At 46.1% G+C, this 280,731-nt stretch overlaps 1 protein-coding gene across 3 annotated transcripts; it reads right to left on the reverse strand.

The window, feature by feature from the left end:
• Nucleotides 1–46,061: 46,061 nt before the first annotated feature.
• Nucleotides 46,062–162,025, reverse strand: LOC138662900 (oocyte zinc finger protein XlCOF22-like). 3 transcript variants are annotated; one of them, XM_069748896.1, is made up of 7 exons: nucleotides 120,952–121,116; nucleotides 119,955–120,104; nucleotides 81,852–82,031; nucleotides 81,646–81,769; nucleotides 81,465–81,562; nucleotides 63,842–63,932; nucleotides 46,062–48,676 (listed from the first exon to the last, which is right to left on the reverse strand). In XM_069748896.1, exons 1-7 carry the CDS (start codon nucleotides 120,952–120,954, stop codon nucleotides 47,256–47,258), a joined length of 2,067 nt encoding a protein of 688 aa, XP_069604997.1. In that variant the 5' UTR covers nucleotides 120,955–121,116; the 3' UTR covers nucleotides 46,062–47,255. The 3 variants fall into 3 exon arrangements, with proteins under 3 accessions (XP_069604997.1, XP_069604998.1, XP_069604999.1); XM_069748897.1 differs by lacking the exons at nucleotides 119,955–120,104; nucleotides 120,952–121,116 and adding an exon at nucleotides 101,526–101,696; XM_069748898.1 differs by lacking the exons at nucleotides 81,465–81,562; nucleotides 81,646–81,769; nucleotides 81,852–82,031; nucleotides 119,955–120,104; nucleotides 120,952–121,116 and adding exons at nucleotides 161,775–161,872; nucleotides 161,956–162,025.
• Nucleotides 162,026–280,731: the final 118,706 nt, after the last annotated feature.

Here is a 280,731-nt window from a genome sequence, read left to right on the forward strand (position 1 = left end):
TAGGGTTAGGGGTAGGGTTAGGGTTAGGGCTAGGGTTAGGGCTAGGGTTAGGGTTAGAGCTAGGGTTAGGGTTAGGGGTAGGGTTAGGGTTAGAGCTAGGGTTAGGGCTAGGGTTAGAGCTAGGGTTAGGGTTTTAGTATGTGCACACGTATTCTGGTCCTCTGCGGATTTTTCCGCTGCGGATTTGATAAATCCGCAGTGCTAAACCGCTGCGGATTTATGGCGGATTTACCATGTTTTTTCTGCGCATTTCACTGCGGTTTTACAACTGCGATTTTCTATTGGAGCAGTTGTAAAACCGCTGCGGAATCCGCAGAAAGAAGAGACATGTAAACCGCTGCGTTTCCGTGCAGTTTTTCTGCAGCATGTGTACAGCGATTTTTGTTTCCCATAGGTTTACATTGAACTGTAAACTCATGGGAAACTGCTGCGTTTTCCGCAGCGTGTGCACATACCTTTAGAATTAGGCCATGTGCACACGGTGTGGATTTGGCTGCGGATCTGTAGCGGGTTGGTCACTGCGTACGGTGTTCATTTTAGGACATGGTCACAAATCAAAGTCAAACATCAGAAATACTCTGTCTGATACCTCATTCTGATACTTGAGTCTGATACCTGAGTCTGATACCTGAGTCTGATACCTGACTCTGATACCTGACTCTGATACCTGACTCTGATACCTGACTCTGATACTTGACTCTGATACTTGACTCTGATACTTGAAATTAGTAAAATTAGCTAAAATTAGTACCTGGGATCACTTGAGCTTGTGGTGCAATGGTAAGACCGACAGCTGTAGTGTCTAGATGCCGGATTCGTTTTTTTTCCACCAGATCGGTTTTATTTTTCTGCCGGATCCCTTTTTTTTACGCCGGATCCATGTTTTTACACCGGATCCGATTTTTTTTACGTCGGATCTGTTTTTTTACGCCGGATTCGGGTGTTTTTACGTTTTTCTTCTGCCAGATCCGTTTTCTTCGCCGGATCCGTTTTTTTACGCCGAATCCGTTTTTTTTCGCCGGATCCTTTTTTTTCTGCCGACTCTGTTTTTTTTAACGCCATATCCATTTTTTTACGCCTGATCAGTTTATTTTTCCGCCGGATCCGTTTTTCTTCCGCCGGATCCGTTTTCTTCACCGGATCCGTTTTTTTACGCCAAATACTTTTTTTTCGCCGGATCTTTTTTTTCTGCCGTATGTTTTTTTACGCCATATCCATTTTTTACGCCGGATTCGTTTTTTTTTTTTTTTTTTTTACACCGAATCCGTTTTTTTCTGCCGGATGTTTTTTTACGCCATATGCATTTTTTACGCCTGATCCGTTTGTTTTTTTTACGCCGGATCCGTTTTTTTTACACCGGATTTTGTTTTTTCGCCGGATCTGTTTTTTTTCGCCTGATCCATTTTTTTTTATGCCAAATCCGTTTTTTTTGCCTGATCCATTTTTTTCTTCCAGATTCGTTTTTTTTACACACCTGATCAATTTGTTTTTGCGCCGGATCCGTTTTTTTCCACCGGATCCGTTTTTCTTCTGCCGGCAGAAGAAAAACGGATCCGGCGGAAAAAAACGGATCCGGCGTAAAAAAAAAAAAGGATCCAGCGTAGAAATAAACGGATCAAGCATAAAAAAAACGGATCCGGATAAAAAAATGGATCCGGGAAAAAAAACGGATTCGGCGTAAAAAAACGGATCCGGCAAAAAAAAACAGATCCGGCAAAAAAAAAACGGATTCGGCGTAAAAAAACGGATCCGGGAAAAAAAACTGATCTGGCAAAAAAATGGATCCGGTGTAAAAAAACGTATCCATCATAAAAAAAAGTGTTTTTTTTACGCCGGATCCGTTTTTTCCGCCTGCAGAAGAAAAACGGATCCGGCGGAAAAAAACGTATCTGGCGTAAAAAAAAAAAGGAACCGGCGTAAAAATAAATGGATCAGGCGTAAAAAAAAAAAACGGATCCGGTGTAAAAAAAAACGGATCCGGCGTTAAAAAAAACGGATCCGGCGTAAAAAAATGGACATGGCGTTAAAAAAATGGATCCGGCGAAAAAAAACGGATCCGGCGTAAAAAAAATGGACATGGCGTTAAAAAAACAGATTCGGCGTAAAAAAACTGATCCGGCGAAAAAAAACGGTCTGGCAATAATACCGGATCTGGCAAAAAAAACAGATCCGGTGTAAAAAAAAAACGGATCCAGCGTTAAAAAAACGGATCCGGCGTAAAAAAATGGATATGGCGTTAAAAAAATGGATCCGGCCAAAAAAAAACGGATCTGGCGGAAGAAAAATGGATCCGACGTACAAAAAAAACAGATAAGGCAAAAAAAAAACCGGATCTGGCATAAAAAAAATGGATCCGGCGAAAAAAACGGATCCGGCAGAAAAAAAACGGATCTGGCGTAAAAAAAACGGATCCAGCAAAAAAAAAACGGATCTGGCAGAAAAAAAACGGATCTGGCGAAAAAAAACGGATCCGGTGTAAAAAAAACGGATCTGATGTAAAAAAAACGGATCCGGAGTAAAAAAAAAGGATCCTGTGTAAAAATCGGATCAGGCAGAAGAAAAATCGGAGCCGGCAGACAAAAACGGATCCGGCGGACAAAAACGGATCCGGAAAAAAAAACGGATCCTGAGGTAACAAAACCGATCCTGCGTCTAGAGGCTACAGCCGTCGGCATTACCATTGCACCACAAGCTCAAGTGATCCCAGGTCCTAATTTTAGCTAATTTTACTAATTTCATGTATCAGAATCAAGTATCAAGACTCAGGTATCGGAGTCAAGTATCAGAGTCAAGTATCAGAGTCAAGTATCAGAGTCAAGTATCAGAGTCAGGTATCAGAGTCAGGTATCAAAGTCAAGTATCAGAGCCAAGTATCAGAGTCAGGTATCAAAGTCAGGTATCAGAGTCAAGTATCAGAGTCAAGTATCAGAGTCAGGTATCAAAGTCAAGTATCAGAGTCAGGTATCAGAGTCAGGCATCAAAGTCAAGTATCAGAGTCAAGTATCAGAGTCAAGTATCAGAGTCAAGTATCAGAGTCAAGTATCAGAGTCAGGTATCAAAGTCAGGTATCAGAGTCAAGTATCAGAGTCAAGTATCAGAGTCAGGTATCAAAGTCAAGTATCAGAGTCAAGTATCAGAGTCAGGTATCAAAGTCAAGTATCGGAGTCAGGTATCAAAGTCAAGTATCAGAGTCAAGAATCAGAGTCAAGTATCAGAGTCAAGTATCAGAGTCAAGTATCAGAATGAGGTATCAGACAGAGTATTTCTGATGTTTGACTTTGATTTGTGACTTTGATATGTGAAAGTCAGGTATCAGACTCAAGTATCAGAATGAGGTATCAGACAGAGTATTTCTGATGTTTGACTTTGATTTGTGACAATGTCCTAAAATGAACACCGTAGCTGCGGATTCGCAGCACTGTTCCATCAGGTTTACAGTACCAAGTAAACCTATGGAAAACCAAATCCGCTGTGCCCATGGTGCGGAAAATACCGTGCGGAATCCACAGATGAAATCCGCACAAAAACCACTGGAAATCCGCGGAAAATCCGCAGGTAAAACGCAGTGCCTTTTACCCGCGGATTTTTAAAAAATTATGCTGAAAAATCTCACACGAATCCGCAACGTGGGCACATAGCCTTAGGGTTAGGGTTGGGGTTAGGGTTGTGATTAGGGTTATGGCTACAGTTGGGATTAGGGTTACGGGTGTGGGGGGGTTAGTGTTGGAGGTAGAATTGAGGGGTTTCCACTGTTTAGGCACATCAGGGGTCTCCAAACGCAACATGGCGCCACCATTGATTCCAGCCAATCTTGTATTCAAAAAGTCAAATGGTGCTCCCTCAATTCCGAGCCCCGACGTGTGCCCAAACAGTGGTTTACCCCCACATATGGGGTACCAGCATACTCAGGATAAACTGCGCAACAATTACTGGGGTCCAATTTCTCCTGTTACCCTTGTGAAAATAAAAAAATGCTTGCTAAAACATCATTTTTGAGGAAAGAAAAATGATTTTTTTATTTTCACGGCTCTGCGTTGTAAACGTCTGTGAAGCACTTGGGGGTTCAAAGTGCTCACCACATATCTAGATAAGTTCCTTGGGGGGTCTAGTTTCTAAAATGGGGTCACTTGTGGGGGGTTTCTACTGTTTAGGCACACCAGGGGCTCTGCAAACGCAACGTGACGCCCGCAGACCATTCCATCAAAGTCTGCATTTCAAAAGTCACTACTTCCCTTCTGAGCCCCGACGTGTGCCCAAACAGTGGTTTACCCCCACACATGGGGTATCAGCGTACTCAGGAGAAACTGGACAACAACTTTTGGGGTCCAATTTCTCCTGTAACCCTTGGGAAAATAAAAAATTCTGGGCTAAATAATTATTTTTGAGGAAAGAAAACGTATTTATTATTTTCACGGCTCTGCGTTGTAAACTTCTGTGAAGCACTTGGGGGTTCAAAGTGCTCACCACACATCTAGATAAGTTCCTTTCGGGGTCTAGTTTCCAAAATGGGGTCACTTGTGGGGGGTTTCTACTGTTTAGCCACATGAGGGGCTCTGCAAACGCAACATCAAAGTCTGCATTTCAAAACGTCACTACTTCACTTCCGAGCCCCGGCGTGTGCCCAAACAGTGGTTTACCCTCACACATGGGGTATCAGTGTACTCAGGAGAAACTGGACAACAACTTTTGGGGTGAAATTTCTCCTGTTACCCTTGGGAAAATACAAAATTGCAGGCTAAAAATCATTTTTGAGAAAATAATTTATATTTTTTATTTTCATGGCTCTGCGTTATAAACTTCTGTGAAGCACTTGGGGGTTCAAAGTCCTCACCACACATCTAGATAAGTTCCTTTGGGGGTCTAGTTTCTAAAATGGGGTCACTTGTGGGGGGTTTCTACTGTTTAGCCACATCAGGGGCTCTGCAAACGCAACGTGACGCCCACAGAGCATTCCATCAAAGTCTGCATTTCAAAACGTCACTACTTCACTTCCGAGCCCCGGCATGTGCCCAAACAGTGGTTTACCCCCACATATGGGGTATCAGCGTACTCAGAAGAAACTGGACAACAAATTTTGGGGTCAAATTTCTCCTGTTACCCTTGGGAAAATAAAAAATTGCAGGCTAAAAGATCATTTTTGAGAAAATAATTTTTTTTTTTTTCATGGCTCTGCGTTATAAACTTCTGTGAAGCACTTGGGGGTTCAAAGTCCTCACCACACATCTAGATTAGTTCCTTTGGGGGTCTAGTTTCCAAAATGGGGTCATTTGTGGGGGATCTCCAATGTTTAGGCATACAGGGGCTCTCCAAACGTGACATGGTGTCCGCTAATGATTGGAGCTAATTTTCCATTTAAAAAGCCAAATGGCGTGCCTTCCCTTCCGAGCCCTGCCGTGCGCCCAAACAGTGGTTTACCCCCACATATGGGGTATCAGCATACTCAGGACAAACTGGACAAGAACATTTGGGGTCCAATTTCTCCTATTACCCTTGGCAAAATAGGAAATTCCAGGCTAAAAAATCATTTTTGAGGAAAGAAAAATTATTTTTTATTTTCATGGCTCTGCGTTATAAACTTCTGTGAAGCACCTGGGGGTTTAAAGTGCTCAATATGCATATGCATCTAGATAAGTTCCTTGGGGGGTCTAGTTTCCAAAATGGGGTCACTTGTGGGGGAGCTCCAATGTTTAGGCACACAGGGGCTCTCCAAACGCGACATGGTGTCCGCTATCAATTGGAGCTAATTTTCCATTCAAAAAGTCAAATGGCGCGCCTTCCCTTCCGAGCCCTGCCGTGTGCCCAAACAGTGGTTTACCCCCACATATGAGGTATCGGCGTACTCGGGAGAAATTGCCCAACAAATTTTATGATCCATTTTATCCTATTGCCCATGTGAAAATGAAAAAATTGAGGCGAAAAGAATTTTTTTGTGAAAAAAAGTACTTTTTCATTTTTACAGATCAATTTGTGAATCACCTGGGGGTTTAAAGTGCTCACTAGGCATCTAGATAAGTTCCTTGGGGGGTCTAGTTTCCAAAATGGGGTCACTTGTGGGGGAGCTCCAATGTTTAGGCACACAGGGGCTCTCCAAACGCGACATGGTGTCCGCTAACGATGGAGATAATTTTTCATTCAAAAAGTCAAATGGCGCCCCTTCCCTTCCGAGCGTTACCATGTGCCCAAACAGTGGTTTACCCCCACATGTGAGGTATTGATGTACTCTGGAGAAATTGCCCAACAAATTTTAGGATCCATTTTATCCTGTTGCCCATGTGAAAATGAAAAAATTGAGGCTAAAAGAATTTTTTTGTGAAAAAAAAAGTACTTTTTCATTTTTACGGATCAATTTGTGAAGCACCTGGGGGTTCAAAGTGCTCACTATGCATCTAGATAAGTTCCTTTGGGCGTCTAGTTTCCAAAATGGTGTCACTTGTGGGGGAGCTCCAATTTTTAGGCACACGGGGGCTCTCCAAACGTGACATGGTGTCCGCTAAAGAGTGGAGCCAATTTTTCATTCAAAAAGTCAAATGGCGCTCCTTCCCTTCCAAGCCCTGCCGTGCGCCCAAACAGTGGTTTACCCCAACATATGAGGTATCGGTGTACTCAGGACAAATTGGACAACAACATTCGTGGTTCAGTTTCTCCTTTTACCATTGGGAAAATAAAAAAATTGTTGCTAAAAGATTACTTTTGTGACTAAAAAGTTAAATGTTCATTTTTTCCTTCCATGTTGCTTCTGCTGCTGTGAAGTACCTGAAGGGTTAATAAACTTCTTGAATGTGGTTTTGAGTACCTTGAGCGGTGCATTCTTTAGAATGGTGTCACTTTTGGGTATTTTCAGCCATATAGACCCCTCAAACTGACTTCAAATGTGAGGTGGTCCCTAAAAAAATGGTTTTGTAAATTTCGTTGTAAAAATGAGAAATCGCTGGTCAAATTTTAACCCTTATAACTTCCTAGCAAAAAAAAATTTTGTTTCCAAAATTGTGCTGATGTAAAGTATTTATGTGGGAAATGTTATTTATTAACTATTTTGTGTCACATAACTCTCTGGTTTAACAGAATAAAAATTCAAAATGTGAAAATTGTGAAAATTTTCGCCAAATTTCCGTATTTTTCACAAATAAACGCAGAATTTATTGACCTAAATTTACCACTAACATGAAGCCCAATATGTCACGAAAATACAATCTCAGAACCGCTAGGATCCGTTGAAGCGTTCCTGAGTTATTACCTCATAAAGGGACACTGGTCAGAATTGCAAAAAACGGCAAGGTCTTTAAGGTCAAAATAGGCTGGGTCATGAAGGGGTTAAAGAAAAATGTAATGATATTTTCATAAAAAATGTAGTGGTTTATTGAATTGTCCACAGAAAAACCACATTGCAACAAAACATAAAATAGATTAAATAGTTACGAACAGGTTGTCCATTTGTTCCTATCAGTGTTTGTTCCACATCTTTCCCAAAGTTCTGAATGGTAAAAGCTGTCTGTCTGTGTGAAGTCTGAAGTCATCATGGCTACCAGTTGTTCCTTCCTACTGTGAATTGTCTGATGTCCATGGAGAATGATGGTGAAGGCAGGAAGTGGCAGCCCCCACGTGACAGCCCCCTCCCTCCTAAGAGACGTAATTATATATGTCCCACAATACCACGTGTTCTCTCTATATGGTGATAACTTATACTCTGAGCTATATATACATAAATAGCTTTTGTAATGTGAGCGAACTACACTGTGTTCAGTACAGAATTGAGAATAAGAATAATTAATAATTAATATTTAACAATTTCCCCTTTTGACGGTGACAGAAATTGATTGGAACCCTCAAAGTAAACATATTAATAAGATCTTCTTTCTTCTTTTCTTCTTCTTTGGCAAAATAATTTAATGTTCATAATAATATACATAATAATAATACTGTTATACATACTCAATAACATAATGATATGTTGCTTAGTATGTTATATATTTTAAATGATTTCAACACTCCAGTTAATACGAATTATAGTGCTATTGTTATGGTTTCAATCAGATATATATATAATTCTCCCACATGTATTCAGAGGCCCATCCCCCAGTTACTGCATTACCACCATGTGTCCTACATGAAGCCCCCTCCTACAGTTGCAAAAAGCTGGTAAATCAGGTTTCATTGAGGATTGAGGTGAAGTAACTTTGCCAGTGGACAATAGACTGGTGACATCATTCCCCACACGTGTGGACTGGACACACCTCGGGTAGCTGGAGAGATATAACAGAGGATATGTGCTTGGGCCCGTTCTCTTGCTTCCTGGACGATCAGTGATGAACTCCTACCATGCTAATGTAATGTATGACTTATGACTTTATTGATTATGTGTTATTTTGAGTGACTTTATATTTATTATCTTTTATTAAGTAAATTCATTTTAGTTTATTCAATTGTTGTATGAGCATTTATTTATTCATCACAATTCTTTGAACCTTAATAAAACAAGTGGTGTCAGAAGTGGGATTTTGTCTTGAATAAAAATGTTTGCAAAATTGAATAAGTTTGATAAGACTAGGAAAGCAGTTGAGAGTAGTGCTAGATCCTTGCCGGAATGGGTGTTGTCAGGACCGTGGACCCCAATGGCACAAGAATGTAATAAGTATATGGAGGGACAGCGTTTAGCAAATCTCCAGGATGTGGCTGCAAAATTTGATCTCTCAAGTTATGATGCAAAGGAGCAAAAAACAGCAGCTGCCGTTGGATGGGTCTGTGTCCAGGCACTGCAAAGTTTGCAGGAGGAGATTGATCACTTGCATTTAGAGCTGCATACAGTTATAGAGCAAAGGATCAGCTTGCAATCAGCTTTGAGAGATCAAGTGAAACAACATGACAAAATGCAAAAAAAGTTTTGAAGAATATGTGATAAAAAAATATGAATAAGCGCAGGAGGAGACAGCAGCCAGTGTCAGATAGTCATACTGCACATGTTAGAACCATGATTGCACATGAGAAATGGTCAGATTTGTTAGAATGTGATGACTTAGAAAATGAGGTAGAACTGCATGCCAGACCTATTGTGGTAACAAAGACCAAGAGAGAAGTCACTCAGAGTAGGGAAGATAGGATGGATGCAGGAGATGCAGCTGTTGGCGCAGAATCCGCCATGACAGAGGAAACTGGAAATTATACAGCAGGAGAGCTAACAGAATTAGCTACCAGGTATAGGCAGCAAGCAGGAGAGAATTTATTAACATGGATTCTCAGTTTATGGGATTTGGTCATAGGAATTGCAAATATTTGTGTTAGGGGTCGAGTTCCCGCTTCTGCTGCGGTCTCCCATTCCTCTCCTGCCGCAGGTAAACCTGCTCAGCAGAGACGACGGTCCTTGCGTCTGGCTCAGTCTCACTCTGTGCTTAGGCTTGCTGTTGCTTCTCCAGCTTTTGCCATTAAAGCCAGTGCTGGGCAGCAGCGAGCGGACGCTTTTGGGACTAAGTCCTCCTTTTTCCCTTCTGAGCATGCCCAGGGTTAGATCTCCCATTGGAGATCAAGGGTCACATGCTCAGATGCTGCAGTGGTTCCCATTGGTCCTCCTGGCAGGTCCTGAAAGGGCTAACTTCTGTGGCAGCTGCCCATTGGTCCTTTATTGGAAGGTCCTGAAAGTACTACAGCTATATAAGCTTCGCATGACCGCACGGCCATGCGCTAGTGTACAATTGTATACGTGTGTTTGTTGTGAGTGCAAGTCGTTCATTAAATACCCCTACCCTATTGTATGATTGTTCGCCTATGGAGTATGGCTGCTATCTAGCGCCCGACTAACCACTCAACGTGTCACACACGTATCAGCGTCTATTGCTGTGACCGCCAGTGCGGCGCCACGCGCCAGTAGTGCGCTTCCTGACCCACGTCTGGGTGCTTAGTGGTGTCTGCCAGCACGGCACAGTTCGCACTTCGGTGCTCTAATTATAAGAGTTACCTTACACACCCAGTTGCGGTGTTGTGTCAGCAAGTGGTCTAATCGGACTTCAATCCTGAGTCTTGGGGTTGTGTTCGCTGACTCCTTGCTTGCACTCTTTAGTGCGGTATTGCGGACCTGTGGCTTTACCGGGTTCACTTCCACCGCCATATTACGCTGCCATTTACTAGCAGCAGGTTTTCACCTGCATGGTGGACCCCGGACTGCGAACGCATCTATTACATCTTTCTTGGTGCGTTCCGCCAGTCCTAACAGAACATTAAGATTAACATTAAGATCTCCTTCTCTACTCCCCTATTATCTCCTCTTCCCACAATCGCATACAAGATTTCTCTCGTGCATCCCCCCTACTCTGGAATGCTCTACCACAACATATCAGACTCTCGCCTACCATCGAAACCTTCAAAAAGAACCTGAAGACCCACCTCTTCCGACAAGCCTACAACCTGCAGTAACCACCGATTGACCAAACCGCTGCACGGCCAGCTCTACCCTCACCTACTGTATCCTCACCCATCCCTTGTAGATTGTGAGCCCTCGCGGGCAGGGTCCTCTCTCCTCCTGTACCAGTTGTGACTTGTATTTTTCAAGATTATTGTACTTGTTTTATTATGTATACCCCTCCTCACATGTAAAGCGCCATGGAATAAATGGCGCTATAATAATAAATAATAATAATAATAATAACATTAGCGCCAGGGTCTGGCTAGTAAATGGCAGACGATCAGCGTTTACAGCGGTACATCCAGCAGCTGGAGGGAAGGTTGGCGGCTCTAGAGCGTTCAACCTCAGCTGTGGATGTCACTGCTGTCGCTGTTCAGGCTGCAAGTGTAGCCGCAGCCAGTTTGTCCGCTGCCACCTCTGCCCCGACTTTATCCCGTCTCCCGCTTCCTGACAAGTTTGCTGGTGACAGTAAACAATGTCGCGGATTCGTAAGCCAGTGCTCCATACACCTCGAGCTCCTGGCGGCGCGTTTCCCTATGGAACTGGCGAAAGTGGGATTTATTTTATCTCTCTTGTCGGGCAGGGCGTTGGAGTGGGCAACGCCACTTTGGGAGCATGATGACCGTGTGGTACAGAGTGCTCCGCTCTTTCTGGACGCTCTGAAGCAGGTCTTTTTGGGACCCCGCATTACACACGATACCGCGCTCCAGTTATTGACAATCACTCAGGGCTCGTCCGTGGTCAGCCAGTTTGCCATCCAGTTCCGGACTCTAGCCTCGGAGTTAGAATGGTCGGATACAGTTCTAATTCCGGTGTTCTGGAGGGGACTGGCAGACCACGTGAAGGACGCCTTAGCCACCAGGGAGATACCCGCCACACTGGAGGAGCTTATTTCTCTATCTACCCGCATCGACCTCCGTTTTCACGAACGAAGGTTAGAGCAGACCCAGTGTAGGCAGAGGTTTAGACTGGCTCCCACCTTCGCCAGACCTCTTGAATCTTCCGTTTTGGCGTCCGACTCCCATGAGCCCATGGAGGTTTCTCGAGCGGGACCTAAGTCTCAGGCCGCTCGAGTACCCATGGTTTGTAAAAATTGTCACCAACGAGGACATTACACTAATAAATGTCCACGGCGGTCGGGAAAACGACCGCGTCTAGTAACCTTAGGGGGAGGTTCACTAGACACAGCGGCTTTCTCCTCCAAACTGTCCTTTAAAGGGACAATCCTGTTTGACTCATCCACTCTAACAGTCGAGCTTTGTGTGGACTCAGGAGCAGAGGGAAATTTCATGTCCTCTGCTTTTGCTCTGCGCCACGCTGTACCAGTTGTGAATGGGTCGACACTTCCACAACAAATCACACACCAGACTGTTCCATTCTCGTTGTCCATGTCCCCTTCCCACCAGGAGATTATTTCCCTTCTAGTCCTTCCTGAGGGAATGGATGAGATTTTACTGGGAATACCCTGGCTCCGTTACCACTCCCCACATATTGAGTGGTCCTCAGGGAGAATATTGGGTTGGAGTAAGTCTTTTATGGGCAGGTGTGTGAGTGAGTGTGTACAGGTCTCTACTACCGAGGTACCCGCAGACCTTTCATCTCTTCCAAGGTGCTATTGGTGCTATGCAGATGTATTCTCTAAAAAGGCAGCAGAGACTCTACCGCCTCATCGCCCCTATGACTGTCCTATTGACCTCTTGCCTGGAGCTGAACCTCCTCGGGGAAGGGTATATCCCCTCTCTCTCCCTGAGATGGAGGCTATGTCTCAATACATCCAGGAGAATTTGGCAAGAGGGTTCATTAGGAAGTCAGTGTCTCCTGCAGGGGCGGGATTCTTCTTCGTACAGAAGAAGAACGGGGAATTACATCCTTGCATCGATTACAGGGGTCTCAATGCTATCACCATTAAAAATAAGTACCCGTTGCCCCTGATATCGGAGCTCTTTGACAGGCTAAGGGGAGCACAGATATTCACCAAACTAGATCTGCAGGGTGCCTACAACCTGATTCGCATCCGTGAGGGGGACGAATGGAAAACGGCTTTCAATACCAGGGATGGGCACTATGAGTACCTGGTGATGCCCTTCGGGCTCTGTAATGCCCCAGCCGTTTTTCAAAACTTTGTCAACGATATCTTCCGGGATATGCTTTCCACCTCGGTTGTAGTCTATCTGGATGATATTCTCATCTTCTCTCCAGATATTGACTCCCACCGGAGAGATGTTGGCAGAGTCTTCGAACTCTTACGGGCGAATTCTCTTTATGCAAAGTTGGAGAAGTGTGTGTTTGAGCAGGAGTCTTTACCTTTCCTGGGCTATATCATCTCGGCCCAGGGATTGGCTATGGATCCTGCCAAACTACAGGCTGTGATGGACTGGCAAGAACCCCATTCTCTTAAAGCGGTGCAGCGCTTTATGGGGTTCATAAATTACTATCGCCAGTTCATCCCCCACTCCTCCACTTTGGTAGCTCCCTTGGTATCCCTCACCAAGAAGGGAGCGAATCCCAAATTGTGGTCGGAAGAGGTCTCCAAGGCCTTCACTTCTATAAAGTCCCATTTTGCTAGCGCTCCCATCTTACATCGTCCCGATGTGGATAAGCCATTCCTTATGGAGGTGGATGCCTCATCCGTTGGTGCTGGAGCAGTTCTCTATCAAAAGGATGCTCAAGGTCGGAAGCATCCATGCTTCTTCTTCTCAAAGACCTTCACACCAGCGGAGAGAAATTACTCCATCGAGGATAGGGAGTTGCTAGCAATGAAGTTGGCCTTTTCAGAGTGGAGACATCTTTTGGAGGGTGCTCGGTTTCCATTCCAAGTCTTCACGGACCACAAAAATTTGGTCTATTTGCGTACAGCCCAGCGGCTGAATTCTCGTCAGTCCAGATGGTCCTTGTTTTTCTCCTGGTTCCACTTCACTCTACATTATCTCGCCGGGGAGAAGAACATTCGTGCTGATGCTCTCTCTCGCTCCCTTGTGTCAACTGAAGAGGAGGAGGAGGAGCCTCGGCTTATTGTCCCTTCGGAGAGTCTGAGAACCGTAGCTCTGGTTTCGCTTGAGTCTGTGCCTCCGGGCAAGACTTTTGTTCCCATCAATTTGCGACCGGAGGTTCTCTCTTGGGCTCATTCGTCCAGAGTGGGTGGACACTTTGGGGCAAAGAGGACATCTGAGTTGCTGGCGAGAATGTACTGGTGGCCACATATGGTTCGTGACGTCGGAGACTACGTTCGGGCATGTGTCTCTTGTGCCAAAAATAAGTCTCTCCGTCAATGGCCAGCTGGTTTGTTATACCCTCTGCCGGTGGCAGACAGGCCCTGGGAGATGGTCGGGATGGACTTTGTGGTTGGTTTGCCCAAGTCTCGTGGCTGTACCATCATTTGGGTAATCACCGACCATTTTTCTAAAATGGTGCATTTGGTGACGCTTCCTCGGCTACCTTCTGCACGGGCCTTGGCAGCGTTATTTATTAAACACATCTTCCGTCTTCACGGTATGCCAGACAAAATTGTCAGTGATCGGGGTCCCCAGTTTGCGTCTCGGTTCTGGAAAGAGCTTTGTCATCTTCTCAGTATTGAGTTAAATCTCTCTTCGGCATATCATCCCGAGACGAATGGGTTGGTGGAGAGAGCCAACCAGACCTTGGTCACATATCTGCGACATTTTGTCTCTGCTAGGCAAGATGACTGGGCATCTTTGCTACCGTGGGCGGAGTTTGCTCTGAACAATGCTATAGCTGACTCCACTGGACAGACCCCATTCCTCCTTAACTATGGTCAGCATCCGCGGGTACCTGTGCCGATGCCCGTGTCTTCCGCCGATTCCAGGGTGGCAGACTGGGCTGTGGAGGCACGGGACATTTGGGATCGCACTCAGGATGCCATTCGAGCTTCCAAGGAGAGAATGAGGTCCTCCGCCGACGCACATCGGCGCCCCGCTCCAACCTTTGCTCCTGGCGACTTAGTGTGGCTCTCCGCCCGTAACATCAGGCTGCGAGTTGAGTCTACTAAGTTCGCACCTCGCTATTTAGGTCCTTTTAAGGTCCTCGAACAGGTTAATCCTGTGGTTTACCGTCTAGCCCTTCCTCCACGCCTAGGTATCACCGACACCTTTCATGTGTCCCTCCTTAAGCCCGTGTACATGTCCCGGTTTTCTGAGTCATCTACTGGGACGTCGGGTTCGTCTACGGACGATTACGAGGTGAACGCTATATTGGGGTACAAGGTGGTTTGTGGCAAAAAATGTTATTTGGTGGACTAGAGGGGTTACGGTCCTGAGGATAGATCCTGGGAGCCTGCTGAGCACATTCGGGCTCCGCAGCTCATTGCTGCCTTCGAACGTGGCGAGGTCAAAGGAGGGGGGACCCTAGGGGGGGTAATGTTAGGGGTCGAGTTCCCGCTTCTGCACAGGGGGAATCTCGGGCCGCTTCTGCTGCGGTCTCCCATTCCTCTCCTGCCGCAGGTAAACCCGCTCAGCAGAGACGTCGGTCCTTGCGTCTGGCTCAGTCTCACTCTGTGCTTAGGCTTGCTGTTGCTTCTCCAGCTTTTGCCATTAAAGCCAGTGCTGGGCAGCAGCGAGCGGACGCTTTTGGGACTAAGTCCTCCTTTTTCCCTTCTGAGCATGCCCAGGGTTAGATCTCCCGTTGGAGATCAAGGGTCACATGCTCAGATGCTGCAGTGGTTCTCATTGGTCCTCCTGGCAGGTCCTGAAAGGGCTAACTTCTGTGGCAGCTGCCCATTGGTCCTTTATTGGAAGGTCCTGAAAGTACTACAGCTATATAAGCTTCGCATGACCGCACAGCCATGTGCTAGTGTACAATTGTATACGTGTGTTTGTTGTGAGTGCAAGTCGTTCATTAAATACCCCTACCCTATTGTATGATTGTTCGCGTATGGAGTATGGCTGCTATCTAGCGCCCGACTAACCACTCAACGTGTCACACACGTATCAGCGTCTATTGCTGTGACCGCCAGTGCGGCGCCACGCGCCAGTAGTGCGCTTCCTGACCCACGTCTGGGTGCTTAGTGGTGTCTGCCAGCACGGCACAGTTCGCACTTCGGTGCTCTAATTATAAGAGTTGCCTTACACACCCAGTTGCGGTGTTGTGTCAGCAAGTGGTCTAATCGGACTTCAATCCTGAGTCTTGGGGTTGTGTTCGCTGACTCCTTGCTTGCACTCTTTAGTGCGGTATTGCGGACCTGTGGCTTTACCGGGTTCACTTCCACCGCCATATTACGCTGCCATTTACTAGCAGCAGGTTTTCACCTGCACGGTGGACCCCGGACTGTGAACGCATCTATTACATCTTTCTTGGTGCGTTCCGCCAGTCCTAACAATTTGTATTGATCCCATGGTGCGTCTAAAAATGAGACGTGCAAGGGACACTGCAGAGAATTTTTCCCTATTGCATTTGGTGAGGGATTCTGTGGCACAAGTGTATGATCCTCCTGTTGAATTAATACCACAAACACGATGGGAGTCTCTTGCAGATGGTGTGCTGAGACTGAGAGAAATCGCATGTATAGGTGGTATAACTCGCAATCCTTTGCCAGATATGAATGATCATTTTGCTGTTGTCGAGGATTGGAAGGGGGCCAGTGTTAGAAAAAATAGCTGTTCCTTATTTTGTCAAGTAATAATACGGTGAGAATAGGAAAGGAAAGCAAAATTTAATTGTGTGGATAAAAGAAATCTTATTTAATGTCCATTCAAAAAGTGGTTACAAAAATGAAGAAAAAGTAAATTCATAAGTTCATAGCACACAAATCAAATATTGGATTATAAGAGAGAAATTAAGCATAGGTCTTACGTATGTCTTTGAGGCATGATGTGGTCCATGTGGAGAGTTCTCAAGGAATGAGAAAGTCTGCCCCCTACTGGTGCTGGGTCTCCCTTATATACGCTTTTGACCCATAGACTTCCATTGGTTACTAATTTTTCCTACCTCCTAACCACATATGACGACCTACCGCTATATCCATAGCTCGTACCATATTAGCAAAACCTAGCAGCTTGAAAAATATTGGTTCTGTACATTATCATAGTACATTATCTAAATATATTTTGTTTGTTAGTTACAAGTAACATAAGTAATCCACATATAGCCTAAATATGACAAGTATCCTTTTACTTTTGACATACAGAGAACAGATGTATAAGCCAAGATCTCCAGAATAGCTTGCACACACACACTAGAGCTTCTGTTCAATAATTGATCTCTGTATGTACGTTGCATTAATATTATTATTATTATTATTATTATTATTAATATTAAGATTTTAGATTCCCCCCTGATTATGATTTGAAAAATATCATAATCAATCCTAAACTCTTTCTCTCACCATTCGTATCACATTCCTTCGTTATTCTGAAAACCTTGTATCAACATCTGTCTTGAATGTCATCTGAATTTTGGTGACTAAAATAAAATTAAATCAAAGATTATATTTTTCTTTTTAGCATTTCTCTTAGAATATCATCTTCCTTTTTCATTTCTGTCTTTATCTTTTTGTAAATATTCTTAATTTTACACATAATAACTATTTGATATATTATACACAGCAAAACTATAATAAATATAATAACAATCGGATTATATAATACATTTCCTGCTGCTATTTTCGCTGAAGACTGTGACCAACTAGTTAATGATTTTCCTAAATTTCTTCACCAAGATGCGCCTGACATACTTGTCCACTCATGTTCAATCTCATTTAGATTCCCTTGCTCATGTCTGAATACAATTTCAGCTTCTTTTAATTGTTTTGTTAACAAATCCTTGTCTTCCTTTATCTCATTTGTCCACATATTCCAAGGAAAATTATTTATTTGGGAAAAAATTGAACTGTATTGGAAGGATTTTTAGATTTCTTGAACCTATTGACGTAATATTAACCCCTTCATGACCCATCCTATTTTGACCTTAAAGACCTTGCCGTTTTTTGCAATTCTGACCAGTGTCCCTTTATGAGGTAATAACTCAGGAACGCTTCAACGGATCCTAGCGGTTCTGAGATTGTTTTTTCGTGACATATTGGGCTTCATGTTAGTGGTAAATTTAGGTCAATAAATTCTGTGTTTATTTGTGATAAAAACGGAAATTTGGCGAAAATTTTGAAAATTTCGCAATTTTCACATTTTGAATTTTTATTCTGTTAAACCAGAGAGTTATGTGACACAAAATAGTTAATAAATAACATTTCCCACATGTATACTTTACATCAGCACAATTTTGGAAACAAAATTTTTTTTTGCTAGGAAGTTATAAGGGTTAAAATTTGACCAGCGATTTCTCATTTTTGCAACGAAATTTACAAAACCATTTTTTTAGGGACCACCTCACATTTGAAGTCAGTTTGAGGGGTCTATATGGCTGAAAATACCCAAAAGTGACACCATTCTAAAAAAAATGCACTGCTCAAGGTACTCAAAACCACATTCAAGAAGTTTATTAACCCTTCAGGTACTTCACAGCAGCTGAAGCAACATGGAAGGAAAAAATGAACATTTAACTTTTTAGTCACAAAAATGATTTTTAGCAACAATTTTTTTATTTTTTCAATGGTAAAAGGAGAAACTGAACCACGAAAGTTGTTGTGCAATTTGTCCTGAGTATGCTGATACCTCATATGTGGGGGTAAACCACTGTTTGGGTGCACGGCAGGGCTTGGAAGGGAAGGAGCGCCATTTGACTTTTTGAATGAAAAATTGGCTCCACTCTTTAGCGGACACCATGTCACGTTTGGAGAGCCCCCGTGTGCCTAAAAATTGGAGCTCCCCCACAAGTGACCCCATTTTGGAAACTAGACGCCCAAAGGAACTTATCTAGATGCATAGTGAGCACTTTGAACCCCCAGGTGCTTCACAAATTGATCCGTAAAAATGAAAAAGTACTTTTTTTTCACAAAAAAATTCATTTAGCCTCAATTTTTTCATTTTCACATGGGCAACAGGATAAAATGGATCGTAAAATTTGTTGGGTAATTTCTCCTGAGTACACCGATACCTCACATATGGGGGTAAACCACTGTTTGGGCACACGGCAGGGCTCGGAAGGGAAGGCGCACCATTTGACTTTTTGAATGGAAAATTAGCTCCAATTGTTAGCGGACACCATGTCGCATTTGGAGAGCCTCTGTGTGCCTAAACATTGGAGCTCCCCCACAAGTGACCCCATTTTGGAAACTAGACCCCCCAAGAAACTTACCTAGATGCATATTGAGCACTTTAAACCCCCAGGTGCTTCACATAAGTTTATAACGCAGAGCCATGAAAATGAAAAAAAAACTTTCTTTCACCAAAAATGATTTTTTAGCCTGGAATTTCCTATTTTTCCAAGGGTAATAGGAGAAATTGGACCCCAAATGTTGTTGTCCAGTTTGTCCTGAGTACGCTGATACCCCATATGTGGGGGTAAACCACACGGCACGGCAGGGCTCGGAAGGGAAGACACGCCATTTGGCTTTTTAAATGGAAAATTAGCTCCAATCATTAGAGGACACCATGTCACATTTGGAGAGCCCCTGTGTGCCTAAACATTGGAGATCCCCTACAAATGACCCCATTTTGGAAACTAGACCCCCAAAGGAACTAATCTAGATGTGTGGTGAGGACTTTGAACCCCCAAGTGCTTCACAGAAGTTTATAACGCAGAGCCATGAAAATAAAAAATAAAAATTATTTTCTAAAAATGATCTTTTAGCCTGCAATTTTTTATTTTCCCAAGGGTAACAGGAGAAATTTGACCCCAAAAGTTGTTGTCCAGTTTCTCCTGAGTACGCTGATACCCCATATGTGGGGGTAAACCACTGTTTGGGCACATGTCGGGGCTCGGAAGTGAAGTAGTGACGTTTTGAATTGCAGACTTTGATGGAATGCTCTGCGGGCGTCACGTTGCGTTTGCAGAGCCCCTGATGTGGCTAAACAGTAGAAACCCCCCACAAGTGACCCCATTTTGGAAACTAGACCCCGAAAGGAACTTATCTAGATGTGTATTGAGCACTTTGAACCCCCAAGTGCTTCACAGAAGTTTATAATGCAGAGCCGTGAAAATAATAAATACGTTTTCTTTCCTCAAAAATAATTATTTAGCCCATAATTTTCCCAAGGGTAACAGGAGAAATTTGACCCCAATATTTGTTGTCCAGTTTCTCCTGAGTAAGGTGATACCCCATATGTGGGGGTAAACTACTGTTTGGGCACATGCCGGGGCTCGGAATTGAAGTAGTGATGTTTTGAAATGCAGACTTTGATGGAATGCTCTGCGGGCGTCACGTTGCGTTTGCAGAGCCCCTGATGTGGCTAAACAGTAGAAACCCCCCACAAGTGACCCCATTTTGGAAACTAGACCCCGAAAGGAACTTATCTAGATGTGTGGTGAGCACTTTGAACCCCCAAGTGCTTCACAGAAGTTTATAATGCAGAGCTGTGAAAATAATAAATAAGTTTTCTTTCCTCAAAAATAATTATTTAGCCCAGAATTTTTTATTTTCCCAAGGGTTACAGGAGAAATTGGGCCCCCAAAGTTGTGGTCCAGTTTCTCCTGAGTACGCTGATACCCCATGTGTGGGGGTAAACCACTGTTTGGGCACACGTCGGGGCTCAGAAGGGAAGTAGTGACTTTTGAAATGCAGACTTTGATGGAATGGTCTGCGGGCGTCACGTTGCGTTTGCAGAGCCCCTGGTGTGCCTAAACAGTAGAAACCCCCCACAAGTTACCCCATTTTAGAAACTAGACCCCCCAATGAACTTATCTAGATATATGCCGAGAAAATAAAAAATAATTTTTCTTTCCTCAAAAATGATGTTTTAGCAAGCATTTTTTATTTTCACAAGGGTAACAGGAGAAATTGGACCCCAGTAATTGTTGCGCAGTTTGTCCTGAGTACACTGATACCCCATATGTGGGGGTAAACCACTGTTTGGGTACACATCGGGGCTCGGAAGTGAGGGAGCACCATTTGACTTTTTGAATACAAGATTGGCTGGAATCAATGGTGGCGCCATGTTGCGTTTGGAGACCCCTGATGTGCCGTAACAGTGGAAACCCCTCAATTCTACCTCCAACACTAACCCCAACACACCCCTAACCCTAATCCCAACTGTAGCCATAACCCTAATCACAACCCTAACCACAACCCTAATTCCAACCCTAACCCTAAGGCTATGTGCCCACGTTGCGGATTCGTGTGAGATTTTTCAGCATCATTTTTGAAAAATCCGCGAGTAAAAGGCACTGCATTTTACCTGCGGATTTACCACGGATTTCCAGTGTTTTTTTTGCGGATTTCACCTGCGGATTCCTATTGAGGAACAGGTGTAAAACGCTGCGGAATCCACACAAAGAATTGACATGCTGCGGAAAATACAACGCAGCGTTTCCGCGCGGTATTTTCCGCACCATGGGCACAGCGGATTTGGTTTTCCATAGGTTTACATGGTACTGTAAACCTGATGGAACACTGCTGCGGATCCGCAGCAGTTTCACATGAGTTTACAGTTCAATGTAAACCTATGGGAAACAAAAATCGCTGTACACATGCTGCAGAAAAACTGCACGGAAACGCAGGGGTTTACCTTCCGCAGCATGTCACTTCTTTCTGCGGATTCCGCAGCGGTTTTACAACTGCTCCAATAGAAAATCGCAGTTGTAAAACCGCAGTGAAATGCGCAGAAAAACCGCGGTAAATCCGCCATAAATCCGCAGCGGTTTAGCACTGCGGATTTATCAAATCCTCAGTGGAAAAATCCGCAGAGGAACAGAATACGTGTGCACATACCGAAACCCTAGCCCTAACCCTAACCCTAGCCCTAACCCTAACCCTAGCCCTAATCCTAACCCTAACCCTAGCCCTAACCCTAACCCTAGCCCTAACCCTAGCCCTAACCCTAACCCTATTCTAACCTTAGTGGAAAAAAAAATTCTTTATTTTTTTTATTGTCCCTACCTATGGGGGTGACAAATGGGGGGGGTCATTTATTATTTTTTTTAATTTGATCACTGTGATAGATTATATTTCAGTGATCAAAATGCACTTTGGAACAAATCTGCCGGCCGGCAGATTCGGCGGGCGCACTGCGCATGAAAGATGGCGGCGCCCAGGGAGAAGACGGACGGACCTCGGCAGGATCGGTAAGTATGATGGGGTGGGGGGGAGCACGGGGGGATCGGAGAAAGGGGGGGTGGATCGGAGCGTGGGCGGGTGGATCGGAGCACGGGGGGGTGGAACGGAGCATGGGGGGTGGATCGGAGCACGGGGGGTGGATCGGAGCACGGGGGGGGTGGATCAGAGTGCAGGGGGGTTGGATCGGAGCACGGGGGGTGATTGGAGCACGGGGGGAGCGGACAAGAGCACGGGGGGAGCGGAGCACAGGACAGAGCGGTGCATAGCACTGATCGGAGGACTCGGGGGGGGGGGTGATCGGTGGGGTGGAGTGGGGTCACATTAGTGTTTCCAGCCATGGCCGATGATATTGCAGCATCAGCCATGGCTGGATTGTAATATTTCACCAGTTTTAATAGGTGAAATATTACAAATCGCTCTGATTGGCAGTTTCACTTTCAACAGCCAATCAGAGTGATCGTAGCCCCTGGGCTAAACTACCACTCCCCCTGTCCCTGCAGATCGGGTGAAATTGGAGTTAACCCTTTCACCCGATCTGCAGGGACGCGATCTTTCCATGACGCCACATAGGCGTCATGGGCCGGATTGGCACCGACTTTCATGACGCCTACGTTGCGTCATGGGTCGGGAAGGGGTTAATACTTCCTTCCTTCTTTGAGAGAGTTTTCACATTTCCCTCGATACAATATAAACCTATTGTCAGATTTTCAGCATGTACACACGATGAAAAGAATGCAGAAACAACTTCTTTTTCTGACATAACTTGGAAACAAATCTTATTAGCGCTTACTGGTGTCAAAACCAAAAAAGGGGTAACTAAGGACCCTAAAAAAATCAAAACACCTAAACAACAAGGATCCCTAAAATATAACGTTTATTGAATCAATAATAAAAAATCTCTTAATCATGACACAAGTAAAAACGAATTAAATAGACAAATTATGTACCTATTAGGTCCTAGTAAGTCACTACGCTGAATCCTACCTACCAGTGGAGGTTGGCACCCTAATTTTCTGCGGTAGGCGCCCCCACTCCGCGTCGACTCGACCCTCACAAGTCCCTAGAATTCCCTAAATAAGGAACCCTAGGAGATCCTAACAATATCCCTAAAGGAAAATCCTACCTGGCAGTGGGGGTAGGCACCCTAATTTGAAACGGTAGGCGCCCCCACTCCGCGTCGACTAACCCTAGGAACCCTACAAAGTCCCTAAATAGGGATAGAAATAAAGAAATGTACCCAAAAACTCCCAAAAAAACCAAAAATAAAGAGAAACACACACAAAAAAAAAGAAAAAAAAATAATAATAATAATAATAATAATAAAAAATAGAAACAAAAAATATATACAAAAAAAAATGAGACAATGTCTCATCGCCTAAGAGATACACCCAAATAGTCCGATATCGGGTATCTCTATAATATAGCACAAATATGCTCTTATATGTGTAAATGCAGAGATCTCAAAATGGGTAAATGAGATGATACTGTATGATTTTAATATTGTCCATATACAAAAAAGCGCTCATACAATATAATACATGGATGCTTATAGTGTGTATATCAAATGAAAAACACACTATTTACTGCATACTAACATGCACCATAACAAAAAACCACCTCTACATATAGTGGTCAAAATTATATGTCGAGACGTCTCAATAAGCCAGTGCATTATTAAAGAGACATGTATCACAAAGAAGAAAATGGGAATCAAATAGCACCTCAGGGTAAATAGCAAAGCACCTCAGGGTAAATAGATATCACCATATATTGTACCTATCCCATTTAAAGTGCACATTGCAATAAGCATGATCTATCAAGTAGAAAAAATCTTATAGACAAGTTATCTTAAGTGCATGCTGCAGTAATGTAACAGGCCGACCCCACAAGCCTGGGGCCCCCAGAGAGGCAATATATTCTCATACATAGAGGGACACAATCATCCCCCCAAAAAATGCCATATAATTGATACTCATCTGCAGGCTTGCGGAGATGTCCGGCACAACTAGAATCCCATTCGCATCAAGCGCTAGATAGCAATCTCCCCACAACAATGCCCGACGCGTTTCTCGCCCATCTATGTATAGTGGGGGTTCATCAGGGGTATATAGAGCTGATAGATGGCTGCATAAAATAGGAGCTCCTATTTTATGCAGCCATCTATCAGCTCTATATACCCCTAATGAACCCCCACTATACATAGATGGGGGAGAAACGCGTCGGGCATTGTTGTGGGGAGCTCCTATTTTATGCAGCCATCTATCAGCTCTATATACCCCTGATGAACCCCCACTATACATAGATGGGGGAGAAACGCGTCGGGCATTGTTGTGGGGAGATTGCTATCTAGCGCTTGATGCTAATGGGATTCTAGTTGTGCCGGACATCTCCGCAAGCCTGCAGATGAGTATCAATGATATGGCATTTTTTGGGGGGATGATTGTGTCCCTCTATGTATGAGAATATATTGCCTCTCTGGGGGCCCCAGGCTTGTGGGGTCGGCCTGTTACATTACTGCAGCATGCACTTAAGATAACTTGTCTATAAGATTTTTTCTATTTGATAGACCTTGTTTATTGCACTGTGCACTTTAAATGGGATAGGTACAATATATGGTGATATCTATTTACCCTGAGGTGCTTTGCTATTTACCCTGAGGTGCTATTTGATTCCCATTTTCTTCTTTGTGATACATGTCTCTTTAATAATGCACTGGCTTATTGAGACGTCTCGACATATAATTTTGACCACTATCTGTAGAGGTGGTTTTTTGTTATGGTGCATGTTAGTATGCAGTAAATAGTGTGTTTTTCATTTGATATACACACTATAAGCATCCATGTATTATATTGTATGAGCGCTTTTTTGTATATGGACAATATTAAAATCATACAGTATCATCTCATTTACCCATTTTGAGATCTCTGCATTTACACATGTAAGAGCATATTTGTGCTATATTATAGAGATACCCGATATTGGACTATTTGGGTGTATCTCTTAGGCGATGAGACATTGTCTCATTTTTTTTTGTATATATTTTTTGTTTCTATTTTTTATTATTATTATTATTATTATTATTATTTTTTTTATTTTTTTTTGTGTGTGTTTCTCTTTATTTTGGGGTTTTTTGGGAGTTTTTGGGTACATTTCTTTATTTCTATCCCTATTTAGGGACTTTGTAGGGTTCCTAGGGTTAGTCGACGCGGAGTGGGGGCGCCTACCGTTTCAAATTAGGGTGCCTACCCCCACTGCCAGGTAGGATTTTCCTTTAGGGATATTGTTAGGATCTCCTAGGGTTCCTTATTTAGGGAATTCTAGGGACTTGTGAGGGTCGAGTCGACGCGGAGTGGGGGCGCCTACCGCAGAAAATTAGGGTGCCAACCTCCACTGGTAGGTAGGATTCAGCGTAGTGACTTACTAGGACCTAATAGGTACATAATTTGTCTATTTAATTCGTTTTTACTTGTGTCATGATTAAGAGATTTTTTATTATTGATTCAATAAACGTTATATTTTAGGGATCCTTGTTGTTTCGCTTACTGGTGTCACCAAGTCATGGATCGTGTGTACATTCTCAACTCTGGCATAACATGAGGTATGATTATGGAAACATGAATGGTAAATGACTTTATCCTGTCCAGGTAGACACATTACCTTAGAGACAAAATTTAAGCATGAAGAAATGTTTAATTGTTCAGTGTCAAATGTGAAATCTGTGTACTGTAGTTATTAATATAGCAATTGTGTACGACTAACAGGGATTCCCAGAACAGGAACCAGAGTTTCTTCTCTTCCCGACACTGGAATCAGTGATGTTCCTACACAAATGTTCTGTTCACATCCTAACCACTTATTTACCCACAAATCTGTATGATTTAATGCAAAATTATATTCTGTAGGCAAATTCCTCATTAGTCCTAAAGGTGTAATTCCACTTTGTAATGCTTGTGCAATCATTTTCAGATTGGTGGAATATTCAATCTGAATTTCTAGACACGTTTTGGCCACTTGAGATTCCTGTTCACTTTCTATTAAAGCTAAAGTAGCATCTTGTAGATGTGACACGGAAGATCCCAATACAACTGCAGTGTTCAAAACCATTTTTTCAAGGACTTGATTCAAACTTTTCTGAATCTTTACCCCTTTACCTCCAATATACCCCACATTTTCAAAATCTGATTTAAGTGTATGTATGTCCATAGTGTTAATTAGACTTCCTACTGTTCCTAACCCCCCCCCCCCCAAAATACCTTCTAACACTCCCCTCTTACTTCTAACTTGTGCTGGGGTTCTTTTCCCATTGTTCTATTCCCATTTCCATGTTAATGAGATGTGATTGACACTGGGGATATCTAGAAGAGATTTTCCAATTAGACATGTTAAAAGTGCATATCACAGTCATAAACACTCCTTCTCGTAATAGGGGTTTAGATTGGAATTGGTTAATTTGGAAAGGACTAGATGGTTGAATTCTTGTCTGTGTGCAAACATTATCTGCTGCTGACCATATATTCACATTTACATCTTTAGATTGTTTGTAATTATTTTTTGTTAAAGGGAACCTGTCACCTGAATTTGGCGGGACTGGTTTTGGGTCATATGGGCGGAGTTTTCTGGTGTTTGATTCACCCTTTCCTTACCCACTGGCTGCATGCTGGCTGCAATATTGGATTGAAGTTCATTCTCTGTCCTCCATAGTACACGCCTGCGCAAGGCAAGATTGCACCTTGTGCAGGCGTGTACTATGGAGGACAGAGAATGAACTTCAATCCAATATTGCAGCCAGCATGCAGCCAGCAGGTAAGGAAAGGGTGAATCAAACACCCGGAAACTCCGCCCATATGACCCAAAACCAGTCCCGCCAAATTCAGGTGACAGAGTCCCTTTAAAACGCAACATTGGTAAAGTCCAGAATCCTTATGAGATGGATTAACTACAGAAAAAATAAAATTCTTATTCAACCAACTCACATTACCGGATTGACCTCTGTGTATAATATTTATTGGACCATTTGAAAAACTTCCCAAAAATAATCTATCTTTGGTCCATGTTAACAGAGATTCCGAAGGTAACTATAACCTTGTGTTGCATTTTAATGACAAGGGAGACATATTTTCTTGACTATGTACTGCTTGTGGGGTGACCCTTACTTCTGGAGCTATAGTATTTGTTACTGTAAAAATTACAGATACCTGTACTTGTACTGGTTCTCTAGTTACCTGGAAGTTCCATGTTTTTACCCAATCTTCATCTCCTTCTGTAATAGAAAGTAATGGAGGATCTAAAATTTTCCCAAAAAGTTGTGTGTTTAACCAAATATCTGTTTTGGATGTTCCAACTTTCCCTTTTGCGATCATATCATTTGTAATATCACCTGAGCACACAGCCTTTTCTTCACCTCTTATCTCTATATCCCAGTATAAAACATCTGTAGGTTTACATTCCAATGTGCCTGTCTTATTATTGTGTACATAATCTCCTTGTAACTGTATAAACCCAGTCTTAGGTCCTGTGATAGCATGTAATATTATGTCAGTGTCGTGTATGAAGTGTAACTCAATACAGCATTTTACACCGTAACCCATGCAAATGTTTCCGGTAATATCTACTGAATTGTCCGGTATGTCTTCGTCTATTAGGTTTTGTAGACTTGATCCTCTTGGTTTCCTCGAATGTAGATTTCTTTCGAAAGGTTCATTCACTTCACTAGTGTTGGTTCCACGATGCAAAGTCTCTTCTGCGTAGATCACAGTTGAAATAGTACATAGTAGCAGAAATGTGATTCCCATCAAATAGTAGCTTTTCCTGGGAAATGTTGTCTTCTCCTGAAGGATTGGTGTTGATTCCCTTCCATCAAGGCCATGGTGTTTCGTATTCCAGCTCTTATTGGAATCCATTTCTTCCTAAAAGAAATGCAGTATCATTATTTTGCAATATACAATTTACATTGATCGACATGTACCCACACTCTTTGTTGTCTGCGTGTATTTTTGACCACATTAGATGCTCGTTGCACAAGAATCATAACTTGTCCCATGGTTTCAATAATCTCAAAGGGACCTTCCCAGTTACTTTCCCAAGGTCCATTCTTCCTGAAAGTTTTGATCATCACCTGAGCCCCTTTTTTGAATTTGGACTCATATGGTGGCTCCATTCTCTGCATTCTTGATGCAGCATGTGGAAGAATCGTTTTCAAATTTTCCTGCAACAACTGCAACCATTTGGACCTTGCAACAGCATCTTTTTGAGGTGTGGACAAAAATGGTTCATGTGGAATAATCAATGGCATTTTCCTTCCAGTCATTAGTTCAAAAGGAGTAAACTGAGTTGTAGAAGAAGTTGTTCCTCTCACACTCAACAATACAAAAGGTACGGAATCAACCCAAGTATTGCCTTTGTCCAATAGCATCTTGGCAATTCTGCATTTTATTGTTCTATTCATCCTTTCCACAATACCTGCAGACTGTGGATGGTAAGGTACATGGAACTGTTGTTGTACCCCTAGAATAGTACAAACGGCTTGCATGATTTTTCCTGTAAAGTGACTTCCTCTATCGGAGGAAATCATTCTTGGGATCCCCCAAGTACAAAAGACATGATTAACTAATGCTCTAGCTGTAGACAAAGCATCATCTTTCCTGACAGGTAAAATTTCAACCCATTTAGAAAAAACATCTACTACCACCAATGCATACCTGAGACCATTTTTACCTGATGGTAACGGACCAATGTAGTCAATTTGAAGTGTAGACCATGGACCATCTGCAGGTGCGGTTCAGAGTAGTGGCGGTTTCTGTCCTTTTGGTCTTAGATTAATTTGGGTACAAATGAGACATGATTGGACAACACTTTGTACTGTCTCTTCCATCTTTTCCCAGTAAAATTTATCTCTGAGAATGTCTAACAATTTCTGTTGGCCCAAATGACCCAAACTTTCATGATTATATTTTGTGAACTCAGCCTGTAGATGTTTTGGTACAACAGGACGCAACTCCCCGTTTAAGTCATGACACAAAACCCCGTTTTCACAAACAAAGGGAGGTTTTGGATCAACCCGGGAAGCAACAAGAGATGTGTCTTTTTCTTGTTCTTCCGCAAAAGAAGGGATATGCGTGTCTGTTTTTTGAACTGCTCTAACCTCGAGAGGTTCAGGTTGAAACACTTCTTCTCCTGTCAGGGCTGCCTCTTTGGCTAACCTATCTGCTGTGGCATTTCCAACAGATAATTCATCATCAGATTTTTTATGGGCAGGAATCTTTAACAATAGCAAAACCATTAGGGGTTTTTGATGCTATCTCAAAGATTGTTTTCAGTGTGTCACTATGTACAAGAGTCTTATTAGGAGAATCTACATAGCCTCTTTTTTTCCCAAACTGGCAAATAATCTGTCAGTGACCTAACAACATAGGCGCTATCACTGTAGATTACAATGGGGCACTGATCATCAGCTTCGTTCAGCTGTAGTACCATTTTTACTGCTTCTAGCTCTGCCCTTTGAGCTGAAAAATGACTTGGTAATTTGTGTTTTACAACCTGTCCTCTTTTGGGATAAAAAATGGCATATCCTGAATAGTAGTGCCCATCTGAATAGAATCTGGAACCATCTACAAAAATTGATTCATCTGTTGCCTCTGCCTACTGTCTGAAAAGCGATAGACTAGGATCCTGAAAAGACTGTAAACAATCATGAGTTTGTCCTTCATATTGCATCAACGGAGGAAGAACATATTTGGCCTTATAATCTACCTCAATTTGTTTGGGAGACAATGACAATAACCAATGAGCAAATCTCTGATGTGACATACCTGGGATATTATTCTCAAAGAGAAGTGTTAGTGTAGAATGAGGAGTTTGCAAAGTGATTTTGTTGAACCCAACAATGTGTTCAGGTGCTTTGACTGCTAAGTACACCTACCAGGTGTCTTGCACATGTCTCAAACCCTCTTTCAACAGGTGAGAGAAGCTTAGAAAAATAGCCCAAAATTCTCCACTCTTCTCCTTGCAATGGTAGCAGCACAGCAGAAACAGAAGTCTCTGATGTGTGCACTTGCAAAGCAAATGGCGCAGAAGGATCTACTGTGGACAAAGGAGGTGCAGTTTGTAAATTCATTTTCAATTGTTCAAATGAGGTTTGTTGTTCATCACCCCAAGGACCAAAGTAATCACTATTTTCACCTTTTAAAAGATCATACAAAAGGCCTGGCCTTGTCTGCAAAATTTTCAATGAAGTCCCTTGAAAAGTTTATAAGACCCAAAAAATGTCGCAATGCCTTGTGTGATGTTACATAGTTACATAGTTATTAAGGTTGAAGGAAGACTTTAAGTCCATCTAGTTCAACCCATAGCCTAACCTAACTTGCCCTAACATGTTGATCCAGAGGAAGGCAAAAAAACCCATGTGGCAAAGAGTAAGCTCCACCTTGGGGAAAAAAATTCCTTCCCGACTCCACATACGGCAATCAGACTAGTTCCCTGGATCAACACCCTATCAAGGAATCTAGTGTATATACCCTGTAATATTATACTTTTCCAGAAATGTATCCAGTCCCCTCTTAAATTTAAGTAATGAATCACTCATTACAACATCATATGGCGGAGAGTTCCATAGTCTCACTGCTCTTACAATAAAGAATCCGCGTCTGTTATTATGCTTAAACCTTTTATCCTCCAAACTTAGAGGATGCCCCCTTGTCCCTGTTTCAGGTCTATGATTAAAAAGATCATCAGAAAGGTCTTTGTACTGTCCCCTCATATATTTATACATTAACATAAGATCACCCCTTAGTTGGAATTGGTAGAGAAGCAATTTCCTCTATTCTTTCCTGCAGTAGCTGTCTTTTTCCTGGACTCAACAACACTCCCAAAAACCTGACCTCGGTCTGCATCAATTTGACCTTTTTGGTGTTCAATTTTAACCCTGCATCATGCAGCAGCTCAAACAATTCTGTCAGAAGAGAAACATGTGACTCTTTATCCTCAGTAGACAACAGGATATCATCCACATACTGCAAAATACAATCTGGTCTAGAAAATTTAGATAATACCTTTGCCAACGCCTGATGGAAAACACTAGGTGACAAATGTGCTCCATGAGGTGACCTGCAAAACAGATATTGTTCATCCAAGAAAGTAAATGCAAACTTGTACTGACAACTCTTTTCAAGAGGTATACTGAAAAAACCATTACTGATGTCTAGTACAGAGAAGTATTTTGCCTTTTCATTCAACCTTGCCATCATGTCATGAGTATCTGCAATAATGGGTGCTACATTGGGAGTATGTTTGTTAAACATCCGCAAATCCAATATCATTCGATAAGAATCTCATAAGATAAGAATCTCATTCGATAAGAATCTGATCTCACGCCTGCCTTATTAGAAAACACGAGTGATTGTCTTACCGCTGTCTCTAGCATCATGTCCTCCCTCTATCTGAAGCTAAACCTGTCAAAAACTGAACTCCTCGTGTTCTCTCCCTCTACTAACCTACCTTTGGCTGACATTGCCATCTCCGTGTGCGGTACCACCATTACTCCAAAGCAACATGCCTGCTGCCTTGGGGTCATCCTTGATTCTGACCTTTCATTCACCCCCCACATCCGATCACTGGCTCGCTCTTCTTACCTGCATCTCAAAAACATTTCTAGAATTCGCCCTTTTCTTACTTTCGACTCTGCAAAAACTCTTACTGTTTCACTTATTCATTCTCGTCTGGACTATTGTAACTCTCTACTAATCGGCCTCCCTCTTACCAAACTTTCCCCGCTCCAATCTGTCCTGAATGCTGCTGCCAGGATCATATTCCTCACCAACCGTTACAGCAATGCCTCTACCTTGTGCCAGTCATTACACTGGCTACCCATCCACTCCAGAATCCAGTACAAAACTACTACCCTCATCCACAAAGCGCTCCATGGCTCAGCACCACCCTACATCTCCTCTCTGGTCTCAGTCTACCACCCTTCCCGTGCCCTCCGCTCCGCTGATGACCTCAGGTTAGCATCCTCAATAACATAAACCCAGAAAAAACTAGGAGTACTCAGTCCAGATATTTCATATAAACGTATATAGTACTTTATTACATCAATTGTAGAGACATGTATGACAACATTACATAATTAGAGGGTTAGGGTAGTCACAGTTACACTGGCACAATCATATATCACAACGTAAAGTGCATAGTGCTCTAAGTTTGGATAGGAAGCTTCCCCAATAGCGTATACCCACTAGCGTCAGGGATTGGAGATTGCTACACACTTGTAGCCCAATAGAATGATAGTACTCTTTAAGGGGGCTTACCCATCATGTGGTAAAAGACCGGGTCTGTGTTGCACCGCCACCGACGCGCGTTTCGCAGTTCTTCTTCAAGGTGCGGTGGTATTGTGTGATAGGGCCGGGGTTAAATAGCAGTCAGCGCTGGAAGCTATATAGTCGGCGCATGTCCTCTGACCTGCACGCCGTGATACGAATCACTTCCGGCGGGAGGGGCAACACTGCGTGTCAGCGTCCATGACGATGTGACGTCATTGGAACGCATGTGTCATCCCAATTCGCCCTTGGCAATGCTCCAGGCCGTGCCACATCAGACATGCGCACTAAATAGCAGTCAGCGCCGGAAACTGTATAGTCGGCGCATGTCCTCTGTCCTGCACGCCGTGGTACGCATCACTTCCGGCGGGAGGGGCAACACTGCGTGTCAGCGTCCATGACGATATAACGTCATTGGAACGCATGTGTCATCCCAATTCGCCCTCGGCAATGCTCCAGGCCGTGCCACATCAGACATGCGCACTACAGGATCCGGTGAAGCAATAGAAAGTGTCAGATCAGAGGTCGGGTCAGACAAACTATTAAGTGTAACATATGTAAAAATGTACAATTTTACAGTAAATACAGTGAAACACATCATATATACTAATAATTATATTAAGCAACTGTGTACGTGCCTAAAAATAATCATACTATACCTAAATATTAATTGACAGAAATAAATAAATAAATATAAATATAAATAAATATAAATATAACATAATCAGTGATATTATTAAAGTAGTTAATTATAGTGTGATACAGTTCAGCCCATCCTCCGAATTTCCACTTCCTGCTCCTAGAATGTTATTTCCAGCATAACTATATGGCCCAGGTGGTTATGCATTTCACACATCAAGGGGATGATAATAAAATTAGAAGAAAACTGTGAATAAAAAGACAAAATTACTATCCAAAACATAACAGACATAAACCACAAAAGACACACAATATTAAAAACCAAGACTGGGATGCTGCACAAAAACTTACAAAAATGAGCCAAAGCTCACCTGTTCATTCAGGCCTGCCGGCGCCACGGTATTAAGTACCGTGATCCACCGGCACTCCCTCTGGGCCAACAGGCGCCTTACGTCACCACCCCTGATGCCCACACGGATTCTGTCGATCCTCCAAGCCATAAAGCCATCTGGATTACTACTATGCTTGAGACGAAAATGTTTTGGAATTGGTTTCAACGTAGCCACATCCTCCATGTCACGTGCGGCCTTTATGTCCCTCACGTGCTCGCGTATGCGAACACGCAGCTCTCTGGACGTAAGACCTACATATACCAAGTTGCAGGGGCACACTGCATAATACACTACATTCATTGTGGTACAGGTAATGTGGTCCCTTATAGTGTATTCCTTCTTTCCGTCCGATGACATGAAGGATGTGGCACGTCTCAAATTCCTACAGGCCAAACATCCACCACATGGGTAGAAGCCTGTTCTGGGATTACCAACTCCAAAAATATTAGATTGTTTCTGTACATAATGGCTTTTTACTACGATGTCTCTAAGGTTTCTACTCCTCCGTGCGGTCATCAGAGGTCTATGTGGTAGGCATCCCCGCAGGACAGGGTCAGTTTTTAGTATCGGCCAATGACGGTCCAATATGGATCTCATGGTATCCCACTTGTGATTGAATGTGGAGATAAATCTAAGTTCTCCCTCACTTTTAGATCTCTCTCTCCCTCTTCTCTGTGCCAATAAATCATTTCTCTGCTCTCTCTTTGCTCTTAAGTATCCTCTCTTAACATTTCTCCTACTATAACCCCTTTGGGCAAATCTCTCCCCAAGGTCCACAGCCTGCTCCTCAAAGGCTTGGTCCGTGGTGCAAATCCTCCTGGCTCGTAAAAACTGTCCTACTGGTATGGATCTGATCGTGGACCGCGGATGTGACGAGGACGCATGCAAGAGGGCATTCACAGACGTCTCCTTCCGATATAAATCGGTATGAATCAAGCCATTATATTGGACTTTTAGCATGACATCCAAAAATGTAATTTCACGCTGATTAAACGTGTAAGTGAGGTGGATGTTGGAGCCGTTTCGGTTCAGTCCTGACATAAATCTCTGCAGATCTGCTATTGGGCCCTGCCAGATGAACAGGACATCATCGATGTACCTGTACCATCCCATAATTTCGGGGGCGGCATGTGCGCCATCAGAAAAGATCTCCCTCTCCCAAAATCCCAAAAACAAATTTGCATAGGATGGCGCACAGGCCGCCCCCATAGCAGTCCCCTGTTTCTGCAGAAAAAAACGATCTTTAAAAGTAAAAAAATTATGAGTCAGGACGAACTCCAACAGCTCCAACACCAACTCATGTACATCAGCATCCAAATTACTGTTTTCAAGGAAGAATCTGGATGCCCTCAAGCCGTCCTCGTGGCGGATGCTAGTGTAGAGTGACTCCACATCCGCCGTAACCAGTACCATATCCGCGTCCACGAACAGACCATCCAGACGTCTTAAGATATCATTAGTGTCCCTGACATAGGAGGGAAGTGTCTCCACCTGTGGATGCAGATAGTACTCAATAAATTTGCAAATTGGATCACACAACCCCCCTATGCCAGAGACAATGGGACGACCAGGAGGATTGACTGGATCTTTGTGGACCTTGGGGAGGATATATAATGTAGGGATTACCGGAGAGGATACCAACAGACCGCCCAGCACTTTTTTTGTGATGATCCCCCTCTCATAAGCAATCTCTAAGATGTTATTCAACTGGATTTGAAATTTAGACAAGGGGCTCTGAGGCAGTTGTGTATAAGTCTTCTTGTTCCTAAGCTGCCGCATAGCCTCCTTCTCATACTTTTCAACAGGCCAGATCACCACATTTCCCCCTTTGTCAGCTGGCTTAATCTGCACATCGTCCCAGGTTCTAATCTCCTCCAAGGCTCCCCTTTGTACTGGGCTTAAATTATCCCGTTTCTTATAGTTATTAATAGCCTTAAAGTCTTCCATGACTAAACGGGTGAAGATAACCACCTGTGGGCATAGTGACAAAGGGGGAAACGTGGTGCATCTGGCCGAAATCGGGGGCATTGGTGTACTCACCGAATCATTATTTGCCTCACTCTCGAGCTCCTCCAATATACGTAAGGTTTCTGCCTCATCATGATTCATCTCGTGACTGGGTGAGAGCCGTGTATGCAGTCTTTTTAAGATGATCTTACGAGAAAATAGATGTAGATCTTTTATTGCTACAAAAAAAGTCAAAGTTGTTAACTGGTGCGAAAGATAACCCCAACTCAAGGACACGTTTTTGTGGTTCTGACAAGATATGTGAGGAGAGATTAATTACCTCAAGTGCATTAGGGCGGGCCTTCTTGTCACTTTTAGGTGACACCATGTTTTTACGTTTGTTACTGAATCTTCCCCCTTTCCATCGACCATCCTTTATGATTTCCCTTCTGTCGCCAAAGGATCTCACAAACTCCATATTATGCCCTGTTTCTTCAGCCGAAGATACTGATGATATCGAGGTAGATCTACCTCTGGAGATTGCCCTGTTACCCACAGGGTGACGGCTCCGCCATCTATACACCTGATTTTGTTGTCGATCAGCCAGATCACGCTGATACTTTTTGGTTTTCCTCTGAACAATTTCTGTCTCCCATTTTTTTAAAAGCAAATCCAGCTCTGTCTTAAATTTAGTTATCATCTCCACATTCAGTTGTTTGTTAATCTCATCCTGTATAGCCCCAATTTCTACATCTAATTCGTCTAGTTGCTTTTCATTTGATTTAAACAATAGATCCATAAATTTCTTAGAGCACGTTGAGGCCGCATCTTCCCATTGTGCAACAAAATCCAAGTCACTCACAACAAATGAGGGAAACACTTGGATCCTTAGACCCCTTGGTATCAGACCACAGGTTAAATATCTCTGCAGGAATGCCTTATTCCACCATAATCTTGTACGTCTATTTAAAAGTTCTTTATATTTCACAGTAAGTATGGCAGCATCACCAGTCCTGGATTCCAAACCACCACCCGAACCCTCATTAAAAACTTTATCAAGCTCTGTTTGCCACGCTTTTTCACGTTCACGGAAATCCATGTGTTCCTTATTGGTAGCTGTGAAAACACAGAAAACAATCGTATAAAGCCAAACCAGATAGAACACTCTACTTCTACCACAGCCCATAGGATCCGTAAATACGAACCACGTATCACAGGCCATATAACATCAAAAGGACACTCCAACCAATTGCATAAACCCAGAAAAAACTAGGAGTACTCAGTCCAGATATTTCATATAAACGTATATAGTACTTTATTACATCAATTGTAGAGACATGTATGACAACATTACATAATTAGAGGGTTAGGGAAGTCACAGTTACACCGGCACAATCATATATCACAACGTAAAGTGCATAGTGCTCTAAGTTTGGATAGGAAGCTTCCCCAATAGCGTATACCCACTAGCGTCAGGGATTAGAGATTGCTACACACTTGTAGCCCAATAGAGTGATAGTACTCTTTAAGGGGGCTTACCCATCATGTGGTAAAAGACTGGGTCTGTGTTGCACCGCCACCGACGCGCGTTTCGCAGTTCTTCTTCAAGGTGCGGTGGTATTGTGTGATAGGGCCGGGGTTAAATAGCAGTCAGCGCCGGAAGCTATATAGTCGGCGCATGTCCTCTGACCTGCACGCCGTGATACGCATCACTTCCGGCGGGAGGGGCAACACTGCGTGTCAGCGTCCATGACGATGTGACGTCATTGGAACGCATGTGTCATCCCAATTCACCCTTGGCAATGCTCCAGGCCGTGCCACATCAGACATGCGCACTAAATAGCAGTCAGCGCCGGAAACTGTATAGTCGGCGCATGTCCTCTGTCCTGCACTCCGTGGTACGCATCACTTCCGGCGGGAGGGGCAACACTGCGTGTCAGCGTCCATGACGATATAACGTCATTGGAACGCATGTGTCATCCCAATTCGCCCTCGGCAATGCTCCAGGCCGTGCCACATCAGACATGCGCACTACAGGATCCGGTGAAGCAATAGAAAGTGTCAGATCAGAGGTCGGGTCAGACAAACTATTAAGTGTAACATATGTAAAAATGTACAATTTTACAGTAAATACAGTGAAACACATCATATATACTAATAATTATATTCAGCAACTGTGTACGTGCCTAAAAATAATCATACTATACCTAAATATTAATTGACAGAAATAAATAAATAAATATAAATCTAAATAAATATAAATATAACATAATCAGTGATATTATTAAAGTAGTTAATTATAGCGTGATACAGTTCAGCCCATCCTCCGAATTTCCACTTCCTGCTCCTAGAATGTTATTTCCAGCATAACTATATGGCCCAGGTGGTTATGCATTTCACACATCAAGGGGATGATAATAATATTAGAACAGTAGAACAGTAGAACAGTTTTCTTCTAATTTTATTATCATCCCCTTGATGTGTGAAATGCATAACCACCTGGGCCATATAGTTATGCTGGAAATAACATTCTAGGAGCAGGAAGTGGAAATTCGGAGGATGGGCTGAACTGTATCACGCTATAATTAACTACTTTAATAATATCACTGATTATGTTATATTTATATTTATTTAGATTTATATTTATTTATTTATTTCTGTCAATTAATATTTAGGTATAGTATGATTATTTTTAGGCACGTACACAGTTGCTGAATATAATTATTAGTATATATGATGTGTTTCACTGTATTTACTGTAAAAGTGTACATTTTTACATATGTTACACTTAATAGTTTGTCTGACCCGACCTCTGATCTGACACTTTCTATTGCTTCACCGGATCCTGTAGTGCGCATGTCTGATGTGGCACGGCCTGGAGCATTGCCGAGGGCGAATTGGGATGACACATGCGTTCCAATGACGTTATATCGTCATGGACGCTGACACGCAGTGTTGCCCCTCCCGCCGGAAGTGATGCGTACCACGGCGTGCAGGACAGAGGACATGCGCCGACTATACAGTTTCCGGCGCTGACTGCTATTTAGTGCGCATGTCTGATGTGGCACGGCCTGGAGCATTGCCAAGGGCGAATTGGGATGACACATGCGTTCCAATGACGTCACATCGTCATGGACGCTGACACGCAGTGTTGCCCCTCCCGCCGGAAGTGATTCGTATCACGGCGTGCAGGTCAGAGGACATGCGCCGACTATATAGCTTCCGGCGCTGACTGCTATTTAACCCCGGCCCTATCACACAATACCACCGCACCTTGAAGAAGAACTGCGAAACGCGCGTCGGTGGCGGTGCAACATAGACCCGGTCTTTTACCACATGATGGGTAAGCCCCCTTAAAGAGTACTATCACTCTATTGGGCTACAAATGTGTAGCAATCTCCAATCCCTGACGCTAGTGGGTATACGCTATTGGGGAAGCTTCCTATCCAAACTTAGAGCACTATGCACTTTACGTTGTGATATATGATTGTGCCGGTGTAACTGTGACTACCCTAACCCTCTAATTATGTAATGTTGTCATACATGTCTCTACAATTGATGTAATAAAGTACTATATACGTTTATATGAAATATCTGGACTGAGTACTCCTAGTTTTTTCTGGGTTTATGCAATTGGTTGGAGTGTCCTTTTGATGTTATATGGCCTGTGATACGTGGTTCGTATTTACGGATCCTATGGGCTGTGGTAGAAGTAGAGTGTTCTATCTGGTTTGGCTTTATACGATTGTTTTCTGTGTTTTCACAGCTACCAATAAGGAACACATGGATTTCCGTGAACGTGAAAAAGCGTGGCAAACAGAGCTTGATAAAGTTTTTAATGAGGGTTCGGGTGGTGGTTTGGAATCCAGGACTGGTGATGCTGCCATACTTACTGTGAAATATAAAGAACTTTTAAATAGACGTACAAGATTATGGTGGAATAAGGCATTCCTGCAGAGATATGTGGTCTGATACCAAGGGGTCTAAGGATCCAAGTGTTTCCCTCATTTGTTGTGAGTGACATGGATTTTGTTGCACAATGGGAAGATGCGGCCTCAATGTGCTCTAAGAAATTTATGGATCTATTGTTTAAATCAAATGAAAAACAACTAGACGAATTAGATGTAGAAATTGGGGCTATACAGGATGAGATTAACAAACAACTGAATGTGGAGATGATAACTAAATTTAAGACAGAGCTGGATTTGCTTTTAAAAAAATGGGAGACAGAAATTGTTCAGAGGAAAACCAAAAAGTATCAGCGTGATCTGGCTGATCGACAACAAAATCAGGTGTATAGATGGCGGAGCCGTCACCCTGTGGGTAACAGGGCAATCTCCAGAGGTAGATCTACCTCGATATCATCAGTATCTTCGGCTGAAGAAACAGGGCATAATATGGAGTTTGTGAGATCCTTTGGCGACAGAAGGGAAATCATAAAGGATGGTCGATGGAAAGGGGGAAGATTCAGTAACAAACGTAAAAACATGGTGTCACCTAAAAGTGACAAGAAGGCCCGCCCTAATGCACTTGAGGTAATTAATCTCTCCTCACATATCTTGTCAGAACCACAAAAACGTGTCCTTGAGTTGGGGTTATCTTTCGCACCAGTTAACAACTTTGACTTTTTTTGTAGCAATAAAAGATCTACATCTATTTTCTCGTAAGATCATCTTAAAAAGACTGCATACACGGCTCTCACCCAGTCACGAGATGAATCATGATGAGGCAGAAACCTTACGTATATTGGAGGAGCTCGAGAGTGAGGCAAATAATGATTCGGTGAGTACACCAATGCCCCCGATTTCGGCCAGATGCACCACGTTTCCCCCTTTGTCACTATGCCCACAGGTGGATATCTTCACCCGTTTAGTCATGGAAGACTTTAAGGCTATTAATAACTATAAGAAACGGGATAATTTAAGCCCAGTACAAAGGGGAGCCTTGGAGGAGATTAGAACCTGGGACGATGTGCAGATTAAGCCAGCTGACAAAGGGGGAAATGTGGTGATCTGGCCTGTTGAAAAGTATGAGAAGGAGGCTATGCGGCAGCTTAGGAACAAGGAGACTTATACACAACTGCCTCAGAGCCCCTTGTCTAAATTTCAAATCCAGTTGAATAGCATCTTAGAGATTGCTTATGAGAGGGGGATCATCACAAAAAAAGTGCTGGGCGGTCTGTTGGTATCCTCTCCGGTAATCCCTACATTTTATATCCTCCCCAAGGTCCACAAAGATCCAGTCAATCCTCCTGGTCGTCCCATTGTCTCTGGCATAGGGGGTTGTGTGATCCAATTTGCAAATTTATTGAGTACTATCTGCATCCACAGGTGGAGACACTTCCCTCCTATGTCAGGGACACTAATGATATCTTAAGATGTCTGGATGGTCTGTTCGTGGACGCGGATATGGTACTGGTTACGGCGGATGTGGAGTCACTCTACACTAGCATCCGCCACGAGGACGGCTTGAGGGCATCCAGATTCTTCCTTGAAAACAGTAATTTGGATGCTGATGTACGTGAGTTGGTGTTGGAGCTGTTGGAGTTCGTCCTGACTCATAATTTTTTTACTTTTAAAGATCGTTTTTTTCTGCAGAAACAGGGGACTGCTATGGGGGCGGCCTGTGCGCCATCCTATGCAAATTTGTTTTTGGGATTTTGGGAGAGGGAGATCTTTTCTGATGGTGCACATGCCGCCCCCGAAATTATGGGATGGTACAGGTATATCGATGATGTCCTGTTCATCTGGCAGGGCCCAATAGCAGATCTGCAGAGATTTATGTCAGGACTGAACCGAAACGGCTCCAACATCCACCTCACTTACACGTTTAATCAGCGTGAAATTACATTTTTGGATGTCATGCTAAAAGTCCAATATAATGGCTTGATTCATACCGATTTATATCGGAAGGAGACGTCTGTGAATGCCCTCTTGCATGCGTCCTCGTCACATCCGCGGTCCACGATCAGATCCATACCAGTAGGACAGTTTTTACGAGCCAGGAGGATTTGCACCACGGACCAAGCCTTTGAGGAGCAGGCTGTGGACCTTGGGGAGAGATTTGCCCAAAGGGGTTATAGTAGGAGAAATGTTAAGAGAGGATACTTAAGAGCAAAGAGAGAGCAGAGAAATGATTTATTGGCACAGAGAAGAGGGAGAGAGAGATCTAAAAGTGAGGGAGAACTTAGATTTATCTCCACATTCAATCACAAGTGGGATACCATGAGATCCATATTGGACCGTCATTGGCCGATACTAAAAACTGACCCTGTCCTGCGGGGATGCCTACCACATAGACCTCTGATGACCGCACGGAGGAGTAGAAACCTTAGAGACATCGTAGTAAAAAGCCATTATGTACAGAAACAATCTAATATTTTTGGAGTTGGTAATCCCAGAACAGGCTTCTACCCATGTGGTGGATGTTTGGCCTGTAGGAATTTGAGACGTGCCACATCCTTCATGTCATCGGACGGAAAGAAGGAATACACTATAAGGGACCACATTACCTGTACCACAATGAATGTAGTGTATTATGCAGTGTGCCCCTGCAACTTGGTATATGTAGGTCTCACGTCCAGAGAGCTGCGTGTTCGCATACGCGAGCACGTGAGGGACATAAAGGCCGCACGTGACATGGAGGATGTGGCTACGTTGAAACCAATTCCAAAACATTTTCGTCTCAAGCATAGTAGTAATCCAGATGGCTTTATGGCTTGGGGGATCGACAGAATCCGTGTGGGCATCAGGGGTGGTGACGTAAGGCGCCTGTTGGCCCAGAGGGAGTGCCGGTGGATCACGGTACTTAATACCGTGGCGCCGGCAGGCCTGAATGAACAGGTGAGCTTTGGCTCATTTTTGTAAGTTTTTGTGCAGCATCCCAGTCTTGGTTTTTAATATTGTGTGTCTTTTGTGGTTTATGTCTGTTATGTTTTGGATAGTAATTTTGTCTTTTTATTCACAGTTTTCTTCTAATTTTATTATCATCCCCTTGATGTGTGAAATGCATAACCACCTGGGCCATATAGTTATGCTGGAAATAACATTCTAGGAGCAGGAAGTGGAAATTCGGAGGATGGGCTGAACTGTATCACGCTATAATTAACTACTTTAATAATATCACTGATTATGTTATATTTATATTTATTTAGATTTATATTTATTTATTTATTTCTGTCAATTAATATTTAGGTATAGTATGATTATTTTTAGGCACGTACACAGTTGCTTAATATAATTATTAGTATATATGATGTGTTTCACTGTATTTACTGTAAAATTGTACATTTTTACATATGTTACACTTAATAGTTTGTCTGACCCGACCTCTGATCTGACACTTTCTATTGCTTCACCGGATCCTGTAGTGCGCATGTCTGATGTGGCACGGCCTGGAGCATTGCCGAGGGCGAATTGGGATGACACATGCGTTCCAATGACGTTATATCGTCATGGACGCTGACACGCAGTGTTGCCCCTCCCGCCAGAAGTGATGCGTACCACGGCGTGCAGGACAGAGGACATGCGCCGACTATACAGTTTCCGGCGCTGACTGCTATTTAGTGCGCATGTCTGATGTGGCACGGCCTGGAGCATTGCCAAGGGCGAATTGGGATGACACATGCGTTCCAATGACGTCACATCGTCATGGACGCTGACACGCAGTGTTGCCCCTCCCGCCGGAAGTGATGCGTATCACGGCGTGCAGGTCAGAGGACATGCGCCGACTATATAGCTTCCGGCGCTGACTGCTATTTAACCCCGGCCCTATCACACAATACCACCGCACCTTGAAGAAGAACTGCGAAACGCGCGTCGGTGGCGGTGCAACACAGACCCGGTCTTTTACCACATGATGGGTAAGCCCCCTTAAAGAGTACTATCATTCTATTGGGCTACAAGTGTGTAGCAATCTCCAATCCCTGATGCTAGTGGGTATACGCTATTGGGGAAGCTTCCTATCCAAACTTAGAGCACTATGCACTTTACGTTGTGATATATGATTGTTCCGGTGTAACTGTGACTACCCTAACCCTCTAATTATGTAATGTTGTCATACATGTCTCTACAATTGATGTAATAAAGTACTATATACGTTTATATGAAATATCTGGACTGAGTACTCCTAGTTTTTTCTGGGTTTATGCAATTGGTTGGAGTGTCCTTTTGATGTTATATGGCCTGTGATACGTGGTTCGTATTTACGGATCCTATGGGCTGTGGTAGAAGTAGAGTGTTCTATCTGGTTTGGCTTTATAGCATCCTCAATAATCAGAACCTCCCACTCCCGTCTCCAAGACTTTACACGTGCTGCGCCGATTCTTTGGAATGCACTACCTAGGTTAATAAGATTAATTCCCAATCCCCACAGTTTTAAGCGTGCCCTAAAAACTCATTTGTTCAGACTGGCCTACCGCCTCAATGCATTAACCTAACGATCCCTGTGTGGCCTATTTAAAAAAAAAAAAAAAAAAAAAAAAATTCCTCGCACTATGTTCTCTTTCACTTTATGCAGTTAATAGCCCTCTATGTCTGTACTGCTACATACTTAGGCAGTTAACTGGTTCATGCAGCTTTACATGAACACCCGAGCCTTACACTATGGCCGGTCCGAATAACTATAGCAATTGTTACCATCCACCTCTTGTGTCTCCCCTTTTCCTCATAGTTTGTAAGCTTGCGAGCAGGGCCCTCACTCCTCTTGGTATCTGTTTTGAACTGTATTTCTGTTATGCTGTAATGTCTATTGTATGTACAAGTCCCCTCTATAATTTGTAAAGCGCTGCGGAATATGTTGGCGCTATATAAATAAAAATTATTATTATAAATTATTATAAGAACCATCAGATTTAAGGACACACCACAAAGGATTGTTACTTACAGAATTAGCCATTTGGATGACACCTTGATCTAACAATTCCTGTATTATCTTTGACATAGAATCAATTGATTCTGGAGGCAATTTATACTGACGCTGAGGATCTCGCCCTTCCACATTTACAACAACATCCTTCATTGTAACATAGTAACATAGTAACATAGTTAGTAAGGCCGAAAAAAGACATTTGTCCATCCAGTTCAGCCTATATTCCATTATAATAAATCCCCAGATCTACATCCTTCTACAGAACCTAATAATTGTATGATACAATATTGTTCTGCTCCAGGAAGACATCCAGGCCTCTCTTGAACCCCTCGACTGAGTTCGCCATCACCACCTCCTCAGGCAAGCAATTCCAGATTCTCACTGCCCTAACAGTAAAGAATCCTCTTCTATGTTGGTGGAAAAGCCTTCTCTCCTCCAGACGCAAAGAATGCCCCCTTGTGCCCGTCACCTTCCTTGGTATAAACAGATCCTCAGCGAGATATTTGTATTGTCCCCTTATATACTTATACATGGTTATTAGATCGCCCCTCAGTCGTCTTTTTTCTAGACTAAATAATCCTAATTTCGCTAATCTATCTGGGTATTGTAGTTCTCCCATCCCCTTTATTAATTTTGTTGCCCTCCTTTGTACTCTCTCTAGTTCCATTATATCCTTCCTGAGCACCGCTGCCCAAAACTGGACACAGTACTCCATGTGCGGTCTAACTAGGGATTTGTACAGAGGCAGTATAATGCTCTCATTGTAACAACCTCATTCCTGAACTTAGCTCAAAGAGAAGGAAAAAGCTGTACAATTTCTGTCAATACCTCATCACCACCAGTTTCAGGCCACAAATGATCTGTTAACACAACATCATTTAAGCAAATACTTCCAACATTTCTATAATCACTAGGATCAATGACTTCACGTTTACAACCATTAGAATCTTTCCAGATAACTTGATTTCCTAGATCGACTACCCATCCGAAATGTATGCATAAAATCTGTGCCAAGTATATTTTCAGAATCACGACAAAACCAAATGTCAATTCCTGTTTTGATAGGTGTTTCCAACGTCACATTGGTAACTAAGGTTGTTTTAGTTCCACCTTTTCCACTAAAAGCAACAATTGTACAAACTGGTGAATCTGGTTGTAGCTTAAAATCAAGATTTGTAACACTTAATTGGGCTCCTGTATCAATAAGAAATACAACATTCTGTCCTGCTAGATTTACCTTGACAAATGGTCTTCCACAGTCATCCAATGTAACTCGAGTCACAAATTCCAGTGGATGGGGTGTAGGAATTGTCTGCGATTGTCAGAAAGATGGAGGAGATGGGAGAAGACCAATGTCCTTTTTAAAAGCACTTGGAATGCTGTCCCTGGACTCAGTTTCCTTCATTGATATCGCTCTGATCTGTCTGTTTAATGGTGCATACAGTGACTAAGTTTGTCTGTTGTCAGTGTGAGTGAGTGCAGAAGAATATAATGGAGGTGCGAAAGGTTTCGTGGATGATTTTGGCACGAGTCCATTGAGAAATTCTAAATATTTTTCTATCTACTGGCTAACACAGTACCAAGATATATATCTTTCCCGCATTATAAAAGGCATCCATCTTGTCATTGTAGTTTGGAATGTCTGTTACAATTTTCATTAACTGATCGTGTATTTTCAATTTGTGCTGCTCTGTCATGTAATTTCTTCTATTGTAGTTCATCTGCCTGTAAATCTTCTATTGAATCACCTTGTGTGTCAATATGACCAATCTCTTGTGTGATAGTACATGCTTCATGTGTTTGTGTTTCAGTTTTCTGAAAGACTAAATAATTGTACACTCGGACCATGTACATGACATTTTGAAGCTTTCTCTGTAACTTTTTTTTACTGAAAAACCTCTGATCAATCTTAAGATTCTCTGATTCACATTGGCTATAAAAACTAGACCATAATTGTGAATCTGTATGGCTATGAACAAACTTAAACTCTATATTACTTTTCTTAGAATAATCATGAATGAAATCAATTTTCTCACCTGTGGAATATCTTTTCCTCTCCTGGATTGATCCAACCATCAATGGATGGTCCTCTGTGTCTTTACTGAAATCCTCAGACCTCTGTCATGGGACACATCCAGCTCTTTATGGTTGGAGACACGAATCCTCACTGTCTGTAGGCTCTGTCTGATCCTTGTGACGTGAAATAGCATAATTTTTGTGCCTTGAACAACAGGTGTTTAGCAGAGCTCTCCACCTCCGTGTGCAAGGGAAAGGATTTCACAAAAATAGCAAAAAATCAGTTTTGGCAGGGCTCACCAAAATGTTAGAGAAAATAACAGTTTCTTACTTTCTTTAAGTAAGAGCACAGTGAAGATAGAAAGGAAAGCAATATTGAATTGTGTGGGTAAAACAATTCTTGTTTAATGTTCATTCAAAAAGTGATGACAAAAATGAAGAAAAGTAAGTTCATAGCACGTAGTAAGTATTAGATTATAGAAGAGAAAACAAGCATTCATTGGTTCTTACATATGGTTTTGAAGTATGATGTGGTCTGGGTTGGAGATTCTTAAAGTATGAGAGATCTGTCTGAACAGGAGTTAGTGCATGAAGAAAAGCCGCAGAGACACCATCACGTGTTTCTCAACGCAAGCAATAAATAGCCAGGTCTTTCACCGAGAAGGAACAACCACGGGAAGGGCAGCATCCAAAAAGGAAAACCACCTATGCCAAAACATGGTATCTATCCACAGACAGCTGTTTCGGGGTATTTGCCCATCATCAGTGTGGAGTAGGAAACTGGCTATTAGGAGCAGTGCCTAGTAAAAGGAACAGGAGTTAGGTCAGCTTATATACTATTTTGACCCATAGAATTACATTGGATCTATTTTTCCTGTCTCATAACCACATATGGTGATCTGCTGCTATGTTCATAGCCTCTCCATATTAGAAGAATACTAGAAACTTGCGGAATATGAATATCAGTTTTTTGTACATTAGCTCATTTTGAAATGCTTAAGCATATAGCCTGTGACCTTTAAGAACCATTTATTATCTCCAAATAGCCACAGTTCTGACAAAAGCCCTATAGTTCTGACAAACAGAGAACAGATGTAGCGGCCACAATCCTCAGAATAACTCAGTCCCTCACTATCCAGAGTATCTATTTGCTAGTTAGAACCTGCATATGTTAAGTAAACTATATTTTTTAATTATTATTGAAATACTAATATTTTACAGTGGCTTACCCTCTTTCTGGAGTGTGTCAATGACTGCCTTTTAGACATCTGTCCAGTCAGCAGTCTTCCTCATGATTGTGGAGCCTACTGAAACAGACCAAGGGACCTTTTTAAAATGTTTAGGAAGCCATTCCAGGTGTTTTTATTCTAATTTACTGACATAATGACTTTTGGGTTTTCATTGGCTGTAGGATCTTGTCATCAACAGAAATAAACACTTGAGATATATAACTCTGTAATGACTCTATATAATATAATAGTTTCACTTTTTGCATTTAAGAACTGGAATAAATTAACTTTTTGATAATATTCTAACTTACTGAGAAGCACATGTATGTGACTATGTAAACACAATTAAGAACATAAAAAAAGCTTCTCCCCTGTGTGAATTCTTTGGTGGCTAGAAAGAGATGGTTTCTTCACAAAACATTTTCCACAATATGAACATGAAAATGGCTTCACCCCTGTGTGTGTTCTTTGGTGGGTAACAAGATGCATTTTCTGGCTAAAACATTTCACACATTCTGAACAGGAAAAAGGCTTCTCCCCTGTGTGAGTTTTCTGGTGGCTATCAAGATTCGTCTTCCTGTTAAAACATTTCCCACATTCTGAACATGAAAAAGGCTTCTCCCCTGTGTGGGTTTTCTGGTGGCTAACAAGACTCGATTTGTGGTTAAAACATTTCCCACATTCTGAGCAGTAAAAAGGCCTCTCCCCTGTGTGGATTTTCTGGTGGCTAGCAAGATTTGCCTTGTTGTTAAAACATTTCCCACATTCTGAACATGAAAAAGGCTTCTCCCCTGTGTGGGTTTTCTGGTGGCTAACAAGATTTGATTTGTGGTTAAAACATTTCCCACATTCTGAGCAGGAAAAAGGCTTCTCCCCTGTGTGGGTTTTCTGGTGGGTAACAAGATTTGCTTTGTGGTTAAAACATTTCCCACATTCTGAACAGGAAAAAGGCTTCTCCCCTGTGTGAGATCTATGATGTCTGATAAGAACATTTTTATCTGTAAAACATTTCCCACATTCTGAACAAGAAAAAGGCTTCTCTCCTGTGTGGGTTTTCTGGTGGCTAACAAGATGCGCTTTCTGGTTAAAACATTTCCCACATTCTGAGCAGGAAAAAGGCTTCTCTCCTGTGTGGGTTTTCTGGTGGCTAACAAGATGTGCTTTCCTGTTAAAACATTTCCCACATTCTGAACAGGAAAAAGGTTTCTCCCCTGTGTGAGACATATGATGTCTGATAAGAACATTTTTATCTGTAAAACATTTCCCACATTCTGAACAAGAAAAAGGCTTCTCTCCTGTGTGAGTTCTTTGGTGGGTAACAAGCTGCGCTTTCCGAATAAAACATTTTCCACATTCTGAACATGAAAATGGCTTCTTCTCTGTGTGAATTCTCTGGTGACTGACAAAATCTGATTTCTGGTTAAAAGAAATTTTATTGTCTGCTTTGTGAAGGTTTTGTTGTTTGAGGAAGAACTTTTCTAGGGGAAAACTATTTCCATATTCTGAAAATGAAAATGTCTTCATTGCTTTAGGAGCAGTTTGTTTTTTAATGCTTATTTTGTGACTTTGATTTTCTTTAGTAGTCGGTAATGAATCAGAAGACAGGATCTGTTCCTCAGGATCAGATGACGGATCTTTGCTGTGAAGGGATGATGGTATATTTGGAGTAATGGCATTCACTTCAATTGTATGCTGTGGGATCTCAAGATTATATGATTTAAACATTGAAGATGTCAGCTGTCCTGCTGATCTCCTGGTACGGTCATCTGCCAAGAATAAAACCAATTATTATTATAGAATAAAATATCCTTGATTTCTATATTTTTGACCATTTCTACTAAAAATGGTCTGTAAAAATGGCAAGTTATGCAAAATTATTGAATTATTCACAAAGACAATGACAGTTTACTAGACTGTGCTCAAGCCACATTAAGCATCCATGCTTTTGGCATTACTATAGTGAGAAGAAATCGCTTATTGTATGGCATGTATATCTCCTAGAGCACAATCTGGGCACTATGTGCACTATGTGTTGGGTAATAACTTGGGATATTTGCAATTTTCACTTTCCAACATTCACTGCGCGTGCTAATATCTGGAAACTGTAAGTGGAGTCAAAATAGTCACTATTCCTATAATTTTTTGAGGGTTATAATTTACAAAATGGAGTCATTTTAACCCCTTTATGACCCCAGCTTTTTTGGTTTTGCGTTTTCGTTTTTCGCTCTCCTCCTTCCCAGAGCCATACCTTTTTTATATTTCCGTCAATATGGCCATGTGAGGGCTTATTTTTTTGCAAGACGAGTTGCACTTTTGAACGACATTATTGGTTTTAGCATGTTGTGTACTAGAAAACGGGGAAAAAATTCCAAGTGTTGTGAAATTGCCAAAAAGTGAAATCCAACGCTTGTTTTTTGTTTGACTTTTTTGCTAAGTTCACTAAATGCTAAAACTGACCTGCCATTATGATTTTCCAGGTCAGTACGAGATCATAGACACCAAACATGTCTAGGTTATTTTTTATCTAAGTGGTAAAAAAAATTCCAAACTTTGCTAAAAAAAAATTGCGCACTTTTCCGATACCCGTAGCATCTCCATTTTTCATGATCTAGGGTTGGGTGAAGGCTTATTTTTTGTGTGCTGAGCTGACATTTTTAATGCTACCATTTTGGTGCAGATACATTCTTTTGATCGCCCGTTATTGCATTTTAATGCAATGTCGCGGTGACCAAAAAAATCGTAATTCTGACGTTTCAATTTTTTTTCTCGCTACGCCGTTTAGTGATGAGGTTAATTTTTTTATTGATAGATCGGGCGATTCTGAACGCGGCGATATGAAATATGTGTATATTTGATTTTTTTGTTTTATTTTGAATGGGGCAAAAGGGGGGTGATTTAAAACTTATATATTTTCTTCATATTTTTTAAAACTTTTTTTTACTTTTGCCATGCTTCAATAGCCTCCATGGGAGGCTAGAAGCTAGCATAGCCTGATCGGCTCTGCTACATAGGAGCGATGCTCAGATTGCTCCTTTGTAGTAGATTTACTGCATTGCTATGAGTGCTGACCACAGAGTGGCGCTCACAGCAATCAGGCATCACAAGCCATAGAGGTCTTCAATAGACCTCTGGTTGTCATGCCGACGCATCGCTAACCCGCGATCACGTAACAGGGGTCAGCAATGCACGCATTTTAGACCCGACGGCCGGAAGCGCTAGTTAAATGCTGCTGTCAGCGTTTGACAGTAGCATTTAACTAGTTAATAGTGGCGGGTGGATTGTGAATCCACCCCCAGCTATTGTGAGCACATGTCAGCTGTTTTGAACAGGCTTTGATGTGAGCTCACCGCCGGAGGCCACATCAAAGCGGGGGTTCTGACCTCGGATGTACTATCCCGTCCGAGGTCAGAAAGGGTTAATAGGGATCTCATCTGCTCTGGTTTTCTGCAATTTTGTCATATTAGGAATTCTGCAAATGGTGTGGCCTCTCTCCTCTGGTATCTGCTCCTGCAATGTCTGCTTTCGACACCAGACGCTGCCTTAAGGTACCAAAAGAAGATGAACAGCGCTCCAGCCGGGTGTCGTAGTATCAAAAGAAATCTTTACTGATCCATGTAGAAGCAACGTTTCGACCAGTATCCTGGTCTTTTTCAAGCATGCAACAAGGTACAAAGTGTCGGCTTAAAAGGTGTGGATACCACACAGGGCACCGATCACCAGCCAGCCACTAATTACATACATAAATATAACACATAACATCAATCAGACAACACACAATTCGTTAAAATAGATACACACAATGTCTGCAGCATAGAAAAAAAGAAAATCAAAACAAAAAGCATATAACATATAACATTACTGCAGTGTTTATTTTCCGTCCAGCCAATTAAGTTCCGGCATACTCGTAACCAAGGCTACAAGGTTCCAATGAAATAGTCATTACAGCGATCCTCCTATCCAATCCGGATCCTTTCTGTGAAATTCAACCAGCCTATCCAGCCTCATCATGCTTCCAATAAAGCCCTGAATAACAAATCAGGCAACCGCTTACAACATACATCATGACTGCATCATAATCCTGTGTCATACCCCGGCAAACCACAGGACCGCAGAGAACTCAGAAGCACCCTGATGAGTGTAGCTGCGCGTCATGGCAACAGCCGGCCTACCTCACATGACCGCAGAGTAAGGCCCGCCCCGCTGCGACGCGACCATCCATCCCCCATGCAGAGGAGAAGCCGCGGACGTGCGCAGGCGCGACACCGCCGGAAGCCGCAGCATCACAGAACACGATACAAGCAGGTCCAACGGCACCGCAAATGCCACACCCCCCCGACTCCCCCCACGCAAAGAAGATGCTGACGCGTCACAGCCAGAACGTCCCAGACGCGACGTCACAGAGCCGGCAAGCCAGGTGCCAGTGCGCAAGCGCCCAAAACACCAATGGATCTGCGTAGCCACGGCCACAATGGGTTGCCACGGTAACCTAAAAAACGTAAATGGATTAAATTAACCAAAGGTACTATGGAACTGGAGGAACAACTTAAGTCACAGCTGACAGCACAGGATTGGGGCTCCCTACAGAATAAAATCGAGGTGAATTTGGAGAAGTTCCGAGCAGATATTGAATCCACTAAACGGGTAAAGTGGTTCCGTGACATGGAAGACTACAAGGTGGGCCGGGTCTTCTCATGGCACATGGGACCTAATCATCTCCCCTATAATGGTAGGGGTAAACCCGGGTTGTCAAGGAAGCGCAAGAGGCCACAGGTGAGGAAACATTCGAATTTTGGCTTCACCTCTGCTGAATCTGACTCTACAGAGGATTCCAATATGGAGGGCGCTAGGCGATTGCTTTTTTTAGAGAGAGAAAAAATGGACAAAGCAGATCCAGGAGGAGGGGCCGAAGAGGCGGCCGGAAGCACAGAAAATCAGAGTATGCACAGAGAACAACGACCAACGAGGAAGAACACGATGAAAATGAGGAACACGAAGGACAGTTAATTGACAGTAGGAGCTTGGTGGTAATTTCTTCTGTCACGCTATCTGAAATTGAACTCAAATTATTGTCTAAAGGTCTGTCATTTTGCCCGTCCAGTAACCCTGATTGGTTTTCGTTAGAAGTTGATCTGCATGCCTTTTCTAGGAGGTTAAGACTATCTTCATTTTTTGCTGACAAACGTAATGATATGTCTTCCAGTACGAGTAAACCATCACAGGGTTTTGCCCTGCGGGAGTTGGGGTTATTTACCAAAAGTGATTTCCAGCCACCTAATAGGGATCACTTTGTTGAATCCTACATTGAATTGGTACAGAGAGATATTGACAGATTGAAAAAGACATTCAAACTTCCGGGCAATCATAACATGACACTGGCTGATAAGAAAGTTTTGAGGGCCTTGGCAGACAATACTTCGTTGACCATTAAACAGGCCGACAAGGGCGGGGCGGTTGTCGTTATGGACAGTGTAAAGTATAAAGCAGAGATTTTGCGGCAACTGGGAGACCGGTGTGTCTATGAGAAGCTACCAAGTAATCCTACTAATCGTTTTCAGAAAGAATTACAACTTGTGGTCAGTGACTCCCTAGCCATGGGACTCATTGACCACAAGTTGTCAGAATATTTGATCGTTGATGCACCGGTAATACCGGTAATATATATACTACCGAAAATTCATAAGGACTTGCTAAACCCCCCCGGAAGACCTATTGTGTCGGGGAGGGGCTCTCTATTTAACAAGACAGCAATTTTTTTGGATAAAGTATTGCGTACCTATGCTACATCAGCCAAATCCTATATTCGTGACACAAATGACTTTCTTAATAAGCTTGAAGGCATCACTGTGTCTGATACTACCCTGCTTGCATCGTTCGACGTTGTATCTTTGTACACGTCGATCGAGCATGACAAGGGGCTCGATGCGGTCTCTTGTGCGCTATCGGGCTCTGATGTGGCCAAAGAGAGTGCACGACTTGTCCTCACACTGTTAGAGCTCATCCTCAGGAGGAATTATTTTCTCTTTGGGGATGAGTTCTTTTTACAGTTGAGGGGTACCGCCATGGGGTCCAATGTGGCCCCCACTTATGCCAACATCTATATGGCGGTATTCGAGGACAGGTTTGTGTACTGTTCCAACCTCTGGCGCCACGTCAGAGCCTGGTGGCGTTACATTGATGACATTTTTTTGATTTGGGACGGTAATGTGACAGAGCTTAATGAGTTTTATCAATATCTTAACGGAGTCTACGTGGAGTTACAGTTCACCTTGACATCTTCTACTTCTCAGCTCCAGTTTTTGGATACCCTTGTGTACAAAGGAGGAGACAAATTGAAGACAGACATCTTTGTGAAAGAGACCGATAGAAATGGCCTGTTGCTATTTGATAGCAACCATCCTCGGAGAATGGTTAACTCCCTACCGTGGAGCCAACTCCTGAGGGTGCGGAGGATAGTGTCGGATGACACTGTGGTTGACCGGAGGCTGGATGAGATGTGTCTCAAGTTCTCCAACAGGGGTTATCCTAAGAAGGAGCTATGTAGATTTAGTCATAAGGCTCGTAGTTTATCACGGGAGTCCATTCGTAAATCAGGCTCCTTTAAGCAGCCCGGGGAGCGTATCCCTTTTGTATCTACGTATACTTCAGCTAGTGGTCAAATTGACAGGATTTTGAGAAAACATTGGTTGTGACTACAACGCGGTTTACCATCAATACCAGCGTTTAACAACTATCCAATGATGTCATACAGAAGGGGACGCAATCTGGGTGATACCCTAGTGAGATCGGATATTGGGTCATCTAAGAGCTCCTCAATTCAAAGAACTCTGAGCACACCCAGACTTGGAAATTTTCCATGCCTGGGTTGTGCGAGCTGTAACAATATGCTTTAAGGGGAGTTCTTCTATCACCCTCACACGGGGAAGAAAATTTACCTGTAGGAACGTTACACTTGTTCTTTGAGCTTTGTTGTTTACATGATTACGTGTCCGTGCGGGTTAGTTTATGTGGGGGAGACCACGATGGAGGTGCGGGCACGAATCAGTAAACACAAGAGCACGATACGAACAGGACTTACAGATTTGCCGATCCCCAAACATTTTTTGGATAATAAGCATTCTGTCAACCAATTACGCTTTAGGGTAATAGATAGTGTTCCGGCTCTGAGGAGAGGAGGGGATAGATTATTATTGCTTAGGAAGAAGGAAATGAGATGGATCTACTCATTGGGGACCTTACAACCTGGAGGTCTTAATTTAGATTTTAATTTACAGGTCTGTATCCCTAAATAATTCTTTCTCCCCTTAGTTATGGCATTTTCATCGGTATTTTGTTTTTAAAGTGTCTCTATTTTTTATTTACAATGTTTTTAATCACTCAAAGGATCGAATATACAATGTCTGTTCTTTTCGTCCTCTGTTAGTGTAACTCTAAAGATCTGTATGGCTATTGTGGATGTTTCCATGTACTACACTTGAGCTGCACTATCTATAGATGGTTAATTTAATCCATTTACGTTTTTTAGGTTACCGTGGCAACCCATTGTGGCCGTGGCTACGCAGATCCATTGGTGTTTTGGGCGCTTGCGCACTGGCACCTGGCTTGCCGGCTCTGTGACGTCGCGTCTGGGACGTTCTGGCTGTGACGCGTCAGCGTCTTCTTTGCGTGGGGGAGTCGGGGGTGTGTGGCATTCGCGGTGCCGTTGGACCTGCTTGTATGGTGTTCTGCGATGCTGCGGCTTCCGGCGGTGTCGCGCCTGCGCACGTCCGCGGCTTCTCCTCTGCATGGGGGATGGATGGTCGCGTCGCAGCGGGGCGGGCCTTACTCTGCGGTCATGTGAGGTAGGCCGGCTGTTGCCATGACGCGCAGCTACACTCATCAGGGTGCTTCTGAGTTCTCTGCGGTCCTGTGGTTTGCCGGGGTATGACGCAGTATTATGATGCAGTCATGATGTATGTTGTAAGCGGTTGCCTGATTTGTTATTTATGGCTTTATTGGAAGCATGATGAGGCTGGATAGGCTGGTTGAATTTTGGCGCCGATCACAGAAAGGATCCGGATTGGATAGGAGGATCGCTGTAATGACTATTTCATTGGAACCTTGTAGCCTTGGTTACGAGTATGCCGGAACCTAATTGGCTGGACGGAAAATAAACACTGCAGTAATGTTATATGCTTTTTGTTTTGATTTTCTTTTTTTCTATGCTGCAGACATTGTGTGTATCTATTTTAACGAATTGTGTGTTGTCTGATTGATGTTATGTGTTATATTTATGTATGTAATTAGTGGCTGGCTGGTGATTGGTGCCCTGTGTGGTATCCACACCATTTAAGCCGACACTTTGTACCTTGTTGCATGCTTGAAAAAGACCAGGATACTGGTCGAAACGTTGCTTCTACATGGATCAGTAAAGATTTCTTTTGATACTACGACACCCGGCTGGAACGCTGTTCATCTTCTTTTGGACTATTTGATATATCCAGGTTGGTTCCCTGGACAAGGAACGAGCGCCCTTTTGTGTGAGTGCTGTCAGCCCTACCTTTTCTCTACTACGCTGCCTTAAGGTACCTTCACACTCAGCAACTTTACAACGAGAATGACAATGATCCGTGACGTTGCAGCGTCCTGGATAGCGATCTCGTTGTGTTTGACACGTACCAGCGATCAGGATCCTGCTGTGATATCGCTGGTCGGAGCAGAAAGGCCAGAACTTTATTTGGTCGTCAGATCGGCATGTATCGTCGTGTTTGACAGCAAAAGCAACGATGCCTACAATGATTTACATGGAGCTAACGACCTGTTACGACCTGTGAGAATGATAAGTGAGTAACCTTTACGTCACTGGATCGCTCCTGCATCGTTCTGGAGCTGCTGTGTTTGACATTTCTACAGCGACCTAAACAGCGACGCTCCAGCGATCTGCTCGTTGTCTATATCGCTGCAGAGTCGCTGAGTGTGACGGTACCTTTACTCATTATGAAGGCAATGCTGGTAACAGAGGTGGTGTTTGAAACAGAAACTCTTGGCGGTGCAGGCTCTGTACACCCACTAAGATTAGGGTGCCTGGCATCTGTAGTACCATCCAGTCTGGCAGTATGGGTGTGTGTGCTGTCAGCTGCAGTAATCTGCTCCCTGTTTTAGCCATTTGGAAAGCACCAAACATTTTTTAATCAGATAAATTTGTATTAACGATAACAAGATTTACAACAGATCACATGTTCATACTCATTTTATGTTTTACAGTAAATTAACCCCCCATAGAGGCCATATCAGGAGCAAACAATAATTTGTCTGCAGTTGACAATATCAAACAGAGTTCCAGTTTGCCATAAGTTGTACTCTATAATACAATATACTGGTATAACATTAATCCTATCCAACCACGGCTGCCATCATTTATGGAAGAAATCTAGCTCATCCCTCCTGGTGTAAATACTTTTCTCAAGCTCAGTTATGTGGTTCGTTTGAGCAATGAATTCACGTCTCGACGGAGGCTCCTCTCTAATCCAATATTTTGCAATCAGTTTCCTTGCAATAAACAATCTTGCAGTTACAATTTTAGTTATATTGTCAGTTAATATTTATCCTAATATACATATCAACGGATCCCTAGGGATAACGTACCCATACACCACTCCAATGCAGTTCAACACTACAGTCCAATAGGAGGACAATCTGGGACAATGGCAAAGCATATGCCATGCCATACCATACCATGACATACAAAGCCATCCACAACCTGTCTCCTCCATACATCTGTGACCTTGTCTCCCGGTACTTTCCTGCATGCAACCTCCGATCCTCACAAGATCTCCGTCTCTATTCCCCTCTTATCTCCTCTTCCCACAATCGCATACAAGATTTCTCTCGCGCATCACCCTCTAATCTGGAACTCTCTACCCCAACATATCAGACTCTCACCTACCAGCGAAACCTTCAAAAAGAGCCTGAAGACCTACCTCTTCCGACAAGCCTACAACCTGCAGAAAACCACCGATTGACCAAATCGCTGCATGACCAGCTATATCCTCGCCTACGGTATCCTCACCCATCCCTTGTAGATTGTGAGCCTTCGCGGGCAGGGTCCTCTCTCCTCCTGTACCAGTTATGACTTGTATTGTTTAAGATTATTGAACATGTTTTTATTATGTAAACCCCTCCTTACATGTAAAGCGCCATGAAATAAATGGCGCTATAACAATAATAATAATAATAATATGCAATATGTCCGCCTGAGATTGCAAACTCCTTGGGCAATCAGAGTTGGACTTCGAAAGCACCACACCTTACTAAAGCTTGAAGCACATTGCCAGAAGCTGCCAGATACAGCCTTGCTCTCTAGTTCAGTCCTCTATGCTCAGCTCCCGGCTTGTGTATTTGTTTCCTGTTGTGACCCCAGCCTGTTTACTGACTACTTTTATGTCTCCTGAGTTAGTATTTTCTCTGGCCTCTTGGTTCTGACACGGCTATCTGTCTAGTCTTCCTCCCATCTTACTCCACAGAACAGTAGGTAACGCTGTGCTTCAAGCCTAGCGGTCTCTGTGTAAGACCAAATCCACGTAGAGGGGTTAAAGAAGTTAAAGGGTAATGGGCAAAACTGTGAATATAGACAATAACACATCTACTGAAATGATCGTATGGACCAATATTTTCTGTCAGATAAAAGTCAAGAAGAAATATTAGAAATTTAAATAGAACTTTCTTTTAATAGTGCAGAGCTGAGGGATCTTAATTTTAGATCTCGTGCATTTGGTAATTGAAACCTTTTTTTAAACACTACAAGGGAGTTAGACTCAGATAAGTGAGGCAGGCCGATCCCACCACAATCACACTATCATACAGAATGAACATGTAACAAAATTTTTAAAAAAAGTTACATCCTCAACAACAACATATGTATGAGGGGAGAACTCCAACACTAAACCGGTGTTGCACTCATTTATGGTGGACCATTGGAGCTACTATGAATCCTGACCAGAAGATTACAGAAAATAATATTGCTCCCCATTTCAGGAGAGATTGTGCAGTAATCTGAATTTCTTAGGATCAAAAACTATGGAATTTATGATGTGGAGTGAATCCATGAAACCAGGGCTGGAGCCAACACATCTCCTGCAGGCGGGAATAAATGTACGGTGGGTACAGAAAGTACTCAGACCCCTTTACATTTTTCACTCTTTGTTTCATTGCAGCCATTTGGTAAATTTAAAAAAGTTCATTTTTCTCTCATTAAATGTACACGCTGCACCCCATCTTGACTGAAAAAAATCTGAAACGTAGAAATTTTTGAAAATTTAATAAAAAAAGAAAAACTGAAATATCACATGGTCATAAGTCTTCAGAGCCTTTGCTCATACACTCATATATCAGTCACACGCTGTGCATTTCCTCGTGATCCTCCTTGAGATGGTTCTACTCCATCATTGGAGGCCAGCTGTGTTTAATTAACCCCCGGAGCCTTTTTCAGTTTAGCGTTTTCATTTTTAACTCCCCTTCTCCTCAGAGCCATAACTTTTTTATTTTTCCATCAATATGGCCATGTGAGGACTTGTTTTTGTGGGACGAGTTGTACTTTTGAAAGACACCATTGATTTTACCATGTCGTGTACTAAAAAATGGGGAAAAATTCCAAGTGTGGTGAAATTTAAAAAAAAAAAATGCAATCCCACACTTGTTTTTTGATTCTCCGGGTCATTATGAGTTCATAGACACCAAACATGTCTTTTTCATCTATGTGGTGAAAAAAAAAGCAAACAGAAACAAACTTTCTTAAAAAATAAAAGAAGAAAATTTGAGCCATTTTCCGATACCCGTAGCGTCTCATTTTTCGCGATATCGGGTCGGGTGAGGGCTTATTTTTTGTGTGCCGAGCTGTCGTTTTTTAATAACATCATGTTGGTGCAGATATGATCTTTGGATCACCCATTATTGCATTTTAATGCAATATCGTGGGGAACAAAACAAGTAATTCTGGCAATTTTACTTTTTTCTCGCTATTCCGTTTAGCAATCGGGTTAATCTTTTCTTTATTGATAGATCGGGCGATTCTGAATGCGACGATATCAAATATGTGTATGTTTGATTTTATTTGTATTGTTTTATTTTGAATGGGGCGAAAGGGGGGGGATTTGAATTTTTATATTTTTTATTTTTATATACAGTATTTAAAAACATTTTTGTTTTACTTTTGGCATGCATCAATAGTCTTCATAAGAGACTAGAAGCTGCCACAACCCGATCGGCTCTGCTACATAGAGGCGATGTTCAGATGGCCTGTATATAGCAGATTTACTCACTTGCTATGAGCGCCGACCACTGGGTTGCGCTCACAGGAAGCCAGCACTAACAACCATAGAGGTCTCCAGGATACCTCAGGTTGTCATGCCAACACATCGGTGACCCACGATCACGTGACGTTTGCGTATTTCCTTTGTGATTGCCATAAGTGAAATTTAAATGCCACTTCAGAGTTTGACAGCGGCATTTAACTGGTTAATAGCCGTGGGTGGATCTCTATTTCACCCGTGGCTATTGCGGGCACATGTCAGCTGTTCAAAACAGCTGACGTGTCCCCGGAAAGATGTGGGCTCACCGCTGGAGCCCACATCAAAGGGAGGGAGTCCGACTCCAGCGCACTATTACTCCCGATGTTGTTAAGGGGTTAAACTGATAGGACTTGATTTGGAAAGGCACACACCTGTCTATATAAGACCTCACAGCTCACAGTCCAAGTCAGACCAAATGAGAATTATGAGGTCAAAGGAACTGGCCAAGGAGCTCAGAGTCAGAATTATGGCAAGGCACAGATCTGGCCAAGGTTTCAACAGGATTTCTGCAGTACTCAAGATTCCTAAGAGCACAGTGGCCTCCATAATCCTTAAATGGAAGAGGTTTGGGACCAACAGAAGTCTTCCTAGACCTAGCCATCCAGCCAAACTGAGCAATTGGTGAAAGAGGTAAAGAAGAACCCCAAGATCACTGTGGCCGAGCTCCAGAGATGCAGTAGGGAGATGGGAGAAAGTTCCACAAAGTCAACTATCACTGCAGCCCTCCACCAGTCGGGCCTTTATGGCAGTGTAGCCTGACAAAAGCCTCTCCTCAGTGCAAGACATATGAAAGCCGCATAGAGTTTGCTAAAAACACATGAAGGACTCCCAGACTATGAGAAATAAGATTCTCTGCTCTGATGAGATGAAGATAGACCTTTTTGGTGATAATTCTCAGCGGTATCACTGCTCATCACCTGCCCAATACAATCCCAACATTTATACATGGTGGTAGCAGCATCATGCTATGGGGGTGATTTTCAGCTGCAGGGACAGGACGACTGGTTGTCATTGAAGGAAACATGAATGCGGCCAAGTACAGAGATATCCTGGATGAAAACCTCTTCCAGAGTGCTCTGGACCTCATACTTGGCCAAAGGTTCACCTTCCAACAAGACAATGACCCTAAGCACACAGCTAAAATAACAAAGGAGCGGCTTCAGAACAACTCTGTGACCATTCTTGACTGGCCCAGCCAGAGCCCTGACATAAACCCAATTGAGCATCTATGGAGAGACCTGAAAATGGCCGTTCATCAACGTTCTCCATCCAACCTGATAGAACTGGAGAGGATCTGCAAGGAAGAATGGCCAAGGATCCCCAAATCCAGGGGTGGAAAACTTGTTGCATCATTCCCAAAAAGTCTCAAGGCTGTACTATCTCAAAAGGGTTAATATTGAGCAAAGGGTCTGAATAATTATGACCATGTGATATTTCAGTTTTTCTTTTTTAATAAATTTGCAAAAATTACTACATTTTTGTTTGTTTTTTTCAGTGAAGATGGGGTGCAGAGTGTACATTAATGAGAAAAAATGAACTTTTTTGAATTTCCAAATGGCTGCAATGAAACAATGAAAAATTTAAAGTCTTCTTCTGAATACTTTCCGCACCCGCTGTATATTACAGCCATCAGCCACGCACAACTCAGAGATACATCATGGCACCGGTGTACTGTTTATTATGTGTATCACAATCTTGTATGAAGTTAGTTGGTTTAATAAGAAATTGAAAAGTCGGGATAAAGGGAAACTCTGTTATTGTCCAGAAATTCACACTTGGCCTCACTGCACATTTAATGTTGTCAATCATAAAAGTGAAGTTTGGCCAGAAAGACTGGACCTGGTCTTGTAGGGACCATATGATCACATTCAGCAGCACAGAAGGGAGAGAAGCGAGATTCATCCGATATCACTGCAACTGAAACAATGTGGAAGGAAAAAATGACGGCTGGCGTCAGTGTCAGTTGCCGGGGCAAGTTCACGCTTCAGCTGAGTGGAGGGAGCTTCGCTTTCGCCGCAGGAGCGCGGTCAGGTAAGAACTTCATTTTTTTTTTAATATTGAGAGCAGCGATTCAGGGGGCCCGGGGCTGAATTCTAGACACACTAGGGGCTGAATGATGGACACAATGGGGGCAGAATGCTGGACACACTGGGGCAGAATGCTGGTGGACACACTGGGGCAGAATGCTGGTGGACACACTGGGGCAGAATGCTGGTGGACACACTGGGGCAGAATGCTGGTGGACACACTGGGGCAGAATGCTGGTGGACACACTGGGGCAGAATGCTGGTGGACACACTGGGGGCAGACTGCTGTACACACTGGGGCAGAATGCTGGACACACTGGGGCAGAATGCTGGACACACTGGGGGCAGAATGCTGGACACACTAGGGGCAGAATGCTGGACACACTGGGGTAGAATGCTGGACACACTAGGGCAGAATGCTGGTGGACACACTGGGGGCGGGATGCTGGACACACTGGGGCGGAATGCTGGACACATTGGGGGCAGAATGCTGGACACACTGGGGGCAGAATGCTGGACACACTGGGGGCAGAATGCTGGACACACTGGGGGCAGAATGCTGGACACACTGGGGCCGAATGCTGGACACACTGGGGGCCGAATGCTGGACACACTGGGGTGGAATGCTGGACACACTGGGGGCCGAATGCTGGACACACTGGGGGCAGAATGCTGGTGGACACACTTGGGCAGAATGCTGGTGGACACACTGGGGGCAGAATGCTGGTGGACACACTGGGGGCAGAATGCTGGACACACTGGGGGCAGAATGCTGGACACACTGGGGGCAAAATGCTGGACACACTGGGGGCAGAAAGCTGGACACACTGGGGCCGAATGCTGGACACACTGGGGGCCGAATGCTGGACACACTGGGGCAGAATGCTGGACACACTGGGGCAGAATGCTGGACACACTGGGGGCAGGACTGGAGACAGGTGGGGCAAGAATGGAGATACGGGGCATGATTGGAGACACGGGGCAGAATGAAAGACATGGGGGCAGGATTGGATCATGGGGCAGGATGAATATGATGGAGACAGATGGGGCAGGATGGGGAGATCATATGGGGCAGAATGGATACTCATGAGGGCAGGATGGGAGAACATATGGCTGAAGCCAGGAATGAGACACACAGGACCCAGGATGGGGGATATTATTACCATAGGGGCGAATTACAGGATATTATTACTGCAGTGATGTATTTATTTTATTTTTTGAGGATACTGTTTTAAATGGGGGGGTGGTCCTTTTACTGTGTAGAGTGATACTATGTCCCCTTTGATGGAATGGTCTGCGGGTGTCATGTTGCATTTTCAGAGCCCCTGATGTACCTAAACAGTAGAATCCCCCCCACAAGTGAACCCATTTTGGAAACTAGACCCCCAAAGGAACTTATCTAGATATGTAGTGATCATTTTGAATGCCCAAGTGCTTCACAGAAGTTTGACGCAGAGCCATGAAAATAAAAAATCTTTTTTGTCCCACAAAAATGATTTTTTAGCCCCCAATTTTTTTCCGCAAGGGTAACAGGAGAAACTGGACCCCAAAAGTTGTTGTCTAATCATTCCAGAGTACGCTGATACCCCATATGGGGGGTAAACTACTGTTTGGGCGCATGGCAGAGCTCAGAAGGGAGGGAGCACCAATTAACTTTTTGAACGCAAAATTGACTGTCGCGTTTGGAGACCCCCTGATGTACCTAAACAGTGGAAACCCCCCAATTCTAACTCCAACCATAACCCCAACACACCCCTAACGCTAATCCCAACCCAATCCAAAACCCTAATCAAAAGCCTAACCCCAAAACACCCCTAACCCTATGGCATAACCCTAATCACAACCCTAATGCCAAAACACCCCTAACCCTAATCCCAACCCTAACCCTAATCAAATCCCTAAGCCCAACACACCCCTAATCATAATCTCAACCCTAACCTCAAACCTAACCCTAATCCCAAACGTAACCCTAATGCCAACCTTATCCCTAATACAACCCTAACCCTAATCCAAACCCTAATCCCAACTCTAACCCTAACTTTAACCCTAACCCTAACTTTAGCCCCAACCCTAACCCTAAGTTTAGCCCCAATCTTAACTTTTGCCCCAACCCTAGCCCTAACCCTAACTTTAGCACTTTTTTTTACGTTCATTTGTTTTGAAGTGCTCAGCACTTGGCAGCTCTCTTCAAAGCCCTGATTTTTTCCTTCTTCCCATATCAGAGATTTTGGAAGCCAACAGCATCATTACCCTCCGTTTTCTCATCATAATATATTTCTATCTTGTCAGCACATTCTACCCCTACGCTGTCATTTGGCTTTGTAGTTTACAGATCTGGGCAGGTAATGGTCAGAGTCTTCTAATCTCAGGGGGTAGGTGGATCTTCCAGGGTGAAAGTTCTATAGAAAAGGGCTTTTAATGGCCAAAGTCATTAGAACAGTTTTGGGTGGAGGAGAATGTTGTGGTCCAGAGGCAAAATGGTGATCATGGTAATACGGCCGGACTACACCACCGATAAAGCAGCCACAGCCGGTGATGAGTAGAATCTGTGACTTCTCTGCATTTAGTGGTCACTACTCACCTGGGTAGCCATATGTGGGAATCTCCTCTTTACACCGCTCATCACCCCTCACATATGTCTCTGTAGTATTAATATGGGTCAGATCTTCACCCTGAAACAAATATTGTAAAAGTCACCGACAGATGGAGAAGTCCCATCTATGATCAGCTCTAATCCTGCCAGCTCCACCGTTCTCATTACACAAGTATAAAACATATAATACTGGTGGATAAAACAAAACTGAGCCCAAGACCTTCACCGGTGTCTACACAATGTGACACAGTCACTGGTAAGGTGATAGAGGGGAGATACGTGTCACTGCGCTTAACGGCGTCAGTGGTGTGAAACCAGAGCATTTTTCTCCAGCACACTACGTGTTGTGAGGGTTAAGTTGCATAAACAGGGTTGGTTTTATGTGGACCTTCACAGAGCGGGTGGGAGAAGGTCCATTTTATCTCCCCTAATAGACCCTCCAGGACTTGCATGAGAACATGGTCATGTGATCAATCACATGATGTGGAAGTTACAGGCTTGGGTTGAAATAACAGAGCTCTACAGACAGTCTGGGTTCAGCTAGCCTGGAGAGAGGACTCCAGAGGCTTTGTGGCTCGTCAAGCACAGACTGAACCTGTCCTGCTCCAGAGCGGGGTGCCACCCGCAACATACGGACTGTGCTGCTCCAGAGCGGGGTGCCACCCGCAACATACGGACTGTGCTGCAACATTTTGTTTTCTTTTGTTATTTTGCTCCAGTTTTAACTGAAAATTCTACATTTGTTTTCCCCACAAGTTGGTTTATGCTGCCTTACAATAAACCAACGAGGATTTAAAGAGACAAAGTTCCCATTTTTCCTACCTCTGTGTGCCGCCACGTGAGTGTGGGACACCCGCCAGGGCCGTGGGGTACTCGGTACTGGGTCTGGTACTTAAGGGGGATGCCACAATGGCAGCAATCCGGTCCATGGTCCTGGGCGCCCAAGTAAAAGGGAATGTCCTTAAAGGGTCATTAAATAAAGTTTGTGCTCGTGATGCCACCTGTGGTATTCGGTCAGGGTGACCGATGCTGCTTAAAGGGGTCCTCTGTGGAGATCTTGTGGATGTAGTGAGGGTATGGCTTCCCACAGATGAAGCTGGGTCCCCAGGGCTTCCGGTGTATAGATAAAGATCGTGGGTGGTGTAGCAAGGAAACGGAGGACACAAGTTTGCACTCTCTTTACCTGGTTTACTGATGAATTCAAGCAGCCACAGTCCAGGGCACCAAATCACAGGTACAGGTAGGATCTGACTGGCTTGGAAGCGAGTTGGGATTCCCCATTTACCAGGTGGAGTTAGAAGCCTTCCTTCTAGCGTGGTGGTGTAGTCCCTTCCTGCTTTAAGGTTCTCACAAGGTCCTCACGTGATCTCTCTGTCCCCCTTGTATGTAGGACACAAACCCGTATAACTGGTGGCTTGAACCTTTTTCGCAGGCTGGTAAGGGGGCAAGGATATTGCCCCCCAACCTAAGAACAGCAGCCTGCAGCTGCCCAGAAAAGGCACATCTATTAGATGCGCCAATTCTGGCACTTTGCCCGGCTCTTCCCACTTGCCCTGTAGCGGTGGCAAGAGGGGTTAATATTTGTGGGGTTGATTTCATCTTTGTATTGTCATGTGTAGTGTTGAGCGATACCTTCTGATATCGGAAAGTATCGGTATCGGATAGGATCGGCCGATATTCAAAAAATATCGGATATCGCCGATACCGATACCCGATCCCAATGCAAGTCAATGGAACCAAAATATCGGAATTAAAATAAACCCTTTCTTGCCTTGTAGGTTCATTCTACATGAAGGAAAACAACTAAGAATAATGCCGGATGTATTTGGGGAGGTGGCGGAGACATTAAAGTCATAGAGGTTTATCCCAATCAAATAGAATAGCATGTTTTTTGTTTTTTTTTAAGACGTTCGAAGTGACAAAGATATTGACTATGTAATTTTTTTTTTTTTATTTTGTCAGATATTGATGTTTCACTATTCCACGCCCTTCCCCTTCTTTTTTTTCTTTTTTTTTCTTACTTTTCCCACACTTTCATCTTCATCATCATCAGCATCTTTGACATCAACTTCTTCTTCACCTTATTCATCTTCTTCTTCATCCTTTACCTTTTTTTTTTTTTTTTTATTACATTCTTCATATTCATTTTATTCAACTATTATTATTCTTCCTATTCTACATATTCTTTTTATTCCACTGTTATTATTCTTCCTATTCTACTTCTTCATCATATTCTCATTTGTGACAGGCATTCCTGTAGTTGTTATCTATAAAAGTTTGAAGATTACACCTTCCGTTCTGCCAGTCACAAAAGTTACATTTGTCCGCGTTCAGTTTGGCCTGCAGCATCAGGCTTTATCCAGGGGCACCACGAGGAGGAACGGACTCACCCCCATACACTGCTTAGTCTTCTTCTGCATATAATTTAGATAATATCTTTTGCTCTGATATTAAGACTTATGCTTAATGTTCTTCTGCTCTTTGTTCTGCAGCCTCTTGTTCTTCTGCTTCTCGGTCTTCCATGTCGTCGTCTCCAGGGTCGTCGTCTCCAGTGTCGTCATCTCCGCCGTCGTCGTCTCAGCCGTCGTCGTCTCAGCCGTCGTCGTCTCCGCCGTCGTCGTCTCCGCCGTCGTCGTCTCCGCCGTCGTCGTCGTCGTCATCGGGGTGGTCTTCCGGGTCGTCGTCGTCGTCGTCATCGGGGTGGTCTTCCGGGTCGTCGACTTTAGGGTCTTCAACTTGGAAATGTAGCAGAAGGTACAAGAAGGCTGAGAAAATGCCAAGAACCAGCTGATGGAACTGGAACTCGGATGGCTACCCGAAGGTTCAAGAGCCTATGGAACTACCGAGTACCAGCTGACGTTACTGGAACCCGGTTACTAAGCAGGAGGTACCCGTGCTAAAAAGCACTACCAAGGACCGCCTGACGTTGGTGGAACTCGGATACCCAGAAGGAGGCACCTAAGCCAAAGGCTCTGCCCGGAACCAGCTGACGGTACTGGAACCAGGATGGGGAGCAGAAGGTACAAGAGCAAAAGACACTGCCGAGAACCAGCTGACGGTACTGGAACCTGGATGGGTAGCCGAAGGTCCAAGAGCCAATGGAACTACCGAGGACCAGCTGACGTTACTGGAACCCGGTTACTAAGCAGGAGGTACCCGTGCCTGAAAGCACTACCAAGGACCACCTGACGTTGGTGGAACTTGGATACCCAGAAGGAGGCACCTAAGCCAAAGGCTCTGCCCGGAACCAGCTGACGGTACTGGAACCAGGATGGGGAGCAGAAGGTACAAGAGCAAAAGACACTGCCGAGAACCAGCTGACGGTGCTGGAACCAGGTGGTGGACCTGAAGGCCCACAGGAGAGGAGAGAACAGCTAGGCCGCGAGGCAGCCGCAGTTACCGAACCCCAACAGTCCTACAGGGGGAGCTGGGCCTACTGGCACTACAGAACCAGCCTTGACTACCAGTTCACGCAGCCCACATAGGAAGCTCCTAAACTGGAGGCACCCTGGAGTTGGCTAACCCGACCGCACCACGACGGGGCAAGCATAGGCGTCTCAGTGAGCTTGACACAACCCGGAAACAGCTGACGGTGCTGAAACCAGGCTTGGCATGAGGGAGTACCTGTGCCAAAAACACTGCCGAGAACCAGCTGGCGTTGCTGGAACCCAGATGCGTTGCCCCAGTGTGCAAGAGCCAATGGCATGACCGAGGACCAGCTGACGGTGCTGGAACCCGGTTACTAAGCTGTAGGTGCCCGCGCTTAAAAGCACTACCAAGGACCGCCTGGCGTTGGCGGAACTCGGATACCCAGGAGGAGGCACCTAAGCCAAAGGCTCGGCCCGGAACCAGCTGACGGTGCTGGAACCAGGTGGTGGACCCGAAGGTCCACAGGAGAGGAGAGAACAGCTAGGCCGCGAGGCAGCCGCAGTTACCGAACCCCAACAGTCCTACAGGGGGAGCTGGGCCTACTGGCACTACAGAACCAGCCTTGACTACCAGTTCACGCAGCCCACATAGGAAGATCCTAAACTGGAGGCACCCTGGAGTTGGCTAACCCGACCGCACCACGACGGGGCAAGCATAGGCGTCTCAGTGAACTTGACACAACCCAGAAACAGCTGACGGTGCTGAAACCAGGCTTGGCACGAGGGAGTACCTGTGACAAGAACACTGCCGAGAACCAGCGGGCGGTGCTGGAACCCGGATGCATTGCCCCAGTGTGCAAGAGCCAATGGCACGACCGAGGACCAGCTGACGGTGCTGGAACCCGGTTACTAAGCTGTAGGTGCCCGCGCTTAAAAGCACTACCAAGGACCGCCTGGCGTTGGCGGAACTCGGATACCCAGGAGGAGGCACCTAAGCCAAAGGCTCGGCCCGGAACCAGCTGACGGTGCTGGAACCAGGGGGTGGACCCGAAGGTCCACAGGAGAGGAGAGAACAGCTAGGCCGCGAGGCAGCCGCATTTACCGAACCCCAACAGTCCTACAGGGGGAGCTGGGCCTACTGGCACTACAGAACCAGCCTTGACTACCAGTTCACGCAGCCCACATAGGAAGCTCCTAAACTGGAGGCACCCTGGAGTTGGCTAACCCGACCGCACCACGACGGGGCAAGCATAGGCGTCTCAGTGAACTTGACACAACCCGGAAACAGCTGACGGTGCTGAAACCAGGCTTGGCACGAGGGAGTACCTGTGACAAGAACACTGCCGAGAACCAGCTGGCGGTGCTGGAACCCGGATGCGTTGCCCCAGTGTGCAAGAGCCAATGGCACGACCGAGGACCAGCTGACGGTGCTGGAACCCGGTTACTAAGCTGTAGGTGCCCGCGCTTAAAAGCACTACCAAGGACCGCCTGGCGTTGGCGGAACTCGGATACCCAGGAGGAGGCACCTAAGCCAAAGGCTCGGCCCGGAACCAGCTGACGGTGCTGGAACCAGGTGGTGGACCCGAAGGTCCACAGGAGAGGAAAGAACAGCTAGGCCGCGAGGCAGCCGCAGTTACCGAACCCCAACAGTCCTACAGGGGGAGCTGGGCCTACTGGCACTACAGAACCAGCCTTGACTACCAGTTCACGCAGCCCACATAGGAAGCTCCTAAACTGGAGGCACCCTGGAGTTGGCTAACCCGACCGCACCACGACAGGGCAAGCATAGGCGTCTCAGTGAACTTGACACAACCCGGAAACAGCTGACGGTGCTGAAACCAGGCTTGGCACGAGGGAGTACCTGTGACAAGAACACTGCCGAGAACCAGCTGGCGGAGCTGGAACCCAGATGCGTTGCCTATCAAAGATTGGCTTCCTACAGCCCCAACTAGTGATGTTGGAGCAAAGGGTAAGCAGGGGGAGCAGAATGTAGGCCGAAGCCTGCACTGGAGTCAGCTTTGTGTCTGCATTGCGTTTGCAGGACACTTTGCCGGCTACACAGTGGGGGAACAGCAGGCGATGCTGAACCCCACTAACACATTGGCTGGTGTTTTTCTCTGTGCAGCTAGCACTTCCGGGCAAAAACTAGCGTTGTTAGAGCCCAGGGTCAGCAGGAGGAGGAGAGGAGCAGAGTGTAAGCCGAAGCCTAGTTGAACCAATTTCAAAGGTAACCTTTAACCCCCCTCAGGTGTTGCAAGGTACACCTCGTGCAGCATTAATGCTGCACAAGTAAAAGGTTGCTCGATTAATTTGTCTACTTGCACACGCTGAATGCAACACGTACACAATTTAGCCCATTCTACAGTCAAACTGTAGTTGAGGCGTGACTTGTATTTTTAAGGAGACACAGCACAGGTGTCCCAAATAACGCCTTGGTGTTATCCCTTGGCAATGCCCTGTTAGCGCTGCCCATCTTATGACCTCATTTTATGTTGGCCGCTGCGGTTAACGATGGCCATAAATCCCAGACCCACAGTGCCTTTTCATAAAGTCACACTGCGGTGCTGGGATTCGTGGCCTTGAGCAGTAAATATTTTCGCCGCTTACACACGTCCTTACACCTGCTTCGGACTGGGCGGCCTCATCTGATCCCTTTTCGCATGCCGCGGCCATGGGGCCGCACAGTCTGAAGAAGGCGGAAGGAGATGAGTGACGACAGGCGAACATATGCACTGCTCGTGCCCATAAACCACACCCTCGCTGACAAAATAAATATGACAACGAGGGGCGTTGTTTCTAGCAGGGCGGATGCACAGGCGCAGCCAGCTAACCATGATGTCAAAAGACGGGAAACGCTAACAAGGGGGGTGCTGCGTATCATTAGAAAGGAAAGTCACACCTCAGGGACAGTGGAATGGTCTCAATGAGACACATTTTGTACGTGTTGAGTTCCACGTGGGCAAGTAGAAAAAGTCAGCCACCTTGTACAAATGCAGCAGTACTGCTGTACAAGGTGGCTATTATACATAGAAACACCTGGGGGTGGGGGGCAGGCTCCCTTCAATTTCAGTTCATGTGCCTGCGTGGCTTGTGCTGGACACGATGCAAGCTACACAGCAGGGGAACAGCTGGCGTTGCTGAACCCCACTGACACATTGACTGGTGTTTTTCTCTGTGCAGATCGCATGTCCGGGCAAAAACTGGCGGTGTTAGAGCCCAGGGTCAGCAGGAGGAGGAGAGGAGCAAAGTGTAGGCCGAAGCCTGCACTGGTGGCAGCTTTTGGTCGGTTGTGCCAGCGTGGCTTGTGCTGGACACGATGCAAGCTACACAGCAGGGGAACAGCTGGCGTTGCTGAACCCCACTGACACATTGACTGGTGTTTTTCTCTGTGCAGATCGCATGTCCGGGCAAAAACTGGCGGTGTTAGAGCCCAGGGTCAGCAGGAGGAGGAGAGGAGCAGAGTGTAGGCCGAAGCCTAGTTGAACCAATTTCAAAGGTTACCTTTAACCCCCCCCTCAGGTGTTGCAAGGTACAAGAGTCACACCTTGTGCAGCATTAATGCTGCACAAGTAAAAGGTTGCTCTATTTAGTTTGCTCCTTGCACACGCTGAATAAAACACGTACACTATTTAGCCCATTATACTGTCAAACAGTTGTGGAGGCGTGACTTGTCTTTTTAAGGAGACGCAGCACAGGTGTCAAAATTTGCACCTAGGTACTGGGCGCAGATTCATGAGCGTTGTTATTAGCTGTACAGGAGTCTGCGCTATTGTGATCCCTTGGCCATGCGCTGTGAGCGCTGCCTGTCTTCTCACCTCATTTCATGTTGGCCGTTGCGGTTAGCAATGAATATGAATCCCAGGCCCGCAGTGTGTTTTCCAAAAAACACACTGCGTGGCTGGGATTCGTGCCCTTTTGCAGTAAATATGTTTGCCGCTCACACATGTCCTTACACCTGCTTCAGACTGGGCGGCCTCAGCTGATCCCTTTTCGCCTACCACGGCCAGGAGGCCGCACAGTCTGAAGAAGGCGGAAGGAGATGAGTTAAGACAGGCGAACATATGCACTGCTCGTGCCCATAAACCACACCCTCGCTGACAAAATAAATATGACAACGAGGGGCGTTGTTTCTAGCAGGGCGGATGCACAGGCGCAGCCAGCTAACCATGATGTCAAAAGACGGGAAACGCTAACAAGGGGGGTGCTGCGTATCATTAGAAAGGAAAGTCACACCTCAGGGACAGTGGAATGGTCTCAATGAGACACATTTTGTACGTGTTGAGTTCCACGTGGGCAAGGATAAAAAGTCAGCCACCTTGTACAAATGCAGCAGTACTGCTGTACTAGGTGGCTGTTATACATAGAAACACCTGGGGGGTGGGGCCAGGTTCCCTTTAATTTCAGTTCATGTGCCTGCGTGGCGTTTGCAGGTCACGTTGCCGGCTACACAGCAGGGGAACAGCTGGCGTTGCTGAACCCCACTAACACATTGGCTGTTTTTTTTCTCTGTGCAGCTAGCACTTCCGGGCAAAAACTAGCGGTGTTTGAGCCCAGGGTCAGCAGGAGGAGGAGAGGAGCAGAGTGTAGGCCGAAGCCTGCACTGGTGGCAGCTTTTGTTCTGTTGTGCCAGCGTGGCTTGTGCTGGACACGTTGCCGACTACACAGCAGGGGAACAGCTGGCGGTGCTGAACCCCACTGACACATCACCTAGTGTTTTTTCTGTGTAGACAACACTTCCAGGTGGCAACTGACAGTGTTGAAACCCAGGGAATCAAAGAGGAGCAGAGTGTAGGCCGAAGCCTGCAGTGGAGCAAGTTGAAAGGGAACCTTTAACCCCTCCCCCCAGGCATTTGTTGCTGAAAGAGCCATCTTGTACAGCAGTAATACTGCACATGGAAAATGGTGGCTCCGAAAATTATGCTCCTTGCAAACGCTGAAGTACACACTCATATAATGTGTCCCCTCACACCGTCAAACCATCCCGGAAGTGGGACTTTCCTTTGTAATGTGACACAGCACAGCCGTCATTCCAACCCCCTTGGTGCCGGGCGCCACCTCCTCAACGTTGTTTGGTTCTGTCACGGAGCCCGCGCTGTAATGTTATCCCTTGGCCATGCACAGTTAGCGGTGCCCGTCTTCTGACATCATGTAGGTGTCAGGCTGGCAGTGCCTGTGCGTCCAAGCTGCCCGAGATCCAACCTTGCAGTGTAATCTAATGTAGTCCCACTGCGGGCCAGGGATCCATGGGCATGCGCAGTGCATATCATCGCCTCTCACTCACCTCCTTCCTGCTTCTTCAGACTGTGCGGCGTCACGGCCGTGGCATGCTATTAGGGATCAGCTGACGCCGCATAGTCTGAAGAAGCGTGAAGAAGGGGAGTGAGAGGCTAGTATATGCACTGCGCATGGCCATGGATACCAGGCCCACTGTGGGATCACATTAGACGACACTGCGAGGTGTGATTTCGGGCAGCGTGGACGCACAGGCGCAGCCAGGACGACAACAAATGATGTCAGATGACGGGCAGCGCAAACTGTGCATGGCCAAGGGATAACATAACAGCGCAGGGTCCATGACGGAATCAAACAACGCTAAGGAGGCAGCGCACGGTGCCAAGGGGGTAGCAATGACGGCTGTGCTGCGTCACATTACAAAGGACCCTCCGGGACGGTTGGACGGTGGGAGGGGACACATTACATGAGTGTGTAGTTCAGCGTTTGCAAGGAGCATAATTTCAAGAGCGACCTTTCCCTTGTGCAGTATTAGTGCTGCACATGGTGGCTCTTTCAGTAACAAACGCCTAGGGGGGGGGACAGGTCCCCTTACATTTTAGTTGTGCCAGCGTGGCGGTCGCATGACACGTTGCCGGATACACAGCTGGGGATCAGCTGACGTTACTGAACCCCAATAACAGAGGAGCGACTGTTGACTGTGCACACAGCACTTCCAGGCACCAACTGGCGGTGTTAGAGCCCAGGGACAGCAGGAGGAGCAGATTGGAGGTATTGCCGCACACACAGCTGGGGATCAGCTGACGTTACTGAACCCCAATAACAGAGGAGCGACTGTTGACTGTGCAGACAGCACTTCCAGGCACCAACTGGCGGTGTTAGAGCCCAGGGACAGCAGGAGGAGCAGATTGGAGGTATTGCCGCACACACAGCTGGGGATCAGCTGACGTTACTGAACCCCAATAACAGAGGAGCGACTGTTGACTGTGCAGACAGCACTTCCAGGCACCAACTGGCGGTGTTAGATCCCAGGGACAGCAGGAGGAGCAGATTGGAGGTATTGCCGCACACACAGCTGGGGATCAGCTGACGTTACTGAACCCCAATAACAGAGGAGCGACTGTTGACTGTGCACACAGCACTTCCAGGCACCAACTGGCGGTGTTAGAGCCCAGGGACAGCAGGAGGAGCAGAGGAACAGAGTGTAGGCCGAAGCCTGATTGGAGCAAGTTGAAAGGGAACCTTTAACCCCCCCCCCCCAAGACGTTTGTAGCTGAAAGAGCCATCTTGTGCAGCACTAAGGATGCAAAAGGAAAAGGTTGCTCTTTTAATTATGCTCCTTGCAAACACCGAAGTAAACACTAAAAATGTGTCCCCTTATACCGTTAAACCGTCCCGGAGGTGCAAATTTCCTTCGTAATGGGACACAGCACAGCTGTCATTCCTATCCCCTTGGTGCCGTGCGCTGCCTCCTCAGCGTTGTTTTAAGCTGTCACGAAGCCTGCGCTGTTCTGTTAGCCCTTGGCCATGCCCAATTAGCGCTGCCTGTCTTCTGACATAATTTGGTGTCAGGCTGTCAGTGCCTGTGCGTCCACGCTGCTCCAGATCCCACCTCGCAGTCTCGTCTAACGTAATCCCACTGCGGGCCTTGGAACCATGGGCATGCACAGTGCATATCCTCGACTCTCACTCCCCTCCTTCCCTCTTCTTCAGACTGTGCGGTGTCACGGCCGTGGCATGCTATTAGGGATCAGCTGACGGCGCACAGTCTAAAGAAGGCGGAGGGAAATGAGCGAGAGCCCGAGGGGAAGATATGCACTGCGCATGCCCATGGATCCCAGGCCCGCAGTGTGACTCAATCAGAAGACACTGCGAGGCGGGATCTTGGGCAGCGCGGCCGCACAGGCGCAGCCAGCCTGACACCAAATTATGTCAGAAGACAGGCAGCGCAAATAGGGCATGCCCAAGGGATAACAGAACAGCGCAGGCTCCGTGACAGCTTAAAACAACGCTGAGGAGGCAGCGCATGGCACCAAGGGGGTAGGAATGACGGCTGTGCTGCGTCACATTACGAAGGAAAGTCCCAGCTCCGGGACAGTATAACGGTATCAGTGAACACATTTTATAAGTGTTAAGTTCTGCGTGTGCAAGGAGCTAAAAAAAAAAGAGCTACCTTTTCCTTGTGCAGCATTACTGCTGCACAAGATGGCTCTTTCAGTAACAAACGACGGGGGGGGGGACAGGTTCCCTTACATTTAGGTTGTTGTGCCAGCGTGGCGGTCGCAGGACACATTGCCGGCTACACAGCTGGGGATCAGCTGAGGTTACTGAAACCCAATAACACTGGGTCGTATGTTTTTACTGTGCAGCCTGCACTTCTGAGCCGCAACTGGCGGTGTTGGAGCCCAGGAATAGCAGTTCAGGTGGTAGAAAGATGAACACAGCAGGAGACCTGGATGACACCCAATTACTTAATCAGGCAGAGGAGTGGCAAATTCCTGCGAGATCCAGGCCTGGTTCATTTTCAGGAAAGTAAGCCGATCAACGTTATCGGAGGATAGTCGCATGCGACGGTCTGTTAGTACACCACCTGCGGCACTAAAGACACGTTCCGATAAGACACTAGCCGCAGGGCAAGCCAGCACCTCCAATGCATACTGGCTTAGCTCTGGCCATGTATCCAGCTGAGAGACCCAAAACTTGAACGGGGAAGAGCCGTCTGGGAGTACACTAAGAGGGCAAGCCATGTAGTCTGTCACCATCTGACGGAACCGTTGCCTCCTGCTGACTGGAGCCGCCGGTGATGGTGTAGACATTTGGGGCGGGCACACAAAAGTGTGCAAGAGTTGTGCCATACTGGGCTTGCCTTGGGCAGAGGCACTGCTTCTGCTCCCTCTTTGGGCAGAGCCTCCCCCACTGCCTCGACGCACTGAGCTGCTTTGTAAAGCACTAGCAGCACTCCTCTCAGTTGGACAGGAGAAGATGATGGAATTCACCAGTGTGTCGTGGTACTCCCGCAATTTACGCTCCCGGGTCAACGCAGGGATGAGGTTTTGGACGTTGTCCCGGTAGCGAGGATCGAGGAGGGTGAACACCCAATAATCAGGCATGTTGAGAATGTGGTCGATGCGGCGGTCGTTTCTCAGGAACTGCAGCATGAAATCCACCATGTGCTGCAGAGTGCCAACTGGCCCAGAAACGCTGTCCCCTGCTTGAGACATGATCTCTGCCCGTTCGTCATCACCCCACCCTCGCTGTACACACTGACCACTGGACAATTGTGTCGCTCCCTCCTCTGGACGGAGCTCTTCCTCCTCCATTGACTCCTCCTCATCCTCCTCACAAATTGGCCCCTGCGTACCCCTTTGTGAGGAACCACGTGGCGCTGACTCTCCAGAAGCTGATGGAAAACGTGACTCCTCATCCTCCACCTCTTCCACAACATCATCCCTTAACCCTTGCAAAGTTTGCTGAAGCAGGCAGATAAGGGGGACAGTCATGCTGACTAGTGCATCATCTGCACTTGCCATCCACGTGGAATAATCAAAAGGACGCAAAACCTGGCAGACGTCCTTCATAGTGGCCCACTCTGTGGTTGTGAAGTCTGATCGGCGCTGACTGCGACTTCTTTGCGCCTGATGCAGCTGGTACTCCATAACTGCTTGCTGCTGCTCACACAACCGCTCCAACATATGTAACGTGGAATTCCACCGGGTAGGTAGGTCACATATGATGCGGTGTTCCGGAAGGCGGAATCGGCACTGCAGAGCAGCAATGCGGGATCTGGCCATGCTGGAACGCCGCAAGTGAGCACACTCTAGGCGGACCTTGTGCAGCAGGGCATCAAGATCCGGATAGTCCCTCAGAAAACTCTGCACAACCAAATTGAGCACATGTGCCAGACATGGGATGTGAGTGAGGTTGCCAAGGGCCAAAGCTGCCACCAGATTTCGGCCATTGTCACACACTACCATGCCTGGCTGGAGATTCGCTGGCAGTAACCACACATCGCTCTCCTGCTTGATGGCATTCCAGAGCTCCTGCGCTGTGTGGCTTCGATGCCCCAATGAAACTAGTTTCAAGACGGCCTGCTGACGTTTGGCCACGGCTGTGCTCATGTCGGTCATAGGTAAACGTTCACGGGTCCATGTGGAGGTGGACTGTGACGGATCCTGCAGAGAGGAATCTGAGGAACTGGTGTAAGAGGAGGAGTCGATGCGTACAGACTGGATTCCTGCAATCCTTGGAGTGGGCAGGACACGTCCTGCGCCACTCGCACGATCTGTACCTGGCTCAACAACATTAACCCAATGGGCAGTGAGGGAAACATATCGCCCCTGTCCATGCTGACTGGTCCACGCATCGGTGGTGAGGTGGACCTTGCTACTGACGGCGTTCAGTAGCGCATGTTTTATGTTTGCCTCAACATGCCTGTTCAGGGCAGTGACAGCCTGCCTGCTGAAGTAAAAGCGGCTGGGCACCTTGTACTGTGGGACTGCCAATGCCATCAAGTCACGGAAGCTGTCAGTCTCCACCAGCCTGAACGAGAGCATTTCCAGGGACAACAGTTTGGCAATGCCTGCATTCAGAGCCTGTGCTCGGGGGTGGTTGGCCGAGAATGCCCGCCTTTTCTCCCATGCCTGTACTACCGATGGCTGTAGAGTAGACTGGGAGTGTGAGGATGACTGGGAAGGTGGTGCTGTGGGTGGAATTACACAAGGTCTCTGGACAACAGTGCCAGAGGTTCTTCCATGGCGATCCTGGGAGGAAGCCAAACCAGCTGTGCGTGAGCTGGAGGAAGAGGCAACACGAGCTGAAGAGGTGGTAGCTGCCGCTGTTGGTTGGCCTACATCTTCAGTCTGTTTCTGTAACTCCACCGCGTGCCTGGTCCGCACATGTTTCCACATATTTGTGGTATTGAGGTTGCTGACATTTTTCCCTCTTTTTACTTTCTGATGACACAGCTTGCATTTGACAAAACAAATGTCATCTGCAACTGTGTCAAAAAAGGACCAGGCACTGCAAGTCTTGGGAGCGCCCTTTTTGGCTTTGGAAAGAGACAGGCTCCTAACGGGTGCCAAAGTGGAGGCTACAGGCTCCGCAGTCTTCCCCCTCCCTCTCCCTCTTTGGCCCGTAAGGGGAAGCTCTTCCTCAGAGCTGCTCCCACCACCTTCCTGTTCCTCACGCCACGATGGGTCAAGGACCTCATCATCTCCACTACCCTCTGCCACCAACTGCTCCTCCTGGGTAGTCTCGGCAGCACAGTACGCACCAGAAAGCGGCACCTGAGTTTTATCATCAGATGCTTACTGCGCTGTGGTCACCGGAGGCACTGGCCCACCCGCCTCTTCAGAGTCAGAGAGAAAAAGCTGTTGGGCATCACTGCACACTGCCTCTTCTTCCATTTCTCCAATGCTGCTTGGCTGGCCCCCTGTTTCCAAGCCAAGAGATTCAGAGAACAGAAGTAGAGACGGCTCCTGTCCTGGGCTCTCTGACTGCCTGGCCAATTTGGCAGGTGGTGAAGAGACAGATGGCTGCTCTCCAGTGCTCTGTGCCTGAGAGGATGTGGCACTAACTGAAGTCGATGCCGAGGCGTTAGCTGCCATCCACCCGACAACGGCTTCAATTTGGTCTTCACGCAGCAGCGGTGCACGGCGCTCTCCGACAAAGCTGCGCATGAAGGACTGTTTCCTGCTGAAACTGAGTGACGACGAGTCACCGGCGCCCGCAGCAGGCACAGAATCACCACGTCCTCTCCCTGCTCCTCTCCCTGCTCCGCGCCCACGCCCACGTGCCTTACTCCCTGCCCTCTTCATCTTGGTTGACAGATAAAGATAAGCAGAAAAGTACTAAGGCCTTAGTGTGCTAATTCCTGAAATGCTCCTCCTAACAGGTGTAAGAAACACTAATGTTGTAAAGTGTGGACTAAACTTTATTATTTTTCAAATGTGGCCTACACAAGTGTTAAGTTGTGTTTGGTGAACTTTACTTTTTTTTTTGTGCAGATCGGGCTACAGAGCTAGTTTAAATCACACGGAGACCGTGCAGACAGCCGTAAACGGCGCTGCAAGGCCAAAAACCCCTCCTCTAGGTTATCCTATGTAGTGTTTTTCCACTATTTAGCTGGAGACGGGTGGAAAGACACTAATAGGAATTTTTTTTTTTAAATTTAAAACAGGCTGCACTATTTGAAAAAAAGGAAATTGTTTTTCAAGGTATGAGGCAGTAACGCACCCTGAGCTGAATCCAACCGGCTATAGCTGCACACAGACTACAGGGCGAGCTGCGCTCACACAGAGACCGTGCAGACAGCCGTAAATGGCGCTGCAAGGCCCAATAAACCCCCTCTAGGTTATCCTATGTAGTGTTTTTCCACTATTTAGCTGGAGACGGGTGGAAAAACACTAATAGGAATTTTTTTTTTAAAATTTTAAACAGGCTGCACTATTTGAAAAAAAGGAAAATTTTTCTCAAGGTATGAGCCAGTAACGAACCCTGAGCTGAATCCAACCGGCTATGGCTGCACACAGACTACAGGGCGAGCTGGGCTCACATGGAGACCGTGCAGACAGCCGTAAACGGCGCTGCAAGGCCCAAAAAAACCCCTCTAGGTTATCCTATGTAGTGTTTTTCCACAATTTAGCTGGAGACGGGTGGAAAAACACTAATAGGGAATTTTTTTAAAAATTTTTAAACAGGCTGCACTATTTGAAAAAAAGGAAAATTTTTCTCAAGGTATGAGCCAGTAACGAACCCTGAGCTGAATCCAACCGGATATGGCTGCACACAGACTACAGGGTGAGCTGGGCTCACACGGAGACCGTGCAGACAGCCGTAAACGGCGCTGCAAGGCCCAAAAACCCCCCTCTAGGTTATCCTATGTAGTGTTTTTCCACAATTTAGCTGGAGACGGGTGGAAAAACACTAATAGGAAATTTGAGAAAAAATGTGCAGCAGGCTGCACTATGAGCAAAAAAGGACAACTGTGTGAGGCAGTGTGAACCCCCCCTGAGCTGAATACAACCGGGTATATGGCTGCACACAGACTACAGAGTGAGCTGCACACACACACACACACAGAGACCTTGCAGAACGCTGTTAAAACAGCGCTGCAAGGCAAGAGCAAGGTGAACAGTGAAGAACACACAGCGTTTTGCTAAATTAGCCTTTGGAAAGGAAAATAAAGCAATTAGCTAGCTCAACTGGCCCTCAGTTAGAACACAGCGTCCTGTCCCTAACTGAAATCACAGCAGAGTGAGCGCAAAATGGCAGCAGCGTTTTTTATAGTGCAGAGTGACATCATTTCAGCAGCCAATCACAGCCTTGCCAGTACTTACATGCCCACCATGCTAAACAGGATGTGCCCACACTTCCAATCATTCCTCATTGGCTGCTGCGTTCAGTTTGAATTATGGGAACTTCCGATTCCGGTATCCGATACGCGGGAAGTATCGGAATTCGGTATCGGAATTCCGATACCACAAATATCGGCCGATACCCGATACTTGCGGTATCGGAATGCTCAACACTAGTCATGTGACATCAAGCCCACGACTCAGTAATGGAGATTTAGACACGTATCCATTACTAATCCTATAGTTATATGGTAAATAAAGACACAGCAAAGAATAAAGTCTTTTAATTGGAAAAAAAAAATGACAGACTCCTTTAATATTCTCAATTAAACCAACCTTATGACCTCGCCTAATTCCACTGAAGCCCTCGATCTCCTGTAATAAACCAAAAATAATAAAACAACAATATCCCTCACCTCACCATTGTTCTGTCCCACGCCGTAATCCATGTCTGGAGGATAATTAGTTTTCAACATGGACGGTGCCAAGATGCGACCACCCAGGCTGAGAACTGGTGAATGAGCTGATAAGAGCACAGCATCATAGACCAGCGGTGACCTCAGGACTGTGGGAAAATGGCAGTGATGATGTCACAGCTAGTCACTGAGGCAGCTCATTCACCAGTAGTTTTCAGCCTGGACGGTCGCATCATGGCACCCTTCAGGCTGAAAACTATTTGCCACCCAGACATGGATTACAGCGTGGGGCAGAACGACAGACAGGTATGGTATATTGCTGTTTTTTTATTTTACTTTTATTACAGGAGATCGAGGACTTTGGTGGAATTAGGCAATGCAGTACGTATGGTTTACTTTGAACTTAATAAAGGAGTCTGTAATTTTTTCAATTAAAGGACTTTATTCTGGCTGTGTCTTTATTTACATATAACTATAGGATTAGTAATGGATAGGTGGGTTATAGACACTTCTCTATTACTAAGCCGTGGGCTTAATGTCACCTAACAATATAAAGGTGACATCAATCCCACAAATATTAACCCCACTTGCCACCGCTACAGGGCAAGTGGGAAGACCCGGGCACAGTGCCACAATTGGCGCATCTAAGAAATGCGCCTTTTCTGGGCAGCTGCGGGCTGCTGTTTTCAGGCTGGAGGGGGGCCTAAAGAAATAGCCCCTTACCAGCCTGAGAATACCAGCCCCCAGCTGTGAGCTTTAGTAAGGCTGGTTGCAAAAAATGCGGTGGACCCAATGCCGTTTTTTTATTTATTATTTATTAAAATATATAAAAAAATAACAACTTGGGGACCCCGATCATCCGCTCCTGCTGTCACTGTTATTAGCGGCAGCAAGTGTCGGATGATGGGAGTAATAGTCCCAAAAGCCCCCACCTGCTGTCATCGTTCAGACTTTAATATAACTCATCATTCTCTTCTGCTCACGCCGATCGCTGGCAGAGCAGTGGAGAATGATGAGAGCCGTCGTCAGCACCCGTCACAGGCGAACAGCGCTTACAGTAGCGCTTCTTCCCAGGCGGCCGTCTGTGTGGTACTGAGGCAGCACACGGTTGCCACACATGTGCCGCAAGTATTACACACACGGACACTGATATCTCCGGTATTGGTTTTTCCGGGATCGGAAATAAACGGAAGTGTGAAATCGGCCTAGGGAGATCTCCTGACATCTTCTCTCCATCTACCTGATGATCCTGAGGAACATTGGGATCTTCTTGCTTGCAGTCTTGTGGAAGAAGAGGACGGGGACATCTCTCTGGTGTTGTCCTCTTACTGGAAAGATCTGGAGGAAACACATACAGGGAGTGAATTCATTCTTTACATACAGATTATTATAGGCCGTGTGTATTTAGTCCTGTCTATTACCTGGAGATGTGGGGGGCTGGGGAACCTCCATTATGACGTTCTTGTACAGATCTCTGTGTCCATCTAAATACTCCCACTCCTCCATGGAGAAATAGACAGCGACATCCTGACACCTTATAGGAACCTGACACATACAATGATACCGTCATCCCCCGATCCCTTCATAGTGTTACTGCATAATGTCCCAGCATTCCCAGCAGTGTCACCTCTCCAGTCAGCAGCTCAATCATCTTGTAGATGAGTTCTAGGATCTTCTGGTCATTGATGTCCTCATGGATCAGGGGGTGAGGTGGAGGCCCTGTGATTGGGCTGAGGGGTCTTCCCCATCCCTCAAGCACAGGGTCCTGACAGCGATCACTAGAGGTCTTCTTCACCACTGTGTAATCCTGGTAATGGAGAGACACATTAATAAATCTCACTACAGACATTTCCAGAGTCCTCACCTCTCCAGTTCTGTCCATCTGTTATTCCCATAGATAAGAATGATGTAATGTGACGTCTAGGGTTGAGCGACCTTGACTTTTTTAGAGTCGAGTTGGGTTTCGCAAAACCCGACTATCTCAAAAGTCGGGTCGAGTTAAATCGGCCGATTATGTCGTAAAATCGTGATCGACCGAAACATGAAACACAATGCAAGTCAATGGGGCAGCATAGTCGGCAGTGAGTTGGGGCCAGGAAAACACCTAGAGTGCCCATTTTAATGGCAAAAGCATTCATTCTTCTTAATGAAGCTTGTCAATCTTAATTTCCCTTAAAATAATAGTTAGGCATTGGAAATTGGGGGTCATTTGGCTAAAGTTGTTGGGGGTAGGGCTGGTTCAAGTATTTTGTGGGCCCAGGAAATCTGGACCACGTCACGGCAGTGGAGCAGGGCGAGGTAAGTATTTCAACTTTGCAAGTGCTGTGATCCTGAGCAAGCAGGGGGGGCCCACTGTTTGGCATTGGCACTGGCACAGGGCCCCTCAAAGTACGGCGGAGTGTTTGCACGGCGGGGGCGCCTCCCACCAGCAGCGACACTTTTGCGTACTATGAGGGGCCCTGTGCCAGTGACATCGCCAAAGAGTATTCCCCCCCCACACCTGATGAAGGAACCTGCACTTTCATCTGCACCTTCCTCTTTGTCCCCGTGTAAGGTGGTATGGTATGCGGGAAGGGGAACCTGACTTTCAGCAGGGTCACATTCTGGCTGTGTAGCGTGCACGGGGAATGTAGCGTTCTGGGTCAAGGTACCAACAGACTCATCTATCACTGGCTGGGCAATGGGCAGGATGAGGAGGAAACACAGATATAGGCCCAAATAATAAAGTGGGCTAAATGCCAATCAAAATTGGTAACAGGACTAACCAGGGGGGCATTGCTTTGTTCAGTGGAGTACAACTGTAATGAGAGGCTGACACAGTGAGTAGGCCCAAATCAGTAAGTAGGCTAAATGCAGTTCAAAATTCGTAACAGAAGTAAACAGGCGGCTCTGGTTTGTTCAGTGGAGGAGAACATCAAGGAGCGGCAATATTATTTAACTATATACGAGTTGGCGACTCTGGGTTCAGCACCTGTTCACACTCAGTCTATGTTTGGATGTGCAGATCAGGTTTTTTGAAATCAAGGAGCGGCAGACACCGTTAGTAGGGCCAACAAAACAAGTAGGCCAAATGCAGTGTTATATTAAAAACAATTTAACATGAGCCTAAAGATAGAATTTAGGGAGAGGCAACCTGGAGAACACCTTGGAGCGGCAGACACTGGTAGTAGGCCCCAACCCAAGTACTAGCCCCACTGCAGTTTGATTAAAAAACTATTTAACAAGGGCCTGAAGATCGAAGCTCAGGAAAGGCAACCAGGAGAACACCTTGGAGCGGCAGACACTGGTAGTAGGCCCCAACCCTAGTACTAGCCCCACTGCAGTTTGATTAAAAAACTATTTAACAAGAGCCTGAAGATCGAAGCTCAGGATAGGCAACCAGGACAACACCTTGGAGCGGCAGACACTGGTAGTAAGCCCCAACCCTAGTACTAGCCCCACTGCAGTTTGATTGAGAAACTATTTAACAAGAGCCTGAAGATCGAAGCTCAGGAAAGGCAACCAGGAGAACACCTTGGAGCGGCAGACACTGGTAGTAAGCCCCAACCCTAGTACTAGCCCCACTGCAGTTTGATTAGAAAACTATTTAACAAAAGCCTGAAGATCGAAGCTCAGGAAAGGCAACCAGGAGAACACCTTGGAGCGGCAGACACTGGTAGTAAGCCCCAACCCTAGTACCAGCCCCACTGCAGTTTGATTAAAAAACTATTTAACAAGAGCCTGAAGATCGAAGCTCAGGAAAGGCAACTAGGAGAACACCTTGGAGCGGCAGACACTAGTAATAGGCCCCAACCCTAGTACTAGCCCCACTGCAGTTTGATTAAAAAACTATTTAACAAGAGCCTGAAGATCGAAGCTCAGGAAAGGCAACCAGGAGAACACCTTGGAGCGGCAGACACTGGTAGTAGGCCCCAACCCTAGTACTAGCCCCACTGCAGTTTGATTAAAAAACTATTTAACAAGAGCCTGAAGATCGAAGCTCAGGAAAGGCAACCAGGAGAACACCTTGGAGCAGCAGACACTGGTAGTAGGCCCCAACCCTAGTACTAGCCCCACTGCAGTTTGATTAAAAAAATATTTAACAAGAGCCTGAAGATCGAAGCTCAGGAAAGGCAACCAGTAGAACACCTTGGAGCGGCAGACACTGGTAGTAGGCCCCAACCCTAGTACTAGCCCCACTGCAGTTTGATTAAAAAACTATTTAACAAGAGCCTGAAGATCGAAGCTCAGGAAAGGCAACCAGGAGAACACCTTGGAGCGGCAGACAGTGGTAGTAGGCCCCAACTCTAGTACTAGCCCCACTGCAGTTTGATTAAAAAACTATTTAACAAGAGCCTGAAGATCGAAGCTCAGGAAAGGCAACCAGGAGAACACCTTGGAGCGGCAGACACTGGTAGTAGGCCCCAACCCTAGTACTAGCCCCACTGCAGTTTGATTAAAAAACTATTTAACAAGAGCCTGAAGATCGAAGCTCAGGAAAAACAACCAGGAGAACACCTTGGAGCGGCAGACACTGGTAATAGGCCCCAACCCTAGTACTAGCCACACTGCAGTTTGATTAAAAAACTATTTAACAAGAGCCTGAAGATCGAAGCTCAGGAAAGGCTACCAGGAGAACACCTTGGAGCGGCAGACACCGTTAGTAGGCCCTACCGAAATAGTAGCCCCAATGCAGTTTTCAAATTCCTATAGGCTGAAAACCAGACAATTGACGCTCAGCTTTTTTCAGAGGACAGCTGTATTGTGTGGCGCAGACAGACACAGGTAGTAGGCCTTAAACAAAAAATTGGGCTCAATGCAGTTTAAATAAGGTTACAGGGGTACATAGGCAGCATTGGTTTGGTCAGCGGAGGACAATTTGAATTAGGGACTGCAGACAGACTTAGTAGGCTGTCCCCTGTTGACCATGCATCCACCACATTAACCCAGTGCGCCGTAATGGACACGTAACCTTCCGTGGACATGCCTACTGGTCCATGCGTCTGTTGTCAGGTGCACCTTTCTACTCTTAGATTGCCAGAGTGAATGGACAATGCAGACTTTTACATGCTGGTGGAGGGCTGGGATGGCTTTTCTCGCAAAAGAAGTGACGACTGGGCAGCTCGTACCGTGGTACAGCGTAGTCCATCTGGGCTTTATAAATATAAAATAAAGAAAAAAAGTAGGCTCTATGCACTTTCAACTAGGTTCCAGGGGTACACAGCCAGCATTGGTCTGGTCAGTGGAGGACTATTGGAAGGAGGGACCGCAGACAGACTTAGTAGGCCTAACATAACAAAAGTAGGCTGTAGGCACTTTAAAATAGCTTCCAGGGGTACACGGGCAGCAGTGATGTGGTCAGTGGAGGACAATTTCAATTATGGACCACAGACAGACTTAGTACGCCTACAATTAAAAAAAGGATGCTCTATGCAATTTAAAATAGGTTCCAGGGGTACACAGCCAGCATTGGTCTGGTCAGTGGAGGACTATTGGAAGGAGGGACCGCAGACAGACTTAGTAGGCCTAACATAACAAAAGTAGGCTGTAGGCACTTTAAAATAGGTTCCAGGGGTACACGGGCAGCAGTGGTGTGGTCAGTGGAGGACAATTTCAATTATGGACCGCAGACAGACTTAGTACGCCTACAATTAAAAAAAGGATGCTCTATGCAATTTAAAATAGGTTCCAGGGGTACACAGCCAGCATTGGTCTGGTCAGTGGAGGACTATTGGAAGGAGGGACCGCAGACAGACTAAGTAGGCCTAACATAACAAAAGTAGGCTGTAGGCACTTTAAAATAGGTTCCAGGGGTACACGGGCAGCAGTGGTGTGGTCAGTGGAGGACAATTTCAATTATGGACCGCAGACAGACTTAGTACGCCTACAATTAAAAAAAGGATGCTCTATGCAATTTAAAATAGGTTCCAGGGGTACACAGCCAGCATTGGTCTGGTCAGTGGAGGACTATTGGAAGGAGGAACCGCAGACAGACTTAGTAGGCCTAACATAACAAAAGTAGGCTGTAGGCACTTTACAATAGGTTCCAGGGGTACACGGGCAGCAGTGGTGTGGTCAGTGGAGGACAATTTTAATTATCGACCGCAGACAGACTTAGTACGCCTACAATTAAAAAAAGGATGCTCTATGCAATTTAAAATAGGTTCCAGGGGTACATAGCCAGCATTGGTCTGGTCAGTGGAGGACTATTGGAAGGAGGGACCGCAGACAGGCTTAGTAGGCCTAACATAACAAAAGTAGGCTATAGGCACGTTAAAATAGCTTCCAGGGGTACACGGGCAGCAGTGGTGTGGTAAGTGGAGGACTATTGGAAGGAGGGACCGCAGACAGGCTCAGTAGGCCTAACATAACAAAAGTTGGCTGTAGGCACTTTAAAATAGCTTCCAGGGGTACACGGGCATCAGTGGTGTGGTCAGTGGAGGACTATTGGAAGGAGGGACCACAGACAGGCTTAGTAGGCCTAACATAACAAAAGTAGGCTTTAGGCACTTTAAAATAGGTTCCAGGGGTACACGGGCAGCAGTGGTGTGGTCAGTGGAGGACAATTTCAATTATGGACCGCAGACAGACTTAGTACGCCTACAATTAAAAAAAGGATGCTCTATGCAATTTAAAATAGGTTCCAGGGGTACACAGCCAGCATTGGTCTGGTCAGTGGAGGACTATTGGAAGGAGGGACCGCAGACAGACTTAGTAGGCCTAAAATAACAAAAGTAGGCTGTAGGCACTTTACAGTAGGTTCCAGGGGTACACGGGCAGCAGTGGTGTGGTCAGTGGAGGACAATTTCAATTATGGACCGCAGACAGACTTAGTATGCCTACAATTAAAAAAAGGATGCTCTATGCAATTTAAAATAGGTTCCAGGGGTACACAGCCAGCATTGGTCTGGTCAGTGGAGGACTATTGGAAGGAGGGACCGCAGACAGGCTTAGTAGGCCTAACATAACAAAAGTAGGCTATAGGCACATTAAAATAGCTTCCAGGGGTACACGGGTAGCAGTGGTCAGGTCAGTGGAGGACTATTGGAAGGAGGGACCGCAGACAGGCTCAGTAGGCCTAACATAACAAAAGTTGGCTGTAGGCACTTTAAAATAGCTTCCAGGGGTACACGGGCAGCAGTGGTGTGGTCAGTGGAGGACTATTGGAAGGAGGGACCGCAGACAGGCTTAGTAGGCCTAACATAACAAAAGTAGGCTGTAGGCACTTTAAAATAGGTTCCAGGGGTACACGGGCAGCAGTGGTCTGGTCAGTGGAGGACTATTGGAAGGAGGGACCGCAGACAGGCTTTGTAGGCCTAACATAGCAAAAGTAGGCTGTAAGCACTTTAAAATAGGTTCCAGGGGTACACGGGCAGCAGTGATGTGGTCAGTGGAGGACAATTTCGATTATGGACCGCAGACAGACTTAGTACGCCTACAATTAAAAAAAGGATGCTCTATGCAATTTAAAATAGGTTCCATGGGTACACAGCCAGCATTGGTCTGGTCAGTGGAGGACTATTGGAAGGAGGGACCGCAGACAGGCTTAGTAGGCCTAACATAACAAAAATATTACCATAGTCCTTATTGATACACAAGGCTGTGAGTCACTTCAAAAATCAGATAAGTAACATATTCAATTGTGGGATACCACAAAAGAAACAGAAGTGAGGAAAGGAAGAAGATATCTTTGATAAAATGTAATAAATTTATTAAAGCAATATATTTAAAATAACACAGAACATTTAATATGAGGAGAGAAAAAAAAAAGGGGGGGGGAGGGGGTTAAACCACCAGACTAGGAGAAACAAATCTACACTATACCATAACGGGTTAAAATATAGTAAATAAACCCAATGAAAATAAGATGGTAATACTAGTGTAAGGAGAGCGATATAGGCACCCGGAGCCAGGTAGAAGTAACCATGAAACCTAATATATTCCCCCGCAAAGTAAAGGCATAATATTAATCAGGCATAGACTGAGTACATGTGTGGACAGGGATACAGAGCAAGAAACAACCTGCTAATGTCCTGCGGAGTACTTCCCAGTAAAAAGTGCCAATGTAAATAAAGAAACTGCAATGCAAAGAGTGTATTGCCAGGGAGTAGGTTTACCTGTAAAGCTGAGCCGTGGTGTCTAGCGCTAGTGGTGAGGTGTAGATAAGGTTCCCATGCGCCCGACAAGCGCTGTTTCGCCGTAGCTTCTTCAATGGGGCGAGGACAGGGATAGGGAGGTGTAGAAGGCTTTTTATAGTAAGTGGGAGTAGCATAGAATCAGCCAGAAAACGCCTACAGCAGCTTGAATTGCGCGCGCTACCAAGGGCCGTCCCCACCAGACCAAAAGGGACTTCCGAGCATGCGCACCGTGACACGCAGTGGAACGCACTGCGGTCACGTGATGGCGCCTCCCGGAAGTCAGGGGCAGGGTACGGACCCTGCGCGTGCGCAGTGCCGCCGAGGAGTATCTGACAGGATGGCAGGATGGAGAGGGAGATAGTCAGGCATGTCAGAGGGGTAATTGCTGCGCGCGCAAGCAAGGGCCGTCCCACCATACCAAGGGGACTCCGGAGCATGCGCACCGTGACACGCAGTGGAGCGCACTGCTGTCACGTAGCTGGCGCATCCCGGGAGTCAGTGGGGGGAAAGCGGACCCCGCGCGCGCGCAGTACCACCTCCAGACACATGAAAGGGGAAGATTCACTCCAAGCAGGGCATATAAAGAGTATATATATAAATGCTGGGCAGAACTGAATGTAAATAGGAGAGGGGAGGGGAAAAAAATAAATAAATACGTGTGAACGCCATGTTAATATAAATTAGAAGGAGGAAGGAAAAAATATAGGAAAAAAATATATATGAAAAGGGGGGGGGGGTGGACAAGCTTAAGGTGAACGGGAAATGGCACTGTATTGTGGTATGATTTAGTGAAAATGCACATGCACATATATGCATATGTTTAGAAGCATACATACCCGCATATACGCATAATGAATAGAAAGCGGCATTATATAGTGAGAAAAACATTTGGTGAAAATGCCCATGCGTATATATATATGCACACGCATATAAACATACATACCCACATATACATGTACAGGGTCAAGATATAAAAAGACTCATGGTGACTAGAGTGACTATGATGAGGAGGGTGTATGACAGCGTGTACGTGAGGACATATGACACCCAAGGGAGACATAACGCCACGTGGGGGAAATGGGATTACAAACATAGCCGTCCAAAAAGAGACAGCAGTTATTGACGTGCCGATGTGTAATTTTATAAAAAGTAATGATAAATAATAAATGCTTAATAAAATATAATAATAAAAGGGGGAGGGGCAAGAGACCCTCCCAACCCCACGTGAAAAACTCCAATTTTTCATGGTAATAAAATGAGAAGGAAAGAAGGTTTTTGTCAAAACAGTGTCCGTTTAGAAACCAAGATGTCAATCTATATACTTGAAATTGATGCATAAAAACTGTAGAAATATGGATCATACTAAAAAGAAGATAGATAAACAAATTACATGCATAATATATATTACTAAATAGTATTTGAGTCCATATGTTGGAGTGTAAACCACCCTTTCTTGTTCCAGAGATATAGAAACGCAGGGAAACATCAGATGCCCGAAAGCCGTTGCGAACACCCGAAGGGAAGCCGAGCCATAAAAACCGGACGTCGACCGTAATCCATAACGGGACACCAGGAAGGCCAGAACAGAAGAGCACAGCATTCAGGAGCTATGCCACACATATATAAAGAAGCCTAAGGTAAGAACAACATGATTAGTATGACATACCAACACTTACATTAGTAGATTAAAAATGCCCCACCTAGGGGGTAGAAGAGAAAAAAAAAAAATTAAAAAGTACGTCTGCAGAGAAAATTTTGATCAGATTATGATGGAAATTAACAAGGACGTGGACAAATGGGAAAAGGAGGTGTGTCAGAATAAGATCAGGAAATTTCAAAGGGATCTTAATGACTATGATACGGATAAAATATATCGGTGGCAAAACAAAAAAATTCAACCATCCTGGAAGGAATAAACAGAGAGATAATAAAAAAACAAATAAAACTAATCACCATCGCAGCCCTTCCGTCAGCTCGGCAATATCAACCTCAGATGCCAACACTTCGCAAAGCGATGGGGAAAACACCACTGGAGAAACATCAAAAACCGAAAGAAGATTACCGGACATCTTTACCAGATCAAAAGCTCTGCGTACCCAAGGAGACCAACTCAAGGTAATCAATTTGTCTAAATACGAGTTATCTATGGCTGAAGTGAGACTCCTGGAGAGAGGTTTAACCTTTTCACCTACGTGTCGGTTGGATACCTTCACTGCTGTTCGCGATCTACACCTTTTCTCCAGGAAACTCATCCTTAAGAAATTCCATTCTAAAACTGACATCAATGATACATTTTCTACAGTGGAAGAAAGCGAAACGCTGAGAAACCTGGAGGAGCTTTTACAGGAAAATGCCACATCCCAGGTAAGCAATTTCCCCCACAATTTATTTAACAAGTCTCGAAAATTTCCCCCTTTGAATACATGTTCGGCCATTGATGTGTTCACGAGGGTTATCACTGCCGAAATTGAATCCTTATCTGCAAAACCAGCCTGGTATTCCAATTTGAATAAAGAGGAAAAACGAGCGCTGGTCCACTTACAGTCACTAAAAGACGTGGTGTTCAAACCAGCAGACAAAGGCGGTAATCTAATAATATGGCCAATAGACATGTACGAAAAGCAAGCCTATAAACTACTGAACGCACCGGGATGCTATAAAAATTTTTATATATATATACGCATGGGCATTTTCACCAAATGTTTTTCTCACTATATAATGCCGCTTTCTATTCATTATGCGTATATGCGGGTATGTATGCTTCTAAACATATGCATATATGTGCATGTGCATTCTCACTAAATCATACCACAATACAGTGCCATTTCCCGTTCACCTTAAGCTTGTCCACCCCCCCCTTTTTTCATATATATTTTTTTCATATATTTTTTCCTTCCTCCTTCTAATTTATATTAACATGGCGTTCACACTTATTTATTTATTTTTTTCCCCTCCCCTCTCCTATTTACATTCAGTTCTGCCCAGCATTTATATATATACTCTTTATATGCCCTGCTTGGAGTGAATCTTCCCCTTTCATGTGTCTGGAGGTGGTACTGCGCGCGCGCGGGGTCCGCTTTCCCCCCACTGACTCCCGGGATGCGCCAGCTACGTGACCGCAGTGCGCTCCACTGCGTGTCACGGTGCGCATGCTCCGGAGTCCCCTTGGTATGGTGGGACGGCCCTTGCTTGCGCGCGCAGCAATTACCCCTCTGACACGCCTGACTATCTCCCTCTCCATCCTGCCATCCTGTCAGATACTCCTCGGCGGCACTGCGCACGCGCAGGGTCCGTACCCTGCCCCTGACTTCCGGGAGGCGCCATCACGTGACCGCAGTGCGTTCCACTGTGTGTCACGGTGCGCATGCTCGGAAGTCCCTTTTGGTCTGGTGGGGACGGCCCTTGGTAGTGCGCGCAATTCAAGCTGCTGTAGGCGTTTTCTGGCTGATTCTATGCTACTCCCACTTACTATAAAAAGCCTTCTACACCTCCCTATCCCTGTCCTCGCCCCATTGAAGAAGCTACGGCGAAACAGCGCTTGTCGGGCGCATGGGAACCTTATCTACACCTCACCACTAGCGCTAGACACCACGGCTCAGCTTTACAGGTAAACCTACTCCCTGGCAATACACTCTTTGCATTGCAGTTTCTTTATTTACATTGGCACTTTTTACTGGGAAGTACTCCGCAGGACATTAGCAGGTTGTTTCTTGCTCTGTATCCCTGTCCAGACATGTACTCAGTCTATGCCTGATTATTATTATGCCTTTACTTTGCGGGGGAATATATTAGGTTTCATGGTTACTTCTACCTGGCTCCAGGTGCCTATATCGCTCTCCTTACACTAGTATTACCATCTTATTTTCATTGGGTTTATTTACTATATTTTAACCCGTTATGGTATAGTGTAGATTTGTTTCTCCTAGTCTGGTGGTTTAACCCCCTCCCCCCCCCCCTTTTTTTTTCTCTCCTCATATTAAATGTTCTGTGTTATTTTAAATATATTGCTTTAATAAATTTATTACATTTTATCAAAGATATCTTCTTCCTTTCCTCACTTCTGTTTCTTTTGTGGTATCCCACAATTGAATATGTTACTTATCTGATTTTTGAAGTGACTCACAGCCTTGTGTTTCAATAAGGACTATGGTAATATTAATGATCTCTGTATTTCATAGACAGATTGTCCGCTTTTTCCACAAAATGGACTTTAAAGCCAGGGAAAAAACCTGGCAAGCAAAGGCATCCGATCTATTTAAACAGGGGGCCACCAAGACTAATGAGGATGCAGTTATTAATAATAAAGACCTGATCAGACAATACAGGAATGCCTTATATAAAAAGACCCGCATATGGTGGAATCGGTCTGCTTTGGAGAACTATCTTGATAAACAAATCATCCCCAGGGGACTGCGAGTTCAACTATATCCGTCATTTGCGCTAGAGGATGATGTCTTAACCAAACGTTGGCTCTCAACGGCCACGACATGCTCCTTGGAATTTATCCAGATCATCATCGACAAAAATTCCATGTCATTGACGGCTTTGGACTCAGAAATTGAAGAGTGTGAACAACACCTTATGAATGATATCCCAACGGAAAATTTTGATCAGATTATGATGGAAATTAACAAGGACGTGGATAAATGGGAAAAGGAGGTGTGTCAGAATAAGATCAGGAAATTTCAAAGGGATCTTAATGACTATGATACGGATAAAATATATCGGTGGCAAAACAAAAAATTCAACCATCCTGGAAGGAATAAACAGAGAGATAATAAAAAAACAAATAAAACTAATCACCATCGCAGCCCTTCCGTCAGCTCGGCAATATCAACCTCAGATGCCAACACTTCCCAAAGCGATGGGGAAAACACCACTAGAGAAACATCAAAAACCGAAAGAAGATTACCGGACATCTTTACCAGATCAAAAGCTCTGCGTACGAACTCAAGGTAATCAATTTGTCTAAATACGAGTTATCTATGGCTGAAGTGAGACTCCTGGAGAGAGGTTTAACCTTTTCACCTACGTGTCGGTTGGATACCTTCACTGCTGTTCGCGATCTACACCTTTTCTCCAGGAAACTCATCATTAAGAAATTCCATTCTAAAACTGACATCAATGATACGTTTTCTACAGTGGAAGAAAGCGAAACGCTGAGAAACCTGGAGGAGCTTTTACAGGAAAATGCCACATCCCAGGTAAGCAATTTCCCCCACAATTTATTTAACAAGTCTCGAAAATTTCCCCCTTTGAATACATGTTCGGCCATTGATGTGTTCACGAGGGTTATCACTGCCGAAATTGAATTCTTATCTGCAAAACCAGCCTGGTATTCCAATTTGAATAAAGAGGAAAAACGAGCCCTGGTCCACTTACAGTCACTAAAAGACGTGGTGTTCAAACCAGCAGACAAAGGCGGTAATCTAATAATATGGCCAATAGACATGTACGAAAAGCAAGCCTATAAACTACTGAACGCACCGGGATGCTATAAAAAATTGACACACAACCCCCTCTCTAAATATCATGCAGACCTTCTCCTCATAATAGAAAAAGCTTTTGAACAGGGGATCATTACCAAAAAAATGGTTGAGACTGTCCAAAAATTGCATCCCAGGCTACCCACTCTGTACTTATTGCCTAAACTCCACAAGGATCCTTTGGATCCTCTGTCATGATCCCAATGGCAGGGGATCACAAAAGGACAAGCACAAAAAAACAGAACAAGCTCTAGGGTGATGGAAACTGAGCTGACCGCGATCCTGAACCTAATTCACAACACTAGCAGTAGCCGGGGAACGTGCCTACGATGATTCTAGACGTCTCGCGCCAGCCGAAGGACTAGCTTCCCCTATTAGAAGAAACAAAGACCTCTCTTGCCTCCAGAGAAACACCCCACAGAAATAGCAGCCCCCCACATGTAATGACGGTGAAATGAGAGGAAAGCACATACGTAGTAATGAAAACAGATTCAGCAAAATGAGGCCCGCTAAAACTAGATAGCAGAGGATACAAAAGTGAACTGCGCGGTCAGCGAAAAACCCTACAAAAAACCATCCTGAAATTACTTGAACTCATGTGCCAACTCATGGAACATGAGGAGTAATATCAGCCCACTAGAGCAACCAGCAACAAGGAATCACATAACTGCAAGCTGGACTAAAACAAAAATAAAGCAAAACGTGGAACAGGAAAATCAAAAACTTAGCTTGTCCTGATGATTACAGAAGCGGAAAGCAGAGGTAACAAGACACACTGATTACATTGATTGCCGGTGAGGAAATGACAAGAAAGCCAGGTTAAATAGGAAACTCCCATATCCTGATAGAACAGGTGGACACCAGAGACCGCAGAGAACACAAGTCACCCAGTACTATCTGTAACCACCAGAGGGAGCCCAAAAACAGAATCCACAACAGTACCCCCCCCTTGAGGAGGGGTCACCGAACCCTCACGAGAACCACCAGGGCGACCAGGATCAGCCCTATGAAATGCACGGACCAAATCAGCAGCATGAACATCAGAGGCAACCACCCAAGAATTATCCTCCTGACCATAACCCTTCCACTTGACCAAATATTGAAGTTTCCGTCTGGAAACACGAGAATCCAAGATCTTCTCCACAACATACTCCAATTCTCCCTCCACCAGCACCGGAGCAGGAGGCTCAAGCGAAGGAACAACAGGTACCTCATACCTCCGCAACAACGACCGATGGAACACATTATGAATAGCAAACGATGCCGAGAGATCCAAACGAAACAACACAGGGTTAAGAATTTCCAAGATCCTATAGGGACCGATGAACCGAGGCTTGAACTTAGGAGAAGAGACCTTCATAGGAACAAAACGAGAAGACAACCACACCAAGTCCCCAACACGAAGTCGAGGACCCACGCGGCGACGGCGATTAGCAAACTGCTGAGCCCTCTCCTGGGACAACTTCAAATTGTCCACCACATGACTCCAAATCTGATGCAACCTATCCACCACCATGTCCACTCCAGGACAATCAGAAGGCTCCACCTGACCAGAGGAAAAACGAGGATGAAACCCCGAATTACAAAAGAAAGGAGAAACCAAGGTAGCAGAACTAGCCCGATTATTAAGGGCAAATTCGGCAAGCGGCAAAAAGGTAACCCAGTCATCTTGATCAGCAGAAACAAAACACCTTAAATAAGTTTCCAAGGTCTGATTAGTTCGTTCCGTCTGGCCATTCGTATGAGGATGGAATGCAGACGAAAAGGACAAATCAACGCCCATCTTAGCACAGAACGTCCGCCAAAATCTAGACACAAACTGGGATACCCTGTCAGAAACGATGTTCTCCGGAATCCCATGCAAACGAACCACGTTCTGAAAAAACAGAGGGACCAACTCAGAGGAGGAAGGTAACTTAGGCAAGGGTACCAGATGAACCATCTTAGAAAAGCGGTCACACACAACCCAGATGACGGACATTTTTTGAGAGACAGGGAGATCCGAAATAAAGTCCATGGAAATGTGCGTCCAAGGCCTCTTCGGGATAGGCAAAGGTGACAACAATCCACTGGCCCGAGAACAGCAAGGCTTAGCCCGAGCGCAAACTTCACAAGACTGCACAAAAGAACGCACATCCCTCGACAAGGAAGGCCACCAAAAAGACCTGGCCACCAAGTCTCTAGTACCAAATATTCCAGGATGACCTGCCAACGCAGAAGAATAGACCTCGGAGATGACTCTACTGGTCCAATTATCCGGAACAAACAGTCTTTCAGGCGGACAACGATCAGGTTTATCCGCCTGAAACTCCTGCAAAGCACGTCGCAAGTCTGGGAAGACAGCCGACAAAATCACCCCATCCCTAAGGATACCAGTGGGCTCAGAATTTCCAGGGGAATCAGGCACAAAACTCCTAGAAAGAGCATCCGCCTTCACATTCTTTGAACCTGGCAGGTATGAAACCACAAAATCGAAACGGGAGAAAAACAGTGACCAACGAGCCTGTCTAGGATTCAGACGCTTGGCAGACTCAAGGTAAATCAGATTTTTGTGATCAATCAAGACCACCACACGATGTCTAGCACCCTCAAGCCAATGACGCCACTCCTCAAATGCCCTCTTCATGGCCAAAAGCTCCCGATTACCAACATCATAATTCCGCTCAGTGGGCGAAAACTTTCTAGAAAAGAACGCACATGGCTTCATCACCGAGCAATCGGAGCTTCTCTGTGACAAAACCGCCCCCGCTCCAATCTCAGAAGCATCAACCTCAACCTGAAAAGGAAGCGAAACATCTGGCTGACGCAACACAGGAGCAGAAGAAAACCGGCGCTTAAGTTCCTGAAAGGCCTCCACAGCCGCAGGAGACCAATCAGCAACATCAGCACCCTTCTTAGTCAGATCCGTCAAAGGCTTAACAACACTAGAAAAATTAGTTATGAAACGATGATAAAAATTAGCAAAGCCCAAGAACTTCTGTAGACTCTTAAGAGATGTAGGCTGCGTCCAGTCACAAATAGCTTGAACCTTGACGGGATCCATCTCAATAGTAGAAGGGGAAAAAATATACCCCAAAAAAGAAATCTTCTGGACTCCAAAGAGACACTTTGAACCTTTTACAAACAAAGAATTGGCCCGCAGGACCTGAAACACCTTCCTGACCTGCTGAACATGGGACTCCCAGTCATCAGAAAAAACCAAAACATCATCCAAATACACAATCATAAATTTATCCAGATATTCACGGAAAATATCGTGCATAAAGGACTGGAAGACAGAAGGAGCATTAGAAAGTCCAAAAGGCATCACCAAATACTCAAAATGGCCCTCAGGCGTATTAAATGCGGTTTTCCACTCATCACCCTGCTTAATCCGCACAAGATTATACGCACCCCGAAGATCAATCTTAGTGAACCATTTAGCCCCCTTAATGCGAGCGAACAAATCAGTCAACAATGGCAAAGGATACTGATATTTGACCGTAATCTTATTCAAAAGACGGTAATCTATACAAGGCCTCAAGGAACCATCTTTTTTGGCCACGAAAAAAAAACCTGCTCCCAAAGGAGACGAAGATGGACGGATATGTCCCTTTTCCAAGGACTCCTTAACATAATCCCGCATAGCAGTATGCTCTGGCACTGACAGATTGAACAAACGACCTTTAGGAAATTTACTGCCAGGAATCAAATCTATAGCACAATCGCAATCCCTGTGAGGAGGAAGTGAATTGAGCTTAGGCTCCTCAAAAACATCCCGATAATCAGACAAAAATACAGGAACCTCAGAAGGAGTAGATGAAGCGATAGAAATCGGAGGTGCATCATCATGAACCCCCTGACATCCCCAGCTTAACACAGACATCGTTTTCCAGTCCAAGACTGGGTTATGAGTTTGTAACCATGGCAGACCAAGCACTAAGACATCATGTAAATTATACAGTACCAGGAAGCAAATCACCTCCTGATGAACGGGAGTCATACGCATGGTCACGTGTGTCCAGTACTGAGGTTTATTCATAGCCAAAGGTGTAGAGTCAATTCCTTTCAAAGGAATAGGGACTTCCAGAGGCTCCAGACTAAACCCACAGCGGTTGGCAAATGACCAATCCATAAGACTCAGGGCAGCGCCTGAATCCACATAGGCATCGACGGAAATGGCTGATAATGAACAAATCAGAGTCACAGACAGAATGAACTTAGACTGTAAAGTACTAATGGCAACAGACTTATCAACCTTTTTTGTGCGTTTAGAGCATGCTGATATAACATGAGCTGAATCACCACAATAAAAACACAACCCATTTTTCCGCCTATAGTTTTGCCGTTCACTTCTGGACTGAATTCTATCACATTGCATTGTCTCAGGTGCCTGTTCAGAAGACACCGCCAAATGGTGCACAGGTTTGCACTCCCGTAAACGCCGATCAATCTGAATAGCCATAGTCATAGACTCATTCAAACCTGTAGGCGCAGGGAACCCCACCATAACATCTTTAATGGCCTCAGAAAGGCCATCTCTGAATTTTGCAGCCAGAGCGCACTCATTCCACTGAGTAAGCACCGACCATTTCCGAAATTTCTGACAATATATTTCTGCTTCATCTTGCCGCTGAGAGAGAGCCAATAAAGCTTTTTCAGCCTGAATCTCTAGGTTAGGTTCCTCATAGAGCAAACCCAATGCCAGAAAAAACGCATCCACATTGAGCAACGCAGGATCCCCTGGTGCCAATGCAAATGCCCAATTCTGAGGGTCACCCCGCAGGAAAGATATTACAATCTTTACTTGCTGAGCAGGGTCTCCAGAGGAGCGAGATTTCAAAGAAAGAAACAACTTGCAATTGTTCCTAAAATTCAGAAAACTAGATCTATCTCCAGAAAAAAACTCTGGGATAGGAATTCTAGGTTCAGACATAGGAGCATGTACAACAAAATCTTGTATATTTTGAACCTTAGCAGCAAGATTATTCAGGCTGGAAGCCAAACTCTGGACGTCCATGATAAACAGCTGAGGTCAGAGCCATTCAAGGATTAAGAGGAGGTAAGACGCAGCCAGGCTGCAATTAAGGCTAGGCAGCAAACTCTGAGGGAAGGAAAAAAAAAAAAAAAACTTCCTCAGACTACTTTTCCTCCTACTTCAGCCAATACGATTACCACTTTTCAGGCCGGCGATACTGTCATGATCCCAATGGCAGGGGATCACAAAAGGACAAGCACAAAAAAACAGAACAAGCTCTAGGGTGATGGAAACTGAGCTGACCGCGATCCTGAACCTAATTCACAACACTAGCAGTAGCCGGGGAACGTGCCTACGATGATTCTAGATGTCTCGCGCCAGCCGAAGGACTAGCTTCCCCTATTAGAAGAAACAAAGACCTCTCTTGCCTCCAGAGAAACACCCCACAGAAATAGCAGCCCCCCACATGTAATGACGGTGAAATGAGAGGAAAGCACATACGTAGTAATGAAAACAGATTCAGCAAAATGAGGCCCGCTAAAACTAGATAGCAGATGATACAAAAGTGAACTGCGCGGTCAGCGAAAAACCCTACAAAAAACCATCCTGAAATTACTTGAACTCATGTGCCAACTCATGGAACATGAGGAGTAATATCAGCCCACTAGAGCAACCAGCAACAAGGAATCACATAACTGCAAGCTGGACTAAAACAAAAATAAAGCAAAACGTGGAACAGGAAAATCAAAAACTTAGCTTGTCCTGATGATTACAGAAGCGGAAAGCAGAGGTAACAAGACACACTGATTACATTGATCGCCGGCGAGGAAATGACAAGAAAGCCAGGTTAAATAGGAAACTCCCATATCCTGATAGAACAGGTGGACACCAGAGACCGCAGAGAACACAAGTCACCCAGTACCATCTGTAACCACCAGAGGGAGCCCAAAAACAGAATCCACAACAATCCTCCGGGTAGGCCTATCATCTCGGGAAATGGTAGCCTATGCGAAATTATCTCGGATTTTATAGATTTCTTCCTTAAACCACTGGTGTTCACCCTACCGTCCTATATTCAGGACACTACGGCGGCTCTCCAGAGACTTAACAATCTGTCTCTGGATGACCACATGACTATGGTAACTGCCGACGTGGAGGCTCTATACACCTCCATTAGGCATACAGATAGCCTCAAGGCGGTTGAATGGTTTCTACAAACTAGTGACTTGGACAGATCTATTATTCCTCTCATTCTCACCCTCCTGGAATTCGTCTTAACACATAACATCTTCACCTTTAACAGACACACCTACTTGCAGACTCAAGGTACTGCTATGGGGGCCTCCTGTGCCCCCTCATACGCCAACCTCTTTCTGGGGGCCTGGGAAAGGGAAATCTTCCAGGGAGACACCATCCCAGAAATACAGTGGGTCCAGGGGTGGATGAGATACATTGATGATGTGTGGTTCATCTGGGAGGGGACACCCCTGGACCTTCAAAATCTGATGTCCAAACTTAATAACAACAACTGGACATTTTCTTGACCTACAAATGTGGTCTTGACTTAGAATTTTTGGATATAAAGATCAAAGTGTCTGACGGTATCATTTGTACTGACCTATATAGAAAACCCACCGCAACCAACTCGTTATTACACGCCAGCTCATCGCACTTACCCACAATTATCAAAGGAATCCCGATTGGACAGTTTTTAAGGGCTAGGCGTATCTGCTCTGAAAACTCTGACTTTGAAAAGCAAGCAGTAGATCTTACAGACAGACTTCTACAACGGGGTATAGCAAAAGAAACATTCGAAAAGGCTACAGAAGGGCTCAAAATACTCCTAGAGACTGTCTGTTATATTCTTCCCAAAAAAAGCCAAAAGAAACCGGAAATCAGGTAAGATACATCACAACATACAATAATCATTGGAATGATCTTAAACTAATATTTAAGAAACATTGGAACATTCTTCTGACGAACCCTACTCTACAAAAAATTCTCCCTTCTGGTCCGTCGATGGTCACAAGAAGAATCAGGAATTTGCGTGATCTGTTAGTACACAGTCACTATGACCCTATCCCCGATTTCAAGCAGAAGCCACTACAGCAGGGATTTTTCCCATGTGGAATTTGCAAGGCCTGCCTCAACATGAAAAGAACATTTTCTTTTACCAATGCCGGGGGATCCAGGATTCTGGAGATCCGCAAACATCTTACATGCTCCTCTCAAGGCGTTATATACCATGCTACATGCCCTTGCGGCTTAATATACATCGGCATGACCACTCGGGAAATCAAACTCCGGGTACGCGAACACGTCAGGGATATAGAAAAAGCCAAAACCACTCAGGACCTTTCCCTTCTCAAAACCTTACCACGCCATTTCAAAACCAGATACGACTGTAACCCAAAAGGATTACTATTTAAGGCTATTGATCAGGTTGACTTGGGGACACGTGGTGGTGACTTGGCCAGGTCCTTAGCACAACTGGAAAGCAAATGGATTTATCGGCTTGGCACAGTCACCCCACATGGCCTCAACGAGAATTTTGGATTCAATTCTTTCTTATAACTGCACCCTTATCTAGACATTAAGAGACCGGTTTTTAGGTGTTTTTAATTTTATTCTTCTCTGCAGACGTACTTTTTAATTTTTTTTTCTCTTCTACCCCCTAGGTGGGGCATTTTTAATCTACTAATGTAAGTGTTGGTATGTCATACTAATCATGTTGTTCTTACCTTAGGCTTCTTTATATATGTGTGGCGTAGCTCCTGAATGCTGTGCTCTTCTGTTCTGGCCTTCCTGGTGTCCCGTTATGGATTACGGTCGACGTCCGGTTTTTATGGCTCGGCTTCCCTTCGGGTGTTCGCAACGGCTTTCGGGCATCTGATGTTTCCCTGCGTTTCTATATCTCTGGAACAAGAAAGGGTGGTTTACACTCCAACATATGGACTCAAATACTATTTAGTAATATATATTATGCATGTAATTTGTTTATCTATCTTCTTTTTAGTATGATCCATATTTCTACAGTTTTTATGCATCAATTTCAAGTATATAGATTGACATCTTGGTTTCTAAACGGACACTGTTTTGACAAATACCTACTTTCCTTCTCTTTTTATTACCATGAAAAATTGGAGTTTTTCACGTGGGGTTGGGAGGGTCTCTTGCCCCCTCCCCCTTTTATTATTATATTTTATTAAGCATTTATTATTTATCATTGCTTTTTATAAAATTACACATCGGCACATCAATAACTGCTGTCTCTTTTTGGACGGCTATGTTTGTAATCCCATTTCCCCCACGTGGCGTTATGTCTCCCTTGGGTGTCATATGTCCTCACGTACACGCTGTCATACACCCTCCTCATCATAGTCACTCTAGTCACCATGAGTCTTTTTATATCTTGACCCTGTACATGTATATGTGGGTATGTATGTTTATATGCGTGTGCATATATATATATACGCATGGGCATTTTCACCAAATGTTTTTCTCACTATATATTGCCGCTTTCTATTCATTATGCGTATATGCGGGTATGTATGCTTCTAAACATATGCATATATGTGCATGTGCATTTTCACTAAATCATACCACAATACAGTGCCATTTCCCGTTCACCTTAAGCTTGTCCACACCCCCCCCCCCTTTTTTCATATATATTTTTTTCATATATTTTTTCCTTCCTCCTTCTAATTTATATTAACATGGCGTTCACACTTATTTATTTATTTTTTTCCCCTCCCCTCTCCTATTTACATTCAGTTCTGCCCAGCATTTATATATATACTCTTTATATGCCCTGCTTGGAGTGAATCTTCCCCTTTCATGTGTCTGGAGGTGGTACTGCGCGCGCGCGGGGTCCGCTTTCCCCCCACTGACTCCCGGGATGCGCCAGCTACGTGACCGCAGTGCGCTCCACTGCGTGTCACGGTGCGCATGCTCCGGAGTCCCCTTGGTATGGTGGGACGGCCCTTGCTTGCGCGCGCAGCAATTACCCCTCTGACACGCCTGACTATCTCCCTCTCCATCCTCCCATCCAGTCAGATACTCCTCGGCGGCACTGCGCACGCGCGGGGTCCGTACCCTGCCCCTGACTTCCGGGAGGCGCCATCACGTGACCGCAGTGCGTTCCACTGCGTGTCACAGTGCGCATGCTCGGAAGTCCCTTTTGGTCTGGTGAGGACGGCCCTTGGTAGCGCGCGCAATTCAAGCTGCTGTAGGCGTTTTCTGGCTGATTCTATGCTACTCCCACTTACTATAAAAAGCCTTCTACACCTCCCTATCCCTGTCCTCGCCCCATTGAAGAAGCTACGGCGAAACAGCGCTTGTCGGGCGCATGGGAACCTTATCTACACCTCACCACTAGCGCTAGACACCACGGCTCAGCTTTACAGGTAAACCTACCCCCTGGCAATACACTCTTTGCATTGCAGTTTCTTTATTTACATTGGCACTTTTTACTGGGAAGTACTCCGCAGGACATTAGCAGGTTGTTTCTTGCTCTGTATCCCTGTCCAGACATGTACTCAGTCTATGCCTGATTATTATTATGCCTTTACTTTGCGGGGGAATATATTAGGTTTCATGGTTACTTCTACCTGGCTCCGGGTGCCTATATCGCTCTCCTTACACTAGTATTACCATCTCATTTTCATTGGGTTTATTTACTTCTAGCTGAAGAGCCCGGCGTTGCCTGGGCATAGTAAATATCTGTGGTTAGTTATAGCACGTCACTTCTCTTATTTTCCCATCCCGCCTCTCATTTTCCCAATCACATCTCTCATTTTCTCCCTCACATCTCTCATTTTCTCCCTCACTCCTCTCATTCCCCCCTAACACTTGTCATTTCAACCTCACATCTGTCATTTTCTGATCACTCCATTATTTTTCCTCACTCCTCTCATTTTGCACTCACACCTTTTCATTTTCACCTCACACCTCTCATTTTCACCTCATCACCTCAGTATATACATGTTTGTCATCTCCCTTATATATAGTATACATCTGTATGTCATCTCCTGTATATAGTATATACCTGTATGTCATCTCCCCTGTATATATTATATACCTGCTGTGTGTCATCTCCCCTATATATAGTATATACCTGAATGTCATCTCCTTCTATATATAGTATATACCTGTATGTCATCTCCTCCTGTATATAGTATATACCTGTGTGTCATCTCCCCTGTATATAGTATATATCTGTGTGTCATCTCCTCCTGTATATAGTATATACCTGCATGTCATCTTCTATATATAGCATATACCTGTATGTCATCTCCTCCTGTATATAGTATATACCTGTAGGTCATCTGCTCCTGTATATAGTATATACCTGTGTGTCATCTCCTCCTGTATATAGTATATACCTGTATGTCATCTCCTCCTGTATATATATGTACCTGTATGTCATCTCCTCCTCTATATAGTATATACCTGTGTGTCATCTCTCCTGTATATAGTATATACCTGTGTGTCATCTCCTCCTGTATTAGACCTCGTTCACACGTTATTTGCTCAGTATTTTTACCTCAGTATTTGTAAGCTAAATTGGCAGCCTGATAAATCCCCAGCCAGCAGGAAGCCCTCCCCCTGGCAGTATATATTAGCTCACACATACACATAATAGACAGGTCATGTGACTGACAGCTGCCGTATTTCCTTTATGGTACATTTGTTGTAGTTTGTCTGCTTATTAATCAGATTTTTATTTTTGAAGGATAAGACCAGACTTGTGTGTGTTTTAGGGCGAGTTTCGTTTGTCAAGTTGTGTGTGTTGAGTTGCGTGTGGCGACATGTATGTAGCGACTTTTGTGAGATGAGTTGTATGTGGCAACATGCGTGTAGCAACTTTTTGTGTGTCGAGTTGCATGTGACAGGTTAGTGTAGCAACTTGTGTGCAGCAAGTTTTGCGCATGGCGAGTTTTGCACGTGGTGAGTTTTGTGTGGTGCCTTTTGAGTATGTGCAAGTTTTGTGTGAAGAAATTTTGCATGTGTTGCAACTTTTGTGCATGTGGCAATTTTTCCGCATGTGCAAGTTTTGCATGTGGCGAGTTTTCCATGAGGTGAGTTTTGCACGTGTGGCGAGTTTTGCAAGAGCCTAGTTTTTGCATGTGGCGAGTTCTGCGCGTGGCGAGTTTTGAGCGGCGACTTTTGTGTTTCGACTTTTATGTGGCGAGGTTGGAGAATGTGTGGTGAAATGTATGCTGAGGGTGATATGTGTTCAAGCACGTGGAAGTGTGTGGCGCATTTTGTGTGTGTGTTCATATCCCCGTGTGCGGTGAATATCCCATGTCGGGGCCCCACCTTAGCAACTGTACGGTATATACTCTTTTGCGCCATCGCTCTCACTCTTTACGTCCCCCTTGTTCACATCTGGCAGCTGACAATTTGCCTCCAACACTTTTCCTTTCATTTTTTCCCATTATGTAGATAGGGGCAAAATTGTTTGGTGAATTGGAATGCGCGGGGTTAAAATTTCACCTCACAACATAGCCTATGACGCTCTCGGGTCCAGACGTGTGACTGTGCAAAATTTTGTGGCTGTAGCTTCAACGCCTCCAACACTTTTCCTTTCACTTTTTTCCCCATTATGTAGATAGGGGCAAAATTGTTTGGTGAATTGGAACGCGCGGGGTTAAAATTTCACCTCACAATATAGCCTATGACGCTCTTGGGGTCCAGACGTGTGACTGTGCAAAATTTTGTGGCTGTAGCTGCGACGGTGCAGATGCCAATCCCGGACATACATACACACATACACACATACACACATACACACATTCAGCTTTATATATTAAATATTTTAACCCGTTATGGTATAGTGTAGATTTGTGTTTCCTAGTCTGGTGGTTTAACCCCCTCCCCCCCCCTTTTTTTCTCTCCTCATATTAAATGTTCTGTGTTATTTTAAATATATTGCTTTAATAAATTTATTACATTTTATCAAATATATCTTCTTCCTTTCCTCACTTCTGTTTCTTTTGTGGTATCCCACAATTGAATATGTTACTTATCTAACATAACAAAAGTTAGCAGTAGGCACTTTAAAATTGCTTCCAGGGGTACACGGGCAGCAGTGGTGTGGTCAGTGGAGGACTATTGGAAGGAGGGACCGCAGACAGGCTTAGTAGGCCTAACATAACAAAAGTAGGCTGAAGGCACTTTAAAATAGGTTCCAGGGGTGTTGTGAATTCTGTGGCTGAATTCACTCCTGTGGTCACAAGTGGTACTGCAGCTTCTGAGCTTCCTCCCTCAGGTGTTCTGGTGAGCTCGTTGGCTGCTTTGTTATTTAACTCCACCTGATTCTGTCTTCCTTGCTCCTTGTCAATGTTCCAGTGTTGGATCTGAGCTTCTGGATCTTTCCTGTGGCCTGCTGCTCTGCTTAGATAAGTGCTTCTTTGCTTTTGTTGCTACTTTTTCTGTCCAGCTTGTCTTTTCGTTTTGCTGGAAGCTCTGAGACGCAAAGGGTGTACCGCCGTGCCGTTAGTTCGGCACGGTGGGTCTTTTTGCCCCCTTTGCGTGGTTTTTTGCTTTAGGGTTTTTTGTAGACTGCAAAGTTCTCTTTGCTATCCTCGCTCTATCTAGAATATCGGGCCTCACTTTGCTGAATCTATTTCATCCCTACGTTTGTCTTTTCATCTTGCTAACAGTCATTATATGTGGGGGGCTGCCTTTTCCTTTGGGGTATTTCTCTGAGGCAAGTCAGGCTTGTTTTTCTATCTTCAGGCTAGTCAGCTCCTCAGGCTGTGCCGAGTTGCATAGGTAGTGTCAGGCGCAATCCACAGCTGCCTTTAGTTGTGTTTAGGTTAGGTTCAGGTATTGCGGTCTACAGAGATTCCACGTCTCAGAGCTCGTTCTATTGTTTTTGGGTTATTGTCAGATCACTGTATGTGCTCTGATTGCTGGCACACTGTGTCACTGGATTGCCTACATAACAGTACAAGGAGCCAACCTAATGATTCTCAATAGAGGGAAAAAAGAAGTTCTGACATCATTTTTTTTTCTCAGCTCTGTGTTCAGTCTTTTTTTCCCCCTAGACATTTGGGTGTTTCAGGACACAGGTGTGGACATGGATATTCAGGGTCTGTGCTCTTCAATGGATAATCTCGTTACACATGTACAAAGGATTCAAGATACTATTGATCAGAAATCTATGTTAGAACCAAGAATTCCTATTCCTGATTTGTTTTTTGGTGATAGAACTAAGTTTCTTAATTTCAAAAATAATTGTAAGCTATTTCTGGCCTTGAAACCTCATTCTTCTGGTAATCCTATTCAACAGGTTTTGATTATTATTTCTTTTTTGCGCGGCGACCCTCAGGACTGGGCATTTTCTCTTGCTCCAGGAGACCCTGCATTGAGTAATGTCAATGCGTTTTTCCTGGCGCTCGGATTACTTTACGATGAGCCTAATTCAGTGGATCAGGCTGAGAAAAATTTGCTGGCTTTGTGCCAGGGTCAGGATGATATAGAAGTATATTGTCAGAAATTTAGGAAGTGGTCAGTACTCACTCTGTGGAATGAATCTGCGCTGGCAGCTTTGTTCAGAAAGGGTCTCTCTGAGGCTCTTAAGGATGTCATGGTGGGTTTTCCTATGCCTGCTGGTTTGAATGAGTCTATGTCTTTGGCCATTCAGATCGGTCGACGCTTGCGCGAGCGTAAATCTGTGCACCATTTGGCGGTATTGTCTAAGATTAAACCTGAGCCTATGCAGTGCGATAGGACTATGACCAGAGTTGAACGGCAAGAACACAGACGTCTGAATGGTTTGTGTTTCTACTGTGGTGATTCCACTCATGCTATTTCTGATTGTCCTAAGCGCACTAAGCGGTTTGATAGGTCTGCCGTCATTGGTACTGTACAATCCAAATTCCTTCTGTCCATTACTTTGATATGCTCTTTGTCATCGTGTTCTGTCATGGCGTTTGTGGATTCAGGCGCTGCCCTGAATCTGATGGATTTGGATTATGCTAAACGTTGTGGGTTTTTCTTGGAGCCTTTGCGGTGTCCTATTCCGTTGAGAGGAATTGATGCTACACCTTTGGCCAAGAATAAACCTCAGTACTGGACCCAGCTGACCATGTGCATGGCTCCTGCTCATCAGGAAGTTATTCGCTTTCTGGTGCTACATAATCTGCATGATGTGGTCGTGTTGGGGTTGCCATGGCTGCAAACCCATAATCCAGTATTAGATTGGAACTCTATGTCGGTATCCAGCTGGGGTTGTCAGGGGGTACATGGTGATGTTCCATTTTTGTCTATTTCGTCATCCACTCCTTCTGAGGTCCCAGGGTTCTTGTCTGATTATCAGGATGTATTTGAAGAGCCCAAGTCCGATGCCCTACCTCCGCATAGGGATTGTGATTGTGCTATCAATTTGATTCCTGGTAGTAAATTCCCTAAAGGTCGATTATTTAATTTATCCGTGCCTGAACACGCCGCTATGCGCAGTTATGTGAAGGAATCCCTGGAGAAGGGACATATTCGCCCATCGTCATCACCACTGGGAGCAGGGTTCTTTTTTGTAGCCAAGAAGGATGGTTCGCTGAGACCGTGTATTGATTACCGCCTTCTTAATAAGATCACTGTTAAATTTCAGTATCCCTTGCCATTGTTATCTGACTTGTTTGCTCGGATTAAGGGGGCTAGTTGGTTCACTAAGATAGATCTTCGTGGTGCGTATAATCTGGTGAGAATCAGGCAAGGAGATGAATGGAAAACTGCATTTAATACGCCCGAGGGTCATTTTGAGTATCTAGTGATGCCGTTCGGACTTGCCAATGCTCCATCTGTGTTTCAGTCTTTTATGCATGACATCTTCCGTGAGTATCTGGATAAATTCCTGATTGTTTACTTGGATGACATTTTGATTTTCTCAAATGATTGGGACTCTCATGTGAAGCAGGTCAGAATGGTTTTCCAGGTCCTGCGTGCTAATTCTTTGTTTGTGAAGGGATCAAAGTGTCTCTTCGGTGTGCAGAAAGTTTCATTTTTGGGGTTCATCTTTTCCCCTTCTACTATCGAGATGGATCCGGTTAAGGTCCAAGCCATCCAGGATTGGACTCAGCCGACATCTCTGAAAAGTCTGCAAAAATTCCTGGGCTTTGCTAATTTTTATCGTCGCTTCATCTGTAATTTTTCTAGCATTGCCAAACCATTGACCGATTTGACCAAGAAGGGTGCTGATTTGGTTAATTGGTCTTCTGCTGCTGTGGAAGCTTTTCAGGAGTTGAAGCATCGTTTTTGTTCTGCCCCTGTGTTGTGTCAACCAGATGTTTCTCTTCCGTTCCAGGTCGAGGTTGATGCTTCTGAGATTGGAGCAGGGGCGGTTTTGTCACAGAGAGGTTCTGGTTGCTCAGTGTTGAAACCATGTGCTTTCTTTTCCAGGAAGTTTTCGGCAGCTGAGCGTAATTATGATGTGGGCAACCGAGAGTTGCTGGCCATGAAGTGGGCATTCGAGGAATGGCGTCATTGGCTTGAAGGAGCTAAGCATCGCATGGTGGTATTGACTGATCATAAGAACCTTACTTATCTCGAGTCTGCCAAGCGCTTGAATCCTAGACAGGCCGGTTGGTCGTTATTTTTTGCCCGCTTCGATTTTGTGATTTCGTACCTTCCGGGCTCTAAAAATGTGAAGGCGGATGCTCTGTCTAGGAGTTTTGTGCCCGACTCTCCGGGTTCATCTGAGCCGGCGAGTATCCTCAAGGAAGGAGTCATTGTGTCTGCCATCTCCCCTGATTTGCGGCGAGTGTTGCAAAAATTTCAGGCGAATAAACCTGATCGTTGTCTGGCGGAGAAACTGTTCGTCCCTGATAGGTGGACTAGTAAAGTTATCTCTGAACTTCATTGTTTGGTGTTGGCTGGTCATCCTGGAATCTTTGGTACCAGAGAGTTAGTGGCTAGATCCTTCTGGTGGCCATCTCTGTCACGGGATGTACGTACTTTTGTGCAGTCCTGTGGGATTTGTGCTAGGGCTAAGCCCTGCTGTTCACGTGCCAGTGGGTTGCTTTTGCCCTTGCCGGTCCCAAAGAGGCCTTGGACACATATTTCGATGGATTTCATTTCTGACCTTCCCGTTTCTCAAAAGATGTCAGTCATTTGGGTGGTCTGTGATCGCTTTTCTAAAATGGTCCATCTGGTGCCCTTGGTTAAATTGCCTTCCTCCTCTGATTTGGTGCCTTTGTTCTTCCAGCATGTGGTTTGTTTGCATGGCATTCCTGAGAATATTGTTTCTGACAGAGGTTCCCAGTTTGTTTCAAGGTTTTGGCGAGCCTTTTGTGGTAGGATGGGCATTGACCGATCTTTTTCCTCGGCTTTCCATCCTCAGACTAATGGCCAGACCGAACGAACCAATCAGACCTTGGAAACATATCTGAGATGTTTTGTTTCTGCAGACCAGGATGATTGGGTGTCCTTTTTGCCGTTGGCTGAGTTCGCCCTTAATAATCGGGCCAGCTCGGCTACCTTGGTCTCTCCATTTTTCTGCAATTCTGGGTTCCATCCTCGTTTCTCTTCAGGACAGGTTGAGTCTTCGGACTGTCCTGGTGTGAATTCTGTGGTGGACAGGTTGCAGCAGATTTGGACTCAGGTAGTGGACAATTTGACCTTGTCCCAGGAGAAGGCTCAACTTTTCGCTAATCGCAGACGCCGTGTGGGTCCCCGACTTCGTGTTGGGGATCTGGTTTGGTTATCTTCTCGTCATATTCCTATGAAGGTTTCCTCTCCTAAATTTAAACCTCGTTTTATTGGTCCGTATAGGATTTCTGAGATTCTCAATCCTGTGTCTTTTCGTCTGACCCTCCCAGACTCCTTTTCCATACATAATGTATTCCATAGGTCGTTGTTGCGGAGATACGTGGCACCTATGGTTCCATCTGTTGAGCCTCCTGCCCCAGTTTTGGTGGAGGGGGAATTGGATTATATTGTGGAGAAAATTTTGGATTCTCGTGTTTCTAGACGGAAACTCCAGTATCTGGTTAAATGGAAGGGTTATGCTCAGGAAGATAATTCCTGGGTTTTTGCCTCTGATGTCCATGCTCCAGATCTTGTTCGTGCCTTTCATGTGGCTCATCCTGGTCGGCCTGGGGGCTCTGGTGAGGGTTCGGTGACCCCTCCTCAAGGAAGGGGTACTGTTGTGAATTCTGTGGCTGAATTCACTCCTGTGGTCACAAGTGGTACTGCAGCTTCTGAGCTTCCTCCCTCAGGTGTTCTGGTGAGCTCGTTGGCTGCTTTGTTATTTAACTCCACCTGATTCTGTCTTCCTTGCTCCTTGTCAATGTTCCAGTGTTGGATCTGAGCTTCTGGATCTTTCCTGTGGCCTGCTGCTCTGCTTAGATAAGTGCTTCTTTGCTTTTGTTGCTACTTTTTCTGTCCAGCTTGTCTTTTCGTTTTGCTGGAAGCTCTGAGATGCAAAGGGTGTACCGCAGTGCCGTTAGTTCGGCACTGTGGGTCTTTTTGCCCCCTTTGCGTGGTTTTTTGCTTTAGGGTTTTTTGTAGACTGCAAAGTTCTCTTTGCTATCCTCGCTCTATCTAGAATATCGGGCCTCACTTTGCTGAATCTATTTCATCCCTACGTTTGTCTTTTCATCTTGCTAACAGTCATTATATGTGGGGGGCTGCCTTTTCCTTTAGGGTATTTCTCTGAGGCAAGTCAGGCTTGTTTTTCTATCTTCAGGCTAGTCAGCTCCTCAGGCTGTGCCAAGTTGCATAGGTAGTGTCAGGCGCAATCCACAGCTGCCTTTAGTTGTGTTTAGGTTAGGTTCAGGTATTGCGGTCTACAGAGATTCCACGTCTCAGAGCTCGTTCTATTGTTTTTGGGTTATTGTCAGATCACTGTATGTGCTCTGATTGCTGGCACACTGAGTCACTGGATTGCCTACATAACACAGGGGTACACGGGCAGCAGTGGTGTGGTCAGTGGAGGACTATTGGAAGGAGGGACCGCAGACAGGCTTAGTAGGCATAACATAACAAAAGTAGGCTCTATGCACTTGGAATTATCTTGCAGGGGTACACAGGCAGCATTGGTGTTGTCAGCGGAGGCCGATTGTAATGAGTGTCTGACAGTTAGTACTCCCAAAAAATAAATAGATGTTAATGTCTCGCAATACAACAAAACCAAAAAACAAAAGGTTGGCATACTTAGGTACAGGGGTGGGCTCCTCTGCTGAGTTTCAGACCTAGTAATTTGGCGCAAAGTGTTTACTGGTGCAAAAATATAGGACACTGCCCCTGACTATCTTAAGTAGCATCATACATGTCAACACATTGGTATTGTCAGTGCCAGGCATTGAAGGATGTCAGCGCATAGACTAAACATTGGTGGAGCTGTGAGAGATAATTTTGCAAATCGTAGAGCACTGTTTGAGCTTGGGGGGGAAACTGTCTTGTGGCCGGCGGTACAGGCACAGGGCCCCTCATGTTACAACGGTGTGTCTGACGTTGGTTGCGCGCCACCACCGCCAGAGACACTTTATTGTACTATGATGAACCCAGTGGCAGTGCCGTCGACCAAAAGCGTGCGCACCCACCTCTTCAGACAAACGGCACTCTCACGGGTGCTTGCGCCAAGTGGCGAGACCACAGCCCGGTGGGGGGAGTTTGGCCATTTAGGGAGGTGTAAACATGTCGTATGCTGGACAAACAGCTGCTGCAAATTACGAGATTGGAAAACTCAGTCAGAGCAGTCCAGGAGCAAGACCTTTTCATTGGAAAGCTAGGTGTCAGCCGGGAAAGGTGGGGCAAAATAATTCGAAATCCAGTAGTGGTTCATTTTAATGAAGGTTAGATCATCAACATTTTGGGTAGCCAGACGAGTCCTTTTTTCGGTTAATATTGAACCAGCAGCACTGAATACTCTTTCTGATAGCACACTAGCTGCTGGGCAAGCAAGCTCCTGCAATGCATATTCTGCCAATTCTGGCCAGGTGTCTAATTTGGATGCCCAGTAATCAAATGGGAATGACGATTGAGTGAGAACATCGATAAGGGATGAAAAATAGTTAGTAACCATACTGGACAAATGTTGTCTCCTGTCACTTTGAATTGATGCTGCAGTACCTGTCCTGTCTGCGGTCATAGCAAAATCACTCCACAACCTGGTCAGAAAACCCCTCTGTCCAACGCCACTTCTGATTTGTGCACCTCTAACACCTCTGGTCTGCTGCCCCCTGCAGCTCGTGTGAGAACGATCACCGGCGCTGTGTGCTGGGAATGCCTGAATCAAACGGTCAACAAGAGTTGATTGTTTGGTTGCTAATATTTGTTCCAAGTTCTCATGTGGCATAATATTTTGCAATTTGCCTTTATAGCGAGGATCAAGGAGGCAGGCCAACCAGTAATCGTCATCGGTCATCATTTTAATAATGCGTGGGTCCCTTTTGAGGATACGTAGGGCATAATCTGCCATGTGGGCCAAAGTTCCAGTTGTCAAATCTGCGGTTGTGCTGGGTTGAGGGGCAGTTACAGGCAAATCTATGTCACTTGTGTCCCTCAAAAAAACAGAACCCGGCCTTGCCACGCCACCAATTTCCATTGGCCCCGGAGAAGCTTCCTCATTAAAAAAATACTCATCCCCATCATCCTCCTCGTCCTCCTCCTCCTGTTCGCCCGCTACCTCGTCCTGTACATTGCCCTGACCAGACAATGGCTGACTGTCATCAAGGCTTTCCTCTTCCTCTGCTGCAGACGCCTGCTCCTTTATGTGCGTCAAACTTTGCATCAGCAGACGCATTAGGGGGATGCTCATGCTTATTATGGCGTTGTCTGCACTAACCAGCCGTGTGCATTCCTCAAAACACTGAAGGACTTGACACATGTCTTGTACCTTCGACCACTGCACACCTGACAACTCCATGTCTGCCATCCTACTGCCTGCCCGTGTATGTGTATCCTCCCACAAATACATAACAGCACGCCTCTGTTCGCACAGTCTCTGAAGCATGTGCAGTGTTGAGTTCCACCTTGTTGCAACGTCGATGATTAGGCGATGCTGGGGAAGGTTCAAAGACCGCTGATAGTTCTGCATATGGCTGGAGTGTACGGGCGAACGGCGGATATGCGAGCAAAGTCTGCGCACTTTGAGGAGCAGGTCGGATAACCCCGGATAACTTTTCAGGAAGCACTGCACCACCAGGTTTAAGGTGTGAGCCAGGCAAGGAATGTGTTTCAGTTGGGAAAGGGCTATGGCAGCTATGAAATTCCTTCCGTTATCACTCACTACCTTGCCTGCCTCAAGATGTACAGTGCCCAGCCATGACTGAGTTTCGTTCTGCAAGAACTCGGACAGAACTTCTGCGGTGTGTCTGTTGTCGCCCAAACACTTCATTGCCAATACAGCCTGCTGACGCTTGCCAGTAGCTGCCCCATAATGGGACACCTGGTGTGCAACAGTGGCAGCTGCGGATGGAGTGGTTGTGCGACTGCAGTCTGTGGACGAGCTCTCGCTTCTGCAGGAGGATGAGGAGGAGGAGGGGGGGCGAACGGCTACAGCCAACTGTTTCCTGGACCATGGGCTAGGCAGAACTGTCCCAATATTGCTGTCCCCTGTGGACCCTGCATCCACCACATTCACCCAGTGTGCCATGATGGACACGTAACGTCCCTGGCCATGCCTACTGGTCCATGCATCTGTTGTCAGGTGCACCTTTGTGCTCACAGATTGCTTGAGTGCATGGACGATGCGCTCTTTAACAGGCTGGTGGAGGGCTGGGATGGCTTTTCTCAAAAAGAAGTGTCGACTGGGTAGCTCGTAGCGTGGTACAGCATAGTCCACCAGGGCTTTGAAAGCTTCGCTTTCAACTAACCGGTAGGGCATCATCTCTAACGAGATTAGTCTAGCAATGTGGGCGTTCAAACCCTGTGTACGCAGATGCGAGGATGAGTACTTCCTTTTTCTAACGAGAGTCTCATGTAGGGTGAGCTGGACTGGAGAGCTGGAGATCGTGGAACTAGCGGGGGTGCCGGTGGACATGGCAGACTGAGAGACGGTTGGAGACGGTATTCTTGCCGGTGCCCTACATGCAGTGTTTCCTACTATGAAACTGGTGATTCCATAACTGCTTTGGCCTGGCAACGAAACCTGCACAGATAATGCAGGTTAGGGTTGAGCAACCTTTACTTTTATAGGATCGGGTCGGGTTTCACGACACCCGACTTTTTCAAAAGCCAGGTCGAGTGAAATCGGCCGATCCTATAAAAAAGTCGGGGTCGGGGTCGGCCAAAACTCGAAACCCAATGCAGTGCATTGGGTTTCCAATGGTTCCCAGGGTCTGAAGGAGCGGAAACTCTCCTTCAGGCCCTGGCATCCATATTTAAGTGTAAAATAAAGAATTAAAATAAAAAATTTCGCTATACTTACCCTCTGACGCGCCCTGGTACCAACCGGGAACCTTCCTTCCTTCGAATCAGCGCTTGCAGGACCTTGCGGTGACGTCGCGGTGACGTCGCGGCTTGTGATTGGTCGCGCGGCTGCCCATGTGACTGCTCGCGCGACCAATCACAAGCCGCGACGTCACCACGACGTCACGCAAGGTCCTGCAAGCGCTGATTCTTAGGAAGGAAGGCTGCCGGAAAGAAGCAGGGCGCGTCCGAGGGTGAGTATATTCCTATTAGGTATATACTCACCCTCGGACGCGCCCTGCTTCTTTCCGGCAGCCTTCCTTCCTAAGAATCAGCGCTTGCAGGACCTTGCGTGACGTTGCGGTGACGTCGCGGCTTGTGATTGGTCGCGCGACCAATCACAAGCCGTGACGTCACCGCAAGGTCCTGCAAGTGCTGATTCAAAGGAAGGAAGGTTCCCGGTTAGTACCAGGGCGCGTCAGAGGGTAAGTATAGCGACATTTTTTATTTTAATTCTTTATTTTACATTAAATATGGATTCCGATACCGATTTCTGATATTGCAAACATATCGGAAATCGGGATCGGAATTCCGATACCACATTCAGAAGATCGCCGACTTCATGGCCGACCCCACACAGGGGTCGGGTCGGGTTTCATGAAACCCGGCTTTGCCAAAAGTCGGCGACTTCTGAAAGTGGCCGACCCGTTTCGCTCAACCCTAATGCAGGTGGTGTGGGAAATGGTGGCCTTACAGTGACGGAAGGGATGTAGCGTTGCTGACTAGCTTCATTGGCCGAGGGTGCTACAACCTTAAGGGACGTTTGGTAGTTAGTCCACGCTTGCAAATGCATGGTGGTTAAATGTTTATGCATGCAGCTTGTATTTAGACTTTTCAGATTCTGACCTCTGCTTAAGGTAGTTGAACATTTTTGACAGATGACTTTGCACTGATCATTTGGATGTTGTTTAAAAAAATGCCAGACTGCACTCTTTCTACCATCGGATACCTTTTCAGGCATTGCAGATTGAGCTTCTTTAACCGGATGGCCAACTGGTTTTGGCTTTGCCACGCGTTTTGGGCCAGATACGGGCCCGGCAGATGGAACCTGTTGCGATGTTGATGCCTGCTACGGCCCCTCCTCCTCCGCTTCAGAACTACTGCCGCCTGCACCCTGTTCCCCCAATGGCTGCCAATCGGGGTCAACAACTGGGTCATCTATGACCTCCTCTTCTATCTCGTGTGCAACTTCGTCTGTGTCACCGTGTAAGCCGGTGGTATAGCGTTCGTGACGGGGCACCATAGTCTCATCAGGGTCTGATTCTGGATCAGTACACTGCGAGGGCAATGTTTTGGTCTGAGTCAAAGGAACAGCATAATAATCTGGCTGTGGCTGTGCATCTGTGCACTTAACTGTTTCACTTTCTAACCCAGGAACGGTATGTGTAAAGAGCTCCATGGAGTAACCCGTTGTGTTGCCTGACGCATCCTTCTCTGTTGTTGTTTTTGCTGAAGAGGACAAGGAAGCGACTTGTCGCTGACCGTGAACATCCACTAACGACGCGCTGCTTTTACATTTACCAGTTTCAGAAGAGGAGGCAAAAGAGCTAGAGGCTGAGTCAGCAAGGAAAGCCAAAACTTGCTCTTGCTGCTCCGGCTTTAAAAGCGTTTTTCCTACTCCCAGAAAAGGGAGCGTTCGAGGCCTTGTGTAGCCAGACGACAAACCTGGCTCCACAACTCGAGACTTAGGTGCTATATTGCTTTTCCCACAACCACCTGATGCTCCACCACCACTACCATCATTACCAGCTGGCAATGACCGCCCACGGCCACGACCTCTTCCACCAGACTTCCTCATTGTTTGCAAAACGTAACCAAAGTAACAGTATTTGTTACTGTAAAACAACTTACAAGGTGAACTAAAACTTCTGTTGGATTTATATATCCCTTTATAGGTGGGTGAGACTGCAAGGAAAATCAGGCACAATGTTACACACTATGTTTTCTGTGGCACAAAATGAGAGAGATGCCACACACGCAGGACTGTCACTCAAGCACAAATGGCAATATTAATCTCCCACTAATTTTTTTTTTTAAGGGAGAATTAAAAAAAAATAAAAAAATAAAACAGTATTATAGACACTAGGCTTTCTGTGCAGCACAATTTGAGAGAGATGGCACACACGACTGGCACTCAAGCACAAATGCCAATATTAATCTCCCACTATTTTTTGGTTTCTGGGAGAATTATCAAGAAATCAGGCCCAGTATTACACACTAGGCTTTCTGTGCCCCAAAATTTGAGAGAGATGGCACACACAGGACTGGCACTCAAGCAGAAATGCCAATAATAATCTCCCACTATTTTTTGGCTTCTGGGAGAATTATCAAGAAATCAGGCCCAGTATTACACACTAGGCTTTCTGTGCCCCACAATTTGAGAGAGATGGCACACACAGGACTGGCACTCAAGCAGAAATGGCAATCTTAATCTCCCACTATTTTTTTTGGGGGGGGGGGGAGAATTTAAAAAAAAAACAAAAAACAGTATTATAGACACTAGGCTTTCTGTGCCCCACAATTTGAGAGAGATGGCACACACGACTGGCACTCAAGCACAAATGCCAATATTAATCTCCCACTATTTTTTTTTTAAGGGAGAATTAACCCCCCCCTAAAAAAAAAAAAAGAAAACATTATTATAGACACTAGGCTTTCTGTGCCCCAAAATTTGAGAGGGATGGCACACACAGGACTGGCAATCAAGCAGAAATGCCAATCTTAATCTCCCACTATTTTTTGGTTTCTGGGAGAATTATCAAGAAATCAGGCCCAGTATTACACACTAGGCTTTCTGTGCCCCAAAATTTGAGAGAGATGGCACACACAGGACTGGCACTCAAGCAGAAATGCCAATATTAATCTCCCACTATTTGTTTTTTTTAGGGAGAATTTTAAAAAAAAACAGTATTATAGACACTAGGCTTTCTGTGCCCCACAATTTGAGAGAGATGGCACACACAGGACTGGCACTCAAGCAGAAATGCCAATATTAATCTCCCACTATTTTTTGGTTTCTGGGAGAATTATCAAGAAATCAGGCCCAGTATTACACACTAGGCTTTCTGTGCCCCAAAATTTGAGAGAGATGGCACACACAGGACTGGCACTCAAGCAGAAATGCCAATATTAATCTCCCACTATTTTTTGATTTCTGGGAGAATTATCAAGAAATCAGGCCCAGTATTACACACTAGGCTTTCTGTGCCCCAAAATTTGAGAGAGATGGCACACACAGGACTGGCACTCAAGCAGAAATGACAATCTTAATCTCCCACTATTTTTTTTGGGGGGGGGGAGAATTTAAAAAACAAGAAAAACAGTATTATAGACACTAGGCTTTCTGTGCCCCACAATTTGAGAGAGATGGCACACACAACTGGCACTCAAGCACAAATGCCAATATTAATCTCCCACTTTTTTTTTCTTAAGGGAGAATTAAAACCCCCCCAAAAAATACAACAGTATTATAGACACTAGGCTTTCTATGCAGCACAATTTGAGAGAGATGGCACACACGACTGGCACTCAAGCACAAATGCCAATATTAATCTCCCACTATCTTTTGGTTTCTGGGAGAATTATCAAGAAATCAGGCCCAGTATTACACACTAGGCTTTCTGTGCCCCAAAATTTGAGAGAGATGGCACACACAGGACTGGCACTCAAGCAGAAATGCCAATCTTAATCTCCCACTATTTTTTTTTAGGGAGAATTAAAAAAAAAAAAAAACTATTATAGACACTAGGCTTTCTGTGCCCCACAATTTGAGAGAGATGGCACACACGACTGGCACTCAAGCAAAAATGCCAATATTAATCTCCCACTATTTTTTTTTTTCAGGGAGAATTAAAAAAAAAAAAAAAACAGTTTTAGACACTAGGCTTTCTGTGCCTCACAATTTGAGAGAGATGGCACACACGACTGGCACTCAAGCACAAATGCCAATATTAATCTCCCACTATTTTTTTTTTTCAGGGAGAATTAAAAGAACAAAACAAAAAAAAAAGGAACTGTCCTACAATTACTATCTCCCTGCAGTAATCTCAGCAAGGTATGGCAGGCAGCAATAACAAGGAGTGGACTGCTCCACAAATTAAATCAAAAGTGTGGACAAACAAACAAGATAGCTGTGCAGAAAGGAAGGAACAACAGGATTTGTGCTTTGAAAAAAGCAGTTGGTTTGCACAGCGGCGTACACACAGCAATGCAGCTATCAGGGAGCCTTCTAGGGCAGCCCAATGAGCTACAGCGCTGAGGAAAAAAAAATGTAGCCTCCACTGTCCCTGCAAACAAAAGGTGGTGTTGGACAGTGGAAATCGCTACAGCACAAGCGGTTTCGGGGTTAATGGACCCTGCCTAATGCTATCCCTGCTTCTGACAAAGCGGCAGCAACCTCTCCCTATGCTCAGATCAGCAGCAGTAAGATAGCGGTCAGCGGGAATGCCCCTTTATAGCCCCTGTGACACCGCAGACAGCAAGCCAATCACTGCAATGCCCTTCTCTAAGATGGTGGGGACCAGGACCTATGTCATCACGCTGCCCACACTCTGCGTCCACCTTCATTGGCTGAGAAATGGCGCTTTTTGCATCATTGAAACACGACTTTGGCGCGAAAGTCGCGTACTGCATGGCTGACTCCACACAGGGATCGGGTTGGGTTTCATGAAACCCGACTTTGCCAAAAGTCAGCGACTTATGAAAATGAACGACCCGTTTCGCTCAACCCTAGTGACATCATCAGAATCTCTCACCTCTCCAGTAAGCCGGAAGAGGATCTCTAGGGTGAGGTGTAATATCCTCTCCGCCATCTTGTCTATGTCCATATCCATCTTTGATGGGTAAATCAGGAAAGTTCTCTTTTGTAGAAGATCTTCACTGAGAGGATCGGATATTGTAGAGACCTGAATGAGAAGATGAGCCGATGTAACATCATAAGAATCCTGTGTAATAATACAATTACTGGAGATAATAAGGGAAACATATGAGGAGATTTATTATTTTACAGTATTTAGTTTCCTTCTTTACATCTACTAATAAATCCTATATATTTAGGCCACAGACAACAAGCAGTTTCCTCCTCGGAGTCGGCAGCTGAATATGTTTCTCATAGACTCATCTTCCATAACGCTAATTCTCGTCTCATTTACCGACCCTGGAATCGGCATTAGTAATACTGCAGGAGATATTCATTACACGCGACATGAGAAATAACTACTTCATGATGAGGACGACATCTTCATCTTCTACTACGGCTCTAGAGTCATATTTGGCCAGAGTCGGTCACTGACTCCATCACCACCGGCCTCTATATGAAGGTTTACCATCTTCCCCGCACTGTAATCTTCTATCACGTTAGATCTCAGCTCTGATTCACACACAGAAGTTTGAGGCTTTTATAAGAGACTAGATGGTGGCCCGATTCTAACGTATTGGGTATTCTAGAATATGTAGGTGGTATATAGCGCAGGCTACGTACTATATTGCACAGTGACCTAGTATATAACATAGCTACATAGTATATAACATAGCCACGTAGTATATTGCACAGCTATGTAGTATATTGGTCAGCGACGTAGTGAGGCCAATGTCTCCATGTACAGGGCTTCTTTCTCGGGATATGATGGGTTTTCTTTGGTACTTTCCCCCCATTAGAATGGACACCTGTGGATATTGGGGTCTTTCACTGCTACAGTCCTGGAGGGATTTACTCTGTAAAGTGGATGTTGGACAAATATCACCATCAATTACCATCAGACTGAAGGAACATCGCTCCTCTATTCGGCTCTATGGATCTAGGATGAAATCCACTGCGGCCCCTGCAAGAAAAGAATGAGAAAGAGCAGAAGTTGGGTGAGACCACCGTGGCCTGAGATTTCTATGGCTGCTCTGTGCCGTGGAGGCCTCTGATCATGTGACCCCTGACTCCTCCCCTCCTGTGACCTCATCACAGGTCCTGTGCACACAGAACAGCTGTAGAAATCTCAGGCTATGGTGGTCTCACCCCTCTTCTGCTCTTTCTCATTCTTTTCTTGCAGGGGCCGCAGTGGATTTCATCCTAGATCCATAGAGCCGAATAGAGGAGCGATGTTCCTTCAGTCTGATGGTAATTGATGGTGATATTTGTCCAACATCCACTTTACCGAGTAAATCCCTCCAGGACTGTAGCAGGAAAAGACCCCAATATCCACCGGTGTCCCTTCTAATGGGGGGAAAGTACCAAAGAAAACCCATCATCTTCCGAGAAAGAAGCCCTGTACATGGAGACATCGGCCTCATAGTTCTCCTGTCTTGTTCTTACCAACAATCTCTTATAAAAGCCTCAAACTTCTGTGTGTGAATCAGAGCTGAGATCTAACGTGATAGAAGATTACAGTGCGGGGAAGACGGAAAACCTTCATATAGAGGCCGGTGGTGATGGAGTCAGTGACCGACTCTGGCCAAATATGTTTCTGTCGTCCTCATCATGAAGTAGTTATTTCTCCTGTCACGTGTAAGGCTTCTTTCACACTTCCGTTTTTACAATCTGCACAGGATCTGTCAAAATCTTGAAAAGAAGGATCCTGTGAAGATTGTAAAAAATGGGTGCACTGGGCCCCGTTTTTCTGACGGACCCGACGAGGCTATGTGCACCTGTTGTGTATGCATCTTTGCAGCGGTTTTCCGCTGCGAAAATGTGTACACAACACAACCCAGGAAAAAAATAATAAAAAAAATTTAAAAATCACAATATTCGTGCCTTCCGGCGTCCCGCGCAGCGTTACCGATGCTCATGATGCTCCTGGAAGCTGGCGTTCCCAGTAATGCCTTGAGTGCAGTGACCTCTGATGACATTGCGGTCTTGCATCGGTAATGCTGCGGGGGATGCTGGAAGGTGAAAATATTGCGTTTCTTTTTTATTATTATTTTTAACAATACATCTTGTTACTATTGATGCTGCATAGGCAGCATCAATGGTAAAAAGAGTGAGAGTGCGAGCAAGAGAGAATTTCTCTGACTGGAAATTCTTCCACGCATGCTCAATTTCAAAAGATGGCATCCTTTACTGGATTCCTGCTTTTGACAGTCAGCAACGGATCCTACATCCATAGGCTTCCATTGTAGCCAACGACAGACAGGGCAGGATCCGTCGCTGAGAGATTGTTCCGACGTACAAAAAAAAAACATTCCTCTGTGCGTTGTCCCCGCCCGATGGACAGCAATTTTCGGACGGATGAAACGGATGGTAAAAATTTGCTGGATCCTGTCTTTTCAAAAATCGATGGATTTCGATGGGAGCTAAAATACGGAAATGTGAAAGAGGTTTATGAATATGCTGTATTACTAATGCCGATTCCAGGGTCGGTAAATGAGACGAGAATTAGCGTTATGGAAGATGAGTCTATGAGAAACGTATTCAGCTGCCGACTCCGAGGAAGAAACTGCTTGTTGTCTGTGGCCTAAATATATAGGATTTATTAGTAGATGTAAAGAAGGAAACTAAATACTGTAAAATAATAAATCTCCTCATATGTTTCCCTCATTATCTCCAGTAATTGTATTATTACAGAATTCTTATGATGTTACATCGGCTCATCTTCTCATTCAGGTCTCTACAATATCGGATCCTCTCAGTGAAGATCTTCTACAAAAGAGAATTTTCCTGATTTACCCATCAAAGATGGATATGGACAGAGACAAGATGGCGGAGAGGATATTACACCTCACCCTAGAGATCCTCTACCGGCTTACTGGAGAGGTGAGAGATTCTGATGACGTCACATTACATCATTCTTATCTATGGGAATAACAGATGGACAGAACTGGAGAGGTGAGGACTCTGGAAATGTCTGTAGTGAGATTTATTAATGTGTCTCTCCATTACCAGGATTACACAGTGGTGAAGAAGACCTCTAGTGATCGCTGTCAGGACCCTGTGTCTGAGGGATGGGGAAGACCCCTGAGCCCAATGACAGGGCCTCCACCTCACCCCCTGATCCATGAGGACATCAATAATAATAATAATAATAATTTTTATTTATATAGCGCCAACATATTCCGCAGCGCTTTACAAATTATAGAGGGGACTTATACAGACAATAGACATTACAGCATAACAGAAATACAGTTCAAAACAGATACCAGGAGGAATGAGGGCCCTGCTCGCAAGCTTACAGACTATGAGGAAAAGGGGAGACACGAGAGGTGGATGGTAACAATTGCTTTAGTTATTCGGACCGGCTATAGTGTAAGGCTCGGGTGTTCATGTAAAGCTGCATGAACCAGTTAACTGCCTAAGTATGTAACAGTACAGACACAGAGGGCTATTAACTGCATAAAGTGAATGAGAACATGATGCGAGGAACCTGTTTTTTTTTTATTTTTTTTATATATATATATAAATAGGCCACACAGGGATCGTTAGGTTAATGCATTGAGGCGGTAGGCCAGTCTGAACAAGTGAGTTTTTAGGGTACGCTTAAAACTGTGGGGATTAGGGATTAATCGTATTAACCTAGGTAGTGCATTCCAAAGAATCGGCGCAGCACGTGTAAAGTCTTGGAGACGGGAGTGGGAGGTTCTGATTATTGAGGATGCTAACCTGAGGTCATTAGCGGAGCGAAGGGCACGGGTAGGGTGGTAGACTGAGACCAGAGAGGAGATGTAGGGTGGTGCAGAACCATGGAGTGCTTTGTGGATGAGGGTAATAGTTTTGTACTGGATTCTGGAGTGGATGGGTAGCCAGTGTAATGACTGGCACAAGGTAGAGGCATCGATGTAACGGTTGGTGAGGAATATGATCCTGGCAGCAGCATTCAGGACAGATTGGAGTGGGGAAAGTTTGGTAAGAGGGAGGCCGATTAGTAGAGAGTTACAATAGTCCAAACGAGAATGAATAAGTGAAACAGTAAGAGATTTTGCAGAGTCGAAAGTAAGAAAAGGGCGAATTCTAGAAATGTTTTTGAGATGCAGGTAAGAAGAGCGAGCCAGTGATCGAATGTGGGGGGTGAATGAAAGGTCAGAATCAAGGATGACCCCAAGGCAGCGGGCATGTTGCTTTGGAGTAATGGTGGAACCGCACACGGAGATGGCAATGTCAGGCAAAGGTAGGTTAGTAGAGGGAGAGAACACGAGGAGTTCAGTTTTTGACAGGTTTAGTTTCAGATAGAGGGAGGACATGATGTTAGAGACAGCGGTAAGACAATCACTGGTGTTTTCTAAAAAGTTCGGCGTGACAACAGGAGAAGAGGTGTATAATTGGGTGTCATCAGCATATAGATGGTACTGGAAACCAAATCTACTGATTGACCATCAATGACCAGAAGATCCTAGAACTCATCTACAAGATGATTGAGCTGCTGACTGGAGAGGTGACAGTGCTGGGAATGCTGGGACATTATACAGTAACACTATGAAGGGATCGGGGGGTGACGGTATCATTGTATGTGTCAGGTTCCTATAAGGTGTCAGGATTTCGCTGTCTATTTCTCCATGGAGGAGTGGGAGTATTTAGAAGGACACAGAGATCTGTACAAGAATGTCATAATGGAGGTTCGCCAGCCCCTCACATCTCCAGGTAATAGACAGGACTAAATACACACGGCCTATAATTATCTGTATGTAAAGAATGAATTGTCTCTGTATGTGTTTCCTCCAGATCTTTCCAGTAAGAGGACACCAGAGAGATGTCCCCGTCCTCTTCTTCCACAGGACTGTAACCAAGAAGATCCCAATGTTTCTCAGAATCATCAGGTAGATGGAGATAAGGTGTCATCAGAACTCAGACATGTCAGTTTATTTCTGGTCCCGGAAAAACCAATACCGGAGATATCAGTGTCCGTGTGTGTAATACTCGAGGCACACGTGTGGCAACCGTGTGCTGCCTCAGTACCACACAGACTGCTGCCCTGGAAGAAGTGTTACTGTAAGTGCTGTTGTTAGAGAAGGGATTTCCAACCTACTCAGGTGTTCTGTTTATTAGGTACCTACGCAATGAAGCAATAATCAGAGAGACACAAGCTCGTTGTCTGTCCAAATAGTCTCTGCTCCTTTATTTTTAGGGCTGGGCTTATAAAGGCCCAAGATCAAAAGGAAATGTAGAGTTACATAATAAATTGGCACAAATGAATGTCTTATACAATAAGTTGTAAAAAAACACCCTGGGATAAAAGATGGATGAGGAGAGTTGTTGTGCATGTCTGCGGTTTTATTAGATTTGGGCTGAACATTCTGGATTTTGAGAAATTCTGACCACTGCTATGTGGAATGTAACGGGAAACTGTTCACAAGGAGAGACAGATGATAACATCTTATGCAATACTTTGTTTTTCGGCTATTTTCTGATATTTAACAAAATGAAGATTAACCTCTTCTTTAACAATTCCCCTCTTTTTATCATCTGATCTACCTTGCCCTAGCTGATCCCTTCCTGTTACTCAGGTCTGCAAGATAACCCTACTTCACGAAATACATGGCTTATCCGTCTATATCATGGGATACCGACATGCTGTGTATCCATTCAAATTATACTGGTGGGTCAGACCTTCTGTTCCTTCTAACCCTATTTCTATTAAGGGATTATAATAAGGGGATGATATAGATAAATTTTTATGACAGAGAAATATAGACATTTATATTAATATATTAAAATATGTGTTAGAAAATAGAATATAGTTTTTGTTTGTTAGTATAATTCATAGAGTCCATATTGTCAATGAGTCTTTGTAAGTTCTCTGTGGGCTCTTTGTCTTTTATCAGACCTTTGGTCTTCTGAAATACAATCCCCAAGTCTACTGAAGTTTGCTTGTTGCAGAATATGCATTCAGGTTGGAGTGCAGTTATTGAGGTAGTCATCACTTGGGGTTACTTTCTTATCATGGTAGTCATCACTTGGGGTTACTTTCTTATCATGGTAGTCATCACTTGGGGTTACTTTCTTATCATGGTAGTCATCACTTGGGTTTACTTTATTATCAAGGTAGTCATCACTTGAGTTTGCCTTATCTCAGAGTCAGTATCGATTTTAGCTTTACGTTTACCTGGAAAACATTTGCAATTAGAACTGAGAATTTTCTTTATTACATAACAAATAACTTTATCATCACTCTAATGATTAGTATCACTAAAACTGCTTGAATTACACCCGATATCCATCCATCTATTCGTTTGAACTGGTTCACAGGCTTTATCCATAAGAGCCATTCAGGGAGGGGTGAATTAGCTTTTCGCACCCTTTCCCTTTATCATTTCAAGTTTCTATTCTATATCAGGAGTAACTCTCATTAGTCCGGAAGGATCTATATAGCGGCCACAGGCAGGTCCTACCACCTGACAGAAGCCTCCTTGAGAGGCTGTGAGATAATTATGTACTATAGAATGATGATTAATAATAAATATAAGCTGTTTCATGTAGGCTGATTCAATATTTAGAGCATCAAATAAATAATCAATTATACTATCAAAAATGTCACCCTAATCGATACATACCAGCACATATTCATAGATGCCTACCTCTAGAAGCTGTATGAAATTAATTTGAGGTAGCTGGAGCAGGTACAATGGTCAGGCGGTGCACTTTTCCCACATTTAGGCATACACAGACTACGCATCCCTATAGGAATCTAGCAGCAGCACAATGGAATTCTGGGGTCACCCAATTAGCTTTTACCTGACTTACCATTGCGTCTTTAGACTGATGCACCAGTCCATGAGAGAGAGCGCCCATCATGGGGAACAGTGCCCTACGAAGGCAGTACCTACTGTCCGCTCTCCTCAGTCCATCTTCTTCATTCGCACATGAGTGCCATTGCCATCCTTCCTTTTCTGCTGCGGAGGCCTGATCTACAGGCTCTGGAGTAGTTGTAGGTCCATCCCCTGGACACCTGTACAGTGTATATTTCTGCAGGGAGAGGTAGTAGTGCAGCAGCTTTTGCCGCAATGTCAGCTCGGTGATTACCTTCAGCTTCTCTAGTGCGCTCCTTAGTATGAGCCGGCACTTTAATTATTGCAACTCTCTTGGGCAGTTCCAGTGCTCTCAGAAGCTGAGCTACCAACTCTGCTTTTTTTAATGGGTTTACCAGAAGAACCAATAAACTTTCTGCTCCTCCACATGGGACCGCAGTCATGGAAAATGCCGAATGCGTGGCACTATCAGTAAATGCTCTGCCATTATACATGCCTCAGCGAGTGCTTTCGATTCAGCTTCCTGAGCAGACATCCTAGAACGTATAGCTTCACTTTTTACCACCTCATGTTGATCAACTATTGCACAATCTCTATGAGGTACTATGTCTTTGAAAAAAAAAACACTGTTATCCATTTACATAAAGCTCTAGATTTACATTAGGGATTGGTGGCTCTTGCATATTGGCAAGTATTTGTGTTAAAACAGTACACCCATAACATGTCCCCCCGGATTTATGACAGTACAAACGGAAAGGGAGGTCATAACTTGGGATTCCTAGTGCTGGGGCTGAGGGAATGGCTTCCCTCCGGTCCCTAAACCCCTCTTTTGCTTCTGTGGTCAGTTGGTATGGCTGACCCTTGTTTCACATTGACAACACATCAAATAGAGGGGGCATGATTTGTGATGCAGAGGGAATCCATTCTGTACAGTAGCTGATCAGCCCTAGGGATGTTCCAGTGTACTTACGGAAGTGGGCACAATTGCTTAGCTTACGGACTTTTACCCATTCAGAGACCTAAGAAAACCACTTTTTCCTCTTTTTTTTTTTTTTAAGATTAGCAAAGAATCTATTTTGATTAGACATACCCGGTTGCTCTCTGCTCAGGAGATAATGTCTAACACACACCGGTACAGTACCTGGCTTGAATTTGATGGATACTTGTGTTATCCTTAACAAACCAACACCTCTCTTATCCTTTACCCATACTGCAGCTGTTTGCTCGATCATTTGCTGAATGTCCTCATCTTTGTCAATTTGCAGTTTTTCATCATGTAGCTAAATTAGCGACATCATAGTGGAGAGGGTTGCTCCAGACAATGGGCCTGTAACAGTAATACTTTTCTTCCAAACAATTAATTGCATTCATTGCACTCAGGATATCAGCACCTATCAAGCTTAGGACATTTATCTGAGACCATCAATTGGGCGCACCAGTCTGTGGTCCGTGCTATTCACACATTCTTGGGTTCTGTTTTATGCAAGGGATGGACTGCCCCGTCTGTCCCTACACCCTGGACTGTTTTCCCTGTCATGAATCGTTGTGGCATATCCATTTTCTTATATCAGTACGACTCGCCCATGTATCAATCAGGCATTATAATTGTGTGAAAGTGATTGCCATCCTGTGGGGACCACTATTTTTGTTTGCTCTTCTCTTGGCGAACTCCAGCCATCTTTCCTTTTCTCTCCCCCTGTTCCCATGTGATATATACCTGTCCCCTGCATCGCAGTTTTCACAGCATTATTAAATACATCCGGAGGTATATTCACCATAACATGGGAAGGGACTGATTGAGTGTAGCATAGATACATTCTGGCCTCACTCTTCTCTTAATCCTGTCAGGAACATATTTTTAAGAAACCTAGCTTCCCTAAATTCTTCAGGTCATAATCATGATCTGTGAGACTGCGAACGCTGCTGTACAACTAGCATAAAATCTGTCAATAGGCTCCTCTGAACCCTGAAATACTTCTGGTAATCCTGAAGCTAAGTCCTCTGTCTGCTTTCTGGCAACCACAAGTAACCTGGCTAGAAATTACTGTCCCGACTCCCTAGTTTTCTTGTCTGCTGGTATCTCCTGTATTATGGCATTTATGGCATTCACCTGAACTGCTTTTAGTTTCTCAGCTAGCGGCACCCCATCAGAGATGCAGCATAATGGTTCCAAATCATTCCACGCAGCCTCATAGCTATCAGCTGTACCCTTCATGGCTTTATAAAACTCTAGGGGATATTTATACGGGTCTGGGAAACTATTCGCCATGGCAAGTTGCTCCATGGTGTATACTAATCAGTGGTATCTATCTTTGCGTTTTCCTCTCCAATCTCCTGTGGTTTGTTAGTGGTCTGTGTTATTACAGGGAGGGCTATTGCAGTGTCACCCCTCTCAGTCATAGCGCAGAAGTCACATTGGGTTTTTCCTTTATCTTATGGCTTGTTACATTTATTACAGATCCAGGTAGTGGATCCCATGGCTCTTTTATCCCTCTGCCTTTCCTGTTGATTGCCTGCGTGTACTGGGGGTTGTGGGTGCGTGTGACTACTTTCTGTAGCCCCACCAACCCTTCACTGGACTGGTCACCCTCTATACACCTCCATTCGCTGTCTACTCTGCTTTATTGTCACCCGGAGGAGGTGTAGGGGTAATCTGTAAGTGAAACCTGTCCTCACTTCCTTAGGTAAGGGCTTCCTGCTGCTGTCTAGGACTATTTACTGGAGTGGAAAAACTATCCGGGGATCCTTTTGACAGCCTAGGGTATTGGTTTGTAGTTAAATACCCCGGAGGGGAAGCCTCACAAGCTGGATATGCTAACTGTACCTGCCCTGGCACTGGCATCCACCCTCCTCCCATCACAGACATCCATGGTGCCCCTTGCTGGAGAAGGGGCTGCTGGCAGATCACCGGAGCTTGCACCCCAATGAGAGATGGGAATGAAGGGGTGGATCTGAAACTAGGTAAATAAGGTTTTGTACTAGCCACAGAGGTTGAGGCTGGGGACTCAGAGAAGCCCGAGCTAGGGATCATTCCTTTTTCCCACATAGACTCATTCTTCCCTGGGCTGATCTTAGAGGGGACAGGGCTCTCCCTCCCTCCTGCTGCAGGGGCGGGTTGTGTCTGCGCTTGCTGAATTTGTGAAGGAGGGGCTGCCTGTTCCGACGGGGGCGAAGCTGCAGATTTCTTTACATACATCCTGCTTCTCAATTGTGCTTCATCACCATCATCCTCATCATCCTTCTCAGTATTAAAATACAGATCATGTCATTCAGAGGTTCTGATCCATACTGCAACTCAGTGGCGTAGGAAGGGGGGTGCGGGGGGGGCGGTCCGCCCCGGGCGGCACAATGCGGGGGGCGGCCGGCGCTGCAGGAGAAGAAAAAAAAAAAAAAGACGCCCCTTTAAATCTTCGGGCGGCGCCGTCCACCGCCACGACCAGGGCCAGCTCCCCCCACCCCCGGGTCCCGCCCCCGCCCCATACTCACCTCTCCTGGTTCCTGCGGCGCTGGCAGCTGCAGCGTCCTCTGACTCTGCGACGTCTCAGAGCAGAGGGCGTGATGACGTCACTACTGTGCGCGCCGCTCTGCCTCTCTGTCCTGAGCGTCGCAGAGCCGGAGAGACGCTGACTGGCTGCACCGGACCTGCGCTAGGAACGGGAGAGGTGAGGATTTTACTTTTTTTTTTTTTTCTTTATGTCTGACTGTCTGGGGCTGGGGCAATGCTGGACACACTGGGGCAATACTGGAGACCATGGGGCAGATTGCTGGACACACTGGGGCAATACATGAGACCATGGGGCAGATTGCTGGACACACTGGGGCAATACATGAGACCATGGGGCAGATTGCTGGACACACTGGGGCAATACATGAGACCATGGGGCAGATTGCTGGACACACTGGGGCAATACAGGAGACTATGGGGCAGATTGCTGGACACACTGGGGCAATACTGGAGACCATGGGGCAGATTGCTGGACACACTGGGGCAATACAGGAGACCATGTGGCAGAATGCTGGACACACTGGGGCAATACAGGAGACCATGTGGCAGAATGCTGGACACACTGGGGCAATACAGGAGACCATGGGGCAGATTGCTGGACACACTGGGGCAATACAGGAGACCATGGGGCAGATTGCTGGACACACTGGGGCAATACTGGAGACCATGGGGCAGAATGCTGGACACACTGGGGCAATACAGGAGACCATGGGGCAGATTGCTGGACACACTGGGGCAATACTGGAGACCCTGGGGCAGATTTCTGGACACATTGAGGCAATGCTGGAGACCCTGGGGCAGACTTCTGGACACACTGGGGCAATGCTGGACACTGGGGCAGATTGCTGGACACACTGGGGGTAATATGCTGGACACACTGGGGCAATGCTGGACACTGGGGGTAATATGCTGGACACACTGGGGCAGACTGCTGGACACACTGGGGAAAGGCTGGACACTGGGGCAGATTGCTGGACACACTGGGGGCAGTGCTGGACATACTGGGGCAGATTGCTGGACACACTGGGGGTAATATGCTGGACACACTGGGGCAGATTGCTGGACAACATGGGGGTAATATGCTGGACACACTGGGGCAGATTGCTGGACAACATGGGGGTAATATGCTGGACACACTGGGGGCAGGACTTGAGGCATGGGCAGAATGTAGATACGGGGCATGATTGGAGACACGGGGCAGGATTGGATCATGGGGCAGGACGGATACGATGGAGGCTGGTTGGGCAGGATGTGGAGATCATATGGGGTAGAATGGATACTCATGAGGGCAGGATGCGAGAACATATGGCTGGAGCCAGGAATGAGAAACGGGGCCAGGGTGGGGAATATTATTACCATAGGGGCTAATTAAGGGATATTATTACTGCAGTGATGTATTTATTTTATTTTTTGAGTATACTGTTTTAAATGGGGGGCGGTCCTGTTACTGTGCAGAGTGATACTATATCACCTTTTTTTCTTCATGTGATGTAATGTAAAAGTTGTGAAAAATTAAGTAATGTGTTCTGCAAGCGGAGCTCGAGATAACTGTGTTATTTCCTGCAGAAACGAGTCCTGGCTGGAAGGAATGATGGCGGTCTGTGCTGGATGAAAGATGAAGGACTTCACCTAGAGACGTCACTGGTGAGTCAGTGTTACCTATACACTGACACTATACACTGTATACTATATAGAGGTCCTGTGTATAATGTCACCAGTGATCTCTGTATTACCTCTACACAGACACTGCATACTAAGTACAGATCTCCTGTGAATACTGGCACTTATGGTGATAGTATTGTGGGTTTTTTTTTATTACTGATCAGTATTGTAGTATTCAGTCACTATGTGGTGGTAATATGTGGTCTGGAAATGGTGTTGTGGTATTTGTCCCTTGTATGTAGTATTATTCGGTCACTATGTGGCCTGGTCATGGTGTGGTGGTATTAAGTCACAGGTGTGGCATGTGGGGGTGACACCATTAGGCCCAGTTTAAGTTCTACAAAACAGGAAAACCGTTTTTGGTAACCTTTGTGTGTATTGAGCGGGGGGGAGGGGGGGGCGCCAAACTCGGGAACAGCCCCGGGTGGCAAAAGCTCTAGCTACGCCTCTGCTGCAACTTGCATCCCATAGTCATAGTTATCAGTCTATGTGGCATGCTTCTTACATAAATGCTTCCATCTCTCAGCATCCAAACATCCATTCCTTGGCATTCCTGCCTTTTCCAGAACTATTAGCGGTATCCTTATCTGCTTTATTTCCCACCAGGTCCTTTATCTTATATCTCGGATCCGTAATCTATCCTGACCTGGTTAATGTATCACCCATAACAGCTGTCAAAGGTAGCGACCCCTATCTTCAGCCCTGTTATGTATAAGCTGGATCCCACTGGTCTACTATTATAGCCAGCAATCCTGCTTCCAAAGCAATAAGCTGAACCGCAACTCTGTTATGTCCTGATGCTGATGCACACTGTCCTGAAAAAGTAGATCACTATGAACAATGCAGTTCCAACCACAAGCGCTGTATACTCCTCATACATCTGGATCTGAGTCCTCACTAGACTCTGAATATGCAAGGTCTATTCCTGAATCCACTCCGGGTTCAATAAGATAATATTCGTCCATGACATTATCTTTCCACCTTGGCATATACCATCTAGAGTCTAATATATCCACCCAGCTTCTGATCAATCCATGAGGTTGCGTTACTATATGACAAGAGTATTCTCTGCGCCTAAACTGGTGAACTGCCCATAGACACTTTTCACACAGCATGTGCTGCACCCATGGGAAGCATTTGTCTGATTTTTCAATTACATCCATACACACATTACGTCTGTACTTTCTCGCTCCTCACATTTTATCAAAATGATCTAGTGCCAATGCACAAAAACATAAATCACATAAGAAAACATAAGAATGAAGCAATACCAGCAAGCAAAAAAGAAAAGGGCACACAGCAACAAGTGACAGCAAAAAGTACAGCCAAGAAGCAACGAAGAGTGGTGGTGGTGGGAGACTCACTACTGAGAGGCACCGAAGCAGCCATCTGCAGACCGGACATAACTGCAAGAGAAGTATGCTGCCTTCCAGGTGCGATGATCAAGGATGTGACCGATAGGATACCAAAGCTCTTCAGCTCCAAGGACGTCCACCCATTTCTTCTGATACATGTTGGCACCAATGACACGGCAAGGAAGGACCTACCGACAATCTGCAAGGACTTTGAAGAGTTGGGGAAGAAAGTAAAGGAACTGGATGCACAGGTAGTTTTTTCTTCTATCCTTCCAGTAGACGGGCATGGCACCAGGAGATGGAACAGGATCCTTGATGCAAACAACTGGCTAAGACGATGGTGCAGACAACAAGGATTTGGATTCCTGGACCACGGTGTGAATTACTGGTATGATGGACTCCTCGCCAGAGACGGACTACACCTCAACAAACCTGGGAAACACACATTCGCCAGAAGACTCGCTACACTCATCAGGAGGGCGTTAAACTAGAAGAAGAGGGGACGGGAAGAAAAACATTAGACTCGAACAAAGACGACCCAGGAAAACATACTCAGAAGGGAGGTAAGAACATTTCTAAAACAATCCACAGTGAGGAGATTGGAACAAAACAAAATCCTCTAAACTGCATGCTCGCAAACGCCAGAAGCCTGACAAACAAGATGGAAGAACTAGAAGCAGAAATATCTACAGGTAACTTTGACATAGTGGGAATAACCGAGACATGGTTAGATGAAAGCTATGACTGGGCAGTTAACTTACAGGGTTACAGTCTGTTTAGAAAGGATCGTAAAAATCGGAGAGGAGGAGGGGTTTGTCTCTATGTAAAGTCTTGTCTAAAGTCCACATTAAGGGAGAATATTAGCGAAGGGAATGAGGATGTCGAGTCCATATGGGTTGAAATTCATGGAGGGAAAAATGGTAACAAAATTCTCATTGGGGTCTGTTACAAACCCCCAAATATAACAGAAAGCATGGAAAGTCTACTTCTAAAGCAGATAGATGAAGCTGCAACCCATAATGAGGTCCTGGTTATGGGGGACTTTAACTACCCGGATATTAACTGGGAAACAGAAACCTGTGAAACCCATAAAGGCAACAGGTTTCTGCTAATAACCAAGAAAAATTATCTTTCACAATTGGTGCAGAATCCAACCAGAGGAGCAGCACTTTTAGACCTAATACTATCTAATAGACCTGACAGAATAACAAATCTGCAGGTGGTTGGGCATTTAGGAAATAGCGACCACAATATTGTGCAGTTTCACCTGTCTTTCACTAGGGGGACTTGTCAGGGAGTCACAAAAACATTGAACTTTAGGAAGGCAAAGTTTGAACAGCTTAGAGATGCCCTTAATCTGGTAGACTGGGACAATATCCTCAGAAATAAGAATACAGATAATAAATGGGAAATGTTTAAGAACATCCTAAATAGGCAGTGTAAGCGGTTTATACCTTGTGGGAATAAAAGGACTAGAAATAGGAAAAACCCAATGTGGCTAAACAAAGAAGTAAGACAGGCAATTAACAGTAAAAAGAAAGCATTTGCACTACTAAAGCAGGATGGCACCATTGAAGCTCTAAAAAACTATAGGGAGAAAAATACTTTATCTAAAAAACTAATTAAAGCTGCCAAAAAGGAAACAGAGAAGCACATTGCTAAGGAGAGTAAAACTAATCCCAAACTGTTCTTCAACTATATCAATAGTAAAAGAATAAAAACTGAAAATGTAGGCCCCTTAAAAAATAGTGAGGAAAGAATGGTTGTAGATGACGAGGAAAAAGCTAACATATTAAACACCTTCTTCTCCACGGTATTCACGGTGGAAAATGAAATGCTAGGTGAAATCCCAAGAAACAATGAAAACCCTATATTAAGGGTCACCAATCTAACCCAAGAAGAGGTGCGAAACCGGCTAAATAAGATTAAAATAGATAAATCTCCGGGTCCGGATGGCATACACCCACGAGTACTAAGAGAACTAAGTAATGTAATAGATAAACCATTATTTCTTATTTTTAGTGACTCTATAGCGACAGGGTCTGTTCCGCAGGACTGGCGCATAGCAAATGTGGTGCCAATATTCAAAAAGGGCTCTAAAAGTGAACCTGGAAATTATAGGCCAGTAAGTCTAACCTCTATTGTTGGTAAAATATTTGAAGGGTTTCTGAGGGATGTTATTCTGGATTATCTCAATGAGAATAACTGTTTAACTCCATATCAGCATGGGTTTATGAGAAATCGCTCCTGTCAAACCAATCTAATCAGTTTTTATGAAGAGGTAAGCTATAGACTGGACCACGGTGAGTCATTGGACGTGGTATATCTCGATTTTTCCAAAGCGTTTGATACCGTGCCGCACAAGAGGTTGGTACACAAAATGAGAATGCTTGGTCTGGGGGAAAATGTGTGTAAATGGGTTAGTAACTGGCTTAGTGATAGAAAGCAGAGGGTGGTTATAAATGGTATAGTCTCTAACTGGGTCGCTGTAACGCCGCAGGGGAGTTCGGTGAGTACATGATCTACTGTTGCTTACTATTCGTTGTATTTGTACACGCGTCAGTAATATTTTTTAAAATATTTTCCAGGCTTCTTCAAGTGAGGAGGAAGCGAACCAGCAGGAGCAGCGACCTCGAGGCCAAGCTGTGGTGGCAAGACGGCGAGTAAGTATTTTTTCAAACAACATTAGGAGTGTTTTTTTTTTTTTTAGTTATTTATTTTATTTTTGTGTGGGGGGGAAGCTATTTTTATGTATCTTGCAAACATTAATGTTTTTCAATTATTCTAGGTTTCAAAACGGGGCCAAGATGAGGGGATTGATGTTGATCTCATGGTCACCTGTATCCAAGAGCGAGGCCCGTTGTGGGACAGCCATGACCCCCGGCACGCGGACCAGGTGGTGTTAAGGCGTATGTGGACTGAGGTGGCCAAATCGCTGTGGGATGGCTTTGACATCCACGGACAAAGCAAACTTTGGTAAGTATTGCTGAAACACCGCTCTGACCCATCAGCCCAGGATAACACAACCGTGTGTGATGTGATCAACTCCTGCAAGTTTGTTTCATCGCACACGGTTGTGTTATCATTTCAAAATGTTCAATCTCTAACCTTTTTTTTTTTGTTGGCTTTTTTACAGTCAAAAAATTGAAGACAAGATGGCGTTCCATGAAGGACCGTTTCAATCGGGGCCTGCGGAAGGAGGAGGAACAGGCTTGAAGTGGTGCTGCTGCGGCAAGGACATCAATGTATAAGTACACACGACTTCTACAGTTCCTGAGACCGGTCCTTGCCCACTGAGAGTAAGTATTTAGTATTATTCCAACACATCGGGTAGTGTACAACATGCATGTTCACGTAGTATATTGGCCAGCCACGTAGTATATTGCCCAGCCATTTAGTATATTGGCCAGTGACGTAGTATACAGCACAGAGCCACATAGTATATTGCCCAGCCACGTACAATATTTCATAGTGGCGTAGCATATTCCCCATCCAGGTTTGTCACCGTTTTTTTGAAAAAAAAATAAAAAAATTTTTTCCATGGGAGACCTTCTAGTCCACGGCAGGTTCCGTTCCCAGGGTTGGTCTGATCTCAGGACCTGTGATGACGTCTCGGTCACATGACTGTGACGTCATGGCAGGTCCGGCGATAAGCGTAAACCATGGCAGCTGTCGCAAACGGCTACGGAGGGTGAGTATAGCATGGTAATTTTTAAAATCAAATGTGTTACATTTTTTCTATAGATGCGGCATAAGTTTAGACAAGTCCACAGGTCACACTGGTATTATGTAACATACACGTGCCGCGTAGGCAATAATTGATATAGATAATCTTGTGAAAGTGACCAGTGCGCTGTGGAAAATTTAGTGGAAAACCCACTCACCAAGGGATAGGTACAGCCATAGCCAGTATATGGATAGAAGTAAGATATAACACCACACAGGAAGTCTATATAAAAAACGCCTTTATTAAATACAAATGGCAAAATATATGTATATTTTAAATATATAAAAATTACGTACAAGAACAAAAATTTATATTTACCGAGAATACAAATAAAAAAATAATAAAAATAAAATATATATATGTAAAAAAATTTTTTGGAATAGACCAACTAGCTGACCCCAACAGTAACCACATATAGGACCGAGGGTGTGGCTCCCCTACAATGTATATAACCCAGGCAAAAGATCTGTATTTTATAGTAAAAAAGTGCTGAGTGGAATAAACGGCACAACAAATTCCTGTATATATATGCCAGACTGCACAGACCAAAGTGCAACGTGCCAAAAATATATAAGACAAAATGGGGGTAAAAACACTAATATATCATGTAGTGAACATTACTAAGGTGCAAAGGATGTGCAAAAATTGTTCCAAGACAGGTGATGAACAATCATACAGAAGTGGTCTATCTGGTCTGACTCCCTACCATGATGTTAGTACATAAGACAATAAAAGTGCCATAGTGCAATATAACCAGTAAGGCAGGAAAAGTGCCCAATAAGGTATCAAGTTAATACGAGCAGAGATGCTGCTGACTCTCTCTTACAGGTGGGGGCAATAGAGGCCACTCAAGTCCACAGATGGCCAAGAGAACCGCAGCAGCCAGAAAGATCCTAGCATGGAAAATACCAACAGGGGGAGCACACTATACCTCAATGAATAGGTCGGGTCAGCGGGGTCAGCCGAGTCCTCATACAAACGCGCCCCGACGCGCGTTTCGGATATTGATCCTTCGTCAGGGGGGTTGCTATTGAGGCGCAAGAGCGCCGATTATATAGTGTCCCTCTAACTAGCGCCACGGCCCAGGTGTAGGCGGCGCATGCGCGGTCCCTTCGATCCGGCACTTCCGCAGTCCACGTCATGCCGCCGGACGTACGGGGGCAGAGTACCCGACGTCACCATAGCAGCAAAGACGCGGAACGGCCGAGTCCCTTCACGCCGACCGGGCATGCGCACCACCAGAGGCCGCGTCTAGATAGATCTGGAGACGCTTAGAGGTAATAACTAAGGGGTAAGGTCTCGCAATAGACTGCCATCAATATAATACAGGGGAGGAAAATCCGGGGGAATATAATATAATGAAGATGGACATGTGGAAATCTATCATATATTGAGTAAAAGAAACATATGTAGAGAAAAAAAGAAATTATACAAAAAAATCTTAATTGACCCCAGATGTAAACAAACATTGAATAAAGAAACAATAATAAATGAAAATACAAAAGGATCTTAATTAACCCCAGATGCGCCAGGACGGCAAACCACCCAAGGAGATGTACAAAAAGATAAACTGTCCAGTGATCCAAAGACCATAACTATACAAGAAAGATGCATGGTAAATTGCAAAACGATGTAGTACATATAACAATCATACTGGCCGATATGCCAAATAGATATATAGATATGCGGCTAAATAGGATATGATGACGTATATATCGCTATGAGATCAATATAAATCACAACCTTTTATCACCATATATAATACATCTAAATATATTTTATGACAGAGCCATCCTACAGGTCCAGAGATGATCAAACTTCTCCAGAGAAGACTTCTCCAGTAGCGAAGAATCAAGATGAATTACATGGTCAGGTAAGTGGAACACTGAAGAGAAGAAAAATGAAAATCATTAATAAAGTGAAAAAGTAAACAAAATTAAAAAGACACTAAGTAAGGGGACATAAATAAGATAAAAAGGATAATAAAATATACAGTAGTAAAATATACAATAGTATAAACACAATAGCCAAAGATTAAAATAAGATATACCGTATATACTCGAGTATAAGCCGAGATTTTCAGCCCATTTTTTTGGGCTGAAAGTCCCCCTCTTGGCTTATACTCGAGTCATATACCCGGGTGTCAGCAGGGGAGGGAGAGCGGGGGCTGTGTAATCATACTTACCTGCTCCCAGCGCGGTCCCTGCAGTCCCTGGCTTCTCCGGCGCTGCAGATTCTTCCTGCACTGAGCGGTCACATGGCACCGCTCATTACAGAAATGAATAGGCAGCTCCACCCCCATAGGGGAGGAGCCGCATATTCATTGCTGTAAATGATCGGTGCCATGTGACCGCTCAATTACAGGAAGAAGCTGCAGCGCCGGAGAAGCCAGGGACTGCAGGGACCGCGCCGCAGCAGGTAAGGGGAGCGCAGCGCTATAATTACCTGCTCCTCGCTCCGGCTCCGTCTGCAGCGTCCTCTAGCAATGACGCTCAGGTTAGAGGGCGCTGTGACGTAGTCAGTGCGCGCCCTCTGCTGAGCGTCAGTGCTGGAGACGGAGCCGCAGAGGAGCAGGTAATTATTGAAAGCGCCGGCGTCCTGAGAAGAGAGGTGAGTATGTGATTTTTTTTTTTTTTTATGGCAGCACCAGCAGCATTCTAAGGAGCACCTATGGGGCCATAAAGGTGCAGAGCATATATGGGGCACAGCACTATAAGGAGCACCTATGGGGCCATAAAGGTGCAGAGCATATAAGGGGCACAGCATTATAAGGAGCACCTATGGGGCCATAAAGGTGCAGAGCATATAAGGGGCACAGCATTATAAGGAGCACCTATGGGGCCATAAAGGTGCAGAGCATATATGGGGCACAGCATTATAAGGAGCATCTATGGGGCCATAAAGGTGCAGAGCATATAAGGGGCACAGCATTATAAGGGGCACCTATGGGGCCATAAAGGTGCAGAGCATATATGGGGCACAGCATTATAAGGAGCACCTATGGGGCCATAAAGGTGCAGAGCATAAATGGGGCACAGCATTATAAGGAGCATCTATGGGGCCATAAAGGTGCAGAGCATATATGGGGCACAGCATTATAAGGAGCACCTATGGGGCCATAAAGGTGCAGAGCATAAATGGGGCACAGCATTATAAGGAGCACCTATGGGGCCATAAAGGTGCAGAGCATATATGGGGCACAGCATTATAAGGAGCACCTATGGGGCCATAAAGGTGCAGAGCATAAATGGGGCACAGCATTATAAGGAGCACCTATGGGGCCATAAAGGTGCAGAGCATAAATGGGGCACAGCATTATAAGGAGCACCTATGGGGCCATAAAGGTGCAGAGCATATATGGGGCACAGCATTATAAGGAGCACCTATGGGGCCATAAAGGTGCAGAGCATATATGGGGCACAGCATTATAAGGAGCATCTATGGGGCCATAAAGGTGCAGAGCATATATGGGGCACAGCATTATAAGGAGCACCTATGGGGCCATAAAGGTGCAGAGCATATAAGGGGCACAGCATTATAAGGAGCACCTATGGGGCCATAAAGGTGCAGAGCATATATGGGGCGCAGCATTATAAGGAGCATCTATGGGGCCATAAAGGTGCAGAGCATATATGGGGCGCAGCATTATAAGGAGCATCTATGGGGCCATAAAGGTGCAGAGCATAAATGGGGCGCAGCATTATAAGGAGCACCTATGGGGCCATAAAGGTGCAGAGCATATATGGGGCGCAGCATTATAAGGAGCACCTATGGGGCCATAAAGGTGCAGAGCATAAATGGGGCACAGCATTATAAGGAGCACCTATGGGGCCATAAAGGTGCAGAGCATATATGGGGCACAGCATTATAAGGAGCACCTATGGGGCCATAAAGGTGCAGAGCATATATGGGGCACAGCATTATAAGGAGCACCTATGGGGCCATAAAGGTGCAGAGCATATAAGGGGCACAGCATTATAAGGAGCACCTATGGGGCCATAAAGGTGCAGAGCATAAATGGGGCACAGCATTATAAGGAGCACCTATGGGGCCATAAAGGTGCAGAGCATATATGGGGCACAGCATTATAAGGAGCACCTATGGGGCCATAAAGGTGCAGAGCATAAATGGGGCACAGCATTATAAGGAGCACCTATGGGGCCATAAAGGTGCAGAGCATAAATGGGGCACAGCATTATAAGGAGCACCTATGGGGCCATAAAGGTGCAGAGCATAAATGGGGCACAGCATTATAAGGAGCATCTATGGGGCCATAAAGGTGCAGAGCATATATGGGGCACAGCATTATAAGGAGCACCTATGGGGCCATAAAGGTGCAGAGCATATAAGGGGCACAGCATTATAAGGAGCACCTATGGGGCCATAAAGGTGCAGAGCATAAATGGGGCACAGCATTATAAGGAGCACCTATGGGGCCATAAAGGTGCAGAGCATATATGGGGCACAGCATTATAAGGAGCACCTATGGGGCCATAAAGGTGCAGAGCATAAATGGGGCACAGCATTATAAGGAGCACCTATGGGGCCATAAAGGTGCAGAGCATAAATGGGGCACAGCATTATAAGGAGCACCTATGGGGCCATAAAGGTGCAGAGCATATATGGGGCACAGCATTATAAGGAGCACCTATGGGGCCATAAAGGTGCAGAGCATATATGGGGCACAGCATTATAAGGAGCATCTATGGGGCCATAAAGGTGCAGAGCATATATGGGGCACAGCATTATAAGGAGCACCTATGGGGCCATAAAGGTGCAGAGCATATAAGGGGCACAGCATTATAAGGAGCACCTATGGGGCCATAAAGGTGCAGAGCATATATGGGGCGCAGCATTATAAGGAGCATCTATGGGGCCATAAAGGTGCAGAGCATATATGGGGCGCAGCATTATAAGGAGCATCTATGGGGCCATAAAGGTGCAGAGCATAAATGGGGCGCAGCATTATAAGGAGCACCTATGGGGCCATAAAGGTGCAGAGCATATATGGGGCGCAGCATTATAAGGAGCACCTATGGGGCCATAAAGGTGCAGAGCATAAATGGGGCACAGCATTATAAGGAGCACCTATGGGGCCATAAAGGTGCAGAGCATATATGGGGCACAGCATTATAAGGAGCACCTATGGGGCCATAAAGGTGCAGAGCATATATGGGGCACAGCATTATAAGGAGCACCTATGGGGCCATAAAGGTGCAGAGCATATAAGGGGCACAGCATTATAAGGAGCACCTATGGGGCCATAAAGGTGCAGAGCATATATGGGGCACAGCATTATAAGGAGCACCTATGGGGCCATAAAGGTGCAGAGCATAAATGGGGCACAGCATTATAAGGAGCATCTATGGGGCCATAAAGGTGCAGAGCATATATGGGGCACAGCATTATAAGGAGCACCTATGGGGCCATAAAGGTGCAGAGCATAAATGGGGCACAGCATTATAAGGAGCACCTATGGGGCCATAAAGGTGCAGAGCATATATGGGGCACAGCATTATAAGGAGCACCTATGGGGCCATAAAGGTGCAGAGCATAAATGGGGCACAGCATTATAAGGAGCACCTATGGGGCCATAAAGGTGCAGAGCATAAATGGGGCACAGCATTATAAGGAGCACCTATGGGGCCATAAAGGTGCAGAGCATAAATGGGGCACAGCATTATAAGGAGCACCTATGGGGCCATAAAGGTGCAGAGCATATATGGGGCACAGCATTATGAGGAGCACCTATGGGGCCATAAAGGTGCAGAGCATATATGGGGCACAGCATTATAAGGAGCACCTATGGGGCCATAAAGGTGCAGAGCATATATGGGGCACAGCATTATAAGGAGCACCTATGGGGCCATAAAGGTGCAGAGCATAAATGGGGCACAGCATTATAAGGAGCACCTATGGGGCCATAAAGGTGCAGAGCATATATGGGGCACAGCATTATAAGGAGCACCTATGGGGCCATAAAGGTGCAGAGCATAAATGGGGCACAGCATTATAAGGAGCACCTATGGGGCCATAAAGGTGCAGAGCATAAATGGGGCACAGCATTATAAGGAGCACCTATGGGGCCATAAAGGTGCAGAGCATAAATGGGGCACAGCATTATAAGGAGCACCTATGGGGCCATAAAGGTGCAGAGCATATATGGGGCACAGCATTATAAGGAGCACCTATGGGGCCATAAAGGTGCAGAGCATATATGGGGCACAGCATTATAAGGAGCACCTATGGGGCCATAAAGGTGCAGAGCATATATGGGGCACAGCATTATAAGGAGCATCTATGGGGCCATAAAGGTGCAGAGCATATATGGGGCACAGCATTATAAGGAGCATCTATGGGGCCATAAAGGTGCAGAGCATAAATGGGGCACAGCATTATAAGGAGCACCTATGGGGCCATAAAGGTGCAGAGCATATATGGGGCACAGCATTATAAGGAGCACCTATGGGGCCATAAAGGTGCAGAGCATAAATGGGGCACAGCATTATAAGGAGCACCTATGGGGCCATAAAGGTGCAGAGCATATATGGGGCACAGCATTATAAGGAGCACCTATGGGGCCATAAAGGTGCAGAGCATATATGGGGCACAGCATTATAAGGAGCACCTATGGGGCCATAAAGGTGCAGAGCATATATGGGGCACAGCATTATAAGGTGCATCTATGGGGCCATAAAGGTGCAGAGCATAAATGGGGCACAGCATTATAAGGAGCACCTATGGGGCCATAAAGGTGCAGAGCATATATGGGGCACAGCATTATAAGGAGCACCTATGGGGCCATAAAGGTGCAGAGCATATATGGGGCACAGCATTATAAGGAGCATTTATGGGGCCATAATCAAAGGTGCAGAGCATATATGGCACAACATAAGGAGCATTTATGGGGCCATAATCAAAGGTGCAGAGCATATATGGCACAGCATTATAAGGAGCATCTATGGGGCCATAATCAACGGTGCAGAGCATTCTATATAGCACAGTTGTATATGGAGCATCTATAGGGCAATAATGAACGGTATGGAGCATCTATTTTTATTTTTGAAATTCACCGGTAAATGCTGCATTTTCTACCCTAGGCTTATACTCGAGTCAATAAGTTTTCCCAGTTTTTTGTGGCAAAATTAGGGGGGTCGGCTTATACTCGGGTCGGCTTATACTCGAGTATATACGGTACATTAAAACTGATGGTATTACTTAAAGAAACGGGGCAAAACTCAGGTTTTCGTTTAACCCCTTAGGTGTAACCGTATCCAGCTGCCCAATCCACTTGGTCTCAAGTTTAGCAAGTGGTACACAAATCTCCCCACCACGTTCATTTGCTGTGATGGTATCAATACCCAAAAATTTAAGGCCAGAGGGGTCACTGTTATGGTGGATTTTGAAGTGCTTTGGTAAAGTCTTCAGTTCCAACGTGTCCTCAGTCGTTTTGGCAGCCACTATACCTCGTACGTGTTCACCAACGCGTACTTTGAATTGCCTTGTAGTCATTCCCACATAAATTAATGAACATGGGCACACCGCATAGTAAATTACTGCCTTCGTGGCACATGTAATGGCATGTTTAATCTTAAAGGTCCGTGTCCCACTGGATTCAGTAAATGTTTCAGCCCGTACCACATTTGGACAGGCCACACATTTGCCGCATTCTTTACATCCATTTTTTGGTGTGCCCTCGGTGGACCGCATCCCCTTGTGGGTGCGGTTCATCGATGACATATTCTTCATCTGGCAGGGTCCTGGAGACACATTACATGAGTTCATGGGGCAGTTGAACCACAACTCGCGCAATCTACATCTGACGTACAAGGTCCACACTGACGAGATGGAATTTTTAGACGTACGTGTGAATAGGGACGCTGACAATTGTCTCTCCACAAATATTTTCCGCAAAAGCACAGCGGTTAACTCTCTGCTACATGTAACCTCGTCTCACCCCCCTCCAATGGTCAATGCTATTCCAATTGGGCAATTCCTACGACTACGGAGAATATGCTCAAATGATGTCGACTTTGAAGAACAAGCGGTGTTGCTGAAAGAGAGATTTATTGAGCGGGGTTACAGTCAGCGTTCTATTAAGAGAGGCTACAACAGAGCCAAGCATACAACACGTCATAAGGCCCTATACGGGAGTCGCCCCCAAAAATCCAATCAGAAGGTGAGATTCATCACCCAGTATAATGGCCAAACTGAAATGATGAGATCGTTACTCTTTAAGTCCTGGGGTATATTACAATCTGATCCCATCCTGTCACAATACGTGGGTGAGGGTCCGAACATCACGTATCGTAGATCCAAGAACTTGGGTGATTATTTGGTGAAAAGCCACTATGATTTTAAACCAACAATCCCCACTTTTCTGGACAGTGGCACACCAAAAAATGGATGTAAAGAATGCGGCAAATGTGTGGCCTGTCCAAATGTGGTACGGGCTGAAACATTTACTGATTCCAGTGGGACACGGACCTTTAAGATTAAACATGCCATTACATGTGCCACAAAGGCAGTAATTTACTATGCGGTGTGCCCATGTTCATTAATTTATGTGGGAATGACTACAAGGCAATTCAAAGTACGCGTTCGTGAACACGTACGAGGTATAGTGGCTGCCAAAACGACTGAGGACACGTTGGAACTGAAGACTTTACCAAAGCACTTCAAAATCCACCTGTGAAGAGCAGAACAAAAAAAGAATTTGTGATAAATATTGACCTGTCCATTCAAGGACATTTTAGCTATAGTATGAAATCCTGTTTTTCCTGTCTGTGGAATTGCCTTTGTACTGTTTGTTGTGAAACTGCCGCCCACGAAACTGTTTTCTTTTGTTTTCTTTCTTTCCTGTTTTGTCTCTTTGTTTAAACATGCAAAACTTGTATAACCACTAAACGTAAGATTTTCTGTGTCGTGTTCTTTAGCGGGTAGTTCTAGTAGAGGAGGATACCTATAGCTCGGGTTCTTGAACTATTTAGGAATTGATCACCTCACGGAGTACGGCATTGAATGAGAGTGAATGTGAATAGAAGGTGTGTGGAAGTTGGGAATAGCCCTATAAGCCGCCCAGGGGGTTGAAACAGAAGAAGTGACTGTCCCACTGGGCAACGTGGTTGCGTCCTTTCGGGGAGACCTCCGCGCCTATGTTCAATCTCTGATCCTGTCTTTGACAAAAACCTGGTGACGGATAAGTGTATGATAGTATGAGCCATCTTCAGAAAGGGTCTCTCTGAAGCCCTTAAAGATGTCATGGTGGGATTTCCCATGCCTGCTGGTCTGAATGAGTCTATGTCCTTGGCCATTCAGATCGATCGGCGCTTGCGTGAGCGTAAAACTGTGCACCATTTGGCGGTACTATCTGAGCATGGGCCTGAGCCTATGCAGTGTGATAGGACTTTGACCAGAGCTGAACGGCAGGAACACAGACGTCGGAATGGGCTGTGTTTTTACTGTGGTGATTCCACTCATGCTATCTCCGATTGTCCTAAGCGCACTAAGCGGTTCGCTAGGTCTGCCACCATTGGTACGGTACAGTCAAAATTTCTATTGTCCGTTACACTGATTTGTTCTTTGTCTTCCTACTCTGTTATGGCATTTGTGGATTCAGGCGCTGCCCTGAATTTGATGGACTTGGAGTATGCTAGGCGCTGTGGTTTTTTCTTGGAGCCCTTGCAGCATCCTATTCCATTGAGAGGAATTGATGCTACGCCTTTGGCCAAGAATAAGCCTCAGTACTGGACCCAATTGACCATGTGCATGGCTCCTGCACATCAGGAGGATATCCGTTTTTTGGTGTTACATAATCTGCATGATGTGGTCGTTTTAGGGTTACCATGGCTACAGGTCCATAATCCAGTATTGGACTGGAAATCTATGTCTCTGTCCAGCTGGGGTTGCCAGGGGGTACATGGTGATGTTCCATTTTTGTCAATTTCGTCTTCTACTCCTTCTGAAGTTCCGGAGTTTTTGTCGGATTATCAGGATGTATTTGATGAGCCCAAAGCCAGTGCCCTACCTCCTCATAGGGATTGCGATTGTGCAATTAATTTGATTCCTGGTAGTAAGTTTCCTAAGGGCCGATTGTTCAATTTATCTGTGCCAGAACACGCCGCTATGCGGAGTTATATAAAGGAATCCTTGGAGAAAGGCCATATTCGCCCATCGTCATCACCGTTGGGAGCAGGGTTCTTTTTTGTGGCCAAGAAGGATGGTTCTTTGAGACCTTGTATTGATTACCGCCTTCTTAATAAAATTACTGTCAAATTTTAGTATCCTTTGCCGTTGCTGTCCGACTTGTTTGCTCGTATTAAAGGGGCTAGTTGGTTTACCAAGATAGACCTTCGAGGGGCGTATAATCTTGTGCGTATTAAACGGGGCGATGAATGGAAAACAGCATTTAATATGCCCGAGGGCCATTTTGAGTACCTGGTGATGCCATTCGGGCTTTCGAATGCTCCATCAGTATTTCAGTCCTTTAAGCATGACATCTTCCGAGAGTACCTGGATAAATTCCTGATTGTGTATTTGGATGATATTTTGGTCTTTTCGGATGATTGGGAGTCTCATGTGAAGCAGGTCAGAATGGTGTTCCAGGTCCTTCGTGCTAATTCTTTGTTTGTGAAGGGGTCAAAGTGTCTCTTTGGAGTTCAGAAGGTTTCATTTTTGGGGTTCATTTTTTCCCCTTCTACTGTCGAGATGGATCCTGTTAAAGTCCAGGCCATTCATGATTGGACTCAGCCGACATCTGTGAAGAGCCTGCAAAAGTTCCTGGGCTTTGCTAATTTTTATTGTCGCTTCATCGCTAATTTTTCTAGTGTTGCTAAACCGTTGACTGATTTGACCAAGAAGGGTGCTGATGTGGTCAATTGGTCTTCTGCGGCCGTGGATGCTTTTCAGGAATTGAAGCGTCGTTTTTCTTCTGCCCCTGTGTTGTGCCAGCCAGATGTTTCGCTCCCTTTTCAGGTTGAGGTTGATGCCTCTGAGATTGGAGCAGGGGCTGTTTTGTCGCAAAGAAGTTCTGATGGCTCGAGAATGAAGCCATGTGCTTTCTTTTCTAGAAAGTTTTCGCCTGCTGAGCGCAATTATGATGTTGGTAATCGAGAATTGTTGGCCATGAAGTGGGCATTCGAGGAGTGGCGTCATTGGCTTGAAGGAGCCAAGCATCGCGTGGTGGTCTTGACAGATCACAAAAATTTGACTTATCTTGAGTCTGCCAAACGGTTGAATCCGAGACAGGCTCGATGAGCGTTATTTTTCTCCCGTTTTGATTTTGTGGTTTCGTACCTTCCGGGCTCTAAGAATGTGAAGGCTGATGCCCTGTCAAGGAGTTTTGTGCCTGACTCTCCGGGTGTTTCTGAGCCGGCAGGTATTCTCAAAGAGGGGATAATTTTGTCTGCCATCTCCCCTGATTTGCGGCGGGTGCTGCAAAAATTTCAGGCTGATAGACCTGACCGTTGCCCAGCAGAGAAACTGTTTGTCCCTGATAAATGGACTAGCAGAGTTATCTCTGAGCTTCATTGTTCGATGTTGGCTGGGCATCCTGGAATCTTTGGTACCAGAGATTTGGTGGCTAGATCCTTTTGGTGGCCTTCTTTGTCACGGGATGTGCGTTCTTTTGTGCAGTCCTGTGGGACTTGTGCTCGGGCTAAGCCCTGCTGTTCGTGGGTTGCTTTTGCCCTTGCCGATCCCGAAGAGGCCCTGGACGCATATTTCTATGGATTTTATTTCGGATCTCCCCGTCTCTCAAAAGATGTCGGTCATTTGGGTGGTTTGTGATCGCTTTTCTAAGATGATCCATTTGGTACCCTTGTCTAAATTGCCTTCCTCCTCTGATTTGGTGCCATTGTTTTTCCAGCATGTGGTTCGTTTACATGGCATTCCGGAGAACATCGTTTCGGACAGAGGTTCTCAGTTTGTTTCGAGGTTTTGGCGATCCTTTTGTGCTAGGATGGGCATTGATTTGTCTTTTTCCTCAGCTTTCCATCCTCAGACAAATGGCCAAACCGAACGAACTAATCAGACGTTGGAAACATATCTGAGATGCTTTGTTTCTGCTGATCAGGATGATTGGGTGTCCTTTTTGCCGTTGGCTGAGTTAGCCCTTAATAATCGGGCCAGCTCGGCTACTTTGGTTTCGCCGTTTTTCTGCAATTCTGGTTTCCATCCTCGTTTCTCTTCAGGGCAGGTTGAGTCTTCGGACTGTCCTGGTGTAGATACTGTGTTGAATAGGTTGCAGCAGATTTGGACTCATGTGGTGGACAATTTGACATTGTCCCAGGAGAAGGCTCAACGTTTCGCTAACCGCCGGCGCTGTGTGGGTCCCCGACTTCGTGTTGGGGATTTAGTTTGGCTGTCGTCTCGTTATGTTCCTATGAAGGTTTCCTCTCCTAAGTTTAAGCCTCGTTTCATTGGTCCGTATAAAATTTCTGAGGTTATCAATCCTGTGTCATTTCGTTTGGCCCTTCCAGATTCTTTTGCCATCCATAATGTGTTCCATAGGTCATTGTTGCGGAGATACGTGGCGCCTGTGGTTCCATCCGTTGACCCTCCTGCTCCGGTGTTGGTTGAGGGGGAGTTGGAGTATGTGGTGGAGAAGATTTTGGATTCTCGTATTTCGAGACGGAAGCTCCAGTTCTTGGTCAAGTGGAAGGGTTATGGTCAGGAGGATAATTCCTGGGTTTTTGCCTCTGATGTTCATGCGGCCGATCTGGTTCGTGCCTTTCATTTGGCTCATCCTGGTCGGCCTGGGGGCTCTCGTGAGGGTTCAGTGACCCCTCCTCAAGGGGGGGTACTGTTGTGAATTCTGTTTTCGGGCTCCCTCCTGTGGTCATGAATGGTACTTCGGCTGGTTCTGTCCATGGACTTTCTCTGATGCCTGTGGGTGTTTCTGAGATTCCTTCCACAGGTGACGAGGCTAATTCGTTAGTGAGCTGCTCTATTTAACTCCACTTGAATCCTTGTCCGATGCCAGCTGTCAATGTTGTAGCATTGGTCTAGTTCGCTCTTGGATCTTCCTGGTTACCTGTTTTCTCCAGCAGAAGCTAAGTTTCGCTTTGTTTTTTTCTTGTTTGTTTTTTTTCTGACCAGCATGCTTATGTGAATTTTGCCTTGCTTGCTGGAAGCTCTGGGACGCAGAGGGGCGCCTCCGCTCCGTTAGTCGGTGTGGAAGGTATTTTTCCCTGCACTCTCTGTGTGGCTTTTTGTAGGGTTTTGTGCTGACTGCAAAGTGACCTTTCCTATCTTCTGTCTGTTTAGTAAGTCGGGCCTCTCTTTGCTAAATCTATTTCATCTCTGTGTTTGTGATTTCATCTTACTCACAGTCAATATATGTGGGGGGCTGCCTTTTCCTTTGGGGAATTGTCTCTGAGGCAAGATAGGCTTATTTTTCCTATCTCTAGGGCTAGCTAGTTCTGAGGCTGTGACGAGGCGCCTAGATCATGATATGAGCGCTCCACGGCTATTTCTAGTGTACGTGATAGGATTAGGGATTGCGGTCAGCAGAGGTTCCACTTCCCAGAGCTTGTCCTGTATTAATGTGCTATCAGATCTTTTCTGGTGCTCTAACTACCAGGTCCACTATTTGTTCTAACCACCAGATCATAACAGTCCCACATATGAAAGAGCAGCATCAGCGGTGGTGTCTGACTGCTGGATCCAGGTTTCAGTAAGAGCCAGGAGATTAAGAGAATTAGAAAGGAAGAAGTCATGAATGAAGGAGAGTTTATTACACACAGAGCGAGAATTCCAAAGGGCACAATTGAAGGATACAGAAGGCATGCATGGAATATTAATAAGGTTAGAGGGGTTTCTGAGTGTAGCAGTTGGGAGGTTTGACTGGCTATAACATGGGGGGCCGGGGTTGGGAGAGATGTCTCCAGCAACTAGGAGAAGGAGGATAGAAAGAGTGAGCAGATGGTTAAGTGATTTGTGGGAGCGTCTCGTGTTGGATGGTGGGACTGAATGGATCTGTGTTGTTAAGCAATGTGAACAGAGCATGAGTGCTATAAATAGAGGAGAGGACAGAGAGGCCGATATGGATGGAATGTAAAGAGTTTATGCAAGGGCGGTGAATGTGAGTGAATGCAGCAGCCAGGATATAGATTATACAAATACATATGGTGAGTATTTGTTCTGTTTCAAATGAATAGTGAATATATTTAGTTTTTCTTACCTGTCTCCTGCCCTGTCTAACTGCCATGTTATAACTGCGAATACTTAGAAAAAAGTACTTTGAATAAATGAACACGAATAATAGTGCACGAATGCACCCCTGCACGAATGCATCCCCAAAGTATGTCTACATTTATAGAAGGCTGGCTCATAGATCTTACTTTTTTTTCCCCCTCTCGTTACCAATCAATCTAACTCAGTTGAGACAGCAGGACACAATAAATGTAGTGAACAGATAAACAAATGTCCAAGTCTACATGGATCATATACCGCTTTGAAACAGTTATGTGATCTCTCTGCATAAGGACAAAAAGAAGTGAGTTAAATATCTAGAAACAAAAACAATTGCATAAAAAGATGGCTAACAAATATAGATATATGCAGGATTCAATGCCGAAGATAGAATGAGTCAGATACCATTCAGGCTGCTTGCTGTCAGGGACTGGAGCAATAGACATGCAGGATAATTCAGTTCAGAGAATGGATGATAAGTTTACCATTCAGGCTGCTTGCTGTCAGGGAATGGAGCAATAGACATGCAGGATATTTCAGTTATTTCAGATATTTCAGGCATAAAGACCCCCTTAGGATGTTTATATAGGATTTACCTGGTTGATCCTGCCCTCCTTACCGCCGCTGCGGTTGACCACGCTGTAATGCCTCACCCGAGGCCGCCGTTGCGGCCGGCGCCATTCTCCCTAGCTGGACGCGACCAGAAGTGACGCGGCCGTCGCGGCCGGAAGTGACACGGCCACTGGACACGGAAGTGGCCGCTTGGAAGCGGTCTCTGGCAAAAGCTGCGGCTGCATGCTGGAACCAGCCGCATGATGGAAGCGGCCGCCGCACTCACCCCCCAGCAGACCCAGCGCCCGGACCGAGAGCCCCACCGAGTGGAGGAGATGGATCCGACCCCAGGAGCAGCGCTACATTGGGGAGGCTGAGGGACCCCCCATAGCAGGTATCAGCCGCAGATGTCTTGCGGCAGGGAAGGGAAAGGCTGGGCCCCCCGATCCCCACCATCTGCACAGCACCGTCAGAGGAAAAGCTTGCCGTTCCTATCCACAGTGGAACAGAAAAAACACTGGTGGGTGGAGTGGGGAGGGTCCTTTTAACCGCTTGTTGTTCCTGTCCCACTGAGGGTAAGAAGGACATCCTCCAATGGTGCTGTCAGGTGGTGAACTGGAAAGTACTTTTTTTTCACAAAAATTTCCTTTTAGCCCCAATTTTTTCATTTTCTCACCCGCAACAGGATAAAATCGATCCTACAATTTGTTGGGCAATTTCTCCAGAGTACACCGATGCCTCATATGTGGGGGTAAATGTTGTGAGAGGCAATTCAGTAACACAATGTACATAGCGATCAGAGCACATACAGTGATCTGACAATAACCCAAAATAATAGAACGAGCTCTGAGATGTGGGAACTCTGTAGACCGCAATTCCTGATCCTCTCCAAACACAACTAGAGGCAGCTGTGGATTGCGCCTAACGCTCCCTATGCAACTCGGCACAGCCTGAGAAACTAACTAGCCTGAAGATAGAAAAATAAGCCTACCTTGCCTCAGAGAAATACCCCAAAGGAAAAGGCAGCCCCCCACATATAATGACTGTAAGTAAGATGAAAAGACAAACGTAGGGATTAAATAGATTCAGCAAAGTGAGGCCCGGTATTCTAGACAGAACGAGGATAGGAAAGATAACTTTGCGGTCTACACAAAACCCTAAAGAAAACCACGCAAAGGGGGCAAAAAGACCCTCCGTACCGAACTAACGGCACGGAGGTACACCCCTTGCGTCCCAGAGCTTCCAGCAAAACAAATAGACAAGCTGGACAGAAAAAATAGCAACAAATAGCAAAGAAGCACTTAGCTATGCAGAGCAGCAGGCCACAGGAATGATCCAGAGATACACAAGTCCAACACTGGAACATTGACAGGAAGCATGGATCAAAGAATTAGGTGGAGTTAAGTAGAGAAGCAGCTAACGAGCTCACCAGATCACCTGAGGGAGGAAACTCAGAATCTGCAGTACCACTTTCCTCCACAAACGGAAGCTCCCAGAGAGAATCAGCCAAAGTACCACTTGTGACCACAGGAGTGAACTCTGCCACAGAATTCACAACAGTACCCCCCCCTTGAGGAGGGGTCACCGAACCCTCACCAGAGCCCCCAGGCCGACCAGGATGAGCCACATGAAAGGCACGAACAAGATCGGGAGCATGGACATCAGAAGCAAAAACCCAGGAATTATCTTCCTGAGCATAACCCTTCCATTTAACCAGATACTGGAGTTTCCGTCTTGAAACACGAGAATCCAAAATCTTCTCCACAATATACTCCAATTCCCCCTCCACCAAAACCGGGGCAGGAGGCTCAACAGATGGAACCATAGGTGCCACGTATCTCCGCAACAATGACCTATGGAATACGTTATGTATGGAAAAAGAATCTGGGAGGGTCAGACGAAAAGACACAGGATTAAGAACCTCAGAAATCCTATACGGACCAATAAAACGAGGTTTAAACTTAGGAGAGGAAACCTTCATAGGAATATAACGAGAAGATAACCAAACCAGATCCCCAACACGAAGTCGGGGACCCACACGGCGTCTGCGATTAGCGAAAAGCTGAGCCTTCTCCTGGGACAAGGTCAAATTGTCCACTACCTGAGTCCAAATCTGCTGCAACCTGTCCACCACAGTATCCACACCAGGACAGTCTGAAGACTCAACCTGTCCTGAAGAGAAACGAGGATGGAACCCAGAATTGCAGAAAAACGGCGAAACCAAGGTAGCCGAGCTGGCCCGATTATTAAGGGCGAACTCAGCCAAAGGCAAAAAGGACACCCAGTCATCCTGATCAGCAGAAACAAAGCATCTCAGATATGTTTCCAAGGTCTGATTGGTTCGTTCGGTCTGGCCATTAGTCTGAGGATGGAAAGCCGAGGAAAAAGACAAGTCAATGCCCATCCTACCACAAAAGGCTCGCCAAAACCTCGAAACAAACTGGGAACCTCTGTCAGAAACAATATTCTCTGGAATGCCATGCAAACGAACCACATGCTGGAAGAACAAAGGCACCAAATCAGAGGAGGACGGCAATTTAGACAAGGGTACCAGATGGACCATCTTAGAAAAGCGATCACAGACCACCCAAATGACTGATATCTTTTGAGAAACGGGAAGGTCAGAAATAAAATCCATAGAGATATGTGTCCAAGGCCTCTTCGGGACCGGCAAGGGCAAAAGCAACCCACTGGCACGAGAACAGCAGGGCTTAGCCCGAGCACAAATCCCACAGGACTGCACAAAAGTACGCACATCCCGCGACAGAGACGGCCACCAAAAGGATCTAGCCACTAACTCTCTGGTACCAAAGATTCCAGGATGACCAGCCAACACCGAACAATGAAGTTCAGAGATAACTCTATTCATCCACCTATCAGGGACAAACAGTTTCTCCGCTGGGCAACGATCAGGTTTATTAACCTGAAATTTTTGCAGCACCCGCCGCAAATCAGGGGAGATGGCAGACACAATTACTCCTTCCTTGAGGATACCCGCCGGCTCAGATAAACCCGGAGAGTCGGGCACAAAACTCCTAGACAGAGCATCCGCCTTCACATTTTTAGAGCCCGGAAGGTACGAAATCACAAAGTCAAAACGGGCAAAAAACAACGACCAACGAGCTTGTCTAGGATTCAAGCGCTTGGCAGACTCGAGATAAGTCAAGTTCTTATGATCAGTCAATACCACCACGCGATGCTTAGCTCCTTCAAGCCAATGACGCCACTCCTCGAATGCCCACTTCATGGCCAGCAACTCTCGGTTGCCCACATCATAATTTCGCTCAGCAGGCGAAAACTTCCTGGAAAAGAAAGCGCATGGTTTCATCACTGAGCAACCAGGACCTCTCTGTGACAAAACAGCCCCTGCTCCAATCTCAGAAGCATCAACCTCGACCTGGAACGGAAGAGAAACATCTGGTTGACACAACACAGGGGCAGAAGAAAAACGACGCTTCAACTCTTGAAAAGCCTCCACAGCAGCAGAAGACCAATTGACCAAATCAGCACCCTTCTTGGTCAAATCGGTCAATGGTTTGGCAACACTAGAAAAATTGCAGCTGAAGCGACGATAAAAATTAGCAAAGCCCAGGAACTTTTGCAGACTTTTCAGAGATGTCGGCTGAGTCCAATCATGGATGGCTTGGACCTTAACAGGGTCCATCTCGATAGCAGAAGGGGAAAAGATGAACCCCAAAAATGAAACCTTCTGCACACCAAAGAGACACTTAGATCCCTTCACAAACAAAGAATTAGCACGCAGGACCTGAAAAACCATTCTGACCTGCTTCACATGAGACTCCCAATCATCCGAGAAGATCAAAATGTCATCCAAGTACACAATCAGGAATTTATCCAGGTACTCACGGAAGATGTCATGCATAAAGGATTGAAACACTGATGGAGCATTGGCAAGTCCGAACGGCATCACTAGATACTCAAAATGACCCTCGGGCGTATTAAATGCAGTTTTCCATTCATCGCCTTGCCTGATTCTCACCAGATTATACGCACCACGAAGATCTATCTTAGTGAACCAACTAGCCCCCTTAATCCGAGCAAACAAATCAGATAACAATGGCAAGGGGTACTGAAATTTAACAGTGATCTTATTAAGAAGGCGATAATCCATACACGGTCTCAGCGAACCATCCTTCTTGGCTACAAAAAAGAACCCTGCTCCTAATGGCGACGATGACGGGCGAATATGCCCCTTCTCCAGGGATTCCTTCACATAACTGCGCATAGCGGTGTGCTCAGGCACGGATAAATTAAACAGTCAACCTTTTGGGAATTTACTACCAGGAATCAAATTGATAGCACAATCACAATCCCTATGCGGAGGTAGGGCATCGGACTTGGGCTCATCAAATACATCCCGGTAATCAGACAAGAACTCTGGAACCTCAGAAGGGGTGGATGACGAAATTGACAGAAATGGAACATCACCATGTACCCCCTGACAACCCCAGCTGGACACCAACATGGAATTCCAATTCAATACTGGATTATGGGCTTGTAGCCATGGCAACCCCAACACGACCACATCATGCAGATTATGCAACACCAGAAAGCGAATAACCTCCTGATGTGCAGGAGCCATGCACATGGTCAGCTGGGTCCAGTATTGAGGCTTATTCTTGGCCAAAGGTGTAGCATCAATTCCTCTCAATGGAATAGGACACTGCAAGGGCTCCAAGAAAAACCCACAACGTTTAGCATAATCCAAGTCCATCAAATTCAGGGCAGCGCCTGAATCCACAAACGCCATGACAGAATACGACGACAAGGAGCATTTCAAGGTAACGGACAGAAGAAATTTTGACTGTACAGTACCAATGGCGGCAGACCTAGCGAACCGCTTAGTGCGCTTAGGACAATCAGAGATAGCATGAGTGGAATCACCACAGTAGAAACACAGCCCATTCAGACGTCTGCGTTCTTGCCGTTCAACTCTGGTCATAGTCCTATCGCACTGCATAGGCTCAGGTTTAATCTCAGGTAATACCGCCAAATGGTGCACAGATTTACGCTCACGCAAGCGTCGACCGATCTGAATGGCCAAACACATAGACTCATTCAAACCAGCGGGCATAGGAAATCCCACCATGACATCCTTAATGGCTTCAGAGAGACCCTTTCTGAAAATGGCTGCAAGCGCAGATTCATTCCATTGAGTGAGCACGGACCATTTTCTACATTTCTGGCAATATAGCTCTATCTCATCCTGAGCCTGACAAAGAGCCAGCAAATTCTTTTCTGCCTGATCTACTGAATTAGGCTCATCGTACAGCAATCCAAGCGCCAGGAAAAACGCATCGATATTACTTAATGCAGGATCTCCTGACGCAAGAGAAAATGCCCAGTCCTGAGGGTCGCCACGCAAAAAAGAAATGACGATCCTAACCTGTTGCGCTGGGTCACCAGAGGAGCGAGGTTTCAAAGCCAGAAACAGTTTACAATTATTCTTGAAACTCAGAAATTTAGTTCTATCTCCAAAAACAAATCTGGAATAGGAATTCTCGGTTCTAACAAAGAATTCTGAACCACAAAATCTTGAATATCTTGAATTCTTGCAGTGAGCTGATCTACACATGAAGACAGACCTTTAATGTCCATTGTAACACCTGTGTCCTGAACCACCCAAATGTCAAGGGGAAAAAAAAGACAAATCACAGGGCAAAGGAAAAAAAATGGTCTCAGAACTTCTTTTTTCCCTCTATTGAGAATCATTAGTACTTTTGGCTTCCTGTACTGTTGTGATAGGCAATTCAGTAACACAATGTACATAGCGATCAGAGCACATGCAGTGATCTGACAATAACCCAAAATAATAGAACGAGCTCTGAGACGTGGGAACTCTGTAGACCGCAATTCCTGATCCTCTCCAAACACAACTAGAGGCAGCTGTGGATCGCGCCTAACGCTCCCTATGCAACTCGGCACAGCCTGAGAAACTAACTAGCCTGAAGATAGAAAAATAAGCCTACCTTGCCTCAGAGAAATACCCCAAAGGAAAAGGCAGCCCCCCACATATAATGACTGTGAGTAAGATGAAAAGACAAACGTAGGGATTACATAGATTCAGCAAAGTGAGGCCCGATATTCTAGACAGAACGAGGATAGGAAAGATAACTTTGCGGTCTATACAAAACCCTAAAGAAAACCACGCAAAGGGGGCAAAAAGACCCTCCGTACCGAACGAACGGCACGGAGGTACACCCCTTGCGTCCCAGAGCTTCCAGCAAAACAAATAGACAAGCTGGACAGAAAAAATAGCAACAAATAGCAAAGAAGCACTTAGCTATGCAGAGCAGCAGGCCACAGGAATGATCCAGAGATACACAAGTCCAACACTGGAACATTGACAGGAAGCATGGATCAAAGAATTAGGTGGAGTTAAGTAGAGAAGCAGCTAACGAGCTCACCAGATCACCTGAGGGAGGAAACTCAGAAGCTGCAGTACCACTTTCCTCCACAAACGGAAGCTCCCAGAGAGAATCAGCCGAAGTACCACTTGTGACCACAGGAGTGAACTCTGCCACAGAATTCACAACAGGTAAACCACTGTTTGGGTGCACGGCAGGGCTCGGAAGGGAAGGAGAGCCATTTGACTTTTTGAATGGAAAATTAGCTCCAATCGTTAGTGGACACTATGTCGTGTTTGGAGAGCCCCTGTGAGCCTAAACATTGGAGCTCCTCCACAAGTGACCCCATTTTGGAAACTAGACCCCCCGGGGAACTTATCTAGATGTGTGGAGAGCACTTTGAACCCTCAAGTGCTTCAGAGAAGTTTATAACGCAGAGCCGTGAAAATAAAAATATCATTTTTTCCTTTCAAAAAATGGTTTTTTTTAGCCCGCGATTTTATTTTTACAAGGGTAACAGGAGAAATTGGGCCCCAAAAGTTGTTGTCCAGTTTGTCCTGAGTACGCTGATACCCAAAATGTGGGGAAGGGGGGGAACCACTGTTTGGGCACACGTCGGGGCTCACAAGGGAAGTAGTGACGTTTTGGAATGCAGACTTTGATGGTATGGTCTGCAGGCGTCATGTTACGTTTGACGAGCCCCTGATGTGACTTAACAGTAGAAACTCCCCACAAGTGACCCCATTTTGGAAACTATACCCCCCTTAAGGAACTTATATTGATGTGTGGTGAGCACTTTGAACCCACAAGTGCTTCACAGAATTTTATAACGCAGAGCCGTAAAAATAATCTTTTTTTTTTCCACAAAAATAATTATTTAGCCTCCAATTTTGTTATTTTCCCAAGGGTAACAGAAGAAATTTGACCCCCAAAGTTGTTGTGCAAATTTTCCAGAGTACGCTGATGCCCCATATGTTGGGGGAGACCACTGTTTGGGCGCACGTCGGGGCTCGGAAGGGAGGGAGCACCGTTTGACTTTTTGAACGCAAGATTGGCTGGAATCCCCTCAATTATAACTCCAACACTAACCCCAACACACACCTAACCCTAATCCCAAGCCTAACTCTAATTCCAACCCCAACCCTAATTCTAACCCCAATTCCAACCCTAGCCCTATTTCCAAAACTAACTCTAACCCTAATTCTAACCCTAACTATAACCCCAATTCTAACCCTAATTCTAACCCTAACCCTAGTGGAAAAATAAAAATAAATTTATTTTCTTTATTTCATTATTTTCCCTACCTATGGGGGCGATAAAAGGGGTGGGTTTATTTACTATTTTTTTATTTTGATCATTGTGATAGAACCTATCACAGTGATCAAAATGTACCTGAAATAAATGAATGAATCTGCCGGCCGGCAGATTCGGCTGGTGCACTGCGCATGCGTCCGCCATTATGGAAGACTGACAGACATCGGGAGGGACACCGGGACTTGTGAGGTACGGAGGGTGGGATTGGACTACGGGGGGAGCAGAGGACAGGATGGAGGGGAGAGGAGAGCAGCGGAGGACAGGACAGAGGGGAGGAAAGACTGACGTCAGCAAATCGCCGCCATCAGTCGGTGGCTGGGGGCAGATTACGGTCTCCAACCGTGGCCGATGATATTGCAGCATCGGCCATGGCTGGATTGTAATAATTCCACCAAGTTTCATACTGATTACAATCATACCTGGTGATGAAATCCGTCTTGTGGCTGTTATTTAATTTGTATTTGTAGTTTTCAGTTAATGAAATTCTCGTGCTCTGGGGAGGGGCTGTGGGTGGGGCTGTGGGCAGCCTGTGGGCGGGGCTTTATGTGTTGTTCTGATTACATATTCATCTGTATTGGCTTATGACAGGTCGCTGATCCCTCACTGACCTGCCCCCCATTTTTACATAATGCATATAATGGCATTGATATTATTGTTGATAATGCCTATAATATTGTGACTATTGGGAGGCTTAGAAAAAAATTACATCCAGCAAAACGTCACCGCTGGAGTCATTTTGCTGGATGTAATTTTTTTTTCTAATCCTCTCAATAACAATATGATAGGCATTATCAACAATAATTATCAATGCTATTATATGCATTATGTAAAAATGGGGGCAGGTGAGTAATGCATCAGTGACCTGTCATAGGCCAATACAGATGCATATGTAATCAGAGCACCACATAAAACCCCGCCCACAGCCCCGCCCCAGATAAAGCCCCACCCACAGCCCCACCCCAGAGCAGCACATAAAGCTCCAAAGCTCCACCCATAGCCCCGCCCCAGAGCACGAGAATCTCATTAACTGAAAACTACAAATACAGATTACACAACAGTAAACCAGAGTTGCATTCATTTATGGTGGACCATTGGAGCTACTATGAATCCTGACCAGAAGATTACAGAAAATAATATTGCTCCCCATTTCAGGAGAGATTGTGCAGTAATCTGAATTTCTTAGGATCAAAAACAATGTAATTTATGAGGTGGAGAGAATCCATGAAACCAGGGCTGGAGCCAACACATCTCCTGCAGGCGGGAATAAATGTATATTACAGCCATCAGCCACGCACAGCTCAGAGATATATCATGGCACCGGTGTGATGGGTTTATGTAGATTATCACAATCCTCCTGGAAGTTAGTCGGTTTTAATACAAATTGAAAAGTCAGGATAAAGGGAAACTCTGTTATTATACAGAAATTCACACTTGGCCTCACTGCACATTTAATGTTGTCCATCATAAAAGTGAAGTTTGGCCAGAAAGACTGGACCTGGTCTTGTAGGGACCATATGATCACATTCAGCAGCACAGAAGGGAGAGAAGGGAGATTCCTCCGATAAGATCTCAGGGTTCTAGGAAGCCAACAGCATCATCACCCTCCGCTTTCTCTTACAGTCCATCAGAATATTTTTCTTCAAGTGATTTTCTATTTTGTCAGCACATTCTACGTACGCTGTCATTTGGTTTTATAGTTTACAGATCTGGGCAGGTAACAGCGTCTCCTAAACCCAGGGGGTAGGTGGATCTACCGGGTTGTAAGATCGATAGAAAAGAAATTTCAATGACCAAAGTCATTAGAACAGTTTTGGGTGGAGGAGAATGTTGTGGTCTAGAGGTAAAATGGTGATCATGGTAATACGGCCGGACTACACCACCGATAAAGCAGCCACAGCCGGTGATGAGAAGAATCTGTGACTTCTCTGCATTTAGTGGTCACTACTCACCTGGGTAGCCATATGTAGGAATCTCCTCTTTACACCGCTCATCCCCCTCACATATGTCTCTGCAGTATTAATATGGGTCAGATCTTCACCCTGAAACAAATATTATAAAAGTCACCAACAGATGGAGAAGTCACATCTATGATCAGCTCTAATCCTGCCATCTCCACCGTTGTCATTACACAAGTATAAAACATATAATACTGGTGGATAAAACAAGACTGAGCACAAGACCTTCACCGGCGTCTACACATCATAGGGGAGATCTCCTGACACCTTATCTCCATCTACCTGATGATCCTGAGGAGCATTGGGATCTTCTTGGTTACAGTCCTGTGGAAGAAGAGGACGGGGACATCTCTCTGGTGTTGTCCTCCTACTGGATAGATCTGGAGGAAACACATACAGGGACTGAATTCATTCTTTACATACAGATGATTATAGGCCGTGTGTATTTAGTCCTGTCTATTACCTGGTGATGTGAGGGGCTGGAGAACCTCCATTATGACGCTCTTGTACAGATCTCTGTGTCCTTCTAAATACTCCCACTCCTCCATGGAGAAATAGACAACGACATCCTGACACCTTATAGGAACCTGACACATACAATGATACCGTCATCCCTCCGATCCCTTCATAGTGTTACTGTATAATGTCCCAGCATTCCCAGCAGTGTCACCTCTCCAGTCAGCAGCTCAATCATCTTGTAGATGAGTTCTAGGATCTTCTGGTCATTGATGTCCTCATGGATCAGGGGGTGAGGTGGAGGCCCCATGATTGGGCTTAGGGGTCTTCCCCATCCCTCAGAAACAGGGTCCTGACAACGATCACTAGAGGTCTTCTTCACCACTGTGTAATCCTGGTAATGGAGAGACACATTAATAAATCTCACTACAGACATTTCCGGAGTCCTCACCTCTCCAGTTCTGTCCATCTGTTATTCCCATAGATAAGAATGATGTAATGTGACGTCATCAGAATCTCTCACCTCTCCAGTAAGCTGGAAGAGGATCTCTAGGGTGAGGTGTAATATCCTCTCCGCCATCTTGTCTCTGTCCATATCCATCTGTGATGGGTAAATCAGGAAAATGTTCTTTTGTAGAAGATCTTCACTGAGAGGATCCGATATTGTGGAGACCTGAATGAGAAGATGAGCCGATGTAACATCATAAGAATCCGGTGTAATAATACAATTACTGGAGATAATAAGGGAAACATATGAGGAGATTTATTATTTTACAGTATTTAGTTTCCTTCTTTACATCTACTAATAAATCCTATATATTTAGCCCTCAGACAACAAGCAGTTTCCTCCTCGGAGTCGGCAGCTGAATACGTTTCTCATAGACTCATCTTCCATAACGCTAATTCTCGTCTCATTTACCGACCCTGGAATCGGCATTAGCAATACTGCAGGAGATATTCATTACACGCGACATGAGAAATAACTACTTTATGGTGAGGACGACATCTTCATCTTCTACTACGGCTCTAGAGACAGATTTGTCCAGAGTCGGTCACTGACTCCATCACCACCGGCCGTCTATATGAACGTTTCCTGTCTTCCCCGCACTGTAATCTTCTATCACGTTAGATCTCAGGTCTGACAGAGTTTGGCTGAATGCCCCCCGCCCCCAAGTGTTGTGAATTCTGTTATCGAACTCCCTCCTGTGGTCATGAATGGTACATCGGCGAGTTCTGTCCATGGACTCCCTCTGGTGGCTGTGAGTGGAGCTGCTGCTTCTGAGGTTCCTTCCACAGGTGACGTAGTTTATTCTTTGGCTGGCTGTTTTATTTAACTCCACTCAGATCGTTACTCCATGCCAGCTGTCAATGTTCTTGTACTGGTTCAGTTCGCTCTTGGATCTTTTTGGTGACCTGTCTACTCCAGCAGAAGCTATGTCCCTGCTAGTTATTTATTTGTTCATTGTTTCCTTGTCCAGCTGGCTTTCATGATCTTGCCCTGCTAGCTGGAAGCTCTGGGATGCAGAGTGGCACCTCCGCACCGTGAGTCGGTGCGGAAGTCTTTTTGCATACTCTGCGTGGTCTTTTTGTAGGGTTTTGTGCTGACCGCAAAGATACCTTTCCTATCCTCAGTCTGTTTAGTAAGTCTGGCCTCCCTTTGCTAAAACCTGTTTCATTTCTGTGTTTGTGACTTTCATCTTAACTCACAGTCAATATATGTCTTATCCTTTGGGGAATTTCTCTGAGGCAAGGTAGGCTTTATTTTCTATCTTTAGGGCTAGTTAGCTCTTAGGCTGTGAAGAGGCGTCTAGGTCGTGTTAGGTACGCTCCACGGCTATTTCTAGTTGTGTGATAGGATTAGGGGTTGCGGTCAGCAGAGCTCCCACTTCCCAGAGCTTGTCCTGTGTGAGTTTAACCATCAGGTCGTTCCGGGTGCTCCTAACCACCAGGTCCATAACAGTACAGCTAGCCCAAAGTATTAATGCATCTCAATAGAGGGATAAGAGAAGTTCTGAGACCATTTTTTTTTCTCTGCAGTGTTTTTTATCTTTATTTTCCCCTAGACCTCTAGGTGGTTCAGGACAGAGGTGTAGATATGGACATTCAAGGTCTGTCCTCTTGTGTGGATCATCTCACTGCAAGGGTACAAAACATTCAAGATTTTGTGGTTCAGAATCCGATGTTAGAGCCTAGAATTCCAATTCCTGATTCTCACCATGGGAAAGCTAAATCCCAGTGGGATAAAGGACCAGGTCCCTTGGAGTGGTTTAATACCAGACTTAGTAAGCTAAAACACCAGGTCCTTCTGCTCACTTAGATTTAGCTTGCTGTATATAACAAAATCTAGTGGGCAACGCAGTACAACAGTGATTCACCAGTCTGATGCACTGTAATGATTCCACGGTTCACTGTCGGACTTCCGTACTGTAGTGCCCCTGTGTCACGCAGGAAGCAGTCAGGCAATCCAACCTACTACAATGTTTCCGCCAGGTTATGCGTATTGCCGGTCACTGTGCTCCTTGAGTTCACCTCACGTGACCGTTGACAGCTCAGAGGGTCTGTGATAACCGCAAACTGTAATCTCCGGTGACCTCACAGGTGGCGGCTTCCATGCCACCCTTAGTGTGTGTACGGCGGACACGGGGAGGGGTCACGTTTTATGATGTCACTGTGGCTTCTGTATGTATTGGAGCCGGGGATCGTCTTGGGACCTCGATGTGGATTACGCTGGACCTTGTGGATCTCATTGAACCTGTAGGTGTTTTTTTTTTGGTAAATGGGTGAAAGAGGGGGTCTGTTTTTATATTTTAATTACATGTTTTTAATCTGTGTTTCTTTATTTTTACTTACAGTGTTAGTAATCAGGGTGTTTCATAGACACCTCTCTATTACTAACCCTGGGCTTGATGTCAGCTCTGATTTTTGACAAATCACAGTTGTAATTATACTTACAGCCCTGGCAAAAATTAAGAGACCACTGCAAAATGTCCAGGTTGTCTGATTTTTCTCTTTATAGGTATATTTTTGAGTAAAATGTAAATTGTTCTTTTATTCTATAAACTTCTGACATGTCTCAGAATTTTCAAGCAATAAATTTAGTATTTTTTTCTAACAAAGAAAAATGGTCAAAATAAAAAAACCCAGTGCTTTCAGACCTCAAATAATGCAAAGAAAACAAGTTCATAATCATTTAGAGAGAACAATACTAATGTTTTAAGTCAGGAAGAGTTCAGAAATGGTGATGAGTGAACATGCTTGCCACTACTCGTTATTCGCCTGAGTATCGGGGTACTCGGCGAGCAGCGAGCATTTCCAGTATTATTTGGCGGTAACTGCAGTCTCCACCCAGCAGCTTTGGTGGACTTTAGAGACCCAATCACGGTGCAGGGATTGTCTGCCAGGCCATGAAACGCGGCAGCCACCTTTGTTGTGTCGTGCAGTGATTGGCTGGGCCGTACAGCATCATCCCGAGACCTGGAGCCGCCCTGCTCGCCGCATTCTGTTCCTGTTTAAGCGAGAGTAGGGTTTTTAGAGTTAGTGTAGGTCTGCAACCCTTACATCCACAACTCCTGAGAAACCAGAGTCCTTTTTAGGGCTAATTCGCGGGTCCCGATATAGCAGCGCTAGGCAGGCAGGGCACAGCATATCCACATCAGTGCAAGGCCTGCAGGCACTGTATGTGCATCCATTGCTCCCACTGCATCCCTCCCAAAGCTCCATAACTGCCTGCTGCTGCTGCAGCTTATTTACTGTCTATATACCTATTTTTCCTTCTTTTTTTTCCAAACCCCCACTCCCCAAAAAAAAAAATACAGTCTGTTCTGTCAGACTGTTGAAAAGTTATATTTTGTCAGGCATACATAGCATAGTTGTGTGCAACCCATGTGCCCCTTTTTTTGGTGTTTTAAATTCACCGAAAAAGGCCTCATATATCTGCGTGCTCCATGTTTGGTCATTGGAGGCCGGTGTACTGATTTTTTGGTTGTGTGATAGTCAAATTCTATACAGCACTATTTCGCATCAAAAATTTCAAAGGCCACAGATTTGCCAGTGTGGTATTTACGTTACAGCCATCATATATCTCTGTGCTCCCAGTTTGGGCATTGGAGGCCGGTGTACTTATTTTTTGGCTGCATGATACTCAAATTCTATACAGCACTATTTTGCATAAATTAACTTAAAAAAAAAAAAAATTGAATACAGTCTGTTAGGGCAGGCTGAGGCCTGCCTGGTGTTTGGTTTTGAAAAATCGTAGATTTGCAGGAATACTGATCACATATTATTTCGCTACTAATAAAGACATTTGTGTTAAGCATTTGAAATAATTGCAGTGGTCCATTTAAAATGGTTAAGGCAAGGGGCAAGGGACGGGGAAGTGGACGTGATGCTGATGTGCATGCAGAGGATGAGGCCGTGGGCAAGGTGAAAGTGGGCAACAACAAAGACCCACATCTTCTCGCTAGACATTCCTGTCCCAGTTTCTAGGGGACCGCAGCACACCACTATTGAAGCTAGAGCAGTGTGTAACGGTTGTTGGTTGGATAGTGGATAATGCTTCCAGTCACTTAGCCACCACCACCACCACCACCTTGTCTTCCACACGGTCAAGTCTGAGTAGCCGTGAGTGTGGCCAGGATATTCACCCTGATCCTCCTTCCTCCCACCATGCCGAGTGCCCTGAGACAACTGATCCCACACTTGGACACTCTGAAGAGCTGTTCAGTTTTCCATTTCAAGATTCAGAAATCTCTCCCAGTCAACTTGAAGTGGGGAAAGATGAGATCGCATGTAGAACTGCCCAAAGCTTTGACCAGCTCCAGTCACACGAAGGCAATGGTGGGAAAGTGTCACAAGAGAAGGACGATGATGAGACACAATTGTTAGAAAGTCAGGAGGAGGAGCGGGGTGCAGATGTGGAAGATGAGGTGGTGGATGACATAGTAACTGACCCAACCTGACAGGAGGACATGCGTAGCGAGGACAGCAGCACAAATGGGGAAGGAGGCATATCCCCCCAACAGGCAGGAAGAAGCAGTGTGGTGGCCACAGACAGAAGGCGTGCATCCATTCCCCGTAACACCAACATGAGTGAAGTTGCCATTCCACCTGTGAGATCTTCCCGAGTCTGGTTATTTTTTAAAGACTCTTCCGATAACCCTAAACAGGACATTTGCAGCACCTGCCATGCCCGCTTCAGCAAGGGTAGCAAAACAACCAGTCTGACCACCAGCATGATCAGGCACATGCAAGCAAAGCACCTGACTTTGTGGGCCGAACCCCAGGCTCGAGGACCACTGCCTACTGGTCACACCACTGCTTCTTCCACTGTTTTGCGTAGAAGCCAATCCCCAGTACACCGTGCATGTAAAGATGCCTCTAGCCTGGCACCTGTTGTGGCCCAGAGTCAAGCAGCACCATCAGCGAGCCCGTCCACATCGTTGTCCCAGCACAGCGTTCAGTTGTCTATAACCCAGTCTTTGGAAAGCAAGCAGAAATACCCAGCCAACGCCCCACAGGCCACAGTCCTCAATTCTAATATTTCTCTTCTGCTTGCGCTAGAAATGCTGCCTTTTAGGCTTGTTGAGATGGAAGCTTTCCGCAACCTGATGGGGGTGGTCATCCCAAGGTACTCGGTCCCCAGTTGGCACTATTTCTCCCAGTGTGCCATACCGGCATTACACCAGCATGTGTCCCACAACATTACCCGTGCCCTCAACAATGCTGTTACTGGCTAAGTCCACCTAACCACGGACACGTGGACAAGTGCTGTGGGCAGGGACAGTACATCTCAATCACAGCAAACTGGGTTAACATAGTGGAAGCCAGGACCCAGTTGGACCTTGGGATGGAACACATCCTCCCCACGCGGGAGGATTGCTGGCTCTATGTCAATCAGGGTTGCCCCCACAGTCTACAGCTCCTTCACCTCCTCCTCCTCTTCATCCTCCATCTCTGAAATCAACACATCAGTCAGAAGCTGGAAGCACTGCAGCACTGCCTCGGCCAAGCGGCAACAGGCTGTGCTGAAGCTAATCTGCATAGATGACAAACCGCACAATGCAGAAGAGTTGTGGACAGCGCTGAAAGAGCAGTCAGATGTTTGGATGACACCGCTGAACCTACAGTCAGGCATGGTCGTGTGTGAAAATGGCCGTAACCTGGTGGCAGCTCTGAGGCAAGGTGAGCTCACACACGTACCTTGCTTGGCCCACGTGCTTAACCTCTTGGTTCAATGTTTTCTGAAAAGCTACCCTGAGCTGCCGTATCTGCTAGTGAAAGTACGCCGTCTGTCTGCCCATTTTAGAAAGTCAGCTACAGCTTCAGCCGCCCTTGCCGTGCTTCAGCAGCGTTTTCAGATTCCAGCTCACCGACTGTTGTGTGATGTCCCCATCCCCACGTGCTGGAACTCTACGCTGCATATTTTGGAAAGGATTTGTGAGCAGAAGAGGGCCGTTGTTGACTACCAACATCAACAAGGCCGTCGAATTTCAGGTCAGACTACACACATAAGACCTCAGGAGTGGACATGGATGTCAGACATATGTAACATCCTCTAAAACTTTGAAGACTGCAATAAGATGGTGAGTGGCGATGATGCCATAATTAGCATCACTATCCCGCTTCTCAGCATTCTGAAAAACTCTCTGCTCACAATCAAAGAGGATGCATTGCAGGCGGAACACGAGGACATGGAGGAAGGAAACATACAGGGGGATTACACTCAGCCCAGCCTCATGTCTTCGCAACGTGGATTGGTAGGCAATGAGGAGGAGGAAGAACAGGAGCTACTTTCATGTGCTATAGATGGTACTACAAACACATCTGTATTAGCTTCCGTTCAGCGGGGATGACCTGAGGACAGGGAGGAGGAGGAGGACAGCATAGTCAGTCGTCCTGTTGGTGAGGACATGGAAGTCTTGCCTGTTAGCAGTCTGGCACGCATGGCTGAATTTATGTTGCGCTGCTTTTCACGTGACCCTCGGATTATCAAAATTTTGGGTGACACTCATTACTGGTTGGTGACACTTCTAGACTCACGCTGCAAGGATAACTTTCAATCTCTTCTGCCTGAGGCAGAGAGGTGAACTAAAATTTTGCAGTACCACAGGGCCCTTGTAGCGGAATTACTTAGAAAATTCCCATGTGAGAACGCTGGCAGCAGACATCAGAGTTTGTTGTACAACCAAGGACTCCAAGCAAGAAAGAGACAGAAGTACAATCCAGCTCAGGCAGTGGAACAATGGCCAAGTTCTGGGACAGTTTTCTCAGACACTCCCATCGTTGCGGCACAGAGGCAAGGGGTGCTGTCACAAGAAGTGCAATGTTTGGGAAGATGGTGAGGGAGTACCTTGCAGATCGTACAAACGTCCTCCGTGATTATTCTGTGCCTTTGAATTATTGGGTATCCAAGCTGGACACGTGGCATGAACTGGCTCTCTACGCCTTGGTGTGTTGTGAATTCTTCTCTTGGGTTCCCTCCAGTGGTTGTAGGTGGGAATGCAGTTGTCTCTCTGAGTCACAGACCTGGCCAGGTGTATAGGATGATTACAATTCTGACTTGGATATTTAAGTGGGCAGGATCCTTTAGCCCTTGCCAGTAGTCAATGTTCCTTGTGAAGTGTTGGATCACTTTCTGGCTTCTCCTGCTCGCTGCCAATTTCAGCAAAGATAAGTGTTTGGTTTTTGTTTCTGTGGCACACTGCCAGTGTGCTTGTTTCAGTTTTATTCCTGCTCTGATTGTAGGATTCACTGGAGTTGCAGATTTATGCTCCTACATCTTTTAGTAAGATGTAGGAAGTTTTTGTATATTCTGCTGTGGATGTTTTGAAGGGTTTTTATACTGACCGCACAGAACTCTGTCCTATCTAGCTAGAGTGGCCTCCTGTGCTAATCCTGTTTTTCTGCCTGTGTATGTTTTTTCCTCTCCGACTCACCGTCAATATTTGTGGGGGGCTGTCTATCCTTTGGGGATTTTCTCTGAGGCAAGATAATATTCTGATAGGGATAGTATACTGAACGGGAAACCACTGGGTAAATCTGACAGGGAGAAGGACTTGGGGATCCTAGTTAATGATAAACTTACCTGGAGCAGCCAGTGCCAGGCAGCAGCTGCCATGGCAAACAGGATCATGGGGTGCATTAAAAGAGGTCTGGATACACATGATGAGAGCATTATACTGCCTCTGTTCAAATCCCTAGTTAGACCGCACATGGAGTACTGTGTCCGGTTTTGGGCACCAGTGCTCAGGAAGGATATAATAGAACTAGAGAGAATACAAAGGAGGGCAACAAAATTAATAAAGGGGATGGGAGAACTACAATACCCAGATAGATTAGCGAAATTAGGATTATTTAGTCTAGAAAAAAGACGACTGAGGGGCGATCTAATAACCATCTATAAGTATATAAGGGGACAATACAAATATCTCGCTGAGGATCTGTTTATACCAAGGAAGGTGACGGGCACAAGGGGGCATTCTTTGCGTCTGGAAGAGAGAAGGTTTTTCCACCAACATAGAAGAGGATTCTTTACTGTTAGGGCAGTGAGAATCTGGAATTGCTTGCCTGAGGAGGTGGTGATGGCGAACTCAGTCGAGGGGTTCAAGAGAGGCCTGGATGTCTTCCTGGAGCAGAACAATATTGTATCATACAATTATTAGGTTCTGTAGAAGGACGTAGATCTGGGGATTATTATAATGGAATATAGGCTGAACTGGATAGACAAATGTATTTTTTCGGCCTTACTAACTATGTTACTATGTTACTATTCCTATTTCCATCTTTAGGGGTATTTAGTTCTCCGGCTGTGACGAGGTGTCTAGGTGTGTTTGGTACACTCCACGGCTACTTCTAGTTGCGGTGTTAAGTTCAGGATTGCGGTCAGTACAGTGGCCACTTTCTCCAGTGAAAGCTCTCATGCAGCTCCTAGGTCACCGGATCATAACAGTACTACTGGCCAACAATGAGTTAAATGCATCTCAGAAGAAGGGAAGGAAGCTCTTGAGCCATTTTTTTTCTCCAGTCTGTTTTGTCTTATTTTCCCTCTTTATCTCTGGGTGGCTGAGGAGCCTAGTGCAAGCATGAATGTTCAGGAATTAGCTTCTCGTGTAGACCAGCTTGCTGTTAGGGTGTAAGGTATTTCTGATTATATTGTTCAAACTCCTGCTTTAGAACCGAAGAATCCTACTCCTGATTTGTTTTCTGGTGACAGGTCTAAATTTTTGAGTTTTAAAAACAACTGTAAACTGTTTTATGACCTGAGACCTCGATCCTCTGGTGATTCCATTCAGCGGGTAAAAATCGTAATCTCCCTGCTGCGTGGCGACCCGCAGGATTGTGCGTTTTCCCTGGAATCTGGGAATCCGGCTTTGCTTAATATTGACTCCTTTTTTCAGGCTTTAGGAATATTATATGATGAACCTAATTCTGTGGATCAAGCTGAGAAAACCTTGTTGGCCCTGTCTCAGGGTCAAGAGGCGGCAGAATTGTATTGTCAGAAACTCAGAAAATGGTCTGTGTTGACTAAATGGAATAATGATGCTTTGGCGGCAATTTTCAGAAGGTGGCTTTCTGAATCCGTTAAAGATGTTATGGTGGGGTTTCCCACGCCTTCCGGTCTGAGTGATTCTATGTCTCTGGCCATTCAGATTGACCGACGCCTGCGGGAGCGCAGAACAGTGCGCGCTGTGGCGTTATCCTCAGAGTAAATTTCTGAGCCTATGCAATGTGATAGAATTCTGTCTAGAACGGAACGACAAGGTTTCAGACGTCAAAATAGGTTGTGTTATTATTGTGGCGACGCTTCTCATGTCATTTCTGTCTGCCCTAAGCGGACAAAGAGGATCGCCAGTTCAATTACCATCAGTACTGTACAACCTAAATTTTTATTATCTGTGTCCTTGATCTGCTCATTGTCATCATTTTCTGTCATGGCGTTTGTGGATTCAGGCGCCGCCTTGAATTTAATGGATTTTGAGTTTGCCAAGCGTTGTGGTTTTCCCTTGCAGCCTTTGCAGAACCCTATTCCTTTAAGGGGCATTGATGCTACACCCTTGGCTAAAAATAAGCCCCAGTTTTGGACACAGGTGACCATGCGCATGGCGCCAGCCCATCAGGAAGATTGTCGATTTCTGGTGTTGCATAACTTGCATCATGCTATTGTGCTGGGTTTTCCATGGTTGCAGGTACATAATCCTGTGTTGGACTGGAAGTCCATGTCTGTGACTAGTTGGGGTTGTCAGGGGGTTCATAATCATGTTCCTTTGATGTCAATCTCCTCTTCTTCACCTTCTGAAATTCCAGAGTTTTTGTATGATTTTCAGGATGTATTCGATGAGCCCAAGTCCAGTTTCCTTCCACCGCACAGGGACTGCGATTGTGCTATTGACTTGATTCCAGGCTGTAAGTTTCCTAAGGGTCTGTGCCTGAACATACCGCCATGCGGAGCTGTATTAAGGAGTCTTTGGAGAAAGGGCATATTCGGCCATCTCTTCACCGTTGGGAGCGGGGTTCTTTTTTGTTGCTAAAAAAGATGGTTCCTTGAGACCCTGTATTGATTATCGCCTCTTGAATAAAATCACGGTCAAGTTTCAATACCCTTTACCTTTGCTTTCCGATTTGTTTGCTAGGATTAAGGGAGCTAATTGGTTTACGAAGATTGACCTTCGGGGGGCATATAATCTTGTTCGTATTAAGCAGGGTGATGAATGGAAAACTGCGTTTAATACGCCCGAAGGCCATTTTGAATACCTTGTGATGCCATTCGGACTCTCTTATGCTCCATCTGTATTTCAGTCCTTCATGCATGATATCTTCCCGACTTATCTTGATAAATTCTTGATTGTATATTTGGACGATATTTTGATTTTTTCCGATGATTGGGAGTTTCATGTGCAACAGGTCAGGATTAGGGTTGAGCGACTTTTACTTTTATAGGATCGGGTCGGGTTTCATGAAACCCGACTTTTTCAAAAGTCGGGTCGAGTGAAATCGGCCGATCCTATAAAAAAGTCGGGATCGGCCGAAACTCGAAACCCAATGCAGTGCATTGGGTTTCCAATGGTTCCCAGGGTCTGAAGGAGCGGAAACTCTCCTTCAGGCCCTGGGATCCATATTTAAGTGTAAAATAAAGAATCAAAATAAAAAATATTGCTATACTTACCCTCGGACGCGCCCTGGTACTAACCGGCAGCCTTTCTTCCTTCGAATCAGCGCGTGAAGGGCCTTAGCTGACGTCGCGGCTTGTGATTGGTCGCGTGACCGCCCATGTGACCGCTCACGCGACCAATCATTAGGTATATACCTATTAGGTATATACTCACCCTCGGACACGCCCTGCTTCTTTCCGGCAGCCTTCCTTCCTAAGAATCAGCGCTTGAAGGACCTTGCGGTGACGTCGCGGCTTGTGATTGGTCGCGCGAGCGGTCACGTGACCGATCACAAGCCGCGACGTCATCTAAGGCCCTTCACGCGCTGATTCGAAGGAAGAAAGGCTGCCGGTTAGTACCAGGGCGCGTCAGATGGTGAGTATAGCAATATTTTTTATTTTAATTCTTTATTTTACACTTAAATATGGATTCCGATACCGATTTCCGATATTGCAAACATATCGGAACTCGGGATCGGAATTCTGATACCAGTTTCAGAAGATCGCCGACTTCATGGCCGACCCCACACAGGCGTCGGGTCGGGTTTCATGAAACCCGACTTTGCCAAAAGTCGGCGACTTCTGAAAATGGCCGACCCGTTTCGCTCAACCCTAGTCAGGATGGTATTTCAGATCCTTCGTGACAATGCCCTGTTTGTGAAAGGGTCTAAGTGTCTCTTTGGGGTGCAGAAATTCTCTTTTATGGGCTTCATTTTTTCTCCTTCGTCTATAGAGATGGATCCGGTTAAGGTTCAGGCCATTCATGATTGGATTCAGCCCACATCCGTGAAGAGCCTTCAGAAATTTTGGGGTTTTGCAAATTTTTATCGCCGTTTCATTGCTAATTTTTCCAGCGTGGTTAAACCCTTGACAGATTTGACGAAGAAAGGCGCTGATGTGGCGAATTGGTCCTCTGCGGCTGTCTCTGCCTTTCAGGAGCTTAAACGTCGATTTACTTCTGCTCCAGTGTTGCGCCAACCGGATGTTTCTCTTCCGTTTCAGGTTGAGGTTGACGCTTCTGAGATTGTGGCAGGGGCCGTTTTGTCTCAGAGGGATCCTGTTTGTTCCTTAATGAAACCGTGTGCCTTCTTTTCCCGTAAGTTTTCGCCTGCTGAACGCAATTATGATGTCGGCAATCGGGAGTTGTTGGCTATGAAGTGGGCGTTTGAGTGGCGACATTGGCTTGAGGGAGCTAAGCACCGTATTGTGGTCTTGACCGATCATAAGAATTTGATTTACCTCGAGTCTGCTAAACGGCTGAATCCTAGACAGGCTCAATGGTCCTTGTTTTTTTCCCGTTTTGATTTCGTGGTCTCGTACCTTCCGGATTCTAAGAATATTAAGGCTGATGCTCTCTCTAGGAGTTTTTTGCCTGATTCTCCTGAGGTCTTAGAGCCGGTCGGTATTCTGAAAGAGGGGGTGGTCCTTTCTGCCATTTCCCCTGATTTACAACAGGGGTTCTTCAGGAATTTCAGGCTGACAAACCTGACCGCTGTCCTGTGGGGAAATTGTTTGTTCCTGACAGATGGACTAGTAGAGTGATTTCTAAGGTTCACTGTTCCGTGTTGGCCGGTCATCCTGGCATTTTTGGTACCAGAGATTTGGTTGGTAGGTCCTTTTGGTGGCCTTTATTGTCACGTGATGTGCGTTCTTTTGTGCAGTCCTGTGGGACTTGTGCACGGGCCAAGCCTTGTTGTTCCCGTGCTAGTGGGTTGCTTTTGCCATTGCCAGTCCCTGAGAGGCCCTGGACGCATATTTCGATGGATTTTATTTCTGATCTTCCGGTTTCCCAGAAGATGTCTGTTATCTGGGTTGTTTGTGACCGGTTCTCTAAGATGGTTCATTTGGTGCCCTTAGCTAAATTGCCTTCCTCTTCAGATTTGGTTCCGTTGTTCTTTCAGCATGTGGTTCGTTTGCATGGTATTCCGGAGAATATTGTGTCCGACAGAGGTTCCCAGTTTGTTTCTAGGTTATGGCGGGCCTTTTGTGCTAGGCTGGGCATTGATTTGTCTTTTTCTTCAGCGTTTCATCCTCAGACAAATGGCCAGACTGAGCAAACTAATCAGACCTTGGAGACTTATTTGAGATGCTTTGTGTCTGCTGATCAGGATAATTGGGTGCCTTCTTGCCATTGGCCGAGTTTGCCCTTAATAATCGGGCTAGTTCTGCTACCTTGGTTTCGCCTTTCTTTTGTAATTTTGGTTTTCATCCTCGTTTTTCTTCTGGGCAGGTTGGGCTTTCTGACTGTCCTGGTATGGATTCTGTGGTGGACAGGTTGCAGCAGATTTGGGCTCATGTGGTGGACAAGTTGGTGTTGTCTCAAGAGGAGGCTCAACGTTTTGCTAATCGTCGTCGGTGTGTTAGTTCCCGGCTTCGGGTAGGGGATCTGGTCTGGTTGTCTTCCCGTCATGTTCCTATGAAGGTTTCTTCTCCTAAGTTTAAGCCTCGGTTTATTGGTCCTTATAGTATTTCTGAGATTATTAATCCGGTGTCTTTTCGACTGGCGCTTCCGGCCTCTTTTGCTATCCATAATGTCTTCCATAGATCTTTGTTGCGGAAATATGTGGAGCCCGTTGTTCCCTCTGTTGATCCTTCGGCCCCTGTGTTGGTTGATGGGGAGTTGGAATATGTTGTTGAGAAGATTTTGGATTCCCGTTTTTCGAGGCGGAAGCTCCAGTACCTGGTCAAATGGAAGGGTTATGGCCAGGAGGATAATTCTTGGGTTTTTGCCTCTGATGTCCATGCTGCTGATTTGGTTCGTGCCTTTCATCTGGCTCGTCCTGATCGTCCTGGGGGCCCTGGTGAGGGTTCGGTGACCCCTCCTCAAGGGGGGGGTACTGTTGTGAATTCTGCTCTTGGGTTCCCTCCAGTGGTTGTAGGTGGGAATGCAGTTGTCTCTGAGTCACAGACCTGGCCAGGATGATTACAATTCTGACTGGGATATTTAAGTGGGCAGGATCCTTTAGCCCTTGCCAGTAGTCAATGTTCCTTGTGAAGTGTTGGATCACTTTCTGGCTTCTCCTGCTCGCTGCCAATTTCAGCAAAGATAAGTGTTTGGTTTTTGTTTCTGTGGCACACTGCCAGTGTGCTTGTTCCAGTTTTATTCCTGCCCCAATTGTAGGATTCACTGGAGTTGCAGATTTACGCTCCTACATCTTTTAGTAAGATGTAGGAAGTTTTTGTATATTCTTCTGTGGATGTTTGGATGGGTTTTTATACTGACCACACAGAACTCTGTCCTATCCTGTCCTATCTAGCTAGAGTGGCCTCCTGTGCTAATCCTGTTTTTCTGCCTGTGTCTGTTTTTTTCCTCTCTGACTCACCGCCAATATTTGTGGGGGGCTGTCTATCCATTGGGGATTTTCTCTGAGGCAAGATAGTATTCCTATTTCCATCTTTAGGGGTATTTAGTTCTCCGGCTGTGACGAGGTGTCTAGGTGTGTTAGGTACACTCCACGGCTACTTCTAGTTACGGTGTTAAGTTCAGGATTGCGGTCAGTACAGTGGCCACTTTCTCCAGTGAAAGTTCTCATGCAGCTCCTAGGTCACCGGATCATAACATTGGTGGTCCTGGCCTGCCCTGCTGCTAGCGTTCTGTCAGAGAGGGTTTTTCAGTGCCGCTGGTGGAATTATAACAGATAAGCTCATCCGCCTGTCCACTGAAAATGCTGACAGGCTGACTGTTATAAAAATGAACAAGGCCTGGATTGGGAAAGACTTCTGTACACCACCAAGTGAAAACAGCGAAACATAACTTGAAATACATTCTATCTTTTGGAGAGGCGTATTCTCATGCACCTCTTCACAACCCCACATGGGTATACGCTTCCAGATTGGGTCTGTTTGTTCTTATCTTCCTCCTTATCCTCATCCTCCTATTCTAGAACCAATATATCACCAGGGTGAACGTGGTCTGTACGGTGCATTTTGGCCGAGGATGCTGTGATGGCACTCTTTTATTTTTTAAAAAAAGGACAACACATTGGGGAACTGGGCATGACATTCCATTGGGCCGACTTCTTAACTTGGTCTCCTGCAAACTGTCCTGTACCTGCCAGTAGATCACCAGGGTGAACGTGCTGTGTACGGTGCGATTTGGCCAAGGGGCTGTGATGGCACTCTTATTTTTTTAAAAAAGGATCCCACATTGGGAAATTGGGCATGACATTCCATTGGGCCGACTTCTTAACTCGGTCTCCTGCAATCTAAAATGTTCCTGCCACTAGATCACCAGGGTAAACGTGCTCATTACTGTTATAGGCCGTTGATATTTGGGCTAGGGGCATGCGATGGCACTAGTGTATTTTTAAAAAAGGTACTCCCATTGGGGAATTGTTTGGCAGATCATGCACTGCATTACAAGTCTCAGAGCCACACACCACTACATTGTCCCTAATTCTTAAGTCTGTTTCCTGCAATGCCTCTTCCTTATCTACGACGACATGACCTGGGTGAACATGCTTTGTATTGTTATAGGCCCGTGAAGTTTGGGCAAGGGTGGCTGTGAAGGCAATAGTATATTTTTTAAAAAGGTACCCCCCATTAGTGAAAGCACATCCTTGATGGCAAACACTTCACATTTGTGTACCTTAAAGAGCTCACTGGAAAAGCTCCTTTTTGTGTTGCTTGGTTGCTCAAATTGGACACAATATACTTCATATAAATTTGATTAAGCAATGCTGTTAGTTTGGCTCAGTAGTTTATTACAAATATTTCTTTGTCCACTATATTAGTTTCTCTCCTTGAGAGCCATAACTTTGGCTGCCTCAAATGTACAAATGGCGAATATACAAATGGCGATTGATATACTGTACACCGAATGCATTCAGACAATCCCATAGCTGCATGTCTTGTAAAACATTTACAGATGTGACAGACAAAGCTCATAGTGACAAAATCTTGATAAATGTTTGTTTTCTCACTTCAGAAACAGTTCGAAGCCTCTATATGTTTGCTGTTTATCATTGTAAAACATTAAGGTTTACTGAACTTCTGCCTCTGGTGGTTTGATCTAAATCCTTGTGGCTTTTATTTTCTAGTGGTTTATCGCCCCTCGTCTGATGACTCCATGATATCTCAGTTTCATACAACCTTGAAAGCTGGCCACTTGAAGGTCTGGGTGAAACTGGAGTTACTACATAGTGTAAATCATGATATAAGACCAGAGAAACATGACTAAGACAGATGCCAAAACTGGGATACCTATACATGTACAGTGTGCTGATACCTGCATAATTGGGGACGCCCATGCAGTGTAGGTAATCTCCCAGAGGTTCTCTGTCTTGGTGTTGCTTCTCGGATATTCCAGATGGATATTTAAAAGCCTCTTGGTGATGATCTAAGTAGACTGTATGAAGTTAATCTTCATATATACGTAATCAGTATATTTATGTAATCCTTATATGTAATTATTTACCTTTGTATGTTATTGTTAACATATACAAAAATGTACGCACTCACACTATTCAATCTTAATATTCATTGAATTTTGTAGTTTGCAATGAAATTGCTTGGTATTGCAAGGATTAGACTTTTTTAAAGCCGTATCTGAACCTTAGTGTTAAAAACATGGCAAACACAATTGCCAAATTCTCCTGTAAATAATTCTGCAAAGAGGGAACCATCATACCATAAAAAATACGAGTGGATTTTCATGGGCACATACAGTATGTGGGTTCCAAGGCCTAATGGGGTGCATATGACTATTCAGCAGGGCTGGCCTTGCCGCCAATGTGTAAAACAAAAGAGTACAGAGTACAAAATGCATATTGGGAAGTGGATTTTCATGGGCCCATACACTATGTGGGTTCAAAGGCTTATTGGGGTGCATATGAATTGGTAGCAGGGCAGGCCTTGAATTCAATGCAACACTTTTTCAGGAGTCCCCCCTGGACATCTTATGACAGGGTTACAGTGGTGCATGGTAATTCTTGGCAGCTCATCCACTCTCAGCATAGGCTACAACAGCTTAGTAGACCCACTGTTTCATACTGGCCCTTTAAGAAGATTAATGCCGCCTGATGCACCAGTAAAAATAGGCTCTGTGACGTTAGTAGTCTCTCCTGCGTACATGAAACAAGATGGGTCTGCTTATGTGTCACACACCACATGGCCAGCTAGGGGTGTTACATGTTACAATGACATTTCCCAGTGAATGCATTTGTAGTGGTTGAAAGCAATGCTAAAGTTGAAAAACGCTTGAAAAACGCTGCGTCTGAACTAAGCCTAAGTGGGGGAGGAAATTTTCGGTCTGGGGTTAAATATTTGGCTTTACAGGCAAGTCATTAACCTACAAAGGATGTACTTTACCTACATCTTTCCCAGCAAAACCCGTTTTGGTTTTGCTTTAATGTGTCTTTTGTGGCACCGGGAAAAATGGCATGAATCTCGGAAAATATGATTAAGGCTGTGAACTAGGAGTCAGGAATGCTTCCAGGGGCGATCCCCATGATGCTCCTGTGTCATTTGAGCAGTATTTCCATCATTTTCAGATGTTTTTAGACCTTAAAAGGACCCAGGGGGGGATCGCGGTAAAAATACTCGGGTCTCCCATAGACTTACATTGGGTTCATTGTTCTGGCCGAGTACCCGAGTATTTCAATTTGCTCGACCCAAACAACGAGCACCCGAGCATTTTATTGCTCGCTCATCACTATTCAGAAATTAATATTTTGTGGAATAACCATGATTTTTAATTACAGCTTTCATGTATCTTGGCAGCTTTCCAGCAGTGTTTCTCACTGCTTCTGGCGCAAAGATGTAAGCAGTTCTTCTTTGTTTGATGGCTGGTGACTATCCATCATCCTCTTTATTAAATTCCAGAGGTTTCCAATGGGGTTCAGGTCTGGAGAATGGGCTGCCCATGACAGGGTTTTGATGTGGTGGTTTCTTAATTTTTGCCAGAGCTGTATATATCACCCCAATTGCCACTGCACAAAAGCAATCAGGAAGAGCTGAGTCGATGCTCAAGAATTACAAATAAAAGGATATAGCGGTCTAGATGGAGCGCTGATGACAGAGGCCACCGAAGCACAGATTTAGAGGTTTAAAATCTTTAATCACAAAGCGTTTCAACAGCCAATCGCTGTCGTCTTAAATAAAAAAATAGTATTATTTATTGTCACCTGAAGAAGACAGTATTTGTATTGCTGCTCCCTCTTTCAGGGATTGCGGTGGGAGCTGCAGTTGACAAGCCAAATCACCCTTCATTGCTCCAGGACCTTTCACCACGTGACCGGCAGGTCATTGATCACGTCGGACGCAGTACTCGGAGTCTCCTGCACGCCGGCACATCTCCGGACTTCAACCGTCCATCATCGCCCTGCGCCTTCCGTGTTGAGGTCTGGGAGCTGCTATTCATCTGTCGTACAGGATCAGGAATCTTTCTGAGCTTTTCCACATTGTTATGCTTGTCCAGCATAACTGTCTACGGTGAGTAGGTCTTTGACCTTTCTGCATTCCTTTCTCGGCTGATACCATTCATGTGCGCTCCCCTCTCTCTTTGTTTCGATGCTCAAGAATTAGCGCTTGTAATAGATGCTCCATTTCTCGTGCGGCTGAGGACTAGTCTTATTAGTGTTGGTATGGGCCAATATCCATGGACCTTCACAGCTTTTTCATATCAGCCCTTAGCTGTCTGTTTTGCCTTAGCTGGTTATTAAAAACTAGATTGTAGCCCGATTCTAACGCATCGGGTATTCTAGAATATGCATGTCCCCGTAGTATATGGACAATGATGATTCCAGAATTTGCGGCAGACTGTGCCCGTCGCTGATTGGTCGAGGCAATCTTTATGAAATCATCGATCATCGTCGCCATGGCAACCATTATGACATCTACGTCGATACTGTGCCCGTCGCTGATTGGTCGAGGCCTAATGGCCTCGACCAATCAGAGACGCGGGATTTCCTGGACAGACAGACAGACGGAAAAACCCTTAGACAATTATACATCTACGTCGATACTGTGCCCGTCGCTGAATCAGAAATGTGGGATTTCTACGTCCTTTATGACATCATCGGCGCTGTGCCCGTTGCTGATTGGTCGAGGCCTGGCGGCCTCGACCAATCAGAGACGCGGGATGTCTACGTCCTTTATGACATCATCGTCGCTGTGCCCGTCGCTGATTGGTCAAGGCCTGGCGGCCTCGACCAATCAGAGACGCGGGATTTCTACGTCGATAATGTGCCCGTCGCTGAGAAGCGGGATTTCCAGGACAGACAGACAGACTGACAGACAGACGGAAAAACCCTTAGACAATTATATATATAGATGGAGGGGGCCCCAATTAATTTTTTGGGTGAGTCCACCCATTTTTTAATAACCAGCAAAGAAAAAGCAGACAGCTGTTGACTGATTAAAAGGCTGAAAAGGTAAATGTTTATTGGACCCTTCCCAGCATAACGAGGCCAGCTCACAGCCAAAATGGTCTCGAACTTTCGTGCTGTAAAATGGGGGTAGTAAGCGGCAAAGGTGAAAAATGGAACAAAAAGGGGGTAAGCAGGACAATAGCCCTGAAAACAAATGTGGATAGTAAGATCACTTAAAATAACAGAGAATAAAAAGTAATAATAATAATCTTGAAAAAAGAGGCATAGGTGCAAATGTAGGAGGAGGTGTAGTAGGTGAATGAGCTTGAGGCGAATGTGGCGATGAAGGTGGAAGAGGCAGGGGATGAGGTGTCCAACAGTTTTTTTTGTTGGGGGGGGGGTTCCTATTATTATTATTTTTTTTTAGGGACAGCACTTAAAAGAACACAGTATAAAATAAAATAAAAAAGAACAATGTAGATACAGTAGTTGGATGTCCTAGTGAAGGAGGAGGTGGTGTAGGTGGACCAGCAATAGGTGGACATTGCAGTGTAGGTGGAAGAGGCTGGCCTCATGGTATCCAACATTATTTTTGTGGATTTTATGTCTCTTCCTTTTTTGTAAGGCTCAAAATAAAACAAATGGCAAATAAAATATATCAATGTCTGGGTGCAGATGGTACATTTGTCTGGGCAGCCAAAGGTACATCCAAGTCCTGTGGACTCCACTCCTGGTTTTTTTTTTAATGAATGTGAGAGTGCCCACGTTGGCTTTGGACAGGTGGATGCGCCTGTGTGTGATTATATCCCCTTCTGTAATAAACACACGTTCCAGCATTACACTTGCCACGGGGCATGCCTGCACTTCCAAGTCAAAAAGTACAAGCCTAGGCCATGTGTCCAGTTTGGAAACCAAGAAGTTAAATGGGCAGACCCATCACTTAGCACATGCAGACTTGTGGACATGGACTCTTCCACCATGTGGTTATAACGCTGGCACCTGGTTGTATAGACCGTATCAGATGGTGGTGCTGGATGCTGTGGCATGCTGATTAATTTTTTTTCACATTTTAGCCAAGCTAACCCTCCCTTCCGAGGTGGTGCCCCAGCTGCGTTGGAGACTTCCTCCTCCTCTGCCTTGTGTTTCTTCTGTCAGGTGGGAATGCCGCCAGTAGTGCCCCTACCAGCATGTGCTTGTATTCACACATTTTGCCATCCCACCACAGTGACGGAAGTAATAATGGTACTTTGTCTTTGCAGCAGGCATCCAGCAGGGTGGCCACCCAGTAATCAGTAGGGGTATGATCTGGACAACTCTGTGGTCATTGCGCAGGCACAGCAGACTGTATTGGCTCATTCCGTCCTCTCTCTGTTGGAGTCCCTCAAGGCTCTGTCCTGTGGCCCCTACTTTTTTCCATCTATACCCTTGGCCTAGGACAACTCAAAGTCCCATGGCTTCCAGTATCACCTGTATGCTGATGACACTCAGATCTACCCAGATGGCCCAGATGTCACCTCTCTGCTGTCCAGAATCCTGAAGTGTCTATCAGCCATATCCTCCTTCACCTCTCGCTTCCTAAAACTCAATGTAGACAATACCGAACTCATCATCTTTCCTCCATCTCGCGTATCCCCCCTACCTGATCTATCTATTTTGGTAAGCGGCATCACGCTCTCTCCTACACCTGAAATCCGCTGCCTCGCGGTAACTCTCAACTCTGCCCTGTCCATCAAACCGCACGTCCAAACTCTTGCCACCTCCTGTCGCCTCCAACTCAAATATATTGCCAGAATCCGTCCCTTCCTCTGCCCTCAATCTACTAAAACGTTTGTGCATGTCCTCATCATCTCTCGCCTCGACTACTGCAACATCCTCCTCTGTGGCCTCCCCACTAACTCTCTTGCACCACTCCAGTCTGTCCTCAACTCTGCTGCCCGGCTAATCCACCTCTCTCATCCTCTCTGCAAATCCCTCCACTGGCTCCCAATTCCCCCAACGAATCCAGTTCAAACTACTAACACTGATCTACAAAGCCATCCACAACCTGTCCCCTCCCTATATTTCTGAACTAATCTCCCAATATCTTCCCTCACGTAATCTCCGATCCTCCCAAGACCTCCTCCTCTCCTCCACACTTATTCATTCCTCACACAACCGTCTCCAAAATTTCTCACGAATATCCCCCATCCTCTGGAATTCAACGCCTCAACACGTCCGATTATCCACCACCCTCGGATCCTTCAGACGGAACCTGAAAACCCATCTCTTCAGGAAAGCCTACAGCCTGCAATAACCATTCTGCCGCCTCAGCACCACCAGAGCTCCTGCACCCCCGACCTTCTCTCTCTTCCCCATTATCCCATAGAATGTAAATCTGCAAGGACAGGGTCCTCTCCCCTCTGTACCCGTCTGTCATTGTAAATTTGTTCACTGTAAATGATATCTATAACCCTGTATGTAACCCCTTTCTCATGTACAGCACCATGGAATTAATGATGCTATATAAATAATAATAATTCATGCCAGGCTGCCCAGACGCAAAGACAAACTGTCCTCTGTGGGAGGTGTATGGTCTGTGTCCTATATCCTCCCTGCCATGCTCCAGTGATGCCCGTGAGCTACTTTGAGTGCCACCCTGTTGTGTTCACGGCATGATGGTGAAGTGTTGTTCCACTGAGCTACTCGCCCGTGCGTGCTGCAGCTTAAACTCCAGTATTACTTCTGCTCGCACAGCCTCTACAGCGTATTCAACTTTTGAGTTCCACCTTGTTGATATGTCGCATATGAGGCTCTGAGCGAGAAGGCAGAAGTGAAGCTGCAGCGCAGACCGTCGAGCAGCTGCAGGGTGTGAACGCCATAATCGTGCACAAACGGCCTCTCACATATGGGTAATTTTTAAGAAAGATTTGCACCACTAAACTTAACACACGTGCCAGGCAAGGGATGTGGTCAAACCAGCTAGGCCTAGAGCTGCTACCAGATTTTGCCCGTTATTGCACACCACCAGGCCTGGATTTAGGTCCAGCGGCACCAACCACTCATCAGTCTCTTGTTTAATCCCTGTCCACAGCTCTTGCGCAGTATGGAACTTGTCCACCAAAATGATGAGTTTGAGAACAGCCTACTGTCTTTTCCCCCTGGCTGTGTTGAAGTTGCTGGTGCAAGTCTTACTGCTGTTGAGGGAAGATCTAAAGTGATCCTTCACTGTTGACTCAGTGATTTCCAGATTAATCTACAGGGCGTTGCCGGCAACTGAAAATGACCAGACGGAGACTCGTGCCTCTGTGTGGGGGATCGAGCAGATCTCTGGGCCCCCATTTATTGTCTGACTTTTCATAGTCATAGAAATTATACTTCAACCAATCAGCATAAGAACACGTTCACAGTTCTTAACCTATAAGAATACAGGAAAAACTTAACCCATGAGGATACAGGAAAAATGGAAACTACAGATATGGTCATCTCCTTTTGGCATAAAAAACATATTAACAGATGCCTCAGTCTTGTATAGCGATACCCCCACGAGTCTCTTATCTGGCTCACTCGAGTTAGAATACTCAAGGTCTTTATACCAATTATGAACCATAGACTAGCTGAATAACAAAATGTTATCTTCGTGAGAAACAGGACAGAGTTATTTCATAGCAGCTGTAACCTTCTACCTAAGTAAATAACAGAATTTATCTTTAACCAACAACAAAATGGAGTCAAAGCACAAAATGGAGAATCTTTCATAATTTGTTCCTTCACATTCCCCCCTAGATAAATTTTGTTAATTAATGTCCAGCATCAGAGGTACTATCCCAAGCTATAAGCTCGAGGAGTACTGGTCTTCACATGACTGGTGCCATGTTACCAGCCATGGCTGTTGCGGCGTACTCGTCCCCCCTGTATACTAGAATTTATGAAAAACAATTGTTGATAACGGTGGTGGGGATCTTTTGAAGATAGCCATGCGCTTGGCTTCAACATCTTCATCTGGTAACTTTGTGAAATTGGTGTAGAGAGCAGGGGTGGCAACGCTTTTGGTTTCATCATTAGTTGTCTTAGTGCAGAATTTCCTAATACATACAGAAATACACCAAAGAACAAATTTTAGGATTACATACATGACAGGGATAAAGGCAGCGATGTGTAACAAACTTTACAAGATTCCAGCTATCCAGCCGCAAGTCCCTCAAACCAATTGGCTGGATTAAGAAAGGAGAAGGTGTCTGCCCACCAACTGTCCTTATTACGGTCATTGTCTTTATCATATTGATCTCTAAATCTTTGAATGTCTTCTAACTTTAACTTTATTGTACTATTGGGTTCTATATAATGACAGCATGCGTGTCCAATAATCTGACACATACCACCCTGTACTGCTGTTAAGTAATCCAGTACTACAGTGTGTTGATTAGTGACTATAATAAGTTAGTTTTGGACAGCAGCAGTAGTATTAAGTATATCCAATATATCCCAAATTTGATCATCTGGATAATCTGTGGCCCTAAGCAATTTATCCCACATTTGTGTAATCATAGGGTAAATGAAAATAGAACTGACAATTTTATTGGCTATACTCATCTGTACTATTAATCTTTCATGATATTGTACAAACTTATTATTCAAGGATGTTGGAGAATTTAGGCTGTCCCATTCGGTTATCAATATTATTATATGGAAATACGAAAAACCAAAACATCATGTCCCCTTATTTGCCACTAGTCTGTTTGACCAGCTTGCAGTGCGATACGTGGATCCACGTCGGCCTTCCTTCCAGCTTTACTGACATAGGAGTAATGAGGAGGACTTGGTAGGGACCGTTGTACAAGGGTTCTAGTCCGTGTTTTCTGACATAGCTTTTCACGACCATAAAACCACAAGGCTTCAAATTGTGACGAGTGACGGTTTCTGCTGAATCTGGAAGGGAAGAAGAAACTAAAACATGGGTGTTAGCAACATTTTTACTAAACTGAATAACATATTGAACAGCACGGTCAGTTTCTTCTGATAACTACTGAGACTGGAAATTTGCAACTGAGAACCTAGCACCAAACAAAATCTCATATGGGGACAGGCCATGTTTTGCAATAGGGGTAGTACGAATGTGTAAGAGCCCTGGCCATGGAGCCGTAGTCTCCTGCATCATTTTGGTCAATTGTCCCTTCAGTGTGCCGTTCAGCCTCTTAACTTTCCCACTGGATTGTGGATAGTACAGAGTATGGAGGGCTACAGTGGATCCAAGCATTGTCAGAACCTCCTGATACACATGAGAAGAAAAGGCCGGGCCTTGGTCACTTTCAACAACTTCTGGAACACCATATCTGCATATAACTTCCATCACCAGTTTCTTTGCTGTGGTTTTTGCAGTCACGTTGGTAACGGGGAATGCTTCCGGCCAACTGGAGAACATGTCCACAACCACCAGACAATATTCATACCTTCCAGACTTAGGCAACGTGATGAGGTCCACCTGGAGCCTTTGGAAAGGATAGTCGGGCTTAGCAAGGTGCTTCGGGGGTACACGTTGAAGTTGACCGGGATTGCAGGTCCGACAGATACCTCGATGTGTGGGCCCATGCGCCCACGTGGCAATAGCAGGGTACATCCGCTTAGGGAGACACACAAGTTGGTCCTTTTTCCAGAGACCATTGTCCATACGTGCTCCATCAGCTTTCCAGTGCTTCACTTCTTCCTTTGGAGACGTTCTCTGCATCGTCATTAAGCGGTCTCGAGGGGTCCGGTAGAAAACCTCAGTCTGGCATAGATCATCAGGTTCCTGTAGAGTTAGTGTTTCTTGTAACTGTTTACGCTGAGAGCGTGTGGTCACCATAGCTGGTATGGTCTGTTCAACGGGTAGGAGAGCAGCAGCTTTTGCTTGCATATCCGCAAAGGCGTTACCACCAGTCTGTGGACTGTTCCATAGTACCGTGCTCCTTAACTTTGATAATGCCCACCTGAGTAGGTAATTCGATTGAGTCCATGAGGGTTTTAACAGCTTCAGCATTCTTCACTGGAGTCCCGGCGGTAGTAACAAATCCTCGATTGGCTCATAGGGCTCCGAAATCATGAGCAATACCAAATGCATACTGTGAGTCCGTGTATATAAAGAACAAATACCATTGATACATAATTTAGAGATATACTCCGGGAAAACATCCCATATCAATTAGGACATAGTAACCTGGACACTCCAAACGCATATATCCTACAAAAACTCCATGGAGTACAGAGTCCAATACACTCTAATAAAAATTCAGTAATTTTATTAATAATACAAAAAATAAACAATAACAAAACATAACTACATAAAAATGACACAGACTTCAGACATGATGCTTATACAGAGAAAACAGGACAACTGTAGTAACACTCGGGGAAGATAAAGCAGATAACCCGTATAATATATGGTACAGCGTATACTGAGAAAAGTGCTTAGTGCAATCTAAAGTGCTTAACAAGTATGAAACTTACTCCCAAGCTGGGGAACATGATTCACTACACACTGTATAACCTACGGGACCAGAAGATAAATATACATGCCAAATCCGCCGCTTCTCTTACCCATGTGCCAGTGCCTGTCTCTGCAGCAGCCCCGACGCGCGTTTCGCGTTTGGCTTCCTCGGGGGGCTGTAGGGATATGTGTGTGGAGGGTCTATTTAAATCACAGGGGCACCTGTGCGTAATAATCAGCGCTCTAGATGGCGCATGCGCGGCGTCACACAGCTCCGTATAGGGCACAACAACCTCCGCCCCACCTGCGACGAGACGAGGGGAGGGAAATCCCTCCCGACATCACTACCTCGTCTCGTCACATCCTGTGGGCGGAAAGCGATGCACATCGGGACCCGCCGCACCGCGCATGCGCACACGCGCCGTAATGGCCATTTTGAAAGTGGGCAAGTACGCTGGAGAATGGGCAGCCACTGTGCTACATAGGAGAGTAAGAACAATATAATAAGAGTACGTGTATCTAATTGCCGTCGCGTGTACATATAGGAGTTGTATTCATATATTAGGGCAGTGCACAGGGAACCAAAAATAAAGGGACAAATAAACATATAATCAGAAGAGGGGGGAAGTCATTCCGGACATAAATATCCCATCTCATCGCATCCAGTATGCGGGGAATAGTGCATAACAAAGGCTGCCACATCGCACATGCGCGCGCGTAAATGTGGCCAATATGGAAAAGGGTAAGAACATTAGAAAAATGAATTAACACCGTGCTACGTGTAAGAGAGAACTAAATATATGATACAAATAAGTGTACAAGATCACCATCACATAGCTATATAGCAACGGTGATCATATTCTAACTTAGTGTATAAGAATCTAATATGGATATCTTACTAGGCTCCTCCCACTATTATACATATCTAGAACCACCAAAAATAAGCTAGATAGGGGGAGCAAAGTGCCATTGTGCACAAAATAATACATATGTAGTGGGACAATAAGCACCAACCATAAATAACCCAAATACAGAAGAGGTGGAATAACCACTCCTATATATAGAGCATGCTAATATAACACAACACTTCGTAATTATAAAAAACAGAAAAAGACAAGAAATATCACATAATATACAAAAAAATATATATAATGAACAAAAAAGAGCCACAAGTAGCACAGAAGACTTGTCCAATTTCATTCCAGAAGCCGATCTTGAAAGATGACCATATAGTATCACGCTCACGGTGCCTCCTGGTGCCAAACCGACAAACTCTCAGAGGTAGTTTACAGACGAGAATGTAAAAGTGAAACACAAATACAGAAACTGGAAAATGAAAAACACACATAATTAAAATCCAGAACCAATTACAAAAGACCATATTCTGACCATAGTATGCTAAAGGAAAGATGAAAAGCTAAGCTGTTCATTTAGACCATGTGGGGTCATCGTTCCTAGGGTTGTTATCCAGCGGCATTCGAGTTGTGCCAGAATGCGTTTGGAATCACCCCCTCTGATCCCACATCTCACATGGTCGATGCCAAAAATCTTCAAATCCTTGGGGTTACAGTTGTGGTGCAGCCTGAAATGGCGGGGTATAGTTTTTAAGGTTGCGATGTCATCAACTCTGCCAGCCGCCATGATGTCCCTTATATGCTCTCTTGTTCTAATCCTTAGTTCACGTGAAGTGAGGCCTACATATGCCAGGTTACACGAGCATTTAGCCATATACACCACAAATGTGGTGCTACAGCTGATGTAATTAGTGATTTTAAATTCTTTCAGGCCATCGGCAGAGGTAAATGACATGGCCCGTATATGGTTCCGGCACGCCAGGCAATCACCACAAGGATAGAAGCCCCATCTTGGTTTGCCTGTTCCAAAAATGGTCGAGGTCTTAGTTGTATAATGGCTTCTGACCAACATATCTCTCAGATTCTTCCCTCTTCTAGCCGTCATCAGTGGTTGATCTGAGAGATATTTTGTGAGTGTGGGGTCAGTTTTTAATATAGACCAATGTCTACTCAAGATTTTTCTCATTAATCCCCCATTGATGGTTGAATGTTGATATATAACGGACTTTACCGTCCTCCTCCTTCCTACTCTTTTGGGACTGAGACAACAAGTCACATCTCCTCCGGCTTCTGGCTCGACCCAAACCTCGTCTGATACTCCTATTACTATATCCACGTATGCGGAATCTCTCCCCAAGGTCCACAGATTGTCCGTCAAATGCCTCCTCTGTAGAGCAAATCCTCCTCATCCTTAAAAACTGGCCAATAGGTATAGCCCTGATCGTAGAATCAAGATGGGATGAGGAGGCATGGAGGAGTGCATTGACTGAGGTTTCTTTTCTAAATACATCTGTGTGTATCTCTCCATTCTCCTGAACAAGCAGCATGATATCTAAGAATGATATGTTCTTACTACTATAGTTGTAAGTGAGCCTGATATTGAGGCTGTTGCGATTCAGATCCTGCATAAACAATTTCAGTTGTTCCTCCGAACCATGCCAAATAAACAAAATGTCATCAATATACCGATACCACCCCAGAATCTGAGGGGCGGCGTGGGCGCCCCCCTGAAAAATGCCCCTCTCCCAGTAACCAAGGAAGAGGTTAGCATAGGAGGGCGCACACGCCGCCCCCATGGCAGTGCCACGACTCTGGAGGTAGTACCGGTCCTTAAAAGTAAAAAAATTATGTGTGAGGATGAATCGCAAAAGCCCCAATACCAGGCCACAAATATCATAATCAATGCTGCTCGATCTGAGGAAGAAGTCAGCTGCCTCCAAACCATCGTCATGGCTGATAGAAGTGTAGAGAGTCTCTACGTCCGCCGTGACTAGGAGCATATCCGGTTCCAACGTAAGGCCATCCAATCTCCTCAGGACGTCCGTAGTGTCCCCGACATAGGAGGGCAGGGTCTCAACTTGTGTTCTCAAATAGTGATCAATGTATTTACATATAGGATCACACATCCCTCCTATGCCAGAGACAATCGGACGTCCAGGAGGATTGACAGAGTCCTTGTGGACCTTGGGGAGAAGATAAAAAGTGGGTACTACTGGAAACTTGACCACCAGTCCATCAAATAGTTTTTTGTTGATGGTCCCCGCATAAAATGCTTCTTCAAGTATCTCAACCAGTTCTGTCATGAAAACTGGGAGGGGGTTCCCAGCAAGCAGAGTTTAAGTTTCCTTGTTTCGTAATTGCTTAAACGCCTCCCTCTCATATTTGTCAGAGGGCCAAATCACACGTTTCCCCCCTTGTCAGATGGTTTTATAACCACACCTTCTAGTGCCTGAATCTCACGTAGGGCTAACCTCTGACGCCCTGTGAGATTATCTTTTATGTATTTGTTGTTGATTGTTTTCAAATCAGCGGCAACTAGATTCGTGAAAATCTCCACTTGTGGACAGAGAGACAAGGGAGGAAACGTGGTGGATTTAGCTGAAATAGGCGGAGGGGGGATACCTGTGGGTGGGCCAGCTGACTCACTCTCCAGCTCCTCCAAGATAGAAATTGCTTCTTGCTCGGTGATATAAGTACTCTCCGTTACAGAACGGGAATGGAGCTTTTTCAGAACAAGTTTTCTTGAGAATAGGTGCAGGTCTTTCAACGCTGTGAAGTAATCATAATTATTACAGGGAGAGAAAGATAGACCCAACCCTAACACCTCAAGCTGTGTCTCCGTGAGTGGAATCTGGGAGAGATTAATTACCTCAAGGTTAGCGTTTTTAGGTCTCTTTTCTTTCTGTGGTGAGATGGGGGTTTTCCTTTTATTACCAGAACGAGTAACTTTCTGCCACCTATCTCTATGTGTGTCCTCCTTATCGGGTCCGTTCTTCCCCTTATCGTTTGCAGCCATTCTATCCTCCACCGACGAAACCGATGAAAAGGATACCGACCTTGCCCTTGACAGAGACCTCTTATTGCCCTGGTACGTTCTCCACCTATATACCCTATTATTCTGGGCATCAGACACATCTCTTTGATACTTCTTGGTTATAGTAGTCACAATCTCTTTCTCCCACTTCTGAATTTCAGTATCCATATCACCTTTAAAGGTCGTCCCATTCTCAGGGGTTAACAAATTGTTTATTTCTTCCTGAATCTCACCCAGATCTTTATCAATCTCATTCATAGTGGTTTCATTATTTTTAATTAAAAGTGTCATAAAGCCCTTGGAACATGTGGCCGCAATCTCCTCCCATTGGTTCTTAAAAGTATCATCCTCTATATGGAATGAAGGAAAGACCTGGATACGGAATCCTCTGGGGATTAACCCACATGCAATATATCTTTCCAAAAAGGATTTATTCCACCATAAGCGGGTCCTTTTTTGTAATAAGTCTTTGTATTTACTAGTGAGGTCGGATAGGTCTCTGGATCTGGAGTCTAAAACTGCACAAGCACCACCGCTGAAAACCTTGTCCAGCTGTAAAAGCCACGTCTTTTCACGTGCTTTGAAGTCCATTTGATCAATGGAAAAAGCTGTGGGCACACAGAAAGATACTAAGAACAAATACCATTGATACATAATTTAGAGATATACTCCGGGAAAACATCCCATATCAATTAGGACATAGTAACCTGGACACTCCAAACGCATATATCCTACAAAAACTCCATGGAGTACAGAGTCGTATACACTCTAATAAAAATTCAGTAATTTTATTAATAATACAAAAAATAAATAATAACAAAACATAACTACATAAAAATGACACAGACTTCAGACATGATGCTTATACAGAGAAAACAGGACAACTGTAGTAACACTCGGGGAAGATAAAGCAGATAACCCGTATAATATATGGTACAGCGTATACTGAGAAAAGTGCTTAGTGCAATCTAAAGTGCTTAACAAGTATGAAACTTACTCCCAAGCTGGGGAACATGATTCACTACACACTGTATAACCTACGGGACCAGAAGATAAATATACATGCCAAATCCGCCGCTTCTCTTACCCATGTGCCAGTGCCTGTCTCTGCAGCAGCCCCGACGCGCGTTTCACGTTGGGCTTCCTCGGGGGGCTGTAGGGATATGTGTGTGGAGGGTCTATTTAAATCACAGGGGCACCTGTGCCTAATAATCAGCGCTCTAGATGGCGCATGCGCGGCGTCACACAGCTCCGTATAGGGCACAACAACCTCCGCCCCACCTGCGACGAGACGAGGGGAGGGAAATCCCTCCCGACGTCACTACCTCGTCTCGTCACATCCTGTGGGCGGAAAGCGATGCACATCGGGACCCGCCGCACCGCGCATGCGCACACGCGCCGCAATGGCCATTTTGAAAGTGGGCAAGTACGCTGGAGAATGGGCAGCCACTGTGCTACATAGGAGAGTAAGAACAATATAATAAGAGTACATATAGGAGTTGTATTCATATATTAGGGCAGCGCACAGGGAACCAAAAATAAAGGGACAAATAAACATATAATCAGAAGAGGGGGGAAGTCATTCCGGACATAAATATCCCATCTCATCGCATCCAGTATGCGGGGAATAGTGCATAACAAAGGCTGCCACATCGCACATGCGCGCGCGTAAATGTGGCCAATATGGAAAAGGGTAAGAACATTAGAAAAATGAATTAACACCGTGCTACGTGTAAGAGAGAACTAAATATATGATACAAATAAGTGTACAAGATCACCATCACATAGCTATATAGCAACGGTGATCATATTCTAACTTAGTGTATAAGAATCTAATATGGATATCTTACTAGGCTCCTCCCACTATTATACATATCTAGAACCACCAAAAATAAGCTAGATAGGGGGAGCAAAGTGCCATTGTGCACAAAATAATACATATGTAGTGGGACAATAAGCACCAACCATAAATAACCCAAATACAGAAGAGGTGGAATAACCACTCCTATATATAGAGCATGCTAATATAACACAACACTTCGTAATTATAAAAAACAGAAAAAGACAAGAAATATCACATAATATACAAAAAAATATATATAATGAACAAAAAAGAGCCACAAGTAGCACAGAAGACTTGTCCAATTTCATTCCAGAAGCCGATCTTGAAAGATGACCATATAGTATCACGCTCACGGTGCCTCCTGGTGCCAAACCGACAAACTCTCAGAGGTAGTTTACAGACGAGAATGTAAAAGTGAAACACAAATACAGAAACTGGAAAATGAAAAACACACATAATTAAAATCCAGAACCAATTACAAAAGACCATATTCTGACCATAGTATGCTAAAGGAAAGATTCTTCCCTCTTCTAGCAGACATCATGGCGGCTGGCAGAGTTGATGACATCGCAACCTTAAAAACTATACCCCGCCATTTCAGGCTGCACCACAACTGTAACCCCAAGGATTTGAAGATTTTTGGCATCGACCATGTGAGATGTGGGATCAGAGGGGGTGATTCCAAACGCATTCTGGCACAACTCGAATGCCGCTGGATAACAACCCTAGGAACGATGACCCCACATGGTCTAAATGAACAGCTTAGCTTTTCATCTTTCCTTTAGCATACTATGGTCAGAATATGGTCTTTTGTAATTGGTTCTGGATTTTAATTATGTGTGTTTTTCATTTTCCAGTTTCTGTATTTGTGTTTCACTTTTACACTTTCAAAATGGCCATTGCGGCGCGTGTGCGCATGCGCGGTGCGGCGGGTCCCGATGTGCATCGCTTTCCGCCCACAGGATGTGACGAGACGAGGTAGTGACGTCGGGAGGGATTTCCCTCCCCTCGTCTCGTCGCAGGTGGGGCGGAGGTTGTTGTGCCCTATACGGAGCTGTGTGACGCCGCGCATGCGCCATCTAGAGCGCTGATTATTACGCACAGGTGCCCCTGTGATTTAAATAGACCCTCCACACACATATCCCTACAGCCCCCCGAGGAAGCCCAACGCGAAACGCGCGTCGGGGCTGCTGCAGAGACAGGCACTGGCACATGGGTAAGAGAAGCGGCGGATTTGGCATGTATATTTATCTTCTGGTCCCGTAGGTTATACAGTGTGTAGTGAATCATGTTCCCCAGCTTGGGAGTAAGTTTCATACTTGTTAAGCACTTTAGATTGCACTAAGCACTTTTCTCAGTATACGCTGTACCATATATTATACGGGTTATCTGCTTTATCTTCCCTGAGTGTTACTACAGTTGTCCTGTTTTCTCTGTATAAGCATCATGTCTGAAGTCTGTGTCATTTTTATGTAGTTATGTTTTGTTATTGTTTATTTTTTGTATTATTAATAAAATTACTGAATTTTTATTAGAGTGTATTTGAGTCCGTGTATATATTAGCCCGCCTGTCCTTGGCCAGAACACATGCAGTAGACAAAGCCTGAAATTCTGCTTCTTGTCCTGACAGGGAGGGAGGGAGTGCAGCTCCGTGCAATACAGTGTCTTCTGTAGTAACAGCGTATCCGGTGTGAAATCTGCCAAAATCATCACCATATCTTGAACCGTCTTTCAGGGCATTGTGGAGGGGTAGCATTATGCGGGATGCGTCGGGTATTCACTGACAACAATAAGTACATAGTCCAAGAAAACGCTGGAGTGCAGTCTCATCTTTTGGGAAAGGAAGGGAGCTGACGGCGATTTTTCTTTTTTTTCTTCTGTGAGGTGTCTGGCACCCTGAAGGAGACAGTGACCCAAAAATATCACTTGACCAAGGCAGAACCGAAGTTTCGAGGCCGAAACACGACAGTTCAGATCTGCCAGATACTTGCGAAAACTAACAGTGGCAACAATGGCTTCCTGCTCTGTCTGTGCACACAACAAAAGATTACCCACATACTGAAGCAGCGTGACATAGGGATATTCTAACTGACAGGGTTAAAGACACTCGTCCATATTTTTTTTTTCAAACTGATTGGGACAGTTTTGGGCCCCTTGTGGCATAACTGTCCACATCAATTGTCGTCCCTGATAAGTGAATGCAAACAGAAACTGGCAATCTAGGTGTAATGGAATGCTGAAGAAGGCATTGGCGAGGTCGATAACTGTGAACCAAGCAGCATCCTGAGATATCTGGGACAAGAGTATGTGGATTAGGCACCACTGGAGTTTCTAGAACAGTAGCTGCATTAACTGCCCGTAGGTCTTGTACCAGCCGGTACACAGGGGGTTGGCCGGGTGGGGTCTTTTTCTTAACGGGAAACAAGGGCGTGCTACATGGGGAAACACAGGGTACCAGGGCACCATTATCGAGTAACGTTTGTATTTGCCCCTTGAGGCCCCGCTCCTGATCATGTTTCAAAGGGTACTGATGGACTTTGGGAAAAGGGGCACCAGGTTTGAGAAACACTTTTACTGGTTCTACAGGTATTATTGGGGTGAATCTGGGCCTATCAGGGCCATCATAACCGTGGAAAGGACGTGTAAGATACAGATCTCATTATGTTCATCTGCATAGGGGTTATATAGCGTTAATAACATTTGACCATCATCTTGGCTCACCAACTCTCTAGGTCTGCTCAGGTGCACTTATACGTCCATCATATTGTCTTTGTCTGTAAAATGGGAAAGGTTTGTTCTCAGGGTCAGCCAATTATTTTAGCGTAGCTAGCTAGTCAGAGGGCTTCCAGGGATAATACTCCTGTATCTGTCTTACACTACCTGATGTGTTTGGTTATCTGGTGGTGGGGGTGACATGATGACCGGTTGGGGGTGACATGACATGCTGGTCTACAGCTCCTTCCCAAAAGGATTACTGTCAGCTTACTCCCAAAGGTTAATGTCCCCACTACCCACAATCCTGTGTCAGCTTCTTATGTCACTACATGTGATCTTGTCTGGACAGGAGTCAGTGTAATTCACTTAGGTTGGGTTGCAGCACAGATTATACAAGTATTTCTCCAGTCTGGGTTTGTCTGACCGCAATATAAGTCCATCTGTCTTGTCTTGGTCTGAGAATTAACATGGCGAGGGAGATTTCCAGACACAGGGATAAAATGGATATTGGAGTATGAGACTGGATTTGTGTAAGGGAGGGGGGCTGGAGCTGGAGTCTAGTGGGCCACTGATAGGCTGAATCTATAGGCTGAACTGGATGGACAAATGTCTTTTTTCGGCCTTACTAACTATGTTACTATGTTACTATGTTACTGATAAGGAATGGAGCTGCGTCCTTGAAGCTGCCGTTCCTACTCCTTGAAGCTGCGGTGGGGGCTACAGAGCGCAGCTGCTGATACAGAATGGGTTAAGTTCTTCTGGAAACTTTGTACTACTTTTAATGCATTGTCCGGAGTGGAATTCTCGATGTCAGGTCTGACTGAAATTATTGCCTCTTTCAATTCAGATTTAAAACTCGGACATCAAAGCTACCACAAAAACATGTAAATGGGCTTTATTATACAGTGAAAACCCCAGATCTTTAAACACTACCATAAGACGCCCATAGAACTTCTCGGCAGTCTAGGATATATTGGTGCCTTGGGGTTAAGGGGCACAGAGCTTACAGTCGGGAGAAGAGACTTAATTTCCTGGGAAGGGATCATATTACCCAACAGGGAGCCCCCCTGTTTCAGATTATTATTTGTAATTATTTGTCTTTCTAACACATTACCCTCAATCACTTTCTCAGTTCCTTCCTGCACCACAAACATCCAGTTTTTTTTTTTCAACGTAACAAAAACAAATCCAAATTCACGTCCTTTGTTAATCCTTAATTTGCTATATATCAACCACTCAACTTGAAGCAAGTGAATCTTTTACCAATTTTTCAATTACACTGATAACCAAACAATCTCCTAAAACAAAACACATTTCACTTTAAACTTACAATAATTCTTTCTAATTCAATACAACATTGTACTATAGCGCATACTACACAAGGATAGAAAATTCCGAGAGGACGCAGCGACTCGCCCCCTCCATACCAGAAACACAGAGATAAGAATTTACAGCATTCCTCAACACAAAAGAAAGGCACAGCGCAGCTGTCTGCCCCCTCCCATCGGGTGTCTCGGAAAACCACACAGAGTAACGGAATACAGCAGTTCTCAGACTTAATTAATTTCTACAAAACCTTCATCACACAATTCATATGCCAGAACACCTTAGAAAAACCAATGATTGAGAATATTTTCCTCATCTTTGGGCTAACCGTATCAGATTCAACACACAAATTCAAAGTCTTCTCTTCCCTGGAAACATGATTCTCCTTTAGAGCTAAATATCCTTACTTAGTTGTGCACAATACCGAGAGGCCTTTACAGTTTGTTCCACTGGGTTTACCTGTCCCCCTCTGGGACAACCCAAAAACGCGGTACTCAGTGAAAGGAGGAGGGCGTCTTAGACATTCCCTCCGAATACCTCTGGATATATATATTGTATACTTCTATATATTCCTGAGTTACGTATCCTACCCAATCTTCGATCACCTCACCGCGCCTGATTCTAACAATGATCAGGAATTCAGGATATTTTGACTATAAAGAGAATTACATCACTGGTCAATCCGGGGTGTCCGTCCCTTATGAGGTACGGTTCGAGCACTGGGCTCCCAACGGAACTACACCTCTATATGATTCCACCCAAAAATCACCCACCATCGGGGACAAACCTCAGATCCTCTTTGCAGCAACAAACACAGGAAAACCACACCAAACGGTCAGTCTGGACAGTATAACTGCCAACTTACCGTGATTGTTGTGGGGGATGATCAGTCCCAATTTTCCAGTGCCTGTGTCCGCTCCGAGGGTCCTTTGTCTGGTTGTCCTCCGGGGGGCAGAGGCGTTCCTGTTTGGGGCCCCACGTTTTCGGGCGCCAAGCTGTTGAGGGAGGATCTAAAGTGATCCTTTACGGTTGACTCAGTGATTTCCAGATTAATCTACAGGGCGTTGCCGGCAACTGAAAATGACCAGACGGAGACTCGTGCCTCTGTGTGGGGGATCGAGCAGATCACTGGGCCCCCGTTTATTGTCTGACTTTTCATAGTCATAGAAATTATACTTCAACCAATCAGCATAAGAACACGTTCACAGTTCTTAACCTATAAGAATACAGGAAAAACTTAACCCATGAGGATACAGGAAAAATGGAAACTACAGATATTGTCATGTCCTTTTGGCATAAAAAACATATTAACAGATGCCTCAGTCTTGTATAGCGATACCCCCACGAGTCTCTTATCTGGCTCATTCGAGTTAGAATACTCAAGGTCTTTATACCAATTATGAACCATAGACTAGCTGAATAACAAAATGTTATCTTCGTGAGAAACAGGACAGAGTTATTTCATAGCAGCTGTAACCTTCTACCTAAGTAAATAACAGAATTTAGCCATCCAATCTAACACCATCTGCACCTGTTCTTGCCTCACTATCCATCCAGCGGTGCTCGTGCCTAGGATATGGTGAACAATATCCCGTGGACTGCATGCACCAGAGGAACGTGTTTCATGTAGACACGTAACGAGCTCAGATCAACCATGTCATCTCCTTGAAGCAGGTACACCTCCACCACGACCTTCATGTGATGCTCTCCTCATGTTCCCCCCCAACAATAATTCCCAGTAGAGAAGAGGCTGAATTAGGGCACACTGAACCATGCTTCATTACTGGCCGCGTGCATCAGGTTGTTACAGCATGCTGCACAAGGGTGGTAAATAAACAGTATACGGTAATAGTCTACATTTTTCTTTAAAAAAAAATAAAAAATTGTAAAATATGAAAATTTGAGAATCATCAGTGGTCGATAACCTTTTAAAGCAGAAGTGTAACAATGATTGCAGCCGGTGTCTCCTCCGGTCTCTATCAGGCTCAGTATAGGAGGACGCTTACAGCAGTGGATGCAGAAAGCGCTGCCACTCTCATCCAGGAGAACGGGTGATTTGTTCTCACTTCTCATTGCTGAGCTCGCCCAGTTTTTATTAATCTTACAGGACCATTTCCAGTTTTCCATATTACAGAATTGTATCTTTATAAATGTGATACTGATGGGCCGTATGGCGTCCAATGTTTTCTGCTCACACCCATCTGATCTCAGTCACATTGCAGCTGAATACAGATCTGCCCAGCCTGATAGAAGAACATTGCTCCGAGGGCGGCCGACATTTACAGGATTGCCCTCATCTGAATGTTATGCTAACAAAAGCGAGACAAAATGTGAAGAGGCAAAAATAGAAAAAAGAGCGCACTACCAATATGAGAAAATAACTAAATTCGGGGTGCAAAAAAAGCGACCAAAACACTGAAGCTAAACTAAGAAAAAGGGGGCCACTTTATACAAATGCACACCACATGTAAATAATAAAACAATAATCAGAAAATAGAACAACAGGAATTTTTATTACCAGACAATAACTCCAAAAAAACATAAAACATAATTAAAAACAATAATACATAAGAAGCCTGGTCCGTGCACATACAAAATACACAATATATACATACATATAGTATAAACCTGCACACTCCTACTAATAGTAATAAACCAACCCTCTGGCTCATGGGACTAAATATACCCCTGGTAAATTAAGACCCCTATCCGACACACCAACCATGTATTGGCCGAGCATATGCGCCAGGACAAAAAGACGAAAGACGCTGCCGTGGTAAGAAAAAACAGGCACCTATAGCCATGAAAAAGACCACTGCCCACACTAATGAAAAGCAGCGTGATGTCTGAAGAGGCAATACCAACAGGATACAAAGCCTAGTTGAAACAAATACCAGACATAAGGCCCATAATACGGCCGGGATACCTCAGAATTACCCACATGAGAGGAGAGAGGAAAAGATACCGTCCCCGTGTGCAGCACTACGGACCAAACGACACGGCCCCACGCGTATCGCCCTCCACAGAGGGCTTCGTCAGGGGAAGATACAGTCTGGGCATGTAACCCTGTTAATATAACCCAGGTATAACTGACCTGATGCAGAGCAGGTGAACAGGAATCAAGTGGGAGCGGAAGTGCAGCGCCAGACCCAATGCGTAGGCGCTCATAGCAAATGAGGCACAAACTCGTCCCTTAGGAACAGATGAGACACTGAATATCAATGCGCAGGCGCGGTCGAACAGACCAGATAGCCAGAGCGATAAGCAAGCGCCTGACGAGTGCACAAGCGTCTACACACCATCAAAGCAGTGTAGTACCCAACAGCAGGACAGAAGGAGATGCGGGAACAGGGAGCAGATACAAATCAACCTGATGCCTAAAAGCACTCAGCAACATCGGAGTGCCCAGGGCGGGCCCCCCAACCGCATTAGACGAACATATGACTAATGAAGCGTGGCGAGGCAGAAAGCCACAACAAGAGGGGTTTTTTTTTGTCAGACCCATATCCGGTCGGGTAGCTATAAGCACTCAGCAGGCTGCAGAGTGCATAAAGCAAAACCCCCACCACATAATAGATCAAGGCTGTGCTGGTGTAACCACACACAAAGGGGGTAACGACAATCCAGGCACCAAACATATACCTCGACACACACCACATTCAACCCCCGGGGGCAAAGGCCATACATCCCCATCATCCAAACTGAGCCACACCAATCATACTCAAAAATAATGATAATAGATAACTAATAACTAAATAGGACACATGGTTACACAAAAATAATTTTATTAAATATATATATAAATAACCATAATAACCCATACATTGGGCCCCTTCCCTATCTTAGTAATTGCACAGAACCCACTATATGGCCCTAGTCAATTAATCATAAAAAGAGCTCATCACCCGTAGGTTTGGAGAGGGAAAAGCTAAGTTGTATAATCCCCGGGGGATCGGGTACCGGAAGATATGTTAGTCCAAGAGCCAAACTGTGTACCTAAATAGAAAAAAGCCCCATGAGCCAGACCCAAAAGACAAAACCTAATAAACGGGCCAACCTAATTATTGCATGTAACACAGTATCCAGAAGTCCATGACGCATTGTGAGATGAAGTAATAAATCAGACTGGCTACCATCCCCTTATTCGGGACCATGATATAGAGGGTGGCAAACCAGAATCCAATACGCTCCATAGTACAGATGATTATAACCCAATGTCCAAAGTCCATAACGAGATGTAAGAAGGAGTAATAAATCGGAGTAGCTCCCATCCTCCATATTCGGAACCACACCTAAGCGTCTAGCAAACTGGTGAAGAAAGTCCAAGAGGGTATCCATACCACAAACCAGACATATAGGCCAATAGGGCCGGCCAATCCCAAAGTTTGTAGCGGGACCACAGAAGACATCACCTAGAGAAGAGAAGAACAAAGTAAAGGTGGGGAGGAAAGGAAGCGGGGGGTAACGAATTAACCCAAAAAAACAGTAAATAATAACTCCTCATTAAGCCCTGCTGGGGCTACCGATCCCAATTGAAAGATCCATCGGGCCTCAGTACTAAGCAACTGGGGCTTGATAGAGCCACCCCTGTTAGACAAGTGAATCCTCTCCAAGCCCACCACTTGTGTACTAGATATCCGACTTGAATGATGAGCCAAAAAATGGGCCGCCACTGGGGTAAGAGTTTTGCCCTAAGCCTGGTCATTAGGAGCTAGGTGGATCGTTGAAAAGTGCTTCTGCACTCAGCGACGCAGCTCCTGTGTGGTCTGTCCCACATATACCATATGGCAAAAGCAGGCAAGCGCATAGATAACACCAGCCGTCTTACAGTTAATGTAAGACCGCAAGTTATGTTGTCTGCCATCAAGGGGATTAACAAAAAAATTCCTTGCTGTAACCATGTGGGCACAGATGTTACAATTACCGCATGCGAAGGATCCCCGAAGTCTGGTACCCTGACCCGTCCGATTAGTTTGTCTCACATAATGACTCCGTGTAAGGAGGTCCCTAAAATTCGGGGCCCTCCTAGCAGTAAGCATAGGACGATCACCCACCAATTTCGAAGTACTGAGGTCGGTAGTCAAAATCCCCCAGTGTTTACGTAGAATGTTACCCAGGGTGTCCCAACTATTGTTGTAAGCCGTAATAAACCTAGGCCTATTATCACCCACCTTCAACCTTGGCTCCAATAGCGAATCCTGTGTTTGAGCTCTGGCCCGCTGGTATGCTCTAGAAATGCTCCTGTTAGGATAGTGCCGATTTTTAAACCGATTAGTGAGTTCCCTGGCCTCCGTTCGGAAATCCAGATCATTAGAGCAATTCCTTCTCACTCACAGGAATTGGCCTGTTGGAACCCCCATCCTGGTGTGCAAAGGATGAAAGCTCCTGTAATCGAGTAGGCTGTTGGTAGCTGTGGATTTCCGGAATAATCTGGTCACAATCCCTCCACTGTCCAGCGAAACTTGCAGGTCCAGAAATGTGACTGTAGAGGATGACATAGAGTACGTCAAGAAAATGTGATGGACATTATCATTTAAGAATTCAATGAATTGAGCACTCCTCCATGGTGCCGGTCCAGATAAAGAATAAATCATCAATATATCGGGACCAATGGCATACCTTGTCCCTAAAGGCCATGGATGGAAATACCTGAGTAGCCTCCCACCACCCTAGAAACAAGTTTGCTAGGGCCGGGGCACACCTCGCACCCATGGCCACCCCGGACACCTGCAAATAATAGGTCCTGTCAAATAAAAAATAATTATGACCAAGTATGAACTCCAGCAGATCGACTATCAAGGAGTCATGCATCCGATCAGAGTGGTTCAGCTGGTCAAGAAAAAACATAACCGCCTGGATGCCATCTTGATGAGAAATATTGGAGTAGAGCGACTTCACATCACAGGTGGCAAGAAGAGCCCCCGAAGGTATTGAGAGACCCCGACAGATGCTGATAAAATGCGCCGAGTCTCTAACGAAGGAAGGCAACATTTTGACCAATGGCTGGAGAAAATAATCGACATAGACACAGGCCTTTTCACACAGGCTACCAATGCAGGCCACAATAGGCCTACCCGGAGGTTTGGACAGGCACTTGTGTACCTTGGGCAACATATAAAAAGTGGCCGTAACGGGACACTCAACCCAAAGAAACCTGTATTCATGATGATCAATGATACCTAGGTCCTTGGCCCTATCCAGAAGTCTCCTGAACCTGATCGCAAAAACCTCCGTGGGGTCGGAAGGCAGCTTCCTGTAGAATCTACAATTACCCAATTGGCGCTGTGCCTCCTCCAAATAGAGGGAATGTGGCCACAGGACCACATTACCCCCTTTGTCTGCTTCCTTAATCAGAAACATATTGTTCTGACGCAGACCAGCGAGAGCCCTCTGTTCCTCCCTATTCAAGTTGTTAGGTACCAAAGCTCGAGGCGATAAACCCAGAATGTCCTTTTTAACAAGTTCAAAGAACACCCGGACGGCAGGTACCAGAGAAAAAGGGGGTGTAACAGTAGACCGGTTTTTATGAGGAAAACGCCTCCTACCTGTGTCAGACTCATTCTCCTGAAGCAATTGGATCAGATCCTGCAGAATTTGTTGGTCTGTTTGATCTTGAACGTTGGCCAAATGAGGCCGACTGTGGAGAACACGGAGAACCAGATTCCTACAAAATAGGTATAAGTCTTTGATTAGGGTGAATTTATCCGCACATCGTACTGGTGTAAAGGTTAAACCCTTCTGTAATACCGAAAGTTCAGTTGATGACAAAACATAATCAGAAAGGTTAATGACTTGTAAGGGATTACCTGAAGCCATGTCCCCCATCAAGCCAGCCACTGACGGCGTTGGGGCTAGTACTTGCGGAAATTCCGGTGTTGTCTCTGCGTCGACGGCTGACGCCCCCCGAATCCGGTGGTCCGCATGGAGACCACCGCGGCGCCTGCGCCCTCTTCGGATCCGGCGTCTGGCTCGCTCTCTGCCGAAGATAAAAAATCGCTACCAGAAGTATAATTCGTACTTTTCAAGCCATCCTGTGTCGTATCCGTTTTTTTGTTTATTTCTTTGTAAGGGCATAGCCGATCTCTGGTTGCCCTGATGTTTCCACTTGAAGGCATTGGAAGATTCAAAGTCGGTACGGTCCCGAAAGAACTTGGACTTTTTCCTGTTCATAATATCACGATCATATTTATCAAGGTTTTCTTTTAGCCTATTTCTAAAGGGCTGTACCTCCTTGTTTTCATCAAATTTTGACAACTTGGCATCTAAGTCCTTAATTTTAGCCTTGGTTGCCAGCAACAATTCTCTATCGTGCTCCAGCAACATATTAATAATAATACTGGAGCATTTGAGTAGCCCCTGTTCCCAGGTGGTTTTGAAGGTCGGGGAGGGCTCCCAAGCCGGATAGATGGAGACCCTAAGTCCACGAGGCACAATCTTCGCTTCTATATACTCCTCGAGGCTGCGGATATTCCACCATAGACGTATACCAGTCCTATGGGCCGCTGTAAGCTCAGTTGACAATTTTACAAAATCCGAGTCCACAGTCAAATCCGTCTCAAGGGAGAAGATCCCGGCCGACTGTGCCTGCCATGCCGCCTCACGGGCTTCCCAATCCATACTGCGTGGAATATCCTTGGGAAATACTAAAAGAAAAAACCAAAACCCAACAGGTAAATATACCGGGGAAAAGAAAAAAACCAAACAGGTAAATATACCGGGGTAAAGACAAAACCGCCACAATAGCCCAAGGTACTAGTACAAGAAATGCTCACTGCTGAGCTTCAAAGGTAGACAAAACAGCCATACCTGACAAAATGAAAACCAATGGATCTTTCAATTGGGATCGGTAGCCCCAGCAGGGCTTAATGAGGAGTTATTATTTACTGTTTTTTTGGGTTAATTCGTTACCCCCCCCCTTCCTTTCCTCCCCACCTTTACTTTGTTCTTCTCTTCTCTAGGTGATGTCTTCTGTGGTCCCGCTACAAACTTTGGGATTGGCCGGCCCTATTGGCCTATATGTCCGGTTTGTGGTATGGATACCCTCTTGGACTTTCTTCACCAGTTTGCTAGACGCTTAGGTGTGGTTCCGAATATGGAGGATGGGAGCTACTCCAATTTATTACCCCTTCTTACATCGCGTTATGGACTTTGGACATTGGGTTATAATCATCTGTACTATGGAGCGTATTGGATTCTGGTTTGCCACCCTCTATATCATGGTCCCGAATAAGGGGATGGTAGCCAGTCTGATTTATTACTTCATCTCACAATGCGTCATGGACTTCTGGATACTGTGTTACATGCAATAATTAGGTTGGTCCGTTTATTAGGTTTTGTCTTTTGGGTCTGGCTCATGGGGCTTTTTTCTATTTAGGTACACAGTTTGGCTCTTGGACTAACATATCTTCCGGTACCCGATCCCCCGGGGATTATACAACTTAGCTTTTCCCTCTCCAAACCTACGGGTGATGAGATCTTTTTATGATTAATTGACTAGGGCCATATAGTGGGTTCTGTGCAATTACTAAGATAGGGAAGGGGCCCAATGTATGGGTTATTATGGTTATTTATATATATATTTAATAAAATTATTTTTGTGTAACCATGTGTCCTATTCTCTATTTAGTTATTAGTTATCTATTATCATTATTTTTGAGTATGATTGGTGTGGCTCAGTTTGGATGATGGGGATGTATGGCCTTTGCCCCCGGGGGTTGAATGTGGTGTGTGTCAATGTATATGTTTGGTGCTTGGATTGTCGTTACCCCCTTTGTGTGTGGTTACACCAGCACAGCCTTGATCTATTATGTGGTGGGGGTTTTGCTTTATGCACTCTGCAGCCTGCTGAGTGCTTATAGCTACCCGACCGGATATGGGTCTGACAAAAAAAAACCCCTCTTGTTGTGGCTTTCTGCCTGGCCACGCTTCATTAGTCATATGTTCGTCTAATGCGGTTGGGGGGCCCGCCCTGGGCACTCCGATGTTGCTGAGTGCTTTTAGGCATCAGGTTGATTTGTATCTGCTCCCCGTTCCCGCATCTCCTTCTGTCTTGCTGTTGGGTACTACACTGCTTTGATGGTGTGTAGACGCTTGTGCACTCGGCAGGCGCTTGCTTATCGCTCTGGCTATCTGGTCTGTTCGACCGCGCCTGCGCATTGATATTCAGCGTCTCATCTGTTCCTAAGGGACGAGTTTGTGCCTCATTTGCTATGAGCGCCTGCGCATTGGGTCTGGCGCTGCACTTCCGCTCCCACTTGATTCCTGTTCACCTGCTCTGCATCAGGTCAGTTATACCTGGGTTATATTAACAGGGTTACATGCCCAGACTGTATCTTCCCCTGACGAAGCCCTCAGTGGAGGGCGATACGCGTGGGCCGTGTCGTTTGGTCCGTAGTGCTGCACACGGGGACGGTATATTTTCCTCTCTCCTCTCATGTGGGTAATTCTGAGGTATCCCGGCCGTATTATGGGCCTTATGTCTGGTATTTGTTTCAACTAGGCTTTGTATCCTGTTGGTATTGCCTCTTCAGACATCACGCTGCTTTTCATTAGTGTGGGCAGTGGTCTTTTTCATGGCTATAGGTGCCTGTTTTTTCTGACCACGGCAGCGTCTTTCGTCTTTTTGTCCTGGCGCATATGCTCGGCCAATACATGGTTGGTGTGTCGGATAGGGGTCTTAATTTACCAGGGGTATCTTTAGTCCCATGAGCCAGAGGGTTGGTTTATTACTATTAGTAGGAGTGTGCAGGTTTATACTATATGTATGTATATATTGTGTATTTTGTATGTACACGGACCAGGCTTATGTATTATTGTTTTTAATTATGTTTTATGTTTTTTTGGAGTTATTGTCTGGTAATAAAAATTCCTGTTGTTCTATTTTCTGATTATTGTTTCTTTATTTACATGTGGTGTGCATTTGTATAAAGTGGCCCCCTTTTTCTTAGTTTAGATAAAATGTGAAGAGTCACATATTATACAGAACTGGCCATAAATAAGACAAGTGACGCAGAACTATCAATATGGGAGGGGGAAACAGTTGCGGCCAGAAATATTGGGGCAGCTCATAGATGAGGAGGGTGAGGTTTTATTGTCCTGAGATTTAGGTCTGATCCAGGAGGTCTGAGGGAAACATTCCTTAATTGATGGAGCAAGACAAATCCATGCGACACATTAATTCCAGCTCTGTCACAGGTCGTCAGAATTTTGTAAACCATTCGTACAAAAAAATAAAAATGTGAATATTGCCTAACATTACAGAGATACATTATTCCTCTGGAAAATATGTCACAGCCAGTCCCATCAGTGGTGACAGCAGCAGTCAGACCCTCTGCAAAAAGCAGCTTATGCCTTATAAAGAAAAAACAATTATGGATTTAAAAAAAAACAACACACAGCTAGTCCGGCTGTATGGGCTACATGGAAGTGCGGGTCCGGTCTACTGGTGAGGACGTACCTACAGATCGTTTCCCCAATAACCTGCAATGTGTAAACTCAGCCTGATACAGATCCACCTGCGTTACCCTCCACTAATATCACCCCGCGATTAAGAATTATAGAAATGAAAAGTCAACTCATAGCTGTCAGACAAGTTTATTACAAGTCAAATAGTTAGAAATAAAAAAGAAAAATATAAATATATACATACATACAACTGAATAATAAAGAGATTAAGAAATCAAAACAATGAAGAGGAGCGAGGGAGACAGAGGAGCGGGGGAGACAAAACAAAACCTCCATTTTCTCGATTTTATTCTAAGTAATTCTACTCATCTATCTGACATTATCAGACGCCCACAGTGTCGTCCCTTTGGGTCCTCATGGATTGTGGGGGCTCCAGCTCCACTTGGTGAAGAGACGTCCAGTGATGAGATGACATCTGCAGGGAGGTCACTGCTCCGGGGGGCACAGGATGGGGAAAAGCCACAATACCGAGAATAAAACAGAAGAAATCATGCAGAAAACTGGATACCAGTAGTGGCCGACACCAGTGGCCACCGGGGTAATACTGACAGCACAGAATAAAGCCCGGGGTCTGGAGACATTATTATCACGCAGGGTCTCTCCCAGAGGTCATAGGTCAGTCATCAACCTGACGTCATGTGTGCCCAATAATATTAATGAGAAAACGTTTTATGTATCAAAAAACAAGACAAAAAAAAACACAGGACCTCGCACCATCAGGCAGAGATTCTCATGTTAAAGGGACACTGTCACCTGAATTTGGAGGGAACAATCCTCAGCCATGGAGGCGGGGTTTTTGGGTTTTTGATTCACCCTTTCCTTACCCGCTGGCTGCATGCTGGCTGCAATATTGGATTGAATTTCATTCTCTGTCCTCCGTAGTACATGCCTGCACAAGGCAATCTTGCCTTGCGCAGGCGTGTACTATGGAGGACTGAGAATGAACTTCAATCCAATATTGCAGCCAGCGGGTAAGGAAAGGGTGAATCAAACACCCCAAAACCCCGCCTCCATGGCTGAAGATTGTTCCCTCCAAATTCAGGTGACAGTGTCCCTTTAAGTAATATCAATCCCTCAGATCTCCATCATCATTCATCCCCTCCCCTGTTCGCCCCCTCACACGTAGCACTATACATCCCTGCACCCCCCCACCGCAAGTGACATCACACACTGACCTACACAGTACGTGACAACAGCCCCCCACACCATGCAGACCCATGCGAGTAACATCAGCTCCACTCTGCAGGTAGACCCCCCTGCACACAGATCCCCCACGCATGCAACATGACCCCCTTCCCAACAGAGACTCCAGCATGCAGTCACCCTTCCTCAGGCATGCCCCTCCAGCACACAGCCTCTTTTCCCCAGAGACCCCCATCACGCAGCCCCCTTCCCAACAGACACCCAGCCCCACTAGCAAGGAACATGACCCCCTTCCCACAGAGACCCCCAGCATGCAGTCACCCTTCCCCAGGCAGGCCCCTCCAGCACGCAGCCCCATGCAAGCAACATCACCCATTCTCCCCAGGCAGACGCCCCTCCAGCATGCAGCCCCATGCAAGCAACATCACCCATTCTCCCCAGGCAGACGCCCCTCCAGCATGCAGCCCCATGCAAGCAACATCACCCCCTTCTCTCCAGGCAGACCCCCCTCCACTATACACATGCAGCCCCATGCAAGCAACATTACCCCCTTCTCCCCAGGCAGACTCCCCTCCAGCGTGCACATGAAGCCCCATGCAAGCATCACTCTTTCTCCCCAGCATGCACATGCAGCCCCATGCAAGCAACATCACCCCATTCTCCCCAGGCAGACCGCCACTTACCTGATCTGTGACTATGGAGAATGACCCCAAACCACTTCAAATCCTGCACAAAATCCTCGGACTCCGCCCTGACATCCTCAGCTTCCTCCTGTCTGGGTAGAGGCTAAATCCAAGTCGGCTAAGGGACCTCTGCTGACGTCGTGCCCATGTGACCGGAAGGGGCGGCGCTTCTTCCTCCATAGAGCAGAGCAGACAGGGTTGCATCTAGTTTGGAGTTGATTTTTTGTGGTTCTCAAAAAATCAACTCCATTGTAGCTGATTCACTAGTGAGCCGTCTAGATCGGAGTTGATTTTTTGAGGCCTCATTTTTTCAACTCCACTCTAGACGGCTCACTACTGAAGTGACTAGATCGGAGTGGATATTTTGTGGTCCTCATTCCATCCACTCCACTTTAGATGGTTCACTGGTGAGGTGACTAGATCGGAGTTGAATTTTTGAGGCCTCACTGCAGTCACATGCCTTTGATGACCTCATTTTAGCAACTCCACTCTAGATGGTTCACTGGTGAGGTGACTAGATCGGAGTTGAATTTTTGAGGCCTCACTGCAGTCACATGCCTTTGATGACCTCATTTTAGCAACTCCACTCTAGATAATTCACTGGTGAGGTGACTGGATCGGAGTGGATTTTTTGATGATCTCTCTGCAGCTTCTCCATTCTAGACAGTTCAGTTTCTACAGTGACGTCCCTCAAAAAATCCTCCAATGTTCAGAATGGAGCCGATTCCAGGTTCCAGGATCCTCATAGACTGCTGCAATGTAGTGGAATTGGAATGTATGCACAGTGTGTGTGTGTATATATATATATATATATATATATATAGATATATATATATATATAGATATATATATATATATAAAATCAGATTTATAATTGTAATAATACTTTTATTTTTTAGATACTTGCTTAAACTGTTATATTTATTATGTATTTACAAAGGGCAAAAAAACTTTTTTCATGATTAATCAAACTTGCATTTTATTACTGCTTTTTATAATATAAATAATTATACATAGCACGGATTGTTGATTTTTGCCTGAATCTTACTTTTGCTGTATTACCAGTCCTGGCCGCAGCATCGACATTGGAAGAGTGGACGGAGCCTCACAGGAAAAAACGTAACAGAGCGCATCAACAGTGTCCTCATAATTTACAACATTGGATTGGAGTGGATTTTTTGAGGACCTCATTTTAGCAACTCCATTCTAGCTGATTCATTAGTGAACCATCTAGATCGGAGTGGATTTTGTGAGGATCTCCCTGTAGCCTCCAATCTGTACAGTTTGGTGCTGAGGTGACTGGAATTGAGTTTTTCAAAGAGTGGACGGAGCCTCACAGGGAGAAACATACCATAGCGCAGCAACAGAGTCCTCATAATTTATAACATTGGATCCTAGTGGGTTTTTTGAGGACCTCATTTTAGCAACTCCATTCTAGCTGATTCACCATTGAGCCGTCTAGATTGGAGGGGAATTTTTGAGGTCCTCATTTTAGTAACTCTATTCTAGCTGATTCACTAGTGAGCTGTCTAGATCGGAGTGGATTTTTTGAGGACCTCCCTGTAGCCTCCAATCTGTACAGTTTGATGCTGAGGTGACTGAAATTGAGTTTTCAAAGACTGAGCGGAGCTTTACAAGTAGAAACATAACATAGCACAGCAACAGAGTCCTCATAATTTATAACATTGGATCCTAGTGGATTTTTTGAGGACCTCATTTTAGCAACTCCCTTCTAGCTGATTCATTAGTGAACCATCTAGATCGGAGTGGATTTTTTGAGTGCCTCCCTGTAGCCTCCCTGTCTTACCGCTGTCTCTAACATCATGTCCTCCCTCTATCTGAAACTAAACCTGTCAAAAACTGAACTCCTCGTGTTCTCTCCCTCTACTAACCTACCTTTGCCTGACATTGCCATCTCCGTGTGCGGTTCCACCATTACTCCAAAGCAACATGCCCGCTGCCTTGGGGTCATTCTTGATTCTGACCTTTCATTCACCCCCCACATCCGATCACTGGCTCGCTCTTCTTATCTGCATCTCAAAAACATTTCTAGAATTCGCCCTTTTCTTACTTTCGACTCTGCAAAAACTCTTACTGTTTCACTTATTCATTCTCGTCTGGACTATTGTAACTCTCTACTAATCGGCCTCCCTCTTACCAAACTCTCCCCGCTCCAATCTGTCCTGAATGCTGCAGCCAGGATCATATTCCTCACCAACCGTTACACCGATGCCTCTACCTTCTGCCAGCCATTATACTGGTTACCCATCCACTCCAGAATCCAGTACAAAACTACTACCCTCATCCACAAAGCACTCCATAGCTCAGCACCACCCTACATCTCCTCCCTGGTCTCAGTTTACCACCCTACCCGTGCCCTCCGCTCCACTAATGACCTCAGGTTAGCATCCTCAATAATCAGAACCTCCCACTCCCGTCTCCAAGACTTTACACGTGCTGCGCCGATTCTTTGGAATGCACTACCTAGGTTAATGCGATTAATCCCCAATTCCCACAGTTTTAAGCGTGCCCTAAAAACTCATTTGTTCAGACTGGCCTACCGCCTCAATGCATTAACGTAACAATCCCTGTGAAAGTTCTCATTCACTTTATTCAGTTAATAGCCCTCTGTGTCTGTACTGTTACATACTTAGGCAGTTAACTGGTTCATGCAGCTTTACATGAACACCCGAGCCTTACACTATGGCTGGTCTGAATAACTATAGCATTTGTTACCATCCACCTCTCGTGTCTCCCCTTTTCCTCATAGTTTGTAAGCTTGCGAGCAGGGCCCTCATTCCTCCTGGTATCTGTTTTGAACTGTATTTCTGTTATGCTGTAATGTCTATTGTCTGTGCAATTCCCCTCTATAATTTGTAAAACGCTGCGGAATATGTTGGCGCTATATAAATAAAAATTATTATTATTATTAGCCTCCAATCTGTACAGTTTGATGCTGAGGTGACTGAAATTGAGTTTTCAAAGACTGAGCGGAGCTTTACAGGTAGAAACATAACATAGCACAGCACCAGAGTCCTCATAATTTATAACATTGGATCCTAGTGGATTTTTTGAGGACCTCATTTTAGCAACTCCATTCTAGCTGATTTACCATTGAGCCGTCTAGATCGGAGTGGATTTTTTGAGGACCTCATTTTGTCAACTCCACTCTAGCTGATTCATTAATGAAGCGTCTAGATCGGAGTGGATTTTTTGAGGACCTCCCTGTAGCCTCCAGTCTGTACAGTTTGATGCTGAGGTGACTGGAATCGAGTTTTTCAAAGACTGAGCGGAGCTTTGCAGGGAGAAACATAACAGAGCGCAGCAACAGAGTCCTCATAATTTATAACATTGGATCAGAGTGGGTTTTTTGAGGACCTCATTTTAGCAACTCCATTCTAGCTGATTCACCATTGAGCCGTCTAGATTGGAGTGAAATTTTTGAGGTCCTCATTGTAGCAACTCCATTCTTGCTGATTTACTAGTGAGCTGTCTAGATCGGAGTGGAATTTTTGAGGACCTCCCTGTAGCCTCCAATCTGTACAGTTTGGTGCTGAGGTGACTGGAATCGAGTTTTTCAAAGACTGAGTGGAGCTTCGCAGAGAGAAACATAACAGAGCGCAGCAACAGAGTCCTCATAATTTACAACGTTGGATCGGAGTGGGTTTTTTGAGGACCTCATTTTAGCAACTCCATTCTAGCTGATTCACCATTGAGCCGTCTAGATTGGAGTGGAATTTTTGAGGTCCTCATTATAGCAACTCCATTCTAGCTGATTTACTAGTGAGCTGTCTAGATTGGAGTGGATTTTTTGAGGACCTCCCTGTAGCCTTCAATCTGTACAGTTTGATGGTGAGGTGACTGGAATTTAATTTTTCAAAGAGTGAGCGGAGCTTCACAGGGAGAAACATAACATAGCACAGCAACAGAGTCCTCATAATTTATAACATTGGATTCTAGTGGATTTTTTGAGGACCTCATTTTAGCAACTCCATTCTAGCTGATTCACCATTGAGCCATCTACATCGGAGTGGATTTTTTTGAGGACCTCATTTTACCAACTCCATTCTAGCTGATTCATTAGTGAACCGTGTAGAGCGGAGTGGATTTTTTGAGGATCTCCCTGTAGCCTCCAATCTGTACAGTTTGATGCTGGGGTGACTGGAATTGAGTTTTTCAAAGACTGAGCGGAGCTTCACAGGTAGAAACATAACATAGCACAGCAACAGAGTCCTCATAATTTATAACATTGGATTCTAGTGGATTTTTTGAGGACCTCATTTTAGCAACTCCATTCTAGCTGATTCGCCATTGAGCCGTCTAGATCGGAGTGGATTTTTTGAGGACCTCATTTTGTCAACTCCATTCTAGCTGATTTACTAGTGAGCTGTCTAGATCGGAGTGGATTTTTTGAGGACCTCCCTGTAGCCTCCAATCTGTACAGTTTGGTGCTGAGGTGACTGGAATCGAGTTTTTCAAAGAGTGAACGGAGCTTCGCAGGGAGAAACATAACAGAGTGAAGCAACAGAGTCCTTGTTATTTACAACATTCGATTGTAGTGGATTTTTTGAGGACCGCCACAGCCACGTAGTATATAACACAGCCCACGTAGTTTGTTGCACAGCCACGTAGTATGTTGCACAGCCACGCAGTATATTGCACAGCCGACGTAGTATATAACAGCCCACGTAGTATATAGCAATGTGGGCACCATATCACTGTTAAAAAAATAATTAATATAAAAAATCATTATATACTCACCCTCCGACGGCCCCCCGATATAGCCCAGGCATTCAGCGATGCTCCTCGCGACGCTCCGGTCCCAAGAATGCATTGCGGTCTCGCAAGATGATGACGTAGCGGTCTCGAGAAAGACGGAAGTGACCCTTAGACAATTATAGATTATAATACATTTTTATAACGCCATTTATTCCACGGTGCTTTACATGTGAAAGGGGCAGATATAGACAAGCACAATGAGCATGAGCAAAACAAGGCACACACAAGTACAGAAGGAGGACCCTGCCCACGAGGGCTCACAGTCCACAGGGGATGAGTGAGGATACAGTAGGAGAGGGTAGAGCTGGTCATGCGGCGGTTCAGCAGACTAAAGATCACTGCAGGTTGTAGGCTTGTCAAAATAGGTGGGTCTTCAGGTTCTTTTTGAAGGTTTCCGTGGTAGGCGAAAGTCTGATGTGTTGGGGTAGAGAGTTCCAGAGTATGGGGAGGCATAGAAGTCTTGTATGCAGTTGTGGGAAGAAGAGATAATAGGGGAGTAGAGAAGGAGATCTTGAGAGGATCGAAGGTTGTGTGTGGATAAGTACCGGGAGACCATGTCACAGATGTATGGAGGAGACAAGGTTGTGGATAGCTTTGTATGTCATAGTTAGGGTTTTGAACTGAAGCCTCTGGACAATAGGAAGCCAGTGAAGGGCTTGGCAGACAGGAGAGGCTGGGGAATAACGGGGAGACAGGTGGATTAGTCGGGCAGCAAAGTGTAGGATGGATTGGAAAAGTGCCAGAGTCCTAGAGGGGAGGCCAGAGAGTAGGAGGTTGCAGTGATCAAGGCGGGAGATGATAAGGGTGTGCAGTAGCGTTTTTGTGATTTCATGGTCAAGGAATGCACGGATTCGGGAAATATTACTGAGTTTAAGTCAAAAGGAGGAGGCAAGGGCTTGAATATGAGGCTTGAAAGAGAGGGCAGAGTCGAGGATCACCCCGAGGCACCGAGCATGCGGGACTGGGGAAAGTGAGCAGCCATTGACATTGATGGATAGGTCTCGAGGAGGGGCAGATTGAGATGGGGAAAGATGATGAATTCTGTTTTGTCCATGTTCAGTTTTTGAAAGCAAGCAGAAAAGAAAGCTGAAATAGCAGACATTGTGGGATTTTGGTAAGGATGTGAGGTCGGGTCCAGATCGGTAGATCTGCATGTCATCGGCGTAGAGATGATACTGCAAACTGTGGGATTCTATGAGCTGTCACAGGCCAAAGGTATAGATGGAGAAGAGCAGGGGCCCTAGGACTGAGCCCTAGGGAACACTGACAGACAGGGGGCGAGGTGAGGAGGTGGTGTGGGAGAGGGAGACACTGAATGTTCAGTCTGTTAGATATGACGAGATCCAGGATAGAGCCAAGTCTGTGATGCCAAGAGATGAAAGAATCTGTAGCAGGAGGGAATGGTCGACAGTATCGAAGGCAGAACACTGGTCCAGGAGGAGGACAGAGTAGTGTCGCTTGCTCTTGGCAGTTAGTAGGTCGTTGGTGACTTTAGTTAGGGCAGTATCAGATGAGTGATGCAGTCGGAAGCCAGATTGTAACCGGACAAAGAGGGAGCAGGAGGAGAGGAAGGAGATGGAGATGCAGTTCAAGTAGTTTTGAGGCATAAGGGAGAAGAGATATTGGGTGATAGCTAAACACAGAGGATGGGTCAAGGGAGGGCTTTTTGAGGATGGGTGTGATCGAGGCATGCTTGAAGGATGAGGGGAATTTGAGTGAGAGATTGAAGAGGTGTGTTAGGATTGGGATGAAGACTGTGGCGAGGTTAGGGATGAGGTGGGATGGGAGTGGGTCAAGCGAGCAAGTGTTGAGATGCGATCTTGACAGGAGGGTGGAGAGCACATCTTCTGTCATGGAGAAGCTGGTTTTGGAGGAACAGTGTTGAGCAGCTAAGAGGGGTATTGGGGCTGCGGGCCAAAGCTTTCTCTGATCGTATCAATCTTCTGCTTAAAAAGGCCAAGTGTTCAGCAGAAATGAGGAGAGGGAGGAGGTGCTGGGGGACGTAGTAGAGAATTGAAAGTGTTGAAAAGCTGTTTAGGGTTGTGTGACGGAGAATATGAGAGATGAGAAGTTTGTGTGAGCGTGGACTTAAAGCTGGCAAGGGACTGCTTGTATGCAATGAAGTGCTCGGCAGAGCGGGATCGCTTCCATTTCTGCTCAGTGACCCTGGAAGCCCGCCTCAGTTCTGTGGTCAGGCTGGTCAGCCAGGGCTGCCTGTTGATTGTACGAGTTTTGCTATGCGTGAGGGGGCAGCCGAGTCAAGTGTTGATGTCATTGTGGTGTTATAAAAAGTGATAGCAATATCTGTGTCATGAAGGGAAGCTGTCTGTTAGAGGGAGAAGGGACTCGGAGTGATTGTAAATTGAAGTGTTAGATTTCTGCGAGGGTGAGTGAGTTTGTGGAGTAGGGGTTGCACACTAGGAGAGGAGAGAGAAGAGAATGTCAGTAGGTTGTGGACAGACAGGGGGAGGGGTGAGTTAGTGAGAATGAGATTAGTAAGGGAACAGAGGCGGGTGGAGATAAGGTCCAGCGTCTTTGTGAGTGGCCACGGAGGACCATTGAGTGAGGACAAAGGAGGCAGTGAGTGACAGACGTTTAGAGGCAGCTGGGGTGGAAGCATCAATGGGGATGTTGAAGTAGACCATGATGATAGTGAGGATGTCAGCAGAAAGGAAATGAAATAGCCAGGTGGTGAAGTGGTCGAGAAAGGTGGAGATGGCTAGCTCTGGGGGGTGGCATATGAAGGCCAGCTGGAGGTTGGAGGGGAAGTAGATGCAGATGGAGCGCACTTCAAGCGAGGGAAGAGTAGCAGAGGGTGGTAGTGGAATTGGGGTAAAGGAGCAGGTATCTGACAGGAGCAAGCCAACTCCTCCACCGCGTTTGTTACTGGGGCGAGGGGTGTGAGAGGTGGAATCCGCCATTGGAAAGTGCAGCTGGAGAGGCTGAGTTAGAGGTAGTGAGCCAGGTTTCAGTGATGGCAAGGAAGGAGAGTTTGGTGATAAAGAGATCATGGATAAACGGCAGTTTGTTGCAGACAGAGCGTGCGCTCCATAGAGCGCCAGCTAAGTCTACGTTCACATTAGCGTCGCGTCGCCATTGCGTCGGCGACGCAGCGGCGACGCACGGAAAAACGCGCGCAAACGCGCGCAAAAACGCGCGCGTTTTGCGACGCGTGCGTCGTTTTTGACGAAAATCGGACGCACAGAAAATGCTACATGTAGCGTTTACTTGCGTCCGACGCTAGCGTCGGAAACGACGCACGTGGCGAAAAACGCCACCAAAACAACGCACGCGTCCCCTATGTTAAACATAGGGGCGCGTCGCCGCTGCGTCGCCGACGCAACGGCGGCGCAACGCTAATGTGAACGTAGCCTAAGGGGACCGGGGGCTGGATGAGTGGGTATGAGGTTATCATCATTGAGAAAACATGTAGAGGATCGTGGTAGGGTGTTCAAAATGAGTGTGGGGATGTGTTGAGGAGGGCCAGGATTTGGGGATACGTCGCCAGCAACGAGGAGTAGCAGAACGAGCATTAGAAGGTGGGAGCAGGATAGGACATGATGAACTGTCTAGACTGGCCTCTATTCTGTAGTTTGGTGCTGAGGCGACTGGAATTGAGTTTTTCAAACAGTGAGCGGAGTTTTTCCTTGAAGCCTCTATTCTGTACAGTTCATTGCTGACATGACTAGAATGGAGTTGCTGGAGTGGTGTCCTCATAGAATCAAATCTAATTTAGACGGCTCATGACTGAAACTTCCAGAATGGAGTTAATTCCGGGAGCTCCTCCTAGATTCCAATCTTGTGGCATAGGAATTATAAATGTATGCATGTATGTATTGTCACTTTTTGTAAAAAAATAATTACACACAGCACTGTTCAGTTTTGCCGAATTTGACTTTTACTGTATTCCAACCAGTCCCAGCTCCGACATTTCTGGAGTGGGTGGAGCTAGACCGGCTGATAACCTCTGAAGGAGCATGCGACTTTTGCCATTTTTTTGTGTGCCTGATTTTGCCTATTGGGACTTTGCGACGCGTCGGACCTTTCTGATGAGGATGTGGAGAGGCATCCAGAGGAGGGTGTTATAGCGCTACTGTAATCAACATTGTTGGGATATGAAAGAGTGGGGGTTAATAGAAATTCTTTATTAGCTATTTGGGCTATAGGGAATGATGTAGAATGCCCCAAGATTGCCATAGAAACACAGCTGTGACCTAATAAAATAGTCTGTAGGATGAAAAAGATCTACATTATTGCAGACCTATTATTGTGGCTATTTGTGTAAATACTTCTTTTTTAAAAAAGATTTTGCAAGAAAACACACCTTGATCAAACAGCCAGTAACCTGTCATTAATGCCCCAACAAGCTTTTCTCAAACTGTTTAATTAACCCCTTAGTGACAGAGCCAATTTGGTACTTAATGACGGGCCAGTTTTTACAATTCTGACCACTGTCACTTTATGAGGTTATAACTCTGGAACACTTTAACGGATCCCGCTGATTCTGAGATTGTTTTTTGGTGACATATTGTACTTCATGATAGTGGTAACATTTCTTCGATATTACTTGCGATTATTAATAAAAAAAACTGAAAATATGGATAAAATTTTTAATTTTCAAACTTTGAATTTTTATGCCCTTAAATCGGAAAGATATGTCACACAAAATAGTTAATAAATAAAAAATTTTTTAGGAACCATCTCACATTTAAAGTCACTTTGAGGGGTGTAAATGACAGAAAATACCCAAACTTAACACCATTCTAAAAACTACACCCCTCAAGGTGCTCAAAACCACATTCAAGAAGTTTATTAACCCTTTACGTGCCCCACAGAAACTGAAACAATATGGAAGAAAAAATTGAACATTTAACTTTTTTTTGCAAACATTTTACTTCAGAACCAATTTTTTTTTATTTTCACAAGTGTAAAAAGAGAAAATGAACCACAAAATTTGTTGTGCAATTTCTCCTGAATACGCCGAAACCCCATATGTGGGGGTAAACCACTGTTTGGGCGCACGGCAGGGCTTGGAAGAGAAGGAGCACCATTTGACTTTTTCAATGTAGAATTGGCTGGAATTGAAATCGGACACCATGTCTTGTTTGGAGAGCCCCTGGTGTGCCTAAACAGTGGAAACTAGGGTTGAGCAAAACGGATCGGTCAAATTCAAAAATCGCCGACTTTCGGCAAAGTCGGGTTTCGTGAAACCCGATCCGATCCTAGTGTGGGATCGGCTATGAGGTCGGCGATCGTCGCGCCAAAGTCGCATTTCGCATGACGCTTTCAGCGCCATTTTTCAGACAATGAAGGAGGACGCAGAGGGTGGGCAGCATGATGACATAGGTCTCGGTCTCCACCATCTTAGAGAAGGGCATGACAGTGATTGGCTTGCTTTCTGTGGCGTCACAGGGGCTTGCACGCCGACCGCCATCTTACTTCTGCCGATCTTAGCATAAGGAGAGGTTGCTGCAGCTTCATCAGAAGAAGGGATATAGTTAGGGAGGGAAGATTAACCCCCAAACCGCTTGTGCTGTAACGATTTCCACTGTCCAACACCTCCTTTTCTTTGCAGGGACAGTGGAGGCTATATTTTTGTGCATCAGCTCTGTAGCTTATTAGGCTGCCTTATAAGGCTCACTGATAGCTGCATTGCTGTTTGTACGCTGCTGTGCAAACCAACTGCTTTTTTAAAAGCAAAAATCCTGTTGCTCCTTTCTGCACAGGTATTTTGTTTCTTTGTCCACACTTTTGTGTGCAGCAGTCCTTTTTATTGCTGCCATACTTGTCCTGACTCTGAGATCATTGTAGGGAGATTGAAATTGTACTACAGTCCTTGTATTTTTTGATATATCTTCCAGCCACTTACATTGTGTAGTGTAATACACTGGGCCTGAGTTTTGGGTGCAGTCTCCCCCCCCCAAAAAAAGGGAGATTTACATTGCCACTAAGTGGATCTGTCAGTTCTGTTTGTCGTATATCTTCCAGCCACGTTCTGCCACTTACATTGTGTAGTGTAATACACTGGGCCTGAATTTTGGTGCAGTCTCCCCCCCAAAAAAGGGAGATTTAAATTCTCAACAAGTTTATATACACCTTCTACCTTGTTTTACAGTACCATATAATGGTTGTTATTTTGCTTACATTTTCCCAAAAATGAGGAAGTCTGGTGGAAGAGGCTGTGGGTTGTTGTTGCCAGCTGGTAATGATGGTGGTGGTGGAGCATCATCTGGTGGTAGTGGGAAAAGCAAAATAGCACCTAAGGCTGGAGGTGTTGAGCCAGCGTCATCGTCTGGCTACACAAGTCCTCGAAGGCTCCCTTATCTGGGAGTAGGAAAACCGCTTTTAAAGCCGGAGCAGCAGGAAAAAGTTTTGGCTTTCCTTGCTGGCTCAGACTCTAGCTCTTTCGCCTCTTCAGAAAGTTCGAAATATAAAAGCAGCGAGTCGACAGTGGATGCTCCCGGTCAGGAACAAGTCGCTTCCTTGTGTCCTTCACCCAAAGCAAAAGTGAAGGATGCATCAGGCGACACTACAGTTTACTCCATGGAGCTCTTTACACATACCGTGCATGGGTTAGAGAGGGAAATTGCTAACAGCCCATTACAAGATGAATCGGACGTGGAGTGCACAGATGCACAGCCACAGCTAGATTATTATTGCTGTTCCATTGACTCAGATCACTACATTGCCCTCGCAGTGTACTGAGCCAGAATCTGACCCTGATGAGACTATGGTGCACGCTATAGCATCTTACATGGTGACACAGAGGAAGGTGCACATGACATTGAAGAGGAGGTGATAGATGACCCAGTTGTTGACCCAGATTGGCAGCCATTGGGGAAACAGGGTGCTCCTGGCAGTAGCTCTGAAGCAGAGGAGGATGATCCGCAGCAGCCATCTACATCGCAACAGCTTTCATCTGGCAGGCCCGTATCTGGCCAAAAACGTTTGACAAAACCAAAAACACTTTTAGGGCAGCGTGGCCATCCGGTGAAAGTAGCACAGCGTGCAATGCCTGAACAGGTATTCGATATTAGGAAGAGTGCAGTGTGGGAATTTTTTAACTTTGCACTGATCATTCGGATCTTGGTTATCTGTAAGAAATGCTCAAAGACCTTTAGCAGAGGGAAGAATGTCCAAAATTTAAATACAATGTGCATGCGTAGAACTTTAAACAGCATGCACTTGCAAGCCTGGACTAACTACCAAACGTCCCGTACCGTTGGTGCACCCGCTCAGAATGAAGGTAGTCAGCAATGCTATATTGCTTCCCTCACTGTAAGCCCACCGCTCAGGACACCACCAGCAGCAGCAAATGTGGAGGTATCGTCGCAAGGCCAAAGCAGTCAGAGAATCACAAGGTTCTTAGTAGGAAACACTGTATGTAGGCCAACATCAAGAATACCATCACCAACCCTCTCTCAGTCTGCCATGTCCACCACCACTCCCGCTAGTTCCACCATATGCAGCTCTACAGTCCAGCTCACCCAACAAGAGACTCTCGTTAGGAAAAGTACTCATCCTCTCATCCGTGGACACAGGGTTTGAACGCCCATATTGCTAGACTAATCTCGTTAGAGACGATGCCCTACCGGTTGGCTGAAAGCGAAGCTTTCAAAGCCCTGATGGCCTACGCAGTACCACGCTATGACCTACCCAGTCAACACTTCTTTGCGAGAAAAACCATCCCAGCCCTCCACCAGCATGTCAAAGACCGCATTGTCTATGCACTGAGGCAGTCAGTAGAAAGGTGCACCTCAGAACAGATGCATGGACCAGTAGGCATGGCCAGGGATGTTACGTGTCCATCACGGCACACTGGGTTAATGTGGTGGATGAAGGGTCTACAGGGGACAGCCATAGTGGGCCTAGCCCACGGTCTAGGAAACAGTTGGCTGTAGGCGTTCGCCACCCCTCCTCCTCCAGAAGCGAAAGCTCGTCCACAGAGCGCAGTCGCACGACCACTCCATCCACAGCTGCCAGTGTTGCACACGAGGTGTCCCATTATGGAACAGCTAGTGGTAAGCGTCAGCAGGCTGTGTTGGAAATGAAGTGTTTGGGCAACAACAGACACACCGCGGAAGTACTGGCCGAGTACTTGCAGCAAGAAACACATTCATGGCTGGGCAGTGTACATCTTGATGCAGGCAAGGTAGTCAGTGATAACGGAAGGAATTTTATGGCTGCCATAGCCATTTCAGAACTGAAACACATACCTTGCCTGGCTCACACCTTGAACCTAGTGGTGCAGTGCTTCCTGAAAAATTATCCGGAGTTACCAGCCCTGCTCCTGAAGGTGCGAAGACTTTGCTCGCACATCCGCCGGTCGCCCGTACACTCCAGCCGTATGCTGAACCATCAGTGATCGCTGAAGCTTCCCCAGCACCGCCTAATAATCGACGTTGCAACAAGGTGGAACTCCACACTGCACATGCTTCAGAGGCTGTCATTTATTTGTGGGACGATACACATACACGGGCAGGCAGTTGTCTGGTGTGCAGTGGTTAAAGCTACAAGACCTCTGTCAAGTCCTTCAGTGTTTTGAGGAATGCACATGGCTGGTAAGTGCAGACAACGCCATCATAAGCATTCCACTAATGCGTCTGCTGATGCAAAGTTTGACGCACATTAAAGAGCAGGCGTCTGCAGCCGAGGAGGAAGGAAGCCTTGATGACAGTCAGCCACTGTCTGCTCAGGGAACTCTCCTGGACGAGGTGGCGGACGAAGAGGAGGATGATGATGATGAATATTTATGGGAGGATGCTTCTCAGGGGGCAATAGAAACTGGTGGCGTTGCAAGGTCAGGTACAGGGTTTTTGCGGGAGACAAGTGATGTTGATTTGCAAGAAAGGCTACGTTCACATTTGCGTTGTTGGGCGCAGCGTCGTCGATGCATACCGACGCATGCGTCATGCGCCCCTATCTTTAACATGGGGGGCGCATAGCCATGCGCCGGTAGGCGTTGTACTGCATTTTACGACGCATGCGTCATATAGATGCACAAGACAGGGCGCAGAGGACGCTACTTGTAGCGTTTTCCCTGCGCCGAAATTCCTGATCTGTAGGATCTTATGACAATGCATGCGTTACAAAACGCTGCGTTGTGTACATGCGTTGTTGGTTGTGTCGCCGACGCTGCGCCCAACAACGCAAATGTGAACGTAGCCAAAGTGCTCCTCAACCCAGCACAAGCAGTGAATTGACACCTGGAACATTAGCCCACATGGCTGACTATGCCTTGCGTATCCTAAAAAGGGACCCCCGCATTATCAAAATGATGACCGATGACGATTACTGGTTGGCCTGCCTCCACGATATAAAGGGAAATGACAAAATATCATGCCACATGAGAACCTTGAGCAAATATTGGCCGCCAAACAAGCAACTCTTGTAGACCATTTGGTTCAGGCATTCCCAGCACACAGCGGCGGTGATGGTTCTCACACGAGCTGTAGGGGGCAACATGGCAGAGGTGTTAGAGGTGCACACATCAGAAGTGGCGTTGGACAGACGGGTTTTATGACCAGGTTGTGGAGTGATTTCGCAATGACCGCAGACACGACAGGTACTGCTGCATCAATTCAAAGTGACAGGATACTGCATTTGTCCAGTATGGCTACAAACTATTTTTCCTCCCTTATCGATGTTCTCCCTCACAGGTATTTCCCCTTTGATTACTGGGCATCTAAAATAGACACCTGGCCTGAATTGGCAGAATATGCATTACATGAACTCGCTTGCCCAGCTGCTAATGTGCTACCAGAGTCTTCAGTGCTGCTGGTTCAATACTGACCGAAAAAAGGACTCATCTAGCTACCCAGAATGTTGATGATCTAACCTTCATAAAAATGAACCAATCATGGATTTCAAATTATTTTGCCCCACCTTCTCCTGCTGACACGTAGCTTGCCTGAAAAATGTCTTGCTTTTGCCTCCTCTTACTGACTGCTCCAATTCCTCCACTTGCAGCTGCTGAAAGTCCACCATAAGCCATTTTTATACCTCCCTAAATGGGCTGACTCCCCCCACAGGGCCGTGGTCACCACCTGGCGCAAGCACCCGTGCGAGGTCCGTTTACCTGGACAGGTGGGTGCGCCCACTCTTGGGCGACGGCACTGGCACAGGGTCCCTCATAGTACAATGAAGTGTCTGACGGTGGTGGTGCACAACCAACATCAGACACACTGTCGTAATATGAGGGGCCCTGTGCCAGTACCGCCGCTCACGAGAGTGTTCTCCCCAGCTCGAACAGTGCTCTACCACTTGCAATACTTACCTCTCCCTGCTCCACTTCTGTGTAGTCGGTGCAGTTAAATCCTTCAATGGCACTGCCAATACAAATTTGTTGAAATGATAGAGGATAGTTAAAATATACAGGGGCCCTGGCCTCCATTTAGACCAGTTAATACTTTGCGCCTACTACCACTGTCTGCTACTCAGCAGAGGAAAAAAAGAAAACAAACCGAACTCAAGCCCAAATCAAGTTAATAGATGTTTATTAAAGGGTAGAGTACACCATATAGTAGGGGGGGGAAAGAGACCAAAAGAAAAGCACTAAAACCAGGAGACGAAAAAATGTATTCAAATGACAGCACAAAATGAGCATGGCCAAAAAATAAAGAAAAAATAAAGAAAAAAAGAAAAAATAGTGGAATATTGCTACATGTGTGTAAAAATAAATAAATAACTATACATACAACGAATGTGTACACGCAGTATGAAAATTATATGTATATAAATCATATATGTACAAGTTGTCTCATGAATAAAAGTGCATGTGCATGAGTAATGTATACTATATTGAGAGATATTTAGGAGACCACTTTATACAATAAAGTGCATATAGTGCATGCGTGTTTTAAACATGTGCATATGCGTGGTACAAAAGAGAGATGGGCGGCCACTAGAGCAAAAAGTAACCAGATCCAGGTGAATGCGCTAAGGTATCGGTAAGTATAGGAAGAAAATACATTCAAAAATATTCCAGTAATATGGATAGGGGATAGGCACATCCAGGAGACGATTTCTCACTCATTCAGGTATTTGCAGCTCTGGTCATTGTATTAATATCCATATTACTGGAATATTTTTGAATGTATTTTCTTCCTATACTTACCGATACCTTAGCGCATTCACCTGGATCTGGTTACTTTTTGCTCTAGTGGCCGCCCATCTCTCTTTTGTACCACGCATATGCACATGTTTAAAACACGCATGCACTATATGCACTTTATTGTATAAAGTGGTCTCCTAAATATCTCTCAATATAGTATACATTACTCATGCACATGCACTTTTATTCATGAGACAACTTGTACATATATGATTTATATACATATAATTTTCATACTGCGTGTACACATTCGTTGTATGTATAGTTATTTATTTATTTTTACACACATGTAGCAATATTCCACTATTTTTTCTTTATTTTTTGGCCATGCTCATTTTGTGCTGTCATTTGAATACATTTTTTCGTCTCCTGGTTTTAGTGCTTTTCTTTTGGTCTCTTTCCCCCCCCTACTATATGGTGTACTCTACCCTTTAATAAACATCTATTAACTTGATTTGGGCTTGAGTTCGGTTTGTTTTCTTTTTTTCTTCTTGCTTATATATCTCCGAATTGTCCACAATTCTTGTCCATATGGGTTACAGATCAGGCACAAGTAGATAATGCATACAGTTGGATATTTTGATTTATTCTGATCTATGTTGTGATGTATACCCTGCCTTGAGATCTATATTTTACTCAGCAGAGGAGCCCACCCCCGTACCTAGCTATGCCGCCTGTTTAGTCCTGTTACCAATTTTGAACTGCATTTAGCCTACTTTTTTATTTTGGGCCTACTTTGTCTGCGCCATTCAATACAGCTGTCCTTCACAAAACAAAGCTATGCCACCTGTGTACTCCCGTTACCATTTTTGAACATTTTGCCTACTTTTTTATTTGAGGCCTACTACCTGTGTCTGTCTGTGCCACTCCTTACAGTTGTCCCCCACCGAACAAAGCAATGCCGCCTGTGCACTCCTGTAACCAATTTTGAACTGCATTTAGCCTACTTTTTTATTTTAGGCCTACTAAGTCTGTCTGCGCCACTCAATACAGCTGTCCTCCACTGAACAAAGCTAGGCCGCCTGTGTACTCCTGTTACCATGTTTGAACTGCATTTAGCCTACTTTTTTTATTTAAGGCCTACTAAGTCTGACTGTGCCACTCCTTACAGTTGTCCTCCACTGAACTAAGCTATGCCGCCTGTGTACTCCCGTTACCAATTTTGAACTGCTTTTAGCCTTTTTTATTTTAGGGCTACTAAGTCTGTCTGCGCCACTCAATACACCTGTCCTCCACTGAACAAAGCTATGCCGCCTTTGTACTCGTAACCAATTTTGAACTGCATTTAGCCTTACTTTTTTGGGCCTACTAACTGTCTGGCCCTCATTACAGTTGTCCTCCACTGAACAAAGCAATGCCGCCTGTTTACTCCTTTTAGCTATTTTGAACTACATTTAGCCTACTTACTTATTTGGGCCTACTAACTGTCAGCCTCTCATTACAGTTGTCCTCCGCTGAACAAAGCAATGCCGCCTGTTTAGTCCTGTTACAGATTTTGAACTGCATTTAGCCTACTTTTTTGGGCCTAACTGTCTCTGGCCCTCATTAAAGTTGTCCTCCGCTGAGCAAAGCAATGCCGCCTGTTTAGTCCTGTTGCCAATTTTGAACTGGATTTAGCCTACTTTCTTATTTGGACCTATATCTGTTTCCTCCTCGTCCTGCCCATTGGCCAGCCACTGCTAGATGAGTCTGCTGGTACATTGACAAAGACCACAACATTCCCCTTGCACTCTACACAGCCAGAATCTGACCCTGCTGAAAGTCAGGTTCCCCTTCCCGCATACTATACCACCTTACACGGGGACAAAGAGGAAGGTGCAGATTCCTTCATCAGGTTGGGGGGCATACTTGTTGGCACTGGCACAGGGCCCCTCATAGTACGCAAAAGTGTCTCTGACAGTGGGAGGCGCCGCCCGTCAAACACACTGCCGTACTATGAGGGGCCCTGTGCCAGTGCCAACTAGTGGGCCCCCCCTGCTTGCTCTGGATCACAGCACTTGCAAAGTTGAAATACTTACCTCTCCCTGCTCCACCGCCGTGACGTATTCCGCGCTTCCTGGGCCCACGAACATCTTGAGCCAGCCCTACCCCCATAACTTTAGCAAAATGACCCCGTTTTCAATGCCTAATTATTATTATAAAGTAAATTAAGATTGACAAGCTTCACTAATAAGAATTGATGTTTTTGGCATTAAAATGGGCACTGTAGGTGTTTTCCCTGTCCTCCACTCACTGCTGACTTTGATTCCCCATTGACTTGCATTGGGTTTCGTGTTTTGATCGGCCCCCGACTTTTGGAAATAATCGGCCGATTTCACCCGACCTGACTTCTGACAAAGTAAGGTTTCGCAAAACCCGACTCGATCCTAAAAAAGTAAAAGTAGCTGAACTCTAGTGGAAACCCCCCCACAAGTGACACCAATTTGGAAACTAGACCCCTTATGGAACTTATTTTGATGTGTGGTGAGCACTTTGAGCCCCCAAGTGCTTCAAAGAAGTTTATAACGTAGAGGCGTGAAAATAAAAAATCTTATATTTTTACACAAAAATGATCTTTTCGCCCACAAATTCTTATTTTCACAAGGGTAACAGGAGAAATTAGACCACGAAAGTCGATACCCTATATGTGGGGGTAAACCGCTGTTTGGGCGCACGGCATCGCTTGGAAGAGGAGCGCCGTTTGACTTTTTCAATGCAGAATTGCAGAGCTCCTGATGTATCTAAACAGTAGAAACCCCCCACAAGTGACCCCATTTTGGAAACTAGACCCCCAAAGAGCTTATCTAGATGTGTGGAGAGCACTATTAAGCCCAAAGTGTTTCACTACAGTTTATAACGCAGAGCCGTGAAAATAGAAAATCTTTTTTCCCCACAAAAGTAATTTTAGTCCACATTTTTTTTTCAAAGTTGTTGTGCAATTTTTCCTGAGTACACTTATGCCCCATGTTTGGGTAAACCACTGTTTGGGCGCACATCGGAGCTCGGAAGGGAGGGAGCACCATTTGACTTTTTGAATGCAAGATTGGCTGGAATCAATGGTGGCGCCATGTCGCGTTTGGAGAGCCCCTGATGTGCCTAAACAGTGGAAACCCCTCAATTCTAACTCCAACACTAACCCCAACACTTTACCCAAAATTAGACCAATAAATACACACGGTGTACCACCAAAAAATCGCATATATCCAGTGAATTCACTGGACATAATGTACTTGATATGTATATACCTGGTTATTTAACATATACTGGGATTGCTTGAGGGCTACTCTGCCTTGTTCCTACTCTTTTATATATATGTTTTGTATTATTTCATTTTAATTGTTATCAATAAAATATTTATATTTTATTCAGTTGGTACTCCCTTTTCCTTTGGATATATACTAACCCCAACACACCCGTAACCCTAATCCCAAATCTAACACACCCCTAACCCTAATACCAACCATAACCCCAACACACCCCTAACCCGAACCACAAGCCTAACCCTAACTCCAACCCTGACCCTAAGTGCCCACGTTGCGGATCCGCAGTTTTTGAAAAATCCGCAGGCAAAACGCACTGCATTTTACTTGTGGATTTACAATGTTTTCTGTGCGCCTTTCACATGCAGATTCCTATTGAGGAACAGGTGTAAAACGCTGCGGAATCCGCACAATTGACATGCTGCAGAACATACAACGCAGTGTTGCTGCGCGGTATTTTCTTTATTTTATTATTTTGCCTACCTATGGGGGTGATAAAGGGGGGGGGGGTTACTTATAATTTTTTTTATTTTGATCACTGTGATAGGTTGTATCACAGTGATCAAAATGTACCTGGAATGAATCTGCCGGCCGATTCGGTGGGCGCACTGCACATGTGCCTGCCCTTTTGGAAGATGGCGGCGCCCATGGAGAAGACGAACGGACACCCGGAGGGTGGGTGGGATCGGACAGCGGGAGGGCGCGGGCAGAGAGAAGACTGATGGCGGCGGATCGCCGCTGTCAGGCGGTGGAGGGGGCAGGCAGATCGGGGTCTCCAGCCGTGGCCGATGATATTGCAGCATCGGCCATGGCTGGATTGTAATATTTCACCAATTTTCAGTTAACCCTTTCACCTGATCTGCAGGAACGCGATCCTGCTATGACGCCACATAGGCGTCATAGGTCGGATTAGCACAGGTCGGATTAACTCTCTATGTACCATTTTATTATGTTCATTACTAAGCACCGGGCTTGGTATTATCTATATATCTATCTATAGACTTATCTATTATCTATGTGTGTGTAAACATTATTCTTCAATGGAGTATATAAAGGAAAAGGTTGAACAAGAAATGACATCAGAATTCTTTTTTTTTGGTTAAATAATAGATCTTTATTAAAATGCACACAAAGCCACATGAAAATCAGCATCAAATCTGCACAGATTTTTCTGCCAAGAGATGCAGAATCTGCACAGAAAATTCCACAGGCAGATATGCAACATGTGCACATACCTACAAACCCCCTGCTCCCTCACAACAGCCACAAGGCACCCTGGATGCCCCTTTACATACCCCATGCCTCCTCACAACAGCCACAAGGCACCCTGGATGCCCCTCTACATACCCCATGCCCCCTCACACCAGCCCCCTGGATGCCCCTCTACATACCCCATGCCTCATCACAACAGCCACAAGGCACCCTGGATGCCCCTCTACATACTTCATGCCCCCTCACACCAGCCCCCTGGATGCCCCTCTACATACCCCATGCCCATTCACAACAGCCACAAGGCACCCTGGATGCCCCTCTACATACCCCATGCCCCCTCACACCAGCCCCCTGGACGCCCCTCTACATATCCCATGCCCCCTCACACCAGCCCCCTGGACGCCCCTCTACATATCCCATGCCCCCTCACAACAGCCACAAGGTGCCCTGGATACCCCTCTACATACCCCATACCCCCTCACACCAGCCCTCTGGATACCCCTCTACATACCCCATGCCCCCTCACACCAGCCACAAGGCACCCTGGATGCCCCTCTAAATACCCCATGCCTCCTCACAACAGCCACAAGTCACCCTGGATGCCCCTCTACATACCCCATGCCTCCTCACAACAGCCACAAGGCACCCTGGATACCCCTCTAAATACCCCATGCCTTCTCACAACAGCCACAAGTCACCCAGGATGCCCCTCTACATACCCCATGCCTCCTCACAACAGCCACAAGGCACCCTGGATGCCCCTCTACATACCCCATGCCTCTTCACAACAGCCACAAGGCACCCTGGATGCCCCTCTACATACCCCATGCCCCCTCACACCAGCCCCCTGGATGCCCCTCTACATACCCCATGCCTCCTCACAACAGCCACAAGGCACCCTGGATGCCCCTCTACATACCCCATGCCCCCTCACACCAGCCCCCTGGATGCCCCTCTACATGCCCCCTCACACCATTCACACAGCACCCTGGATGCCCCATGCCCCCTCTACATACCCCATGCCTCCTCACAACAGCCCCCTGGATGCCCCTCTACATACCCCATGCTTTCTCACAGCAAATTACAACCTCAGAGCACTCAAACTGATTCCTGCATCCACATTCCCTCCATGCTCCATGGTGCCGCCCGAGTCCTCTCCTCACACAGCTCCATGGTGCGGCCCCTCAGTCCTCTCCTCACGCTGCAGCACCCCCCCACCCTCCCCCCGGTCCTCTCCTCACACGGCTCCATGCTGCAGCCCCCCGGTCCTCTCCTCACACGGCTCCATGCTGCAGCCCCCCGGTCCTCTCCACACTGCAGCCCCATGCTGCAGCCCCCCGGTCCTCTCCACACTGCAGCCCCCGGTCCTCTCCTCACACGGCTCCACACTGCAGCCCCCCGGTCCTCTCCGCACACGGCTCCACACTGCAGCCCCCAGGTCCTCTCCGCACACGGCTCCACACTGCAGCCCCCCGGTCCTCTCCTCACACGGCTCCACACTGCAGCCCCCCGGTCCTCTCTGCACACGGCTCCACACTGCAGCCCCCCGGTCCTCTCCGCACACGGCTCCACACTGCAGCCCCCTGGTCCTCTCCTCACACGGCTCCACGCTGCAGCTCCTCGGTCCTCCCCTCACCTCCATGCTGCAGCCCCCCGGTCCTCTCCTCACACGGCTCCATGCTGCAGCCCCTCGGTCCTCTCCTCACACGGCTCTATGCTGCAGCCCCCCGGTCCTCTCCTCACACGGCTCCATGCTGCAGCCCCTCGGTCCTCTCCTCACACGGCTCCATGCTGCAGCCCCCCGGTCCTCTCCTCACACGGCTCCAAGCTGCAGCCCCCGGTCCTCTTCTCACACGGCTCCGTGCTGCAGCCCCCCAGTCCTCTTCTCACACTGCTCCATGCTGCAGCCCCTCGGTCCTCTGCTCACACGGCTCCATGCTGCAGCCCCCCGGTCCTCTCCTCACACTGCTCCAAGCTGCAGCCCCCCCGCTCCTCTTCTCACACGGCTCCATGCTGCAGCTCCTCGGTCCTCCCCTCACCTCCACGCTGCAGCCCCCCCGGTCCTCTCCTCACACGGCTCCACACTGCAGCCCCCGGTCCTCTCCTCACACGGCTCCACACTGCAGCCCCTCGGTCCTCTCCTCACACGGCTCCATGCTGCAGCCCCCCGGTCCTCTCCACACACGGCTCCACACTGCAGCCCCCGGTCCTCTCCTCACACGGCTCCACACTGCAGCCCCTCGGTCCTCTCCTCACACGGCTCCATGCTGCAGCCCCCCGGTCCTCTCCTCACACGGATCCATGCTGCAGGCCCTCGGTCCTCTCCTCACACTGCTCCATGCTGCAGCCCCTCGGTCCTCTCCTCACACGGATCCATGCTGCAGGCCCCCGGTCCTCTCCTCACTGCTCCATGCTGCAGCCCCTCGGTCCTCTCCTCACACTGCTCCATGCTGCAGCCCCTCGGTCCTCTCCTCACACGGATCCATGCTGCAGCCCCCCGGTCCTCTCCTCACACTGCTCCAAGCTGCAGCCCCCCGGTCCTCTCCTCACACGGCTCCATGCTGCAGCCCCCCGGTCCTCTCCTCACACTGCTCCATGCTGCAGCCCCTCGGTCCTCTCCTCACACGGCTCCATGCTGCAGCCCCTCGGTCCTCTCCTCACACGGCTCCATGCTGCAGCCCCCCAGTCCTCTCCTCACACGGCTCCATGCTGCAGCCCCCCAGTCCTCTCCTCACACGGCTCCATGCTGCAGCCCCTCGGTCCTCTCCTCACACGGCTCCATGCTGCAGCCCCCCAGTCCTCTCCTCACACGGCTCCATGCTGCAGCCCCTCGGTCCTCTCCTCACACTGCTCCATGCTGCAGCCCCCCAGTCCTCTCCTCACACTGCTCCATGCTGCAGCCCCTCGGTCCTCTCCTCACACTGCTCCAAGCTGCAGCCCCCCGGTCCTCTCCTCACACGGCTCCATGCTGCAGCCCCCCAGTCCTCTCCTCACACGGCTCCATGCTGCAGCCCCCCAGTCCTCTCCTCACACGGCTCCATGCTGCAGCCCCTCGGTCCTCTCCTCACACGGCTCCATGCTGCAGCCCCCCAGTCCTCTCCTCACACGGCTCCATGCTGCAGCCCCTCGGTCCTCTCCTCACACTGCTCCATGCTGCAGCCCCCCAGTCCTCTCCTCACACTGCTCCATGCTGCAGCCCCCCGGTCCTCTCCTCACACTGCTCCAAGCTGCAGCCCCCCGATCCTCTCCTCACACGGCTCCATGCTGCAGCCCCCCAGTCCTCTCCTCACACTGCTCCATGCTGCAGCCCCTCGGTCCTCTCCTCACACTGCTCCATGCTGCAGCCCCCCGGTCCTCTCCTCACACTGCTCCAAGCTGCAGCCCCCCGGTCCTCTCCTCACACTGCTCCAAGCTGCAGCCCCCCGGTCCTCTCCTCACACTGCTCCATGCTGCAGCCCCCCGGTCCTCTCCTCACACTGCTCCAAGCTGCAGCCCCCCGGTCCTCTCCTCACACTGCTCCATGCTGCAGCCCCCCAGTCCTCTCCTCACACTGCTCCATGCTGCAGCCCCTCGGTCCTCTCCTCACACGGCTCCATGCTGCAGCCCCCCAGTCCTCTCCTCACACTGCTCCATGCTGCAGCCCCTCGGTCCTCTCCTCACACTGCTCCAAGCTGCAGCCCCCCGGTCCTCTCCTCACACTGCTCCAAGCTGCAGCCCCCCGGTCCTCTCCTCACACTGCTCCATGCTGCAGCCCCCCGGTCCTCTCCTCACACTGCTCCAAGCTGCAGCCCCCCGGTCCTCTCCTCACACTGCTCCATGCTGCAGCCCCCCGGTCCTCTCCTCACACGGCTCCATGCTGCAGCCCCCCAGTCCTCTCCTCACACTGCTCCATGCTGCAGCCCCCCGGTCCTCTCCTCACACTGCTCCAAGCTGCAGCCCCCCGGTCCTCTCCTCACACTGCTCCATGCTGCAGCCCCCCGGTCCTCTCCTCACACTGCTCCATGCTGCAGCCCCCCGGTCCTCTCCTCACACTGCTCCAAGCTGCAGCCCCCCGGTCCTCTCCTCACACTGCTCCATGCTGCAGCCCCCCGGTCCTCTCCTCACACTGCTCCAAGCTGCAGCCCCCCGGTCCTCTCCTCACACTGCTCCATGCTGCAGCCCCTCGGTCCTCTCCTCACACGGCTCCATGCTGCAGCCCCCCAGTCCTCTCCTCACACTGCTCCATGCTGCAGCCCCCCGGTCCTCTCCTCACACGGCTCCATGCTGAAGCCCCCCGGTCCTCCCCTCACCTCCATGCTGCAGCCCCCCCGGACCTCTCCACACGGTTCCATGGTTCAGCCAGTGATTTCCCGCGTCTCTTCTCCAGCAGCTGCTTCCTTCCTTGCTATCGGCTCGTCAATAAAGGAGGCCCCGCCTCTTCCGGTGACATCATGATTTCAAGGAATCACTCCTCCCCCTCAAGAAATCAACTCCAAGCTAGACGCTACCGAGCAGACAGGAGGACGCTGTGGATGTCATGGCGGATTTCGAGGATTTTGTACAAGATTTGGAGTGTTTTGGGTCGTTCTCCATAGTCACAGATCAGGTAAGTGGGAGTCTGCCTGGGGAGAAAGGGGTGATGTTGCTTGCATGGGGCTGCATGTGCATGCTGGACGGGGGTCTGCCTGGGGAGAAAGGTGATGCTTGTGTGGGGCTGCATGTGCACGCTGGAGGGGGGGATCTGCCTGGGGAGAAGGGGTGGCGATGCTTGCATGGGGCTGCATGTGCATGCTGGAGGGGGCTTGCATGGGGCTGCATGTGCATGCTGGAGGGGGTCTGTCTGGGGAGGAGGGGGTGATGTTTGCATGGGGCTGCATGTGCATGCTGGACGGGGGTCTGCCTGGGGAGAAGGGGGTAATGTTGCTTGCATGGTGCTGCATGTGTATAGTGGAGGGGGGGTCTGCCTGGAGAGAAGGGGGTGATACTTGCATGGGGCTGCATGTGCACGCTGGAGGGGGGTCTGCCTGGGGAGAAGGGGTGGTGATGCTTGCATGGGGCTGCATGTGTATAGTGGAGGGGAGGTCTGCCTGGAGAGAAGGGGGTGACACTTGCATGGGGCTGCATGTGCACGCTGGAGGGGGCTTGCATGGGGCTGCATGCTGGAGGGGGCTTGCATGGGACTGCATGTGCATGCTGGAGGGGGTCTGTCTGGGGAGGAGGGGGTGATGTTTGCATGGGGCTGCATGTGCATGCTGGAGGAGGGGTCTGCCAGGGGAGATGGTGCTTGCATGGGATTGTGTGCTGGTGGTCTGCCTGGAGAAGGGAGTACATAGCTTACGTGGGACTGCGTGCTGGGGGCGCTACCTAGGGAAGGTGGTGACATTGCTTGCGTGGGACTGCGTGCTGGGGGTCTGCCTGGGGAAGGGGGTGATGCTTGCGTGAGACTGCGTGCTGGGGGTCTGCCTGGGGAAAGGGGTGATGCTTGCGTGGGGCTGCATGTGCATGGGGCTGCATGTGCATGCTGGAGGGGGGCTTGCATGGGGCTGCATGTGCATGCTGGAAGGGGGGGGTCTGCCAGGGGAGATGGTGCCTGCATGGGACTGTGTGCTGGTGGTCTGCCTGGGGAAGCTGGTGGTGCTTGCATGGCACTGCGTGCTGATGGTCAGCCTGGAGAAGGGGGTACATAGCTTGCGTGGGACTGCGTGCTGGGGGCGCTACCTAGGGAAGGTGGTGACATTGCTTGCGTGAGACTGCGTGCTGGGGGTCTGCCTGGGGAAAGGGGTGATGCTTGCGTGGGACTGCGTGCTGGGGGTCTGCCTGGGGAAGGGGGTGATGCTTGCGTGAGACTGCGTGCTGGGGGTCTGCCTGGGGAAAGGGGTGATGCTTGCGTGGGACTGCACGCTGGAGGGGCCTGCCTGGGGACAGGGGTGATGCTTGCATGGGACTGCATGCTGGAGGGGCCTGCCTGGGGAAGGGTGACTGCATGCTGGGGGTCTCTGTTGGAAGGGGGTCATGTTCCTTGCGAGCGGGGCTGTGTGTCTGTTGGGAAGGGGGGCTGGGGGTCTCTGTTGGGAAGGGGGTCATGTTGCATGCGTGGGGGATCTGTGTGCAGGGGGGTCTACCTGCAGAGTGGGGCTGATGTTATTTGCATGGGTCTGCATGGTGTGGGGGGCTGTTGTCACGTACTGTGCAGGTCAGTGTGTGATGTCACTTGCGGTGGGGGGTGTGTAGGGAAGAATAGTGTGAGGGGGCGAACAGGGGAGGGGATGAATGATGATGGAGATCTGAGGGATTGATATTACTTAACATGAGAATCTCTGCCTGATGGTGAGTCGGTCCTGTTGTGTGTTTTTGTTTTTTTTGTTTTTTTTTTTTTACATAAAACTTTCTTATTAATATTATTGGGCGCACATGATGTCAGGTTGATGACTGACCTATGACCTCTGGGAGCAGAACTGCGTGATAATGTCTCCAGATCCCAGGCTTTATTCTCTCCTCGCACGCTATTCTGTTCAGTATTAGCCTGGTGGCCACTGGTGTCAGCCACTACTTGAGTTTTCTACATGATTTTTTCTGTTTTATTCTAGGTATTGTGGCTTTTCCCCATCCTTTGTCCCCCAGAGCAGTGACCTCCCTGCAGATGTCATTTCATCACTGGACTTCTCTTCACCAAGTGGAATGCTTGTGCCCCCACAATCCATGTGAGGACCCAAAGTGATGACACTGTGGGTGTCTGATAATGTCGGGTCCCTCCGCCTCCCTCGGCCCCGTCGGGTCCCTCCGCCTCCCTCGGCCCCGTCGGGTCCCTCCGCCTCCCTCGGCCCCGTCGGGTCCCTCCGCCTCCCTCGGCCCCGTCGGGTCCCTCCGCCTCCCTCGGCCCCGTCGGGTCCCTCCGCCTCCCTCGGCCCCGTCGGGTCCCTCCGCCTCCCTCGGCCCCGTCGGGTCCCTCCGCCTCCCTCGGCCCCGTCGGGTCCCTCCGCCTCCCTCGGCCCCGTCGGGTCCCTCCGCCTCCCTCGGCCCCGTCGGGTCCCTCCGCCTCCCCCGGCCTCCCCGGGTCCCTCCGCCTCCCTCCGCCTCCTCGGCCCCGTCGGGTCCCTCCGCCTCCCCGGCCCCGTCGGGTCCCTGTCTTTAATGTTTAATTTATTGTTTTGATTTCTTAATCTCTTTATTATTCATTTGTATGTATGCATATATTTATATATCTCTTCTTTATTTCTAACTATTTGATTTGTAATAAACTTGTTTGACAGCTATGAGTTGAATTTTCATTTCTATAATTCTTAAGCGCGGGGTGATATTAGTGGAGGGTAACGCAGTTGGATCTGTATCAGGCTGAGTTTACACATTGCAGGTTATTGGGGAAACGATCTGTAGGGACGTCCTCACCAGTAGACCGGACCCGCACTTCCATGTAGCCCATACAGCTGGACTAGCTGTATGTTTTTTTGTTTTTTTTTGTTTTTTTTTTTAAGTCCATAATTGTTTTTTCTTTAAAAGACATAAGCTGGTTTTCTATGAGGGTTTCACTGCTGCTGCCACCACTGATGGGACAGGCTGTGACATTTTCCAGAGGAATAATGTATCTCTGGAATGTTAGGCAATATTCACGTTTTAATTTATTTGTACTAATGGTTTACAAAATTCTGGCGACCTGTGACACAGCTGGAATGAATGTGTCGCATGTATTTGTCTTGCTCCATCAATTAAGGAATGTTTCCCTCAGACCTCCTGGAGACTTCACAACCCTGGATCAGACCTAAATCACAGGACAATAAAACCTCACCCTCCTCATCTATGAACTGCTGCAGTATTTCTGGCCACAACTGTTTCCCCCTCCCATATTGATAGTTCTGCATCACTTGTCTTATTTATGGCCAGTTCTGTATAATATGTGACTCTTCACATTTTATCTCGCTTTTGTTAGCATAACAATCAGATGAGGGCAATCCTGTAAATGTCGGCTGCCCTCGGAGCAATGTTCTATCAGGCTGGGCAGATCTGTATTCAGCTGCAATGTGACTGAGATCAGATGGGTGTGAGCAGAAAACATTGGACGCCGTACGGCCCATCAGTGCAACATTTATAAAGATAAAATTCTGTAATATGGAAAACTGGAAATGGTCCTGTAAGATTAATAAAAACTGGGCTAGTACACCAATGAGAAGTGGGAACAAATCATTGTGGATCCGTTCTGGATGAGAGTGGGAGCGCTTTCTGTATCCACTGCTGTAAGCCTCCTCCTATACTGAGCCTGATAAAGACCGGAGGAGACTCCCAAGACGCTGGCTACAATCATTGTTACACTTCTCCTTTAAAAGGGTGTCAACCACTAATGATTCTCAAATTTTAAAATTTAATTTTTTTTTTTAATAGAAAAATTTAGACAATTAACGTATACTGTTTATTTACCACCCTTGTGCAGCATGCTGTAATAACCTGATGCATGCTGCCAGTAATGAAGCATGGTTCAGAGTGCCCTAATTCAGCCTCTTCTCTACTGGGAATTATTGTTGGGGGAGTGACATGAGAGCATCAAATGAAGGTTGTGGTGGAGGTGACATAGTTGATCTGGCCCGTTACGTGTCTACATGAAACACGTTCCTGTGGTGCATGCAGTCCACGGGATGTTGTGCACCATATCCTAGGCACGAGCACCGCTGGATGGATAGTGAGGCAAGAACATGTGCAGACGGTGTTAGATTGGACGGCTGAGAGCGCCTCTAGTTCTTTCCAATGGGTCCACTGCTGAAAGCGCAGAGTTTTTACCTGAGGACTGTGGGCATCTTTCTACCACCTCACCCCCTTGCAAATCGGCCAAGCAGTATCAGCCCAAAGTCATGAAGCAGTCTCTTCTGATTTTTTTTTTTTTTTAACATTTTCTTAACCTGAGCACCACCTGCATCTGAGTTCTAAGTACGAGCTGCAGTAGAGTAGACACCTTAAAAAAAAAAAAAGACGTGAGCTTTCCTCCTGCTCCCTCTTCTGCTGCGGTCTTGACCTCTTCATCCAGCTCACGAACAACAGCCTACCCGCAAACACAGGATGTGACAGCACCACCACCAGCAGTGTCACCAAGCATCTCCACCCGGTCCCATGGAAGTGTTTATCTCTCCATCACCCAAACCCCATAAAGAGGAAATACCCCACTACCCGCCCACAGGCCCTGAATAACAGCATTTACCAATTCCTGGCCTTTGAAACACTGCCATTCCAGCTGATGGAGAAAAAACATTTAAAAAAAAAGATGGTGGTGGCTGTTGCGAAGTACGTGGTTCTCATCCACCACTAATATTGCAAATTGGCCATCCCTGCCCAGCACACACATGTTGCAACCAAAATCAGGTGTGCACTGTGCAACGCCATCAGTGGCAAGGTCCAGATAACTACCGATACGTGGACCAGTAAGTATGGGCAGGGACGTTACATCTCCCTATCTGCACACTGGGTAAATGTGGCAGCTGGGACAGAGGAGGAAGGCGTTCTAGCGCATGTCCTACATCTATTGTTGGACATTGCTCTGCCCATGTGGCCTACTCCACTTACTTCATCACCTAGCAGTAACACTAGCACCTGCAACTTCAACACAGCCAGGGGGAAAAGACAGTAGGCTGTTCTCAAACTCATCATTTTGGGGGACAAGTTCCATACTGCGCAAGAGCTGTGGACAAAGAATAAACGAGACTGATGAGTGGTTGGTGCTGCTGGAACTAAATCCAGACCTGGTGGTGTGCGATAACGGGCGAAATCTGGTAGCAGCTCTAGGCCTAGATGGTTTGACCACATCCCTTGCCTGGCACATGTGTCAAGTTTAGTGGTGCAAATCTTTCTTAAAAATTACCCATATGTGAGAGGTCGTCTGTGCACGATTATGGCGTTCACACCCTGCAGCTGCTCGACGGTCTGCGCTGCAGCTTCACTTCTACCTTCTCGATCAGCGCCTCATATGCGACATATCAACAAGGTGGAACTCAAAAGTTGAATACGCTCTATAGGCTGTGCGAGCAGAAGCAATACTGGAGTTTCAGCTGCAGCACGCACGGGCGAGTAGCTCTGTGGAACAACACTTCACCATGTCGTGAACACAACAGGGTGGCCCTCAAAGTAGCTCACGGGCATCACTGGAGCATGGCAGGGAGGACATAGACCATACACCTCCCACAGAGGACAGTTTGTCTTTGCCTCTGGGCAGCCTGGCATGAATTATTATTATTTATATAGCATAATTAATTCCATGGTGCTGTACATGAGAAAGGGGTTACATACAGGGTTATAGATATCATTTACAGTGAACAAATTTACAATGACAGACGGGTACAGAGGGGAGAGGACCCTGTCCTTGCGGATTTATGTTCTATGGGATAATGGGGAAGAGACAGAAGGTCGGGGGTGCAGCAGCTCTGGTGGTGGGGAGGTGGCAGAATGGTTATTGCAGGCTGTAGGCTTTCCTGAAGAGATGGGTTTTCAGGTTCTGTCTGAAGGATCCGAGGGTGGTGGCACTGGTGGCTAATCAGACGTGTTGAGGTGTTGAATTCCAGAGGATGGGGGATATTGGGGAGAAATCTTGGAGGCGGTTGTGTGAGGAATGAATAAGTGTGGAGGAGAGTAGGAGGTCTTGGGAGGATCAAAGATTACGTGAGGGAAGATATTAGGAGAATAGTTCAGAGATATAGGGAGGGGACAGGTTGTGGATGGCTTTGTAGGTCAGTGTTAGTAGTTTGAACTGGATTCGTTGGGGAATTGGGAGCCAGTGGAGGGATTTGCATAGGGGAGGAGAGAGGTGGATTAGCCGGGCAGCAGAGTTGAGGACAGACTGGAGTGGTGCAAGAGAGTTAGCAGGGAGGCCACAGAGGAGGGTGTTGCAGTAGTCGAGGCGAGAGATGATGAGGGCATGCACAAGCGTTTTAGTAGATTGAGGGCAGAGGAAGGGACGGATTCTGGCAATATGTTTGAGTTGGAGGCGACAGGAGGTGGCAAGAGTTTGAACATGCGGTTTGATGGACAGGGCAGAGTCGAGAGTTACGCCGGCGTCACACTAGCGAGTTTTACGGATGTATGAGAGGTGTAGAAAATACGGATTGCACACGGTACAATGATTCTCTATGGCCCAGCTCCTATCTGCCGTATTTTGTAGATCCGTATTATACGGTCTTTTACGGCCGTAGAAAATCGCAGCATGCTGCGTTTGTCAACGTATTGCGCAAAAAAAAAACCGCCAATGAAAGTCTATGGGGGCGAGAAAAATACGGATTACACACGGACCAACAGTGTGACTTGCGAGAAATACGCAGCGGTGTTCTATAGAAAAGCCGGCAATTCAGTGCGGTGTACAGTTAAATCACACTGACAGGTTAGAATAGAATAGCTAAAATAAATGTCTATACATAGTATAGGGATATATATATATATGTCAGTGAGACACACACATATATATATATATATTAATATTCCATGCAGCGCTAGATAGCAGAAAAGCCGGTAATTCAATTGCCGGATTTTCCTATCTCCTTCCCCAACCCGACATGATATGAGACATGGTTACATACAGTAAACCATCTCATATCTCTTCTTTTATTACATATTCCTCTTTAGTAATGTAAGAAGTGTCTTGGTGTAAAATTTGGGGGCTCTATCTATTAAATTAAAGGGTAAAATTGTCGTGGGCTCCCACGCAATTTTCTCCGCCAGAGTGGGAAAGCCAGTGACTGAGGGCAGATATTAATAGCCTGGAGAGGGACCATGGTTATTGCCCCCCCCCCAGCTAAAAACATCTGCCCCCAGCCACCCCAGAAAAGGCACATCTGGAAGATGCGCCTATTCTGGCATGTAGCCTCTCTCTTCCCACTCCCGTGTAGCGGTGGGATATGGGGTAATGAAGGGTTAATGTCACCTTGCTATTGTAAGGTGACATTAAGCCAGATTAATAATGGAGAGGCGTCAATTATGACACCTATCCATTATTAATCCAATAGTAGGAAATGGTTAATAAAACACACACACATTATTACAAAGAATTTTAATGAAATAAAGACACAGGTTGTTTTAGTATTTTATTATACTCTTAATCCACCTGAAGACACTTGTCACCTGAAACAAAGTTAAATAAAACAAACAACAATATTCCATACCTTCCGTCGTTCAGTTTTGTCCCACGCTTTAAATCCATCTGAAGAGGTTAAATCATTTTACACCCAGGAGCTCTGCTAATGCAGCTGTGCTCGTGGCTGTAAAAACCCGGGGAATGAATGGAATGTAGGGGAATGACCTGTAGTTACATCGAGTCGCGGTGATGCGCCCTCTGCTGGATGTCCTCATATGAACTCGAGCCTGGGAACTTTTCAGAATATTTTCCCATCCGCGAGGCAGCGGATTTCAGGTGTGGGAGAGAGCGTGATGCCGCTTACCATAATAGATAGATCAGGTAGGGGGGATACGCGAGATGGAGGAAAGATGATGAGTTCGGTATTGTCTACATTGAGTTTTAGGAAGCGAGAGGTGAAGAAGGAGGATATGGCTGATAGACACTTCTGCTGGTTGTCCTCATATGACCTCGAGCGTGGGAACTTTTCAGAATATTTTCCCAGCCTCGAGGTCTTATGAGGACAACCAGCAGAGGGCGCATCACCGCGAATGAAGGTAACTACAGGTCATTGACCTACTTTACATTCATTCGCTGGGGTTTTACAGGCAGGAGCACAGCTGCATTATAGAAGAGCTCCTGCCTGTAAAATATTTTAACCCCTTCAGATGGATTTACATCGTGGGACGTAACAGATCATCGGAATGTATGAGATATTGTTTTTTTATTTTTCCTTTGTTACAGAGCGAGGGTCTTCAGGTGGATTACCAGGATAATAAAATATTCCAACAACCTGTGTTTGTATTTCATTAAAAGACTTTGTAATAATGTGTGTGTGTTTTTTAACCATTTCATACAATTGGATTAATAATGGATAGGTGTCATAATTGACGCCTCTCCATTATTAATCTGGCCTAATGTCACCTTACAATAGCAAGGTGACATTAACCCTTCATTACCCCATATCCCTGCTACACGGGAATGGGAAGAGAGTGGCCAAGTGCCAGAATAGGCGCATCTTCCAGATGTGCCTTTTCTGGGGGCAGATGTTTTTAGCCAGGGGGGCCAATAACCATGGACCCTCTCCAGGCTATTAATATCTGCCCTCAGTCACTGGCTTTACTACTCTGGCGGAGAAGGCCCACGCCAATTTTTTCCGCCATTTAACCCTTTAATTTAATAGGTAGAGCGCCCAAATTTTGCACATACACACTACTAGCATTAGTAGTGTGGAATATGCAAAAAAATGGGGATATGAGATGGTTTACTGTATGTAAACCATGTCTCATATCATGTCGGGTTTAGGAAGGAGATAGCTTTAAAGCCGGTAATTCAATTGCCGGCTTTTGCTATCTCGCGCTGGATGAAATATTAATATATATACATATATGTGTCTACTGACATATATATATATATATATATATATATACTAGCTATTGAACCCGTTCTACGCCCGGGTGGCGAGCATTTATATTGGTATATGGTCTCCATCCTGGTATGTGCTGCTCCATCCTGCGCCCCCATCCTGTCATGTGCTGCTCCATCCTGTGTCCCCATCCTGTCATGTGCTGCTCCATCCTGCGTCCCCATCCTGTCATGCGCTGCTCCATCCTGCGCCCCCATTCTGACATGGGCTGCTCCCATCCTGCCACACTCAGCTCTGCTACATCTGCCACACTCTGCTCTACTACTTCTGCCACACTCTGCTCTGCTACATCTGCCACACTCAGCTCTGCTACATCTGCCACATTCTGCTCTGCTACGTTTGCCACACTCTGCTCTGCTACATCTGCCACACCCTGCCTGCTACATCTGCCACACTCTGCTCTGACCCGCTCGGCCCCGCTGCCTCTGACCCGCTCGGCCCCGCTGCCTCTGACCCACTCGGCCCCGCTGCCTCTGACCCGCTCGGCGCCGAGTGCTGGGGGGCCTGAGCAGGCGGGGACACCGGCGCGCTGTGGGGGTCAGGTGCTGGTATTGCCGCCAGCTCAGGCCCCCCAGCACTTACTATATTCACCTGTCCTCCGTTCCACCGCTGCGCGCCGCCATTTTCCCGGTCCTCTGGCTGTGACTGTTCAGTCAGAGGGCGGCGCCGGTGCGCATTAAGCGCGTCATCGCGCCCTCTGAACTGAAGGTCACAGGCCGAGGACCGGGAAAATGGCGGCGCGCAGCGGTGGAACGAGACAGGTGAATATAGCCGATACTCACCCTCCTGGCGGTCCCTGACTCTCCGGTGGAGATCGCGGTGTGCGTTCAGTGTTAACGCATACTGCGATCTCCCGGGAGCGTCACTCTGTGAGGCCCAGACTGCGCCGGCGATTGCGCTTGCGCAGTCTATAAAGGCTTCGGACAGAGTGACGCTCCCGGCGTTATATTATAGATATATATATATATAGACAGTATATATGTTGTTACGATTTTTTGAGCACATGGATCCATTGTATGTCCATATGTCGGTTTTGCAAGCCTGCGAGAAAATCTCGCAGTACGGATGCCATAGGGATTACATACGGAGGATGCCATGTGCAAAATACGCTGACACACCCTGCCTACGGAGGAGATACGGACCACTATTTTGGGGACTTTTCTGCGTATTACGGCCGTAAATTACGGACCGTATTGTCTTATGCCGAGTGTGACGCCGGCCTAAGGGTGGCATGGAAGCCACCACCTGTGAGGTCACTGGAGATTACAGTTTGCGGTTATTACAGAACCCTCTGAGCTGTCAACTGTCACTTGAGGTGAACTCAAGGAGCACAGTGACCGGCAATACGCATAACCTGGCGGAAACATTGTAGTAGGTTGGATTGCCGGACTGCCCCCTGCGTGACACAGGGCACTACAGTACGGAAGTCCGACAGTGAACCAGTGGAATCATTACAGTGCATCAGATGGTGAATCACTGTTGGACTGCGTTGCCCACTAGAATTTGTTACATACAGCAAGCTAAATCTAAGTGGGCAGAAGGACCTGGTGTTTTAGCTTACTAAGGCTAGGGTCACATTGCGTTAGGGCAGTCCGTTTAGCGCATAGCGCTATGGACTGCGCTAATGCAATGTCCCAAAAGGGATCGCATTAGCCGATCCCGCCAGCGCAGATCCCCGATCTGCGCTAGCGAGGAACGGACCGCGAACGCTGCAAGCAGTGTTTGCGGTCCGTCACTCAAATGACGGCACATCGCTAGCGCACGCCCAATATACAATACAACATAACGCAATGTGACCCTAGCCTAAGTCTGGTATTAAACCACTTCAAGGGACCTGGTCCTTTATCCCACTTGGATTTAGCTTTCTCACAGAGAGCAGGCTAAATCCAAGTCGGCAGAAGGACCTGGTCCATTTGGCCAATAATTATAGTATTAACCTCTTCACAACGCATGATGCAGTTACATCATATATCATAAAAATATAAGAAAAGAAAAATATCGCTTTTGCTCCATTAAAAAAAAAAAATAAATTGGGAATTGACGTGTTCAGAAAGGTCTGACCAATGAAAATATAAAATAATCTGATTGGTAAACGGCATAATGAGAAGTAAACTCGAAACGCCATAATTACGTTTTTTTTTGTCGCCGCAACATTGCAATAAAATGAAATAAGAGGTGATCAAAACATGGTATCCGCGCCAAAATGGTATCAATAATAACGTCCCGCCAAAATAAAATAAAAAATCCCATTGGCGATGTGGATGGAAAAATAAGTTATGGGAAGGAAAAAAAATGTTAAAAAACGGAAAATCGCCCGAGGGTTAAAACACTCCTAGGTGCATGCATGGAAAAAATCTGTGGTCGTGTGATCTACAAAAATGATCACCAGAAAATAAAACGGGACCCGGATGAGATTGGCGCAGAATATTGTACACACTGGGATTAAGGGGAAAATTCTTGCGTATAATTGTCACATATAAATAAATGTGTGATCAGATGTCATATTTAGTCTGCAGCTCAAAAATAATCACATGACAGGATTCATATATATCTATATACAATAAGGGGCCTTCTATCTACTGGGATTCAGCATTCTTATATAGAGCAGGCGGAATCCAAGTCACTAAAGGCCCCGGTCCGTCTGCAACCGGGAAATATCCGACTGTGTGAGAAAGCGGAATCCCAGTAGATAGAAGGACCAGGTCCTTTAGCCAACTGGGATTTAGCCACAACCCTCCAGTCTGCTCTATGGAGGGAGAGGCTCCGCCCCCTCCGGTCACATGGGCATGACGTCATCACAGGTCCTTTAGCCTCTAGCAGCCATATATGTGGAGGGTTGTGGCTAAATCCAAGTCGGCTAAAGGACCTGGTCCCTCTGCCGACTTGGATTTAGCCGGCTCAGTATAGAGAAAGCTAAATCCCAGTCGCCTAAGGGACCAGGTCCTTCTGTGCACTGGGATTCCGCTTTCTCACACTGAGTCGGCTAAATCCAAGTCGGCAGAGGGACCAGGTCCTTTAGGCGACTTGGATTCCGCCTGCTCTATATAAGAATGCTAAATCCCAGTAGACAGAAGGCCCCTTACTGTATATAGATATATATGGATCCTGTCATGTCATTTTTTTGAGCCGCAGACTAAATATGACATCTGATCACACATTTATTTATATGTGACGATTATACGCAAGAATTTTCCCCTTAATCCCAGTGTGTACAATATTCTGCGCCAATCTCATCTGCGTCCCGTTTTATTTACTGGTGATCATTTTTGTAGATTACACGACCACAGATTTTTTTCCATGCATGCACCTAGGAGTGTTTTAACCCTCGGGCAACTTTCCGTTTTTTAACTTTTTTTTTCCTTCCCATAACTTATTTTTCCATCCACATCGCCGTTGGGATTTTTTTTTTTATTTTCGCGGGACGTTATTATTGATACCATTTTGGCACGGATACATGTTTTGATCACCTCTTATTTCATTGCAATGTTGCGACGACAAAAAAAAACGTAATTATGGCGTTTCGAGTTTACTTCTCGTTATGCCGTTTACCAATCAGATTATTTTATATTTTGATTGGTCAGACCTTTCTGAACACATCAATTCCCAATTTATTTATTTTTTTTTTTTAATGGAGCAAAAGCGATATTTTTTTTTTCTTATATTTTTATGATATATGATGCAACTACATCATGTGAAGGGGTCAATTCTATAACTATTGGCCAAATGGACCAGATCCTTCTGCCAGCTTGAATTTAGCCTGCTCTCTGTGAGAAAGCTAAATCCCATTCGGCTAAGGCCTCTTTCTCACTTCCTTTTCTTGCAATCCGTCGCAATCCGTCATTATGGGCAAAAACGGATCCTGCAAATGTTCTCGCAGGATGCGTTTTTTTAACCATAAACTTGTATTAGCGACGGATCGCGACGGATTGCCACACGTCGCGTCCGTCGTGCTACGGATCCGTCGTGTTTTGGCGGACCGTCGTCACAAAAAAATGTTCAATGTAACGTGTTTTTGTACATCGCGTCCGCCATTTTCGACCGCGCATGCGCGGCTGAAACTCCGCCCCCTCCTCCCCAGACTGCAGAATGGGCAGCGGATGCGTCGAAAAACTGTATCCGCTGCCCACGTCGTGCAAAACTTTCACAACGTCCGTCGGTACTTCGGCCCGACGCATTGCGACGAAAGATGATCTACTAGATCTAGCAGGCTAAAGGACCAGGTCCTTCTGCCAACTTGAATTTAGCCTGCTCACTGTGAGAAAGCTAAATCCAAGTGGGATAAAGGACCAGGTCCCTTGAAGTGGTTTAATACCAGACTTAGGCTAGGGTCACATTGTGTTATGTGACCGCGATTAATTGACTATGTTACACCGCGGCATAACGCGGTGTAACGTAGTCCGTTAACGCCGCCATAGCCTGTAATAGCGAACGCATCGCTAGCGCACGCCCACATTGGGCGTGCGCTAGCGATGTGCCGTCATTTGAGTGTCGGACCGCGAACACTGCTTGCAGCGTTCGCGGTCCGTTCCTCGCTAGCGCAGATCGGGGATCTGCGCTAGTGGGATCAGCTAATGCGATCCCTTTTGGGACATTGCGTTAGTGCAGTCCATAGCGCTATGCGCTAAACGGACTGCCCTAACGCAATGTGACCCTATGACCCTAGCCTTAGTAAGCTAAGCTTAGTAAGCTAAAACACCAGATCCTTCTGCCCACTTAGATTTAGCTTGCTGTATGTAACAAATTCTAGTGGGCAACGCAGTCCAACAGTGATTCACCATCTGATGCACTGTAATGATTCCACTGGTTCACTGTCGGACTTCCGTACTGTAGTGCCCCTGTGTCACGCAGGGGGCAGTCCGGCAATCCAACCTACTACAATGTTTCCGCCAGGTTATGCATATTGCCGGTCACTGTGCTCCTTGAGTTCACCTCAAGTGACAGTTGACAGCTCAGAGGGTTCTGTGATAACCGCAAACTGTAATCTCCAGTGACCTCACAGGTGGTGGCTTCCATGCCACCCTTAGGCCGGGGTCACACTCGGCGTAAGACAATACGGTCCGTAATTTACGGCCGTAATACGCAGAAAAGTCCCCAAAATAGTGGTCCGTAGCTCCTCCGTAGGCAGGGTGTATCAGCGTATTTTGCGCATGGCATCCTCCGTATGTAATCCGTATGGCATCCGTACTGCGAGATTTTCTCACAGGCTTGCAAAACCGACCTATGGACATACAATGGATCCATGTGCTCAAAAAATTGTAACAACATATATACTGTCTAATATATATATATATATATATATATATATATATATATATATATATATATATATATATATATATATATATGTCAGTAGACACATATATGTATATATATTAATATTTCATCCAGCGCGAGATAGCAAAAGCCGGCAATTGAATTATCGGCTTTAAAGCTATCTCCTTCCTAAGCCCGACATGATATGAGACATGGTTTACATACAATGAATGAACAAAACGCACCAACCCATTTCCTCAGGTTACCAATGGGCCACATTCCAAGCTCAATATAAACATATTGACCATAAGGTAATAAACCCTAGTCACGAAGTGTATTCTTTAAGACAAAATCTTTATTTAACATACATAAAACAACATATAAATATTAAAACAGTGCCTCACAATCAGATGAAATACTACACCAAGGTGCACAGCGAACATCACAGGTATATAATCTTAAGTGTATTTTATAGTTACCTAGAAATCATTGGATAGATATTTCCTATTTCATATCTCCACCAGAGTAGTAAAGCCAGTGACTGAGGGCAGATAGTCCATGGTTATTGGCCACCTCCCTGGCTAAAAACATCTGCCCCCAGAAAAGGCACATCTGGAAGATGCGCCTATTCTGGCACTTGGCCACTCTCTTCCCATTCCCGTGTAGCAGTGGGATATGGGGTAATGAAGGGTTAATGTCACCTTGCTATTGTAAGGTGACATTAAGCCAGATTAATAATGGAGAGGCGTCAATTATGACACCTATCCATTATTAATCCAATTGTATGAAATGGTTAAAATACACACACACACACACACACACACACATTATTACAAAGTCTTTTAATGAAATACAAACACAGGTTGTTGGAATATTTTATTATCCTGGTAATCCACCTGAAGACCCTCGCTCTGTAACAAAGGAAAAATAAAAAAACAACAATATCTCATACCTTCCGATGATCTGTCACGTCCAACGATGTAAATCCATCTGAAGGGGTTAAAATATTTTACAGGCAGGAGCTCTTCTATAATGCAGCTGTGCTCCTGCCTGTAAAACCCCAGCGAATGAATGTAAAGTAGGTCAATGACCTGTAGTTACCTTCATTCGCGGTGATGCGCCCTCTGCTGGTTGTCCTCATAAGACCTCGAGGCTGGGAAAATATTCTGAAAAGTTCCCACGCTCGAGGTCATATGAGGACAACCAGCAGAAGTGTCTATCAGCCATAGGCCGGCGTCACACTCAGCGTAAGACAATGCGGTCCGTATATTATGGCCGTAATACGCTGAAAAGTCCCCAAAATAGTGGTCCATAGCTCCTCTGTAGGCAGGGTGTTTCAGCGTTTTTTGCGCATGGCATCCTCCGTATGTAATCCGTATGGCATCTGTACTGCGTGTTTTTCTCACAGGCTTGCAAAACCGACATACGGCTATACAAGGGATCCATGTTTAAAAAAAAACAAAAAACATACATACTGTCATATATATATATGTCAGTAGACACATACAGTATATGTATATATATATATTAATATTTCATACAGCGCGAGATAGCTTTAAAGCCGGTAATTCAATTACCGGCTTTTGCTATCTCCTTCCTAAACCCGACATGATGAGACATGGTTTACATACAGTAAACCATCTCATATCCCCATTTTTTTGCATATTCCACACTACTAATGTTAGTAGTGTGTATATGCAAAATTTGGCCGTTCTAGCCATTAAATTAAAGGGTTAAATGGCAGAAAAAATTGACGTGGGCTCCCGCACAATTTTCTCCGCCAGAGTAGTAAAGCCAGTGACTGAGGGCAGACATTAATAGCCTGGAGAGGGTCCATGGTTATTGCCCCCCCCCCGGCTAAAAACATTTGCCCCCAGCCACCCCAGAAAAGGCACATCTGGAAGATGCGCCTATTCTGGCAATTGGCCACTCTCTTCCCATTCCCGTTTAGCGGTGGGATATGGGGTAATGAAGGGTTAATGCCACCTTGCTATTGTAAGGTGACATTAAGCCAAATTAATAATGGAGAGGCATCAATTATGACACCTATCCATTATTAATCCAATACTAGTAAAGGGTTAAAAAAGCACACATTATTAAAAATTATTTTATTGAAATAAAAACAAAGGTTGTTGTAATAATTTATTCTACGCTCAATCCTTCTGAAGACCCTCGCTCTGTAACAAAGTAAAAATAATAAACCAACAATATACATACCTTCCGAAGATCTGTAAGGTCCCACTATGTAAATCCATCTGAAGGGGTTAAAACATTTTGCAGCCAGGAGCTCTGCTAATGCAGCGCTGCTCCTGCCTGCAAAACCCCGGGGAATGAAGGTAAAGTAGGTCATTGACCTATATTTACCTTCTTTTGCGGTGAGGCGCCCTCTGCTGGCTGTTCCTGGAGCGTGGGAACTTTCCTAGAAAGCTCCCTGGCTCGAGTTCATATGAGGGCGCCCTCTGCTGGTTGTCCTCATATGAACTCGAGCCTGGGAGCTTTCTAGGAAAGTTCCCACGCTCCAGGAACAGCCAGCAGAGGGCGCCTCACTGCGAATGAAGGTAAATATAGGTCATTGACCTACTTTACCTTCATTCCCCGGGGTTTTGCAGGCAGGAGCAGCGCTGCATTAGCAGAGCTCCTGGCTGCAAAATGTTTTAACCCCTTCAGATGGATTTACATCGTGGGACGTTACAGATCTTCGGAAGGTATGTATATTGTTGGTTTATTATTTTTACTTTGTTACAGAGCGAGGGTCTTCAGATGGATTGAGCGTAGAATAAATTATTACAACAACCTTTGTTTTTATTTCAATAAAACAATTTTTAATAATGTGTGTGTTTTTTTAACCCTTTACTAGTATTGGATTAATAATGGATAGGTGTCATAATTGACGCCTCTCCATTATTCATTTGGCTTAATGTCACCTTACAATAGCAAGGTGACATTAACCTTTCATCACCCCATATCCCACCGCTACACGGGAGTGGGAAGAGAGTGGCCAAGTGCCAGAATAGGCGCATCTTCCAGATGTGCTTTCTCTGGGGTGGCTGGGGTCAGATGTTTTTAGCCGGGGGGGGGGGGCAATAACCATGGTCCCTCTCCAGGCTATTAATATCTGCCCTCAGTCACTGGCTTTCCCACTCTGGCGGAGAAAATTGCGTGGGGGCCCACGACAATTTTTTCCGCAATTTTACCCTTTAATTTAATAGATAGAGCCCCAAATTTTACACCAAGACACTTCTTACATTACTAAAGAGGAATATGTAATAAAAGAAGAGATATGAGATGGTTTACTGTATGTAACCATGTCTCATATCATGTCGGGTTGGGGAAGGAGATAGGAAAAGCCGGCAATTGAATTACCGGCTTTTCTGCTATCTAGCGCTGCATGAAATATATATATATATATATATATATATATATATATATATATATATATATATATATATATATATATATATATATATATATATATATATATTAATATATGTGTCTCACTGACATATATATATCCCTATACTATGTATAGACATTTATTTTAGCTATTCTATTCTAACCTGTCAGTGTGATTTAACTGTACACCGTATTGAATTGCCGGCTTTTCTATAGAACACCGCTGCGTCTTTCTCGCAAGACACACTGTTGGTCCGTGTGTAATCCGTATTTTTCTCGCCCCCATAGACTTTCATTGGCGATTTTTTTTTTTTGCGCAATACGCTGACAAACGCAGCATGCTGCGATTTTCTACGGCCGTAAAAGACTGTATAATACGGATCTATAAAATACGGCAGATAGGAGCTGGGCCATAGAGAATCATTGTACCGTGTGCAATCCGTATTTTCTATACCTCTCATACATCCGTAAACCTCGCTAGTGTGACGCCGGCCTAACTCTCGACTCTGCCCTGTCCATCAAACCGCACGTCCAAACTCTTGCCACCTCCTGTTGCCTCCAACTCAAACATATTGCCAGAATCCGCCCCTTCCTCTGCCCTCAATCTACTAAAACGCTTGTGCATGCCCTCATCATCTCTCACCTTGACTACTGCAACACCCTCCTCTGTGGCCTCCCTGCTAACTCTCTTGCACCACTCCAGTCTGTCCTCAACTCTGCTGCCCGGCTAATCCACCTCTCTCCTCCCCTCTGCAAATCCCTCCACTGGCTCCCAATTCCCCAACGAATCCAGTTCAAACTACTAACACTTGAAAACACGAAATTTGAACTGCATTACTGCACTAGAAATATGAAAAATGAGAGCTTTTAGCGCATAAAAATGGCCATATTTATGTGTACCTCGTAGCCACTTTACGGCATCTCTCTTATACGAGGTCCTACGCTTGACCTACCTCGCTGAGAATAAACGTCTCCATCTGAATGGGTATATGTGAAACCTCTTCTTGGACTCAAATTCTCACTCTCTGTGGAGGGGTATTAGACCTACTATAATTAAAACACCTGTGGCTAGGAGGCGGGAGTGCACGATCAGAAGGGTAGAGAATACATTTCAAAAACCTGACCTGCACATCCAAACATAGACTGAGTGTGAACAGGTGCCGAACCCAGAGTCGCCAACTCGTATATAGTTAAGTAAAAAGGGCAGCACACTGCAGCGCCAAAACATGCAAACTTGAAAACACGAAATTTGAACTGCATTACTGCACTAGAAATATGAAAAATGAGAGCTTTTAGCGCATAAAAATGGCCATATTTATGTGTACCTCGTAGCCACTTTACGGCATCTCTCTTATACGAGGTCCTACGCTTGACCTACCTCGCTGAGAATAAACGTCTCCATCTGAATGGGTATATGTGAAACCTCTTCTTGGACTCAAATTCTCACTCTCTGTGGAGGGGTATTAGACCTACTATAATTAAAACACCTGTGGCTAGGAGGCGGGAGTGCACGATCAGAAGGGTAGAGAATACATTTCAAAAACCTGACCTGCACATCCAAACATAGACTGAGTGTGAACAGGTGCCGAACCCAGAGTCGCCAACTCGTATATAGTTAAGTAAAAAGGGGCAGCACACTGCAGCGCCAAAACATGCAAACTTGAAAACACAAAATTTGAACTGCATTACTGCACTAGAAATATGAAAAATGAGAGCTTTTAGCGCATAAAAATGGCCATATTTATGTGTACCTCGTAGCCACTTTACGGCATCTCTCTTATACGAGGTCCTACGCTTGACCTACCTCGCTGAGAATAAACGTCTCCATCTGAATGGGTACATGTGAAACCTCTTCTTGGACTCAAATTCTCACTCTCTGTGGAGGGGTATTAGACCTACTATAATTAAAACACCTGTGGCTAGGAGGCGGGAGTGCACGATCAGAAGGCTAGAGAATACATTTCAAAAACCTGACCTGCACATCCAAACATAGACTGAGTGTGAACAGGTGCTGAACCCAGAGTCGCCAACTCGTATATAGTTAAGTAAAAAGGGCAGCACACTGCAGCGCCAAAACATGCAAACTTGAAAACACGAAATTTGAACTGCATTACTGCACTAGAAATATGAAAAATGAGAGCTTTTAGCGCATAAATTTCGTGTTTTCAAGTTTGCATGTTTTGGCGCTGCAGTGTGCTGCCCTTTTTACTTAACTATATACGAGTTGGCGACTCTGGGTTCAGCACCTGTTCACACTCAGTCTATGTTTGGATGTGCAGGTCAGGTTTTTGAAATGCAAACTACTAACACTGACCTACAAAGCCATCCACAACCTGTCCCCTCCCTATATCTCTGAACTATTCTCCCAATATCTTCCCTCACGTAATCTTCGATCCTCCCAAGACCTCCTACTCTCCTCCACACTTATTCATTCCTCACACAACCGCCTCCAAGATTTCTCCCCAATATCCCCCATCCTCTGGAATTCAACACCTCAACACGTCTGATTAGCCACTAGTGCCACCACCCTCGGATCCTTCAGACAGAACCTGAAAACCCATCTCTTCAGGAAAGCCTACAGCCTGCAATAACCATTCTGCCGCCTCCCCACCACCAGAGCTGCTGCACCCCCGACCTTCTGTCTCTTTCCCATTATCCCATAGAACATAAATCCGCAAGGACAGGGTCCTCTCCCCTCTGTACCCGTCTGTCATTGTAAATTTGTTCACTGTAAATGATATCTATAACCCTGTATGTAACCCCTTTCTCATTGACAGCACCATGGAATTAATGATGCTATATAAATAATAATTCATGCCAGGCTGCCCAGAGGCAAAGACAAACTGTCCTCTGTGGGAGGTGTATGGTCTATGTCCTCCCTGCCATGCTCCAGTGATGCCTGTGAGCTACTTTGAGTGCCACCCTGTTGTGTTCACGACATGGTGAAGTGTTGTTCCACAGAACTACTCACCCGTGCGTGCTGCAGCTGAAACTCCAGTATTGCTTCTGCTCGCACAGCCTCTACAGCGTATGCAACTTTTGAGTTCCACCTTGTTGATATGTCGCATATGAGGCGCTGAGCGAGAAGGCAGAAGTGACGCTGCAGTGCAGACCGTCGAGCAGCTGCAGGGTGTGAACGCCATAATTGTGCACAGACGACCTCTCACATATGGGTAATTTTTAAGAAAGATTTGCACCACTAAACTTGACACATGTGCCAGGCAAGGGATGTGGTCAAACCAGCTACGCCTAGAGGTGCTACCAGATTTCGCCCGTTATTGCACACCACCAGGCCTGGATTTAGGTCCAGCAGCACCAACCACTCATCAGTCTCGTTTATTCCTTGTCCACAGCTCTTGAGCAGTATGGAACTTGTCCCCCAAAATGATGAGTTTGAGAACAGCCTACTGTCTTTTCCCCCTGGCTGTGTTAAAGTTGCTGGTGCAAGTCTTACTGCTAGGTGATGGAGTAAGTGGAGTAGGCCACATGGGCGGAGCAATGTCCAACAATAGATGTAGGACATGCGCTAGAACGCCTTCCTCCTCTGTCCCAGCTGCAACATTTACCCAGTGTGCAGATAGGGAGATATAACGTCCCTACCAATACTTACTGGTCCACGTATCGGTAGTTATCTGGACTGTGCCACTGATGGCGTTGCACAGTGCACACCTGATTTTGGTTGCAACATGTGTGTGCTGGGCAGGGATGGCCAACTTGAAACATTAGTGGTGGATGGGAACCATGTACTTAGCAACAGCCACCACCATCATTTATTTAAAATGTTTTTTCTCCATCAGCTGGAATGGCAGTGTTTCAAAGGCCAGGAATTGGTAAATGCTGTTATTCAGGACCAGGGCCTGTGGGCGGGTAGTGGGGTATTTCCTCTTTCTCTATGGGGTTTGGGTGATGGAGAGATGAACACTTCAATGGGACAGGGTGGAGATGCTTGGTGACACTGCTGGTGCTGTCACATCCTGTCTTTGCGGGTAGGCTGTTGTTCGTGAGCTGGATGAAGAGGTCAAGACAGCAGCAGAAGAGGGAGCAGGAGGAAAGCTCACATCTGTCATGTTTTTTTTTTTTTTTTTTTTAAGGTGTCTACTCTACTGCTGCTCGTACTTAGAACTCAGATGCAGGTGGTGCTCAGGTTCAGAAAATGTTAAAAAAAAAAAAAAAAAAAAATCAGAAGAGACTGCTTCATGACTTTGGGCTGATACTGCTTGGCCGATTTGCAAAGGGGTGAGGTGGTAGAAAGATGCCCACAGTCCTCAGGTGAAAACTCTGCACTTTCAGCAGTGGACCCAGTGGAAGGAACTAGAGGCGCTCTCAGCCATCATAGATGAGGAGGTTTTATTGTCCTGTGATTTAGGTCTGATCCAGGGTTGTGAAGTCTCCAGGAGGTCTGAGGGAAACATTCCTTAATTGATGGAGCAAGACAAATACATGGGACACATTCATTCCAGCTGTGTCACAGGTCGTCAGAATTTTGTAAACCATTAGTACAAAAAAAATAAAAAAGTATGTAAATATTGCCTAACATTCCAGAGATACATTATTCCTCTGGAAAATATGTCACAGCCTGTCCCATCAGTGGTGGCAGCAGCACCCTCAGAGGAAGCCAGTTTATGTCTTTTACAGAAAAAACAATTATGGATTAAAAAAAAAAACACCCAAGTGCGGGTCCGGTCTACTGGTGAGGACATCCCTACAGATAGTTTCCCTAATAACCTGCAATGTGTAAACTCAGCCTGATACAGATCCAACTCCTTACTCTCCACTAATGTCACCCCGCGCTTAAGAATTATAGAAATGAAAATTCAACTCATAGCTGTCAAACAATTTTATTACAAGTCAAATAGTTAGAAATAAAAGAGATATATAAATATATGCATAAATACAAATGAATAAGTTGTGTTTTAGAAATCAAAACAATAAATTAAACATTAAAGACAGATTAATGATAAAAAAGCAAAACACATTTTGTACCAAAGTCCCCTGTGCTTTAGCTGCAAAAATTGTATTGTGGTGCTTAAAGGGAACCTGTCACCCCCAAAATCAAGGGTGAGCTAAGCCCACCAGCATCAGGGGCTTATCTACAGCATTCTGTAATGCTGTAGATAAGCCCCCGATGTATCCTAAACAAATGAGAAAAAGAGGTTAGATTATACTCACCCAGGGACAGTCCCGATCCTGTCCGATGGGCATCGCGGTCCGGTCCAGCGCCTCCCATCTTCATCAGATGACGTCCTCTTCTTGTCTTCTCACTGCGGCTCCAGCACAAAGTACTGCAGTGCGCAGGCCCCAGGCATCTCTGACCTTTCCCGGCACCTGCGCACCGCAGCGTGAAGACAAGAAGAGAACGTCATCCTAACAAGATGTGAGGCCCCGGACCGCGACGCCCATCAGATCGGACTGCCTGCGTGAGTATATTTTAACCTCTTTTTCTCATCTTTTAGGATACATCGGGGGCTTATCTACAGCAACAGCATTACAGAATGCTGTAGATAAGCCCCTGATGCTGGTTGGCTTAGCTCAACTTGAATTTTGGGGGGGCCCGGAGGGGCCCGACGGGGCCGGGGGGGCCCGGAGGGGCCCGACGGGGCCGGGGAGGCGGAGGGACCCGACGGGGCCGGGGAGGCGGAGGGACCCGACGGGGCCGGGGAGGCGGAGGGACCCGACGGGGCCGGGGAGGCGGAGGGACCCGACGGGGCCGGGGAGGCGGAGGGACCCGACGGGGCCGGGGAGGCGGAGGGACCCGACGGGGCCGGGGAGGGACCCGACGGGGCCGGGGAGGGACCCGACGGGGCCGGGGAGGGACCTGACGGGGCCGGGGAGGGACCCGACGGGGCCGGGGAGGCGGAGGGACGTTTTGCTTTCTTGGGGTTTTTTTGTAGGAAATATACTCATCTATCTGACATTATCAGACACCCACAGTGCCATCACTTTGGGTCCTCGCATGGATTGTGGGGGCACAAGCATTCCACTTGGTGAAGAGAAGTCCAGTGATGAAATGACATCTGCAGGGAGGTCACTGCTCTGGATGACACAGGATGGGGTAAAGCCACAATACCTAGAATAAAACAGAAAAAATCATGCAGAAAACTCAAGTAGTGGCTGACACCAGTGGCCACTAGGCTAATACTGAACAGAATAGCGTGCGAGGAGAGAATAAAGCCCGGGATCTGGAGACATTATCACGCAGTTTTGCTCCCAGAGGTCATAGGTCAGTCATCATCCTGACGTCATGTGCTCCCAATAATATTAATGAGAAAGTTTTATGTAAAAAAAAAACAAAAAAAACAAAAACACACAACAGGACCGACTCACCATCAGGCAGAGATTCTCATGTTAAGTAATATCAATCCCTCAGATCTCCATCATCATTCATCCCCTCCCCTGTTCGCCCCCTCACACTATTCTTCCCTACACACCCCCCACCGCAAGTGACATCACACACTGACCTGCACAGTATGTGACAACAGCCCCCCACACCATGCAGACCCATGCAAATAACATCAGCCCCACTCAGCAGGTAGACCCCCCTGCACACAGATCCCCCACGCATGCAACATGACCCCCTTCCCAACAGAGACTCCAGCACACAGCCTCTCTTCCCCAGAGACCCCCAGCACGCTGCCCCCCTTCCCAACAGACACCCAGCCCCGCTCGCAAGGAACATGACCCCCCTTCCAACAGAGACCCCCAGCATGCAGTCTCCCTTCCCCAGGCAGGCCCCTCCAGCAGGCAGTCCCAGGCAAGCAATGTCACCCACATCCCCAGGCAGGCCCCTCCAGCGTGCAGTCCCATGCAAGCATCACCCCTGTCCCCAGGCAGGCCCCTCCAGCGTGCAGTCCTATGCAAGCATCACCCCTGTCCCCAGGCAGGCCCCTCCAGCGTGCAGTCCTATGCAAACATCACCCCCTTCTCCCCAGGCAGACCCCCTCCAGCATGCACATGCAGCCCCATGCAAGCAACATCACTCACTTCCCCCAAGGCAGACCCCCTCCAGTATGCACATGCAGGCCCATGCAAACATCACCACCCCTTCTCCCCAGGCAGACCCCCCTCCAGCATGCACATGCAGCCCCATGAAAGCATCACCCCCTTCTCTCCAGGCAGACCCCCCTCCACTATACACATGTAGCCCCATGCAAGCAACATTACCCCCTTCTCCCCAGGCAGACCCCCCGCCCAGCATGCACATGCAGCCCCACGCAAGCATCACCCCTTTCTCCCCAGGCAGACCCCCCGTCCAGCATGCACATGCAGTCCCATGCACATGCAGCCCCATGCAAGCATCACCCTTTCTCCCCAGGCAGACCCCCCCCGTCCTGCATGCACGTGCAGCCCCATGCAAACATCACCCCCTTCTCCCCAGGCAGACCCCCTCCAGCATGCACATGCAGTCCCATGCAAGCCCCCCTCCAGCATGCACATGCAGCCCCATGCAAGCAACATCACTCACTTCCCCCAAGGCAGACCCCCTCCAGCATGCACATGCAGCCCCATGCAAACATCACCACCCCTTCTCCCCAGGCAGACCCCCCTCCAGCATGCACATGCAGCCCCATGAAAGCATCACCCCCTTCTCTCCAGGCAGACCCCCCTCCACTATACACATGCAGCCCCATTCAAGCAACATTACCCCCTTCTCCCCAGGCAGACCCCCCCGTCCAGCATGCACATGCAGTCCCATGCACATGCAGCCCCACGCAAGCATCACCCCCTTCTCCCCAGGCAGACCCCCTCCAGCATGCACATGCAGCCCCATGCAAGCCCCCGTCCAGCATGCACATGCAGCCCCATGCAACATCACTCCTTTCTCCCCAGGCAGACTCCCACTTACCTGATCGGTAGAGGCTAAATCCAAGTCGGCTAAGGGACCTCTGCTGACGTCGTGCCCATGTGACCGGAAGGGGCGGAGCTTCTTCCTCCATAGAGCAGACAGAGCAGATATGAGGAAGCTGTGGATGTCATGGCGGGATTTCGTGCAGGATTTGGATTTTGAGTGTTTTGTGCAGGATTTGCCTCTTCCTCCATAGAGCAGAGCAGACAGGAGGGAGCTGTTGATGTTATGGCCGGATTTTGTACAAGATTTGGAGTGTTTTGGGTCGTTCTCCATAGTCACAGATCAGGTAAGTGGGAGTCTGCCTGGGGAGAAAAAGGTGATGTTGCTTGCATGGGGCTGCATGTGCATGCTGCACGGGGGTCTGCCTGGGGAGAAAGGGGTGATGCTTGCATGGGGCTGCATGTGCATGCTGAACGGGGGTCTGCCTGAAGAGAAGGGGGTGATGCTTGCGTGGGGCTGCATGTGCACGCTGGAGGGGGGGATCTGCCTGGGGAGAAGGGGTGGCGATGCTTGCATGGGGCTGCATGTGCATGCTGGAGGGGGCTTGCATGGGGCTGAATTTGCATGCTGGAGGGGGTCTGTCTAAGGAGGAGGGGGTGATGTTTGCATGGGGCTGCATGTGCACGCTGGAGGGGGGTCTGCCTGGGGAGAAGGGGTGGTGATGCTTGCATGGGGCTGCATGTGTATAGTGGAGGGGGGGTCTGCCTGGAGAGAAGGGGGTGATACTTGCATGGGGCTGCATGTGCACGCTGGAGGGGGGGTCTGCCTGGGGAGAAGGGGTGGTGATGCTTGCATGGGGCTGCATGTGCATGCTGGAGGGGGCTTGCATGGGGCTGCATGCACATGCTGGAGGGGGCTTGCATGGGGCTGCATGTGCATGCTGGAGGGGGTCTGTCTGGGGAGGAGGGGGTGATGTTTGCATGGGGCTGCATGTGCATGCTGGAAGGGGGGGGTCTGCCAGGGGAGATGGTGCTTGCATGGGACTGTGTGCTGGTGGTCTGCCTGGGGAAGCTGGTGATGCTTGCATGGCACTGCGTGCTGATGGTCTGCCTGGAGAAGGGGGTACATAGCTTGCGTGGGACTGCGTGCTGGGGGCGCTACCTAGGGAAGGTGGTGACATTGCTTGCGTGGGACTGCGTGCTGGGGGTCTGCCTGGGGAAGGGGGTGATGCTTGCGTGAGACTGCGTGCTGGGGGTCTGCCTGAGGAAAGGGGTGATGCTTGCGTGGGACTGCATGCTGGGGGTCTGCCTGGGGAAGGGGGTGATGCTTGCGTGAGACTGCGTGCTGGGGTGATGCTTGCGTGAGACTGCGTGCTGGTGGTCTGCCTGGGGAAGGGGGTGATGCTTGCGTGAGACTGCGTGCTGGGGGTCTGCCTGGGGAAAGGGGTGATGCTTGTGTGGGACTGCACGCTGGAGGGGCCTGCCTAGGGACGGCGGTGATGCTTGCATGGGACTGCACGCTGGAGGGGCCTTCCTGGGGAAGGGGGTGACGTTGCTTGCCTGGGACTGCGTGCTGGAGGGGCCTGCCTGGGGAAGGGTGACTGCATGCTGGGGGTCTCTGTTGGAAGGGGGTCATGTTCCTTGCGAGCGGGGCTGTGTGTCTGTTGGGAAGGGGGGCTGCGTGCTGGGGGTCTCTGGGGAAGAGAGGCTGTGTGCTGGAGTCTCTGTTGGGAAGGGGGTCATGTTGCATGCGTGGGGGATCTGTTTGCAGGGGGGTCTACCTGCAGAGTGGGGCTGATGTTATTTGCATGGGTCTGCATGGTGTGGGGGGCTGTTGTCACGTACTGTGCAGGTCAGTGTGTGATGTCACTTGCGGTGGGGTGTGTGTAGGGAAGAATAGTGTGAGGGGGCGAACAGGGGAGGGGATGAATGATGATGGAGATCTGAGGGATTGATATTACTTAACATGAGAATCTCTGCCTGATGGTGAGTCGGTCCTGTTGTGTGTTTTGTTTTTTACATAAAACTTTCTTATTAATATTATTGGGCGCACATGACGTCAGGTTGATGACTGACCTATGACCTCTGGGAGCAAAACTGCGTGATAATGTCTCCAGATCCCGGGCTTTATTCTCTCCTCGCACGCTATTCTGTTCAGTATTAGCCTGGTGGCCACTGGTGTCAGCCACTACTTGAGTTTTCTACATGATTTTTTCTGTTTTATTCTAGGTATTGTGGCTTTTCCCCATCCTGTGTCCCTCAGAGCAGTGACCTCCCTACAGATGTCATTTCATCACTGGACTTCTCTTCACCAAGTGGAATGCTTGTGCCTCACAATCCATGTGAGGACCCAAAGTGATGACACTGTGGGTGTCTGATAATGTCGGGTCCCTCCGCCTCCCCGGCCCCCGTCGGGTCCCTCCGCCTCCCCGGCCCCCGTCGGGTCCCTCCGCCTCCCCGGCCCCCGTCGGGTCCCTCCGCCTCCCCGGCCCCCGTCGGGTCCCTCCGCCTCCCCGGCCCCCGTCGGGTCCCTCCGCCTCCCCGGCCCCCGTCGGGTCCCTCCGCCTCCCCGGCCCCCGTCGGGTCCCTCCGCCTCCCCGGCCCCCGTCGGGTCCCTCCGCCTCCCCGGCCCCCGTCGGGTCCCTCCGCCTCCCCGGCCCCCGTCGGGTCCCTCCGCCTCCCCGGCCCCCGTCGGGTCCCTCCGCCTCCCCGGCCCCCGTCGGGTCCCTCCGCCTCCCCGGCCCCCGTCGGGTCCCTCCGCCTCCCCGGCCCCCGTCGGGTCCCTCCGCCTCCCCGGCCCCCGTCGGGTCCCTCCGCCTCCCCGGCCCCCGTCGGGTCCCTCCGCCTCCCCGGCCCCCGTCGGGTCCCTCCGCCTCCCCGGCCCCCGTCCGGTCCCTCCGCCTCCCCGGCCCCCGTCCCGGCCCCCCCGGCCCCCGTCCCGGCCCCCGTCGGGTCCCTCCCCGGCCCCGTCACAATACAATTTTTGCAGCTAAAGCACAGGGGCTTTTGGTACAAAATGTGTTTTGCTTTTTTGTCATTAATCTGTCTTTAATGTTTAATTTATTGTTTTGATTTCTTAATCTCTTTATTATTCATTTGTATGTATGCATATATTTATATATCTCTTCTTTATTTCTAACTATTTGACTTGTAATAAACTTGTTTGACAGCTATGAGTTGAGTTTTTACCCTTCGCCACGACAGCACCCCACATGAGAGAGAGGGATCCGCCCATAGGAACAGGAAACCTACAGAATAAAAGGAGGCGGTCCCCTCTCCTCCTCAGTTTAGGTTTCCTGTTCCTACAGGGACCCGGCTTACCTACAGATGAAGAGGATCCCTGGGCCATGCACCCGCCTGCGCCGGTTTCTGTGGGAACGGCAGGGGCTGCGGTACCAGAAGCAGCGGCGGGGGAGCCCCTGCTTGCAGCCTCCCCCCTCGTCTGGCCAAACATTCACGGTCCGGGTCCGGTCACCGTAGGTCCGGCCGGCACTGTGAGGACGCGCGCGCTGCAGTGGCCGGCTTAATAGCCTCCGGCTGCCGCATGGTGAGTGAGAGCGGCGCGTCTAACCCGGAAGTCGCGGGAGCACTTCCGGGTTGGTCCGGGGAGGCAGGAGAATGGGCGGCAGTTTTAAAAATGCAGCGCTTTCGTCGGGCCGGTGTGTGTGAAATGGCTTCACCGGCCGACGAAGCGCACCTGCCCGCAGTGCAACAGCGCTCTCCCAGCAGGGAGAGAAGCACGAGGAGCAGCACAAAGAGTGGTGGCCGACCTCCAGAGAAGAGTTCTACCACCAAACGAATTCCGCCTCCAGAACCGGTACCTGTCAGCTTCACTGGGTGAGTTTTTGAAAGAGTCTCTTCCTATATGCTGATATATGTTCCTCCTGTATCCTTCCTCTAGACTAAGAAAAGGACACACAAATCTAAGCATAAAGAGTGTGCTTTATGTACGCAGCCCCTCCCGGATGATTATGCCAAAAAACTGTGTGCGGAGTGTATCATGCAAACTCTACGGCAGGAAAATATCATGACTCCCTCAGATGTCAGAGCTATTATCCGAGAAGAGATGCAGGGTTTGGCGCAGACAAGTAGCGCCAGTACCCGTCAGCCTAGCAGGTCCCGGTCTCCGGTTAGTTCGGAGTCAGAGGGTGTATGTATTTCTTCAGACGAAGAGGGATCTCAGCCGAGCTCATCCGAGACTGAAGGGGGACTTTGTCTTCCCAACAGTAATGTGGACAATTTAATAAAATCTGTCAGGAGCACGATGGGGTGCCCAGATGGGAAAGAAAAGAAATCAGCACAGGACATAATGTTTGCGGGGTTAGGACAGAGGAAACGTAGGTCCTTCCCCCGTCATACAAACCATCAAAGATATTGTTAAAAAGGAGTGGGACAAGCAGAATAGAGGGTTTTTACCATCATCCTCTAAAAGGCGCTATCCCTTCAGCGATGAAGACCTAAACACCTGGTCAAAGGTGCCGAAAGTTGATGCTGCGGTAGCCTCCACAACCAAACAGTCGGTCCTACCAGTGGAGGATTCAGGGGTCCTGACAGACCCGCTGGACCGTAAAGCAGAAGCTTTACTAAAGAGGTCATGGGAAGTCAATACGGGGGCGTTCAGGCCCGCCATATCTAGTACCTGTACTGCAAGATCTCTACTAGTATGGACGGAGCAATTGGAGGAACAGATTAGAGGCAAAACTTCGAGGGAATCTATCCTGCTGAAATTGCCTCAAATTAAAGAAGCAGTAGCATTCCTAGCTGATGCCTCAGTGGACTCGCTACGTCTTGCAGCCAGGTCAGCCGGCCTAGTCAACACAGCCCGGCGTGCACTCTGGCTAAAGAATTGGAAGGGGGGAAAAATATCCCATCCGAGCCAAAGGGAAATGGGAAGCTGAATTGGGAATAATTGACAATGATAGATGGGAGTCGGTCCTAGAATATGTGCCCAAGATATCAATGAGTGAACCAGGCAGGCTATCACAGTTATTCGTAATCCATAGGGCCTATAGAACCCCTGACAGGTTGTTCAAGGCTGGGCTTAGGCAGAACTCGGAATGCCCTCGGTGCTCACAATCCCAGGCGGGGATATTGCATATGATGTGGCAGTGCCCTAGACTGTCCTCCTTCTGGATAGTTGTTTTAAATCGTATTGAACTGGTGTATGGATGTTCTGTCCCTAGGGTTCCACTGACTTGCATATTGGGATATGTGGAGGAAATTGTTACGGACAACATGTTTAAAATAGCTATTGCACGATTGTTATTCATTGCTAGGAAATTGATCGCCAAATTTTGGATTAGAGAGGAACCTCCAACAAGAAAAGACTTTCTTAAGCAAGCGGAGCATATACTTACTTTGGAGAAAAGTATCTACACCAAAAGGAATAAGCTGGACATCTTCCACAAGCTGTGGCAACCGTGGATGGACTTGAATTAGGATGATAAATGAGAATTTAGGGAACCTAGTATTCAATGGAAATATAACGGATGTTTATTCAAATGTTTGTATGATGATGGGAAGTGGGGTGGCTCTGGCTGAGGTCTCTGGGGTTGGGCGGGGTGGGGGGGCTCTGAGTCGGGGGGAAAAAGTTATCTGTAAATGTTTAATGAAACATTGCCATGAGAATTATTCTGATTGTTTATTCTTTGCGGATAATAAAAATCTATCTGATAAAAAAAAAAAAAAAAAAAAAAAAAAGAATTGGAAGGGGGACGCACAAGCTAAAGCGAAACTTTGTGCGATTCCCTGTCAGGGTGAGTTCCTTTTTGGGAAGACGCTGGATGAACTCCTGAATAAAGCAGGTGAAAGGAAGAAAGGCTTCCCTAACCAATATCTCCCATCCTACAGGAGAGCCTTCAGGAGACGCCCCTTTACTAGGAACAAGCCGCTTGAACAAAGAGAGCGATGGGAGTCGAAGGACCCAAAGCAAAAAGGTGCCTTTTTTAGCGGGTCCCATAATCCGAGACGTAAATACCGCTAACCAGGAAGTAGGCGGCAGATTAAAATTTTTTCTTCCCCAATGGGAACAGATAACATCCAGCCAGTGGATTCTGGACATTGTGCAATACGGCCTTAAATTAGAATTTGATCGAATCCCTTGGGATTCCTTCATAATAACATCTCCAAAAGGTCAGGACCAACAGAGGGCTCTAGAAATAGAGATCCTATCTCTTCTATCTAAAAAAGTCCTGATAGAAGTTCCCCAGGATCAAAAAGGGAAAGGGTTCTACTCCCCTTTATTCCTGATTAATAAACCAGATGGTTCGTTTAGAACCATCATAAATCTTAAAAAATTAAATTCTTTCCTGCGTAATCATACCTTCAAAATGGAATCCATTAGTTCTACCATAAAACTCTTATTCCCTAGGTGTGTCATGGCTGGAATAGACTTAAAGGACGCCTATTACCATCTTCCCATACATGCCGAACATCAGCAGTACCTAAGGGTAGCAGTCACCCTGGAGGGAAAGGTTCGTCACTTTCAGTATGTTGCAATGCCATTTGGGCTTTCTATGGCTCCCCGCGTCTTCACTAAGGTGATACTAGAAGTGATGGCTCATCTACGCCAACGATATACCTTGATAATACCCTACCTAGATGACTTTCTAGTGGTAGGAAGCTCTGCACTTCAATGTAAAACTCGTTTATCTAATACGATCTCGTCCCTACAGGAGTTAGGTTGGATCGTCAACTTCGAAAAATCTCGGCTGAATCCAGAAACCGTTCAGACATTTCTAGGAATCCAGCTAGACTCCGTAAGTCAGAAATGCTTTCTTCCTCAGTCAAAGAGGTTGACTATACAATCAAAGGTATCAGACGCAATACGCAAACCCTACATGACACTAAGAAAGGCCATGTCCTTACTGGGGTCATTATCATCATGTATCCCTGCTGTACCTTGGGCACAATTCCATACCCGTCAATTGCAGTATGAAGTATTGTCGGCTCAGGGGAAAGACGGTTATCTAGAAAGTAGAATAACTCTTTCCAGTAATGTCTTAGAATCACTATCCTGGTGGCTAGACATGGACCACCTATCACGGGGTGTGCCATGGATAATAGACCCGTCTAAAATAATTACCACCGACGCCAGCCCTATTGGGTGGGGAGCACATATGGAAGACAATCTGGCCCAAAATACTTGGGATCAGACAGAATTAATATGTTCCTCCAACTGGAAGGAGTTAAAAGCAATAGAATGTGCCTTATATCATTTTCTTCCGCAGATTCATGGAACAAATGTAAGAATTTACTCAGACAATTCCACCGCAGTGGCATACTTGAACCGTCAGGGTGGTACAAAGTCAGGAAGTCTGATGACCATAGCTGCAAACATCTTTCAGCTGGCAGAGGCTCATCTAACATCCTTAACAGCCCTGCACATCAAAGGTGTAGAGAACATCAGGGCAGACTACCTCAGCAGAAACGAGTTGCGTCAAGGAGAATGGACCTTAAACAAATCCATATTCAGAAGGATAACAGAAGCATGGGGGATACCACAAATCGACCTATTTGCCACAAGAGACAACCGGCAAGTACAAAGGTTCGCTTCCCTGAACACCAGGGATCACCCAGATATGTTGGACTCTCTCCACCTTCCTTGGCGGTTCAGACTGGCATATGCCTTTCCTCCAATGTCTCTGATTCCTCTAGTGATCAGAAAGATCAGGAGGGAACAGGCAAGAGTAATCCTCATTGCACCATTCTGGCCGAAAAGACCATGGTTCTCTTGTCTCCAGACCATGTGCCTATGCGATCCTTGGATTCTCCCATCAGACAAGGAGCTGCTGTACCAAGGCCCCTTTTTCCACCCGCAAGTGAAAGGTCTTCACTTGACGGCGTGGAATTTGAGAGGCAACTATTAAGTTCCAGAGGGTTCTCAACAGAACTAGTAAACACCCTCTTATTGAGCAGGAAAAGATCTACCACCCTAATATATAGTAGGGTATGGAATCAATTTTTAGACTTCTACACGGTACCGTTCACTAAGCAAGTTCCACTCACACCTATCCTAGAGTTCTTGCAAAAAGGCAGAGAGTTAGGACTATCTGTAAATACCTTAAGAGTTCAGGTCTCGGCATTAGGAGCCCTATATGGATGCAATATAGCAGCTAATAGGTGGATCTCCAGATTCATAAAATCTTGTGAACGTAGTAAACCGGTCCATATTCCCCGTCTACCTCCGTGGGATTTAAATCTAGTATTAGAGGCCTTAACAAGCTCTCCATTTGAACCATTAGATTCAATACCTTTAAAAATCCTAACATATAAAGTAGCCTTACTAGTAGCCCTAACCTCAGCTAGACGGGTTAGTGACATCCAGGCCCTATCAGTAGACCCACCTTTCTTACTGATATTTCATGATCGGATAGTCCTGAAACCAGACCCCTCATACCTCCCTAAGGTAGCGTCCACCTACCACAGGTCACAAGAAATATTTCTCCCTTCCTTTTTTGATTCACCTGTAACTCCAGAACAACATAAGTTCCACACCTTAGATGTCAGAAGAGCCATCCTGACTTATATAGAAAGGTGTCAGACATGGAGGGAGAGTAGGGCTCTGTTTATCTCCTTTCAGGGCCACAAGAAAGGACATGGGGTCACGAGAGCTACCATATCTCGGTGGATCAGAGATGCTATCTGCTTGGCCTATACGTCAAAAGGCGAGATTCCTCCAGTGGGTATAAAAGCGCACTCAACACGAGCCATGGCTTCCTCCTGGGCGGAACAAGCAGATGTACCGATCCATTTAATATGTAAGGCTGCAACTTGGTCTACACCTTCTACCTTCTACAACCATTATAGACTTGATCTGTCCACGTCTTCTGATCTGACCTTTGGTAGAGCTGTTCTTAATACAGTAATCCCACCCAAATAATGACTCTCTGAAAATCTCTCATGTGGGGTGCTGTCGTGGCGAAGGGTAAAAAGCCGGATTACGTACCGGTAATGCTCTTTTAATGAGTCCACGACAGCACCCATGTATTACCCTCCCTAAATTATGCACAGCTCTTTCCTTTAAGGTCACAAATAATGGTTGTATAGAGTTAAGAAATTTATGTGACTGAATAAGAATGAATACTAACACTTTTGCGGTTCCCTTTTTATACTCTGTAACTAAACTGAGGAGGAGAGGGGACCGCCTCCTTTTATTCTGTAGGTTTCCTGTTCCTATGGGCGGATCCCTCTCTCTCATGTGGGGTGCTGTCGTGGACTCATTAAAAGAGCATTACCGGTACGTAATCCGGCTTTTCATTTCTATAATTCTTAAGCGCTGGGTGGTATTAGTGGAGGGTATTGCAGTTGGATCTGTATCAGGCTGAGTTACACATTGCAGGTTATTGGGGAAACGATCTGTAGGGACGTCCTCACCAGTAGACCAGACCCGCACTTCCATGTAGCCCATACAGCCGGACTAGCTGTATGGTTTTTTTTTTGTTTTTTTTTTTAAGTCCATAATTGTTTTTTCTTTAAAATACATAAGCTGGTTTTCTATGAGGGTTTCACTGCTGCTGGTACTGATGGGACTGGCTGTGACATTTTCCAGAGGAATAATGTATCTCTGGAATGTTAGGCAATATTCACATTTTAATTTTTTTGTACTAATGGTTTACAAAATTCTGACGACCTGTGACACAGCTGGAATGAATATGTCGAATGTATTTGTCTTGCTCTATCAATTAAGGAATGTTTCCCTTAGACCTCCTGGAGACTTCACAACCCTGGATCAGACCTAAATCACAGGACAATAAAACCTCACCCTCCTCATCTATGAACTGCTGCAATATTTCTGGCCACAACTGTTTCCCCCTCCCATATTGATAGTTCTGCATCACTTGTCTTATTTATGGCCAGTTCTGTATAATATGTGACTCTTCACATTTTATCTCGCTTTTGTTAGCATAAAAATCTGATGAGGACAATCCTGTAAATGTCGGCTGCCCTCAGAGCAATGTTCTTCTATCAGGCCGGGCAGATCTGTATTCAGCTGCAATGTGACTGAGATCAGATGGGTGTGAGCAGAAAGCATAGGATGCCGTACGGCCCATCAGTGCGACATTTATAAAGATACAATTCTGTAATATGGAAAACTGGAAATGGTCCTGTAAGATTAATAAAAACTGGGCTAATACACCAATGAGAAGTGGGAACAAATCGTGGATCCCTTCTGGATGAGAGTGGGAGCGCTTTCTGTATCCACTGCTGTAAGCCTCCTCCTATACTGAGCCAGATAAAGACCGGAGGAGACTCCCAAGACGCTGGCTGCAATCATTGTTACACTTCTCCTTTAAAAGGGTATCAACCACTAATGATTCTCAAATTTTAAAATTTATTTATTTTTTTTAATAGAAAAATGTAGACAATTACCATATACTGTTTATTTACCACCCTTGTGCAGCATGCCGTAACAACCTGATGCACGCTGCCAGTAATGAAGCATGGTTCAGAGTGCCCTAATTCAGCCTCTTCTCTACTGGGAATTATTGTTGGGGGAGTGACATGAGGAGAGCATCAAATGAAGGTTGTGGTGGAGGTGACATAGTTGATCTGGCCCGTTACGTGTCTACATGAAACACGTTCCTCTGGTGCATGCAGTCCACGGGATGTTGTGCACCATATCCTAGGCATGAGCACCGCTGGATGGATTGTGAGGCAAGAACATGTGCAGACGGTGTTTGGATGGCTGAGAGCGCCTCTAGTTCCTTCCAATGGGTCCACTGCTGAAAGCGCAGTTTTCACCTGAGGACCGTGGGCATCTTTCTACCACCTCACCCCCTTGCAAATCGGCCAAGCAGTATCAGCCCAAAGTCATGAAGCAGTCTCTTCTGATTTTTTTTTTTTTTTTTTTTAACATTTTCTTAACCTGAGCACCACCTGCATCTGAGTTCTAAGTACGAGCTGCAGTAGAGTAGACACCTTAAAAAACATGACAGATGTGAGCTTTCCTCCTGCTCCCTCTTCTGCTGCGGTCTTGACCTCTTCATCCAGCTCACGAGCAACAGCCTACCCGCAAAGACAGGATGTGACAGCACCACCACCAGCAGTGTCACCAAGCATCTCCACCCTGTCCCATGGAAGTGTTCATCTCTCCATCACCCAAACCCCATAAAGAGGAAATACCCCACTACCCGCCCACAGGCCCTGGTCCTGTATAACAGCATTTACCAATTCCTGGCCTTTGAAACACTGCCATTCCAGCTGATGGAGAAAAACCATTTAAAAAAAAGATGGTGGTGGCTGTTGCGAAGTACGTGGCTCTCATCCACCACTAATGTTTCAAGTTGGCCATCCCTGCCCAGCACACACATGTTGCAACCAAAATCAGGTGTGCACTGTGCAACGCCATCAGTGGCACGGTCCAGATAACTACCGATACGTGGACCAGTAAGTATTGGCAGGGACGTTACATCTCCCTATCTGCACACTGGGTAAATGTGGCAGCTGGGACAGAGGAGGAAGGCGTCCAAGCGCATGTCCTACATCTATTGTTGGACATTGCTCTGCCCATGTGGCCTACTCCACTTACTCCATCACCTAGCAGTAAGACTAGCACCTGCAACTTCAACACAGCCAGGGGGGAAAGACAGTAGGCTGTTCTCAAACTCATCATTTTGGGGGACAAGTTCCATACTGCGCAAGAGCTGTGGACAAGGCATAAACGAGACTGATGAGTGGTTGGTGCCGCTGGACCTAAATCCAGACCTGGTGGTGTGCAATAACGGGCGGAATCTGGTAACAGCTCTAGGCCTAGCTGGTTTGACCACATCCCTTGCCTGGCACACAAGTCAAGTTTGGTGGTGCAAATCTTTCTTAAAAATTACCATATGTGAGAGGTCGTCTGTGCACGATTATGGCGTTCACACCCTGCAGCTGCTCGACGGTCTGCGCTGCAGCTTCACTTCTACCTTCTCGATCAGCGCCTCATATGTGACATCAACAAGGTGGAACTCAAAAGGTGAATATGCTGTAGAGGCTGTGCGAGCAGAAGCAATACTGGAGTTTCAGCTGCAGCACGCACGGGCGAGTAGCTCTGTGGAACAACACTTCACCATGTCGTGAACACAACAGGGTGGCACTCAAAGTAGCTCACGGGCATCACTGGAGCATGGCAGGGAGGACATAGACCATACACCTCCCACAGAGGACAGTTTGTCTTTGCTTCTGGGCAGCCTGGCATGAATTATTATTATTTATATAGCATAATTAATTCCATGGTGCTGTACATGAGAAAGGGGTTACATACAGGGTTATAGATATCATTTACAGTGAACAAATTTACAATGACAGACGGGTACAGAGGGGAGAGGACCCTGTCCTTGCGGATTTATGTTCTATGGGATAATGGGGAAGAGACAGAAGGTCGGGGGTGCAGCAGCTCTGGTGGTGGGGAGGCGGCAGAATGGTTATTGCAGGCTGTAGGCTTTCCTGAAGAGATGGGTTTTCAGGTTCTGTCTGAAGGATCCGAGGGTGGTGGCACTGGTGGCTAATCAGACGTGCTGAGGTGTTGAATTCCAGAGGATGGGGGATATTGGGGAGAAATCTTGGAGGCGGTTGTGTGAGGAATGAATAAGTGTGGAGGAGAGTAGGAGGTTCTTGGGAGGATCGAAGATTACGTGAGGGAAGATATTGGGAGAATAGTTCAGAGATATAGGGAGGGGACAGGTTGTGGATGGCTTTGTAGGTGAGTGTTAGTAGTTTGAATTGGATTCGTTGGGGAATTGGGAGCCAGTGGAGGGATTTGCAGAGGGGAGGAGAGAGGTGGATTAGCCGGGCAGCAGAGTTGAGGACAGACTGGAGTGGTGCAAGAGAGTTAGCAGGGAGGCCACAGAGGAGGGTGTTGCAGTAGTCGAGGCGAGAGATGATGAGGGCATGCACAAGCGTTTTAGTAGATTGAGGGCAGAGGAAGGGACGGATTCTGGCAATATGTTTGAGTTGGAGGCGACAGGAGGTGGCAAGAGTTTGAACATGCGGTTTGATGGACAGGGCAGAGTCGAGAGTTAGGCCGGCGTCACACTAGCGAGTTTTACGAATGTATGAGAGGTGTAGAAAATACGGATTGCACACGGTACAATGATTCTCTATGGCCAAGCTCCTATCTGCCGTATTTTATAGATCCGTATTATACGGTCTTTTACGGCCGTAGAAAATCGCAGCATGCTGCGTTTGTCAGCGTATTGCGCAAAAAAAAAAAAAATCGACAATGAAAGTCTATGGGGGCGAGAAAAATACGGATTACACACGGACCAACAGTGTGACTTGCGAGAAATACGCAGCGGTGTTCTATAGAAAAGCCGGCAATTCAGTGCGGTGTACAGTTAAATCTCACTGACAGGTTAGAATAGAATAGCTAAAATAAATGTCTATACATAGTATAGGGATATATATATATATATATGTCAGTGAGACACACACACACACATATATATATATATTAATATTCCATGCAGCGCTAGATAGCAGAAAAGCCGGTAATTCAATTGCCGGATTTTCCTATCTCCTTCCCCAACCCGACATGATATGAGACATGGTTACATACAGTAAACCATCTCATATCTCTTCTTTTATTACATATTCCTCTTTAGTAATGTAAGAAGTGTCTTGGTGTAAAATTTGGGGGCTCTATCTATTAAATTAAAGGGTAAAATCGTGAAAAACATTGTCGTGGGCTCCCACGCAATTTTCTCCGCCAGAGTGGGAAAGCCAGTGACTGAGGGCAGATATTAATAGCCTGGAGAGGGACCATGGTTATTGCCACCCCCCCCCCCCCCCTCCAAGCTTAAAACATCTGCCCCCAGCCACCCCAGAAAAGGTACATCTGGAAGATGCGCCTATTCTGGCATGTAGCCTCTCTCTTCCCACTCCCGTGTAGCGGTGGGATATGGGGTAATGAAGGGTTAATGTCACCTTGCTATTGTAAGGTGACATTAAGCCAGATTAATAATGGAGAGGCTTCAATTATGACACCTATCCATTATTAATCCAATTGTATGAAATGGTTAATAAAACACACACATTATTGCAAAGAATTTTAATGAAATAAAGACACAGGTTGTTTTAGTATTTTATTATACTCTTAATCCACCTGAAGACACTTGTCACCTGAAACAAAGTTAAACAAAACAAACAACAATATTCCATACCTTCCGTCGTTCAGTTTTGTCCCACGCTTTAAATCCATCTGAAGGGGTTAAATCATTTTACACCCAGTAGCTCTGCTAATGCAGCTGTGCTCGTGGCTGTAAAAACCCGGGGAATTAATGTAATGTAGGGGAATGACCTGTAGTTACCTCAAGTCGCGGTGATGCGCCCTCTGCTGGATGTCCTCATATGAACTCGAGCCTGGGAACTTTTCAGAATATTTTCCCATCCGCGAGGCAGTGGATTTCAGGTGTGGGAGAGAGCGTGATGCCGCTTACCATAATAGATAGATCAGGTAGGGGGGATACGCGAGATGGAAGAAAGATGATGAGTTCGGTATTGTCTACATTGAGTTTTAGGAAGCGAGAGAGGAAGAAGGAGGATATGGTTGATAGACACTTCTGCTGGTTGTCCTCATATGATCTCGAGCATGGGAACTTTTCAGAATATTTTCCCAGCCTCGAGGTCTTATGAGGACAACCAGCAGAGGGCGCATCACCGCGAATGGAGAAACTACAGGTCATTGACCTACTTTCCATTCATTCGCTGGGGTTTTACAGGCAGGAGCACAGCTGCATTATAGCAGAGCTCCTGCCTGTAAAATATTTTAACCCCTTCAGATGGATTTACATCGTGGGACGTGACAGATCATCAGAAGGTATGAGATATTGTTTTTTTTATTTTTCCTTTGTTACAGAGCGAGGGTCTTCAGGTGGATTACCAGGATAATAAAATATTCCAACATCCTGTGTTTGTATTTCATTAAAAGACTTTGTAATAATGTGTGTGTGTGTGTGTGTTTTTTAACCATTTCATACAATTGGATTAATAATGGATAGGTGTCATAATTGAAGCCTCTCCATTATTAATCTGGCTTAATGTCACCTTACAATAGCAAGGTGACATTAACCCTTCATTACCCCATATCCCACTGCTACACGGGAGTGGGAAGAGAGTGGCCAAGTGCCAGAATAGGTGCATCTTCCAGATGTGCCTTTTCTGGGGGCAGATGTTTTTAGCCAGGGGGGCCAATACCCATGGACCCTCTCCAGGCTATTAATATCTGCCCTCAGTCACTGGCTTTACTACTCTGGCGGAGAAAATTGCACGGGAGCCCACGCCAATTTTTTCCACCATTTAACCCTTTAATTTAATAGCTAGAGCGCCCAAATTTTGCACATACACACCACTAGCATTAGTAGTGTGGAATATGCAAAAAAATGGGGATATGCGATGGTTTACTGTATGTAAACCATGTCTCATATCATGTCGGGTTTAGGAAGGAGATAGCTTTAAAGCCGGTAATTCAATTGCCGGCTTTTGCTATCTCGCGCTGGATGAAATATTAATATATATACATATATGTGTCTACTGACATATATATATATATATATATATATATATACTAGCTATTGAACCCGTTCTACGCCCGGGTGGCGAGCATTTATATTGGTATATGGTCTCCATCCTGGTATGTGCTGCTCCATCCTGCGCCCCCATCCTGTCATGTGCTGCTCCATCCTGCGTCCCCATCCTGTCATGCGCTGCTCCATCCTGCGCCCCCATTCTGACATGGGCTGCTCCCATCCTGCCACACTCAGCTCTGCTACATCTGCCACACTCAGCTCTGCTACATCTGCCACATTCTGCTCTGCTACGTTTGCCACACTCTGCTCTGCTACATCTGCCACACCCTGCCTGCTACATCTGCCACACTCTGCTCTGACCCGCTCGGCCCGCTGCCTCTGACCCGCTCGGCCCTGCTGCCTCTGACCCGCTCGACGCCGAGTGCTGGGGGGCCTGAGCAGGCGGGGACACCGGCGCGCTGTGGGGGTCAGGTGCCGGTATCGCCGCCAGCTCAGGCCCCCCAGCACTTACTATATTCACCTGTCCTCCGTTCCACCGCTGCGTGCCGCCATCTTCCCGGTCCTCTGGCTGTGACTGTTCAGTCAGAGGGTGGCGCCGGCGCGCATTAAGCGCGTCATCGCGCCCTCTGAACTGAAGGTCACAGGCCGAGGACCAGGAAGATGGCGGCGTGCAGCGGTGGAACGGGACAGGTGAATATAGCCGATAATCACCCTCCTGGCGGTCCCTGACTCTCCGGTGGAGATCGCAGGGTGCGTTCAGTGTTAACGCATACCGCGATCTCCCGGGAGCGTCACTCTGTGAGGCCCAGACTGCGCCGGCGCTTGCGCAGTCTATAAAGGCTTCGGACAGAGTGACGCTCCCAGCGTTATATTATAGATATCTATATATATAATTGCCTAAGGGTTTTTCCGTCTGTCTGTCTGTCCTGGAAATCCCGCGTCTCTGATTGGTCAAGGCCGCCAGGCCTCGACCAATCATCAACGGGCACAGCGACGATGATGTCATAATGGTTGCCATGGCGACGATGATGTCATAAAGGTTGCCTCGACCAATCAGCGACGGGCACAGTCTGCCGCGAATTCTGGAATCAACATTGTCCATATACTACGGGGGCATGCATATTCTAGAATACCCGATGCGTTAGAATCGGGCCACAATCTAGTATATATATATATATATATATATATATATATATATAGACAGTATATATGTTGTTACGATTTTTTGAGCACATAGATCCATTGTATGTCCATATGTCGGTTTTGCAAGCCTGCGAGAAAATCTTGCAGTACGGATGCCATACGGATTACATACGGAGGATGCCATGCGCAAAATAGGCTGACACATCCTGCCTACGGAGGAGATACGGACCACTATTTTGGGGACTTTTCTGCGTATTACGGCCGTAAATTACGGACCGTATTGTCTTACGCCGAGTGTGACGCCGGCCTAAGGGTGGCATGGAAGCCACCACCTGTGAGGTCACTGGAGATTACAGTTTGCGGTTATCACAGAACCCTCTGAGCTGTCAACTGTCACTTGAGGTGAACTCAAGGAGCACAGTGACCGGCAATACGCATAACCTGGCGGAAACATTGTAGTAGGTTGGATTGCCGGACTGCCCCATGCGTGACACAGGGGCACTACAGTACGGAAGTCCGACAGTGAACCAGTGGAATCATTACAGTGCATCAGATGGTGAATCACTGTTGGACTGCGTTGCCCACTAGAATTTGTTACATACAGCAAGCTAAATCTAAGTGGGCAGAAGGACCTGGTGTTTTAGCTTACTAAGGCTAGGGTCACATTGCGTTAGGGCAGTCCGTTTAGCGCATAGCGCTATGGACTGCGCTAACGCAACGTCCCAAAAGGGATCGCATTAGCCGATCCCGCTAGTGAGGAACTGACCGCGAACGCTGCAAGCAGTGTTCGCGGTCCGTCACTCAAATCGCTAGCGCACGCCCAATATACAATACAACATAACGCAATGTGACCCTAGCCTAAGTCTGGTATTAAACCACTTCAAGGGACCTGGTCCTTTATCCCACTTGGATTTAGCTTTCTCACAGTGAGCAGGCTAAATTCAAGTTGGCAGAAGGACCTGGTCTTTTAGCCTGCTAGATCTAGTAGATCATCTTTCGTCGCAATGCGTCGGGCCGACGTACCGACAGACGTTGTGAAAGTTTTGCACGACGTGGGCAGCGGATGCAGTTTTTTGACGCATCCGCTGACCATTCTGCAGTCTGGGGAGGAGGGGGCGGAGTTTCGGCCGCGCATGCGCGGTCGAAAATGGCGGACGCGACGTACAAAAACACGTTACATTGAACATTTTTTTGTGACGACGGTCCGCCAAAACACGACGGATCCGTAGCATGACGGACGCGACGTGTGGTAAAAAAACGCATCCTGCGAGCACATTTGCAGGATCCGTTTTTGCCCAAAATGACGGATTGCGACGGATTGCAAGAAAGGGAAGTGTGAAAGAGGCCTTAGCCAAATGGGATTTAGCTTTCTCACAGAGACCAGGATAAATCCAAGTTGAAAGAAGGACCTGGTCCTTTAACCTACTAGATCTAGTATTAAAACACTCACAGGGACCTGGTCCTTTAGCCGACCGGGATTTAGCTTTCTCACAGAGAGCAGGCTAAATTCAAGCTGGCAGAAGGACCTGGTCCTTTAGCCTGCTAGATCTATTATTAAAACACTCACAGGGACCTGGTCCTTTAGCCTGCTAGATCTATTATTAAAACACTCACAGGGACCTGGTCCTTTAGCCTGCTAGATCTATTATTAAAACACTCACAGGGACCTGGTCCTTTAGCCTGCTAGATCTATTATTAAAACACTCACAGGGACCTGGTCCTTTAGCCTGCTAGATCTATTATTAAAACACTCACAGGGACCTGGTCCTTTAGCCGACCGGGATTTAGCTTTCTCACAGAGGGCAGGCTAAATCCAAGTTGGCAGAAGGACCTGGTCCATTTGGTCAATAATTATAGTATTAACCCCTTCACAACGCATGATGCAGTTACATCATATATCATAGAAATATGAGAAAAAAATATATTGCTTTTGCTCAATTAAAAAAATACACAAATTTGGAATTTAAGTGTTCAGAAAGGTCTGACCAATCAAAATGTAAAATAATCTGATCAGTAAACGGCATAACGAGAAAAAAACTCGAAACACCATAATGACTTTTTTTGGGTCGCCGCAACATTGCAATAAAATGAAATAAGAGGTGATCAAAACATGGTATCCGCGCCAAAATGGCATCAATAAGAACGTCCCGCCAAAATAAAAAAAATTCCCATGTGCGATGTGGATGGAAAAATAAATAAGTTATGGGAAGGAAAAATTTTTTCTAATAAAAGGAAATTCACCCGAGGGTTAAAACACTCCTAGGTGCATGCATGTAAAAAAAATTGTGGTTGTGTGATCTACAAAAATGATCACCAGTAAATAAAACGGGACGCAGATGAGATTGGCGCAGAATATTGTACACACTGGGATTAAGGGGAAAATTCTTGCGTATAATTGTCGCATATAAATAAATGTGTGATCAGATGTCATATTTAGTCTGCGGCTCAATATTACTGCAAAAAAAATCACATGACAGGATTCATATATATCTATATACAATAAGGGTCCTTCTGTCTACTGGGATTTAGCATTCTTATATAGAGCAGGCGGAATCCAAGTCGGCTAAAGGACCTGGTCCCTCTGCCGACTTGGAAATAGCCGACTCTGTGTGAGAAAGCTAAATCCCAGTGCACAGAAGGACCTGGTCCTTTAGCCGACCGTGATTTAGCTTTCTCACAGAGAGCCGGCTAAATCCAAGTCGGCAGAAGGACCTGGTCCATTTGGCCAATAGTTATAGAATTGACCCCTTCACAACGCATGATGCAGTTACGTCATATATCATAAAAATATATAAAAAAATATCACTTTTGCTCCATTTAAAAAAAAATAAAAATTGGAAATTGGGACTTGTCGTGTTCAGAAAGGTCTGACCAATCAAAATGTAAAATAATCTGATCAGTAAACGGCATAATGAGAAAAAAACTCGAAACACCATAATGACTTTTTTTTGGTCGCCGCAACATTGCAATAAAATGAAATAAGAGGTGATCAAAACATGGTATCCGCGCCAAAATGGCATCAATAAGAACGTCCCGCCAAAATAAAAAAAAATCCCAAAGGCGATGTGGATGGAAAAATAAGTTATGGGCAGGAAAAAAAAAATATTAAAAAAATGAAAATCGCCGGAGAGTTAAATCACTCCTGTGGTTGTGTGATCTACAAATTACGTCATATATCATAAAAATATAAGAAAAAAAAATATCGCTTTTGCTCCATTAAAAAAAATAAATTGGGAATTGATGTGTTCAGAAATGTCTGACCAATGAAAATATAAAATAATCTGATTGGTAAACGGCATAACGAGAAGTAAACTCGAAACGCCATAATTACGTTTTTTTTGTCGCTGCAACATTGCAATAAAATGAAATAAGAGGTGATCAAAACATGGTATCCGCGCCAAAATGGTATCAATAATAACGTCCCGCCAAAATAAAAAAAAAAATCCCAACGGCGATGTGGATGGAAAAATAAGTTATGGGAAGGAAAAAAAATGTTAAAAAACGGAAAATCGCCTGAGGGTTAAAACACTCCTAGGTGCATGCATGGAAAAAAATCTGTGGTTGTGTAATCTACAAAAATGATCACCAGAAAATAAAACGGGACGCGGATGAGATTGGCGCAGAATATTGTACACACTGGGATTAAGGGGAAAATTCATGCGTATAATCGTCACATATAAATAAATGTGTGATCACGATCAGATGTCATATTTAGTCTGCGGCTCAAAAAAATGACATGACAGGATTCATATCTATCTATCTATATACAATAAGGGTCCTTCTGTCTACTGGGATTTAGCATTCTTATATAGAGCAGGCGGAATCCAAGTCGCCTAAAGGACCTGGTCCCTCTGCTGACTGGGAAATAGCCGACTCAGTGTGAGAAAGCGGAATCCCAGTGCACAGAAGGACCTGGTCCC

The sequence above is a fragment of the Ranitomeya imitator genome, chromosome 2 (assembly GCF_032444005.1).
Source record: "Ranitomeya imitator isolate aRanImi1 chromosome 2, aRanImi1.pri, whole genome shotgun sequence".
NCBI lineage: Eukaryota > Metazoa > Chordata > Amphibia > Anura > Dendrobatidae > Ranitomeya > Ranitomeya imitator.

Excerpts from the sequence above, each read along its gene's own strand:
- LOC138662900 (XM_069748896.1), bottom strand. Across the intron at positions 82,032-119,954 it reads TCTTCCGGCTTACTGGAGAG|GATTACACAGTGGTGAAGAA; the intron begins GTGAGAGATTCT and ends CTCCATTACCAG. Across the intron at positions 81,563-81,645 it reads CCAGCCCCCCACATCTCCAG|ATCTTTCCAGTAAGAGGACA; the intron begins GTAATAGACAGG and ends TGTTTCCTCCAG.